At 50.3% G+C, this 222,809-nt stretch overlaps 5 protein-coding genes across 6 annotated transcripts; 3 read left to right on the top strand and 2 right to left on the bottom strand.

Annotated features, from left to right (window-relative positions):
- The first annotated feature begins 14,169 nt into the window (after positions 1-14,169).
- LOC127019924 (diacylglycerol kinase beta-like) lies at positions 14,170-40,775 on the top strand. Of its 2 annotated transcripts, XM_050902246.1 has the most exons (26): positions 14,170-14,297; positions 20,672-20,943; positions 23,040-23,116; positions 24,456-24,621; positions 24,893-24,955; positions 25,450-25,689; positions 26,444-26,614; positions 26,999-27,048; positions 27,660-27,734; positions 27,839-27,958; positions 29,017-29,134; positions 29,320-29,408; positions 29,862-29,978; positions 30,126-30,224; positions 30,348-30,461; positions 30,559-30,632; positions 30,762-30,836; positions 30,925-31,010; positions 31,214-31,303; positions 31,734-31,894; positions 33,444-33,508; positions 34,538-34,628; positions 37,424-37,625; positions 39,166-39,286; positions 39,401-39,461; positions 40,035-40,775. In XM_050902246.1, exons 2-26 carry the CDS (start codon positions 20,877-20,879, stop codon positions 40,131-40,133), a joined length of 2,691 nt encoding a protein of 896 aa, XP_050758203.1. In that variant the 5' UTR covers positions 14,170-14,297; positions 20,672-20,876; the 3' UTR covers positions 40,134-40,775. The 2 variants fall into 2 exon arrangements, with proteins under 2 accessions (XP_050758203.1, XP_050758204.1); XM_050902247.1 differs by lacking the exon at positions 24,893-24,955.
- A 5,563-nt stretch (positions 40,776-46,338) lies between these two features.
- ETV5 (ETS variant transcription factor 5) lies at positions 46,339-59,264 on the top strand. Its single transcript, XM_050902277.1, is given in 13 exon segments — positions 46,339-46,449; positions 46,592-46,679; positions 46,831-46,878; positions 46,983-47,033; positions 52,323-52,452; positions 52,594-52,691; positions 52,694-52,844; positions 54,563-54,822; positions 55,607-55,666; positions 56,180-56,248; positions 56,495-56,664; positions 57,465-57,566; positions 57,766-59,264. Coding segments are annotated over 13 exon segments (1,494 nt in total). The 5' UTR covers positions 46,339-46,404; the 3' UTR covers positions 57,988-59,264.
- Positions 59,265-82,118: 22,854 nt separating this feature from the next.
- BOK (BCL2 family apoptosis regulator BOK) lies at positions 82,119-102,792 on the bottom strand. The gene is made up of 5 exons (XM_050902850.1): positions 102,542-102,792; positions 101,274-101,652; positions 97,148-97,276; positions 89,306-89,469; positions 82,119-84,257 (listed from the first exon to the last, which is right to left on the bottom strand). The coding sequence occupies exons 2-5, from the start codon at positions 101,494-101,496 to the stop codon at positions 84,132-84,134; spliced, it is 642 nt and encodes a 213-aa protein (XP_050758807.1). The 5' UTR covers positions 101,497-101,652; positions 102,542-102,792; the 3' UTR covers positions 82,119-84,131.
- A 16,014-nt stretch (positions 102,793-118,806) lies between these two features.
- On the top strand, positions 118,807-138,608 carry STK25 (serine/threonine kinase 25). The gene is made up of 12 exons (XM_050902595.1): positions 118,807-118,900; positions 119,878-120,004; positions 126,433-126,663; positions 127,891-127,947; positions 129,046-129,154; positions 130,431-130,588; positions 130,859-131,044; positions 131,261-131,406; positions 132,308-132,422; positions 132,718-132,789; positions 135,955-136,091; positions 137,681-138,608. The coding sequence occupies exons 2-12, from the start codon at positions 119,954-119,956 to the stop codon at positions 137,718-137,720; spliced, it is 1,302 nt and encodes a 433-aa protein (XP_050758552.1). The 5' UTR covers positions 118,807-118,900; positions 119,878-119,953; the 3' UTR covers positions 137,721-138,608.
- A 4,270-nt stretch (positions 138,609-142,878) lies between these two features.
- FARP2 (FERM, ARH/RhoGEF and pleckstrin domain protein 2) lies at positions 142,879-222,240 on the bottom strand. The gene is given in 28 exon segments (XM_050902390.1): positions 142,879-144,602; positions 145,808-145,959; positions 146,784-146,891; positions 149,244-149,407; positions 150,091-150,209; positions 152,108-152,190; positions 152,475-152,495; positions 152,903-152,992; positions 153,388-153,456; positions 154,281-154,411; positions 156,093-156,330; positions 157,369-157,450; positions 158,451-158,584; positions 159,863-159,952; positions 165,761-165,939; positions 179,539-179,779; positions 180,493-180,550; positions 181,690-181,758; positions 181,905-182,068; positions 183,462-183,557; positions 184,944-185,091; positions 192,504-192,618; positions 194,843-194,940; positions 197,506-197,584; positions 202,564-202,606; positions 204,029-204,133; positions 222,038-222,171; positions 222,174-222,240. Coding segments are annotated over 28 exon segments (3,168 nt in total). The 3' UTR covers positions 142,879-144,511.
- Between the last annotated feature and the right edge of the window lie 569 nt (positions 222,241-222,809).

Here is a 222,809-nt window from a genome sequence, read left to right as displayed (position 1 = left end):
TTTGGGAAGCTCAGAGCTGTCCATGAAGGATAAAGGATACCCCGGGACGACCACGATAACGCCAGCATCCCAGCCCCTCTGACACGGCTTTGAAACCCTCCCAAGCATCGTCTGGCGTCACAGATCAGTAACTCGAGCAAGGCTGACTCCAGGGACGCCTGGATCGATAGACGAGCGGAAAGAACGCTGCAGAAATAGAGCGGCTTTGCCAAGTTTTACTGTGATTAGCAATTGGTAGCGTGGGTGTTAGCGATTAGTCAAGTCGTGTTGTACCTGACTGTTTGCAGGGTATAAGAACCCCGTGTAAAACCACATTCGGGTGCCCCGATTTGGCTAGGACACCTCATGCGCATGAATAAATATTTACCCTCGTAATTCTACGCTTTGCATCCCAGCCTCTCGCCTCGGTCGGCACGGGCCAGATGCGAATTTTCATGACACACGGGGTGCTGGGGTCTCCCTCCTGGGCAAAGCAAGAAGCCCGCTGGCCTCAAGCCCACGTTTTCAACATTCGAGCCGTGAGAAGCCGCATCGATATAAGTGGGGTTTTTCACATGCTGTAGGTCAAGAATACAGCTGAGCGCTTTTCTGTGCTGGAGCCAAAGAGCTCTGCACCGCTTGATTCATGCCCAGCGATGCAGACAGCCCAAAAGAAATGGGTTTCCGACTGTCACTGTGAGGAGGGTTGTGACGCTGCCTGCACGGGGCTGCTCTGCGACCTGGTTTTACCCCAGATCCCTTGGGAACGGGGTAAGAGTATCACTACATGCACGTGGACTTCTTGGCAGCAGCAGGGCAAAACTGCTGTTCCTATGAGTGTATCCATCCCGGCTTGCAATCCTGCGCCTGGGCCCCTGCCGGTACCGCAGGGTGCTGTATCCCTGCCGGTACCGCAGGGTGCTGTATGCCCGCCGGTACCGCAGGGTGCTGTAACCCCGCCGGTACCGCAGGGTGCTGTATCCCCGCCGGTACCGCAGGGTGCTGTATGCCCGCCGGTACCGCAGGGTGCTGTATGCCCGCCGGTACCGCAGGGTGCTGTATCCCCGCCGGCCACTGCTTCCCCGCTCTGCAGTGATGGCTGAAGCCACCGTCCCTCGAAGCTGGGTGGGCATCGGGCTCCAGCATAAAGGCACGCTCAGGCCAGGCTGATTCAGAACAAGACCAAGCTTTTTCAGGCAGACACGTGGCTGCAAATCCCCAGAGGGCATCACGCCCTGACACCATCAGCCCATCCCTATGGCGCCCCTGAAGTGCACCTTGCCCCCCTCGAGGTACAGGCAGGAGCAGGCAGCCCGGCACGGGCAGCGGGATGGGGAGACACGGCCAGGCGCACCCTTGGGATCCCGTGGAGGGACTAAGCATGGCACGGCTGTTTCTCTGCAGGGAAACTGGCCGAGTTGTTCGTGGCTGAGTGATTTCGGCCGTGGGGCAGGCGTGGGGCGGCATGAAGGAGCCCGTGGGTGGGAGGCAGGAGATGCACTGCAGAGCTGAGCGTGGGTGCCGAGGGCAGAGCTCTGGCTTGGCGAATAACTGACTCCTTGGTGTGGAGGCAGCTTGGGCAGAAGGAAGAAAATGCGTTTTGGATTGCCCTAAACTAAATTAAGACGACGACTAATATTTTTGAGCAAAAAGGAGAACGAAACCTGAAGGAGGCGATCCCGTAACTTGAGCAGGCAGCATCGCTGGCCACCGCCAGCTTCGTCGTGGAGCTCATCGTCTGTCCGCTCTGAAAGCTTCGCTCTCCCTGCCCTGTTCCTGGTGTCCTTGAGAGCCAGATGGGCTGGCCGCTGGTGACAGAGCTCCTGCAGCCTGGGAGAGTAAACGGCCGATAGCATTAGGTCGGCCGAACCGCGGGATGTGGGGGCTGAGCCGTGGGAGACGCGTGATGCAGAGGAGGGAACAGGCCTCTTTTGATTTTGCCACCGCAGGCGAGCGCTCTGACGCCAGCAGCCGCCTCTTGCAGGTGGTTCGGATTTTGGCAGCTCCTCGGGAGAAACACGGGGCTCTTTGCATGGAGCGAGGACTCGGGGGCTGCCGAAAAGACACGGGACCTGTGTGTTTGTTCCTCTGAAAGCGGCTGGCGCTCGAGGCTGGGCGGGCACTGGCATCGCTCTGGCATTAGCGGGCCCAGGGAAGTCTCCCCAAAGCCACCTCCTGGGCTGGAGACAGCTCTTTTCACGCTTGCTGAGCGATGCCCCGATAGCAGCGCCGCTGCCGGCCGGCTTGGGTGGCAGGAGGAAGCATCTACCGAACCATTTCTGTTTGCAAAGTGCCTCATTCCTTTGTCCTGGGTTCATTCGTGAAGCAACACTTGGGCTACGGAGCATCCCGGCAGCACGGGCAGGGACCCGGAGCGAGCACCCGCGGGTGGGCACCCGGGCAGCGAGAGCGGGCAAGGTGCCGACGGGTAAGCCGGGGGAGACCGAAACGCCGCTCTAATCCCACCGGCCTTTCCGCTCCCTCTCCTTATTTGTCTCTGAAGGGTATTTTCAAACCCTTCAAGATGGCCTCAAGTGGTTTCCAAGGCGACGGTGCTAAAGTCATCACTGCCATGGAAACCCTCTCTTTGGCATAATATAAATATTTCCCTTGAAGGAGGCTGGATGAGTGGGCGATGTGCTATTTTCTAGCACTCCCTGGCTGCAACAGGACAATCTTCAGGAGATGGGGGGGTTGCCGGGGAGGATAAAATTAGCTCGACACGCCGGCCAGCGATGGAAAGAGGCGATTGCCAGGACTTTGGCGCAAAACCTGGGCTTGTTTGTGTCAGCGGGGTCCGAATGAAAAAGATTTACTCTGTAGGGAGAAGAAGAAAAAAAAAAAAAGAGGAAAAAAAAAGAAGTAAGGCTGAAAACAGTCACTTTTTCTTGTGTTTCTTCAAAGTTTTCCCTTTAGTCCCAACCCCACGTCCCCTCTGGTCAGCGCAGGCGGAGGGGGGTCCTGGAGCACCCTCGGTGCTGGGCCAAAGACGGCTGAGCCTGAGCCAGCCCCCCCTGGGAGCGTGTGCATGGCCGAGGTGCTTCATTTTGCTTTTAATTGCCTCCTTTCTGTCTCATCAACTCGCCACCACCTTCGCTTGAGCCCGGGGAGAGGTGCCGGCCCGCAGCCCCGAGCGTCAGCAGTGGAGCAGGAACCCCCGAAACACCCGCTCTGCTGTGGCGTCCCCCAAACCGGGGCTGCCTGCGCGGGCGGTGGCTCTGCCGTGGGCCCCAGCCCCTCGACCTCTCCAGCCCCCCGCCCGCCCGGGCTCCTCCGGCCGCACCGGGGCACGTCTCCGGAGAGGGGCTGCCGGCGTGCCCGGTGCCCCACACGGCAGGGACGCCCCGGCAGACCCCTGTCCCCCGGCACGTGGCTGTCCCCGCTGCCACCCTGCCGTGCCAGCTCTTGTCAGCCACCGGCCGTGGGGGGAATTCTGAGCTGCCGTGGGAGATCCCGGTGCGGCAGAGCGAGTGTTTTCCTAAACAGAGACGGCTGCATTCATCACCGGGGCCGAGCGGGGCGGAGGTGCCGGCGGCGCGATGGGAGCTGAGGACGAGGCATCCGCAGAGCTCGTCTCTGCCTGGGCTGGCACGGACGTGTAAACATCGCTTGTCCCCGAGCAGATGGCTCCTCTCACATCCACGCTCCAGGCAGATACCAAAGGGCTTTCCTAACAAATAAAACCCCCGCCGAACGCAGGCACGTTCCCAGGCCTGGAGCAACGCTTCTGACTTTCCTGGAAGAAGGGGATGCTCTCGCCTCGCTGGACCGCCCAGGCTATTTTTAAATCGCCGTAGCAACCAAAGGATGGGGAGACACGACGTGCCTCCGGCTGGGGGGGAAGTTCCCCCTCCGTGCTCTTGCCTGCTGATCGCTGCCCTTTGGCAGGGGCTGGGGATGAACGTGGGGTCCCGGCGGGTGCAGCCCCCACCAGCCGGCCGGGCTGGGGGAGAGGGGCTCGCCCTGTGAACCCCCCCAGCACCACCCCAGAAAGTCTCCCGGGAGGCAGAGAGCCGCCCCGAGTGCCCGTTTGCTCTCCCCACCCTGGGAAGTGTTGCCGAGGGTGTCGGGAGGCCGGCGGGGTCGGACCCCGGCACCTGCTTTCCTTTTTCTCCCTTTGGAAAAAAAAACCCAAACCCGGAGCAAACAATTAAAATGTTCCAGCTGCTGGCTCAGAGCTGCGATCCCAGATAAAACCCCAAGGATCTGCCGGCTAAATATAGCCTGAGCCCCATAAATTAAACAAAAGCTTTTCGCTGGGCTCTCAGAAAGCCGGTTCCAGCAACGGTTTTATCTATGTAAGGTATAACTCCGGCGGTATTTGTTATTATTAGCCCTACCTCCCCCATGTCACCGACCTCCCCAACGCCGTTGTTTAGGAACATGAATTTTGCGGAGCCAGACTTCTCCCTGCCGTCTGCTCCTCTGCTGCGGCGGGATCACACCTCGCGCCGCTTTCCTGCCTTTTTATAAGAATTTACAAACCCAGTTGTTTTTTCTTTCGGACAACTTCTGATTATTCGATACTTGCCCATCTCAGACGTCCCGTGTTTTCTAGGGCCGCCCTCATTTAAGGTCCGTCTCGGGCATCTGCTTCATTTTTATCCCTATCAGCTGTCCTAGGAGCTGTGAACCCTTAAAATACTGCCTGCAATGCAAAGGTGTTGGAAAGCTCTTGCGGATACTGTGCAAGCCATGGAGGTGCTTGTCTCGCCTCCTTTTTCTCATCAAGGTTATTAACAGTATCTTGTGATATTATATATATTACATTATACATGTGTTGTATTATATAGCCAGACTTATGGCTTTCTGGGAGTTTTCTCCTCCAACCCTTTACAGAAGTTTCAGCATCCTGCTGCCTCGAGCGCACGTGGCCGGCTCATGAGCAGGAGCGATGCTGCTTGGGTTGCCGAGGACGAGCTCGCGCCGCTTTCTCTCCCAACGCTTCCTCCCAGCACGCTGTGCTCGGCGTGAGGAGCGCATCCGACGCCTGCTTTCCCACCCCAGATATTTAGGCTTTGTTGCTTTTTCCGCGGGCTTTTGCACAAGTGTTTCCCTTATTGCACTCAGAGCTGCTCCATCCCAAAGCCGAGGGCTGGCTCGGCTGGCGTGCAGCGCCACTGAAATCCCGGCCCCTTGCTCCATCCCGGTGCTGGGCTTTGATTTTGTTTCTGCATTTGCCGGTAGATCTACGGCTGAGTAATCCAGCCCACGTCTCAGAAAGGTGTGAGCAGGGCTGGCAGCCCAGAAAATCCAAATTGCCTTTTCCAAGTGAAAGCACCGTCTCCTCATCGAGTTTTTCTCAGCCTCCCATCGCTCCTGGCTCCCGGCAGCACGACCGGCTCTGCCGAAACCACCCGGCAAAGTTGCTTCTTGCCGAGCTACGTGCGAGCGAGCCCCCGCAGGTGCCAGCCTTTCTCCGAGGCCACCCGCTTCTCTCTTGTCCCCTGCGGTGTCGTGGGCCCCCCCTCAGCTTTTTTGGTTCCCTGCAATGGGTTTTTAGGCAGATAGCCCTTTCCTGGGCAGGACGCGAGGAAGAGGAGGCCAGAGCTGCCTCCCCTGGTTCCTCCTCAGGGGCTGGAGGCAGCGCGGGGGCTCTGCATTCGCATCCCCTCCATCCCTTGGGAGCATCCCTGGACGGGCGGGCAGAAGGATGAGGTTCTCCCTCCCGCCATCTCCTTGGGTTTGTACCTCTGTTTGTAAACACACCTCTACCTGTCCCCTCGGCAGGGCACAAAAAACCCCAAACCCGGGCTATTTTAAGTGAACTCAACCCCTGCCCCCCCCCCCCCAAAAAAAAAAAGAAGTCAACTCTGAGGCTGTCATGGCTATATTTAGTTGGAACTTTTCTGTCCAGGATTCAGACTCTATTTGGAAACCCTGCGCCTTGGCGTGCAGCCAAGCATCTCGGTTTTATACAGTAATCCCTCAGCATATGGCAAATGTTTCTCATCTCCCGGTGGCTGCGGCACTGGCCCCGGCAGCTCGGCAGCGGAGGGTTTTTAAGCTGAAACTGAGACAAGCTGGCTGGCTGCGGTTGTGGATTCACATCTCAGACCCAGAAGGTCTTTTAATAGAAACATCTTCTTGACGTAGCTTTAAAAAAATAAAACCCACAACACCCCGGCAGCATCAGAGCTGCCCCCTGCCCCAGCCCCCAGCGCCTGGCGGGCGTTTTTGGGGTGCAGACCTCGGGGCATCTCTACCAGCTGCTGGCCTGCGGTGATGCCTGGGAGCGAGGTGATGGGGAGGAAGATGTGGGGCACGCCGAACCGTGCCTCCAGGCCTCCCCGGCTGGTTCAGCTGTCAAGGTGGGACACAGCTTCTGGCTTATTTTGCCCCCCTCTCCACTGAAAAGGCCATGAAAATTCCCTTGTTTCACATGCCGGGAGTTCTGGGGTTGACACGACAATCGCCCAGAGCACGGCGTGGTTCCCAGTAATGCGATGGTGTTTCGGTGCCAACAATTTTGTCCTGAGAGTCCGCGGGTGTCGCTTGGGGTGATGCTCGGGCAAGCAGCATCCTCACGTGCCCTGGTCCTCTCTCCTCTCCTCTCCTCTCCTCTCCTCTCCTCTCCTCTCCTCTCCTCTCCTCTCCTCTCCTCTCCTCTCCTCTCCTCTCCTCTCCTCTCTTCTCTTCTCTTCTCTTCTCTTCTCTTCTCTTCTCTTCTCTTCTCTTCTCTTCTCTTCTCTTCTCTTCTCTTCTCCTTCTCCTTCTCCTTCTCCTTCTCCTTCTCCTCTCCTCTCCTCTCCTCTCCTCTCCTCTCCTCTCTTCTCTTCTCTTCTCTTCTCCTTCTCTTCCCCTCTCCTCTCCTCTCCTCTCCTCTCCTCTCCTCTCCTCTCCTCTCCTCTCCTCTCCTCTCTTTTGGATGAAACAAGGCTTGTGACAGCATCTCTCATGGAAACACGGAAAGTAACCGAAAGTAAAACCGCAGGTTCCCGAGGGCCACGCGTGTTTCCCTGCTCCGTGGCAGCTGTGAGATAGAGGGAAGCAGGAGCCAGCTGAGAAAAGGTGATCAAACAGCTATTTATACAACCCTTCCAAATATTTTAGACTCGTGACATGCATGATGATGTATAACAAAAATATCTGCTTCAAAACCTTCCAAGTTAAATCCCACATCCTTATTTTAATTCAGGAGTTCAAGGGATTTAAGGAAGTATATACTTAAAGTGATTCTTCTTATCACTCACAGCGAGGAGCGCTCCAGCCAGCCCTTGGGGACAACAGGGCAGGCTTTGGGGAGAGACCTACAACCGAGCACCACGACCCTGGGGAAGAGCAGCCACAGCGGGGACACGGCCCGGACCAGCTGCGGGAATAACGCAAAGGGCATCCACCGGGATGCGTGGGATCAGCGCCTTCGAGGCGGTTTGATTCGGGGACCCTCCTGTCCCCACCAGCGGCCCCGTGAAGCCTGCCATGGGGAGACTTGGTGTCCCCTGCAGCCTGGCACTCCAGACTGCTCAGCCTAACAGGGTTTCTAACGAGGCTAATTTAATCTCGCTCGCTTAAGAGAGGCCAAAGCACCCAAGGGACCGCTCGGAGCTCTGCAGGGCCCAGGAGCTGGGGGTGGCTGAGCCCCCAGGCCCCAGCCGGGTGTGGGCAGGAGCAGAGGGGTGCCTTGGGGGTGCCAGTGTCTCGCACCACCCCAGCCTCGCTGCTCCTCACCTTCCTCGTGCCGTAAGCACCGCCGCAGCGTGCCGAGGCTGGCGGGCACAGCGGGGAGCGGAAAAGATGGCAGCAAACAAAGATCCACCACCTCCTTCCGACCCCATGCAGCAGCAGCCTCCGCCGTGCTTCCCCAGCGGCTCCACAGCCCCTGGGGCACGGCTGTCCCGGCAAAGCTCGGCTCACGCCAGCACGCCGTGCTGGGACCGCGTGCTCCGGTGCTCCAGCCCGAGGCACCCGTCTGCTGGCCCCTTCCCCTGCCTCGGGGGCGGCACCGTGCGGGGTCCCCCACGGGCACCGCGGCGTTCGGTTCCCCTCTCTGCTCTGCGCCGTTTCCCCGGCTCTGGTGGGAGAAGCCTGGGAATGGGTGGCAGAGCCCATTCCTGCAGCGCCCAAACGGCTGCCGGAACTGAGCCAAGCTTTACAGAGCAGCTTAAACACCCGCTAGCGCTTTTCCTAAAGCTCTGTGATTCATCGATAGCCACTCGGTTCAGCTCTACCCTTTCATCATCCCCGACTGTGGCATTTCCCTAAATCGCACGGGCTTTTTTCTGCCGCTGTCACACACCGATGGGTCCAGACACTTTCTGTACCGTGCCACCCTGCTTTACAAGTGCCCGCTGCCTGCGTGACATGTGCTGCCTTTAGGTGAGACGCAGGTTTGGCACAGCGGGTTTGATCCCCGCAGTCTCCCCGCAATCCCTCTTCCCGGAGGCCGGGGGTTTCCACGCCGTGGTTATCGCCCCGTGCAGCCACCCGTGTCCCTTGCGGTGCAGCCGTGCAGGACAAGAAGGACGGAGATTGGGATAAAGGTGCGGTGGCTCTTCGTGGATGAAAACCTGGGCAGCCCAGCCAGCCCTTTGGTTAAGGGTGCGGGATCCGTGTGGGTGCTCCCAGCGAGATGGGGCATCCGTGGGAACCAGCTACCCCACCAGAAGCGACCCGCAGCCGGGGAGGGGTGTTTGCAGGCCGTGCGGGATCCGCACATCCCAGAAGCTGGAATGAGTTGCCCAGGAGCTTTGCTGTGCAGCGAGGATTTTTGCTGTAATTCTGGTTTTCCTCGGTCTCAGCCTGGGAAGTTTGAGCTCACGGTGCCAAACGCCGCCCCGGCGTGTTTATTAATGCTGATTGTAAAACCTTGGCAAAAGCATTCACCATCAGGTCTGCAGAAATCCTGCCGGATCCGCTGCCTTCCAACCAGATGGGCCTTATTAAGAGATGTCACACCGCTAACAACATCTGACAGCTCTTTGACTCCCTTCCCTGCTCTGCTCCACACGCTCCGAGCGAGGCAGCAGCCTGAGCTGAGAGCCGAGGGGAGGCAGGAGCCCGCTGGTCCCCCGCCTGCCCCGAGGGCACGGAGCCGGGGCTCTGCCTCGGCATGGGCTCCTGCACCCCAGATTTGCTTCGTGCTCCTCACCTGCCCTCTTCCTCCCACCTCCTTTTTCCTGCTGGAGGCACCCAGCTGCACCCACGTGTGTGCAATGAACCGTCACCCACAGCGCCGGTCGCTTGAGGTTGCAGGTGGTACATTGATACCTCTGTACGAGAGGGTTTTTCCATACATTTGGTTGAATGTGTGATTTTTCCGCTATGCTCTTTACTCGAGTTAAAATAACCGCTGGGAGCACAGATACGGCAGTCTGCAGCACACTTCTCTACATGTTTTAATAACACAATATCACACCAACATTAGCAGACGCGGGCAGAGCTCCTCCTGCACGGCTGGGCTGAAGCATCCCTCGTGTCTTTGCTCTGCATTTACACTGTCAGGATGTGATTTTGGGGAGCAACGGGGCTGGGACGTGGATGGGAAGGTGCGACGTTGCATCCTGCCTTTCGGGTGTGCGGCCATCCCTGATGCTCTCTGCTGACGGCTTCTGATGCCGTGATGCTATGATGCCGTCCCTTTCTGAGGTGTTGCATTGTTGCTGTGGTCATCATCTTCTCCAGACTCAAGGTCACTCAAGGGGAAACAGGGCAGGGCTGGTGTTTAGCAGAGCACCCATGGGTGCTCTGACTCGGCCCATAGCACTGATCTCGGTCTCCCAGCTCTCTCCCACCTGGGTTTCCCCAAACCCGTGCTGAGCACCCAGGCTCAGAGGGAGCCGGTGGCTCGCGGGCTCCGTGCCGCCGGTCACCGTCTTGGCGTGGGGTCCTCCTCCAGCCCCGGGGAGAACGCTGCTTCGCCCAAATCCCTGACTCACTCGCACCATCTTTCCCCGACAGCAGGCTGGCTCCGCGCAGGAGCCGGGCTTGGGCAAGAGCTGCACAGCCTTGGAGACCTGCTGCTGGCACTGCTGCGCGTATTCCCTCTGACTGCATCGCTGCAGCTCTCGCGTGCTGCCTGCCAGCCCTCCCCCATGTCATACGCCAGCCCTATAGATTCCAAAAATCAGAACTATTTCGCCCTCCAGAATGTCATCCTGCCTAAAAATCAGGCTCCGGGGGAGAGCCGGGCAGTTTGGTCTCCAGGCGCAGGAGGCAGGGATGGAGTCAGCTGGCAGCCAGCAGCGGAGACGCTGTCGTTTCCCCCCCAGCCCCGACACGCAGCACCCCCAGGCAAGAGGCTGGGAAAAGCCCGCTGGGGTGACACCAAATTCTTTGGGAAAACACACGGTAAGGAAAGCGACCGAGCGGCCGGCTGTCCTGCCCCGCCACGGGCTCGGCTCGCTGGGCGCAGGAGCCCCAGCACGACGCCCCGGGCCACCCCGCATCGCCATGACTGGCGACTGGGATGGGGCCAGTTTGGCCGCGCCGGCGTCTCCCGGCTCTGTGGCTGAGTCCCTCTCAGGGGACATCCCATCCCTGCCGCGTTTTCTAATTTCCAGCCTAATCTGCCGCTCTCCAGGCTCACCGCGACTTAATATAACGCTGGGGACCACCCGCGGGCGGGAGCGGGAGAGCTCGTCCTTCTCCCTGCCCGTCCCCGGGGCACCGCCGCCGAGCAGAACGAAAGCTGTAAAAAACAAAAAAGCCAACCTGGAGATTTCTCAAGTGTTTTTTGGGTTTGTTGGGGTTTTTTTTCCCCCTTTGAAATTTGCTGTCTTTCCTCTGGTCACTGAGAAATAATTGGCGGGGGTGAAGGGCGGGCGAACGGCTTTCCGAGCAGCCCGCTTGGCTTGGGAGCAAGAGCTGGGGCCGGGAGAGCCTGGGCTCGTTTTAATTGTATCTTGACTGCCGTGCTCATTACTCAGAGCTCTAACGGGCTCTGCGGTTCCCACTTGTAATCACACGTTCAGTAAAATAATCAAGTTATGATTGCTAGGGATTCCTTCTCCCCTACGTCATAGAGCCCAGGCAGGGGAGGTGGCACTACAACTGAGTTAGCAGCAAACCTCGGCGTTGCCTTGGGTCAACATTTCAAGAGCAAATTAACCAGAGTTAAAGCAAGAAGAGAGCTGATAAAAATCCCCCAACTCTGCCCAGATGATGAAAAGACGCTTTTAACCTCTCCATCGCTTGTCGCACTGAGAAAAGCATCCTCTTCCCTTTGGGCGGCCCCAAAATAAGGCTTGCCCTGCTTCTGTGCCTCTGCCCGCGCCTCCGGCAGCAGCGGGGGCTGCCCGTCAGTGCCCACCCTGGAGGGCGATGGCTTTGCAGAGCAACCATCTCCTTGGGAGCCCGGGCGCCCGAGTCCCGCGGGCGCTGGGCAGAGCGGGCAGGGAAGGGATTTCAGCCCCCAAAGCCGCAGGGACCTGCGCTTTCTGCCTACGGCTTTGCCCACCCTTTTGCCTGCTGATCCCCGCTGGGGTTTGGGCCCTGCCAGGGGGAACCAGTGAAGAAGAAGAAATGACTGAGCGTCAGAACAAGTGACTCAGGTTTAAGAAGGATGATTTTTGCCAGGCGAAATGTGATGGCTTTTTTGGACGGGGCTAGAAAATGGGGCTGCGGCTCTAATCAATCCAGCCTTCAGCGCATCACTTGCATTAATCTGGAGAGCGAGGCTCGGCCAGCCCCGGCCTCGAGGCGCAGGGCTTGGCAGGAGCGCTTTGCCGAGGAGGCACGGGCAGCCGCGGCTGCGGGCTCTCTGGCGAGTGATGGATCATCACCGATCCGCGGCAGGGAGCCATCGGCACGGCAAGGAGAGCATTGGTAAACTGACGGGGACCGGGGAGAAGTTACGAATCCCCAGGGGGAGAGATTATGAAACAGGGCAGCGTCCCCACGCCGGCACATTTTTCTTCCCACTTCTCTGGACCCGGGCTTTTCACCTCCAGCGTGTGTGGAGGCAGCGCACAGAGGCTTCGCAGCTGCTGCCAGCACCCCTGGACCACGGTCGCTGCTGCCCCAGCAAAGGGACCCTCCTTCTCCCGCGGGTGCAGAGCACTGCGGGCCACATGGTCAGGGCTTTCAGGCCTGGGGATTGGTGTTTAAGGCACCTGTAGGTAGCTTTCATGCGCCCAAACCCCGACCCCAGTGTCTTTCCCGCTAAGGGAATCAGTCTGGGGGGTGAATCCGCTGCCCGCAGCCCTTGGAGGGAGGTGGGAATGTGCTGGGACGCAGCATGCGGATCTGCAAGAGAGAGGCATCGTCACCAGGGCTTGTGCCTAATCATAAGAATTTTGTCTTTCTACCATTTTAATTTACTAATTAATCCCTGGAAGGAATACCTACTTGGATGCGGGGAAAGAATGAAACTCTTTCATCTGGGTGCGCCGGGAGTGTTTCACCGGTAGCCTGGGCAGAGCATTAGCAAACCCAACGCAGAGTGGGGGAGTACAGCATCTCGGCTGGGCCGTCGGCTTCTTGTGGTCGAGCTGGACTCCCTGCCTGAAAAAAATATTCATGTACCACTCGTGCAGAGCTATTTCCAACCCCTGGCAAAAGCTGCGGGTGCTCCCAGCCATCTGGAAAGCCCCAGGGGGGCTGTCGCCGGCCAGGGAGCATTGCTGGAGGTAACGGCACATCCCGAGTGCATCGCATCCGCAAGGGCCGGGGTCAGCCCTGAGCTGGGCAAGGTTTCATCTGATGCAAGGTTTCTTTCTGGGAAAAGGAGTCTGTGTCTGCCAGCTGAGCCTTTGCAGGAGGTATTTCACCAGCTCTGCTCGGGTCTCTGCCTGCCCAGCCCCGAGCCCGTGTGCCCTGGTACCCTGGGCGAAGGCAATAGCGGGTGTCCAGCCAGGAGCCTTCCCCATTCTCCTCCTCCTCTTCCTCTCAACCCACATGTTTGGCAAACCGCTGCCTCCCTGCGGAAAGACCTCCCCGGGATGGAGGAGAAGTGACCCGGAGCCATCGGACAGGACAAGGACAGGGCTGGGACACTCGTCTCAGGGGAGAGGAGAGGTCACCCGCTTTGGCTAGGTGCTGATGCAGGTTACGACTCCCGAGGGAGACGGTCGGTGTGGGCGGCAGCAGGGGACCTCAGGGTCCTCTTTCCACTGCTCTGCAAGGTGAGACTCCTCTGTGCTTCGCCACAGCCCGTCACCAGGGGCCGGTGGGTGCTTTGAAGGGATGCCCATCTTGCCCGGAGAACAGATGACATGAGTGCCACCATCTCCCCTAAAACTGGCATGACTCTGGGGACTCTGTCCTCCCAGCCAGGAGCCCCGACCCATCTCTCTGGGGTCCCAGCCAGGAGGGAGGGAGGGAAAGTGGGGCTGGGACTGGAGAGATCCCAGGCGTAGAGCAGGAACATCATACGGGACCGGCACGCGGAGTGCCGCTGTAGCTGTGTATTCTGCTCCTCTCTGCCTGTTTCTGTCGAGAAAGTTCAGTCTCAGCTGTCAGTCCCCTTCTTCTGCTTTTTTTGAAGTTGGAGAACTACGTACATGGATGGCGTCTCTAATTAATATAAATATAGCGAAACATAAATAATAGACATGCCTGAAATAGTGTCACCCCCGAGCAGGCAGGCGTACGCGTCATGGAAAGAAAATAAAAATGCTTTTTATCTGTTTTGGCATTTTTTGTTGTTTGTTTGTTTTCGGTGGTTTGTTCCGTTCCTTAGGAAAGAGCAACCTTTGCCAGGGGTGAAACGGCTCAAAAGCAGGAGAGACCGAGGTGCAGGGGGGTAAGAAGCCCCAGGGAAGAGAGTGGGACCGGGACGGGGATGGGGATGGGGCCGGGACCGGGGATGGGGCCGGGGAGCGGCGGGGCTGCGGGGCACGGTGCGGGGCCGGTGGGAGCTGGGAGCTGGGGAAAGTCCTGCCGCTGTCGGGGGGGGGGGGGTGTGTGTGGGGTGGGGGGGGACGTGGGGAATTCATCATAAATGAGTTTTATCATGGAAACGCGGCTCCCGGTCCTCCCCGCAGGTCGGCTGCTCTCCGCCACGGCGCTTCCCGGCGCTGCCCGGGCCCGGGAGGGGCGGGGGCGCGGTCGGGGCCGCCGGGCTCTTCCCTCCAACTCCTCCTCCTCCTCCTCCTTCCCCTCCTTCTTCCCCCCCCCCCTCCCCTCCGGCCGCCCGCCGGTGCCGGCGGAGGCGGGCGGAGCGGAGCGGAGCCGCGCGGCGCGGGCTGGGCCCGCTCGCATCCCCCCGCATCCCCCCCGCCGGGCTCCGCCTCACCGAGGGGAGCGGGGAGCTGCCGGGCTGCCCAGCCAGGCCGGCAACCGGCAGCCCCGGAGCCGCCGCCGCCTCCGGTACGACCTGGCCGGTCCCGCCGCCGCTCCGCTGGCCGCCGCCGATGGCACCGCGCTGCCGCCGCCAAGTAAGGGGACAGCGACGGGGGGGACGCGGGGCTGCGGCAAAGGGGGGGGGGGTACCGGGGATCCGCCGTGGGCTCGCCGCTTTCCAGCCGTGGGAAAACCCCCCTAACCCACGCGGGACCGCCGCTCGCCCAGCCGAGACCTCCTGCCCCGGCCGGGACCGACTTGGCGGCCCTCGCCGCCCACCCCCGCGCCCCGCACGGTGCCCTCGGAGCCCGCGACGCCCCCCGAGCCGGTCCCGACCCCGACCCGAGGCCTTTGGGCCGGGTTTGAAGCGGTTTGGGCAGCGGGGGACATGGGTTCAAGGAGCGGGGCAGCGCTGGGGTGTGGGAGCCGGGGGCTCCGGGTACCCGGGCGGGGGGCTCTGTCCCTGGGAAAAGGTGCCTTAAGGGTCAGGAAGGACAGGGAGGCATCCCCTTGCCCCCCCAGGGTGGAGAAGATGGCTGCCACCGAGCCTTTAACGCAGCCTGGGGAGTCTACGAGCTCTTCACTGGTGTCTCAGCGTGTGTTGGTTCTCAGCTTTGCCATAAAACCACACACCCTTTCGATGGGCAGAGAAACAGCCCGAGTCAGCCGTTCCCCTGCGTTGCCAGGCCGGAAAAGCTCGTTAGTGTCTTGCTCGTTAGTGTCTTTCTCGTTAGAGTAAAAATTGCTGGAGCCGTTTGCTTTGGAGGGCAGGAGGACCGAGGAGGTGTTCAGCATGCCTGGCTTGCGGAAAGAGGCTGTCTGCAACTTGTTCTTCACGTTGTTGCAGGGGATGAAAGGGGAGAAGAACATATTTCAAAGCTACCAGAAAGCAGCGTTATCCCACACAAGGTGCAGTTAACCCACAGGACTCGCTGCCGCAGGATTCCCACGGGGAGAGAGCCAGGGCTTCCCTGTGCCGGCAGTGGGAAGCCCTGGGTTTGTAAGTGCGAGGTGATGGAGCTGGGAGCCCGGGAAGGATCCCAGGGAGGATCCCAGCCCCCAGGCTGCGGGGCCAGCCACTGCCTCCCCGTCTGGCGTGGGAAGGGGCTTTGCCACGAGACAAGCTCTGCTCTGGCTGGGACCTGCCGGGGAGGTGGCGAGGGGACGGCTCTCGCTCACAAGGCATCCTAACTCGGATCCAGTCTGCTCCGAACTCAGCCAGCAAAATTATTCTCTAAAAAGGCAACAGTAGTAAGTCGGGAAGTTGTTGGTGTCCCTAGGGTGTGAGCCGAGCTGTCCTGGCCCTGGCGGGCTGACGGGGCAGGGGGGTGAGCTCCGGGGTGAGCTCCTGGGTCCCCGCTGTCCCCACGCGGCTGGGCTGAGCCGAGCTCTCCCAGCTCCCAGTTGGGAGTCGGTACGTCCGCAGCCTGACCCCGGGCCAGAGGAGCGGCCACGGCCACCCTCCTCTTCCCGTGTCGCCGCCCGGCTGTGCAGGAGAGAGCACAGCGAGAGCCGGTCACGGTGGCGGCAGATGTCTCTCCTCCCCGGCTTTGCCGGTCCTCTGAACGCAGCGGTCAGAGAGAGGGGAGCATCTCTTAGTGAAACGCTGCTCGCTTGCTTAAAAGCTGCCAGGGAAGGGTGCCCTGCAGCCGGGAGTGGGTGCAGAAGTCCAGCAAGGTGCTCCTGGCAGATGCGTGCATGCGGGGTTTGGGGGTGTGCACCAACAACCCCCTCTGTGTTTGCTGGACCGCTGCCGAAGGCAGGGGAGCGGGCAGCCGGCACAACGCCCCAAAAAGCAGCTACTCCAGGTGGGAAGGAGCATCCCTCCTCCTACGAGAGGTTCTCGGGGTCAGTAGGCGCAGGCTCATGGGCAGCTGCCTGCCCGGGTGCTCCTGGCACCCCTGCCAGCGCGTTTCATTGCTCCGGTGCTCGGCACCCAAAGCAAAGTTGGTGCAAGGTACCCGGACAGCATGCCTGGCTCTGCGTGGGTGGGCAAAGGGCTGGGGGAATGTGTAGAGAGCAACAGGCAGGGAGAATGGAAAAAGCAGATCCCGAGTGTCCTTTCAGGCTGGCAAAATGCAGAAAAGAGCGTTCTCCTGTCATTGCAGAAAATAGTTTGAGCGTGACTTGGTTGGGGTTTGTTTGCTGCAGTGGGACAGGAGGGATTTACACTCCACCCACCGCCTCAGGGGCCTCTCCCCAGTCCAACATAAAAATAGGCTGATCTTTCCAAAAGATGGGGCGGGCGGGCTGGAAAATGCCATTCCTGCAGGGACCCACTGTGCTTCTGCCCTGGAAGAAGATGTTGCGAGTGACTGTGGCTTTCAGCGGGCCCAGCCAGGGATGCAGGGAAGAGCCCGGCTTCGGGCCGTGCCGTACCCCGCTGTTGTCGGAGAGCTACAGCCTCCGCACGTGCAAGCGTGCATATGCACAGCAGGAGCTTTCCTTCCTCGCGCCGTCTCCTGAAGCTCGAGGAGCCGATGTTTTTCCTTCCCGAAGGGCATCGGAAGCAGAAATCTCCTGCGGGCAGGGCATGCGCTTGCAGCCCCATCCGCACGCCCCTGCGGAGCCGGTCGAAGGCTGGAGGCTCTGCGAGAGCGGCTGCTCTTCTGCCGGCACCCGGAGGCTGCCGTCCCACCACCTGCGGTTGCTCTGCCCCAGCTCGGGCAGAATTAGGTCTCCACTGCTAGCTCCAGTCATGGAGAGGGCAAGGCGCGTGCCAGTGAAACAAGCCCTCCCAAACCCACGGCAAGCCCCGTGGCACTGCGCTGCGTGCCGGGAGCTGGGTCCTCCGTCCTCGGCAGCGCCGGGCGGCCAGGGTCTGGTGGGAAGGCTCATGGGCAGGTTGGAAAAACAGCTCCTCTGCCCTCCCATCGCTGCTCCCGGGAGCCCCCCCCAGCTCCGGACACTGGGGGTGCCCGTGGGTAGCCCTTTCTTGTGGATATGGAGACGTGCCTGCTGCCCATGGCTTGGCCCTGCCACCGCCTGCCCGGGCCCCGCTCGCTGGCGGGGACTGGCCCATCGCCAGCTTCAGCCTGGCATCTCCCTTGTTGACGTGAGCGTTTCAGGCCCTACATGGCCGGGCCCTGGCTCCCACCGAGCTGCGCCTCTCCCCGCACCCAGCGATGCTCCCCACGGCGCCTCCTTCATCACCCCTCGCCTAGCCCTCAGCTCCCTCGCCCGGCCCCGGGGCTGGCAGGATGCTCCGTGCGGGGGCTTCCCGAGGGCTCCGGCACCAGCTAATCCCCCGGGGAGGGTTTGGGAGGTGCTCGGAGCCCTCCCGGCTCCCCACTCTCCATCCTCCCCCGGCCACTTCAGCCGCTCTGAGTCACGCCGCGCCGCCGGTGCCGGCAGAACGGCAAAGCCCACGCGCGCGGCTGGCGGGCACGGAGCGAGGAGGGGGAGAGGGGCCGCGTCCCGGTAAGCGCTTTCAGGCAGGGTAATCCGGTGTTATTTGTAACACTAGTAGGGGAGCTATTTTTAGAGGGAGGCAAATTTGATTTAATAGAACATAATTTGCCGCTGACAATTCAGAGGGCAGCCAAATGAGCAGCAGCTGGATTCCTAAGGAGGCTTTTTCCTGCCCTTCCTGAAATCCAAGGCTGACGTGCCAGAAGTGGCATTTGTTATTCCAACAATTGCTGGGGGAAAGCCCCTTGGGATGGCCCAATTAGCTCCGCTTTGCTTTCCTTCTGTCGCTTCGTGCCGCCTCGTAACCCGCCGTTAAAAGAAGCAAGGGATGTTTTTGCTGCCGTCCATCGCGGGAGGGCTTGGTGCACCTGAACTCCTTTGGGCAGCTGGAGCCAGCCAGGTCCCCCCCTTCGCCTTCGCCTTTTCTTCTGCGGGCTGAGTTAGCTCTGCTCTCTCAGCCTCTCCTTGTATAAATTTAGGATAAAAAATAGGTTCTGGTCAAACCAAACAGCTCATTTGCCAGAAAACAGAAAGCCTGTGTGCACTCCTGGAGGGTTTCTTACAGACTGAGTTCTTCTGGACCGGCCTCAGAGATACCTCGGGACAAGCCCTTCATCCTGGAAAGGTGCAAGCACCATATTCCTGCTTGTTCTTTCCCTGAGATGAAGATCCCCAGAAAACCGATGCCGGTGTGTGAAGACGTTGGGTCGTTTTTTTTCTAGCCCTAAAACCATTGTGTCCACCCTGTCCCCAGTTGGTGGCACGGGGACAAAGAGCTGCCGGGATGAGCTGGGACGGCCGCAGGCTGGAGGCGAGTTGCCACGGGGCCGGCAGGGCCCCGGCGAGGGTGGGGAGGTGACGTTTCCCTCAGGGTTGTGTGTTGTCCCCACGTGAGCACCCCAAGAGCAGAGCAGCGCTGGCATGTGGCGTTGTGTGTCGTCCCCCCCCCCCCAGCCCTGGGGCAACTGTCCCCCCACTGTCCCGGGCAGAAGCATCTCTGGGAGGGGTCCCCAAACCCCTGCCAGCTCAGCCCCCACCACGCTCCCGGCAGCCTCGGAGCCACGTTGCGCTGCAGCCGAGAAGCCCCAGACCATGGGACGGGATTGCCGAGGACAAGAGCCCCAGCAGCTGTGTCCCCCGGGGCTGTCTCCTGCTGGGAGAGGAAAGGGAGAGCTGCGAGGGAGAGGAGCAGGAGCTTTTCTGGGCAGCGGCATCAGCCCAGCTCTTGGAGAGCATCCTTGGGCAGCGGCATCCCCGGCAGGGCACGGCTTTATACCCAGGAAAATTTGCCACGAGGCAAATCCCTGGAGCAGCTCCCGGCAGTGAAGCAGGGTGTGCTCCGAGCTGCAGCTCCCGGCTGCTCTTGGGAGGAAAAGGGCTGAGCAGGACTAAGCACAGCCGTGTTGCTTAACTCAAATGTGTGCCCGGGCTTTGGTGGGCTTCTCTCCAGATGAGCAGTCGCTCCCCACGGCTGGAAAACCCCTCGGCAGCCATCCGGGCGGGTGCTTGGCCCTGTGCTGCTTGCTCAGGGGTCACCGTCCTCCCCCGTAGCCCCGAGGAGGGGTTTGCAGCACTCCCTCCTCCGCCAACACAGGCCTTGGCCCTTGGGCCGTGTCTCGCCCTGGAGTACTTGCAGCGGCTGGAGTTAAAGCCAAAATAACACTAGTGAAGTAAATTGGTTTTGCTGGGGACCGAGCAGCAATGCTCCCCTGATCGCGTCCCAAAAGCCTCGTGAAGGTGGTCACATCTCCTTGCCGACGCTGGGGCTGCCCTGTGTGGCTGCGGTGAAGGAGAAGGTCTATCCCAGGGACCGGCTGCAGGGGGAAATCCTGAGGATGAGGGGTTAAGTGCCCGCTCCCGGTGCACTCCGTGTGCAACCGTCCCTAGGGACACCGGCTGGGGTTGGTGTGGCAAGTGGGACCCGGCAGCTCCCCAAAATGACTCGCTCGCCTAAATCAAATGCCTTTTCCCATGACTGAAAAGGCGCCGTGGGCAGCCCAGCCAGCCGCGGGTGCTCCCCGAGCATCGCCCCAAGTAGCGTGGCCCTTCCCAGCTCGCCCGTGCTCCGCTTTCTCCAGTCCGTCAGCTCAGGCTGGCGGAAACCGGGAGCCAACGCTTAGCAGGGAGACAGCCCTAAAATCGAGATCAAATTGCTGTAATCCGCTCCTTGAAGAACAGCCGCCTCGAAGGCCGGCTGCCCTTTCCCCCACGACTGATTTGGTTAAGTGAAAATGCTAATAAATTTTGAATTTCTGCAAATGGATGGGCTGGAGGGAGGCCCTCTGACGCTTCCTCTGCGGTGCAGGTTTTTCCAGCCCAAGCAGGTTCCCTCTCACCCGGTTTTGAACATAGATTTTCATTTACAATGACTCTTGGCGGCGGAGCCAGCTAAAGATCACCACCAGCTTCGGAGATGGAGGCGTGAGCTGGGAGTTTCCACTCGTTCGGATCCCCTGCCTCCGAGCACCGCGTCTTCTCTAATTAATTGTGTCCTTCCTTCTGCTCCTATCACGCTGGGTTCCCCTGGAAAATGCTGGGGGTAACATAAGGCGACAGGTTCCTTTCCCTGCCCGCGGCGTTTGCCTTGCCTCTGTCAAGCCGCATCCTCCAGCCTCTGAGAGCTGCGGCCGTTGCGGGTGGCACCGCACCGGGTCCTGGCAGAGGGGCTCCCCTGGGGACGCCGAGCCCCGGGGACGCTCGCGCGACAAGGTGCTCTGCGTTCCTCCTTGCGCTCGCCCCGCTTTCTGCCAGCCCCCCACTGCGGCCGAAGCACTCCCCTCTCCGTTCCCGCGGGGCACCTGGAGCAGGGGTCCCCCACATCTGCGGCGGGGGGCCCTCCCCAGCTGGGAAAGCACCCCTGCACCCCGTTTCCAAGCTCACGCAACCCCTGCGCCAGCCCTGCTGACCACCACTGCCGCAGGCGACTCTCCCCGGGGCGGGGAGCCGTGGCAAGGCAGCCTGTGCAGGCAGGAGCCAGCCTGTGCGGGCAGGAGCCAGCCTCTGCCTGCCACGGGCAGGGCACCGCTGACCCCCTCCTCTCTTTCTATCCCCGCTCTAGGGAGGAAGGTGCTGACTGGGTGCTCTGAAGCTCTGGGGTTCGCTGCCCACGGGCTCAACGGGATGATGCCAGCCGGCTGAGAGACCCCCCCCCTGCCCCTGGCAGTGCCGATGTGACCGAGCGGCCGGCCGGGACCTGCGGCACTGAGCCCGACACGGCGAGCGCAGTGGCTCGTGGCCCCCCTTTTGGGGCCCGCCACCCGAAGATGAGCGATGGCGGGTGGATCTCGCTCAGCCCCACCGAGTTTGCCCAGCTCCAGCAGTACACAGACTGTGAGTACCCTCCGCCCCCCGCGCATCCCCCCCTGGGACAGGGAGAGGGGTTTTACAAGTCCCGTTGATCTGTGCCGGACTGGTGTCCTTGGTGTCCTCCTGGAGAACCAGATGACTTCTTAGATTTTGGATGGGGAGGCTGGGAAGGTCCCTGACCCCCAGCACCGGCTGGTGGGCCACGGCGGAGGAGTCCCCGTGCCTGCGCGCCCGGGAGGATTTAGCTGAGCACAAGCCCCCCTGCTTTGGGGGACGCGCACGTGAGCACGGCTCCGTCCCTCCGAAGGCGGCCAGCTCCCACGTTCGTTAGCGAAGCGAAATGCCAACGAGGAAAGCAGACTGGCTTTTCCTAAACACGCGGAGCTGCTCCACGGCTCGCCTCGGGTTGCCAACCCTCTGCGGTAATTTTACTTAGCGCTTTTGCAGAGCGACCTTCTCCTGCAGCTCCTGCCGAGGAGAGGAGGTTGGCGGCGGTGCCGTGGGGTCCTGGCACTGCGAGCAGCTGGGGAGGGAGCCCGGGCAAAACCCAGGGGTCCGAAACCAGGTCCTTGAGGTCCTGCCTGCCGCAGAGCCGGCGTGCAGGCGGGCTCGTTGCGGCAGGCGATGGAGAAGTGGCGCAGCCCGGGGAGGTGCTGAGAGCAGGGCAGGATGGGCAGGAAAGCCCAGCCAGGACCGTGGGACGAAGGGAGAAGGGGTATAAAATCTCCGTGGCATCGCTTTGCAGGGGCGGCACAGCCCCCAGGGTGAGCAAGCTCCTGCGGCTGTGCGGGAGAGGACTGGGAGGCAAAGGGGACCCCATGAGCCCCCCCGGGGCTGTCCTCGAGGCTGCTGCGCATCGTAGGGGCGAGGTGAACCGGGTCAGGGCTGACAGCATGGGGAGGCACAGTGTCCCAATCCAAACAGCCCAGTGCAAGCTGCCCCCAGCCCCCTGCCTGCCTGCCAGACATCCCAGGCAGGGACAGGCAGGGCTGCGGGCAGAGGTGTGTGCACAGCATCGCTGTCTGCATCTCGTCCTGCCTCTCCGGAGAAAGGGCTCTGCTTTCTTGAGTCACAGACCGTAAAACGCCATCTGTAACGCTGAGCTCAGAACACGTACGGCGTCTTCGTTTCGTTAATCAAAATGTGGCGAGCAAGGCTGCAGCGCGGGCAGCTGCCTCCATCCCCGGGAGGATGGCCTGGCACCGGACCGGGGAGCAGGGCTTGGGGTCCTCCCACAGGTCCTCCCCAGCCCTGGGGCCAGGAGCCCCCTCCTCGAGCACACACTGGCCCCTCGTCGTGCTCTGCGACCCCCAGACCTGCCCCAGGCATCCCGGACAGTCGTGGTCCAGCGCCGAGCTCCATCCGCAGCGGAGGGCTGGGGGGAGCAGGAGCCAGCACAGCCTCCCGCTTGGAGAGAGGATTTCACAGTAATGAACGGGGCTGGCGTGTCTGAGAGCCTTTTAAATGGACATGCCTGGAGATGTGTGTCTGAAGGTTAGGGCTTAAGGTTCCCTCTCCTTGATCTTTTTTTCTGTTTTACCCTTATTTCTCAATTTTGGAAGGACCGATGTCCCTCCAGCCCTGAGGACACCCAGCCAGGCGAACTCACGGGCCATTTACTGTTGGCGTGAAAGTTTGCACGGAGCAATACCGTTCTATTTCTCCCTCCTGGCACCTCCTGGAGATGCCGATGGGTAGCCCAGGGCAGGCTCCGGGAATGGCTCGGGCTGCCAGCAGGCACCAGCTCTCAGCGCTGGGGACAGCCACCCAAAGCCCGTGCGGAGGGGCCGGGGCAGGGATGGCCAGGCTTTGTGCTCGGCATCGCCCCCGGAGCAGCCCGGGCTTTCCTTGCCCAACACCGCGGCTTCGCTCTGGGTCTGCGTTTATTTTCATAGAAGTAGGAGGAAGAGGACCCATCCCTGCCGGCAAGCTTTACGTATATACCCTGCACTCCAAAGGGAGAGGGAAAAGCAGGGCACGGGTGGCCCCTTTCCAGGCACGGAAGGAACCAGAAATTGTATATCCAGCAGATAAACTCAGTCTCCACCATCCTGCTGGTGGTCTAATGGCGAAGGGGGCTCGCCGGTGCCGTGCTCAGTGCGACGCTTTTGTCTCCCCAGACTCCACCAAGAAGCTCAAGGATGTCCTGGAGGAGTTCCACGGGGACGGCGTCCTCTCGAGGTACAACCCCGAACAGGTATGGCTCTGTCCCCTCCAGCCTCCCCCCGTGCTGCTGGCAGCTCCCGACCCCTCGCCGGCTCCCCCAGCCCAGCTCCCGCAGCTAAAAGCAACTGGGAGAAAGCAGATCTCTCTGTCCGCCCCCGGCCTCTCCCCGCAGCCCGTGCTCCCGGGACTGGGGAAGATGCTCCCACAAGATGGGGAGCATCTTTCCCAGCCCCTGGCCATCCCGGGGACCAGGCTTGCTGCGCGGCCATCCCACCCCATCCCACCGATGCTGCCGGGACCCGGCGGCTGCGCTGCCGTCCTGTGCTGGCTGCAGGCTGCCTTGCTGAGAGAGTTTTGGGGCATTTCCTTGCCAGGCAGAAGCCGGGGAGGGATTTACTCTCTCTTCCTCCAAAAACAAATGACGTTGCTGTTGCCAGCGTGGGGACAGGGGAAGGCCCTGTGCCTTCTCCCTCTCACCTGGGGAAGGCTGGTGTTATTTTTTTCCAAGCGGTGCTTTCAGAGAGCCCTATTAGTGTGCCAGCAGGACAGAGCCTTTCACAGGGGCCATAATCACTAGAAACGAGGCAAAACGCAAAAAATCAGTGGGCTGAATGGAGCGAGGAGGGGCAGCGAAACTACCCAGCTATTCAAGGGCACTACAGGAGCCTCGCTCCAGCTGGGGCCAAAAAAAGCCATCGGGAAGGCGATGGGGATGCCCAGTGGGGAAGGAGGAGGCGAGGAGACCTCGGAAGGACGATAGCCCCCAGGGGCTGGGGGTGGGCTGGAGGGTCCCGCTGCTCCGTGCCCTGCCCGGGGGAGCGGGAGGCTTTCAGAGCACAGCTCGTTACACCCCTCTGCCTCCAACGCCCCCGGCCTCCTTTGGTTGTGCCAGAAGGTCTGTATTTAGTTCCTCAATTGTTTGCCAAAAGCTGAGCACCCGGCTCCGTCGGAGCCTCCTGCCCCTCCAGTGAAGCTGCCCACCATGCAGGGGTCTGCAGACCCCCGGGCAGGCGAGCCGGCTGCTGCCCCACCACCGGCAAGTGCCATCCCACCGCAGCTCTGCCCTTCCCCCAGCTCCGACCCTGGCTGCCGCAGCTCCCATCCCTGCTCCGAACGCCGCTGGCCTGGCTCAGCCGTGCTGGCCCCCGGCAGCCAGCCGGCACTGGGGATTTCTGGCCCTGGTACCTCTGGGTCCCTTTAGGTCCCGCTGCTGGGATCTGGGAAGCCGGTGGTTTTGGGGAGGGCTCTGCAGCTGATGTGCCTGGTGAGGGGGGCCCAGGGCACGGACCCCCCCCCCCCACCAGCAGCAGCTCTGCACCGTCATGGTTTTACCGGGGCACCTCCAGCAGCCTCCTCTGTCCCCTCCCCAGCCCATCGACTATGAGGGCTTTCGCCTCTTCATGAAGACCTACCTGGAGGCGGACGTGCCCGAGGAGCTTTGCCAACACCTCTTCACCTCCTTCAAGCGTAAGATATGCCAAGCCTCCCCCGACACCCAGCGCCAGAGCCCCGGCGTCTCGCAGCTCAACACCCTCGGTGAGCCAACCCTGCCTCTGCCACCCAGCCGGGCACACCGTGGCACGGCGGCACCTCGGGCTCACTCCCACGCCGCCCCACGAGGATGAAGGTTGTGGGGTGGCACCCGCAGTGGGTGGCATCGGGGCCAGCACAGAGCCCAGCTCTGTCCCATCCGACGGATGGGCTCCCAGGGGACCCTGCACTGCTCTGGGGAGGAGAGGGCTTTCCCCAGCCTGGGGACACACGGGACATCGTTGCACTGATTCCTCCCTTTCCTTGGCACATTCAGAGCCTAAGTCACTCAATGCCGGCATCTCTATCCAGACCGAGGTGGCCTGCGCCACTGTCACAGGTACCGGTGCGGGCGGCCACCGAGCGTGTGGCTGCACCGGGAGCAGGGGATGTGTGCCGGGCACCCAGCTTCTGCCTCCCCCGGCCCCTGCCGGGGTGGATTCGCAGCGTGCGGAGACATCTGCTGAAAGGACTATAAACTGCAAAAGAACAGGGAGAACCCTCCCCGGGTGCTTGGCTGCTGTGTCGGGGCTTGGGAGCAGCTCTGGCCGGTGACGGGGGACCACGTCCTCCCCGCCTGGTCCCAAGCACCGTGGTGGCCGGCACCCAGGGACGGGAGTGCTACTGGGAGCCGCTGGGCCAAGCAGGAGGGTGAGGGGCCGCCCGTGGTGCCCCTTGGAGAGCCCTGGGGCCGGGATGCCAGCCGGCTTTTGGGTTAGCAAAGAGGATCCAGGGCGAACGATCGGCACCCGTGTGGGGTTCCTGGAGGAAGGGGCTTGCTGGGTGCAGGCACCCTGGTGTCACGCTGCCCATGGGTATCTGTCTGCTTTGCAGGGATCAATGGGAAAACGCTCTTAAGTGCCCTGGGACGACACACTCCTGAGCCCAAGAGCTGCCACAGCAACACGGCTGAGCCGCAGCCGGCGTCCCTCACCCCGGCATCGATCGCCAATGCCTCCCCTAGCTGGTCCAGGTCGTCCTCCCAGAAGTCCACCACCGGCACCCCTTCCGCTCACAACTCCTCGGGCTCTTCGAAGATCTCCTCCGGGTCCCTGCTCAGCCCTCAGTCGCCAGGTGAGCTTGGCTGGGGCTCCACGGCGGACATGGGCAGTGGCAAGCCCTCCCCGGTTTCCCAAGCCGCGGAGCCGCACCTTGCCCCAGCGGCGCAGCTGGTTAGGTCCCCTGCGCAGTGACGGTGACCTTCCAAACTCAGCGGGTTCCTGGCGTTTTGACACCTTTACTTTGCAAACTTAAGCCGCCGATCCCATCCCGCGGAGCCCCCGCCGGTCAATGTCTTAATTACGTGGCAGCAGCTCCCAGCGAGGGGGGGGATCGGAGCGGTGAGTCACGGCTGCCTCCAGCCCAGCTCCTGCCAGCCACCGATGAGGGGAGCGCTGGGAAGGGCCCCTCTGCCAGGAGCAGCCATCTGCCGAAGGCTGCCGTCGGCGCGGGCAGCCGCGAGCGTGGGCTGTCCTGGTACCCCGGCAAGCCACGCCACCGCCAGCCAAGCTTCTTGCTCCTTCTGGCTGGGTGCTTGTCCCCGGCAGGGCACGTCCCCATGGCTCCTGCTGCTCATCCCACCCACGCCTGCAGTGCTGGAGGTGTGAGGGTCTGCGCCCCAGGGACTGACTGGCAGTGCCTGCGATGGCACCCAGCCCCGTGTCCCCTTCGTGTGCCCAGCCCTGCTCCTGCGATGGCACCCAGTCCCGCATCCTCCGCGCCTTGCCTGCCCCACGCCGAATTCCTGTGCTGCCAGCCCCGTATCCCGACTGGGGAGGGCTCCTTGCCCCCCTGTGCATGGCCTTCATCCCCGCCTCCCTGCCTGCAGGCATGAGGAGCACGGAGAAGAGGTTACCCTTCAGCCTGCGGAAGAGCCACAGCTCCCTGAAAGCCGCCCCCCCGCTGCCCCCCGGCCCCCTGGCCCAGGTAGTCCACCTGAAGGACATCGTCTGCTACCTGTCCCTGCTGGAGAGGGGACGGGCAGAGGACAAGCTGGAGTGTAAGTGGGACCCTGGGGCCATGGGCTGCCGGTCACGTCGCGTGGAGCGGGGGGGGACACACCGGTGGCTGGAGACATCGCCTGGGGGGTTCATCTGAGGAGGGGTGCGGGGCTGGGCGCTCCTGCTCACTTTGTAATGCTGAAATGTTAAAACCGCTTGGGAAACCCGCTCGGCATTCCCCCCTCTGCTCCTGCCTGCCGGCACCCACGTCTGGCAGAGGGGCAGCTGGGGGGGCCGCGGCTTCGCTCCGGTACCGTGCAGCCCGGTATGGGCTCGGGTCACACCTCACCCGGGCTGAGCCGGCGCGGTGCTGCTGCCATCCGGCAGCCCCGGCACCCCGGGCCTGGGCTCTAACCGGCAGCCAGCTTCTCTTCTCCCCCCAGTTATGTTTCGCCTCTACGATACTGATGGAAACGGCCTCCTGGACAGCTCGGTAAGCTTTCCCTCGGGAGAGAAAGCCGGGGCCGCTCAGGGGGTCGGAGACACGCAGGGCCTTATCGGGGTGCCCGCTCCCCCGGCGAGGCGCTCCGAGCTAAATGGGGATATGGGGAGGGAGGAGGAAGGCAGCAGCATTTGCTGGGAGGCCGGACTGCGGGGCTGGGGGATGCGCACCAGCTCTGCAGTATCCAGCAGCAGCTCCAGAAAATCCACCCACCAGTAATCGTAGCTCTACATCAGGTCACGGTGTTTCAGAAAAGGAAAAATCGTGCACCCCCCCCCCCCCCCGGGATGTTTTCTCTTTGTCCTTTGGGTATCTCCCTTGAAACCCGTTGCAAATAAAGATCTGTTTTATCAGAGCGGTTTTTCCGAGGGAAAACCCACTGCAGATTTTCTGGCAGATTTTCAGAGGAGAAAGCAGCACCCAGCACCCACCGAGAAGTGGGGTGTCGCTGGCCCCCTGTGCGGGCGGGGGGCTGGGGCAGCCTTGAGCGTATCGGGACGTAGACCTGATACGTCCCCAGTTTGGGGGCTTGAGGCTGGACACACCGGCTCGTGCCCAAAGCCGTCCCTAAGTGCTGGGTGCCGTCGTCTTTCTGTGCTCAGGAGCTGGATCGTATCATCAACCAGATGGTGCACGTGGCCGAGTACCTGGAGTGGGACTCCACCGAGCTGAAGCCGGTGAGTGCCGGGGCTGGGGCAGCTGGGGGGACCACAGGGGCTCTCGGCTGGAACCGGCAGCCGGGGGTCACGGATGGCATCACCGTGTCTCCTCCCTCCTCCAGATCTTGAAGGCGATGATGGAGGAGATCGACTACAACCATGACGGGACCGTGACGCTGGAGGAGTGGATCCGGGGCGGCATGACCACCATCCCCTTGCTGGTCCTCCTGGGGATGGAGACGGTGAGTGCCCGTGCGGGGACCTGCTTCGGCCTCATCCAGCCACCCTGCCCGCTCCGGGAGGAAAGCCCCGGGGCTGGCGGCAGCGGGAGAGAAGGGTGGCAATGGAGGGCATGCAGGGACCACGGGAGGGCACCCTACCCCCGGCAACCGGCCGCGCACCCACCCGTCCGGCACCGCACAGCTCCGCACCAGGCCCCAGCTCCCCAGCCCCTGCAGACCCCCCCGCCCTGCCTCTGCTGATCGCCCTTCGCCCCCCCAAATCTTCACAAGCTCAGTTTTGAGCTGCGGTGGTTGCCAGCTGCCGTGCCCCGGGAGGCTGGCCTCGCTCCTCGCTATTGTAGCGCACTCCGGTTCGATGAATATTTAATCAAAAAATAAGAAGAGCGCCTAAAATGCCAGCTCGTCTCCCGGGGTGAGCTTCAAAGAGCAGAGGTGGGGTGCTTTGGGACCCCCCCCTTATTTCCCTGTGCTGTTTTTTCATCCTTTTGGGCTTCATTTCATCAAGGTGCATCCCTGGCCATAGAGTAATAGTTTGCAGGGAAAATCCGGGTTTTTGCTCCCCGGTGCCCGTTCTGGTGTTTGCTTCCCACGGAGAGGCGGGGGGGGGGGGGGCCAGGCTTTCTGGGAGGAAGATTCAAGAAAACAGGGAATTTTAAGTGGCTCCTGCAAAGCGCTCGTGCTTGGACCCAGATGTGAGAGGCTTGCTTTTGTCACCCCGTGGTGGTGGTGGCCTGGCCCCAGATGTGGAGTCACCTTCCCCTCGGCCACCAGCAGAGCATCCCCGCAGCCGGGCTGTGCCGAGGGGCCGTGGGGAGCTGGAGCTCGGTGCCAGGAGTGCCAGGAGCCGGACATGCCCGGGGAGGAGGGGAGGCAGCAGCAGGGATGCTCAGGGGAACAGCAAGGAGAAGGGGAGCAGGGGGGAGCCCATGGTTCTGCTGGGAGCGAACGCCCACAGACGCGCTGGGGGCTTTTATGGGGTGAAAAGCTGATAAAAGTGGCGGGCTGGGAGCCCCGGCGGGGGAGTGACCCCCCTCGCCCTCCGCTCTCCTGCCCTGCAGAACGTGAAGGACGACGGGCAGCACGCCTGGAGGCTGAAGCACTTCAAGAAACCTGCCTACTGCAACTTCTGCCGCACCATGCTGCTGGGGGTCCGCAAGCAGGGCCTCTGCTGCTCCTGTGAGTCCCGGCCCCCCGCGGCCCCCCATGCACCCAGGCCAGCAGCTCCTGCCCCATCCCAGTACCCCAGGGAGGGGGGACTGGTCCCCATCAGTGCTGAGCCCTGTGGGTGCTGCAGGGTGAGCGGGGAGCGGGCAGCGCCCGTGCCGGGGGGTGATACTCACCACTTTCTTCTGTCCCGCCAGTCTGCAAGTACACCGTCCACGAGAGGTGCGTGTCCAAAGATATCGCCTCCTGCATCAGCACCTACGTGAAATCCAAGAGAAACACGAGCGTGAGTAGGCGGCCGGCGCGTTTCTAAGCCGGTGGGTCTCCCGTGGAGCCCTCCCGGAGGCAGCACCGCTGGCAGCAGCTGGCCCCTCCGTCTCCTGCCCTGGTCCCCCATAGCTTTTTCCCCTGGGATTTGCCCCTCGGGTCCTGGGCAGCAGCTCACAGGCTTTTCCAGCATCCAGAGCCCGGCAGGGTGGGCCCCGTCCCCAGCCCCCGGGGACCTGCAGGACCCCTGGCCCCGAGGTTCGCCACAGCTCCAGGTGGGGGACGGGTGTCCCCGATCTGTTGCACGAAGCAGCAGGGAGGGAAGGCGGCCACGCGAGGGGCTGGTTTGGATCAGTCAGCATCCCTGCGCGACAAGCCACCCTCCGAAATCACAACGGCAGCCCTTAGCGGAGAGGAGACGCCGGCGGGTCGGTGGGTGCTGCGCCCGCAGTGCCCGCCCCGTGCCTTGCAGGTGATGCAGCACACGTGGATCGAGGGCAATTCCCCCGTCAAGTGTGACAGATGCCACAAGAGCATCAAGTGCTACCAGGGCATCACCGGCCTGCACTGCGTCTGGTGCCAAGTCACCGTGAGTACACGGGTGGGGGGGGGGCCCAGGGTGCACACCCCGGGCTGCACCCTGCAGCGCACCCCGACCGGCCGGCCCCGAGGGAGGAGAGGCTCACAAATGGCCTCGTGTCCCCTGCCCGACATCCCTTCCTCCCACCCTCTCCAGCTCCACAACAAATGTGCCTCCCACGTGAAGCCGGAGTGCGACGGGGGCCCGCTGCGGGACCACATCTTGCTGCCTTCCTACATCTGCCCCGTCGTCCTGGTAAGCGCCCCGCTCCGTGCTGCCGGGACCCGGCAGGCCATCGCCGCGGCCGACCTGCCTCCCCCGGCTGCCGGCGCCGCCTTCTCGGGGCGGCGTGCGCATCTGCGCCTCTGTTCCCCAAAGGACAGGCAGTCCCACTGCCGGAGATCGGAGAGCGACTCTCCTGCCAGCACCAGCCCCGAGGACAACCAGGGCTTCAAGTTCAACTCCACCACGGTGGATGGGCAAGGACTGCAGGTAGGTTCCCACGCCGGGCTGCCAGCGAGCTCTGCCGCCGGTGCGCGCCAAGCCCCGCAGTGGCCGGGCGTTCGCAGCCGTGCTTTCTGCCCTCCAGATCAGCCCCCGGCCCGGGACGCACCCCCTCCTGGTGCTTGTGAACCCCAAGAGCGGAGGAAGGCAAGGGGAGCGGTAGGTGGGGTCCTGCCTGGGGAGAGCATCCCCCCAGGGTCGGCAGCTGCCGGTCCCTCAGGCTGCTCCGGCACCTCTCCCGGAGGGAGGCTCGCCTCCGCGGCATCCCTCACTCCTCTCTTTCCCTAGGGTCCTCCGGAAATTTCACTACCTGCTCAACCCACGCCAAGTGTACAACCTGGACCGCGGCGGGCCCGCGCCAGGGTACGGAGATGCTGCGGCCGATCCTCTGCCCCCTCCCGCCGGCCCCTGCTCCCCCACGTCACCCCTTGTCTCTCCTGGCTTTCTCCAGGCTGAGCTTTTTTCGGGACACGCCGGATTTCCGCGTCCTGGCCTGCGGAGGGGACGGCACAGTGGGCTGGATCCTGGACTGCATAGGTGAGCGAGGAGCAGCCGTGCTCCCACAGAGCATTGTCCGTCCTCGACGATCTGCCGCGGGTTCCCGATATTCCCCCGGTGAGAGCGGGATGGGGGTCCTGCCAACCGCATTGCCCCCGAGCTGCCGGCCGAGGAGGGACACGGCGAGGAGCAGGGAATGAAGCCCTTTCAGCCCCAAACCTCTCTTTCCCCTTGAATTGCAGACAAGGCGAACTTGGTGAAGCACCCGCCGGTAGCCGTCCTGCCCCTGGGAACGGGCAATGACCTGGCCCGGTGCCTGCGCTGGGGAGGAGGTGAGGCCGGGCGAGCATCGCCCGGGGGGTGGCCGGCCCGCGGGGACCCTCTGGTGCAGCTGGGTGGGTGCCGTCCTGGGGGAGGGAGGGCTCCTGGGCTCTTGGGACGAGGCTCGGGGCTGCATCTCAGCCCTGGTGCCTCCTGACGGGTGCCTCTAAACCCCTTCCGAAAAAAAGCAGCCGCTGCTTTCTAAACCCCCGTCAGCTGGGTCCTGCCCAACAACCTTTTTCATCTGGGAGAGCCATGCCGTTAGCTGAAATCTCTGCCACCGCTGCAAGGACGAGCCGGGTATCTTGCCGGTGCCGTAGCAGCAGCCCCAGGCTGCCCTGCGTGCTCGGCACCCAACTACCTCCGGCCCCACGTGACACGGCTGCACTCCCCTTCGTCCTCCTTCATCCTCCTCCGACGCCGACCTTCTTTCCCTTACAGGCTATGAAGGAGGCAACCTGATGAAGGTCCTGAAAGACATCGAGCACAGCACGGAGGTGATGCTGGATCGCTGGCAGATGGACGTCATTCCCAGTGACAGAGAGGCCAATGGTGACCCTGTCCCGTCCACCATCATCAACAACTACTTCTCCATCGGGGTGGTGAGTACCGCGGGGCAGGGATGGATCCTGAGGGCAGCCCAGAGCACAGCGCACACGCGTTTTAGCTGGAGAGAGCAGCACAGCGCAGGGCTAGTAATCGGTGCCCAGACCAGCGCCGTACCGTGCCCACCGGAGCTGCTCGGCCATGGCAAAGCGGAGGGAAGAGCTCCAGAGGCCGGTGGAGCAGGGGAGCTGTCACCTGGGTCCCCAGCGCAGCCGCAGCCTCAAACCCACCCGGATCAAAGCATTCCCAGGGGCATTTCCCACTCAGCCGGTGGGAAATGCCTCGGCTGCCATGAAGTCGCTGGAGCGATCCAGCTCGACAGGTTCACTGTCTCCTCCTAGACTCATCCTTAGCCCTCTTCCGAGCCATCCCCGAGTTAATTCCCAGGAGCAGGGGCTGGTTCCTGGTGACGTTCCTCAGAGACCATAAAAGCCTTTCTAAGTGTTTGGTGAAACTCTACATTTGAGCTTGAGTCTCCCAAGCCGGGGACTCCCCCTCCCTGTTCTTCCTTGCTCACATTCCCAACTTCCCTCCATCTCCCAGCGTTGTTGTTCTGGTTTTATTGTCATTGGTAATGGCAGCACTTAAATACGTAAACAGGCATGGAATCTCTCTCTTCCCAGCTGGGAATGTTGGAAGAGCAAGCGTGCGAGGAGCTTAAATGAGGTTCAGGGAAGTCTGGGGTCTCGGGGACAGGTTGAGATCTGCTGGACACCCCCCCTGAAGCTTTTGCCGAGACGGCACCCATCGGCAAAGCCCCACTTTGGTGCTCGGACCTGCGTTCCCCCATGTTTTTCTAACCCAGGCAGGGTTAGGGAGCCCGGGGAGGATGGCAGCCCCATGCCAGGGGGGCTTTCCCCAGCGCCGGGCGTCAATCCTGGGAGCAGCAGGGCTTTAGGGGAACGGCAAAGTGGAAAGCACTTCTCTTCCTGGGGGCTTGCAGCGTTTTTGTCCTGGGCCATGGGTGCCCGAGCGGTACCACCACGGCGTGGGTCACCCACCCGGCAGCGCTGCGGGATGCTTCGAGTTTCACATCAGCTCCCGCTAATGCCTGGGGGTGTCACTGCAGGTGGCATTTGGTGACAGCTTCCGAGTCGGGCTTAAACACCCCCCCACCCTGCATAGGAGAGGTTGCAAGGAGTTTCAGGAGAGCTGTCACCCTGCCAGGGGAGCTGTCACCCTGCCAGGGGAGCTGTCAGGGTGCAGGGTCCTGGGGTGACCCCTGAGTCCCACTGCCCCGCCGGTAGCCCTTCCTCCCTCCCTCAGCATCACCTCCATGCAGAGCCCCTGCGATGAGGGAAGGAGGCCAAGTGCACGATAATTATGTCTCGCTTAACAAGCCCGTTCCACGCTTTGCGAGCAGCCTGACCGAGGGTGCCTCCATCGCCTCGGCACGGCCCCCCGCGCTGTGCCCCTGTGCCGCGGGGGCCGGCGGCGAGGGCGAAGAGCTGGGCCCCGGATCCTGGCGCGTGCCCACGGGGCACAGAGCCGGGTTTCTATCTCCCTGCTGCGCCGCTGACGTCTCTGCGCTTCCTCTCGCCGCAGGACGCCTCCATCGCCCACCGCTTCCACGTCATGCGAGAAAAGCACCCCGAGAAATTCAACAGCAGGTAAGGGCTGCCCGTGGTCCCCCCGAAAGCTGGGTATGGGGGGACGCCCCGCCGCTGCTGTGCACCGTGCCGAGGGGACGTGCCGGAGCCTGCTCCCCTCCCGTGGGGCTCCTCTTGCCCCTCTCCCCATGGGACCGGCAGCAGCCCGGAGGAGGCGGCGCGGTGTTCGACCAAACTTAGGGAACGGGCAGGGGACGCGGCGGGCATGGCCGAGGGGCAGGGGCCGGGCACGGCGTGGGTCCAGGGTGCTCCTTCGGGCCCCACGCAGCGCGGTAGGCTGCTCGAACTTGGCCGCGCACCCAATTATGTTCATTCATGCTTTATAATTGGCACCGAATTCCAGGACCGGCAGGAGGAGGCCGGGCAGCGAGGGCAGGGCAGGCAGCAGGTCGCAGCTCGCTCCCGCTGTGCTCGGCGTGCATGGAAATGGCACGTCGGCAGCAGGAGCCGTGGCTTGCGACCCCTGTCCCCACGTTCAGAAATACCTGCTAGAAAAACCCCGAATGGACCAAAGCGTCTGGCTCTGCTCCGAAATTCGGCTCCCCTCGGCTTACAGCTCCCCCTCAAAGCCTGGTGCAGCGATTGATGCAGGGGATGAGCAATGGTCAGGGGCTGCCTAGCAGGGTGCTGGGAGGGTGCGAGGCAGGGTGCTGAGGTGGGGGACATCCCCTCCGTGGGGTACCTCGTCGCCGGCAGCCCCGTCGAGAGACGACAGCCCACACTCAGCTCTGCCGAGAGCCGGTGGAGGCACCTCGCCCCGTGCTGAAGGACCACCCAGCACCCACATCCTTCCCCTCCGCAGGGTGTCAGAGCCAGGTCCGCCTGAGCCACCCCCCTGTCCCACAGCACAACTCCCTGGGGCCATGACGCTGGCGGTCCCTCCCCGCGATGGCTCGTGTCCCCACCGATGGCTCATGTCTCCATCGCAACAGCTCCAGAAAGGTTCTGGCAGCCCATCCCGCTGCCGCCGGCTGGGTTGGGGCGAGGTGCTGCTCCCGAGCGGGATGCTGATGCCTCTCTGTACCCCAGGATGAAGAACAAGCTGTGGTACTTCGAATTCGGGACGTCGGAGACCTTTGCGGCCACCTGCAAGAAGCTCCACGACTATGTCGAGGTGGAGGTGGGTTTCCCGGGATGGTCCCCGGCTTCCGCCGCGGCACAAAGGCTTTTTGGGAAGGGTCGCCCATGGGTCCCTCAGGCAGGGCTTTTGGCTGTTCGGGGAGAGGGTGCCGCGACAGCTTTGACCCCTTACGGTGGCAGGAGGATGCGGTGGCTGGCAGGACCCGCTCTTCCACGGCGCGGCGCTTGCCGCAAAGCCGGCCAGCTGCAAGCAGAAGAATAGCCCTGTATTTCCCCCCCCCCCCCCTTCCAGCTGTATTTGAGAGCGTGCCTGGAATATTCCCTCTGTAAACTCCGCGTCTGCTCCCGGCCTTCGTTGGATGACATGGAAACAGCCTTTAATTAGAGCGGGGAGGAGGGCCCGCGGTTGCTAAGAGCGCTGTCATTTCTCCGCTCGCGCTGGGGGGGTTTGGGCCGGGCTTTGCTGTAAACTTCCGCCTCTCCTTATCTCTGGATAAACCACCCTTTTATAACTTAGGCTTAAGGGCGGAGGGGAAAAAAAAAAACCTCGCTTGCTACAAAGGGCTGGTGTGGGTCTGACCAGGCGGTGGGCGCAGGGTCGCTGGCGGCGGGCAGAGAGCAGGCAGAGAGCAGGCAGAGAGCAGGCAGAGCCCGGGGAGCTGCATGCGGCCGTGGGCAGAGGGACTTTGAAGCCTGTTTCTACGCGGGGAGTTTCAGCCCTTCCCAAAGCCCGAAGCGGGTAGCTGTGCCCTCGGCCGCTGGTGGGAAGGGGCAGGAGCAGGGGCACGGCCATCTCACCCCCTTCACCGGCCACGCGCCAGCATCCCGGGGCGGATAAAGCCCGTGGCTGTGGGGTTCGACGCTGCCGGAGATGGGTGCGAGGTGCCCCCCGGCTCCTCTCGAGGTGCCCCGCGCGCTGCCCGCCAAGCGTGCGTCGGCACCGGCTGCGCCGCGCCGGCAGGAAAGCGTTAATCCCGCAGTATTTGAAGTTGAAAGCGGCAGCCTGTCCTCCCTCCCGCTCCCAGGCAACTGTCAGCCTTGCAGAGAAATGGCGGTTTTGTTTTGGAAATTGGCACTCGTTCCCCTGCAGCTCCTGGAAATGAATTTGCTTTTTCCCCAGCTGCAAATTTCTACTTCCAGCATCGCTGCCAGCGCGCCGTCAGCTGCCCCTGCTCAAAGAGCCCATTGTAGCTCGCTGGCACGCTAACAGGGGAGGGCTACGCAGGGAGAAATCGCTCCCCGCACGCGTGGGCGTGGGCAGGCGTGGGCAGCCGTGGTCCTGCCCGTCCCGCACGCTCCCGGGGCAGGAACGGGCTCCCACGGCATCCCCTGAAATCCCGCAGCCCGGGCAGCCCCGGCCAGCCGACTCGCTCCCATCCCACCGCGGCCGGGTCGGTACCCGCCGCCTCGCAGGCAGGCAGGAAAGATGCCTGCGGTCGGGGGCGACGCTCGGCTCGGCCGGGCGTGGGATATGTTGTCCATCCCGTGAGGAATCGGAGCCCTCTCGCTCGGTATCCGCCGCTCGGAGCGTTAGGGTCTTTTCTGTTCCTACAAATCATGATATCATTAAGATGTATTGAGAACGAAAGGATTTACATCCTTTACAAGCCTTGGAGAGACAGAACGCGAGGCTAAAAATAAGATCGCGGAGCATCAGGGGAGGCAGAGCAGATCTGAACATACAGAGACGTTTGCTCGTGTGCACGCCCAGCTCCACATACATGCGGCCGGCGTGCTCAGCGCTTACCGACAGCGTATTAAAAATAAGCTCGAGACCTTCGCTCTTTGCTAGAGGAAAACAACCGGAGTCAAAGCAGCAGCGGGGGTTCATCAGCCCATTCACATTCCTCTCGGCAAAGCAAGAGAGGGCAGAAATGCCGTCGCAACCCCAAAAGGCAAGGAAAAAAATGTGCTGGTGTTTGCTGAAGTGTAGCGTGGCAGGTAGAGAGCAGATGCGTAAAGGAAAATACAAATGCTCTAGAGAAAATACAGTTGAATGGGAAAGCGGCCGCTTCCTCCAGAGGTATCTAGAAAGGGGATCCAGCGCCGTCTGGGTAGTGTGAGAGTGACAAGACCTGAAGTTCAGAAATGCATTTCCATGGCTGCTGCTTCCAGTCCTGTGGGAAAGCCGCAGGGAACAGACATTTTACCTTTGACAGGGAATTTTCAGCTGGGGCAGTCCGGCTGTACGACCCCGAAGCCGGGGATACCAGTTCTGTGTGCTGGCTTGCGGTTTTCTCTCCAAACCCTGCCGTTTTTTCCTCTGACACCTTTCCTATCATTGCCTTCCAGCCTCATTTCTAGTTTCCAAATTGCACTTGAAGGCAGTCTGGTTTGAGTTAGTTTTTGGGCAGCCAAACTTTCTGATTCTTTGGGGTCAATTTGAACAAGGGGAGGTGGGGAAGCGTCTGCTGGAGATGCTTGGATGGAGGTCGCTCCGGGGCCAAGGCGGTATTGTATCCTATCTTGGGTCGCAGCACCAAGCCCGGCCGAGGTTTTCTGTGGTCTCAGAGGAATTTGCTTCTCGAAACTCCCATCTCAGACAGGTAGTAAAATTCAGATCAAACTAGAGGGGAAAGCAGCACAAGGAAGGGGAGGTGGCGGTTGTCAGCCCTAGAAAAGCAAAGCCGGGGGGTATTCGTTTGCACCTCCAGCCCCAGCCGCCCCGGGGCTGCCCGTGCCCTCGGGGCAGGTTTGCTCTGGGGACCGTCCCCACGCTCGGGGAGCCCCGCTCCTTCGGCGGGCAGGCAGGGAGAGGAGGCTGGGCTCCGCAGGCGCCGGGCACCAGCTCCCCGCCTCGACCCCGCGGCCTGACGCTGCCCGTGTGCCCGGCAGTGCGACGGGACCCTGCTAGACCTGAGCAACGCGTCCCTGGAGGGCATCGCCGTCCTCAACATCCCCAGCATGTACGGCGGCTCCAACCTCTGGGGCGAGACCAAGAAGCAACGCGGTTACAACCGGCTGGGCAAGAAAGCGCCGGAGAAGCTGCACGCCACGGTGGTCACCGACGCCAAGGAGCTCAAGTTCTGCGTGCAGGGTGAGCGGCGGGGCCCGGCGGCGATCGGGGTTTGGGGGGTGCGCGGGGTTAGCACGGGGGAGGTGGGCAGCCGCCGGTTCCGGCTGCGGCTCAGCGCATGTGGCGCTGGAGCAACGGTGCTGGAGGGGTTGCTATCGGCTCGCTGTCTTTTGGGGTGCCGGGGTGACCCCAAGAACGATGTGTCCAAGCTGGCGAAGGAGGGTGGCTCTGCCCGCCTGGGTCTGGCCCAGCACTGCGTTTCGCAGGGCTGGTTATGCCATGCCATGGCGGCCAGAGAGGACGTGGCTCTCGTGCCCTGCCATCCACCTCTCCCCCCACCCTCCGGGGGTCACAGCTCAGGGGGCGGGGGGGGGGGGGGGTGCCCGGATGGGACCCATCCCCTGCGGGCGTGAGGCTGGGCAGCCCCCGGCACCCCGTGGGGCTGGCAGGCAGCCGCTGCAGGGCCGGGTGCCCGCTGCTGCTGCAGAGGAGGAGTCGGAAGCGGAGCTGCAGAGCTGGCACCGACGGCTTTTGTAAGCGTCTTCCCAGGCTCCGCCGCAGCGCTGCCAGCCTGGCTGGGGGATTTCGGGAAGAGCTCGGTACCCATGCGGTGCCCTGGCCGGCACCTCACACCCGTTGCCGTCGCCACCGGAGCCGTCCCTGCGGGCACGGGCAGGGTGCAGGCAGCCCAAAGGGCTGGCAGGGTTCCCCAGCAGAGAGCGGTGGGTTAGAAAGCAGCCAGCAAAATAGGCGAAGTGCCCATATTTTCCACCCGCCACCTCCCGCAGCCCAGGGCTGCAGTGGGAAACAGCCGCGGTGTCACCGGCTGTCCCCGGCTGTCCCTCGCCGGGCGAGCCCATGGGAACGGGCAGCAGGGAGCAGGACAGAGCAAAGGCCGGTTCCAAAGGGTGGCGGGAGGCAGCGGGGTCGGTCCCCTGGGCACATCCCCACTTGCGGGTGGGCAGGAGGATGTGGTGGGGCTCGGGGGGCTTCTCCTGGGGGGGTTTCCACCCGGGGTGAAAGAGAACCCTGAAGGGAGTGAGAGATGGAGTTGCTGCGGTGTGGGCTGCCTTTGCTGGCGGCCCGGAAGAGCAGGAGGAGCTGGGAAAAGGAGCGATGCCCTGGGATTTGAGCAAGATCCCTCCCGGTGAGGACTCTGCCATGCATCCCGGCTCCCGGGGGGCTGCAGTGCCCCCCAGGGCACCCAGGGGAGGGGGGGTGTCTGCTGCCATTTCATACAACACCGCAAATAAGCGGTCGAAGGGCTGGTGGGGATCCGGGCTGCCACCCTGCAGCCATGCAGGACCGGGTGCTGTTTCAGACCAGGAGTATTTTTGCTCCAGGGATTTTGGAGAGCAGCATTGCCCGATGCTGCAAATGCCCAGCTGGGTGGTTTTGGGGCACAGGGGACATCAGGACACATCCCCACAGTGCCACCAGCCCCGCTGCCCTCCGGGGCAGCCAGCAGCCCCGGTGTGCTGGCCCTGATGTTTCGGATGATGGCAGAAGGCAGGGGATCCCCAGGGACGGGGGGACCGACTCAGATCCCTCTCTCTTGCAGACCTCAGCGACCACCTCCTGGAGGTGGTGGGGCTGGAGGGCGCGATGGAGATGGGGCAGATCTACACGGGGCTGAAGAGCGCTGGGAAGAGACTGGCCCAGTGTTCATCCGTCACCATCAGGTATTTGTCCCCGTGCCGGCTGAGTGCCCGCCCGCCGGCGAAAGCTGGCGCCCGCGTCACCCTGTTCCTGTGACGCCTGTGTCACCCTGCGTTCCCTCTCTTTGTGCCTTGCAGGACGTCCAAGCTGCTGCCCATGCAGGTGGACGGGGAGCCCTGGATGCAGCCATCCTGCACCGTGAGTCCCCGGGGAAGGGGCGGCTCTGCCGCGGGCAGCCGGGGTAGGCAGGGGCTGGCAGCACGGCAGGCAGCCTCGGCTCCCCGTGCAGCGCAGCAAAGCCTCTGGAGTTGGCAGGAGGCTCCTGCGCTTGCTGGTGCGTGGCCACAGAGCCCGGCCACTTGTGACTGCTCTCTGCGCCCGTGCCGGCCCCGGACTCATGGCAAGCCATCGCGGGAGCCGTGGGGACAGGGGCACGCTCGTCCCTTGTTGGGCGGGTGGGCGCAGCAGCATCCCTTCCTGAGGGGGCTGCAGCGAGGTCCCCCACCACCCGGCAGGCAGCTTGCCTGGAGGAGAAATCCTCTGCCCGTCCCAGCGCTGCCTGGATGTGATTCCGGAGCTGTTGCTCCCGTGCAGCAAAGCATTTATCGAGCCGGCTGGGAGGCGGCAGCAGCTCCTCGCCCTGATGCTGGGTGCTGAGCTGCTCCCGTGCTTGCTCGGCTTGCTCCCTGGGGTCCCCGGGCTGGGGGGTGCCCAGGGAGGGCTCAGAGCCCAGGAGCCCCTTACTGAGCTGGATTTTTCCCTTCTTCTTAGGTCAAAATTACACATAAAAGCCAAGTGCCGATGCTGCTGGGCCCGCCGCAGAAGAGCAGCTTCTTTTTCCTGAAGAGGAGAAACCGAACTCGAGATTAAGCAGCGTGCAAGGAGCCGCAGCCCAGAGGCACCCGGCGTCCCAGACACCCACCCGCTGCGGGGGGATCCCCAAATCCCCGCTCCGTGGCGGGGAGAGAAAACACCCCCCCCCCAAGCCCGGCAGGGATGATTTGTCCTGGGAAGGTCTTGGAGGCTCCTTCCCAACCACCACAAGCGTCTTCTCCAGCTGGGATGGAAGCGGTGGGCGAAGGCAGGCCGACGCGCGGGGAGCGCGTTCGCCGGAGCGGTGCTAGGACTGAGGTTTTTTTTTTCCCTTTATTTAAATAACCCCCCCCCCCCGCCCCTGCTGCAAATGAACGTGCTCCCGAGAAAACGCCAAGCTTCACTTATTTATTTTTAATCCTCTTGAAGGACACTCGATGTTTTGCTGCACTGGCTTTCTGTCCCCCAACCCTTGCACGTGGGAGAAGTTATTTATTTTCTTAGGCTAGAGGAGATGGTCTCTGCCATGCCTTTGGCTAGCGATTCTGGGATGGGTTTTAAGCAGATGCAAAGACAGCCTTCGCTGCCGGCCCTGGGAGCCGCGAGGCGTGGGACGGGCTTGGGGACAGACGGTGCCTGTGCCACGGGGACAAGTGCGGGGTGGACGGGAGGAGACCGTGTTTTGATGTGGAAACGGCAAAAAAAGGGATTTTTGGGGGGAGCTGCTGATCCTAGGAGACCCCCCACGCCCTGGCTCTGGGCTTCATGTTTGTATTTATGTATTTATTTAGCAAACTTTGGGGGGACTTTGGGGGTCACCTTTTTATGAGCCCGGGTTGGACACGAACACCACCTCCCTTCTCTGCTGGCCGTCCCCCACGGCACCTCCTTCCACGTGGACTTTCCTCTCTCCTAAAGCTTGCCAGCCTGCGCTGGGGGCTGGGGACCCTGGGGACAGACATCTGGAAGCTCTTCTCGCTTGGAAGTGTCCCCCCCTGCCTTTTTACACATCTCCTCATGCATTGTGCCAGGCCCGTGCTCTCCCGGCAGAGTCCGGTGCTGCCTCCGATGCTCCCGGATGGCTGCAGGGAGCGGGGAAGAGCTGTTGCACCTTGGTTTCCACACGGCCAGGCTCCCACCCCGGAGCCGAGGAGCTTCGCAGATGCCGTTGCCAGCCCCCTGCCTGCACGGGCGCCCGCCGCTCGCCACCCGGCCGCTCCTTTTCTCCTCGCCCAGCCGGCTGCCGGAGCCCGGCCGGGATGCACGGGCAGGTTTCAGTGGTATCACCCACGTGTGCCCTACCCGGCGCGTGGGGACAGACCACAGGACGCAGCTTCTTCCCCAGGATACGACGGGGACCAGAAAAGGGATGAACGCATGGAGGAGGCGGTGGTCTGGATGGGTGCCCCGCATCACGGCGTTCCCGGGAGCCGGGAGTTGGCAGGACCGGCCCACGGAAAGGGCTGCTGGTTGCTTCTGCGGGCACCCGCTGCCTCCTGCGGTGGCCCTGTGTGGGGGGACGCCCGGCTCCCGAATCAGCCCCCACTGCCAGGCAGCTCCCTCGGGTCTGGCGGAGGCCCCTGTGCCGCTGTCAGCAAGCCGGGAGCGGTGTGTGCTCCATGGATGTCGCCGCAGGCAGGAAAACCGCTGCTTGTCCCCGCTATGCCCCTGCCACAGGGCAAGGGAGCCCCAGCTGGGACAAGCCACCCTCTCCTCCCCAGTGACCCAGCGCCGGGTCTCTCCTCATGCTGCAGGTCTCCATTCAATAGCTTCCCCCTGGCAGCGCAGAGGGTGCTGCTGTCATTATGTTTCAGAGTGAACAGTGAGCTCAAAGGGTGCTGTTTGTCACCCTCCCCAGGCGGGGACAGTGCTGTTGTGCGCCTGTTCAAGCTTTAGCTTGGGGCTATTTCTGGCAGTGGCTCCCAGGGGAGCCCCAGCCGGCCTCCAGCCCACGAATCCCCCTCTCAGCCGGGGCGCAGGAGGAGGCTCCGGTGGGCTGCCGCGGCTCCCTCTCCTCCTGCCCTCAGCACCAGCGCCGGGCAGGGTGAGGGCGAGCCGGGAGGGCAGGAGCTCGCCGCACCGTGACGCCCAGGGATGCGCTCGCAGGAGAGCGCCGGCGGCAGCCGAGAAGCCATGAGGAGGGAGCCCTGTGCCGCGGAGCGAGCACGAGCCCGGCCGGCGGGTGCAGAGGTCGCCGCAGCTCGCCGGAGTCGTGACCTGCGTACACGGGCACCCTCCACCCGCGGTGCATAAATCCGCCCTCCTCCTCCTCCTCGGCACCCGGGGCGGCCGTTAATGAGTAGCCAGGTGAAAGCGTACGGGAGCTAGGCCAAATAAACCCTGGGTCCCGTGAGCCAGCAGCCTCCGTTTCCCCAGCCCCTTCCCTGACGGCAGCTCTGCCTCGCAGCCCCCGTGCTCGGGCAGGGTGAAAGAAAAAAAAACCTCAACCATCTCCAGAGCTTTGCCGGCAGGCGGGGTGATGGGTTTGATCCGTAGGATGACAACGCACGAGGTCAGCAGCGTTTATAGCAGCAGGTTTGGCTCCATTTCCCTGTCTGCTGAGCCTCGACCCAGGGTTTTATCCCGAGGCTCCGATTAGAAAGCGCCTGTATGGAATCGGCAACGGTTTTCACCGCAGACCTGCTCCTTGCACCTGGTCATGGTTTGCCGGGCTCCGGGCAAAGAGCAACGCTCGGGTCTTTTTGCTGTGGTTTGCCGTCGGCGGTGGCGGAGCCGGTGGAAGCAAGCGGGCACCATGCCCGTGCCCACGCCCATGGGGCTGGCAGCGCGCCGGGGGCGAGGAGCGCTCGTTCAAGCCCAAAGCCAGGGGGGAGCACTCAGACACGTGTCCTGCAGGGCATGGGGAGCCCAGGGCCACCACCCTGGGCCAGCGGGACGATGACACACCAGCACCGGTCTGCCAAGAGTGACGGGCTCCGATGGAGACATCCCCTTCTGATCATCAGTGAGATGGGGGGGGGGACGCAGCTTCGATCCGCTCCTGCCGTGCCAAAGCCATGGTTCACCGGGCCTGGCAGCTAACGACCTCCTTAGTCCAATGGTGCAAAGGTCTCCAGCCCAGGAGGGGACCCGCAGGCGCTGGGATGCCGGCCCGGCTGTCCCCAGCTCCGGGGAGGAATACGCCATGCAGCCGAGGGGCACTCGAGGCTCTGAAACCCCGCATCCCCCCTTGATGTCTCCCGGCTCAGCCCCATTCATCCCCCCAAAGGCTGCGGGATGGAGCGGGAGCCCCCAAACACCCCAGCCCCAGGCACCGGTGCCATGCTGGGGGAGCCCTGAGAGCTGGGGAACCCCATTCCCGTGGGACCCCCAGCCCGGCGCCAGCCCCGTCCTCCCGCTCTGTGCGTAGCCGTGGTTGCCTGCATGGAAATGGCGTCCGTAGCGTAGCGCGTGTTGCCGTGTACACCTGGACTGCTGTGGGCTTGCCTCAAATAAAGATGGTGATGAAATACTTGGCTGGTCCTGGGGTGCACTGGGGTTCCCCAATTCCTGGCCAGGCGTGGGGTCCCCACCTTTGGGGGCTCACACGGGAGGTGCCCGATTCGGGGTGCCGGGGCTGAAGGGGCACTGTCAGCGGCAGCGCGATGGAGTGGCGCTCGGCGGGAGCTGCAACCGGCTAAATTTGGAGCCTGCAATTTTTTTTTTTTTTTTTTTTTTTTTTTTTCCCCCCTGAGTGGGCTCTAAATTTAGCAGGCGCCGGTCGCCATCCCCCCTCCCAGCCCTGGGCTCTCCAGGGGCTTCGACTCTTCCCAAGGCACCCCTGCGGCCTCCCACCCGCCTGCCCCACGGCTGCGCTCAGCGCCCATCGCCTCTCCCTGTACCGGGTGGCAGCAAGAGGCCCAGGGGTGCTGAGCAGCCCCCGGCCGGTTGCGGGGCCGCCGCCGCCGCCGCCTTGAGTCGCCGGTTGTACCCAGCTCTGCGATGACCCATCTCGTCCCCAGCAGCCCGCCTTGCTTCCCCGGCCCAGGTTTTGCCGCCCGCCCGCCCGTGTGTCATCTGCTAATTTTACCAGCGGTGATTTAATCCTGGTTGCTTGCGTGCAGAGGGGAAGTGAGAGCGCCAGCGCCCGCAGAGCCCCCCAGGAGCCGTTCTCCGGGCGGCAAGGACACCCCGTGCCCTCTGCGGGCTTCCCCTCCCAGCATGCAGGCACCCGGCGGGCGGCATATCCTGGCAGGGTCCGTCCTTGTCCCCCCCCGATTTCACCCAGGACACGATGGGAGACAAGGTACCTGCCGTTACCAGTGTCATCCCTGGGAGATGGTGGTGGCCCTGGAGGACTCTGGAAGCTCATCAGTACCCCAACATCGACAGAGAAATTCCCACCAGCAGCCCAGAGACACGCTGGGCAGCTCTGCCAAGACACTGGGAAGCCCATGACTTGAGGCTGAGGACAACCCCATCCCAACAGGCTTCCTAGCCCCTGGGCATCTTCCCAGAATCCGAGCAGAAGGTTCCTCTCCTTCCCAAGCTGAGAAGAGCAGCATGTAACTGAGCACCAGCCCTTGTTTTTCCCCTTCTCCAGCAATAATTTCCCAGTCTCACTCCGCAACAACGGGAGGCCTCCACGCAGTTCATTTATCCTGTGCAACCTGCTGCGTCCTCTACGAGCGGCCACTGGCAGGTCTCCCTGGCGGGTCTCCCCACCTTCAGTTACAGATGGGGAAACTGAGGCACTTGGCAGAGCAATGCCGGGGTGGGGGGCCTGGCGGGCCCCCAGCAGCACGGCTCTGTCCTAAACTCATTCCCAGTCCTCTGAGCTATTTGCAGTCCTGCAAGGGCTTGTGTCCACGAACCCGCTTGGGGGGATCCGTGGCTGGGGCAGCCCCAAAGGCCCTGCAGGTGGGAACTATTTTTCCTATGGCTTCCGCCGCAGAGCCCTTCTCAAAGGCAAACCTGGCTCCAGGGTACCTGCAGGGTACCGAAGCCGGCACTCGGGCGTGGGTTAGCCCCGGCTCACAGGGGGACCCGTGTGACGCCACTTTGCTGGTGCAAAACCGCCTCCCAAGAAAGCAGAGGGGACCCCACGGCCTGTCCGGAGGGGACCCCATGGCACGTGAGGCCTGAGGTCCATCTGCAGAGCTTGCTATGAGGCAGGTTCTTGGGTACAGCGTGCAGGAAGCAGGTCCCCCCTCCACCCCCCCACCCCCCCACCCCCCCCCCAGATCCGGCCCCCTGGGCTGTCCCACCAACCCCCCAAGGCCGCCCGTTAGCCCCCGAGCCCCCCTCCTGGCGAGGGCCGCGGCCCCTTTAAATCCTGCGCTGCCCCAGCCCCACCCGCCAGCCTCTTCCCCCTTCTATTTTTTTATGAATGAAAAACGTTCTCGGCGGAGCCATGCAAATCGCGCCGCGCCCATTGGCTGCCGCCGCCCCCGCCCACCCAGCCGGCTTCAATGGTGCTCGGCGGAGCGGCGCGCGGGCGGGCGCGCAGCTGGGGCCGCAGCCAATCAGGCGGCGCGGGCGGCCGAGCGGCGGCGCTCCATTGGCCGGCGCGGAGGGTAAACAAGCGGCGCGGCGCGGGGCGGGGCGCGGTGGAGGCCGCTGGCTCGGGGGCTGCGGGCCGGCGCAGAGCGGCAGCGCGGTGCCCGGCGCGGAGCGGCGCCTTCCCCGGGCCGTCTCCCCCCGGCCCCGGTCCCGGTCCCCCCCGGCCCCGGCTCGCCCCGCTGCGGCGGAGCCCGCGGCGCCCCGGCCGGGTACGCGGGGCCTGGCGGCGGAGCGCATCGCGGCCCGGGGCGGGGGCGGTGTTTATGAATGGCGCGGGCCGCGCGGTGTGAATGGCGGGGGGCGCGCGCGAGGGCGCGCGGGGGAGGGGAAGGGAGGGGAGGGCGGAGTTTATGAATGGGGCGCGCGGGGCGGCGTGGGAACGGGCTCGGCTGCGGCGCGGCCCTGCAGCGCCGAGCACCGGCAGGGGCGGAGGGAGGCGGCCGCCGCCGGGCGAGGGGAGGCGAAGCGAAGCGGAGCGGAGCGGCCCTGCCTGCCTGCTTGCCTGCCTGCCTGCCTGCCTCCTCCCGCTCCCACGGCGCGTGATGTCACGGCCGTTTCTATAGAAATTGAGTGACATCACGAGCCGGGGGGCTGCGACCCGCCACGGCAGGAGAGGGCCGGCTCCCCGGGGAGGCGCGGCGGCCCCGTACCGAGCCAGCCCCGGGGGCGGCAGGAGCGAAGGCCTGATCCTGACACACCCCCCCCCCCCTCCCTCCCGCCTCCATCTCCCAGCCGCGCACCTGCCGGAGCCCGGGCGGGACCCCCCCCTTCCCGGGCCGGCGTCGATGCTGAGCGGGCCGGGGGCACTGCCCGCCTCCCCCGCACCATGGACGGCTTCTACGACCAGCAGGTTCCCTTCATGGGCCCCGGGGTAAGTTTGCCCTGTGACCCCCTCCCCGCTCCCCGTTGGGCCCCCCCCCCCGTCCTTGGGGGCACCCCCCTCCTCTCCCCCCACCCCCCCCATCCTTGGGAAGTGCCACCCTCCCGAACCGCTCTCGCCGTGGTCGTTGCAGAAGTCCTGCGCAGAAGAGGGCCGAGGCCGGCCGGGGTCCGATAGGAAAAGGAAATTTTTGGAGACCGACCTGGCCCACGACTCGGAAGGTAGGCAGGGCTGGCCCCGGGCGGCCGTGGCCTCGCTGCGGCCCCGTGAGACCGCTCTCCTCGCATTTGTCAGTTTAGAAATAATCCTGCGAATAATGGCAGTTTTATTTACTCTTCTGTGGAGCGCATAAAGTCTTTCACTCTGTTCCAGAGCTCTTCCAGGATCTCAGCCAGCTCCAAGAGGCCTGGCTAGCTGAAGGCAAGTCTTCACCTCTGCCTTTTGCCATGTAAAATCTCTCCGCAAGCATTTTTTTGAGAACCGAAAATGCCATAAAACCACTTTTTTGTTGTTGTTTTTTTTAGCTCAGGTCCCCGACGATGAACAATTTGTCCCAGATTTCCAGTCTGACAACTGTAAGTGATTGTTCTGGGTTTTTGTTCTCTTGGGGGGGGGGAAATGTTTGGGTGCCTGTGCAAAACCTCGCGCTGGGTTTGGAGCCGCTTCCTGGGAAAGCGGTTGTTGCTGGGCCTGAAACCGTGAAATCACGAACTTTTGGGAGAAAGCACGTGTGGTTTGGGTTCATCGAGATGAAACTTGCAGTGGCCTGTCTTTTGTGAATGGGGAAAATTATAGCCAAACGCACGGAAATAGCTCGAACTGATCTCTGGGCTCCTCTGAGACTCGCTGCTTGTTCGTAGTAACGTCGATTTGCTTATAAACGCTCCTTTTCCTTTTCAAGTGGAAGCGAGAGCCCGTGCTGGGCTCCTCGGTTAGCCACAATCTCTGCAGTTTCTGGAGCTTTTTACAGTCCTGGCTCAGCGCTGTTGGCAAGAGCGGACCTGAGCGGTGAAACTTGAGCCGCTTTAAGCAGCATTAATCACTGGCAAGCAAGCGTGTTTAAAAGGAGGCCAGTGAAAATGCAGTCCCTCTTGAATTGCATAAGAGCGAGAGTTGGTTCTGAGCCGCGGTTCATTGCCGGAACGGGTTAGCGGCGAGGGCAGGGGCTGGTTAATGGCGTGCGGTGCTCGGGCGGCTCTCGGGGCGCTGGCTCTCGTGGCGTTGAAGGCTGGGTTGGAGGGAAACGGGGAGGGGGGGTGCGGATCAGGATGTTTTGAGTCGTTACCTGGCAAACAGAAGTAGTAGCTTGGTGTCGGTGGCTGGGTTTTGCTGCTGAGCCAGACAGCTACAGAACTTAAAGGAAATCAAATTTAGCCTGCAGTCGAACAGATTTTTTCATTCCAGCTTTGTCACAGCATGCAGCAAGGGTATCTTCTCCTACAGTAAACGCATGTTAATTATTGCTCTTTGATTACTTCTGAGTGGGAAGCTTGCCATTAAACTGTTCCAGACAGCCCGCGTTTCAGATGCGCTTTTTTTTTCCTTGTCTCCCCTGAGATAAAAGGCGAGCCCAGAGTCAGAAACGCAACTGGCTATTGACATCCTAGCGCAGCCCGGCAGCTCTTGCTTGGAGCGGTAGAAACTGCAGCGTGCGTGGGAGGGTGGCTCTTAGAGCTGAAGCTGTTTCCAGTGCCTTTTGGCAGTCTCTTGTTTCCTTGTAACCTGAAGAGCTCAGAGAGGAGAGACAAACTTTTCTGGGCGATGCAGGAGGGGAGGAAAAAAAAAAAAAACCCAAAGACCTAATATTTGGTTGAGACTCTGAAAATGTTCTCCTGACATGCTCGGCCCCTGCAGACCCGGTGTTGAAACGACTTTGTCACTTGAAAGGAGATCTCCCTGCTATAATAAGCTTCCTTAACTTTCCTGAGGAGAGAAAGCAAAGGTTTCCCTCGCTGCTGCGCAAGGGGCTGTGCCGGCTCGGGGGGGGACCCAGACTGGGGTGGAGGGGGACGAGGAGCCTGGCTCTTCCATACCAGCACTGGAGAGAGTTTAAAGAGGAGAGAGTCTCCAGCTTACAGCTTTCTGGCCCCATGTTCTTGTTTTGCTCCGGTTTTGAACAGTGTGCGGTGTAGGAAGAAAGAGAGGAACAAATCTGGGGCAGCCTCCTCCCCCTGCACCCGGCTTTCGCTAGCGGGGACGTGCTTCTTTCCCAGGCTGGGGGTCACGTTGGGGTTCAGTGCTTGTTAGCTCCTGGGGGAAGGTAAATCCTTCCCTACTCCGTATGGATGTTTGCGGTCATGTGTTGGATTCGGTTCCTGCGGTTGCGTAGCTCCGTGCCTTTTCCCTGAGCAAGCTGCTGTTCTCTTTTATCCACCGGCTCCATCTCCTGCCCCGTGGCCCTGGCATTCCCAGGGCCAAGCTTCCTCGGCACGGCAGCAAAAAGGGACGAATCAGGCTCAGTTTTGACCCCATTGCCCTGGGGAACGCCGCCACGTGTGCCGTGTCGAGTCTCGGAGATGCTCCGAACTGCAGCATCATTCTCGCCTTGCTAAAAACCCCTCATTGCACGGCAGCTGCCTGCGGCTCGGCTGCTGCCCGCTCGCTGTTCCTGACTCTGTAGCCGAGGTTCCTGGCAGACACGGGCTTAAAGTTGGGGTTTGGCAGCAAAGTGCCGTAACGTGCCGGAGGGCGGCAGGTCGCTGCGCCGGGGGGGGAAATCCCGCCGTGGGGATGGGGAAAGCAGGGCTCCTCCGAATAAGGGATGCGTTGTTCTGGGCGCCCTGGACCGAGCAGCAAGAGGCCGGATTCGGTGCTTATAAACCACCCGGAGAAGCGGCAGGTTCCCCCGGGAAGGCGAGGAGGCTGTGGGTGACTCCTGCAGAGCTCACCACGCCGGCCATCGCACCGCATCCCTGGCCGGGTGTAGGTGCGGGTTCGCCGGCAGCACAGTCCTGGGGAAAAGGCTACATCTGTACAATGTTACGTCTCGATCGGTTGTTTAAATAACTGGGAAGTGATGGGGTCGTGCTGGGGAGACCAAGCACCACGAGAGGCTCTGCCTTTTGCAGGGGTTTGCTCCCGGGGGACTTGTGGCCCCCTGCATGGGCGGCACACGGCTAAAGCCACAGGCAGGGCGCTGAAATGAAAGCAGGAGGTTTGTTTCTGAGGAAGGGTTTTTTAAACAAAGGAAAGCAGGAGCCCGGCTTCTATTTCTGGCTCCTCTCCTGGCGTGACCTTGGGTGCGTCCTGTCACGCTGGGGGATGGAGGGGCAGGCGCGGAGCTCGGCTCCCAGGTGACGGCTTGAGCGGGTGCCAAGGTCCCCAGCCGGGCTGGAAGTGGTGGTTTGGTTGCCTTCCCCGTGGCTTGGGCAGCGGGTGCCGCCGGCAAAGCCAGCGTCCTCCAGGCTCGGCCTCTTAGAGGTTCCCATCACGCTGATGGTTGGGAACAGCCTGCCCTGTCCCCCACCAAGGGGTTCAGCGGCGATTCAAGGCCCCAAACAGCTTTGGGGTGTCCCCTTTCCCATGGGAGACTTCTTGGCTGAAGGTTGACGTTTGGGGCATCTCCAGCTTGGCTGGCAGTACGGCACTGGGGGGGTACGCCTGAGCACCCCCATCTTCCCTTCCCGGTTGTGCCGCCTTGCCGGCCAGGCCCAGCAGCGGTACGCGTGGCCGGACCCCTTGCCTGGTCTTCTCGGTCCCCTTGCCCGGCCTCCCCGATATCCCCAGGGACTAAAGCAGCCCAAAGAAGGGCCGTCAGGCACCCACGGGTGCTCTCGCTGCTCCCGTGGCTCAGTCCCGGCACGGGTGTGCCGAGGCGTGTTCTCCGGCCCCATCTATAGTTAAGCTGCTCCCTCTGCTTATTTTTATATTTTTTTTTTTAGCTTTTAATTATAGTGCCAAGCGCAGGACCGGAAAGGTTAAAAGCGCTCGCACACCCAACGTGCCTTTGAGGCGTTGGGCGCTGGGGCAGGGCATCTCCTTCCCCGGCAACCATCCTCTCGCCTTCTCCGCTCCCTGCCCGGCCGCTCGCCGCCGGGGACCCAAAACCAGCTCCTTTCCCCCCAGGAGCTGCACCACCGGCCTCGGTGCCCCCCCTTGGCTCCCACCACCGGGCACCCCGGCCTCGCCGGCCATGAGCTTGGCGGCAAAAGCACGTCTTGCCGAGCAGCGCCAGCCGGCCCCGCGGTGTTTGTGTAAGGAATCCAAACGTTGCACAAAGTCCGGGCTTGGCCAGCTGGTCTCTGTTAGGATCTTAAGGCTCGTTTCCCTTTTCTTGAATGGCAGCGCTAAGCTCTGGGGAAATTTTTCTTTCCTTTTCTTTTTTATATATATTCCCCCCCCCCCCCCCCCCCCCAGCCACATGAATGGAGCGCTCCAAATTGTTTGTGAATGGAGGGTGGTGCCCGCTCGGAGACTTTTTTTTTCTTTTTTTTTTTTTTTTTTTTCCTTTTCCCTCAATGAATAACCAGACCCCATTGTACGGCTGGCGGAAAAACAACCCGCTCCAACAACACGGAGCCTGTTAAGGAGAAACATGCCCGCGATAGGCAGCTGGAGCCCTTCCAAAGCCAGTTCCCCTTGGCTTTCCCGGGCTCACGGGCGCCCGGGGCTTTGCCGCCGCCGTGCCGGCCCCCCGTTAAGGCTAGAAATGCTGAGAGCGGCAAAACCTCACTGGGGGGCTTGGGGGGGAGGGGGGGGAAGGAGGAGGGGGATAAATCCGGCTTGGGAGCGGGTGGAAGGCGTGCGGGAGGCTATGCTGGCTCAGGGCTGGGCTTTGTGTTTCAAATCCTCCTGGGGGGGTTTTATGCCCTTGGTACCAGCTGTGCCGGGCCTTTGCAGAGGGGGGGGGGTAGAGAGGGGAGTCAGCAGCTCTTTAAAGGTTTTGACAAATTAAGGGAGCAGCTAATTACCTGGCAAGCTGTGAACAGTTGTCCTGGAGCTATTCGCTCCTCTCCACTGTAGCTGGGCTGTGTTTAGACTTTGCATGAAGCTAATACTCCACTTCCGATTAGTCTTGGCTCTCCTCTGCAGGCACTATTTAGGTAAAGATCTCTGAGGCGCTTTCCCTTTCCTAGAGCGCCTGCTTTTAGAAATTAATTAGGTTAAGCGTCTATTACACAGTTTAAAATTATATATAGTGAGTGGGCTCGGGGGGGGCTGGGAAGGATTTGGGTTTATCGGGACGTTTGCCACTTGAACTCATACAATTGCGGGACCCTGGGACTGGATCCCCTTGGAGCACCTTAGCTGGGGGAAGGTGGATTCCATTTAGCCGCTTGCCGACTCTCTGGCCGGCTAGTTGGGAGCTGGGTATGCCCCTGCGAGGGCGAGCGGGTCACTGTGTCCTGCTCACAAGTTCTCGGAGCTCCAGGCTGTCAAGCCCCCTTGTTCTTCGCCCCACGGCTGAGGGAGGCAGCCGCTGCCTGCGGTGCCCGGGCTCGACTCCCCTCGCTGAGGGGCTTTTGGCCCGGCTCGGGCACGTGTCTCATCCGTGGCTGTTGTCGAGCTTCCTGTTCCCCTCTCACAGCCCTTGCTCTGCCCCCTCTCGCCCTGTGCCGTTCCCTCTTGGATCCCAGCAGGGAACGATTCCCCCTCCATGAGCGATGTCCTGGGCCGGTGGGACTGTCCCAGCCCTGGGAGCTCTGCCCTCCCCTGCAGAAGTCAGCCCTGCCACCCCAGCTCGGTCCACCGGCACGTGGGGTCTGCTGGGGCACCATCCTGCCACGGTTTGGTTGCCTGATGCTCCCGGGGGGGTAAATTCAGCACCTGATTCCCGAGCAAAGAGCACCCAAGGGGATGCTCCCCAGGGGTGACGTCCCCCATCAGGCGCGGGTGAGCCTGGATCCTCCTCTGTCTCGTTGCAGTGGTCCTGCACGCCCCACCTCCGGCAAAGATCAAGCGGGAGCTGCACAGCCCTTCCTCGGAGCTGTCGTCCTGCAGCCACGAGCAGGCTCTCTGTGCCGGCTACGGGGACAAGTGCCTCTACAACTGCTGGTAGGTAGCGCGGGGGCGGCCGCTCGCCCGCAGACCCCTCGGGTCACGGCGTGGGGACTCGTCTCGCTCGTCAGCCCTCCGCCGTGTGGAGGTGTCCTCCTTAGCGTCGCCGTCAGCCCCCGGCCCCTCTCCCCTCCGCAGTGCCTACGACAGGAAGCCCCCCGCCGGGTTCAAGCCATTAACGCCGCCCGCCACGCCGGTGTCTCCTGCGCACCAGGGATCGGCCCTGCCGCCGCCGGCCCCGCCGTGCAGGCAGCTGCCCATGGGGCGGCCCCGGCCCCGCACCCGCTGCAGGAGCAGAGGCAGCAGACCTTCGCTGTGCCGCGGCCGCCTCACCCGCCCATGCACATGCCAAAGATGATGTCCGAAAACCAATACCCCGCAGAGCAGAGGTAAGGTTTCCCCTGCCCAAGCGGGCGCTGGCCTCTTGCGGGTGGTTATGGGGACGTTGGCCCCCTCGGGATGGATCGGTGGCCTCAAAGTGTGGGGAGGGAAGGGGGATGCCCGTCCCCTGGCTGCGGTTACGGACCGTAGGCCAGATGTTGCTGCCTGGGGGCCTGCGGAAAGCAGTGCGGCAACACTTGCTGCTTCCCACTGGGATCTCACGGCTCTTTCTCCCCACGAGGCAGCTGCCTGCAAACAGGGACCAGTTCTTCCCAGCCCCGGGAACACCGGGCAGACCCTTTTGCCTCCCCCTTGGGAAAAGTGAGGGAGGCAGAGGCTGCTGCCTGCATCCATCCCTGCGGCGGCGGGCGATGGTGCTGAGTCAGGGCTCCCGCTCTCCTCTTTCCCACCCACTGCAGCTCTCTGCCATCCGAGCTGAGCTCTGCCGGGCTGGGGAGCTGCGAGCATCCCCGTCCTGCCCCCGCGCTGAGGGTCGGTCCTTAGCTCCCCTGTGCATCGCACAGCATCCCCATCATTTTGGGGGCTGTGGAGGGAGAGGCCTTGCTCCCTGCTTCCTCTCCAAGCTGTGGCTTCATCTCCCATCACCCCTGCGTTCCCGGAGGCTTTGCCGGTCCCCTCCCTCGCCCTGGGTTTGCTCGCGCTATTGGTAGGTGGCATGGCGCAGGTCACAGTTGACTTCCAGCTTTGCTTGCGGCCTCCTCAACGCCCTTTGCTGCGGTGACGGCTGCCATGTCACCGGCAGCGGGGTGTCCCCTTCAGGCATGGGGCTGGACGTGGCAGCCCGGCACAGGCCATGCAGTGGGGCCGTGGAAACCCTTGGGATGCGCCCACAGTGGGCAAGTATTCCTCCCCGGCGAAGCGGGGCTCGGCTCCGGGCGACCTTCGAGCTATGCGGGGGGCTGGCCGCGACCGCTCGGGAAGCGCCATGCCAGTGCGGGGCTTGGGTTTCACTCAGGAAGGGCAGAGGGACACAGCTCGGAAATGGAGTAATCCCAGCCCGGCAGCTGGGAGGGCTCCGGTTACAAAGCCAAATGGCGCACGGCCGGCCGAGAGGAGCCGGGCACGGAGATCAGAGATCGCCTTTCAAGGTGCCGGAGGACGAGGGGATGCGGCAGCACCCCCTCGACGTGGTCCCTTATCCACCGCCACTAGCAGAGACCGTGCTGGGGCTCGAGCCGGTGGTGGCAGCACCCCGGAGCCGAAAATAGTGCTCCCTGCCGCCGAGTTCAAGGTTTAATCCCAGCCGCGCAGGCGGATTAGCGACCGGCTGGAGCTGCGGAGTGGATTTGGTTTTGCGTAAGCACCCACCCGGGTGCGGCATCCCCCGGGCCCTGCGGCTCTGCCCTGCCACCCCGGGGGAGGCTTTACTGGTTGACAGAGATTTGACTGTTGTGGGGTGGTTTTTTGTTTCCTTTTTCCACTCCTATCCAGATCTCCCCGCTGCAGCACAGGGCTGCCGTCACCCGAGGCGCATCATGCTTTGCCGTGATGGCCCGTGGGGGGGGTCCCCAGCACTTGGTGGCCGTGCTCCTGAGGAACCATCCCAACCCGCTGCGGGTGGGACACAACAGCACCCAAACCACCCTGGGCTGAGGGCACGGAGCCGGCACGGCGTCGCGGTCTGGGGTGGGAGCCGGCAGCGTGCCGGCAGGGCTGACCCCGCCACCCCTCGGTAACGCCGTGTCCCTCTCCCCTCCGCCTCTAGGTTTCAGAGGCAGCTGTCTGAGCCCTGCCACCCCTTCCCGCCGCAGCCCGGGGTCCCGGGGGACAGCCGCCCCGTCTACCACCGGCAGCTGTCGGAGCCCCTTGGCCCCGCCGCCCCTCACCCCCCTCAGGGATTCAAGCAGGAGTACCACGACCCGCTCTACGAGCACAGCGGCCCCGGCCTGCCCGGCCCCCCCGGCCACGGCTTCCAGCCCTCCATGGGCATCAAGCAGGAGCCCCGGGACTACTGCATCGACTCAGGTGGGTGCAAGTCGGGGTGGGCAGCCGGGTGCTGGCGCTCAGGGTGAGGGGGGATCGCAGGTTACACCAGCGGCACCCGGGGAGCGGAGCCATCGCCGCCATCGGCAGATCACAGGCGGCAGCACAAGGTTGAGCCTCGGGTGGCGGGTGCCGTGTCACCCCGGGGCTCCCGCAGTGCCGGGCTGCTGTTTCGCCTGGTTGATGATCTCTTTTCTTTTTTTCCTCTTTCCCTCCCGCCCTATCTTTCCTTTCCAAAGCAGGGGGGATAGAGCAGGCATTCACCAGATGCCGCGCGGCATGGTCTGTGCCGTAGCCATGGGCTGGGGTGCCCCGCGGCACCTGGCGGTCCCCCCGCAGCCCTGGCCTGGGGCCAGCTGTGATTTCTGGCTGCTGGACCCCACCAGCATCACGGAAAAATCCTCTAATCGCCTTAGGACCTAAAAATACCCCGACCTCGGGATGGAGGGTGGCACGGCCGAGCAGATGGCAGGGGAGGCGCGGCGATGCCTCCCTTCCCGCGGGGCCCGAATAACGTGGTGAAAACCTGAGCTCCCTTAGACCTTGCTCCCAGTGCTCATTCCAGTGCCGCCCTGCCTCCAATCGTACTGGTTTTCCCCCCAAAGCTGGGAGTGGGGGCTGGGGGTGGATGCAGTGGCCCATGGTGCGCCGGGGGGGAGATGCCCGGGCTTGGCCGCAGGACGTGCTCAGGGGGAAGATGCTGCCAAGCTCTCAGTGGGACCCACGGGACGTAGATCCTTAAAGCCGCCTTCATCTTCCCTCGCAGAAGTGCCTAACTGCCAGTCCTCATACCTGCGGGGGGGCGTCTTCCCCAGCAGCCATGACGGTGAGTGTGCCCCCGGCCCCCTCCTGCTCACAGGCATCCCTGGTGTGTCCCATCCCTCCCTCGGGGCAGGCAGATCCCCCCCTCATGGCTGGCAGAGCTGCCAGGCACCCCCGAAAACGCCCATGAGAGCACCGCGGTGCCTGCGAGAGCTCACATGCGAGCAGCATCGGCACCACCGCTAAAAACAGGGCCTGTGCCGTGCAGCCGCCGGCCCCTGCGAGCATGCTGCGAGGGCACGGCAGCGCCGTGCCGCATAATCCGGGATAACGCACCCGATATAGCTGCTAAGAAGGGTTTTGGTTCCCCCAGCTCCCCGAGGTGAGGAGGGGACACAGCTGCATGGCGCTCAGCTGGCGAGCCGGTGCAATGCCACCAAAATAACTGGGGATGGGACTGCTCCCAGTGCTGGGGGACGGGGTCTTGGTGCTGGATTGGGCCAAGCCAGGGTTTTTTAGGGGTCCGGCCAGGGTGGTGGAGGGGGCCTTGTGCTCACCGAGGATCTTTTCTCCCTAGGATTTTCATATGAAAAGGACACACGATTGTATTTTGATGACACGTGCGTGGTACCGGAGAGGCTGGAGGGTAAGAATCCAGCCCCAGAGGAGGGCTGGGGGGTGACCAGGGCTGCTGGAGGGAGATTCGGGGCCAGGCTCTGCAGCGGCTGGCTTTTAAGGCCAAGCTGTGCTGGCACGGTGCTCTTGAGAGCTGCTGAGCATTGTCCCGCACGGCTGCTCGGTGTCACCGCTGTGCATGTCCCCTGCTGGGTGGCACAGCCCGGGAGAGGGGCAGAGCCGGGGTGTTTAACCAGCCGTGTCTCGGTGCGGGCAGGTAAAGTGAAGCAGGAGCCCACCCTGTACCGAGAGGGCCCTCCCTACCAGCGGCGCGGGTCCCTGCAGCTCTGGCAGTTCCTGGTCACCCTCCTGGACGACCCCGCCAATGCCCACTTCATCGCCTGGACCGGCCGGGGCATGGAGTTCAAGCTGATCGAGCCTGAGGAGGTACGGGGGGGTCCTGCCCCAGGGCCAGGGCTGCAGCCCGGGGGTGAGAGAGGGGGGACGGATCCTTCCCATGCAACACAGCAGTTCACACGCGTGCTTGAAGCAAGACATGGTGTCTTTACTCTCCAGGCAAGAGGGAAAAGCCAGCCGCCTGCCTGCCATAAGCAGCCGTAGAAATTTGCCTTTAATCTCTGCTGCCTCTCGGCACGGCACACGCTCTGCTCCTGGAGCTGCCGGCGGTCACCAGCCACAGTGGCGTTGCCTCTGTGCCGTGCCTTGCCGAGACCCGCCGCTCGGCCGTGGCTCCCTCCCTCCCAAACTGTTCCGATCCTTCACCCTGGGTCCCCGGCGACGGCTCCGTGCCGGCGCGGTGCCGTGCCGGAGCCGTGCAGCTCTGCAGGAGGGTGACACAGAGGAAGAAGCTGTTTGGGGAGTAATTGAAAGCAGCTGTAGCGCTGAGCGGCGCATTGTGGGTAATTACCCATAATATCTCTTACGCTGTGCATGGAAATTGTGGTTTTTTGAAGCGGCTTTTTTGGCAGGCTCCCCTAATCAAACGTCTTTTGATTCGGCCCCCGGTTTGGCGGTGGGTGGCAGCGTTGTGGCAGCCGGCGCTCGGAGCTGGAGCATTTCTCGCAGCAGGCGGGGAACCGCTCCGGGGCTGCGGTGATGCTTTCACCCCTGGCAGCTCCAGCCCCCAGAAATGAGCTCTTACGCCACGTTTCGGTCGTGATTTCCTTCGAGGATCCAGGTCCAAGCCCCGACTGGAACCTTCATGGCTGCTGCCTCTCTCCCCCCAGGTAGCGCGGCGCTGGGGCATCCAGAAGAACCGGCCGGCCATGAACTACGACAAGCTCAGCCGCTCCCTGCGCTACTACTACGAGAAGGGCATCATGCAGAAGGCGAGTGACCCCGCTGCCGCAGGGAGGGGGGGGGGGGGTGGAAGGTGTGACCGTCCCCCGCTGTCACTCCGCCATCCTGGGGTACAGCAGGAGGGGGGGCTAGGTCTAGTGTCGGTCGTGCCACGCTTGTTATTCCCTGGGGGGAAGATGCACGGCACCTCTTATGCCCTCCTCCTCCTCCTCCTCCTCCTCCTCGCAGGTGGCCGGCGAGCGGTACGTCTATAAGTTCGTCTGTGACCCCGACGCCCTCTTTTCCATGGCCTACCCCGACAACCAGCGCCCCTTCCTGAAGACGGAGCCCGACTGCCCGGTGCCCGAGGAGGAGACGGTGCCGCTGACGCACTTCGAGGACAGCCCGGCGTACCTCCTGGAGATGGATCCCTGCGGCAGCCTTCCCTACGCGGAGGGCTTCGCTTACTGACTCGGCCAGCCGGCAGAGCCGCGAGCACTAGCGCATCCACTTTGGGCAAATACGGTTTTGTAAGGAATATTTTTTGCTGTTCATAAGGAGGAAAAAAAAAAACAAAAAACAAAAAACACCAAACCCAAAACAAACCGTGTGCGCACACACAAATTGGAGGAATCTAAAATGCCCGGTGTGTGTCACTGCCGAATTCCCACCCTTACTGTCCAAGGGCTAGTGCGTAGGACTGCCCGTGGCTGGCACCTCCCGCCAAGCATCGGCGCGATGTTTTTGGGGCGACGGGAGCTAAAGACGCAGTCTCTGACCCAGGCCCCGTTCCTCGCCAGCACAGCGAGGGCTGCCGGCTCCGGCAGCGCCCCGGGACTGGGCTGAGCCGGTGTGGCCGCCTAGCCAATTGTCACGACAATCTGCTTTTTTGCATCGAGCACGATCCGCGTAGCTGCCTTGTGTGGTGGAAAGGGCTTTTATTTGCACAGAGGAGGGGGCCGCCTGGGCCAGCACCCCGGGGCTGATGTGCGCAGCATCCTACCCCAATCCCGAGGAGCCTTCTGCCTTCTTCCCAAACCGCCCCTCCCTGCCCCACCCTTGTGATATAACCTGATATATAACGGTTTCTCAGCCCTTCCCGGGTCCTCGCCGTGCCCCTCTCTCTCCTCCTCCCCAGCTCCGGCTGCGGGCCATGGGTTGCATTTTTGGGGGAGGAGACCCTGACACTATCTCCCTCCCTCCCTCCCTCCCTCTTTTTTGTTGTTGTTGGTTTTTTTTTTTGATGTTTTGGGGGAGGGGGGGGAAGTTTCTAAACTGATTTTTGTAGATTTTTTGTATTTTAAGGCAAAGCTATTTTTTGCAGCCTGGCTGCTGTTCCCGGAGCCCCTGGGGTTGCCCCCCTGGCTTTCCCCGTGGCCCACTTGCGGGGGGGAGCCCTCGGTGCCCGCAGCTCCCCGGGATGGCTGCCGAAGTATCCGGTCCACTCCATTTCACTGCTCGAGTCCTCTTTCCCGGGGGAGCCGGGGCTGAACCCCGGTGCCGGCTCAGCTGCGCTCCCCCCCCTGCTCGGCATGGCCTCGGAGCTGGGCTGTAAGGCTGCGGTGGGCAGGGACGGCGGGGTCCCCCACCCCGCTTCCCCGGTACCCTGCTTCCCTCCAGCTCCCTCCTCCCCGCTGCGCCTCCTAACACTCCTCCACCACTCATATATCCATACCTGCCTATCCCCCCACTCCCACCGGCTACATGTTTTTGTTGTAAATGCTGTATAGGAAATTTTTTCTCTTCCTTAGTTAGCTTTGGTTGGATTTTTTTTTTTTTTTTTTTGACTGATTCATTCTTTTTTGGGGAAGTATGAAGATTAACTCTGGGTAGACTCGGTTGCTCTCCCCACAGGGGCTGCAGTGGCCTGTACCCGTGGGGAGCGTTCGGTTGCGGGAACCCCGCCTTGGGGACAAGGTTTTAACCATTTGCTCGGTGTGGCGGGTCTACAGTGCAGAAGGGGTTAATCTGAGGACTGATTTGAAATAATCTTTACTCGAGCAGGGCTATGTATCTCCTGCAAAGCTGCATTACATTCTGTACTGTGTACAATAAAGGATCTTGCTTTCTGTTCCTCCCCGGCTGCCTGGGCCCCTGCTTTGCCTGTGCCGTGGGATGCTGCCGGGGCTGGGAGGGAGCCTCTGGATGTGCTTGTGGGGGCAGAAGCAGTCCAGGGTACAGCCCATGGCTCGGGGCCACGTGTCCTTTGTAGGAGCTGGGACAAGGGCTGCCCTCTCCCCAGTTCCCCCTCTCATCAGCCCTGTGGTGGTCTGGATGCTGCCGCAGCTTTCACAAAGCCACGTCCAGTGAGAGGATCCATTAGAAATGGCGGCGGCTTCTCCCCAGCAAGGTGCAATTTAATATTTCTCAGCTAGTGGGTCCAGCTGCCTCTGTCCCCTTCCCTTTCCCCTGGACACCCATGTCCCCTGCCATCAAGCAGGGCTAAAGCTGGTGGGGACCTCTCAGTGTTGGCACCCAGAGAGGAAAACTCCTTCAGGAGCTCCTGTGCTCCTGCTTACTGGTCCCGTTTCTAGGCTGGGAAAATCCCCACGGAGCAGCAGGGTCTGCAAAAGGCTGCAGGAGGTGGGTGGAGGGCAAGGGCTGCTCCATGAGGACTTGACTCAGTTGAAGGGTCTGTGTTTCCCCTGACAGGCTGGAGAAAAAGCTCAGACACCCTAGAACTGCCTGGTCATGTTGGCCTCTGTTTTAGTTGGTCAAAGCAGGCTGAGCTGGGGTGTCCACCAGCTCCCAGCCCCATCCCCATGCAGGGCAGTGGGGTGGTGCTGCTGGAGATGCCAACGGCTCTTCTCTTGCAGGCTGTTTTCACAGCCCAGCCAAACTCCATCCCTAGATGTGGCAGTGGAGAGACGGAAGGTCCTTATGTGCCACCATGCTCTTTATATACCGCACCTTGCCTCAATCCGTGCCTGGCCGCCAGCCATGTTGCTAATAGGCCCTTGAGCTGCTCTTCTTTCATTGTGCCTGAAGTATTAGGCTGAGCAGAGAAGCGTGGCTGTCTCCTAGCCCAGGCAGGGCAAAGCAGCATCCCAAACACCTAGCAAAACCAATTCACCCGGCATGAAGCCTTCCAGGAGTTAAATTAGCTGCTCAGCCCGTAGAGACATCTCCTCGCACTCCCTAGGAAGCTCCATGGCACCAAGCCTTGGTGTTCTGGCAAGCACGCCTCTAACTGATGCTCAGGTAGGCTCTCCTGCGTGGGCAACCTGTGGCCAGCTAGCAGCAGGGAGATGTTCAGGTGGGAAGGAGCCGCAGGGCGAGTCCTCCTCACCGTGCTGGGGTCGGGGGCTGCGGCAGGGCTGCTGGGTGCCCGCAGGCAGCAGCGCTGCCCGCACCCTGCACCCACACGGGGCTCTCGGTACGGTGAAACCCCCCCAGCCTAAGCACACACCCATAGCTCATGCCAGCGTCCCAACCCTATCCCATTTTTCTTTTCTACAAAGCTTTGTCCTCTGCCTGAGACCGCAAAAATCGAGTTAAACAAGAGGGGATGCGAAAAACCTTGCTGGCAATCTGAGCTCCAGACGACAGCGCCCAGTAATCCCACCTCGAGAGGGATTTCAGCAGACTGAGTCCTGGCGCTCAGGATGGAGCAAGGGGAAAACGGGGTCACCGGCAGCGCTGCCGGCAGGCAGATGGCCCGGGGCGGCGGGACCTCAACCCAGCAGCACGGCGAGTGTGTGGGACCAGTTATGGACGGCGAGGATGAGCAGATAAGGCAAAGCCTTTCAAAGCCTTCATGGAGCAGCTTGTCACGCCACAAACCCAACCGACCCTGCAAATCCTGCTGCGGGCAGGGCTGGGGGGCCCCATGCACTGCTCTTGCCGAAGGGTTAGGATAGGAAAAGAGGTGGGTTTTTTTTTCTATTCCAGCCTGTCAGTGCGGGACAAAACGGTCCAGACCCCAGAGGGTTTGATACCACACTGGCTTTTAAGTACTCAGGGCATCAAGAATTTTGCTCCTGGTTTGCTCCTGCTGCATGCACATCACGCCTCCCTCTGCTGCACACAAGAGGCTTTTGCTCTGTGCAGAGGGGATGGAGCTGCCTTGGGTGCACAGCGCCAGTCATTCCCTGCGCTGCGAGGGCGAGGGACAAGCCACAGCCGCTCAATGTCCTGCCTGCAGTCCCCCAGGGACGGGGACAAGCGCTCCCAGGCAGCCCGGAGGCTGGGCTAGCATTTGCCAGGAGTTGGGGAGACGGAGGGGAAGCAGGTGGAAAAGCTTCCCTGCTCTCTGCACACCTCCTGCCCCATCAACCGCCGTGCCAGGGCATGGGGACAAGCCCTCCTCAGCCACACGCCGGCATGCAGTGGGATGGGGAGCCAGGCCGGGGAGCACCGCTGCGGCCACCGCCGCTTCCCTCCAGCACCGGGAACGGCCAGGGCCACCACCACTCCATCCCCAGGACTGGCCGCCTTGGTCCCCTCCTCACACTCCCCAGCACTGTCTGCCTCCTGCCTTCCTCCCGCTCCCCCGCGGGGGCTGAGGAGGATGAAGAGGAGCGAGCAGGGAGGATGGGAAGGATGAAGCAGCATTTTCAGGAGGATTCAGCCATCCAGGCTGAGCAAAACCCTGGTGCTGGTGTCAGCCTCTCCAACCCTCCAGATCACAGCTTCCACCTCCTACTCAGGTCGTGTGGTAACAAGACCATCGGTGATTCAGGGTGAACAACAATATCTGTGATACTGTCTGAGCAGATAATAAAATGGCAGCTGGTATTGAATGGGGTTAAAGGTGTTTTTCCTATTTTCTTCTCTTTACAGTCTTATAATGTGGACGAAGCTATTCCCTCCCTGGAATAAGAGCTCAGCTTTTTACCAAATAGTCCAAAAGCTGTTCAAATGAGAGGCATATGTTAAAAATCATTCGGAAAAGAGGAGCCCATAAAGGGGAGAACATCATTACAGTCCTCTACACATCCATAATTCACTGAGTGTGTTTCTGCTCTCCCCGTCTCAGAAGGATATAGCTGGACTGGAAAACGTTCAAAAAGCAACAGAGATAGCCAAAGGTCTGCAGCGGCTCTTATACAGGAGTGTATAAATAGTCTAGCACTTCCGTCTGGGGCAGGATTTGTGGCTCAGAGACTTCATATTTAATAGCCCATGATGGAGTTTTCCATCCCTGACTGGAAGAGCATTTGTGGGAAGAATTACTGCCCACACAGCTTGTTCTTACGGCAGGACCAGCAAGCCCGGCACGGCCGCCGAGAGCAGAGGTGCCGCGTGGTCAGCGGCGGCTCCGCACGAGCAGCGAGACGCAGCTCCCCCCTGGCCAACGTCCCTTTGCCCCTCACGGTGGCCTCATGCCTGGGCTTTGCGGCTTGTGCACGCGGCTGCTGGCTGCCCTGGCCAGGGCGGGAGGTCACATCGCAGCAACTCCTCTCTTCCCTAGCTCTTCAAACACTTGATTTTTTTTTCAGTAAGTGGGTTAATTTGGGCTTTTAAATACCCGGAGCGACATGAGTGGCTGCGTGTGGGAAGCCAACTTCAATGTGGGTGAGCTCCAGCAAAAAAAAAAGAAAAAAAAGACTAAAATTTGGGCTGGCGAGTAATTGAAAGGTGAGGACCATCCACCTGCCAGGCGCTGGGCTATCACCCAGGGGTGCGCAGGGCAGGCAGCTCCCTTCGCACCGGGCTGGCACCACCTCGTGGGTATCCATCTTCCGCTCCCGGCCGCCGTGGTGTTTTGTGGCCCTGTAGCACAACGTGGTAGCACAGCTAGAAAGATCTTTGGTATCCAAAATGTGATTGTGTTTATACCCGCAGGCTGGAGCGCTCGCACGGCAGGGAGGACTTCAGCTCCCTGGGGGTTTATTCTGCTTTCGGCTGCGGGCGGGCTGACTTTCATGGGAGATGCGGGTCCGGATCACTGACTCCAAGTCTCCCACTCCTGGGCAGGCTATAAGTAGAGGGAGACCACTGAAACCACCTTCTCCTGTGCTCCCATTGAAAAGAAAGCAGGGGCTCCACAAATACCTCGGAGTGACTGAGCCCTCCAGCGCTGAGTTTCCAGCCACTCACAAGGCAATAACACCGCAATAAGCCACTAAGTGGCTTGTGAAACCATTAGCCAGTTGCTGCATTAAATGCTCTCGGTGCCACGAGGGAGGCTCCGTCATTCCTTGGCCCCTTTTCGGAAAGGCAATCAACAAGAAGCTTCCCAGAGGTTCGGTGGTGGGGGTCCCCCACCTCGCTGCAGCAGGAGCAAGCTGGGGTGAGGTCCCTCCTGCGTTGGAGGGCTGGCTGGGTGCTCACCCGGCTGGGTGCACAGCCCTCCGGCCAGGATGGGGTCCTGGGTAGGGGGGAGACCCACAACATTGGCAAACCAGAGCAAAAGGTGCAAGCAGGAGGTTTTGTTTCAGCTGGCAATGAAGTCAGGGCGAGGGATCGGAGGAGGAAGGCGGGCACTTGTCTGGCGTACAAGTAATCAGCTGTATCATCTTATTTTGAAGGCTTTTTAGTTTAATATAAATCCTGGAGAGAACAGGTAGCAACTGAGGCCAGAAACCATGAGCTCCCACAACGTTGGGCTAGCATAGCTGTTATCCTCACAAGGGCTAGCCAAGCTGATCATCCACCTTCCTGCCGTCAACCTTTTGCTAGGAGTCATGAGGGGCTCCAGCGAAAGGAGGTCTTCAAACGGCGCAGCCAGGCCAACCCTGGTACCGGCCTGGGCAGGATCCCCGGGCCTGGCACCCTCCGAGGGCCCTTCCCCGCCTGCCGCCCCAACGCTTTCCCCTGCAAGGCTGCAAGAGGAGGCGCCGAGGGTGACCTGCGCCCAGGCTTGCAGGAATCGCTTTTAAAAAATCATCTCTTGGCTTCTTGGCTGTCTCGGACCCAGGAGAGGGCAGCAGCAGCCCAGGCTGCAGCCTCAGCTACTCTTTCCGAAGCTCGTTGTCATCTCCTAAGCTGCTCGGAGAAAGCTGAGAAAGAAAAGCAATGCATGGAGGGAGCAAGCAAAAAGCAAAAACCGCAGTGGGCAGGCTAGCGGTACTCTCTTGGGCCTCAAAATTGTTTGCTTTCAAGGTGGAAGTGGAAAGAAAATGATCTGTCTTTGAAAACAAACTGGAGTGCCAGGGCTTTCCGTGGCAGTCTTTCATTCTTTTGATATTGGTGATCACTGTACGGATGCTTTTTACAGCACCAGCAAATAAGGTGGCGATGCTGGGGATTTTCCCAATAGAGGTGGAAGGTAAGCACAGGCAACGACATGCGGTGCGTGCACTTCACGCTGTTCCAGAGATGCTAAAAGCCCATGAGATCCTGCTCTGGAGCTCTTGTGGCTTCACTCGGAGCACTTCAGGATAATGAAACGTGATTACCAGTGCTCGGCGGGAAGGCCAGCTGCCTTTCCCTTGCTGAGGTTGCTGCCCCTCAAAGGGAAGGCTGGAAACAGGGGAAGTTTCTACTTCTCCACCTTGGTACCCCAAACACAGGCTCCTCCCAGCCCGGTCTGAGGTTCACAACTGAACGCCGTGACACTCATACTGCACGTTTTCACTCGCAGCATCAACTTTTTAGGTCAGCATCTCCCCGTGCAGCCGTGGCCCGGCCGTTCAGCCCAGCCAGCCTGGTAGCACCCTCCTGGTTTTGCTGAATGAGATCACCAGGATGAGTCACGTAGGAGGTGAGTGGGAGGAGGACATCCTTACAGCCACGCTGAAATCCTACCCACCGCTTTGACAACCCTGTTACGGAGCCAACCCGGCTTTTGCTGCAGGCACTTCCATTTCTGCGTGTGTTGGCCTTCCCCGTGGCACACGGGCGGCAGCGTGTCCCTCTCCTGCCTTGCAGCATAAGGCTGAGCCCACAGCCACGTGGCCTCCGTTCTCAGTCGGGCTCAACTCATTCTTTTGGGGTTTGGTTTTTTGTTTTTTTTTTTTAGTTCACACCCTCTGAAATCACAGCAAAGTGCAAAATTGTTGCTTACCAAAGCTGTTCTTCTGAAATGAGTCATTAAAGAAGGAGCCTTGTCACTCTGCCAGACGCAGCCTCCTTGCTTCTCTAAATGTAATGACACAAAAGAACAGCTTGCTGCTCCGTTTGGGCTTCAACCTGCCTGTACCCCGGGTGGTACCCAGCCTCCGTCCAGAGCCTGGACAGAGTAACTCCTGCGTTATTCCCACCTCTTCGGATGACCAGCCCTTTTCACCCCAGCTTTGGGTGAAGGCCCTGCATGTCAGTGACCTGGCTCTGATTCCGTTCCTTTAATTGTGTGCGCAACCAGGAGCTCTTGCGTGTCTTTATGGCTTGAAGCCTGCCCGGAAGGTGTTCATCATGGGGGGGCTGCTAAGGAGATCCACATGTCCCATTGTGTGTGCTGGGAAAGCCGCTGTGAGCTACTGAACTTGAAGCTGTTGGGCTGATGAATGCAATGGTCCTCAACGCTTGTAGGTGCGGTAACATTTTGATGATGCCTGCTTTGTACCAGGCTAGCAGCTTGTTTGGGGAGCTACCATTGTGTCCAGCGCTCCTGCAAAACAGATCTTTTACTCTTTTATTCAGAAAACCATTCAGCCAAACTCAGTCTTGCCTCTTCCATCTATCACTCCCTCCCTGGTGGCACCAGGGCAGAGGAAAAGCTGGGGAAGGAAGGAGCAGCAGTAACATCTTCACATCTGACGCTAGGTCCACACCAGCTATCGGGAGACGTTACAAAAATCCCAGCCAAGCTTCTGAACCTATGAGGGCCACCAAGCACTACAGCCCGACTTTTTCCCCTCAGATGATGTCTCTCGTCCTAAGTTTGCAAAGTCAATGGGAACGGTGTGTTCCTGCTGCTTGAGAAAAACCAAGCCACAATATCAGATACCTTACTGCAATTTGGAGTTGAGTTCCTCACCTTGAGATTTTGGACTTCCCCTCCCCAGCATGCATGAGGTTTTCTTCTTAAATCAGTACCAGAGACAGGAATCAGATATGAGGCTTTTGGAAGCTTGTCTCATGTGTCTAGTGTGAGACCAAGAGCACACGTGAAGCTAGACCTACTTTCCATGACTGCTCTTAGTTCCTTATCTCCCTTTGTAGTCTGGAGCTGACATAGCCCCAAAAAAGCATTTCTGAGGTGTTTTGTCTTCACCTCTCCCCAGCTGTAAGCAGCTCACAGCAAGCTGCAGAGCACAGATCCCTGAGTTTTCCGTCTTCGTTCTTTCCTCTCCTCCGCAGAGACTCCCCAGCCGAACCCTGTGATGGAGCCCCTGGCCTGGATGCTGGGCACCTGGCTCTCAGACCTTCCCTACAACGAAGCCCTTCCAGGACCTGGAAGAAGTGCACGTGGAGCAGCCCACGCTCAACTTCTCCTAAGTCCAGAGGTGTGTTGGCAGCAGCTTTTGGATCAGAGCAGGTATGGCTCCAGCGAGATTTGTTGGCTTCACTTTTCTTTTCTTTTTTTTTTTTTAATAAGCGATAAAATAAACAGATTTCATCCACCAGGTGAGAGGATTTGACAAGATCTGGCCCGATAAGTTCATTTTTCTTTTAAAACTGCCGATTGTTTGCAGCACCGCTGAAACATGTCTGAGGCTGCACGCCTGCAGGCAGCTAGCCTAAACGCATGCCCACATATCTGAGCATTTAAAAATGAATACATACCTTTGTCGCGGAAGAGACATAAATGGAGAAGATCAGCAAGGTGATCATAATTTGAAGCCTGGGGCGTTATATGGTGAAAAGTAGTACGGGACAAGCAACAGAGGTGTTGGAAGGGAGCTGAGAAGCGGAGCTCTGTGGGCACCACACGTATCTTACGGCAGCCCCGAAGCTGCCAGAATGGCATCGCCGCCAAGAATGGCATCGCCACCAAGAATGGCATCGCCACCAAGAATGGCATCACCTGGACTTTCTTAGTGCAAAAATCAGGAGCCAAGTATCAGAGCACGGCCTTGGCTCTTGCTTGAGCAAATCCAGTCAGCAACAGTCTTTGAAAGATCGGCGATTCTTCAGCTGAAATCTGGCGTGCACTGCTGCAGGGATTAGCCAAAAGGCAGGCTGCGGGGGAGATGCCCTGCATTCCCGCTGCGCGCTGCTTGTTGTGACAGAGCTGTCAGCCAGGAATGGGATATTTTTAGCCTGATTGCCAAAGGAAACAAAGCTCCAGCAACCATGCTCCGTCTGTCAATTCCCCCCTGCAACTTTCGAACGGTGGCTACTTTTAAAGATCTTTTTTTTTTTTTTTTTTTTTTTTTGCTGGGGAGATACCGCTCCAAAACACCAAACACCCGTAAGCGTCGGGAAAACAGGCGACTGGGTAGAGGTAGAAACCCCTCTCCCCACAAAGTCACGGAGATGCTGCCGTCTGACCTCCTGGCACCACCGCCCTCAAATACCCCGTGCGCTGAAGAAGCCTTGTGGACGTTCATCCCGTGTTGGACTCGGGACAGTCCCACCACAACGCAGGACGCCTGGCTTCACCATCCGGAGAGCTGGCGGGCAGGGATGGATGCTCCCCAGCACGGCTGCCGTCCTGCACTGCCGGCACGGCTCCTTCCCCTCCCTTGGTACAACCGGGTGGCCGTGGTTAGGAGGAGACATCCTTCGTGTACGGGCAAAGCCAAACAGGAGGAGTAACTTGGGTATTTGCCCCCAGGGGAGCCTGCAGAGCCTGCAGCAGCTGCAGGCACCCCAATTCCTCCTTAACAGCATGTCTTTGCTGTGCTCCCCGCTCCCTTCCAGCTTCCCAAGCGCACAGATCGCTTGCAGAGGCGCTCTGTGCCAGACCTGAGCTGTCAGCCTTTAGGAGACATTGACTTTACAGAATTATTATACCTTAGTTCACGTAAGAAACATATTCTTTCCACTTTTCAGCTCTGAACATTTGTTATGGATAATTTCACTCAGTTTGCCATGTGGCAGCGCCTGGACAAGCCCCTTGGTCAAGCTCTTCTTGGGTCTGTTGCGCATTTATCCCATTGCCGTTGGGGTGGTGGCTGACGATACAGCGTATCCCCGGTCCCGGGGCAAGGTCACCGTGGCCAAGGGGACTGGTGTCGGCCCTTTCCAGCAGGCACATCCCAGTTGCGTGGAAGAGGCACGTATAGAAACTGTTGTTGCGTGAGGGAGTCGTGGGCACAGATTTAGCAGCAGCGGCTCCAAGGTTGCCTCTGTCTCCTGTCCCGCAGAAGGAAGCAGAGATGGAAATACTAAGAGGAATGAGATGAAAAGGGAAGATATTCTTGAATAAGCAAATATGCAGTAGTAGAGTAAGCCCAGGCCAGTGGGGTATGGAAGCATCCAGCCCCCATCAGTGCATCTAAGCCTCGTCCTCACTAGTGGAGACCTGGGCAGACTCGGCTGTAGCACTATAATGTCAGTTTGACTCCTATGCAACATTTATCAGCCGTGGTATGGGTGACCAAACGCCCAGCTGTAAGGGCTGGTGGGGGATGGTCCCGTATTTGCGCCAAAAGCCTTTGTTTTTGGAGGGAAAGAAAGAAATCTGTTCTGCTATTGCCTCCAGCAAGCAACAGATGAAAAAGGCCAGCCTTGCCGCTAAAAAAAAAAACCCAAGGCATTGAGAAAAGGGAGTATTTGGGACAGAGTGTAGCCCCAGTGAAAGGTTGGGCTGCCCAAGGGAGCTCCTCAGCCAGCTGCTCAAGAGACTCAGAAGCTGTGGAGTATCTTGAGCCTGAACATAAATAACTAAGCCTGGCTACAAGCACCAGCTGTGCAAAAAAGGGGACTTCTTTTTTGCACTTTTATGTCTTCCAACCTTGAAATATTATTCTCCTGTTGCCTAAAGCACTGGTGTATCCAGACATGGAGATTTTTCTTTTAATCCTGCATTCATTATCTAAGTACTATGAATGATCCTGTGCTTAAATAAAATAGCATTTCCTCTGAGACAAGACCAGGCTAAGCACGGTGGGGTTTTTGCAGCACTACAGCATTTTTTGTAACCTGATTCCATGCATCCAGCCAGAGACCAGCAAAGCAATGCACCAAAAGCGTAGATTCATCCACCTCAAACCTGACACGAGTAAGGCGGCCACCGTCGGCACCCAGTGCCCCGGGAGCAGCCCGGCGTCCTCCTGACCCATCGGTGCAGCAGTAAAAGCAGTGCGGCGGGAGCAGCGGTGTGATCGTTGCTCCCTAGTGCTGTTTTCAACGTGATATGGAAAATTACTGGGCTGCTTTAAAGGGTTCATCCCTATATCTCATCAGTGGGTTCAGCATCCCCTTTCTGGCACGAACAATCTCATGTCCAAAGCTCCCCATTTCCAGGACTGGCTGCATGCCTTTGCCCAGACCATTTGGCTCAGTAGCTCTCTGCTCACAGTAAATCAGAATACCACTCGTGGGAGACACGAGGGGGGTCTCCTTGCCTGAAATGATAGGTTGATATTTCCAGAAATAGTTTGCAAACCAAATAAAATACTCAGTGTGTAGCAGGAATTGCAATCAAAGAGAGGCTGGAGTCTTCGAGACGGCAGATGGCAGATGGTTGGTGACATTCACATCACCTTCGTCGTACCCTGCTCTGCCTTCCTGGGAGGGACACGCACAGATACAGCGCTGCATCTTCCCACTGCTCCCGTGAGTTGGCTGCCGTTGACCCTGTGGTAGCAATGGAGAGGTGCATGCCTTGGTTCATGAGCTCCTCTGTCTGGAGTCCTCCTTCTATTGCTAGTGTCATATTTGGCCAGCAGCTCCTTCTAAGCAGGGTCGGATTCAACATCCCACTTGAACTGTTGTTACCGATGTCACCACTCGCCCTATTTGATTCTGCGGTGCAGGGTAGAGCTTGTGGCCCTGGCGAGGTGGGGCTGTGGTGGTTTTAAACCCCCTTGGCAGCCTCTCCATCCAGGAGTGTTTGGTGTGACCCGTATAGCAGGTTCCCTACTAGAGACCCTGCCCGGGCCATGGCACTACCGAGAGCCTCCACGCTGCTGTGATGGGTGGTTTCTTCTGCTGCAGCCTTGGTATGGTTGAAGAGTAACCTAACCTCAGCGCGGTCCTCTTTTTGGTCTCCTAGACTAGGAGGATCTCCCACTGTCTGGAAGTGGTGCCTTGAATGAGGGTAAGGATTTAATCTGCGTTACTGCAAGTGAAAGAACTTTGAGACCCAGCTGACGTCCAAGTTTGGATCTAATTACACGTTGCCTTCAGGAGCTCTTGGAAATATTGCAGAGCCTCCTTCCTATCTTCTCTGTAACAGTCTTCAGAAGCTATTTCGTGGATTACAAGATGAGAAGGGATCATTAAAGCAAGAGCTGCCATGCTGAGCCAGGCCAAAGAACCGTCCAGCCCAGACCCCACCTCCAGCAGCAGTCGGCGGCAAGTCCTTAGGGAAGAGAATAGGAAAGTCTTGCCTCAATACCCTCGTACGGCAGGCGAGTGCATTTGTCAGTGCTGGTCTCCTGGAAGGACTGAAAGCTGAGGGCACGCACAGGGAGGGTGGGGGTGTCCAGCAGCAGCTCTCCCTGGGACACGCTCACGCTCGCCTGCCCGTGTGCCGGGAGGTTTAGCTGCTTTGTGGGCAGGAGACCCGGACTTCCCTGTGTCAGGTGTTGCTCTCTTCCATTGGAGCTCCGGCTGTCTCCAGGCCCTTCCATTTCTGCTCTGCAAACAAGTCCTGCCCCTTAATCAACAACTTTTGGAGGTTATTGTTGTATTTTTTGAATAAATTGTGCCTCTGGAAAAATGAAAACAGCAAAATTCCCTGCAGATTGCTTTCCTGTAGGACACATGGGAGCTGCACAAGTCCGAGAACAAGCTCTGTCTGATCTCATAGCTATAGGAATGTAGTCACAGTTTTATGGGCCTGTATTTTATTTTTGATGGGTTGGTATGGATTTTTCAATTTTGTTTAGCTTTTTACTGGACTTCGGATCTGGCCTTCAAAGGCAATCATCACAGCCGTTACTGAAAAACTCTGGCAGACCTTAAAAAAAAAAACTTCCAGAATTTCAGAGATTCTCCAACTTTTCGTGCCGTTTCCCATAGTTGATCAGCGGGATTATCTTGTGCTTCCCTCCTGCTCGCTCCCCTCACAGAGAGGTCCCCGAGCCTTTGAAAGCTTTGGCAGCTGGTTGACTTCCCAGGGCATTCACATGTTGCTCCTGGCCCTAGGCCCACCGGTGGCGGCTGGTCCGGCCTGGCAGCTCTGATCTCGCTGCCAGCTCTGATCCGTGCTGACCGCCCCCGTTACTTCTTCTTATGCAATAGCAGCTCGGGGTGACACAGCAAAGCCAGTCTGGGGGCGTTTGCCACTTCTTTGCCTCGAATCCGTGTGTGTCCGAAGAAAGGTCTGGTGAAGAAGGGTGGCAGAGCCAGCCTGATAAGATCAGCAGCTCCCTGAGGCTCAAAGCTCTGCTAACTTCGAGTTGAGGGTCCTAAATTCCCTTTGCATCATCTGGATTGAGAAATGTTCTAACCCGGTCAGGGCCAAAGACAATAAAATAAGTTATGTCTTTTAATTACGGGGTTTTGGTTCTTTACAAATGAAGCGCGCTAAACAAACCATGCTGGTTGTGCCTTGTTTATGAACAAAACTGCTGCGGAGAAGGTTTCTCTGGGGTTGCGCTGTTGGTTTTAGATGAATCGCACTACGGAGCTTCACCTTCCAGGCAGCTGGCCTCTGCTCCCGCTGCCGGGTGCCCGTCTCCTCGGGGAAGGCTACCCCAGGTCTTGCCGCTGGTGGCTTCTCTCCTCTCGAAACGCGGCCACTGAGGGGTCTGTTGGACAGGCAGGAGGAGCAGCCCTCCTACGGCGTGCATAACCCCGCACAGCAGGAGCAAATCTGCCCTCAGGATTCCTCTCCCTTGCTCGTCTAATCACCGGAATGAGTCATATCAAGCTTCTTTGGAGCAAGAGCAGCATGTTTTCGTAGCCTGTAGCCTGCCCCGGTGTCCGACAGCAAGGGTGGAGGGTCCCAAGAGCTCCGCTCTTCTCTCCTGCAGACTGGCCGTGCTGCCCCACCATGGGGATTTTCCTGGCAAATTTAAGGGAGACTAAGGAAGAGTAAGTAAGCAGCAGCAAGCAGACAAGCAGTTCTGGGCACATTTCTTCAGGACAGCGTGGAGTGACACCTACTGAAGGCATACTGTATCTGGATACTGACTGTCACAGCTTTTATTCCCTTTTCCTAACTATAATGGTGCCTATGCACGGAGGCTTGCAACAGCCCGGCTGCTCGTGGCAAGCAGAGGGCTGCCACCGGGCCGGAGCCGGGAGAGCCGGCTGCCACCGCAATGCCACTGCCAGCATCCGCATGGCGGGCAGAGGGCAGAGCTGGAGCACCAACAGCCGGGCTTGAGGTTGTGCTGGCCGAGCGGCGACGGAGAAAAGCAGGAAGAAAAGCTAGAGGGGCATTATGAAAAGCAGACACGAGTCTGTTCTTGCATCTGTTTTGCTTTCCCGAGCACGCGTTGGCTGGGAAAGCGGGGTGGCTGCCGTCCGAAGGGCACAAACCCCAGATTTAATTGAGGGTTCGAGTTTGTGCGGATAACGTCAGGGTGGTAACTCCGCTCCACGGCTTCAATTGCGTTCACAAATGCATGCCCATAAATGTTCGTATCTGCAGAAGCAGCGTCCTGAGCCTGGAAAGGCAGCCCAAACTCTGCTTCCTTCTGGCGCACGGTTTTTTTGCCGGTTTGTTTTGTTTTTTCAAGAGCGGCGACGGTGCCTCCTTTATTTAATGGCTTTATTTTTAATGCCTTATAGGACACACATCACCAGGGAACCAGAGCTCTTAATTACAAACATCTTTTAAAAGAAAATGGACCATCTCACTGTGGGTGGGTCTACTCAGCATCACTGCTGCTGCCTGGCAGGCAAAGACAGACAACTGCCTGCCTTCCTGCCTGCCTTCCTGCCTGCAGGCTTTAGCACTGGCTCGGAGAGACCGGAGCTGCACGGATGAGGGTGATGTTTAGGTTCCCAGACTGCTTTTTAAGTCAAATAACATATTTTCAGCCAGTTAGGAAAGGAGGAGAGGAAGATGTCGGGTTTTTTTCCAAACACACTGTTTATGTTCTCCCAGGAGTGCCTGGAGAACAGGCACGTTTGCAAATGGTTTTACTCCTTCGAGCTGTTTTTCTCAGTCTTCCGTGCACTCTCGATGCTCCCGCTCCTGGAAAGTAAGGCCAGGAAGCCGGCGGCTGTAAATCCCATTTGTCTGTGCTGTGTACCTACACCTCCGTCAGGGACCGAGCGCTCCCCCGACACGCGCTGATGCTGCTGCCTTCCCCAGTGCAACGGTGGCAAGACAGCAGCGTGCGCGAGAGGTCTGCGGGGACACGGCACCGGGCTCTTCCCTGGCTCCTCCGGCTCCGGCTGTGGGAAGCGGCATCGGAGGCTGCCCACGGCCTCCCCAGGAGAGGCTGCTGCTCTGTATCACACCCGGCTTTTAGGGCAGGGGCAGGCAGGTAACGTTGCCCTCGTTAAACCTGCCCATTTTAAGGGGGCAGGTTAAACCCTGCTCTGCTCTCAGTCTCTCGTGCTCTGGCAAAGTCCGCGCTCAGGAGCCGTCAGCCAGGCAAAATGTGATTAACAAACCCTTCCATCGCAGGAGAGGCTGCTTGGTCTCACCCCAATCAAAACCCAAGACCAATTTGGTTGGTTTAATAGCACAAGCGATTATACCCGACGTACCCATCCCTCGTCAGAGAGCCCTTTGCTCGTCTTCGAGTTCGAGGCGCTCAGCAAACCCGGCGTGCGGTGCTGGCCAGGAGGAAGACAGAAGAGCTGGTTTTTCAGCATCACCCAGAGGCTTAACGCCATGGTGTCCCCGCAGCATGTCCCACCTTCTTGTGAGCCCCATGCCTCCTCCACACGGCAATAGGTGGTGGAGCAAGCAGCTCCCTCAAAGCACCCAGGGGAGACAGTTTTCTGTAGAGGGCAGGATGGTAAATCAGCGTGGAAGAGCTGACACACATTTATACCCAGGATTAATTTGAGAGGCTGTTTCGTGCTATCGTTGTTGTACGGGATTCCTGCACCGGTGTCTTGTGTGATGCCCCCCTGCATTTTAAGGCTCGTGTGCTGCGGCGTTGCTGAACCCTGACTCCTCCACGCAGCTCTGTGCCTGCCACCAGCTCACCGCAGCCGCAGCTTCATCCAGTCTTCATCACACAGCATAACTGTAGGGTCAGGACAGTTTCTCTGCTAGAAATTGTTCCCTGGTTGCTGTGAAATCCCTGGGATTTTTTTTTTTTGCGAGCTTTCACCCAGTTGTCTTTCGGTTGCCTCCCAGTGCCACCAGCAAGTGACAGCATCTTCTCATTCTCCTCTGAGCAGCTTCGCCACGTGCCGGGTCGAGCCCCCAGGGTGGTGCTCCTGCCCACCCAAGGGACAGGCAAAGCCAGACAGACCCATGCAGCCTGGCACTGAGAGCCTGGGGTGGATATTCGCTATTTTTTCCCCAAGCGTTTAAAGCCAGAGTTGTGTTCCGTAAGTTAAACTGTAAGTCAGATAAGGTGGGGGAGACAGAAAGCAACTGGCTCGTGCTTAGAGGCTGTTGTCTCCCGTTGGCATCCGCGTGGCAGCCAGCCACCGCAGCGGCTCGGGCGTGCTGCCTGCACCTAGCACTGGCTCTGCCCGGGAGCCCCTGCCCGGCCCGAAGCCGGCACCCTGAGCCCTGAGCCCACGGGGAAGCGCCTCCCTCTACGAACGGAGTCAGCCTGGGAGCGACGCACCCTGCAAAGGCAGAGGCCAGCTATGCCGTCCTGTTTGGTCCCTTCAAGGGGTCGGGTCTTTTCCAGCTCGGTTGTAGGACATGAACTCATCCTGTTTGCTCCTTGCGTGCTCCTTTCTTCCTTCACTGTTTGGTTTTTGTTCATGGGATGGGAGCAGTTCAGCCCTACCAGTGGTACCGGGTCAGGAGGACCATGCAGAAACCACAGCACCGTGAAATAATTTCAGCATGAGAGTTTAACCTAAGTAAGTGCAGTTTGTGTTCTTTTTAACGTGCCTTTTCCTGCACAGCTAGTTCATCACTGAAAAAGCCAGGAAACACTGCAGAAAACGGCATCTGCATGCCGTCCCGCTCCTCCTGGCTGCTGCCCCCACAGCCCTCCGCACACCCACGCAGCCTCGGCTGCTCCGGCGCAGGCTGGCGCGCTGGCAGGCCTACAGCTACCGGCAACACGCTCAGCGCTGCCTCGCAGCCCTGCTGAGACAGGAGCCAGAGGCCAGCCGCGGCCGGGGGAGACCGGGGAAAAGATTGCAAGCACGGGAAGGCGCCTCCCGTTCTCCAGTTGACCACAGCTACCTCTCAAAATGTTTTCTCGAGACAAGCCGCCCGGTATTTCGCTCCTTCAAAGCCTGAGGACATCACTGTCCTTGGAGAAGTTGCTGAAGTAAATTGGAGGCACTTTGCTACATCTTTTAAGTGAAAGATAGCGGGATTAAATTCCACTTCTGATATAATCCTCAACCCCGTCTTCAAGGGAAGTGCAGCGCTGCCTCCAGCCCCGGCTGGTGCCTCCGTGCTGAATCACTCTGATCCCAAAGTAAATAAAGCTCTTTGAAAAAGGGCAAATGTTTTCTCAGCTGCTCTTCTTCCCTTCAAAAGAGGGGCTGATGATTGAAATTTTTATGCCTGGAGACATAAATATATGCAGTCAACAAATGCTTCTTAGGAAGAAGCTATCTTCACAAGATAACCGGTTTTTGGAAAGTACGCTCTGAATCCATGGGACGCTCCTGGACCACACTGCTCTCCTTACAGCTTTTCCTTCTCCTTTCCTTCAGTGCTGTATGTTTTATGAACTCCTAAATGGGCTGATTTAAGTCCCTGCAAACTAATCTTAGCACGTTGTCAGTTCAGGCTCCTGGTGTCCCCAAGACCTTGTTTCTGCTCAGCCCTGGAGCTGTGTTTGCCCCGAGAGGCAGCGAATACAAACAGCCCTTTGGCACGAGACGCGGCAACCGTTGGAAGGGCCGAAGCCCTGAGGTGGGTGCCAAGCTGCCTTCTCCCAGCAGCGGCCGCTCGGGGAGCTGCTGTGCCCATCCCCATCCCCCGGATGGTTGTATGCTCCTTCTCCTCCAGCTCCAGTTCTGAAACTAGAGCTGAAGCCTAAAACCGACGGGGCAACCTTTCCGCCAGCTCTGACGGCAGGCTAACGGCAGGCTTAGTACGCGGGCTTAAGCTCAGGACTGAGTACGTGGGCTAAGCTCAGGACTGAACTCTGTGAACCCCAGCCCAGCTCTCCTCCACTTTGGAAACTGTTAGAAACTAGACGCGAGCGTTCACTCGCACAAGCCCTTGTGCAGCACAGACAGACTCGCAGCCCGCCCACACGGAGGGACGGGGACGATGTCGCCCCTCGAGCCCTCTCGATGGACGGCAGCGCTCATCCCTCCCGCCCCAGGGCTGAGCCTCGCCTGGCTGCAGGCACGACCTCAGGCTCAAGCCCACTCTTGCCAGACGCTCTTACCACAACGCCTTACCCCGGCGCAGCTCGGCAGCTTGCAGAGCGCCTGGCTGGTTTTGAAGGCTGCCTTGAAAATGTCACCTAGTACAGAGCATCTCCCTGAGCCCCCAGCCAGCCCCGAGCCGGTCCCCTTGGAGGCCAGGCTGTCCCGTCCAGCCTGGACGCTGGCCCACCGACTGCAGCAGCAATATTACCGTGCCTTTTACCTCCCCTTACCCAGCCTTCACAGCACCAGACACGTAACTATCTCACAGCAGCTCACTGTAGCAGAAATTAATGTGCTTAACATAGAGACAGCCCGCTCGGTTACCCCACGCAGCTTCCTCCCTCCATCCAGTCCTCATCCCTACAGAAAACCTCACGGCTGTGAATGCAATGTCAAAAATAACACAGGGCATTCTACTAACTTTTTTTTTTTTATTGAACTGCTTAAATTGAAGCAAAGCTCCTGTGCAATTTTTCCAGTCTTCCCGCTGATGTGCTGCAGGGTTTCAGAAGGGTGTCTCGTAACTGAGATCTAGCTAGTTACAGACTCCAGGAGGTTTATTGCTTGTAATAATATACAGCCTTGGCTCAACGGTGTGAATCCATTGCTCTCCCTCAGAGACAAAATGTTGTATTGAACGTGTTAAGTATTTTTAGTAGCGCTGTTCTCCTTCTCCAGTTAAGCCATAAAAACCAAGGGCACAGATATTCAAAGCATCTTTTCCCGGCTTCAAGTAATCTGCCGTTAGCCACAAATGACAGGCTCACCGCATGCATCAGCCCGGTGAGGACCAACGGCGTGTACCCAAACGCCGACGGCAGCAACCTTTCAGCGGGCAGGAGAGGCTTTGAACACAACACAACACTTTGGGGGTTGTTTGCTCCCTTTCAAATGCCGGTCGTGCTTTCTCCTTTTCCACCCTGTACAAAAACACGCTGTCAGCCCTAATAAAAGGGAAAATACGGCAGGCAAGGGGGCCATCGCTGCGGGTACGATGCTGTTCAGGGTAGCACCCCCAACTCTGCTGTAGCACCAGACGTTTTGGAAAGGGTTGCCTTCTCTGGGAGGGACAACAAGCTGCTGGGTCGGGTGGCCATGGGGGTCAGACACCTCTCCCCAGGAGCTCTGGCAGCAAACCTACACTTCAAGCGTGGAGAGGGAAAGCCTGCCAGCACAGGCAAGGGGTTTTGCTGGCGGAAGCTTCCCAGGCGGAGAAAGAGCAGCCTGGCCATCTCCTGGCTGAGGAACTGAGAGCAAAGTATGTTCTAGCAGCTTACCAGTGATTTAATTTTTCTTTTGAAGTGCCAAGGAGATCAAAATAAAAGGCTACGATGTTTGGGTTGTTTTTTTTTTTTTAATCCCCTTCTTAGATTACCAGAAAATCCAGGCTCAGTTCTGGTGGGAAATGGGAACGAACTGTCCCCGTGGCAGCCACTGCGCAGCCCCCCACTCACGCCTCCGCGTTAGGAGCAAAAAGGCGACACCGTGATGCTGAGAGGGCTTCAAGTTCAACTTTCGGGTGACTTTACGTTACCTGGACAGTGGCACAGAGCATCGGGAGAATGGATCTGCGTTGCAGGGACCGGCTGCGGGAACGCCAGCTCCTGCCTAACGGAAGTCAGGCGAGATACTGCGAGGGAGTACCTTGTGCTGCGGGACAGAGCGAGCTATTGCAGGGCCTGGTCCTGCCAAGCGGCCAGTCTTCTCGGCTCCTATCAGATTAGTGACGATGAAGGTCCTCGGTACTGCCCACAGTCCTCCAAAGTCCAAACCAGTTGCCCTCCAGTTGACTGAAAGGGACTCAAGATCAAGCCCAGCGCGAGTCACGTTCCGGCAGGGGACGGGGGTGTTCTGGAGGTAGAACACACACCTTATCTTGCTTAAACGCGGAGCTTAACAAAAGTATGAGTGAAGGTCATGGGATAAGGCCAGAAGTGGAAATTTTAAACAACAGGGGATTGATCTCTTCAGTGCTTTTTTTCTGAGCTTATCTTCACAATTCAGTATTTGACATAAGTAGAGACGTTATCAAGCCTTCCTGCAGCGATGGAGAAGACAAGCTCGAGTGCTGTCTGCTGGTCTATGGGCAAAGAGATGAAGTTTCTTCCGAGCTAAAGCTCTGAAATACGCTTGTAAGGAAGCTGGAAATTCCCTTCCCAACACTTCCCCCACCACCACCATCCCTTCTGTGAGAGGGGAAGCTTTTTTTTCATCTGACCTTGCCTGGACATGGACTGCGTGTCGTGTGATTGACCCAGGAGCTCTCTATTTCCCACAGACTCTGCTTGAACGTGCAATGCACTTCCAGGTCCTGGGTGACGGTGTAAAGTTCAACCAAGGATCACTCTGTTTAGCTGTGCTAGGGGCTCGGAATCCCAGTGGGTCAAAATGTTTAGAGTTAAAGAGGTTACAGGCTTTTCTGAGGGAGTAGTTAAACTCCATCTGTCAAACCACTTGCATAGAAGAAATTTATAGACTCTGCCAGCAGTACATTAAATCACTGTTTTCTTGTCTTTAATTTAGTAGCATGCATTGTTTTCATGTTGCCCTAAGAGAATAATTAATCTGTGGCAAATTTATGCCTATCAAATTTATAAATTCTAGATTTAAAAAAACCAACAACAGTAAAGAAATTGAAGGAGACACACGTTGATGAGAGCCACATCAAGAAGGCTCTTGGCAAAGCCGTCGGCATGCCTAAGGGGCCTGATCTTTTCAGAAAGCCGTCTCAGGGACTCGAAACCTGCTTCATATTTAGTTTAATTGGGCACAAAAAAAAACCACTTGCAGACTTTGCACATTAAAAGGAGTATAAAAAAAAATAATAACAGGCAGAGCTTTTTCTCCGGGCCTAAACAAATTTGAAAATGAGGAAGTTTGATATTGCAATTTTCCAGGAAACCTCAGCGTCGCTCCCTGACGCTATTGTTCCGTACTTCAGTATATAATACAGATGCAAGTCTGATAAATTAAGGGCTTCACAGATTGTTTTCTTTCCATTTAGAGGAGAAAAAGCAGTGCAGGAACACAAGTGACATCTGCTGCGAGGCTGAGACCCCTTCAGTTTCTCTAGCTGCTTTGAAGAAGGTGAACCTACTGCCAGTGTTTGACAAGGGAGAGGTATAAGGCAGGCTGTGGTTGAAGCAATGTCAGGTCTAGGACACGATAAGCGTTGCTCAAATGCTCGTTATTGAAATACCCGAGCTGAGACGGCTTTTCTGCTCCCTACCTTTTTGATAAAGCAAATATTTCCGTTGACTGAATGTAGGTCTGCTACAAAGAAACCGAGAACGAAGACGGCGCCGGGGCGGGGGGGGATAATCCTTACCGGAGCAAGTTCTTCTGTGAACGAAGGAGTGCTGAAGCTCAGGTTCCTGCAGGCTCAGCTCTCTGACCTCGACATTCCCCGCTGTAATAATGCACAGGCCACTCTCATCTGCAAAATACTCCACAGCCACTGAAATACTTAAGACGCCGTTTCCCATCTCCAACCCTTTCTCCTGCCTCCCGCCGCTCCCCAGGCATCTCCCAGACCTCCAGCCAGCCCCCACTGCAACAGCCTGTTCTGGTGTGACAGCAAGGCAGGAGGCAGCACAAGCTTGGCTGGATTTCACGTGTGCCGAGTGACTGCTGCCCAACGGGGTGAAAAAGGAGGTCGGTCTGTCTGTCCCCTGCCCCTGCCGGGACTGCTGCCCTTTAGCAACGGGGGATGAAACTGGGCAGTGGACTGAAAGGTGACTGGGGAGAGGGAGCAAGCCCCCAAGACAGTTTGTGCGTAGGTAAGTCTCACTTAGAGTGTTCGATGCGAGCAAAACAGCTTAAAATGAAAAATAAATGAAGGCAACTTTCACCACAAGCAATTTTCTCAAGCAGATAACTGGAAACACTAGGGAAAAAAAATGTGAGATGGCTAGTTTGGGGGTCTTCGGTTTTTGATGCTGGAAGAGGAACAACGGACAGGCTTTCAATATGAAGAAGCATAATAGTACTAACCTTGGTACTTACATTCTTGGGTTTTTTTAACAGCTAAATAAATTAGACGCACTCCTAGGACCTTCACCAATCATATAAAAGGAAAATGTTTATTGGGGTGATAAACAACCAACCCTGATGTCTCCCATCAGGTAGGACTGGCCAAAAGAGAGGAGGGAAAAGAAAAATCACAGAGCCCCAGAACTTTTGAGATTGCAAAGGACCTCTGAAAGCACTCTGAAATGCCGAAATATTACAGCTAAAAGTGAACGCAACCTAAATACTTGGCTGAATCAGGCCAAAGGCTGTCGCTTCCCAAATGCGCAGCAGTGGGCGCAGTTCTGTTGGCTGTTTATTTTGGTAGCGAGACGGGTGCCGCTGTGGTTTATCGCAGGAGGAGTGAGAAGGGTGAAAGTATGATCCTGGTTTAAGACGAAGCGCAAGACGAGCGGCGCACTGTTCAGCTCCGGTACGTACGTTGCAGGGACTAGCAAACGCAACAAGAAAGAGGAAAGCCAGGGAAGTCTGAAACCTGTTTGTGGGGAGCTCCACCACCTCTTCGTTATCAGCAGTTTCCAGACTGAGTCTTTGTCTGCCTGCCTCTGTCACCCCCTTCCCACCCACACACATTCCTTTCCAGCAATGCTGCTTTATTTGGCTTATCATTATCTTTTTGTTAAACCCACTTAATTGGCGCATTTAACTCTTTATGTTCCTTAACAGTCCCTCTGATATCACTTGTTCACTGAAAAAGCAATCATAGCCTTAAGTATTACATTTCAAAACAGCATCTAAATTGAGAAAGGTCTTGACAGTCCCAGTGTGTGACTGCGCTAACTCCATTAACTCACATCCACTTCATAAAACACTGGGCACGATAAGGCAAGCCGGACTTTACGAGCTGCGAAACTGTCCAAGTCAAAGTCTGGACACAAGCAGGGTATTTCCAGAAATGCAAAGTCTACTTTTTCATAAGCTCCTTTAAGACAACGAAGCTGCATCCCCCTGCAATGAACTACACCGCTTTCGCTGCATCTATTGCCGATCAGAGGGGATCCTCTCTGTGCTGCTCGAAGCGTGATTAGTTCAGAGTTCACCACGTACGCTATACCTGGTCTGAGTTTCCACAGCCAGATTGATCAAGAATCTAAGGAAGAAAATCCCAAGCGGGAGTGGTGTCAGCAAAACCCCTAATGCCAATATAATTATGTCAGGAAGGAAAAAAAAAAGAAAATATATATTCCTTTGACAATTTGGTTTTATTTGGGGAACTGCTGCAAGCTTTATACATACACAAAAATGCCCCAACCTCCGGTACCATCAGCTGCATCCACACTGGGAGCTTTGTCAGTACAAACCCCCCCAACTTTTAATAGCGTAGCCAAAGCCTGCCTAGGCACTGTCTAAGGCAGCACGCAGCTTCCATACGGAACGGGAGGCTTTCTCCATCTCGGCGAGTGTTTTTGTTGGGGGATTGGGGACGGGGGGAGGTTGTCTTTTAAGGGTTTTGCTCCACAAGAATTACTTTACTACGGAAAAAGTACCAGTAGACTGAGCTGGTCAAGCACTCTTCACTGCGGGTGTAGTACTACGGGGTAAAGCTGGGCCCGGTACCCATACGTCGAGGCATCAGCAGAAGTGCAAAAGGCTAAACCAGTCAAAAGCAGGACCGTGCAAGGGTACAACCACCTCTGCCAGTGGTTCTGTTGGTCAGAGCACAGCACTACTAACTGCTAGTAGAAACCTGTCACAGAGATATAACTGAAAAGTAAAGGCTTTGCTTTATTCTCAAACCCATTTGTAACTTCTGGATGGAAACAGTAAAGCCCCTCTAAACACAGGGCCGGGAGAGAAATCAGGAAGAAAAACCCAGCAAAACCTCCTGTAATGCCACATGGTCTTAATCCAGAACAGTGTTTTTCTGCGACGCCAGGCTCTTGGGAGCAAGGCACCGAGCAGGGCGTCTCCTGCGAGGCTTTGGCAGAGAAGAGGCTCCACGGCCTTTCCCTGCCGACGGCAGCGAGGCCCCACTTCGGTCGGTGAAAACAGCACGTTTCTGACATGGTAACAACATGGGTTAAATTCCTAGCCTGAACCGGGCCAGTTGTAGTTTTAACACGTTAACATATTCTACCAGGGGAAAAGCTGAAGTATTTTTAGCATGGCCTGAGTGTTTGTCTCTGCACTGCTCTGGCCTTTTTTGGAATTTTTAACTCTGGAAACAAATACAATACCCTTTGCAATAGTGAAACACCACCTATTTTCTTTTATTGTTTGCCACAAAGACGACTGCGAGTTGCACTTCGGAAGACATTAAAGGAGAAACATAAATCAGCTACTTTTAACATAGCTTTCCCCCTTCACAACACCAGACAGTTCACTTACTGTTTCCCTAATTCCTGCCCATGCCCCCCAGCCTTTCCTACTTCCACGCTTAGCTCTGACACAATCTCAGTGGAGAAAACATTTTTCTTCTTCATGAAATTCAATCCCGAGTTGTTGCTTGAAGGCGTCGCCCCTCGCTCTCCTGTTCGAAACGGCGTGTGAGCGCGGTAAGAGGGGTCAACGAAATACACTTGCAAACCGCATCACATGCAACTGCCCTCTAGTCCGCCCTCACGCAGCCACTCAGTCTGATTTCCAAGATATGCCAGGGAGAAGCACCTGACGACCGTATGTTTGTTTTTATCACGTTAAAAACCCACAGCTGCATTATCCCCTCCACTGGGCTGTGCCGGGGGCAGAGCCCAGCAAGCCAGAGTTAGGTATAAAGGAGGAGATGGAGTTTAAGCACAAAGGTAACGACAAGAATCGACGCAAGGCGAGTCTGAGGACTGAAAGGGGAATCACGTGGACCGAAGGAGGGACTCTCCCCCTCTCCTATTTTCTATCCCATTTCAAATAATATCCCCTTCCTCCTCCCCTCTGCCTCGCACTAGCATAAGCATGCAACACAGCCGCAAGGAACAGACGTCCGACAGTCCACGCTGCAATCAGCGTGCCCAGGGACTGGCAATGTCCAGGCCACACACACAAGTCACCGAGGGAAACAAGACTCTTGAAAGGATTAATGGTGAGAGAGGCTCCTGTGGCTGCAAAAAGGAGGCTGTGGTTGATCATCTGCTCCCAGCTGAAGGGAGAGGAGAACAAGCCTTTTGTTTGTCCCGGTTCTTCTCTTCCTCCTCTTCAGAGACTGCCATAAACCACTGCTTCTGGAGCGGGGGAGGAGATGGGGTAGTGGGGCTGCACTTGGCAACTCGGATTCATCTCTCGGGCAGCAGGACGAAGAAGATAGCCTTGAGGAAGTGGCCAAAGCTGCAAACAGCGGCCACGAGCCAGTGGGAGCGAAGGCTGGGGTCAGTATTCACCACGCATTTTGTGATGTCTGCCTAATGAGGAGGGAACAGAGATCATCAGAGAGAGATGCCCGGGACCACCTCAGCCACCGCTGCAGGCTCTCCCAGCCCCACAACCCACGGCACTGCCCCACCACCGCTGCAGCACCACTTTGCCACACCGTCAGCAGCCACAAACGCTTGCTCTGACGCTTCCACACGCCTCAAGTTATTAAATCAGGCTCAAGAGCTCTGCGAAATACGCTTTCTTCCTTCTGCATCAACAAGGTGAAGCATCCCCCTTTTCAGCCACCCCTGGGGAAAGAAACGCTACAGGAAGGTTGTCAAGCATTTCCCATTTTGAATAGCTAAATAAAAGAAACTTTCTTCTCCTTTTCAAAGGAGCTAGGAAGCCTTGGCAATATCAGCATTCTCATCCTTTTCTGTAAAGCAAGATGCTTCCCAGAGGTTGTCCTGTTTAATATCAGCTCAAGTTGCTTGCACTTTTTCTCTTGCCTTAATGTTTTATTTGGAACTCATTCAAGCAAGCCAACCCCCAATTTAAATCTAAAGCAATGCAAGCTTTGTTTGTGGAAATATGTATGCTGCCAGAGATGCCTCCCAGACGCGTGGGCCAGATTTAAAGATCGCTTGGGCAGCTGGTTTCAAGTATTAACAAGAATAGAAGCTGGCCTGCAATGAATAAAAAATAACAACAATCCAGCAAATTCATGAAGACAGGATCTCAGCTGGCATTGGGAAGAGAAGGTGGAAAATATCTGGAGGGTGAAGCGAACAGGACAGAGGGAGATAGAAAATTGCATCTTCTGGTGAGGGAAACAAATTAAAGTTCTGCCAGCAATATAATTGAGTTTGTGGTTAAACTTCAGCCTAGCACGAGGAGATCTGGACTGCAGTTCTGTAACGGAGGGAGCACCGTTAGCACATCAACTTGATGCGGTTTTCAGAAACGGCTTTTGGGTGGCAAATGTGAACACAAATCAGATCAGACGGAGAGCAAATATTCATCAGCACCAAAAGCTTTTTCTTTACAAGCTTAGCTCAGCAGTCTTCCAAGTTTGCCTTCTGACACAAGTCTCATTGACCAAGCAGAGGGAAGTCAGACTCTCAACCCCGAGATGTTCCTCCCGTAAAATGGGACACGAGAGCTGCTGAATACTCCGATAATCTTTTCCAGTATTTCCGCCTGTGTTCAAGACACGGGTGAGCCTCGCCTGGCCAACCTTGGTAATAATCAGAAGAAAACAAAACGGGGACTGAAGGGACAAATCCCCGCGTCCGGTTAGTGAGTGCAGCTGCACTAACCGACTCCACCGTCATCTACAGACCAAAGGTCTGTTGACAGCAGCCTCAACAGCCTCCCACGCAGTTCCAGCAGTTCCTCCCTCACAAGGAAGTCTGAAAGGCTGGTACGCTGAATCACCCCGCACCGCTGTTCTCCGGGAGCATTAGGAGACGCTGAGCCCATGAATAACTGACAAATAGAGATTGCAGGAGGAATGGATACAGGCACGCAAGGATGGGAAGAAACAGGATGACAGGAGGAAGCTGAATCAGCACATGGGGTGCTCCTGAGGCTGAGCACCAAGGTGTGGAAATGCTGCTGCCTATAGCTACAAAAGCACAAGCAAACGTAGCAAGCAGCCAAGACAGATAGTGCATAACAGAAGATGCTACAATGTAGTACCAGTGGTTATAGGTACTTTATGTGTATTGTGGAGGAAAGTAAAATGGGTCTGCCTAAATGCTTTCAGTGATGGCTTAGCAAACTCACTCTATTTGCATTTGAAAAAAGCCTGAACTGATTCAGCCTGTCCGATTTTAGGGACCGGCACGGCGTCATATTTAAAACACGGTTGCGTCAAGCTGTCTCTTTAGTCAAGAGAAGTCATGATGTGCAGGTACCTGTCTGAACATGTATTCAGATGCTAGGGTAGCTGATCAATAAGAAACCTAAGCTCTGAAGGGCTTTAGTGCCTCATGTGAACCAGTACGAGGCCCAAATACGCACACCGGGTTGCTTATAGCAGAGGGTTAACCTCCAGATGGCAAAATGTGAACTCCTTAAAGCTGTGCTATGCCCTACCAACGGCAATGACCTCACTGCAGCTAATCAAGAGGAGCTGTAGTCAGAAGCACTTACAAATTTGTATGGTGCTTGCTTAGATAAACAAAATTGCTCAGCTATTGCCTTAGCTATTATTATCCAAATAAAGCATACCTGATAAGGCACTGGAATTGAAAATTTCAAAGCTACTTAATAAAACAGGTCTTTGAGTCTTGTGAGGCACTGATAAACCGTTGCGATGGCAGTTTGATCTTTGCCTGTTAATTATTCAAACAAGTTCAAGTCGCATGCTCTTCTTTGTAGCAAATGTATGTAACAGCTGCTAAAAAAAAAACCAAACCCAATCTTTCTATTCTACTGTAAAGCCACTACTGAGGCTGCAAACTCTCCTCGGGAGAGATGATGCCTCAAAGGGTTAAACTTTTCTTGTTGCTCCTAAGAGGTTTGGGTTGGGCTTTGGGGGGTAGGGTCTTTCTCCACCCTATGGAAGCAGTATGGGAACCTACTGCTGAGCGGAGACTTTCCAATGCCTTTCCATGGTCTCCACGGTGGCTTTTCTGAAACAGCTCGGAGCACGGTGGTTCCTCTTGGCAGCTCCAACCTGAGCCAATGCGTAAGAGACCGGGGCCATGTGCACAGGGGAAACAAGGACTCCATGCCAAGACAAACTAACAGCCAGCTAGGTCAGGCAGCAGATGAAAGGGTCCCCACTACAGAGCTGTTCCGTCTGGCCCATTTGGGAACAAGGCTGGGAAATTTCACGCTGCAGTGCCTAGATCAAGAGGAAGAACATTCAGGGAAGCACAGCACAAGATGGCAAGAGGATTAGCAGCCTTGCCTCAGACTGAAGGAACCACTCATTTCTAGAGGGAAAATATCTCCTTGTTGCAGCCCAAAATTGCTGATAAGAGTACCGGAGAGAGGCTGTAATCAGCACAACCCAGCAGCTTTTACAGTCGTTTTATTTGAGCGGGGGCAGTGAGATTGGCTTCCCTTTGTTAGGGCCAGATCCCAAGAGCAAGCAGCGTAGGTTCAGCAACTCCAATAGAAATGCGCTGGCCATCCAAAGAGGGATGATCGGCAGAAGGAGCTAGCAGTGGACAGGACTTATCTCCTCAGCTGCAAAGAACCACTTCTGGTCTGGGGATGCGTTTTGCGGCTTGTTTGCTATGCAACAAACTTTCCCAAAATATCCACATGGAACTATGAAAACACCCTGTTTTGAAGTCTAATAATATAATACAAAAATTAAAACAAGATGCTAACTTATCAGAACATTCATGTTTTACCAAAACAGAGAAAAAAATTAGCTGGAAACTAGGAGGAGACACGTCCCTACGCAACATTTCAATTTTAATGAAACTGGATCTTTTTCCAAAGGAAAATTTGTTTCAGAGAATACATTTCAACCAGCTCTACAGGTACCCAGTTCAAGTAAGCGTCAAATGATACTGACGCAGGGTTTTCACAGGCAGGAACAGTGCTACTTTATCAGTTGCTTTCCCAGGATATCCTCTTCACCTACCATGGCACAATTATTTGTGCGGATGCAAAATGAAACAGATCAGAGCATTCAAATCAAAGGTTAGTTTTCAGCCCAACCAAACAGTTCCCTGACTCAGCTGGCCTCAAGGTCACACAGTTTTAGAGAGGGCAGGGATGATTTAAGGTGGCAATGACACTTAGGGATCCAAAATCAGAACAACGCTACTTTTCCAGTTGCCGTTCATCAAAAAGGTGCCTTCAGTCCTGGAGAAACTAGGTGACTGAATCAGCTACAGGCACACTTGGGAAGTCTCAGCACAGAGGAGCAACGCTCAGTTTGGAAAAAAGACATCCCCCTCTCTCCGGGTCTGTGTGGGGTGGGGTGCCTGACCATTTCCTGACGGTTCGGGAATAAATATCACCTCGTGGAAAGGAGGGAATTTGCTGCTGTGGCTCAGACTGGAAAGAGCGCATGTCTCGGGAACAAGATGTCCCATGAGCTCAGTGGCGTCGTATGGCAATATTTAGCTCCAGGCAGCATCTGCCAGGCAGTACACCAAAGAGCTTTTGGCTGTATCGCTCCAAGGAGCGTCTATATCCCTGCCAGAAAGGCACAGAGACCCTGGTACATCACCCAGCTGCCAACCGCTAACATAGCCGACCGGTCATCTCGGTCTCCTGGAGAGGTCACTAAGAAGGGTGTCTGGCTATTCCACAGCACCAAAGTAAAGCTCTTACTCTGAACCATCCTCCACAGGAGCACTGTATTTCCCGTTGGGTACAGAGAGAACCAAAGAAATCAGATGCTTAAAGCCATATGATATGGAGCCACACTCCAACGCAGAGCAGCACCGTGCCTTACCCACAGCCTCAGAGCAGGCCAGTGACAGAGCCACGAGCCCTCCCACCATCGATGGGTGTTATGAGTGCCCTTCAAACCACAAGTGCGCTACAGTTTGAGCTACATCAGAAGTTATTCATGGAGCGTCATCAGGGTCAGGTCAGGGAATGGCACAAACTACCGGGTTTTAACATCCCTCTAAAATTCCTTATGGTGGCAAGTCACATTAATATACTAAGCTTTGACTTGGGGAACTGTGGGGCAGGTGAAAGGGGAATTCAGTTGGCAAGCCACATTTTTTTCAATTTCTAGAGAACAGCTGCCCAAGAGAATGACCCCTATTTACAGTCTCCCGCTATGACTGGCTGGCAGCTCCAGAGATGTTCAGGTCAGGAACAGAAGAGGCCCTGGTGGGTCAGGATTAAATTAGTCTGGCACAGCTACACAGGAAGCTGAGGACCAGAATAGCTGATGTAGTTGAGGATGGGACCACGAGGCAGTAACAGAGCTATACGGAGTCCAGCACAGGTGTAAGTAGGACAGTGGTGGCCACAGGGCTGTGGAAGAGAATCTCATTCAATGTTTTTCTGCATAAAGCTGCAGTGGGGGGCACTCTCACTTTCATTAACCGGGATATTTTCTGGTCTGCATGTGTGGAAGCAAGCTTGATCACATAGCATCTCTTACCCAGCCTCCTCTCCTTTTCAGCCATGTCACCAAGGTCTTGCGGACAAACTCTCCCAGGCAGTCTACGATGGTGTGAACCATGGCTGGCTGTGCATGCCGCACACAGTCCACCGCCAGCCCAGCTGCCACAGCATAGAGAGACACCACCTTGCCCCATGTTATGCCTATGGAAAGAAGAAAGGTCATTCAGATTTACACACGCACACATAGCTCAGTCTTGAATAATCAAAGGAAACAGCTCTCCTTCATTACACGTGCCCACGCTGCATGTGTGCAGCTCTGAGTTCAGGTGCAGCCACAGTTCTGCATGCTCTCCACCATAGGGGAAAAGAAATGCTAGGGGACCAGGATTGGGGAAAACTCTCCAACGGGAGAGGCAGAATTAAATGACCTGACCTGGGCGTGCTTTGACCCCCTCTCAGCACTGGGTGCACAGCTTTGGAGAAGGCAGCCCAAAGGCATCATCAAAATAGGGAAGATGCGCACCACCTTGGTTTACATTGCCATTAAATCTCAGCCATGCACATGCTGCACAGGAGGCGACTGAATTCAAAGAGTTTGAGCAACCTGGGGTTTTTGTCACCAGCACAACTCTTCAACACCCTTAAGACAAAGCATTCCTATTTTTTTCTAGATCAGAGGAGACTGTTCCAATGTGACACACGAAGCACACGAGATAAGCATCTTCAGTCACTTCTACCATGACAAAAGAGCAAAAAAGGGAAGCAAAGCTACAGGGCCAAGAGGGTTGGCGTCCTCCTTGATGTAAGGAGTACGCCTCAGTCTCCACCTGAAAACCAGGTAGCTTCAAGAGTTTTGCCACTCTGCCTTCAATACTTAACATTGCATATCCTATCCCACTGAAGGCAGTGCAGGACAGGGTGTCAGTCAGTTATCTAATCTCCCAGAAAACAGCTTTCCTGCTAGGCTGACCTGCCAGCAGCGAATGCTCCATTGAAGTTGTCCCAGCAGCAGTCATCTTCCTGTTAGTGCTAGCGATAAGCGCTCGAGCTCAGTTCTGGGTACCAGCCAACCTCCCTGGGTCTTGCTCACGCTTTACCAACACCACTGGGCATAAATCCTCCAGGCTTAAACATTGCAGCCAGCAGTTCCTCATCAGGCTTTTATCAGGACCAGTGACCTGGAAATGCAACCCTTCTGCACCCATGCAGAACCACCACCACAGCTCAATGGCACGTGGATTTTCTTTGGATCCGCTACGAAGTTGAATTTTCCCCCTTACTTTATTATCTGGAATAGCAGTATTTGACAAGCATACTGTGAAGTATTTTACAGTGTTAGGTCTCTCTGGAATCTGTTCAAGGTCTCTCCCAAATGTAGCCAGAAGCCAGGTGAAGTTTCAGTATTTAAAAACCACACAAAATCGTTCTTGCTGGGTTGCAACAAGAAAGAAAACAGGTGAGAAGAAGGAAAGATTAGTTCAGTTACTAGTGCTAAGGACCAGAAGGGGTTAAACACACGATCAGAAAACTGGATGTGCTCAGCAATCTGCCAGCTAAGAAAGCAAACCCTTAAATACAACTTAAATGAAGTGAAGACTCCCCCTCTTTCCTTCATCGCACTCCCAGTTCCCCAGGCACCCCGACCCATCTCTTTGGGATGGAGCTCCAGACTCCTCACGCCTGTTCACAGCGCAGCAGAGCTCCCCGCATTCCCACACATTCCCCACACGTGCATCCTTCTGCACAATACGTGCAGGTTTCAGAGCATTTCCACAATCCTTCCACTTAGTGCCTCAAAAGGGACACTCACACTAACACTTTCAGGAATTGCTTTTTTTTTTTTTTTTTTTTTTTTTTAAATAAAGTACTAAACTTTAGAGAAACTGTTCAAATGTCAGCCACAGGAATGGCTTGTCAGACTGAAGAAAATCCATTTGGTGTTCCAAAAAAGCCCTTTTGCACTCATGACTGATGTAAGATCAAAATCTATAGATGATCCTTTTGTGAGGCTCTGTAGCAACAGTAACAGCAGTAGCTCAGAGTCTCCTGTGATACTTTGTCCTTCACCAGCGCTATCTCCAAGATCAGAGGAAGTTATTAATATAGCTAAATTGGCTGTTATTCTGATTTTATTTTCTGAGTAGGCCCTGCGGTGTCCCTTCCCCAGAGCTGTCACTCAGGAAGTTCACTGCCTGTGTGGTATTCACACTATTTATCTGTCTGTCTCACATTGCATGTCACCATGACAGCCAGCAGAACGAGCCAGGAAGAGGCTATGAAACCACATAAGAAACTACTAGACAGAGGGCTTCTCCCGGCAAGCAAGAGGCTGTCCTGGTGCAGGGCAATACCTCTCCACCCAACGAAAGAGGCTTTAAGGGGTTACCTCTTGCTCACCACAATCTCCTGGACCACAGCCTCAGCTGGCTTATACTCAGCTTCAGTGTAAGTCAGTTTTTACAGTTCTCCATCCCTGCAGAAATGTGGCTCCTTGCATCTGGAGTTACATGAACCAAAGTCACCCTAAATTCCAGGGGAGAGTTCACTGGCTTATTCCCAAGCTTTTACTGACAGCGCTCTTTCTTAAGTATCTGAAGCAAGTCCATTAGCTTTGAGATATTTACATGGCAGTAACTAAGACTGACAGGGGGCTGAGGCCACCCTGGTAGAGAGAGAGCTGCAGTCTTGATTAACTTCGTTCTAAACCCAAGCTTCTCTTTCCAACAGAAGAAGAGTGTATCCACAACCTATGAAAGACAAAGGCTCAATAGACCCATGATTTCACTAACACAGGAAAGCAGTTTGCTCTACAGACATGTCAGTCCAGGTGTCTCCTCCCAGGGAGGATGAAGAGAAAGCCCTTCAGCTCTGGCTTCCCTGCCAAGGTTGCCACGTAGTGGTGCTTGCTGCAGGACTTGCACGAGGTGAACGCTTCCCCAGCACACGGACAGAGCCCCTCTCCCTTTCACACAGCCAGCAGAAAGAGGACAAGTTGTTGGCCGATGCTTGTCGCGGTGATGGATGTGAAGGGCTCAGCGGTCACTTCCCATTATCCTCCTCTTTACAGAGCATGCCTATAAGGGTCAAACCAATCTTTCAGTCTGCTTTTCCTGTTACCGGCAGAGCTGGGCCACGGGGGTGGGAGAGGAGGAAATCCCCTCCCGATTTCTCTGCGTGGAAACTCCTATTGCCACTGCTGGAGGCAGAGGATGGAGACAGCAGGCTGGGCTCCTCACCCGAGACAGCAGGGCACAGCTTATGCTCTTGTTCGCACAAGATGTTGTAGGGGAGCTCTGAAGCAAGGGAAGAGCAGACACCTCTAAGAGCTGCTCTAGACCGAAGGTGGGCCATGCCTGTGGCCAGCCCCTCTGCCCCAGGACAGCTCCAGCAGCCGCTCAGCCCCAGGCAGGGCAGGACAGGGGAACAGGCCACAGCAGCGCCCATCTGCACTTTTCCAGGACACTGGCTCCATTAACTTTTCTCTCTCAAGGGCTCCCTTGGCAGGGGTAGAGGAGCACGATCTACTGAGAAGGCAGTGCCTCTGCCCCCTACGATGTCCAGGCCAGGGTGACACTAGCTTGTTGCATCCCTCGGCATAAGCTGGAATTGCATCTGGCCAGTGCACGTGAGCAGAGAAGACACATTGTCTTGCTCCAAATTCCTCAAGAAGTCTGCCTGCCATCTACATGGGGTGAAACGGGCACTCATCACCAAGTGAGACAAACTATTCACAGCTTCCCACTGTGTGGACTAGCACGCACAGGAGCTAACAACAAGAGGGAATGGAAAACTGGTCCAGAAAGGAGTGATCAAAACAGAGAAAGCTCTGAAACTTCTGCTCACAGAGATGGAACAAAAGGACACGGAAAAAGTGAAAAGCTGCTTAGAAGGCATTTTAAAAAATAAGAAATACAAGTTGCAGACTCAAGGCCAGTCATGGAGCTGAAGGTATGTAAACACTGGCGAGCCCAGGGGAAAATGAATTAGCAGGAGAGGACTGCTCTTGAAAGTGTTCCCACTGCATATCGGCTTGCCTGCCCCAGGGGAGAGCTCAAGAAGCCATGAGACACGACTGTGCAGAGTCTCAGAGGACCACACTATGCAAGGTTACTCAAATAAACTTCCCTCTGCTCCACTCAGCATCAAAGCCTAACTTGCAGGTCAGACCTAAGAGAAACATGATCAAGTGCCACATTTCAACAGCTGGGAGAACACAGCCAGACACAATATACTTGCCTCTGGGGGAGAGAGAGAAGCCAAGAAGGATGTGCACAAGGCAGGAAGCTCAACTCATAAGGCCTAAGAGAAGAGGAAGCAGTGGGATGCATTTCTAACAGCATCTGCTCCTGCAGGGGAAAGTATTTTCTCCTGAGAACCCATGAACCATGCTTCCCTGTTGTACAGGGTTCACTTCGGCCCAAGCCCTCCTGATTAAAAACTGACGAGCACCCAAACCAACACAAAACCAGGATGAAAGCTTTTAGAGAGCCCTCATGCCTAGCAGTTCTTACCAACTGGAGGAAACTGTTTCCTTTAGGAAAGGAAAATGCATCTCCCTTTTCTACTTCTGTTTTTCCACCAAGTGACCTCTTCTTTCTGGGATTTATTTAAACAGCTAATGTAAATGCCAGCTCAGCCAGGCCCCAATCCAAAGCCTGCTAAAGTCAGTGGAAAGTCTCCTGCTGGCTGCAGAGCTGCTTTGGACCACACACCACAACCAGTGGTATCGTCACAGAGGCGATGCTGCTGCAGATCCTTCAACATCCAAAGCAGGCCAGGGCTCTGCAGTGCCAGTCTCCACGCAGATGGGCTCTCCTCGCCCTGAATAACTAACAGGTTGTATGGAAACAGGAAAGCAACATATAGCTTGAGCCTTACCGTGCTCTGTGACCTGCTCACCCTTCTGCCTATATTCTCAGCTGTTAATCTTGCTGTAATTGGGATTCAAGCTGTCCTTGCTACACCAGAGAAAAGCCAAACCTGAGATAACTGGAATAGACAATGCTCTAAAGTCGAATATGGCACAATGTACCCATGCAGCGGGACCAACAAGGATGCCAGATGTCCTCAGTCTTGCCTTCTTGAGAGGTCCGTCTAGGGCTTGTGCTTAGTCAAGACTTGTAGACAGCGTGGAGAGGAAGTGAGCACAGCCAGAGCTACAGTGTGAAGACTCAAAACCAGACCAGAGTGTGGAAGAAGGCCATGTGAAAGATTAAGGAGAAAACCTCTCCAGCAAGATAGGGTCAAAATGCCCCACTCCCTTGCTGGAAAGGCATTGCGAGTGACTAATGGGGCTCCCCAGACTGTCTAGGCACTGCAGTGTCAGACTGTAGCTGTTTTCTTAATAAACTGGACAGTGAAAAACAGGCTGAGATGCTTTAACCATTGGTAATTGGCATGAAAACTCAGACTGCACTTGAGTCTCTGGTTTCCTTTGCTCAATAACAGCCTCTTTCCTCTGAATTATGAAAAAAATTAGGAATGAATGTCTGGCTGCCACAGCCAACTGATTTGCTGGATTTAGCATTAAATGCTGAGTCTTGAGACTGCAGCTGGGATCCAGGAATGTTAAAAATCAGCATACTCCTCCCCCTCTGCTACTCAGCAGCCTTCTAGCAAGAGAAATTACAAAAACAAATTGATAAAAGCAATTGAATACACAACCCCAGCTTCACGCTCACAGGTTATCCTGTTAGTTGCTCTGAGGCAGAGATGAGAAAGAAGAAAAAACGGAGCATACAGAGCACCGGGAAGGTTTGAATCCACCCCCTGTGCAGCCAGCCAACTGCCAGCCATTTATGCAGCACGGTGTCCTCAGACGAGGGGCAGCACTAGCACGAGAGTTTGAGCCTGGGCTTCTACCATGTTCCCAAAGTCTCTAGCATTGCCAGCCTCAAAGGGCTGTGTCCAGATCCCGTTCTCACTACGCTGAAAACCCCAAGTTTAGAACCAAGAGTTACAATTTCTAGCTTTACTTTCAACAAAAACATTTTAAGCCATCCACACTTTTCACTTGACTCCTGAGCTGGGAAGTTGAAGAACACCAAAAAAATACAGCGCTCAATGAATCTGTCAATATACCTCGGTGAGAGCAGGACTCCCAGAAGCCAGCAGGGCTTTCTCCCCAGCACCACATTTATGCAGCACAGCAGCACGCACAGTCTGCTCCACCTGCAGCCATCCACCTTTCTGGCTTAATTCCCGATGTCACTTCAGCTTTGGAGGTCGGCCAGTTCTGATGTAGTCAGCTATGGTCATCTAAGAAGATAACCTACTTACCTGCAATACAAATACCTGAGCCTGCGAACTTGACTTTCGTTTTTCTGTAAGCCTTGATGCAAGTAAAGCTCAGCACGAAGTGACAAGATAGGGCACCTGCACTTTCAACACAGCCACACTCAGACATTCCTGCCATACTTGCCCAGCTCTTGCTTTCTGAGCCCCTACGGCCTCCCAAGCCAGCCCAGTGCAAAGGCAACCTGCATTCCAGGCATGCTCTGAAAGGATGCCGAGGGCTGCAGTACTAACTACAGAATCCAGTTCCATCCATTTCCCATGACACAGCATCAATTTTCCTGATCCGGGGAGTAAACCTGCCCTGCTCGACCTGCCAGGAGCCCTGCTTGAGCAGTCCCTCTCAGAGATCTATTTTGTCATCTGTTGTGATTCTGGAGAGGATCTGTGCTCTCCACCGCAACACATTTCAGATCTGAAGTCCAGGATGTCAGCACAGGGCTTCTCCAGGGTGTCAGTGGCTCCCATGCAGTTCCATACGCATAAAGAAGCATAGCTGATTGTGAAGATGAAAAGGTTTTGAGTGAGGAAGCCTATTTGAAAGTACCACAGAAACCTGGACTTCTATCCTGTACCAACTACTCTCAAAGTAACAAGAATCACTGCCTCCTGTGACACTTCCTACGTCAATGTCACTGGATCCAGTGTTTTCACACTACTATGCTGTTAGCAAGTAGCTATCTTTGGGTTTTTTCCCTTTTTTTTTTTTGTTTTTGTTTTGTTTCCAGTCTCTAACATCTACTGTCCCTTCCACGGACAACACAACAAGACATTGCAGAAAACCTACAACCGTGTCAGGACTTGCCTGACATAAATCTCTATGTAAAACGTTTCTCTTCCCTTGATTCCCACTGACTGCATTCCCAATCGCAGGCAGGGACTGTTTTCAGGGAGGCTGAGGTTCCCTTGCAGGAACACGGCACAGAGTGTATCTTTGCTTTTGACACTCATCTCTGGGACCAGTCAAACAGAAACAGAAGAACATTCACGTTGAAGCAGTGAGAAAGCTCAAATCACCTGCTTGTCTGAAATAGCTAGCCTCGAGGGCCGAAGCTCCTGTCTCTCTGAGTATGAGAAAGGAGAAGCAGCAACTGGAAGCAGCAGGCTCCATTGCAGTTCTGGCTATTGCTGGGGAAAAGGAAGCCAGGAAGAGAGGAACTCCCTTGTGATGAGTTGGTTCTGACTCCTAGCATCAGCAGTGTGAGCTGGAACAAGGGAGACTCCCATGTAATGAATCTTGTCCAGTTGCCAATGGTGAGCAAAGGAGCTTGGAATGAGTGACCTCCCTGTGCAATGAGGTAACACCACCTCCTAACGAGGAAGGGCAGGAGGTGTCTTCTAGAATGAGCGAGAACCTGCCAGGAGGATATAATAAAACAGGGCATTTCCCTGCCAGAACAGCAGAGCATAGAGGAGCTCTCATTAAATCATTAAAGCAGGGCACGCTGCCAAACTGCCCACAGCCCTTTCAGAAACCAGGCCCCACCTTGCAGGCCATCCCAGAAACATGCCTTCCCCGAGAGAGGTGGCTCCATCCTGTTCCTTTCCACCCAGCCCTGTCTGCATATCTGTCAGGGCACAGTACCTGCAGTGAAAATCTGCGCAGCTACTGCCAGGAAGGCGTCCGTCACCACCGTCTCCGAGTGCAGCGAGATGTTCAATTGGCGGGCGATATTCCGGTAGACGTTGGGGCGAATGTATTCCAGCTCATCCCCTGAAAACAAACAGTCAGGAGTCAGCACGCAAAACACCAAGTCCCGCTCTCACCATGTAGGAATTACTGCTGGGATCACCCCATGTATCCCTTCAGCCAAAAAGACTTAACCCCAGCTCCACCTTAGTTTGAACAGGCAGCAGAGTGCTTAGGGTCATTTAGATGCACCCCTCGCGCCCTGCTTTCCTAATATCCCCTGTGCCTGGGACTTCTAAAGGGAGTGGGGACAGGCAGTGGCCCTGTACCAGTGGTGTGGCTGCAGTAATCCTCGATATAAATGATGTTCCCAGGCTGGCTGCCCGCCTTTCCTCCAACACAGGAGACAGGCCTCAGATAAGCAAAGCCATCTCATTTTTCTTCAGTAGTGAAAAGGAGGCATGTACATCTACGTAAGCTTTTGAGAGATACACCCTTTCTCAACACCCCATCAGACTTGTACAAAAAAGCCTCAAGATGAGAGCAATTCAAGAATGCTGGAGGCTGACGAAAGCCAAGGATCCACCCAGAGCTCCACAACATTAATTGAGCAAAGATAGTATCAGCTCAGCTATTTTACGCTCACATAGGCACTGAGTGACGATCTGGAGTTCTTTCTCTCCTCCAAATGATTAGAGAGATGTTCATTTGCCTGACTGACTCCTCAGCAACAAGGTTCCCGACACACACACAGACACGTGCTTTCACCTCCAGGTTGTTTTCTCCCCAGCTGGGAAATGGTTGGAGGTGTTAGGCTAGCTGGAAGACCAAGATGGAAATACCAAGGACAAGCAGAGAACCTCCTCCCACACGTTTGTGCTATGGAGCTTGGGCAACAGCAGTACAGCTTTTCCTCTGTAGCAAAACAAACCATTTTTGAGCAGTAGAATTAATAAAGCCCAGTTTCTAATGGATTTATCTCTCTATAGGGGTTCACAGATACCTAATGAGGGTTGCACAGCTGCTGTAGGAGCATTACACAATGCAAACATTGCATGGGACCAAGGCCCTTTGTGCACGGAGAGTCCTGTTTGGTTTAGATTTAGAAGGACACTCTGAGTCCTTCTCCTACACGAGGGTGCTCTGGAAGCACGCAGGGGAAGAGGAGAGCTGTTGCAACAGCTTTACATCCCACTGCAAGACCCAGATGACTTGCCCTAGTCAGAGAGCAACTGATCCTCCTGAAAATTTCATTTAGATGGGGACTGAAAAGGAAGATGACACCCCAGTCAGGAGTTTGTTACAGAGTCATTAGCTACTAGACCTTAATTCATCTCACTGGTCACAGGCACTCAGCACAGCACGGGCAAAGCCCAGCTCTACAGAATTCCACAGACGAGCTCTCCGGGCCCTTTGTGTGTGTGGGATTGTCCCACACAATCTGACGGCAAGAGGAAACCCTGCCAACACATGGTCAGCCCTGATAAAAGGAAACATTGCTTGCACTACTCAACAGCTGTTTTCTCCTCGCAGGGAGCGCACAGGCTTCCCTGTAAATGCGAGGAAACAGGGATAGCCCTGCCCGTGGTTAGCCGAGAGGGAGGCATGGGAGGCTGGGATCAGCACTTGGTAGCCTGCCACTGTTACAGCTTTTAACAAGCAGTGCCTGGAGGCCCCAGATGAGATCAGGTTTTGGTTGGAGGCACACATACTGCTAAAGTGGGCCCTGCCCTGCAGCAATGCACGGGGCAGACAAAAGCGGGCAGGGGAAGAAAAGCACAGGAAAGCAGTCCCAGGCTCACGGAGGCTCCCTGCCCCAGCAGCCCCAGGACCTCTCCAGCAGCACGTTACGTTGGTGGCAGTCTTCAGTGTCCATGGTCAGATGCCCGACTGCGCGCTTTGCAACATTTAGAGCAATTTCTGCGCTTCTCCTCCTTCCTCCAGTAATGACAGAGGAACAAGGAGGGCGGCAGTGACAGTTCCCCACGTGCAGAAGCTCAGTGCAGAGGTGAAAGGGCGCTTGCCTGGGTCTTGGCCACAGAAGAGACAAGTTCAGATGAACCAGACCTCTGACATACGGCAGGTTGGTCTGCGGTGTCTCATTTGGCCATACCATTAGGTTTTGCCACTTCTGTCTCATTAATTGCACTAATTAGCTGCTAAATCTCACTGAGCTGATGGGCCCTCGCTCCCCAAGATTGCAACTGCACCACCTGTGCCCAGCACCTCTGCTGGCCCGCTAGCCAGTTCATTGGACTCTCTACCTGAAAGAGGGCTAGGAAATACTCCAATTTCTCATCTCCACAGGCTTCTCAGCACTATCACGGAGAAAAAACTGGTCTGGCTTGTTGCACTGCTTAGTAAGCAGCTAAGGACTACCATTCCTGGTAGGCGGCTGGATACCACTCGGCCTTGTACTGGTTACAGCAGCAAAGGGGGAAAGAAAGGGACAAGCCATGTGACAGGCGGAGTTTCTGAACAAACAGGACGGAAACAACTCTTCATCCTAATAAGGAGGACTGCTCACCCTTCTTGTTGCATGGGTACCACATGGCACTCTCCAAACAGATTTGCTCAGAGAAGGCACCAAGTTCCTGGGACTATCAGCCAAATCTTTCCATCTGGACTCAAATAAGTAACAGGAGAGTCATCCAGGAGACGCCTTCAGATCCAGTCTGCCACCTGCTTGCCCTTTAACATGCTCCTGGCCACCCACAGAAGATCTGGTTGAAAGCAAAGAAATCTCAACCCCCAACCCAGGCAGAGAAGACATGGAGGACAAAGAGGCAGTGAGATTGACAGAAGAATGAAAAAAAAACCCGAAGACCAAACAACGACTGGAAACAAAAATAGAAGTAAAGTCAGCATAGGAGAGAAAAAGTGAAAAAGAATGAATGAAAAAAAAAGTCAGTTAGAAGAAACACAGCTATGCCTTAAAAAGAAATTTGGGATCATATCAAACAGAGGTAGAAAGAAAGGGGAGAAAGTGGGGAGACCAGCCTGGTCCTGAGTTTGTTAGGCCCAGCTAAAGGTTACTTCACCAGACTTATTTGAACTTCGGTGTAATTAAATCAGATGCAAATGCTAGTGGTAGTTTCCAAGCCAGATGTGAACTAATATAGCAGCCTGCAGGCAAAGAGGGATGTTGGAAGCAACTTCTAAGAATGAGGTTGTCAGGATCCCAAAAGACAAATGGCTAGACTTGAGCACGCAAGAGGCTAAAACCTAAAGCAAAAGGCAGGCAACTGTCAGCATTTAAAGGGTGCTCCTGGTACAAACACAACGCCAGAGCATGTCTTCATGTAGCAGCCTACAGGCATAACCTTCAAATCGCTCTCCCTGCAGCCCCGCCATGAGGGGGGCTGGCTAGTTTGGGCACTGAATGGCAGCGTATGCCAGGCGACATCAGCCAACTCCTCCTTGCTCCAGCAAAAAGCAAGAAAACTCATGTCTTGCTGGATGATTAAGGTAGGCAAAGGAAAATTAAACACACTGTCAACACAGTCATTGAAAAGCGGCTTTTATAAAATCTCCAACGCACATAGTCTAAGCAACTACCCCCAAATTAAATGTCCTCGCAGCTGGGCGAGGAACTGGTGAAGCCCAGGTCTAGAGGTAGCAGTACTCTACTAGATGCCAGCTTGGGTTGCATCACAGCAGCCAAGTCACCTGCGTCTGGAGAAAACACTGCAAGACCTGTTAAAAATGCCAAGCTGAGAAAGGCTACTGAAACTACTACGAAAATTGTTACACAGCTGCAGTCTTATGCAGATAAAAATTTAAGTTTGTTGTTGGGCTTTCTTGGACTGCATCATGCTTTTAAGTTGTTGCAAGTCCTCAGAAAAAAGCAGCTCTGCAGAAACACTGTGCTGAGCAGTGCTCCAAGGGACTGAGGAAGTGCAGGTAAAGGAGCTGTTTAGGGAAGATCACCAAAACCAAATCTGAATGCCCAAAGCAGAGAAGAAAAACCTCTGTATCATCACATGAAAAGCCTCTTGGCACTCATCAGTTCCAGAAACCTTAGTCTGGTCTGAATTGCTCCATATAGTTTCAGTTGCCACCCATACCCGCAGGGACTTACCTAGTCGCAGCAGTATGGTGGACACCTCGGCCAGCTTACCGCCAGGCACTGGTGCACTGTACTCAGGTTTGCCCCAGCTGACACCCGCTCGAATTAGCCTCGAATTTATGTAGTCTCTGCAGAGAGCCTTGGCTTGGGACACAAGCTCCTTGTCAGTGGGAGACCTGTCAAAAACCTCCATCACCTCTGCAGCAAAGACTGAGGAACGGCGTAGCACTTCCATCCCTGGCTGCTGAACCCACGCCTCAGCATACACTTGCTGGAAGGCTGAGCCGATGCCTTAGATGAGAATCTGCAGGAGCTGTGTAGTAATCCTCTGGTCTCTTGGTTTGTCACAGCTCCCAGCAGCTATTCTCAAAAGGCCAGTTCTTCATTTTACCTGGTGAATAAAAGCATCTGTAAGTCCTCTAGCATTGCAAAGATGTAAATCAGAAGCCCAAGTATTATACCTCACAGTTACACTAAAGTCAGTAGTATCATGTTTGCAAAACATCTGTCTCAGTGCATCTTACAGACAAGGGGCAAAGCCTTCTGTCTTTCAGCCACTCTGACTTTCACTGGCAGCATGACCCACAGAAGGGCTGCAGTTTTGAACTATCAAGGTGTTTCCTCTTTTCCAGTTCAGATTCAGCAGTCCTAGAATTACCCTTCAGAGAGACTAGACGGTCAGAGCGTGGAAACAATTCATAGAATGTGTAGACAATCTCAGCTTGTTTCAATTAAACTGGAAAAAAAAAAAAACGAATCCCAAATACCAGCTACAGTAACCTCAACCAGATGTCAACAGACATGCCGGCTCAGTAGGTCACAGATCTTTCTGAAGAAATGGCACTACTGCAAGAACAGGGGTACGACAGCATTTGAAATGTCTTGATGGAGACAGTTTACCACATTCTCAGCTTAGGTTTTGGTTCTGCCACTCTTTCTCTCTTTTTCTTTTTTTTTTTTTCCCCCAAAGCAACATGCATACTACTTCTCAAAAACCTTTAGCAATAGCAGAGAGAGCAAAACAGAAAAGCAGATTTTTAAAGTTTTCAGGTGTGAATGCCTAAAAAGAAAATTCAAAATTTCTTCAGGAGCACCTGAATTCATCTGTTCATCTGACTTTTTAACCCAGTGCTGCTTTTGAAGTCAATCGGACCAGTCTTCATTCAGATGTTAGTAAACGTATTTTTCAGTCCCCAGTTTTAGACATCTACTTACAATAATGATTTTCAAACAAAATAAAGCCAGTTATTTTTGTTCGTCCCAATGAAAAATATATTTACCTCTCATGTTGCACTTCTTCCCCATCAGTGACTTCTTTTGGGATTGGCTTTCATGTTTCTTTGGAAGATCTGCATCACTGAACACCTGGTTTAGGATTCATAGGATACTGTCACACTTCTCTTCTGGAGAGCGCCAGCCTTCCCTGTCGCGCTCTCCGCAGGGCTCACGCCAGTGCCTCCTTCCCCATCTCTGTCAGCCTCGCATCCCAGCTGCACTCCACCGGGATCCTCGGGGCTTGCTCTGCTGCTTTTAAGGGACCCAGGCGGCAGAGGAAAGCTTCTAGCTTTAGCCTTGTAAGGAAGATGAAATAACCGGGAGGTGGGGTTGCTATAGCCAGAGAGCAACGCTTTCTCCTCCCCTTTCTTCTCTCTTAAGGAGGTTCTCTCTTGTTCTACTGCGAGCGCCCAGGGGCTTCGTTCAAGGGCTCGTCTTCGGGGTGAAGGTAGGAGCATAATTTCTGGACCAGGTTACCCCGTGTAACAGACAGCGGTGAATGCACTGCTGAAACAGGAATAGCTCCTGGTGAAGTCCCGCGGCGGCTTTTGCCGAGTTGATGTTGGCCAGTCATTTTCATACGGTAACCGAGTCGGGGAAGTGCAGGTTGTCATTCTTCAGCGGTGGGCTAGTCACGCCAGTTCCATCCGAAACGATGATTAACAAAGAGAGCTACAGCTTGGGGCTAAAGCGAGCGGTGCTTGCATTCCCCCAAACTACGAGTAGTCTGGTTAAAAAAAAAAAATGAAGTGGGTTTGCTGATAGGAAATAGTTTGTCCAGAATGAAGGGTTTTGCAGGAACATGTCCACTTCATCTCAGTGTGTTAAGAAAACGAACATATAAAGTTTAAGGAAAACATTTCAATTAGTTCCAACATATTTAGAAATTTCAACATCAACCTGTTGTTGCAACATTATTGTATTGATGCCACAATGCTCAACTTTTTTTCCCCGTGTGTGTGATACCATTTTGATTCAACAGCCCGCACACAAACGTTGGCTTTTTGTGTTATGATTTGAAACAAAAGAAGTTTTAGAAATAGATTTTTCCTGCAGACAAGAAATTCTACCAGCCCAAACACAAACTCTCCCCAACAAATAACAATTTGTAGATTAACGACTGTGTACGTGGCATGTTCAAAATACAGCCTTTCCAAAAGGAGGTCAGAAGCAAGAAGTAACTGTTGTCATCTCTTGCTTGTCACCTTTGAGAAAAGACAGCGGCAACTCTAAGGTGTTGATCACAAAAAACCCCCAAGCACAACCTGTACCCCTGCCGGTCTCAAAACTGAGGGATAAAAAGGAACAAATTAATTGCATGAAAAAGCCTTATTATATGATGTATCAAATACTCTGGCCAGCATCCAACACACAACTCACGCACAGGCTTAACGTATGTTTTGGTCGGCCATTAACTGGATTGCTGGAGACTGCTTTGCTGCATTGGGAAGGGGGCTGCAGCAAAGCTGCTTCTCCGTCCGGTGACAGATCCTCTTTCTGACCTGGCTTCTTCTGGGAAAGGAGCAGGGTTAAGGAGGGGTATGTGTATGCAGCGGTAGTCAGCTGGGGACCCCGGCTTAGCTTGATATGATCACGTTAAGATGGCAATAGTGACTGTGCATCTCCAGCACCAGAACTATTTGCTCAAAGATTCTCTCAGAAATTTGTTTTTATCCACTAGCCTTCCTCAAATGTAAATATAGTCACTACAGACAGAGGCCCGTCCCACAGAAGCTGAAATCAAGACTCCAGAGACCCTGTGCTGCTGCCCATCCCTAACTCATCCCTTCTCTCCAGAGTGCGCCTGATGGTCTCTTGGAAAATCATATTTTTGCCTTTGCAACTCTGATGGCTGAAAAACCATTAAAAATTATGTCTTAGCTTCCTGCAGCAGCTGACAGCTTGAAACGGTAGTCCTATTTAAACTGTCCCTATTCAGCAGGGCTCTGAAACAAAGATCAATGCTTAAATATCAGTATTGCTTAACTAATGATAATGTTTCCCAGAATTCTGGCAAATATACAAGTGCCACAGTGCCTCCCAGCTCTCTGTGGGTGCCAAACCATCCCACGTGTTCCCTGCCCGACTGTCACAGCGTGCAGCACCCCCTCAACTTCCACCCTGCAGTAAAGACACAAAAACTAGAAACATGAAGGCTGTGTATAATAAACCAAACTTTGCATAAAAAAAACCAACAGTGCATGGTATTCTACCTATATTATTTACACACTAAAAATACAGCTTCATGCTGAAAGAAAGATACCTCTATAAGTAAAAATAGATGAAACCACAGCATACAGTGCTCAGGTGACCGCAGAAGAACAGGGTGTTACAATCCAGGGAGCTGTCAGTGTAATCTGAGCCCCTTTTTCCATAGTATGTTTAGGCTACAACACTTACAGGCTAGATCTATACTCGAAAAACCCTTGTGGCAAAGTAGTATCAGGAAACAGCGCAGAAACAGCTTCTATCACCCAAAACCACTGTTCCCAGTGTAGCTATTACTGGCATGACAGTGTTCGGGCTGGAACAACAGGATCTACACCACAGCTCCTGCCTATCTCAGATGGGGTGACCAAAACAGCTTGGAGTATTCATTTAGTAAAACCAGGGGACCAGAGAAATATGACTGCATTTTATAAAGTATGTAAGCGGAAACAAACCCTGAAGAAACCACATCAGTGAGAACACAGCAATAGTCTAAATGTGGACAGCTTATGCTCAATATTAAATAGTTTAACCATCAGAGAAGTAAGTCTCTGGAAGGGCCTTTTAACAGTTGCAGTGGAAGCAAAATAGCTAGCTAATTGTGAGCACACTAAGCTTATGAAAGGGTCTGCGTGATACAGTTTCCTGCAATAGCACGAGAATAACCCTGAGTGCCCTAGGAGGCCATTTCCAGCCTTGTGTTCACACAGCCCGGTTTCTATCAGAGGTATTGTTTTGTTTCACCTCACAGTGCCAGTCCCAGCCACCTCACACAGCCCACAACAATTCCAGCAGAAACTACACGCTGTAACACACAGATCCGATGTTCTAAACCACCTGCAGAGTAAGGGCTCAGAGAAGCAGAGGGATGCCAGAGACACACAGTTCATAGCCAGAGAGCTGGGAAACAATCCCACTAGCCCCCGCCTGCTACAAGAGGTTTCCCTTCAGAGAGAAGATGGCTCTGGCAAAACACTGGCACCAAAACCAGCCCAAAGCCTTCTACCAAACCAGCCCCGAACCTTCTTCTGCATTACCTCACCCCGTTTTAATCTTCTCCCCACTGCCTCTTCCTGTCTGATTTTTGCAGCAATGCTTCAATTCTGTTTTGTGAAGTTACCACTTACCACTGCAAAAACACCTACGATGTCAGGCTTTAGGTTGCAAAGCCATACAGGAGGAACAGGGAGGCTGGAAGAAACACTTCTTTTTATACAGAAATATTTTGCCAGCTGCAACAGGAAAACAATACATGGAAGTAGCAGCTTAATGGGACCCAAGCAAAACACTGAGGCTTTTTGAACCTTTCTCTTGTTTCTGAAGGGCTTGATTCAAAGCCTCCTGAAAGCCAAGCAGTTCTTTGTATTACTTGCGTGATGGGATCACCCTGGAGCACCTTCCCTGGAGCAGGATTTTGCAGTGCCAAGTGTCACGTGCCAGACCAAAGAGGCTGTGTCACAGTGAACTTATCTTCCACAGCCTTTAGACTGTCCTCCTTCATGAGGATACGGGTCTAGTGACTTAAACACATCAAGTTTAGCAACCAATCCATTACTTACCTAAGTAAGTAATGACATAGATTAGCACTGATACCCAGTGTTTTCTTCTCTTAACCCGCTACCATGCTCACTACCACTGGTTGTAGACACAACTTCCTTGCTATATGTATGTTTTGACAAAGGCAGAACAAAGATATGGTGTCCTCCAGAACTGATGCACAAACACACTGAAGGGAAACTGTAGCGTGAATTTAATGTTAGCAAGCAGTGCTATGAGTTGAAGCATAGAACATCTCTACCTGCATTCCTGAATCTTAATCTGGAAATGTTGCCTGAGAAGAGTTTAACCAACCATTACTACTCAGGTATCAAGCCAGCAGCTGCCCACTGTAAAACAGCAGCTTCTAGCTAAATCTAGGACTTTGATGAGGCTGCGTCATCAGCTTAAGAACCTAATTAGATATAACAGTAGATATAATTCTTTTGGTTGTTTCCTATCCCCTAATTTGCTTCAAAATGACACATTTTACTGAACGGATCATCTCATAAACCAAGAAGGTGGCAGACAAACAGAAGAAATAAGAAGTTTTAAGTTGTTCAACAGCTATAGCTTTGTTTTGAAACACAAATAAAATATTTACATACTGTACCACCAAAATAGAAAAGGCAGAAAACACCTAATGAGGCCACTATCCCCAAGAGAGCAAAGAGGACTCTTCCCTTTCAAGCTCTAACCCACAAAGGCAGAGGACGAGCCTTTATCTCATTCTAGCGATTGATCACCCACAAGGTTTGGGAATCACTTCCACGCAGGATATGTGCACGTGGACAGGCAAGTGCCTCTGCCTGCAATGATCCTGAAATCTCAAGAGCCTAAAGTTGGTGCAGGTACTTCTGCACTGGCTCAGCAGCATTTATGAGCTCTGATGCATTTATCTGCTGCTTCGAGACACGTGCTAGGGCACAGACATGTCCTACACAGGCAAAAGGATTGCTGCATCTGATAACCACAAGGCAGCAGTCTTTACCCTGCACACTTCTTCATGCCCTAAACAGGCTCCAAGGGATTTAGACTCAAATTCTGCATATCTAGAATGTAGCCCTACTTTTAATTAAACCCTTACTGACTTTCGGAAAGGCTATTCAGGCTCTTCAGTCTTAGCCTCTAGTGCTGGGCAGGGCAGCAACTATGCTTTTAAAAAAACCTGTCTTTTCAAGTTGTCAGACAAGGAGGGTAGGCTGAGGTCTCTAGTCTGCACAGATCAAATTCGGAGCGCATGATTCCTTCATATGCAGCCGATTATGCCATGCAGCATTTTGGCCATCAGGATGCAGTTCCACCCTGACTGCCAGCAAAGTGTTTCTACACCCTCGATACACCCCAAGAGTTTGTGGAACTCCACGTTGACAAAAATTTTCTTCAAGACTGTTTTGGTTAACAAGATTGACCCCTCTTACTTGGTGGGTCAGTACAGGGCTGGTTTTTTCAGCAGCAGGGTCAGCTAAAGCAACCTCCACCTGCTCATACCCATTCCCAAATCGTCCTTCCTAATTGCACTGCTATAATTTTGTGTTTGCTGGCGCTGTGGACTGGTTCAGGGAGCTGGCTGGTTATTTTTCATCCGAATGCAATAAAATTTCCATCCAAAGCACATCTGCAGACAGAGTTGTATTAGTACAACCAAGGTAGCTACCAGCAGAAGGAAACAATTTCAGTTTTGCCACCAAGACAAAAGTCCACGAAACCATAGCACTAGTATTGTTTCTGCATATAAAAATGCAGTTGTGGTGATGTGGAGCTTCCTAGTCCACTGTAGAAGACAGAGAGATGCTGACAGAAGATAATCAACGGATCCTTCTGCAAGAGCAATGATTGCTCAGCATGTCTGCGTTTCCCAGCACTTTTAAGACAACAGCTTTCATGATTTCTGATGGAAGAGACTAACTAAAAGAGAAAAAAAAAAAGGGGGGAAAAAAAGAAAAGAGATGGCAACTTTTTGTTACCTGACACTGAGATATCTAAAGCAGGCACATATAATATCCAGGACAAAAGCAATTCCTTCCTTCTGGGTGAAACATGAGCTTGATCAAGTAGGTGTCCAAAGCAGGGTTAACTTACATTTGTTGACTTTGAATTGCATCGTCTCCCTTACTTTGACTGGAAACCTTTGGGCCAAAGTGTTTACATGACTCTGAAAGGCAGTTGAGAGTGCAGTAGCTGCTCTGAATGTTTGGGATGAGGCGATACATATGCCCACCCCTGCTCAGGGAAAAAGGAAAACCCCACCGTCATTGTTAGTGGTCCCTTCCTAGGCTCCACAGCGCATCCTGGCTATTTTTCCGGGCTCTCAGGAAAGATCTGCTACAGGTCTTGGACCATCAAGTTCAGCAAGGGCCAGGAAGCTCTTCGTGTTCTGCTTCTTGCCCAGCCTGCACATCTCCTCCAGTGTATGAGACTCTAGTGCTGTGCATTGGCATGACAACAGCAAACATCTGGCCAGATGTTAAAAGCTATTGCCAAAGATGCTCAGGGTGGACCCAATTCAGTCAAAGTGATTCAAGTCAATTTTAATGGTATGTAAGAATCAGCAAGCAGGAAATCTTGTTTGAGGTCACTGATTTTAATTGGGGTTTATATTTGTTTCTAAGAGACGGTGAGTCTCAGACTTGCAGGAATTAAGACCTGTTTATTTGCATCTGAACACAGCCCAATGCTATGTTTTTTTTCTCAGCTATAAAGGAGGAAAGTGATGTGTATTTAAGCAATTCTACAGCTGATACAAATCAGAAATCTGAACCTGTCCAGGGTGTTTTAGTAGGCTGGTTTTACTTCTTGTTGCTAGTGTATGCCCCCTTGAACATTCATACAAATGCAATTAAAAAAAATAGAAATAAAATGATGTCTTTATGTGCTAAATTAAACTAGCAAACATGAAGTTGAAAAGGTTTTTAGAATGCAGGAAAGCACCCGAGGCAAAAAAAAAAAAAGCCACAACAACACAGAACACTTCTTCTTCAGCTACTGAACTGAGTCAACTGTTGAAATGAATAAGCAGCTTGAGACCAATAGTCTTTTCTGGGGATGAAGTCAAAACTTCAGAGAAGTTGCAATCTCAGAGAAGTCTTTCTTATTCAGCTAGTTCAGTTTGTAATTTGATTATGAGGAGCCAAAGAGGTAAGGGGGGGGGAAATCTACTACATATTGGGCAAGACGAATTACGTTTCACAAAAAGCCTGAAGAACAACCTCAACATAAGCAATGCTCGTTGCTTATATTTTGCAAGACACTCACATCTCACTCTGCTGTGCTTTACATCACTTCAGAATTTCAACAGATGCTCACAGCTCTAATATTTTTGTTTTATAGCAAAGAAAGAGCTTAAATTGGACTTGATGATCTTAAGGGTCTTTTCCAACCTAAATGATTCTAAATGAAATATTTACTTATCTACATGAGTAAACTCTAAGTGAAAACTTGCACTAAAAGTTCCCTTTAACATTCCAGAAATTTCACCTGAGGAAGGTGCACATGAACTGGCAATAAGAGTGCAGCATCCCACAGGTCATACAGGGGAGAAACACCAGCAATACTCTAGCCAGCTTAAATCTGAAGTCACTCAGCAGCAAGGAGGGAGGTTAGTCAGTGAAACTAAAATTAGGGGAACTGTTTTCAAAGAACGAAGTAGAAATACATAAAATTACGGTTCTGGGGAAGACAGGTATCTCATTCAAGTGACTAGTTTCAGCTGAAGTGCGTAGTTACTTCAATAACAGCAAGTGAAGGGGTAGTGGTTATAAGGGAGGGAGTCAGTGTTGTTTAGCATCATTCTACGTGGCAAAGACAGGGAGAAATAACACATCCACAATCAGATCACACATTTAAGAACAGCTGCATTGGAGAGGAGCAAGCAATGCGAGAAACCCTCCCAGGCAGTGAGCTTTCCACTACCGCCAAGATACCGGGAGCAGTTAAGCACATCTCCTCTCACAGCCCTCCGTGAGGAAGACAGGCAGCCACTGTGCCGTCTTGTATGCTTCCTGCCAAATGTTTGTTGTTTAAAGGACAGAGGTGCCCCTCCAGTAGCAGTTGCAAAGTAGGACAGATGTACAGCATGAGTCATTTAACAGACATAGCTTCTTGATTTAAAAGAAGTAGATGATGCTCATCGTGAGTTATCAGAGCAAAATCAGCTTCACACAGACCTGCACAGGGTCTATGCCCTATTTCTCTTGCATACTCCCAAAGCATATTTTCACTTAAGGTCTGATTTCTCATTTGCTGGTAACCACAGACCGGTTTCTCTGGATAGAAGCCAAAGCAGCACAAAATTTCTTGCTGGCACTAACATACACACAGCACTTTGTTAGAAGAAATATAATCTTTGTGATTTAAGGAGAACTTCAGTTCTAGAAGCAGCCATGAGATGAGGCCACTGCAGTGTGAGACTGATGAAGTGATCTACATAAATTATCGCTGAACCTTGCAGGAACTCACGTGATAGAGCTGTTAATGGTAGCTTTGGTCCAGACAGCAGAGGCCAAGGAAGTGTTCATTAATAAACAGAAGCTTGATGCTAGCACTAAGCCCCTCATCAGAAAGAGGCATAAAAGAGCAGGTAGCTTTGCACCTTCTTCTTTTATAAGAGGACAGAAAAAGCTTTTCAGAATCCTAATTCAAGCAACTATGCACTCAATCAGGTAACTCTGCATCTTCCTGTTTAAAAATGTTTCTGGACAAATATGAGCAAAGAGGAGTCTTTCCTTAACAAAACATGGATTGCTAGTTTTCCCTTTCACAAGGCGCCTCGGATGCGCAGCATGGGAGTTTTCTCTGAAGTACATGCATCCGAGTAATTGGGTTTAGTATTATATTTTAGTTTAATGGCATGAAAAACACGTACTGATAAGAAAAAAATTCCGTCAGCAAGGGGAATAACAGCTGTCAAGTCACCTGGGGAGAGAAAGAAGGGGTTCTTCCCCGTAAGACCTTGCATACTGAACTCAGACCCAAGGATCAGCACTACAATGGGTTTACTCCACTGTGGTTCTCAACACACAAATGAAACCGTGAGTTTCCTTTCCAAGGAGTTTCCAAATGGCTCCCACACATTGGAGCTGTCCTCACAAAGCAGGTCAGCTCCAGCAGTAGAAGCTTCAGAAAGACACAGTGGAAGTTTCACAGAGGAAAGCTTGAACGCAGAAGGGGTCAGAAGCATCTCAGAAGAATGAGTTAGGCTATCCTTTTGAATTGCAGAGATCTTTGTAAACACAAGTATGACCACACTGTGGTTTTATCGGAATTATAGCTGAGGAACTCCTCTTCCTAGTTTAGACATGGGTGAGAAAGCAGGTGTTTGGCCAATCTGCACAGGCAATAGGCAAGCAGTTAAAACAAGCTTCTTTTCTCCAGCGGTCCTGGATAGTGTCATCTTTTTCTCCTCATTTTCCTGAGTGGATAACTCTGACTGGATTCAACCACATTTAGTGGCTCCAGTTTAAAAGCAGGTAGGTAACTGAAGCACAATGTCATGCTATCAGTTCCAGCAGAGCATTTTGTTCTCTGTTTCAAGGAGCATTTACACTAATTTCCATAGGTACTCCGTGGTTCCAGACAGGAGTCGCTCTTGAAATGCTCAGTGAGTGCCAGGTCCATCCCCCAGACAAACTGTACGCCAGCACCTATCCTTTATCGCTTAATTAAACAGGGGTCCACCCACTCACCTGCATACAACTTCCAGGGTAGTCAGAAGAGACTAGGAGGAAAGTGCGAATCTCTCCAGGAATGACATTAGCCACATCCATTCCTGCCTCACCACAGAGGTCTGCAAGAGCCCAGGATTCAGCTTCATCATCTTCAACTGTCTTCTACCACTAGACAGCAACATGGCTTGGAAGAACAAGCACTCCATGCTCTCGGCTTGGAAGAACCCTAGTTTAATTTAGGGATTAGTCACTGTGGGAAGCAAAGGGATGCTGAGCCAACAGGAGAGTCAGCTGCACTCTGAGCTTTACAGCTGCAAGCATCACTCTTGCTTATTCCACTTTGCCAGCAGAATTGGGAGATAAAGGCTCTTTTCTTTGCTGAACACTCAAGACAGCCTTAAGAGCCACAATATCAGCAGAAAGCAAGCCCCATGCAGTCAATATTGCAAGGTTTGTACTGATACCGTCTGAAAGCAGGAATGAGACTACTTTAGCTTTAACAGTCTGCTGCAGTCTCCACACAAGCAGGGATCTCACGAAGAGCTATCATCAGAGCAAATGGATTTCTACAGTACCAGCTCGGTCTGATCTGTCTTGTAAGGGTATGGATTCCTCTTTGAATTCCCCCTTGCATTCCTACAAGGAGCAAGGTTTAAGGCTCGGAGCAGTACATTACTGCCAAAACAAAGCAATCACTGCCTGCTTATCAGTAGCTGTGATGCACCCAGGTAGAGCAGAACTAACCAGCCCTATGCCTCACACCAAAGGGAGAAGCAATTTAGAGTCAGAGCACTCTCTGCTACTACTTTGCTTTGCTAAATTCAGATAAGATACTTACTGTTGCAATTCAAAACCTTCACCAAAAAGAAAGGTGAGTGGGGAGAACATCCCCATTTAAAATTGTCAACGTGGCTTGCAAGTTCAAGCAGAGACTGTTTTGGCATGAGCTTGAGTAGCATCTGGTATACAGAAGCTCAGTGGCCAAGTCCAGATGCAAACTATAAACCACGGCAAAGAGGAAAAGTGCTGGTGAAGTCCAACTCTTGCTTCTCTCTGTACAAGTGCATTCTTTCCTAGGGCCTGAAAGCTCCTTTTTGCACTGGGCAAAAGCATATACCTCGGGAAGGTGATGAATTCAAAAGGATCTTCTTGTCAGGAAGATAACTTTCCTTCTATTCTCGTAGTGTTACTGCTTAACTGCATAATGCAGCAATAGTGCTCTTCCACATCACTGAGCTCCAGAAGTACAATACAGAAAACCACTCCAGGCTCTTGGCATACTAATGGAGCTAGAAATAGCTCCTCTCCAAACAAGCGCTGCAGCATTGAGAGAGTTATTCTGTTGCACTTTTTACAGTAAAGTTTCAACCCATCTATCCTGCTAAGTAACTCTACCTTCAGGGAGAGCACTTAACACCTAGCGCGCCCTCTAAGGCTAACTGCTGTGCTCCACACCGCTGTTTACGCTAGGAAAGTACTACCACTTTCCAAGGCTCTCCAGGCTCAAGGCGCCTAAACCGCTGCTGCAAATAGCGTCTCATAATGACTCCAAGGAGCAGTACAGAAAAAGCTGAGGCGCCAGACCTGATGTCATCCAGCCACCTTGTAACCCAGTCACTTAACAGCTGTTTCCATCTCTATGCACAGTCATTGTCACCCTCCGTGACACACACTTTACTCTTTGCTGTTTTACACTCGCTGTGCCTGAATTGCTATTATTGTACCCAGGGTAGACAGGAGAAACTGAACCAGACTTGACCTGGGCCATGCAGCAGGAAACCTCAGAGTCCCAGGGTAGAGATCTAGCCACCAGCCACCACCTCCCCTGCTTCCCCAGCCAGCCGCTCCCTTCTCCTTTGCAAGCGAGAGATCCCATGCCTTAAAGCTGAGCGAACAGTATTGAGTTACTGCCTTTGAACACCACTTCACGCTCCGGCACAAAGGGCTGCGGGAGGCAGACGGCGTGACCCACGCAGGAAAGGAAAGAGCAGCAAGAGAGTAAGGGGGATTTGGCAGGAGTGGGTGCTGCCATGTGCTGCCTTCCTGCAAGAAGCCTGGGGCTGCAATGCGCTGTTGCCACCTGGTGGCACCAACAAAGAGCAAACCAGGTTTGCTTCTAAAACCGCTTACCAGCCCCAAGAACCATAAAAGCTCCCCAACAGCACGGTCTGTCTGGCGAGGGCACTGGAAGGGCTCTCCAGACCCACCGCACGCGTGGGAGGCGGAGAACAGGGTGGAAAGCCCTGAGCTGCTGCAGGCTGAGCTGCTGGTGTCCTCATCTCAAACATAGACTAGCTGCCACACGCCCCAGGGACCGGAGGACATGTCACAGCAGGTCATACCATACCGCTCTGCTCAGCTCTCCGAGGGACGCCTGCACAGCCTCTCTGACAGCAGTGTCTCAAGACGTTTCTCAAGAGGTACAGAACAACGTAAATCTGGGTGGTTGGAGTAATTTGTAGAGAAAAATCCATCAGTGCTTGAACCAACCATAAACAGACACTTTCTTGGAAAAGTTTTGTAAGCCAGAGCAGGTAAGATGTAGAGCAATAGCTCTTGAGGTCCTTTTTTCATGGTTTCTTTTGGCCATAAATAGTTACAGCCCGAGGCAAGCCTGCAGAGGCACTAGGCGCTGTCTACTCACCGGCATTCTTTGCTTTTAGCAGTAGACTGGGCTCCAGGCTGACCCTCCTTAAGATGTCTTATCACACTTTTTAATCCCCCCTCTCCTTTCTGTCTGACCCAAGTAAGTATGCAACAGGTGGGGATACGGTAATACAGCTGCAGCACTCTTACCTTCAAGTGGGGAAGCAACTTTGGGATGTCTCACTGAAGAGTTTCTTGTTCTCAGAAGCATCTGGTGAAGGGCAGCGAACAGCAGGAGAGCAGGCTACAGGCCTCCTCGTGATTCACTCAATGCTTCCTAGCAAAAAGTAAAAGCTGTGTTACTTTAGCGGAACACTTAAGAACACGTCAGTCAAAGTTTCTTGTAACAACTATTCACGCTTTTCTCTGGACTTCACAAACATAGCCAGGCGTATCAGCTTATTGGGCAAAAGTTGTAAATGCCTGCGTCAAGATTTCTCTTTTACGAGAGAATTTCATTGGTTATGTCAAGCAGTGTTTATGCCACACTGTCAGCAGAATACAACAGTTTTCTGAAATAATTACATTTTTATAGAGAGAATGTTAAGCAATTTTGACCCACTCATCTCCGACAAAGGCTCCAGTTCCGTGGACAGGAACGGAGCAGGCTTCAGGCAGGCAAAACCTGACTTGGGAATGGGGACTGCAGCACAGCTTATTTTTAAGCGGCTTTCAGAACTGAGGTGGGGTTTGGGGGCCGGGGGGGTTGTTGAGCAGAAGACTTGTTTAAATACTATATTTTTTGTCACCAGCTTTTAACCTAATTTTTCTTTATTCTGGATGTTTATCCCTCTGCTTTAACAGAAAGAACTAGAAAAGGGAGAAGAAAAAAATTAACTAAACCAGCTTATCCCCTTGCAAATAATACTTTTAAAAAGTTATTTCTTCTCTGTTGTGAGAAGAAACCCCAACAACATACACAGCTGTCTTTGGTATTTAGCCCTATTTCCCCACAGCATCCAGGCTTGGGCAGCCATACAGCACACACGGATAGCAAATACGCGTGCTTACGTGCGTATGTATTTGACTCTTTCCTGCTCATAGCTTTTGACCGATTTTAATCAGCTTGGGAAAAGGAGTAGGAACCCCCAAAGCACGAAGTTCCTACAATTTTGTGAAGCAAAAGGTAAGAACAGGTAAGAACTTAGTAATACTGCTACGAAGGAAAAGGCTAACCAAGCAGTGTCAGAACTGGCAGAGAAGAAAGGGACGGCAGCAAGGCTGGCTCCGCTCCTAGAGCTGCCTGCTCCATCAGCCATACCTGCTTTCATGCCTACCTGCTTCAGGAATAAGGTAATCCTCCGTACTACCCCGACAGACCCCGGAGGAGCTGCCTGCTTGCACTGACGGCCAGAGTCAGGAGACAACATAGTCCTGCCCAAGGCTCCCTTTCCCACAGCCCTGCTTCCCAGGGCCGGGTGAAAGCTTTATCCCTAAATAGCAAGTGACAGACCTTTCGTAGGCCTGGGCACTCCAGCACGTAATTAACTCTCTGCTGTTTTCCTCTAGCTGAAATATTTCCTCTTTTGCACTTGCTTAGCCGGCTTTTTTTAAAACATAGATCTCTTGGAGGCAGGGACTGGGTTTCTGTCTGTGGAGGTACAGCTCTTAGCGGAATGCGCAGGTAGCTTCTGGGTGCTGAAGCAACAATTATATATATATACACAACTTGTAGTATGATCGTTCTGTAATCACAATTGCTAATGTTAAAAAAAAAAAAAAGGCAGCTAGACTGCTAGGAATACAGCACTGACTGAAAAACAGGGGAGCAAGGAGCATAAGAAGACACTTCTATTTTCCTTTTGCTCCAGTTGATATATTCTGAGAATCAAACGGAGGTGACGATGGTCATAAACATGCCATCGACAGCCACGGAGAAGTCAGGGAAGCCTGCTTCTCCAGGGTTAGCAACTTGGTTTTGCACTCTTGAGTACATTAGTAATCCTCTCCTCACACAAGAAAATCACAGAAATAACTGCCTTGCAACAGAGCAATCATCTCCAGCCCTGTACGACTTGTCCAAATCAAAGTGACCAGCTACTGACCCATATATGGTTTCTCCTAGGTGGTGACCAGAGGACGATTCCCACGCAATCTCTCCCACCCATCCGTGGACCCTGTTGCTATGAGGCAAACGGCCCACGGGTCCCAAACGAGGGGGAACACCAGCCTACGCTTGAATCCCCTCCCAGTCTCCTGTGCTTCTGGGCTAGCTCTAAAACAGCTGGCCAGCTTTTGCAATTTTTTTTAAGATGGGCATGCCATGCTAATCCCACATGCTGATCATCCTTATTAAAGACTTGCCCTCAATTAAGCTGACAAAACAAGTTAATTGCTGCTCCTCCCTGCAGTCATTAGCAGCTCCCTGTCACTATTATCCCGACATTGTACCACCCTAAGGTCCACGGGTGAGGTTAGCGAGACAGCTTTTTGGGGTACGTTCAGACTTGGCACAGTAATCAACATACACATTTTTTGGTGAGACTTTTGCCCTCTTGCCTGATGCCAAGAATGGAACTAGACGGCTAAACTGATGAGTCTCCGTGACACAAGGCGGAGAGCTGAGCTGTCGGGGGGAAACGATTCCTAAGTAACGTACGCAGGGACTCACAACTTACCCCCCTACGAGGCGATTTGTGTGCATGCAAACAGGGAACAGTTCACCCCTCGGTCCTTGCTGCGGCAGAACTGGAGCAGAACTCCCTTCTCCTTCCTTTCCCACTTCACAAGGAAGCTTTGATTCCTCCGTGTGTTCCTAGATCTCCTAAGCCAAGGTGTTGTGCTGGAATAGGGATGTTTACGAGACAAGATGATTGTATTTTGTGGGGCTAGAAGATGGGCCCTGCAGGTACAAACTCAAAACTCAAGCAATCCAGGGATCCAACAGGTAAGACCTTTGTTGAAAACCTTCCAGCCGAGATACAGTTCATTTAAATACAAAGATATTATCTCATTACAGGGGTATTTGATACCAGTTTTCTATCTAATTGATATTTTCACTCAAGTACCTCAAAATGCCGGATGGCGTGATCAAGGGGCAGGGAAACAGGGATGCGAGAGGGCTGCTCGCTGCGGCCGAGACCCATCTGTCCATGCAGCGACACATGTCACAAGGTTGTTCCTCTTGCTGCAGCTCTTCACAAAAGCAGCACAAATTCATCATCAGAAGAAACAGCTTACGACAAACGCTTTGTGCGCCGTGCCAGCGCTTGGTAAAAAGTTGTGTCTGTGTTGTTAACTGTGGGGAAGAAAATTCAAGTCCGGTTTTAAAGCTGACCGGCAACAGAGGTTGTGAAAATGATTTTTTTCCTTTGAAAACGTGGACCAGTCACTGACATTAAAGCCCGTGGAGAAAAAACCAACCCCACAAAGCAAGCCCTGGGAAAAGGGCGATGAAAAAGCTCTCACCCCCCCACCCCGCGCCTCACCTCTCCTGCTCCCAGCGGGACGGCGCACCGCCCCGTTTGCTCTGCCGGGCTCCCCTGCCCGCCCGGCCAGGGCCCGGCTCCCCACAGCGGGGTCGGGGGCACCGGCAGCCCCTTGGGGGGGGCCCGGCCCCTCGCCCTCACAAGGAGGGGGCGGGCAGGAGAGGAGCTGCCACCGCGGCGGCCCAGTGGCACCCGGCGGGCTCCCGGGCACAGCTGGCGGCCAGCCTGAGGGGAGGCGCCATGAGGCGGGAAGCGGGGCCGGGAGGACAAAGGGGGGGGCTCCTCCCGCTCCCGCCCCCACCGGAGGGCAAAGGGGGTCCGCCCTCGCCCCGCCCCGCCCGGCGGCCCAGCGCGGCCCCCGCCGCCGCCCCGCCGGCAAGGCGCGGGCCGGTGCGGCCCCGCCCGCGCCGCGGGGGCCCATGGGATGGGTAGTCCCCCCCTCCCCGCGCCGCCCGCGCCGCCCGCGCCGGAGGACTCGCCGTCCCAGCAGCCCCCGCGCTGGCGCCCCGCCCTCCCCTCCCGCCGCGCCCCCGCCCGCGGACTGCCGGGCCTTGTAGTCCACGGAGGCGCTCTCGCGGCCGGCCGGCTCCGCGCGGGAACTACGCCTCCCGGCAGGCAGCGCGGCGCGGCCTCCCCCCCCCGCCCCGCGTCCCCCGCCGCGCCGTGTTGTTGCGCCCGGCCCGGCCCGGCCCTCCCCACCCCTCTCCCGGCGCCCCCGCCCCCTCCCCCCGCCGCCGCCGCCGCCGCCGCCGAGCTCGGTGTCCCAAGGCAGCCCGGAGCGGCAGCGGGGTGGCGGCGGCTCCGTGTGCCAGGGCCCGGCATGGCACCGCGCCGCCTTTCGCGCGGGGACCGTTGGCTGTAGGTGCGGAGGGCTGCCCGGGTAGGTACGGCGGCACCCGGGGCCGGGAGGGTCCCCACGGGCCGTGCGGGGCGGGGATCCGCAACAGAGGGGCCCTGAGGCGGCCGTGCGGGGCGGGGGGGGAGCGCTCTGAGGAGGCCATGATGGGGCGGGGGGCCCTGCGGGGGTGGGGGGGCCCTGAGGGGACTGGGAGGAGGGGGGGGGGGGCGTGAGGTGGGGTGAGGGGTCCCTGAGCGGGGCTGGGGGGTGCGGGGCCACCATGGTAGGGGAACACGGATGGGGGCTGTGGGGAGCTGAGGGTGCCGTGCTGGGGAGCACTGGGGGCACAGGAGAGGGCAGGGCCGGGCCGGGGGTGCCCTGAGGGGACTGGGCTGGGCTGCCGGGTCGTGCTGGGTTGGGGCTCTTCTGTTGCTGGGGTGGAGGGGAGCCTTGTGGAGAGGCTGAGGAGCATAGGGTCTTGGGGCAGAACTGGGGAGCACTGGTGGGGGAGTGCCCAGAGATGGTGTAGGGTTGGGGTTCCCTGAGGAGGAAGAGGTGGACTGGGGAGCTGAGCTTTGCAAGTGGGTGTAGTGGGGAGAATGGGAGCAGAGGGCTACCCTCAGTGAGAGGATTACTGGGGAGCAGTAGGAGGAAAGGGGTGTCTGAGGAAAACGCTGTGGGCTGTGCTGGGGAAGATGCTGGGAGTGGTGATGAGGGAATAGTGCTGGAGGAGCAACTATAATACTGGGGAACATGCAGAGGTGATGGTGGGGAAAATGGTGCCTGAGGCTTTGTCAGTGTGTATCATTAAAGTGAGGTTCCTTGATACATCTGGAAGGCATGTCTGGAAAGAATTGAGAAATGGGGTTTGCAAGGAGGGGCTGGCATACTTAGAATGGGCTGGTAGGTTCAAGGAGAACTGCAAATCGAGGCAAAAAAAGATGCAGGTAGCTCTTTTGGGGAATGAGCCAGGCTCTGAGAACCTTGAGTTAGAGCTATTGTGTTCTTGCTTGTCGCAGTTGACCAGTGGATGAGAAAGCATCGCTTTCCTGCTGTGCTACGACGTCCCAACCCTCCCTGATTTTTTAAAAGCGGATGTCTGACCATCCTGTAGGCATGGCTCACCTGAGAGAATTTGCCAGCCAGGTAAGCGGCAATTAAAAATTTGTTTTAAACTCTTGAAATGAGTTTAAAACGAATCACCAGAAAATCACTTTTTGCCACTCTTTCTCTCTCTTTTACACATCTCAGCTTACTCCTGTTAGCCGATTGATTTGTGTCTTATTCCGTGGTGGTGTTGGACTGACAGCGTTAGGTTGCCGGCCATATAGAAAAGGAATTCTTTGCCCAGTATGGTGCCTTTCTCTGAGGTTAACTTTGCTCTTCTTAGGGAGACAGGAATCATTGGCTCTCTGAGTATTTTTTGGGGGGAAGTCTAGAAATGGGAACAGAAAAGCCGCGTGTGCAGGCTGTGCCAGACATACCTTACTGGATTGTTCATAACCATAGCCTGAGAAAAACGGTGCTTGTAGCCTTAATGCATAAGAGGTAGCGATATTTGATACTGAACATTTAACTCTTCTGAGAGAGATATCAGCCTCAGTGGATGCGGTTAAGTCCTGCTGTTGTGATGACATTTTCATAAGAGGAATGTGGAAGGATGATGTCATGACTTGGGACTAGAAGCTAAACCACATTAATAGTATTGGCTTGAATCTTCTTTCTTCTCAATTTGGTTGTGGGGTGTGTTTGATTATTGGCAGATGTCAATACTGAATGTAGGTCTTGTTAAACCATGTTTTGTGAGAATTTTTGGCATTTTTCTGTTCTGCTCCTAGGTGTAGAATTATAATACTAAAAGCTTTAGTGGTTTGAGATGATGCTTTCTCCAAGCCTTTTCTGATTTAAAATTGATTTGCAATGCATCTTAGTTTGCATGCTGTCTTTCACATAAACTGTTTCCCCAAAGTGTGTATGGAATTAAATGCAAATATAGTGCCTGAGTGAGTCATAGTACAGGGAGAGAAATGAAAGGAGTAGGAAAGGATACTGCCTGGTTAGGGCTGAGAACTGAGTTCTGTAGCTACAGAGGAGGTTGCTCTGAAGCTTTTTTGTACACAACGCTCACTAATGAAGCTTATCAGAGTTCCAGTGGTCTCATCTCTGAATTTATTATTATGTAAGGCATAATATTTATTATGTATGTAAGGCATTCTCAGATTCTGTCATCCCATGACTCTCTGTCTGGTCCTGGAATAGGAAGGCAGTCTGTGTTGTTCATTCCTCGGGTCTCTTCAGGAATCCTTGATGGGACCTCGTAACCTGTGTGACTGAGGCTTGCTGGAAGGGCAGTAGGAATTGTCCTGAAGTTCTGTTCACCAGAGTTTAGGCAGTGGTGGGAGGTACTGTGAAAATCAAGAGACTAAGACTTGGATTGGGATGTCAGAGGCTTGACTTGTCTTTGATTCCCAGTTCTGTTGCTGATGTGCAGGGTTACCTTAGGCAAATCCCCAGGTTGCTTTACCTCTGTGCCTCCATTTCCCTGCCTCAGCTAGTTGGCTCGCTCTCTTTTTTTGGCTGCCCTCCTCTTTGTTGGGAGCTCTATCTGCTAGATGATGTATTTGCATTACTGCGTTTAAAGCTCTGATCTGAGCTCTGTTTCTAGTTTTGTTGTTCGTTATGTGACCTTGAAGAAGCTGTTCAAGTTCTCTGGCTAAGTAACGCTTCGCTCCCTTGAAGCAAAAGAATACTATCTGTGAAGCAAGTTGGGAGTCTCAGACAAATTTGTTTGTTTCAAAGCATTGAACACAAAATTCCCTCTTGTCTATACTCCAGAAGTTCAAAACTGTCTCAGGTTTAGCAATTGACGAGAGCTGTGCACAGATTTCATATAGACAGGGAAGCTTTCAAATGTTTCCAGGTACAAAGCTGATTTCCCCAAAGAGAACATAGTGCCTGCTGCAGGTATCTCTGGTGGTGGCCCAGAGGTTAGTGTGTGGCATGCAGTGTGGGCAAATGCTGGACTGGGAGTTGGGGAGGAGAGGAGGCAATGAAGGAAAGAAGGTCAGTAGCTGAGGTTTATTAAAACCAGCTTCCTCCTTCCACTGTATTTGGCAGAGGAAAATGATGTTTGTTTGTTTGGCTGGTTGGAAAGTGCTCTAGTCAGAAGTAACACTAAATGCCCCTGTAGTTCCATATAAACCTTTGGAGGCTGCCAAACTCCCGGTCAGCTTCAGCTCTTAAAGTATTGTGGCCTTGACAATCTTTTTCTGTTACAGACTTCTCCCATATAGAACAGTGGTTCTGATCCTGACCTGCCACAGACCAAGGAACTCTCACTTCCAAAAGGGTTTAAACACTTCTCAGTGTTTTATGCGGCAGATGCAGGTGTGACTCTTGCTCACGATGCTGAATATGACTCTTTTGACAGTGAGATCCAGCCGGACACAGCCCAGAGATGAGACCTTGAGCTGTTTCAAAGGGTATTTGCTTCTGTTCCCAATATGCAGCTTATCTTTCCAGGTAGTAGCTTTGGAATGAGGGTAGATGTTTACCCTTCTTCTATAGTCTCCTCTCAAAGGCTGTGGATATCATGTCTCTGCAGCTGGAGGTGGCAGAGCTGCCAAACCCATTCTTTCCCCATGAAGCAGCTGGTGTTACTGCCAGGCTTGTCTCATAACACACTGCAATTCTTAATTCCTGATGTCTGCAGTGAGTCGCTCTGTTTTAAAACATGGCATCATCAGTCGTGATGGCAAACACCCCCACACCTGTCATGACAGAGCATCCTTCTTTCCTGTGCTGCGAGATTAGATCCTGGAGGGCAGAAGTGGAGCACATTACTAGTAGATTGTCCTCAACCCTCTCATACTTATTCCCTCCCCTTCCTGCACGTACAACCAAGATAGTGCTTTGTGTGCTCTCCCCCCAAAGCCCGTTCATGCCTGACTGAGCCATCTCTAGTGTCTGACTGCTCTCAATGGAGAGAAACAGCATGAGGCTTTTTGCTCCGGAACTGCTGTGTAATTGACGTTCAGTCAAGCAAAAAGGTACGATGAGGTGACCATCCCTTAAAGGCTTTACGCATTGTAGTAGAACAAGGAGCAGCAGCTGGTCAGCTAGCTCTTCAGACTCTGGCCTGGAGCTCTATTTTGCAGCCCTGGTGGGTTCTGTGAATGTGGAAGAAAATGGAAAGATCCCAAGCTGGCGAGCAGTTGCGAAGTTGACAGGTGCTAATAAGCTTCTTTGGGTTATCTATGCTCATTTATGCACATGTAAAGCATTTCTTCTGGATTCTGTTACTTTCTACTAATGAAGTTTTTCAGGTGTGTTTGTAGCTGTGCAGTTCCAGAACATGGATTTGCAGCCAGGGTGATTCTCTGACAAGACGACTGGCACTGAGATCAATTCGTATTTAGAAAAGGGACAGATCGTGCTTGTTACGCCCCTCGTTGCAGTGCTCTGCAGGTGCAAATTTATTGGGGTAGGGGAGAGTTAGGCTACACAGAATGCGTTCTTCTCCTCCCCTGCCTCCCCTGCTTGAGCCTCCCGAGTGTGGCAGTGTGCTTCTCTTCTGACAGAGCGGTGCACTCTCCATTTCTGGCATAACTACATTTGTTCTGTTGTCTGGTGAGTGCCGAGGCTTGTGTGCCCATCGATGTGAACATTTGCTCATCAGCAGCGAGTTACCCTGTGGCAGCTCGAACAGGAACTTTTTTAATGGACAAGAGCTTTTGAGCAGATGTCCTGCAGACTAGCATGATTTTATCTATCTTAGTTTGTCATGGGAATTCAGGACTGCTTCCACGAAAATGCCACCTGGCAACGTCTTCTGTGGTGTCCACAATGGTAGTTCACAAGGTGTTCCAGTGGGCCGACATTGACCTGCTTGAATCGGGGATGGGCCTGTTTCCTCCCCCCTGTTTACAGAAAGTAAAGAAATTTGTTAGCAGACTCTGGTCCTGCAGCAGGCATCGAGGAGACTGTAACGGTGGCTGGAATGACTCTCTACCACTTTGCCCCATACCTGCTCCCTAGGTTCTGGCTGTTGCTGGGTATGACTTGTGTGATTTTGGCAGTTCTGTCAAGGGATGCACGTCCTCAGGCCCTCCATAGAGTCATACTCTTGCCCTGTCACCTGAGAGCTCTGAAGCATTTCCAGATCAGTTTTGAAGTGACAGGTACTGGGAAGGTAAATCCAGTACCTACAAACAAAGTTTCCTGTTCCAGCCTAATGTGGTGGGCCTGTCTCTTCTGCCCATCAGAGTTGTATCGTGTTCCTGAGTCCCTTGGGCGAAGTTCCCATGTGCTTGTCAGGGAGATTTGTCTCCTTCACCGCCCCTGCCTGAACTGCTTTGTTCCACAGAAAGCGGGATAAACCGATATTGAAGCATGGAAGCTTGTTTACGAAGCTGTCCGTGATTACAGAGCCCGATACGTAAAATGGTGGTTGTCCCAAAAGCTGCCTGCAGTAGCTGGTGCTCTTATGTTTGATGTCCTGTTCTTGAGGAATCAGTCCTGATTCTTTGATGTGCCATGCCAGGCTGAGGAGGGGAGCAGTAACTTACACCTTGCCATTTCTTTTCTCCTGAAAAAATCACTTACATGGCAGGGGAGGAAGGTTTTCTTGCAGGGCTGCTTCCCTGCAGGATTCATGTGGATAATCTTTCCTTTACCAGCTGAGCCAGGTGCTTCGAGGAGACGATCCTCTTTCTCTCCCTTCTCCCTGACGTGTGTGAGTGGCTGATGTGGTGAGTGGCGTTTTTATGGTGCAGGAGGTGACTGCGCAAGGTAACGTCTGGGCCACCTTGCTGCCCCTTCCTGTAAGTTGGTCAAGAGGTGGAAACTGCTCCTGGCCTCTTGTGAGCCTGGACTAGCCAGACCGTTCTCCCTGTGCCGCAATCGTCATTCTCATGTTGTCTCCTGGCATTTCTCAAGCTCAAATCCTCTTCCTTTCCCCTGCCTCCCTCTCTCCAGTCCCTGTTATGTATCTCCAGTTCCTTTCATGTCTGCATATCCCCTCCGGTCTGTTTCCCGTGCATTTGTTCAAAGTACAGCCTGTTTGGGTGTTGCCATGGATGCACAAGGATATTTGGTTATCCTTCTGCATCTTGGACTGGAATGCACGTGGAAATCCCGTTGAGTGAGCTGACTGTAAAGCTCACTCTGGGCCTGGCTTACTCCATATAGCGATGCACCGGGCACAGAAGGCAAACAACCTGTAATGACTGGCTGGCTTAATCATTAAGCAGCACCTAGGGCTGCTCAGTGATGGCCTGCTGCTAGAACCTGGTGTTGGATGGAAAAATGCAGCTGCCCTGTTCTCAGATAAAATCTCTGCCAGCTCAAGGCTCTTGCAAGGGAGCGGTCCCTCTGGGTGATGTGTTGGAGGTGAGACTGAGAAGTTCTGGGTGTGGAAAACTCACTGTAATGGCTTGGCCGCTTCCTGTAGGTCAGGCCATATTTTCCAGATTTATTTTTTTTTTTTAAACTAGATCTATTTTTTAAAAAAGGCAGAAAAACTAATCACAAAGAGCCTTTTAGTAGCATGAAGCAGAGCAGGACCTCCTGGTCTGCAGCGGGACAGAATGAAATAGCATCAGAAAATTATTATGATTTCTTCCGTTTCTCATCCATACTCTTCTTAATAAAGAGTTAACTTTGAAGCTGCTGTTAAAGAGTCAGTATTTCTCCGATCATCATGTCAGTAGCTTCCCAGTTGATGTGCTTATCTAATGAGGGAAATGCTGTTTGCTTTTGCATGTGGGCGTGCCAGCCAGAGGAGAGGCTGTTCCAGAAAAGCAGGTCTGCAGACGGAGTGTCCATTCAGCTCTCCCGTCTCCTCTGGGACAGGCAGGTGTCTGGCCTCCTTGCTGCTGACCTTCCAAAAGACGTGAGGCTCCCTCTGCAAACATCTGAAGAGAGCTGGGCTGGGTGCTGCCTGGAAATCAGGCTGCAGCAGAGAAAACAGCTAATGTGAACTGGTATTTATAGTACGGGAGTATTTCACCCTCCAAACAAGTAGGGAAGGGTGCAAATCTTTCAAATCATTCCAGTCTTGGAGTGCAGGAAGGCAGACTAGGGAAAAATCCTTGTGAACTTCCTACGGCCTCTTGCTTGTGCCCACTTTCTCATCCGGATCTTCAAAAGAAGGCTGGTTCTGGTACACCTTGCCTGTCTTTTTATTCAAGCGTGAACAAGTGCTTGGTCATGGAGCTGCTTTGGCACCAGTTTAGTGCCTGCAGTTGAGCAGTCCTGTCCCAAAGGAGCTGACACTTTCCGTAGAGATACTTGCTGATGTTCTCCTTCTGGGCTTCTCTCCCCTTCCTCCCCCGCTACAGTCTGCAGGGGTGGAAAGCCCATGTAAAAGGTTTCTTCAGTTCTTCTAATCTCGGATATATTCTGTGTTAAGTTTCTCAGCACGTGGAGACCTTGTAGAATATGTGAGTTTCGGGTGAATTAAACAACACATAGTAGATGCACAGATAGGGAGATGAGCTGTGTGGGTATGCACGGCGCTCTGCAGGCTGCCGTGGGACTTCGCGGACTTTTCCCATCTCTGCTCTCTGGTTTAGCACTCCAGGGTGGATCCTGAGGAGCTGTTCACCAAGCTGGAGCGGATCGGCAAAGGATCGTTTGGTGAAGTGTATAAAGGGATCGACAACCGCACCAAGGAGGTGGTTGCTATCAAGATCATCGATCTGGAGGAGGCTGAGGATGAAATTGAGGACATTCAGCAGGAGATTACGGTGCTCAGCCAGTGTGATAGTCCCTACATCACCCGGTACTATGGCTCCTACTTGAAGGTAGGACAAAGCCATGGCAATTCCCTTGCCAGCAGTTTGGGAACGGGGTGGGCTTCTCTATGGGTGCTGCAGCTGAGGGTGGCGTACAGCACTGAAGGGTGCCCAATCTGTGAGTGTCAGTGTGGCAGCAGGAACAGCAGTGGCTCTGCTCACTGCATTTATGTGGTCTTAATACGAGGCTGGGCTTTAAGACACTTGCAAAGCACATGGAAATGAGGTGCCCAGTACAGTGTGGTCCCAAGAGCGGGGCACTTCACTGGAAAGAAAAGTATTTGTTGAAGAGGCTGACCTCTCCCCGGTTTGACCGTTCCTGAAAGGAAGTTTGTGGAATACTTTTCCAAAATGCCACAGTTTTAGGGTTGTACCACTGGGGCCTTTATGCCTCTGGAAAGAAGAGGAGTTTGAAACTGTACTTTGTGATCTTGTGATCATCATTTAATCAGAAACAATGAAAAGAACAGGAACTGAGTCTTTGGAGGAGTGCTGATACTGCTTCTGTTGAGAACAGGTTTAGGAATCCCCAATGGAAGCTACTAGTAGTGATGATCAGAAGTGGCCTCTGCATGCTGGCTGCTGGAGTTGTATGTAACACTGGGTCCGTAGCAAACAGTTCCTGAGCTCTTTGGACCCTGATTATTCCTTACGTATTTTTCAAAGGCCGTAACACATTTTCTCAGCCTTCTACTGAAAACACCAAGCAAGCTGTAGTTTCATGGATCTGCTGCTTAGCTCCTACCAGGACCCTGTGAACCTCAGTCTGGAAATCTCTTCTCTGAGGAGTAAGAGAGTGTCTTGCTGATCGCACCCTTCGAGCTGGCAGTCCCTGTTACTGAGATCAAAGGCTGCAAAGCTCCCCTGTCATTGTCAAGCAGATGTGCTACATCCGTTGGAGTGATGTTAAATGGCTCCAACCTGAGAATATGCTTATCTCTGCGGGCTGTGTGTGTAGTCTGGTGCCTGTAGGGGCACTAAGCTTGCTCAGATAAAACTGCAGACTGAGAGAAAGAGATGTACTGGGGCAGGTCTACTGCTATAATGCTGTGTCAGCAGGAAGGAGGGAGCTGGGAGCTCCTTAAGGAGGCTCCTTAAGCCTCTGAGAGCTGCGGCGTGCAGCATCTCTTAGATTGTGTATGGGACTACTCATGTGTCTTGCTGCCTCTGGGGTGTTTCACTTTCCTGCCTGCTTTTATTACTGTCTTTGCTCTTGATTTGTGCTCTTGCTTGCAGGGCACTAAGCTGTGGATAATCATGGAGTACCTAGGAGGAGGTTCAGCCCTGGATTTGGTAAGTATGTGGTAAGCTCTGGACCATGAAAAACATTGGCTGGAGCCTTGGTTTGTGAAATGCCCGTAAGCCAGACACTCACTTGCCACATACCGTCTTTTTGACGGCCCTGTGCCTGAAGGGTAGGCAGCGCAGGCCAGACATGCTGGTTACGCATATCCCAGGACAGAGGAAATGTTTGCACGGAGCTCAGCTGTCAAAGCACTGTTCCCCAGCGTGCTCTGCTGCTTTACAATGGGAAGAGCCAGTGAACTGAAATGTGACAGCAGCCAGTTGTTTTTGAGCAGTGCAAATCCATACTTCACCTAATAAGAGTTCGTGGTATTGTTCAGTGCTTGCATGGCATCAAGCTCAGCAGGGGCCTGGTCTACGATCAGGATTCCCAGGTGTCCGATAATACAAATGACGTCTAACAAGTTATCCCAGATTTTAAGGGAATACATATGCAGAATAAACACATGGGCAAAGTTCTGCTGTGCTGTGTTCTGTCACAGGATTTTGCTTTTCTCCTTAGGACAATAAAGCCTGTTTTTCCAGAGCAGTAACTAAGGTCATGTAGTGTAAACTGCTGAGCCTGCACTGACTTGGAGGAAGGGTGTAGTGGGGGGCCTGTCATCAGCAGAAGTCATCTTAGTGTCAGAACCTCAATTATTGCACTAAGGCAGGACTTGTTTAGAGGAGAACTGATGGAAAGGAGAAGAACTTTGATATAATACTCCACAGCCAGAGGGTAGAAGTTGTCTCCGGGCTGTTGCAGTGGCTGAAATTCAGTTCTTGCATGCTAGCAGAGAGACTTGAACAAGAGAAACTGTTAAGATGTTCTGTTCCCCAATGTATTTCCAGGCCAAAGCGAGAGATGAGCATCCTGCTGTTTGTCGGGGAAGCCTTTAATAGACTAAATCCCCCGAAGATTTTCCATTTAACATTGCCAGGTGCAGAGTCCAGCATTCTGCTTGCAGAATGTGCACCAGGCATGCAGTAGGTGCTTCCTGCTGAATATGACCTGCTTGCCCAAGGTTTCCAAGTAACAAACTGAGAGGCTGGAAAATCCAAGGCATCAGTCACCCTCCTTTAAGTCATCTTTCTGCCCTTTATCAGCTGAAGCCGGGACCCCTGGAGGAGACTTACATAGCTACTATCCTGAGAGAAATCCTAAAGGGTTTGGATTATCTACACTCTGAGAGGAAGATCCACAGGGACATCAAAGGTAAGAGTGGAGAGCTCAGCTCTCTTTCTTGTAAGAGATGTTACTAACATAAGATTCAGAATTATTATACAGCAATAATCTGAGATGTTTCAAAGACTGTTTCTCAGTGCTGCTTTTCCTGTTGGGCTGCTTGTTTCTGAATCTGATGCTTGTCATTTTATTGCAACTCATGTTTTTCATGTCTTTAGGGTTTCGAGTAACAGTAAGGATCTGTAGCTCTTCTCTGGCATTTGTAGTTTGGACAGGCAGGGGGCTAAAGCAAAGGAGTCAATGAAAGGCATGCTCAAATATTAGCTGACTCTCAGTTATGTCTGGACATTTGCTTTACTGCTGGACCCCAAGGCGTGTGTACGCTGGTTGTCATGGTTGTAACTTATTGTGAAGGTGAGCTGTCCTCACGCAGGGCTCACAGCCCTAGAAAAGCAGGGCAGCTTGTGTCAGCTGCTCCTGTAACTGATTTTTATAGTCATGGGCCATGTGCAGTGTAGAGAGACCTGGCATCTGCCTCCCAAAGAGCAGTCTCACACCGAGCACAGAGCATCAAAGGACAGCAGGAGGGCGGGAGGACAGTGCTGTGGAGACGTGGCCAGTGTTGGATGCTAACTGCTCTGACCCTCTGCAGGAGGGGATGTGAACAAGCAGAGCAGAGAAACCTCATGCAGGGAGATATGTAGCAAAGATTCCGTTGCGTATGTGAGACTACACGTTTCTAGCGCTGCAAGCCGTGCAGGACTGTTGGCCGCCAGCAGAGTGGGGAAATGCTGAAAGTTTGTAGGTAGAGTCTCTCTCAGAATGAAAAGTCCTACAAACCCCCGCCCCGTTCCAAAACCTGAGCAATGTCACTGTCTTAAGCTGAGTGAGTGGGAAGCAGTACAAGACCAGGACTTGTGAGCTCTTCAGAAGGATCTGCTATTTAACCTGTGCTGAATGCTACTCTGAAAAAAAAGTGAGACCATTTGAGGTATCTTGGGCAATGTTGCCCTCTCTTCTTTGTGTGGCCAGGAATCACATGTAGTTGATTGTGTGGCCCTTCACATCTACTCCTTGCTACTACCCTAGCAACATTCCCCTTCTGATCCAGCCAAGCGTATGAACTTGTTCATGTTACCCAGCAGAGGTCAGAGCATGAAAATGAGTCTGAGGCTGGAAATCCGAGCTCAGGGTTTTCACTGCAGCGAAGGAGGATGTCACAGGAGGTCTGTTCTCAGTATTCAGTTCTGTGTGGGCTGGAGATGATTCACAAACCGGTGGACTTCATGCTTATTTGTGTGAACAGCTGCCAACGTGCTGCTTTCGGAACAAGGAGATGTGAAACTGGCTGACTTTGGGGTGGCTGGACAGTTGACAGACACACAAATCAAGAGAAACACCTTTGTCGGGACTCCGTTCTGGATGGCACCAGAGGTCATCAAACAGTCTGCTTATGACTTCAAGGTGAGCTGGGAGCCGGAGGATTGCTGCTTGGTGCTACTATATATGAGATGGTGCTAGCGTTAGTACAGGGATTGGAAGTGCTGCTTATTGCAAGGATGATACTTTCCCGTTACGGTTCAGGGTCTGTTGGAGAAGTTTGTCTGTTAGACATGAAACACCCTATCTGATTTTATGCGATCAGCCCTTCGGCTGTGCTAAAGTTGCATGCTTCCATGCTGCAGAATTGCTCCTTGCAGTTCTGTGCTGTCACTGTTCTTGCTCTTCTTTCAGGCAGACATCTGGTCCCTTGGAATTACAGCCATTGAACTAGCAAAGGGAGAGCCTCCAAATTCTGACTTGCATCCTATGAGGGTTCTCTTCCTGATCCCCAAAAATAACCCTCCAACACTTGAGGGTCACCACAGCAAGCCCTTCAAGGAGTTCGTGGAAGCCTGCCTCAATAAGGATCCTAGATTTGTGAGTATTGCTGTCCACCTGTGAATTTGGGTAAAGTGTTGCAGAGGCCAAAGATTTACTTAGCAGGAAGACCTTTTGGTGCAAGGCTCCTGGAGAGAAAGAAGTACTGAGCTTGCAGAACGGACAGGCGAGCCTGGCAAGAATTGAAGTCAGTGCACTTGCATGTTTAGTGTACAGAGATGGTTAGAAGTAGCATGCTTTCCTTATTTGCTCCAGAGGCCAACAGCTAAAGAATTGCTGAAGCACAAGTTCATCACGCGCTACACCAAGAAAACCTCATTCCTAATGGAGCTGATAGATCGATTCAAGCGCTGGAAGTCGGAGGGCCATGGAGAAGATTCCAGTTCTGGCGATTCTGATATGTACGTACACGTTCTGCACGGAGGGGTGCCCCTGCTATACCCTGCGTGCCCCGGGGTAGCCTACTACAAACAGCTCGGGTCCTTTTCCCCACCTGGGCTGGAGATCTTACGGTAGCTCAGGGAGACCTCTGAGCATCCGTTTGTGGGAGCCGGTGACTGCTGCCTGAAGAAACAGGCTGTTACCTCCTGTTCAGTGGGACGCGGTACTCTATTCTAGTCTTAACCTGTGGAGCCTCTTTTCTGAGCGTAACAAATCAGAAGTACTAAGAAGAAACATCTAGGCTGTGCGTTAACTAGTAAAAAAAGGCTCTTGTTGCTTGTATTTTCTGCACGTTCAGTTAAATACAAGAGCTACAGGCTTTAGTAACTGTGGCAACAGCTGTGTATGTGTGTTTGTGTATCCATGGGTAGAGAGCTTTGCTACTGATGTGAAGGATAACGAGGCTATGAGCCTTGGGTGAGGAAAGGGCGCTTTGTTGCCAGGCTGGTGTCGCAGAGCTTCTCTTCACCTGTGGTGGCAGCGACTCAAGTGACCAATGACTCTGGGAGATTGGCTTGCAACATCTAAGCCTGGCCCCTCAAACTGTGAGCTTGGATTGTCTTGAAATTCTCCTAAATTTAACTAGCACTTGAAACTGTCTTCAAGCTGGTTAGAGCAGAAAGGTGGTTGCGGTGATTTGGAAACATGATGTAGTACTTTGATCTCTGTGGTGCTGTATATGGGCTGTAGAGACTGAAGTGGTTTCTCTTCAGGATTTTTTCTGGGATAGGGAAATGCCTGGAGCCTTGTGGTGATATGACGATCAGGTCAGGGAGAGCTTGTGACTATGGGAATGCATGGGTAAAACACCCGGTGTGGGGAGCTGAGGCTTCGTCTTGACCTTCTCCTTTTCATTTGCAGTGATGGAGACACAGAGGATGGAGACCAGGGTCCAATCTGGACATTCCCACCAACTATTCGCCCCAACTCCTTGAGCAAGCTGCACAAAGGAATGGCTCTTCATGGTTCCCAGAAGGTCTGTTTGCTATCTGTTCTTCCAGAAGTGGACTGAACTAACACAAGCTTTTGAGGGTCTTGGGGAAGGTACCAGTCACTCGTGGTCTGTCTAAAATTCACTTTCGTCTGGTATCAAGGGCTAATGCCCCAGAGTTGCCTCTTCCACATCGTCAGGGTACTGCAGCCTGTGGCTTTCCTGAGACCTGGCGAGGGGACTGCCATCAAGGTGCTGTGAATTTACCGAAGGCTTAGTAGTTTGTGTGCCCTGGGAGCCTTTGCCTGTGCTTGTAACTTCTTTTCATGTTGCTTCCTAGCCTACTGAGCCCATCAAGAGGCAACCACGGTCACAGTGTCTCTCCACGCTTGTTCACCCCGTTTTTGGGGAGGTGAGTAGAACCTTCTTGGTGTCTGTGGTGATTGGAGATGAAGAGATACCTGACATGGATAAGTAAATGGGAAGGATTTGGAGAAGGGAGGTGCGGTGAGGTACCTAGTAGGGTTAAGGGACTATGAAGCATTTGTGCCTCTGTTCAGAGGTCTATGCCGTATGTTAGGAAAGTGAGTGTGTCCCTGGAGTGTCCTCTCCAATGCACTTGTGTTCCTAGAAGCATAGCATTACTCTGTTGTCTTCTGGTGAGGATAAGGGAGAGGAGTACCTGTTTCTTATCTGCGTCTTAGGCTTGCTAATGCCTGGGCAACTCGGGACCCTGAAGTCCCTGGCCTCCGTGGCTGAAGTGCAGCTCCTGTCGGGGCAGGCAGGTACTTGAGCTTGCCTGTCGCTGTGCATGTTCCCTGCCCTCGTGCTATATGCTGCTGTCCACGGCAGAGTCACTGAGCGGAATGTGGGTGGATTAGAGCAGGAGTTGGCTTTGCCAGTTACTAGGCCATCTTCTTGATTTATACATTTATACTATTGCCAGCGTGCCGAGGCCAAGGAGTTACCTACCGTATGGCCTGTGGAAGGTTGACAGAGAAAATGCTTTTGGAAAGTCCACCCTGTTTCCCTGCCTTGTGTTCTGGGTGGGGACGTGGAGTTGACGTAAAAGCTACCGTTAATGACGGGATAGTGTCTGTATCAGCAGAGAGCTGAACGGTCTTTCCAGCTGGGTGATGTTTTAAGGGAGGAGAAGAGGACGATAATCATAAGGGGGCTACGGGCTTCAGTTGCTGTTTCCAGCAGGAGTGTAGGAAAGGCGGTTCTGCTTCAGAAGAAATCGCTTACACAGACACTGCGTGTCAGGGTTCTTTTCTTGGGGTGCTGGGTCACAGAGACCTTTCTCTGGTCCTGATGACTTGCTCTTTTCTGGAGCCTGATGCTCTTCCTGAGTGGATCCTTGTGCTTCTCCTTACCAACCTTGCTGCACCAGTTCCAGGCGGGAAGTGGCTTCCTGGACCTTTCATTTCTGCTGGTTTGACTGCCTGGCCCCAGATTTGCTGATCCTCCTTTCCTTTGATAAGACTTCCCTGCCGGCTCTGCTGATCCCACTCAGCGAAATCAGGTGCAGGGAAGGTTCTGGGCAGCCTCGGAAATAACCTGGCTTCTGCATGCGGTAGCAGGGGGTTGGAAGAAAACTTTTCTCCAAATCTCCAAGTAGGAAATCTGCTTCACTGCTGGTTGCACGTGTTGCTTTTTTCAGTTCTAGTTTCCTACCAACAGCAGACTTTTTCCTTCTCACCGTTGTATTATTGCCTCTTAGACCTGCTAGTTGTGATCACCTCTTTCCATAGAAGGGCTGAAGCTGGGCTTTGCGAATTGAAATCTTACTGAGATGCTGTTCCTAATCTTTTGTATGCCTTCCCTGCATGTGTATTATTGGATGTTAATATGGAAAATGACCCGTGGTGGGTCATTAACACAGATGGGGGCAACTGCAAACCTGGAAACGTGGCTGCCCGTTCTGGGGCAGGGAGGAAAGGTAAGGCTTTTGGGCCTGGAGGGCCAAGCAGCAAATAAAAGCCAACCTGTAAGGCTTTGCGCAGGACAGCTCTCTAACCCCCCGCTAACCTCCAGAGAGCTCTTCTGCGGCGGCAAGTGACAGGATAACGCAGCCTGCTCACATCACAGGCTGCTGGGCAAACGAAAGGTCAGTGGCTTGGCATCAAAGGCTGACGATAAACTGGCACCTTACCTGCAGGCCAGACCCTGTGTCTCGTTTTGCTCTGAGGCGGGCAGTCTTTGATCAGGTAGACGTCAAATCAAATCCTTTGGCTTTAGCGTCACAACTATTTTTGGCCTAAGAAATCTGTATCCTTGATGTGTAACTGAGTTGCTCTCCGTGCCCCCTGCCACTCCTGAATGAGCAGAGGCGTGTGCGAGTTGCTCCCACAGCTGAGGCTTTGCGTTAGCGAGCAGTTAGCCCACTGAAGAGGCAGCAGCTCTTTTTGGCTAGGAACCGTTTGTTTCCAGCGGGGGAACTTGGAGCACAGGGATGGCTGCAGCTGGGGATTAGCATTCACATTGTCCGGCTTTCTGGACCATGGAGAAAAGGTGAGCTGTAACAACAGGAAAGGCTGATCCGAGAATTGCAGGCAAAGAACTGTGAGGCTTACGTAAAGCCCTTTAATCAGCGTAGCCTAACGGGAGCTTAATTGAACTGGGCAGCGGTTGGCTGGCAGACATCGCTTGTTCAACAAAAGGTTTTGATTTTTGTTCAGCTCGTTGCGTAATGGTGCGCGCTAGGGAAGGGGCTGCTGCGTGAGCTGCTGTGCGAAGGAGGTGGGGAAGTGCTGCAGAGGATGTGACTGTGGGTTTTCCAACGACAGACTCCTTCAGGCTCAGCATCAGTGACCCGTCAGAGAGGTTTAGCTATTTCAAATTAACAACTAGAACCATGTGCAAGTAGACTTGTGGCTGGTGAGGCCTCGTCGGAGCGCGCTAACCATGATGGATGCAAACTGAGGCTTTTCATCTAGGTCAGGTGCTGCACGTGGAGGTCTTGGTGCGTGGGCTTCGTTCCCCTGGCCCCCTGGGGAAAGCTCTCCCCTGGGGAGGAGCGTTGGAGGCCAAGTGGCTCAGGATCCGTAGCGTGGCAGCACTCTGCCTCGGCCTCGCAGGCACTAGAAGCAACTCAAACTTTTTTGTGGTTATTAGAAGTGGTGGTGACTAACTCCTGGTGTTACGGTATTTTCTGCCCTACCTGTCTGCAAGCCTTTGTGTGCGTCCGGGTGCTAAGCTGTTGTTAGCAGCAAAGGTGACTGTACTGGTTCAGATACAGCTGGAGTTCTTTGTTCTGTTACTGCTGACGGGTTTTCAGGGCTGTTGATCCATTTCCAATATCATTTAGTTTGTTTAAGAGTACATCAGGGCCGGTTTGTTAAGGACTTCAATTGCTATTAGAACCTGGAGGAAAGTCTGAACTCCAGACATTGGACTTCCATCTTCCTGACCTACAAAGAGCCCTTTTTAATTTTTTTAAGAAGAATGTGGGTGCCCTCCAGCACCCTTGTGGAGTCATACTAAAAGGGAAAGGCACTTCATGTCTGTGCTGCACTGCTTGACCGGTGCTTTCTGCAATGAGATAAGGAACTGACGCACTGTTTCTGGGTTGCAGCTTAAAGATAAGCACAAGCAGACTGGAGGCAACGTGGGAGCTATGGAGGAGCTGGAGAATGCCTTTAGCTTGGCTGAGGAGTCCTGCCCAGGCATCTCTGACAAACTGATAGCACACATGGTGGAGCGGGTACAAAGGTGAGTGTCCGCTGGTGTGCGAGCTGGAGCGGAGCTGGCGGTGAACCGAACCATTGTCATACTCCATAGCTATGGTAAAGGGTGGTGCTGAGCAGTCAAGACACCCAAAAAGTGAATATTGATGACAGCTGACCTAATAGTCCCCAAGTCACTTCTTTTAACTGCTTTTCATTTAATGGAAGCAGTTCTTCCTGCCTCAGAAGTCCTTCCTCACACTGAACAGGTTTCTGTAGTGTAGATGAATGTTGCAGAGCACAGAAAGGTGCTGCTATTCACCTTCATCTTGCATACATATACATATGTGATGTCCTGCTGGTCCCATTACCCAGGTAGCGAGGACTATGCAAAATGTCATCGGGATCGCTTCTGGAATAGTGAGTATCTGTTTCACCGCAAGGAGTGTGCTTTACAGCGCTCCGTGCAGCCACTCACTCTGCTTGCCCAGCTTCAGGTAGCAGGGAAGTGTATTTTTCCTGAAGTGAATTACTTATTAAACCAGCGAAGGAGGATAGTCTGGTAGAATTAAGTTCTTCGCTGCTCAGCAGGTGCTGCGTCAAACTTACGGGCACCAAGTTCAGTCACGTCCATGTGTTGCAGGCAACAACATCAGATCCTGATCACAGGTTTATCAGGCTTTATTTAACGTTAAGTTGGCTTTTCTCCCTTTCACAGCAGGCTATGCTAAATCTCGCCCTTTCCTCACCAGCCAAGAAACTTAACATTTGGCCCCTCACTGGTTAGAAGGCTGGAAGTATTTTGCTATACATGTGACCAAAGGAGCCATTCTGTGCTCTGGTGACTAACGTAAATACAACCCAAGCTTTACAGTCTTTACACCCTTGAACTTGGGCTTTCTAAGCATTTATTTCTGATGGGTTTAAGCTGGCATAGTTTGTGCCTTGTAGCTCAAGTATCTGTTGGATGCTGTCAAGCAAAGAAGAGCCTAAAGGCTCTATATACTAAGGACTGAAAATACTGGCCATCCTTGAGGGCTTCTGTTAGTAAGTCATTCAGGCTTTCAAGCAAACATGCTACGCGTCTGTTTAGATCCCTCATCTAATAATCACTTGAAGCCGGAAAGGGAACACTCTTGTCTCTTCTGGCTGACCCACAGAGGTCACGGAAAGTGGCCTGGTGATGCCTGCAAAAACTTCAGCTGAGCAGGAGGTACTCGCAGATGGGCGTTGGGTGACTCTGCAGGGCTCTTCCAGTATCATTCACTTCTGTCAGCCTAGAAATGCCACTACTGGACGGGGAATAAGCGCACGACACTGGTTTTTTTGGAGGTTTGCAAAACCTGGGAGACCCTGGTTGGTTTCTTACTGTAAAACACTAGTGCTCAAAATTTATTAGCCTAAAATTGAATCTGAAAAGCCTGAAAAAAGCGCCACCTTGGCTTTTTGTTAAATTGCTGGTTTTTTCTTTCAAGACTTCTTTATCTAGAAAACTGGCAGTGGCAACGGGAGCGGGGACAAACGCATCGAGGCTTACCTCTTCATCTGCAGCCACGCTGGCTGGCGCAGCACCCTCCAGGTGAGGGCTTGAAATGGACGGTAGTGACCAGTGCCACCCATTACTCTTTCTTGCAGGTTTTCACACAGTCGGAACCACCTGACCTCTGCCCGCTGACGTCTACGTTCCCTGCTGCTGTTTTGAGGGGGGAAGGATTTTTTCCAGCTTCATAAGAACTACATCTCTAATCCAGACCACCATCTGCTGTTGGATGTAACATTGTGTTACGGACTCCAGGACATTTCAGAGCCTTCATATTACACGTGTTTCCATGAAAACCCAGGGTGGGGTTTGCAATGCAAGTACAATTTAGACCTTTTGCAGAACCCAAGATGGGTGGTCTAATTGTTTTTACAATGTAATCAATGCAGTTTTTAATTGTTTCCCTATGGATGTATCCATTTTGGCTTGGTTTGATTCACAGCTTGTTACTGGTAAATGCCTGGCTGCTGGAAAAGAGGGAGATTCTCTTCCGTTGAGGTGTGTTTCAGAGGCGAGTCTGATGGGTTTAGCCTCCTGCCCTTCCTAAAGAAGTGTTTGTGAGCAGTAATGCGTGAGTGCAGGTATGTTTGGAAGCTCTCCATGCATTACGGCCTCTGGGAAAGTTAGAGCAGCTCTCCAGTTGTCCTGGAGGATCGCTTCAACTCCTTCACGCGCTAGTAACGAAAAGCTTTCAAGCACAGCAGCAGCTGAGCTCATATGCCGCTGCTCTTTCCCAGCTTGTCGTTTCAGAGGAGGATGGGTTTGCTGACTGTACTTTTTCTGGCTCTGGGACATCATTTTGTATTAGGCCTTGGTTCATCTAATTCAGGCAACAGCAGAACTTGCCTTGGGTCTCCAAGGACTGGGAGGCAAAGTGGTTACGTTTGGTTTGGGAGCTGGTGGAGTTCCTTTCCTCCGTGCTTTCTGCAACTGAAGCAACTAGATACGCAGGTTTGGCAGTCCTAGTCTCTGAGCTGAGCAGACACCTACTGCGCGGGCCCAAATGTTGCAGAAGGCTAAAACAAGGGGGCGGGGGGGGGAACACAACAGCCAAAGGCGCTGACAGGGCTTCAGTTCAAAAGGCAGAGCGACACTGCGTTAGCAGTTCTTGAGGCAAGAAACCTGTCCTCTACAGAAAGGGATAAATCAGATGGCCAGCAGCGATGGTATCCGCGGGGTGTGGCTGAGGGTTCGCAAAAGCCGCTCCAGGCCTCCATCCCCTTCTTCTCAGCTTTCCCTTTCTGGCTCTCCTTTCAGTCTGGGATCTAAACTCGCTGAAGCCAGGGCTCTGCTCCAATTGACAAGCTGTGGTGGTGGTTGCTAGCAGAGAAATGAAAGCATCTCCTGCCGTATTGGCTGCTTAAGGTATTCCAGCGGAGCCATCCCCAACTAGCTTTGCTTTCTGTATAATACTGGTTTATAAAGCAAATCTTTAATTCAGGTAAATGCACAGATCTTCAATCTATACTTTAAAGGTCTAGAAAAACAGACGTAGGAAAATAACTTCTGATAGCTGGTTGCTTAGAGATCTGCTCTCTAATTGTAAAGATATTCCCATTAAGTCAGCAAGACCTTAGATATCCAGATCTGTCTGTCTGGGTGTTTGTGTGTGAATGATGTGGCTCACCCCAAAGCCACGGAGAACAAAAGCTGTAGCTGTTCAGCGTTTTTTTTGTAAAAGATAGGCCACTTCGTTAGTAACAAGGCTTGATTTTTGGTACTTTGAGTCAGACCTGCAGATTGTAAGTAAGCACTGGGCTTAAAAGTAGCTCAAAAGGCCCTTACGTTCCCTCATCCCGGTGTGCGGTGTTCACTTTAGCTTATGACTATCCTTTACTCTTCCTCTCTGACGGCTAAATACAGGCTCAGCAAACACTATGAACTTGTCCAGTAAAGAGGTGCTGCTGTTTGATCTTGCTGGAGATCTGCTGCCGAGTGGTGTTCCTCCTCTGTGGCGAGAGCCGTCTCGGAGCCTGCGTTTGTGAAGAACAGAACGAACCCATTTTTTTCCCTCAGGAGAAGGAGTTAACGCATAGACAGGAGAGTTACTGAGGTGGAAGGCGGAGGCTGCAGTCCAGCAGAAAGGCGGCTGAAGGGCTCCTGCTGCTTTTAAAGTTGCTGTTCATGACGGTAGCAAATCGTGTCAATAAGGTACCTTGTATTATTACTCACATGCACTGCAGTGTAATGAGTAAACTTTTTAAAGGAAACAATCCCCACAAACTTCGTCCAGTATTCAAAGCAACAACGGTTTTAGTTTTTAAAAACGTTGAAAGGGATCTGCCACTTTCAATAAAGTAACAAAACAACTGAGGCTGGTGTAACTTTGTGTTATTAGGGAAAAAGGATTCGTTCAAGCTGCTTTTCTTTGCATTCTTCTTGGTCTTCCCCTGCATCCTCCTGCCTCGCGTACATCTAACGGGGACCCGTGAGACAGAGCCCTTTAAGTACTTTTTGTGCAAGGAGGGAACACAGTGAAAGGCACGTTACATGAGTCCTTTCTCCTGATAGACACTGGTGGTCAGGGAAGCACACGCTGTTTGCAAAAGCGTAGCTGTGCTCTGGAGAACGCTTCGGTGCAGTTTTTGCTGGAGTCTGTTTATTGATCTGCAGTATTTAGACTCTGGTTCGACTGTAAAAGCTGACAACGGGATCTCTGTGCCTTCATCCTTCTCCCTTTGCGGTTGTGAGGGTGAGCGAGCAGTGGCGCAGGCTGCCCAGAGAGGCTGTGGAGTCTCCATCCTTGGAGATGATCAGAAGCCGTCCAGACACAGTCCTGGGCAATCAACCAGCCCTGCTTGAGCAGGGGGCTTGGACCAGATGACCTCCTGAGGTCCCTGCCAACCACAGCCGCTCCGTGAGCGCGTGATCTCAGTCACAGGATAAACACTGCGGAGACGCCACTTCAAGCACGCGTTTAAAACCTTGTGTATGGCTGTCCTTCCCTGAGCAGCCACACAAAGGTGAAGGTTACAGTTGGTTCCCTCATCAAGCTCTGCAGTACTGTCGTCTCAGCTATTTTCTCCTTGGAGCCAAAAAGAGAGACTGCCAAGTGTACTTCTGACCGTGCTTTTGGGGGAGTTTTACATTAAATGCCACGTGCTTGCACTCGCCTCTGCTCAACAGACCGGTGACAGGACAGTGGTGACTGGGCAGCCTTTCTCGTCTGCGGCTGAAGCGGGGAAGGGCACTTTTAGCGCAGCACTTCGGGGACAAGCCGGAAGGTGAGCACGCGGAGCCGTGCGGATGAGCGCAGCTTGTCTTCTGCGTGGGTGACTGAAAGCCTGCCTTATAAAATGAAAGCTCTGACAATTAACCTTCCCCCAACTGTCAGGCTCTCTAAACCTTCACAACAAAGTACCGAACTTCACTGCACGCGAGCCGTGCTCCGCTTGCACCCGAGCGGTATGCGTGCAGCCGGACACTGAACGCCTCGTGTACAGGCACGTCGCTGGCACTTGAGCAGAGATAAAGCTGTGGTGACGCGGCCGGTATGAAAGAGGGAGGCGAATTATCTGGTGTTAACGGGAGTCACTCTTGTAACTGGGGGAGATAAAGGGAGCAGGCACCAGAACGGCTCCAGTAAGTTGCATTAAACACGTGGTAGGAACTACTGCAACAACTTACTTGTTCTGGTTTCTGAAGCACTGGAGCAGGACTCTGTTACACTGAGTGAAGGACAGCCAGCCACTCCTGCGGGAAGCAGGGAAAACTGGTAGCGTTTACCAGAAGTGATGGCTTTTTGAAATGAAACGAGACCACGGATATTAAGCCACGAGGTCCCAAGAGCATGGGTTCATCTCTCCCTTAACATGCATCCTGCTAGCAAGAAACTCGAGATTAAAGAGCAATGGTATTCTGTTCTTTCCTAGTGCTCGTTAAGGAAACTGCTCATGATTGTAGCAAAGACAAAAAATACTCCTGCAGGGTTCTGGGAAAGTTAAAATACTACACAGTATTTCACAGAAGAACTGATATGCTACTGAAATCCTCATCAGTCTGAAAGCTTGCCAAGGTGAGAGGTAAGCAGTTTTGCCAGGAACAGTGAAGTTTCGGGCTTTCATAGCCTGTGCTCCTGCATTTTAAATGCACAGCCGTTTGAGCTTGGTGTTCTCCACCCGAGAAGGGGCTTTTGCTGCCTGCTGTTCTCGGCTTCTGGCCAGCTAGCACCAGAGGCTCCTCCTTCAGGGACCACCCCTCAGCCCCCGGAGATAGCACGCGCATCTTCAAGACAGGAAGTACTGAGCTGCAGGTTAAGCACGTAAGGTTCATCCACTCCTCAACTGCCCAAAAATCTTAAGGAAGGACTCTTGCTCACTGCATCTCTCCTGTAACAGGAGTTGTAACAGTACTATTCTGCTACACAGAGGTGATAAATAGAGCGCAGGCGTTCAAACAGTCTGGATTAGCCATGTACCTACCAGTCCCGTACTAACACCTCTAGGGTGTGTCCTTCCACGGTGTTCTTTGATCATTTTTCTCATGTCAGAAGTTGTTTCCTTGTGTTCCAGGCTAAAGCCTGTAAGTTCCCTATGATACGAGACGGAAAAACAAGCGGGTGGGGGAAGAGACTCCGCTGGAGCCTGCAAGGGAGCGTACAAAAGCCCAGGCTCCACGCTGCTTGCTGAGGGCCAGGCTGGCTTGTACAGTTCCTTCCGTCTCCCGTAACACCCCGTACGTGTCAGTCTGATCTTCAGCGCATGGTGCTAGGATTTCTGGAGGTAGTTTCGACAAAGTCTGGCTGATGTTAAGAGAGTAAGCTCTATCTGTCAGCTAGTAAAAAAAAAAAAATTAAAAACCTGGGAGAAGCAGCTTGATGCTGAGTGAGCCGAGAACCAAATTCCACAGTCTTGGAAAACCACTGAGTAACTTGGACACTCTAAAAAAGTATTTGGAATCCTGGCGCTAGAAAGCCCTGCTACAGTAGGTGAGTGCAACTACAGGTTGGGGTTCAGTGCCGAGACCCCCAGCTGCCGACAGAGACCCTGCTCCCCCTCTCTGCAACTTGCTCCTGCCGAGCTTCCCCGCGGGAGGAACCGCACGGGAGAGTTCTTGTGAAAGAGGGAAACGCTCCTGCTAAGCGACTCCAGTATGGGACCACAACGGAGCAGTCGGTATCATCCAGGAAAACCCCTGAACGCAAAGACCCATTAATCAACAGTGTGAAACCTCTTCTCTCGGGTCCGAGGAAAAGCAATGCTGCTGTGCAGATGCCGTCCATCTTCCCACGAGCGCGGCCACGGATGGGGATGGTGGGCTCAGGAATAAGAGGCTGAGAGAGTTTTATACCAAGATGCTATTTACTTTCAACAGTCATATTCAGCTGCGTTATAACATATCTAGTCAATCCACATGTATACACCTACAACAGTTAATTAAAAAAAAAAAGACACTAATAAATTAAGTACATTTAACTTACATGGGACAATGGTCATTGTGACAGTGGTAGTGAAGGCTGGATCTGCAGTCACTCGTCTTCTCTAGGATGCAAATGCCAAGCGAGCGGTCTGGAAAATCCCTCTGGAACCCCCTCCCTGCAGTCCTCATCCCGCACATGTTTTAGACCATAACCTGAAACAGCCTCGGAGAATGCACATGCTGGCCTCTGCGCCTCCCGTTTTCACAGGGATCTCCACATTCCTCCATCCTCACAACATGCAACACTTCCCTTTTTCTTTCACTACACCACTTCATTGTTCCTTCTTCTAGTACAGAAATACTTTGCTATCTAATATAAAAGCAGAGTCCCTAGAGCCCATCAAAGCCACATCCAACAGCATTTTGTGGCACTTAGCTTATCTCAGTCCTTCCGTGGAGGCAACCAAAGGTGACAGCTTTACAAAAACAGAACAAACGCCGACATTTCCGATTCAATACAGAGATTTAATAGAGTCCACAGACACTAATGCTCCATCTGGAATCCAGTGACTTTTACACCTTCATGAGAAACGGAAGATGGATCCCACCCCAAATTTAAAGGTAAGGAGAGGGATGTTCAGGAGTCTTTACGTGACACAGAAGCACAAGCAACAGTGACCTTCAGAGAAGCTTGTTCTCCTGTATTGCTTAAATGCCTTGAAAACATCACCCACATACGGGTGGAGAGTGTGTTTGCCCTCCCATGTCTTAAGTAATGCCTACTACAGGATAAAGAAACTCTGGAGCTGTGATACGAGAACAGCGATTGACCCTCTCAGCGTGCGCCACAGCAGAGTTCAGAGGAAAAACCACGCACCCTACCTGTACCGACCCACAATATACCGAAACCTCAACAGCTTAGCAGAGGTTCAGTCCTCCCGCTTCCCCTGGAAAATCGCTGCCATGGCAGTTTCCAAAGAGCAGAGCTGTTCTACGAGAGCTGCAGTTTCTGTTCAAAATGAACTGTGTTTAAGCTGATACATCCGTGGATCCCCTGTTAGTGTGACCGTGCCAGCAGGCTGACGTTAACAGCGGCAAGACAGCGGTTATACAGCCAGCCATGCCGAGCAGCAGGGGAAGGGAACTTCTGGGAGCCAGCAAGCCCTGGCACCAGCAGCCGTGAGCCAATCGCACCGCTGACAGCTGCTGTTTTTCTTCCATGTATGCTGAGCATCCAGTCAAAATGTAAAAACAAGGTGGCGTTTGCCTTCAGGGCAGGCAAGGGTGTTACTGTACAGGTACAACCGGAACAATAAACCTTCCACGATGTGTGCACACCGGAGCTCTGCGGTTGTTAGGTTCTCTCTAAGTAGGTTCAACTGGAACAGACTTGACCCTCTTCCACACCATTGGGAATGGATGTGATCCCCGTCTGCAACTCCCTCGCTCCCACTTTCCGTACCAGGTGGAAATGAGCTTCCTGGTTCTTTGCTTCATCAACTCCAGAGACTCCTGTTTCCACCTGCCTCTTTTGTTGATGTTCACAGCAGATCCAGCTCTGCCCCGCTTCAGTCTGTGTGAGTGTCCTTCTCGTCCTTTGGAAGCAGCAGGCTCGACCTGGCTGGAGAGCTGGTGGCTCTCTTGATCACCTCCATCCACCTGGCAAGAAAGGACATGAGAAATGCTCAACCCCTCCCTCACAGATGCATCATCTTGTCCTGCGGTGAGGAGCTGTACCCCTTTCACCAAACCTGACAAAACATCCGTTTTTCACCTTTCTTTTACAGTTCTTTTAGGAAACTAACTCTTCAAATGAAAAGCTTGAGATGTGGTAAATACACTGCCGAACATGGTTGCCTGTCCAAGTAACAGCTCTACAGTGCTTTGAGCTCCAGAGAGCTCTTATGAGAGCACACCGTATTCTCATGTCAATGTATGGAAAGTGGTTACCAAGGAGGACAGGCTGACAAAAATTTTCCTTAGTCAATGGATTGCTTTTCTTACAATAAATTATGTAACAGACTTGCTCATATGGAAGAAAGCAAAGCAACAGTGAAAAAAGCAAGACAAACATCCATTGTGAATTAGACTTTTTTTCCTTGAAATCACTACATGAGACCAGTGGATTAAAGAGCACAACTCCGCTGTCTTGGGTAGCTGACACGTACGTTGCTCACAAGCATGTGATACTCTCCCAAGGAAGGGAGAAGTATGTGACACCTTCTCAATAAAAATCACACTCCAAAACAACCAGTACTACCCTGCACAGCAGAACGCAATGCAAGGGTTTTCAACAGCTAATGTAATAGCAAAGGTTTGTACGTGATGCATTTTAAACACGATTCATTTTGGACCATGTGTGGAAGCCCCTAACAGCACTGCTAAACGTAATTACAGAGAAAGCAGTAAAGTGAGAAGCAGCACTGCACTCGCTGCTCTCAGCCTTGTGTTATAACTCCTGTTTCCAGAGATCGAGAGGAAAAAAACCACCCACCAGTATTCTTACCAGAATTCTCATTAACCTAGAAATCTGACTCCCAAGACCTCGTGGGGCCGAGCATCTCGCAGCCCTTCCACCCGCGCTGCTCCCCAGCTCCAAGGAAGCCCCAGACTCCCGAGACAAAGCAGAGCCTACAGCTCTAGGTGCAACCACCAGCTCTCCCCTGCAAGGAGGACGGTTCTGGCAGAGGAGGGATCTCCAGACATCATCGGTAGGAAGAGGAAGGGAACTTTATTACTGAGAATGTGCCATAAGGTCACTCGGACTAGGAGGTAGTCAGGAGGAAAGAGAGGGCTCCGGATCACCAACCAGTGAGTTAACAGCATGTTATATACCAAGACAGACAGAGAAAACAGAAAATTACCTCTCAAAGGTGTATTTGCTCTCAGCCCTGAAGAAATACACATGGGACTTGAACTGCAGCTTGAAGACATAATCCTTCTGAATGCCGTCTGCCTCTACAGGGGAGCTGACTGCGTAGCCAAGCAGCGGGAGACTGGCCAAAGGATAATCGTCCTGGAACAGCCCAATAGCCCAGCCCTTAGCGCAAGGCATCCCCTGCCACACAGCTCATCCCGACGCACACTCACTCTATTGTACTGTACAGGTAAGGTCTTTGTAATTTTGTTTAGGAGAGAATGGGAGGAGGAGCAGCCGCCTTTATCTTTTGGGAGGCTTCCGATAGCTGATAATGAAACCTTCCCCCAACTCCTTTCACTGTTTTTATGGAGTTACTTGCTTCTATTTCCCTGCCTGTCGCTGCCTCCTGGGCTCCCCCCTTCCCCCTCCGCACCCTCTCTCGGGAGCTCCAAGCACAAATCCCACACGAAAATTAAAATATCCCTCCCAAAAGAAAGGTGCCCTCAAGGCAAGAAGCCCGAGTAGAATAAATACAGTTCATTGGGTTAAGAAGATGAAAAGGCACAGGTTGCACTGCAGCGCAGTCCGTTACCAAGCAGGCGCTGAACGCACCACGGGCAGAAAAATCCCCGCTGCCTGTTTCACTGTGCTGAAGCCCAGCGGGGAGAGCAGGGAGAGAAACGGACAGAGACTGACCAAAGGCTGCCGATTCCCTCGCCTCCATTAGTCACTGCACGAGGAGACATTTTCCCCCTCACCCGCAGGAGGTCAGTACCATCAACAGAACTGGAAATCCTGATTAAATTCTGCAAGAAGGGCCCATGGCCTTACAGAGACCGGCTTCGTTATGAACTACCTCCTCTTCCACTTGCTACTCTCCTTCAAATAGCAGTGAGCTGCACCCGGAGCAGAAAGCCAAGGCCCTCCAGGTTCCCCCCCCCGACACCCCAAACGCGGTCCCCTCGGCTACATTTACTCACCTGGTGCGTTTTGTAGAAGAACAAGCAGAAGTTGGTGAAGACGACCCACAGTTTCTGCCAGCCGTTGCTGTTCTTGAACTTTCTCAGCAAGTATCCGGAGAGCTGGTTCTAGCACAGAACGAGGAGAAAACTACCGTGAAACCACAGGTCACTCTCTTTCAGAAAAAGACGGCAGCTGCCGCAGATAAAAAGCTTGAGGCTGCCTGCCATAACCGCTCCTGCACTTGCTCCCCTGTTGTAAAAGGCCTCCCAGATATTTCACATGCTGACCGAGAAACTTTGTGTCTTCAGTTCACTTAATTCACAACTATCTTCTTACGAACAAATTAGGGATTTCTCGCCACTAACAGCAAGTTCCCCTTTATGTTTAAGCGCTCGCCGTAGCTCAGCGCGGTGTCAGGCAGCGCGCAGGAGGGTGCTGCACCAACCCGTCCCTCCAGCGACCGCTCTCCTTTGCAGCCCACGGTCGGGGAACGGTGACAGCCACGAGGGCGTCCATCCCTTTAGCCACCCCTTTTTACGCGCAGAAAAACCACGTAGAACACACTGCGTGAGAAGGAAAATAAAGCAGAAGAGGAGACAGAGGGTGCCAGAGTTGTGGACAAGCGACATGCGGCAGCTATGCGAAGCCAAGCCCGGCGTGGCAAGCAGGCTGCGGGGAAGTTGAACATCGCTGCCTTGGAGTCAGAGTCACCCAGCGCTTGTGCAGCGGGATAAAGAAACCTACGGCATGGAATGACAGCAAATGGATTTTGTAATTAGAGAAAAAAAAGACAGGATACGGAGCAGATTTACAGAGAGAACCATTTTGGGAAGCATAAACAGGAGGAAATCCTGGATGAACAAGGCAACGTTACAACTCTGCCGCTGGCTGGCTGGGGCATCCTCACGCCAGCATGTGCGGGCTCACTGAGCAATTACGAAGCGAGCAGCGGCACATTTTCCTTCGCATCCCATGGCTCCTCCCCACCAGCGCAACACTTGAGAGGCATTTTTACCTGGATCATGCACAGGTAATCAGACAGGGATAGGCTCTGGTTCCGGTACCAACAAACATGGGTGATTGTGTTGGGCCGTTGGGCCTGGCCCAGCAAATAGCGAGGAGGAAGCTCTGGAGAAACAGCAAGAGAGCAGAAAACTGAGCAGAGAAAAGGGGGAGAGAGAGAGAAAAACAGAACATTAGGATAAGAGAAGTGATGCAAGAAAGGCGTCTGTTAAAGGAAAATGGATTGTGAAAAATAATGATGGTATTAGAACACGGAACAGATCAAAGCGAGAGGGAGCAGCGAGAACTCACACGTTTAATCCCAGAGCCTGTAGCAGGGTGGTCTCATTATCCGGGTACAGAACAGCAAGATGGTGCCTTTCACAAGGGTATCAAGCAGGGGAAGGAAGGCTTGTCCCCTCCAACAGAAACCAAGTCCTTTGCCAGCTAAAGTGCCCAACTTCTGGACCCTGAGCCAAGGTAACATCTATAGGACTTCCTTTACTGAGCTGATTGACATGCTCTCTACATCACAAAAACCCAGGAGCTTCAGTGCCCAACTTTTAACTCCTTCCATTAAACAAAAAGTGCCTTAACAGCAGGGCAGGGAAGGTAGGAAGGTACAAATACAGCGATGCAGCACCCTGCCCCGATGCTGTTTCTCTAGTTAGTGACCTCCTTTTTCTCTTCATGGTATTTAGGGTCTTTCCCACTTCTGGAAGTCTTCCAAGCATGCCAGCCTCCAGGAAGATGTCCTACCCAACTGACCTTGCCAAACTGCTGCCTAAAGTGAAACCGTAGTGCCGGTGCAAGCAGCGCTCTGCGTAAGGAGCGCTGAACAGACATCTGTCTCGAAATCTGCAGGATTCGGTACCAAAACGTGCCACTAGTGCTGCATCGAGCCATGCCGAGTGGTAAGACCCAAGGTAACAGCAGCTCAGCGGGCACATAATAAATCTCTGTTCAGCATAACACGACACTGCCATAAAATGGCACCTTCTAATGCTTGCTGCTCACCCCTGCCAGCGAGGGAAGGGCAGAGAAGTCATATTTCCACTGAACTTACAGCACTCTTCTCAATTCTAGGTGCAGTACAGTAGCTAACCAGACCTCAGTACAGCAGAGTCAATCTCTAAAGGAAAATATCATGGATAGGTAACTTATCCTCCAGCAAGGCTGATCAAACCCAAAGGAACAATTCAGTCCTAGGATATCCTGGGTTTCCTTTAAAATTTCCCTCCTTCAGTACCTTTGCCGAAGCAAAGCCCGGCTGCAAGGAGAGCGGAACGCGTGTATGCGGACACATAGACATGCACAGAGAGGGGCAAGCACGCAGCGGCCTTTTAATGGCCCATGCTCTCCCACAGACGCAGAGACGCTGCCAAGGCGAAACGGGAGATGAAGTGGAGGCCGAGCGGCGGCCGAGCGAGCCAGGACGGACAGAGTGAGACGTGAGAGCTGCGCCCTGCGGGTACCTCGACAGCCACACTGTGGTCAGTCATGGAGACGCTCGTGTTGCGGTACCAGCACACGTGCATGGTTGTGTTGGCACGGTGGTGGCTCTGCCTGTCCAAGGAGCTACGAGAAGAGTGTATGTCATCTTCGGACTCCTGTTCTAGAGAGACCTCATCAGAGGATCCTGGGGGAGGAGAATTCGGCAGTGGTTTAAGAAAAGCGTGCAATACGAAGAGCAAGAGAAGCAGGGATGACCAAGAAAAACTGTTTTCTCTTGCAACGGTCGAGTTTTAAAATACGTTAACTTGAATTGGTTACACAGCTCCTAAAGGCCACCTGGAGCAGATCGTTTTGGCTTTCATTACTCAGCTCTGCTTGGGGCAGCTGTCTCAATACTGTGTAAAACAAACAACCAAACATCCCCACACTTCATCTTCAGTCAATTCTTCGTGAGGAATAGGAAGAAGTGCTCCAAGAAGGGATACTACATGTTTCAAGCACATCCATAACACCACCAGAGACAGAATGCTGGGCTATAAAAGCTGATCTCTAAAGACACCACGTTTCTGGACAAGAAAATATACCACAGGGTTAAATTGAGAAAAATCTATGTAAGAGATGAATAAGGACCTTATAAAATTAACAATTCTGCAACTGGAGCATCTCCGCAGCATTTAAAGCTACCAGGAACATCAGCCTAGGAAGACAAGGATATTTCTTTGATTAAAACAAACCAAAAGCACAATTAACTCTCCATTACCATGTGAATTATAAAAATACTCCATTTATGTCATCAAATTCACAATAGGAAAAATGAAAAGGACACAACAACTGATGCTTTTCAAGAAGGCAGGAAACACCACTTACTGTTGGAGCGACTGCATACTGAGTTTTCCAGAAGCATGTCAGATTTCTCAGTAGATTTCTTGGCCATTTCAATTGCCATGTTTAGGTCTTCCATCCACTTCCCCATCTCCAGGCGGGTACTGCAAGACAAACGGTGAGAACAGAGACCACCCCAGCCTGGAGCCGTGACAGAGTGCTAGGTAGCTGAAGGAAGGCACAAGTCACTGCCCAATACAAGGCATTAATTCCCTTTCCATTAAATAAATAAAAATAACATAAAAATTCCTCCAAAGCATGAGCTTTCCAGACAGGAAGCTGACCTCATACAGCCTTCAACTCTACTTTCAAGCCTTGAAACAAGACTAAAATAACCATTAAAAACTTGGACTTCACAGCAAAGAGAAGGAATAGACAGCCACAGGGCCACATAATATCCCCCTCTGGAGCTATCGGACTCCGAAGAGGAATTATGTGGTCTAGGCCATCGCTGTTCTTCATACAGAGAGCTTCGTAGCTGGTGGGTTATTTCAAACATGAAATCATGTTTTCACTCCAAAAAGCATTTGGGAGATGGGTGGTATGACCATACTGGGAACGATTTTTTCAAAGGATAAAAGGCAACCTGAAAGACAGCACATCTTTTAAAAGGGATATAGGATTTACCTTACTTCTCAAGCAAGTAAAACACAGAGCGCAGGAAGATGAGGACTACTTTCACCCCACAGAGTTTCCATTACGGGTTACATGGCTCACGCCCTGATTACAGGGTAAGAGCTTTACAGCTCATATATGCGTATCTATATCCATCGGTATGCAACAGCGTAAGCTTTTCCTTTAGGCATGGCCACAGCATTACTTTTTTACCTCTGGCTACATTCCCTGTGCGCACAATTGTTGTCTGAAGTGCTATATACAGTTACACGCTCTTGTGTTTGCTTGGGAGGGTCTGTGGGACTTTTTTTGGCAACCATCTCTTTTTTCTGAAAGTTTTTAATTTAGACTGAGAATTCCACACATGGTCTAAGCCCAGCAGCAATTTTTTTTTGACAGTTAGGGAGAGGGAACGTAAGAAAAACAACAACCTTTGAGCTATTTCTAAGTTAGGACAAGGTAAAAATTATATTTATTTTTCCAAATTTAAGAACCTTTCAAGCATTTTTTGATTCGCAGCTGCTGAGAAATGGTTGATCTTAAAAATAATTGACATTTTGAGGTGTTAGGCTGGAATTAAAAAAACAAGTTTTGCTTGCTGAATACGTCTGCATACCAAAAGTATTGGCTCCTGTGCCACTACCTACCTGATTTATAAATGTTCGGTCATGGTTATTTTTTAAGAACAGGTTATCAAGCAGTAAAAACCGCTATAAATTTAAGGTTGAGATTTAGCGCTCCCATCCTGCATCCTTAGCATACCCAACTCCAGCTGCCTTTTAGGGGACCTGCGGAGGGACAAAACCTCCTAAAGCTGATCCTGAGAGAATAGGTGTAGTAGGCATCCTACGTGTATTTCAGATATAAAGGGAAAAAAGATGCCAAACTTGCTGCACGGCGACAAGTTACACTGAAAAGAGATCAGTTTTCTCTCCAAGCCAGCCTTTAATTTTTCCTCTCCCTTCCCAGCTTCCTCCATGAGATCCATGCAGGAACTCTCCCCTCCTTACATCCATTCGCATGTTCTGGATTTTAATTCTTTTTGGGTCTCTCACATATTTTGATGTTTAGATTTTGTTTTGTCTCCTGCTTTATAGCAGTTGTTTAAAGGACAACACTGGCAACTCAGCTAACAAGAAAACAATACACCGGCGATGTTATTGCTGCTGCTGTGTGTTTAATAACACGCCATTTGGTGAGATAAACTACTCCTTCCCAAAACACAACACTGATAAAGGAGTTGTGAAGTGTCCTGTGTTTGTTTTGAAGTCACGCTTTCCAGAGGACGCATGAAACACCCCCTGGCTCTGCACCAAAGAGTCGAACAGTAACTCTTTGGAGCAGGTATCTATCAAACCTACAGGCAATTGAGGAAAATAAACGTTACCTTGCTGCCACCACTATGGTTTTTTGCGCTGAATAGATGGTGAAGCAGTGGGGGACGGCCCATTCATTCTCACTCTCCTCCACCTGCAGAAAAAGAAAAGGTTTTTCTCATCACTGCTCGGTGACTGATAAACATTAAAACTGTCCTCCTTGGCTGGCTAGGAATTTGAGTCAAATATGATTACAACCCGGTTGCAGTAAGTGCAAAACAGCTACTCTTTTACGAATACCACCTACTTCAAGTCTATTTTGGCTCTATATGAAAATCTATATCGTGCGTTTCTACTGCCGCATCTCTAGCAGCACAGCACCACATCCAACAGGGCAAGAAAAGGAGGGTTCTGAGCAGGCTTCAGCTTATTACTTACCGGTGGGTCGAGCACTATCAGCTGCAAATCAAACACAGAAAGAACAGTCCCGTTAGAATAGGGGGGTGGGGAGGCAGGAGGACTGATTACACACCGAGGTGTGCGCCCAGGGGAAAAACGCCAGGACAAATCCCTATTTCCAGATCAGCCTCTCAGAGCAGAGTGAAAACGAACGGTCAAAAGGGTGTGCTCCAACTGTTTTGCTAACGCGATGGAAGGAACAAGCTTATCGCCTGCAGACAAGTCTTTGTTTGACACACAGGATGGGGCAGGCGAAGGTCCAGTCCACGGCCAGCAGCGCCGCAGGCTGCCGTCACTGGCCTGGGAGCAGCTTGCGGCTTTGGTCCTCGTGCCCTGAAGGAATGCTTCAACCTGCCTTAAGGCAAAGTCATTTCTTTAACGCTGTGATACAACTTGAAATCACTTACCAGCATGCCATGCAGAGGAAGATGTCCGTGAATTTTGAACTGATTTGTCCCTGTAACCCCTTTGCTCGTGTACAGTAACATATCTGAGAACTGAAAAAGGCAGGAAGAATACAATCAATATTCTGAAGACAGCAGGTAGGGCCAAGTATTTTTTGACATCTTTTTAAAAATCTGTTGTTTAAAGGCCACTGTAGATGCATGAAAAAATGCCATTTCTCAGTCAGTTTGGCCTACTTTCCTTAAAACCACTCTTTCATTTACTTACAAGAGAGGCAATTAATGTTTTAAATTCTGTTAAAACTATGTGCCATTAAGGAAACAAGCTGAACAGACAGTGTTGTCACAGTCACGCTCTCTCTAAAAATCCCTCAGAGTGAGTTTTCAGTTACGATTCCTGATTTTCATCACAAGCACATGAAAACACGCTTTCACAACAACTTTATCTTGAAGACTTTGGGTTTATGAAAACCAGAAGCAACACCCACCAGAAAGAACATCCGCTGCTGTAAACCCTTCTTAGTGAGCTTGTACAAGCAACCTTCCCGGATAAACTCCTGCGGTGGAAAATGGAAAGTTAGGCAAAGCTTGACCTTTCCCAAACACAGACAATTTTAACGGTTCTTTTTTTTCATCCCAGAGCATACAGATGTTGATTGGTGCCCAGCAATGATCGCTAACAGATTTGTCAAACACCAGATGACACCTTTCCTTCTGTTTTGCAACATGAATCAGCTCCTTGCTGCAGCCAGCATTTAAATCAATGAAGCAAGAGAAGGAAGAGGAGCAGAGTTCCTGTTGGACACCAGCAGTTCACCTATTACACTTACATCCCACCGCAGTGATTGCCATAGCATCCCAAAAGCATATGCGATGCTCCTGTACTTATGCTCAGTATATCTATCAAAAACAAAGAAACAAAAAACCAAGCAGGAACTAAACAAACTCCTAGAAAAACAGAGTCACCGATACCAGTTTTGCCCAGTGACGTGGCTCTCACCATCGCTACGTTCTCCGTGCAGTCTCAGTCCACAGACAGAGATTGCATCAGACAGACGTAAGCAGACCTGGTAGGGGATCTCCTATCGAGTACGTGACATACGGCTTCCCACTCAAACACAGAGCACCGTACCCCACCGTACCCAGTAGCTGCTGTACTGGAAACACAAAACTGTAGCCAGAGTCTAAGCAGAAGCATTTTTGATCTATTCCCTAGGACATCACCAAGACCTCCATGGGACCTACTGTGAAGACAATGATACAAAGCCTTTACAGTCGTTCCATAAAACAGAGAGGCAGTGATGGTAAATACATGGTTGAAAGGCACCTCCTAGGCAATAAAAACAATAAAGGCTCTAAAAAACGAAGCAAAGGTACTTACCCTACCAGGTGCCGTGAGATTATCTATACCAATCAAGTCGTGCTGCAGCTCTGTCAGCTTCTGGAAATTCTCCAGGCGGATGAGACTGTGCTGCAGCTGAGACGTCATTTCTGTGACCTCCTTCAGCGCATCTGTAAGGAAAACGGCCCCAAGCGGATCAGAACAGAGCAGGCAAACCCAGGCCACCAAATTTAGCCTTGGAAAATTGATTCTGAAAAATGTATAGTCAGATTTAGAATAGGACAGAATAGTTCAGTTGGAAGGGACCTACAACGATCATCTAGTCCAACTGCCAGCTTCTTAAAGCATATTTTATAGCTACCTAGGGGCAAAAGGGAGACCAGCAAGCAACTTCGTAGCGCTTCCTATGCTTCTGGAGATTATTGGGTATCTCAGATTTTGCGCGTATAAAAAGTATTTACCACGTAGCCAAAAGTAAATTAAAAAATTAAAGCCAACTGTTTCTGCCAAAGATTACTTTATAGGTGAATGGAATTTACTATGCAAGCTTTAGATGCTACAAAGCAATTATTTTTTGTCACATTTTTAGTAATAAATGATGAAGAGTTCCTAAAAAACCTACTTTTTTCCCCACTAAAAAAGAGGACAAGAAAAGGACTAATTGTCCAGCTTTTGATGAAACATTAAGATCCATCAAGACTACCATGAGAAAAACACTTTCTGGAATGCCAGAAAAAGTATTCATTCTATGCAAAGAGAACAGTCTACATCTAAGTTATCTTTTGCATTTCCCAAACTAGCAGTTAAGGCAATTTTCTATCTATTGCAGAAAGCTTCGGAGCCCCGTACCAGAGCACGGCAGGAGAGTAGTGAAACCTGGTACCGAAAACCTTAAAGAAAAACAAAGTTAATTTTAAATTTTTTTTTTTTTTTTAATTAAGCTGCCTCCTGCGAGTTTTCTGCTGTTCTACTTGGTATATTCTGGTTTTTTTCCCAGGATATTTGAATTACAGTATTCACTAAGCAGCTGTGTTTTCAGCAATCTAAATCAAAGTTCCTGTGCATTTCACAGAGCTGCATGCGAGAGTCAGAGATGTCCTCAATGGAGAAAAAGCGTTTTCATGGAATTTGTAGATGTAACGCTTGTTGTCTCCCACCGGGTATGGGCAGAATTTTGTATTGTCCTGGTTTCGGCTGGGACAGAGTTAACTTTCTTTCTAGTAGCTGGTACAGTGCTGTGTTTTGGATTTAGTGTGAGAATAATGTTGATAACACTTTGATATTTTAGTTGTTGCTAAGTAGCGCTTATCTTAAGCCAAGGATTTTTCAGTTTCCCATGCTCTGCCAGCAAGCAGGAGTACAAGAAGCTGGGAGGGAGCATGGCCGGGGCAGCTGACCCGAACTAGCCAAAGGGCTATTCCATACCATGGAACGTCATGCCCAGTATATAAACTGCGGGGAGTTGGCCGGGAGGCACGGATCGCGGCTCGGGAACTAACTGGGCTTCGGTCAGCGGGTGGTGAGCAATTGCATTGTGCACCACTGTTTTTTTTTCCTCCCCCCCTTCCCTTTTTTTTTTTTTTTTTGTTGCATTCCTTTTCATTCCTATTATTATTATTTTTCATTATTACTATTGTTAGTATTATATTTTACTTTAGTTCTTAAACTGTTCTTATCTCAACCCACGAGTTTTACTTTTTTTTCCTTTGCTTTCCTCCTCCTCACCCCACTGGGAGGGGGAGGGGGAAACGGCTGCGTGGTGCTGAGTTGCTGACTGGGGTTAAACCACGACATGTATGTACACGGGAATGGGTTCCTGCCTCACATGCATACAGCTGAGCGCTCACTCACTCCGGCAATCTGCAAAGTCCCGGTGCTCTGCCGTGTAGTGCTTGCAAAGCCTCCCCAGGATCAACTTGTAGTGCATCAGTCTCTGGATTGGTTTGAGCAGAAACGTGTTGAGGGGCAGGTAGCAAACCTTCTGCAGCTCAAACTCATTATAAACCATTTCCAGCTTCTTTAGGCGTTTAGTTGCTTTCTCCAGTTCTGTCAGGACCTCATCATGCTTCTGCAGATAACTGGTAAACTCCTGTTGAATCGCACAAAAAATTACTTGGATCAAAGGGAAACAGTCTTTAATAGATTTCACAGGGAATAAGAAAAAACAGCCACTTCCCGCTCTACTTTTGTCTCTGACCATGGTTATATAAGCCAAGACTGCATATATTGTCATAAATATTGACAAAAACAGCATTAACAACATTATATCTTTCAATGGCTTCATTTAAAAAAAAAAACCAAGCAGTATTAAAAATAAAAATATTTGCTTAGTTGTCCTCTGTTCACTATTTACTGCAGCCGTGGCTCCGGGTGCCTCTGACGAGCACAGCCGGTAGCACCGCCCGTTAACACTTCGCCATTCTAAGACAATTCTGGTTGATTACTGACTTTTTTAGGACAGGCAGAAGTGAGCTCAGAGGGCTGTCTCATCTAGGTTTATCTGTTAAAGAAGCTGGCAGGCAGCTCCCAGTCAGGGTCGAAAGAGGTGTCTGTGCGGCACTATGCCTATGCCTGCTGGGAATATCAAATGCAGAGAGCGCTGATAGTCGGAATAGCAGTCATACACTTCTGCGCTCCCATTCAAGCCACTGGTTTTAATGGAATAATTACTCCACTACTACAGCACAAGTGTAACTGTCCCATGAAGGCACTCTACTCCAAATAAAAGTGACTGCATTTCAGATGAAACTACTCTGCAGTTAAAAAATATTTATATTTTGGAATTGAAGAACCTTATGAAACAGTGTCTCCACGGGGGAGAGTTCGAGCTGTGCAAATACAGGAGAGACGGTGAAGCTAATTAAATAATTTTTCTTTGTCTTCTGCTGAATAACCAATAAACAAACAACCTTTTCTCAAGGCAAACGTAGGTGGTTAAATAAGCAACAGCGGTATAAAGCCTTGCTGTAAATATTTTACGTTTTCTTTTTAATTTGTTTATCAACAATAATTGTTTGCAAGTCACTTCAAGTTTAGTGGAAATACTAAACCTTGAACTCTCATCCTTGACAAAAGGAAAAAATGACTCAACAATCCTGAGATTCCATTATTTTAATCCTTTATCTACCTTTAGAGTACGCATATTCCTGAGCATGACATCTCCAATGCGTTGATAATCTCCTTTCATGTGAGCATTGGTTTTTCCTTCCCTGAAACACACATAAGGGATGAAACAAGAAGGCGCAGTACATGGGAGATCAAGAAATTTCCATTTCCTCCCTCCACCTTCCCTTGTACTTCAAGACATAATCTTTAAGAAACACTTCCCTGGTATCTGTGTATTTTAAGGACTGCTTTAGTAAAATTAAGGGAAGCAGTACTAACACTAATGCCTCCTCTATCCATTTTTAACCACTTGACATTCCCATTTCACTCTTCGGGTTGAAAACTTGGTACAGTTAATATGGAAGCTGCATAAAATAACAAACATAAAGCCATGCTTAGGAAACTGAGAAAGAAATAGAAATGAATTTGTGTGAAAGTCTGTTTGCGAGTTTAACCTCTCAGACTTCTGAATAAATGTCATAACGTGATCCTACCTGAATTTATTTTTGTTCGTACTTCATTTACGTTAACCACCTCCTGTTGAATGGTAATTATATCCTAATATATTACATCTCAGGTCAGGAGAAAGTAATACAAAGGTTAAAAGACTAAAAACATGCTCTTTGAAATAAATTGTGCTGCAAGAACTGAACTCTAATCTCAATTACAAAAAAGCGTTCCCTAGATTTTCACCTGGAGATTCATTAACTGGAAGGTGTTGAAAAACACACACATTATCTTTTTGACCTTGTGTTCCTTCTCTTTTCTGAGGCTAGAGAGACAACACCAGGTTATATTAACGGTTGGACTCGATGATCTTAAGGGTCTTTTCCAACCTAAATGGTTCTGTGATTACAAAAACCTTGGTCTGGTGTACAATTCATACGACTACAGGATATTATGTACAAGGCAGTGCTTGAAAAATGGGCTTTTCAAAATGTATTTAGTATTTTTTTTAAAACTGTAATTTATTAAAAGACTTTTTCCTTGATTCTATTTATGCAGAAATACCAGTTCAAATATAGATTAAGTACGGTTTTGAAGTGAGGATGTAGGAGAAGGTCCCCCCACTCGTTGCCCATGCGCTGCATTATTAACGCTTACCAGAGCAACAGCCTTTGCTCAATCTCTTTCAGAAAGCCTCGATGAAACTCATAAATTGGGTCTATGTTAGAGAAGAGTAACGTCATCAGGCCCTCTGGCATAGCGTTCTCCTTGATGACTGCGCTGCGAAACCACTGCCAGAAAAATCATAAATGATGATAAATTTCCCTATTTAAGAAATTAATCACTAGCATAAAAATTTCTGCTTCTGCAGCAATGGGGGAGGAGAAAGTGTGTGCACAGGGCAATAGCAGGAAGGAAGGAGAAATATTTAGGGAAGACGTAATCTGGGAAAGATGAAAAGATGTGATTTTTTTCCTTGCCAAACATGACAAATATGAGGCTTATTATTGGTTCTGGGCACAAGCATGTTTCTTAATGCAATGATGAGATGGTTGGTAACGGCTCTAAATCACAGTCAATTACCGAGTGGCTGCCACAGCTGATGTTACACCACTGCTTTCACTTCCACACAGATACAACTGCTCTTTCATAAAACTTGGAGCCCTGCGCAAGTTATTCAGTAGCTGGAGACATCTTGTTGCATGTCACATACTGCCCTTTTTTTATCGCTTTCGGTTCCCCGCTTTCTGGCAGGGATGTGAATATTACAAAAATCCTCTGAGGTGCCAGGTGTTCCCCCATCTTTTAGGAGAAGTGCTGGGAAGCCTGTAGGAGGAATTTGAGTGAGATGGTGCTCACTGAGCTCGCAGAGAGTACCTCAACTGAAGACGTACAGCGTTAAGGGACTCAAACTTCTCTTTGATGAAATTAAAACAACAGCTTATAGAAACGCAACAGTCACAGTGTTCAAACCTGGAGTAAATGAACAAAAAGCTCGTAAAGAAAAAGAGTAGGAAACTCAAGCTGTTCTCCAAACAAGGAGTTACTTGTCTACTCTGGGTGAAAGGAAGGGAAAAGGAGGGGAAAGAAAAAGCAGCAACAAAAAAGACAAAACTCCTCAAACCCCTATGGATCCTTAATACCCTTTGCAATTGTCATCTGCTCTCACGATCTGAAGGCACAAAGATAAAAGCTTCCCGAGGAATACCGCAGAGATGATGGCTAGATTATAAGCAGAGCTGACAGCAATGCCTATCATTGAAGCTGAAAGCAAAACATTTTTAGGCTGTCCCTGTTCACAATTTTCAGAGCGAAAGTTTGCCTAAGACATCAAAAGGACGTGTGATATAGCTGTTGGAGCTAACAACAGAAGTCCAGAGAAGATATCTGCTCTCCCCCATGAGGACCTATGTAACCAGGAAGGTAAGAGCTACATGGCTCATGGATTATGCTCTATCATAGGGCTTCCTTCTTCTGTTACCTGGAAGAAATTCCAAGTTTTTCCAAATTAACAATTACAAATCTGTTAAGAAAAGGAAAAGCACTAAAAGAAAGTTAAAAACCCTTACCACTGTAATAACTTCCAAGTCCTTTAGATACGTCCGTTCTGTAGCAAGAATCTCCTTTGCTATGAAGTATGCCTTGTCAGTTGGATAGCGCTGAAAGAATACACAGTAATCAATAAGTATTAAAATATAAATGTTCTATTTATTACTAAGCACAAGCTCAAGCCTTACATACATTTCCCCTTGCTGTGTGCAAATGGAGCAGTTGATTACTAACAGGGCATCTCTGTATCCAGCACCATATTCTCAAATACTGACTTTACTATAAAATACTATTTATATTTCAAGATTATTAAAAAATAATGTCAATTATATGTCTTTGTTCATATAACTATGAACTTCCGTTTCAAAATCAAGGGAGCACTTCACAAAAATATGGAAACAGTTATTCCAAGTTTCCTAGATTTTAAACACTTCTCTAAACAAAGAAAGTACAGCGGATTTGCAATACAGTCCTTTTCCAAAACTATTCTATTTCCACTTACAGCTTTCACTTATATCCTTTGAAGATCATATTTATTAGTTAAGAAAACACAAAAATCAAACTACATCAGTTGTTGGCTGCATGGTTGCTCCAGGGCTGCTATTTAAAGAAAAGAGAAGACAGAATGGAGATGGAAGCACAAAGGAATGAAATGGTGAAAAGAGATGTTCTGCAGCTGCAACGAACCAAAATCAGTTAGCCTGAAAACATACATTATTAAAAAATCACATAAGTAGTATTAAGGAACTGATCACATTTCAAGCTAAGATGCTGCTTTGTCTCCTTAGCTCGCTATGCCGTGCTGCAGTTTTGTGCCAAATCCTCGCCTGGTGAAAATAAATGACAGCAAACCCACTTGCGTTACGTCAAAATCTGGCCTCAATCTCTGCCCCTCCTGAGGGTAACATAGCTTTGAAAATTATTTCTCCTTTTTCCTTGCACGTACCAAGTTAATAAAAAATTCTCTTTTGAGAGACGCTTTGAGATGCCCTCCAGCGCCATCAGCACAGCTACTCAGTGCTTCTAAATCCCCCATCTCAATATTGCTCATGGAGGAGATGTTTTCCTGGTTGCTCAGTAATATATCTATTGAGTCTACCTTAGCCACATAGAATCCCTGGAGGTGCGTATCCCCAAATAATTAATTTTGAGATACTGTCTAGCCTCTTTTCAGGTTATTTTATACTAACTACTGTAGTCCCACACATCAGTCCCCTCCCTAGAGGAACCAGAGGACAAACTTCGACGTGCTTACTTCTATTCCCTCCATAGCCATCCTCTGAACTTTAATGTACGTGTCTCAGGTACATGGTCTCAGGGAAAGTCCTACCTCATCTTGGCTTCAGGTATTTTTTACTTTTTCTTGGGCTATTTACCTGACTGTAGCCTCACGAAGCCTCAAAATGCTGTTGAACCTCAGCAGGCATCCTTCTCAAACAGCTTCTTCCCAAAGGGTACATCATTTTTTTGACCTTCCTGGAGACCGAGCTGACACAGCTCTTTTATCTCACTGACCAGCTTCCTCCCGCAGCACCTACCTGTCCTGAAACACCCTGCTCATAAACCGATGGAACAACACACGCTATAGCTTGACTGTAACTTCAGCAGTCTCTTACACAATATGAGAGTTACTGCTAACAGATATGGTTTTTGGGTAACACAGCTGTGTGTACGCCTCCTCCTGGGCTCTGCACAGGATACTATAGCGCGCAATGCCCTTAAGGGACTAACTTCTACGGAAAAAATAGTTTCCCAAGGCAAAGCAAGGCTGGGTTATGGAATCAACCACAGGCTGCGACAACAAGAGATCACAGGGAGCCTCATCTCTGTAGCCACGGCAGAGATGACCCTGCTGCGAGCTCTGCACAGCACCACCGCACACGTGCGCAACCGCTGGCTTCATCCCTCTCCTCAGCATCGCCTCTCCGCTCTGGGGACTCCCCGGCAGCCTCCCAGCTCACCTGGACCCGCCACCATCTCATACCCATTTAAGCAGTTACTTAAGGAGTTACCCTCAAGCGATGTATGTCATCTCATATATTCTTGAGAACTCTGGAAAGGTCCCTGCCTGTCCCCAGTTGACACCTTGTGCTTTGATCCTCACTCGAGTGCTTTTTCCCCACTCTCAAAAATATTTTTCTGGATTGTTTCTTCCTTACAAACCTAACAGAGCGTGAAGGCATATGAAAACACACCGTGCCACAACCTTGCACTTTTCATAGCCTGCATGGATCACCTTTTTCATCACCTTTGAGGACTTCTGCAGGTTCCCACTTTATTCTCCAGCTGACTGCATGCTAGCTCGAGGCACAGAAGATGCTTTTCGTTTCCCAAGCATCTTATCATAGAATCATAGAATGGTTTGGGTTGGAAGGGAGCTTAAAGATCATCTAGTTCCAACCCTCCTGCCAAGGGCAGGGACATCTTCCACTAGAAGGCTGACCAAGCTCAAGACCAATTACAATAAATTACAATAAAGAAGTTCCCTTCCAGGATTCTCAATTTTATAAATTAGTTTCAGCCTGAATGGGAACTCAAGCTGCTGAAATATCAGACTTTGCAGAATGAGGCAGAAAGGATTGGGCTTCAGCGTTTAGGACAGGTAACATAGTCACTGCTTGTTATTTCCAGGCTATACTATGCCTGCTATAAGGATAAATGAGAGGAAGTATTTAAAAAAAACTATTGAAAACTAACAGTAGAGTGATCTGTCAAAGCTATGAACTCTACCTCAGAAAGTCTAAATGAGATAGGGAGGCTGAAAGTCGGGGGTCAGTGGGTGGAAACCACCCAACTCTGTGTTGTTTCAACCCATCTCAACTCCCAGTTATTGGTTAAACCTTCCTCTCTCCTGCAAGCATTTATTCATACCACGTCCACACTATGGGTGGTTCTTAACAGCATCGCACGATCTGACTCAGTCATTTGGGGTCTCCAGGAGAAGAGTTCCTGGAGGATTGTCCTGCCAAGAGCTGCTTGTGTCTCTTGCATTGCAGCACTTGGCTCCACGGAGCTGCACGGCAGATCTCAGAAAGATCCCTTAGCTTTCAGGAGCAATCACGGGCAAAGTGAGCTTTGGAAGCACTAAATTCAGAGTGGCATCTTTGCTCGTGGTGAGATTTCTGTATGCTCCCTGAGCAGCTGAGGGTCAGGACACACGGTGCAGAGATCTCCAGATCCTCAACTGAGATGAAACAAGAGCGAGCAAGCTTGCACCTCCTGGCACCAAGAAGTACCCAAAGACATGGTGAAAACAGCAAACGGCATGGACCTGTGACCTCCTTGCCTGAGGATCCTGACAGAGGTAAGACAACCAGAACACTGGATGGGGCAAGCAGAAGACCGGGAGTAAAGAGCCCACAAGGTGGTTTCTTCTTTGAGGCTGCACAGAAAACTATAGATTACAGTGTGGCCACTGACTCCATAAGAAACTGAGTTTGGACGATAGAGCCCTCCTTGCACTGTAATGGAAGGTTCTGGATCCTTCTCAAGTACTGAAGAGTCAACAAACCTGGCTGCTCGCTCGCTCTCTGCAAGCAAGCAAGGCAAGGGGAGCAAAGCAGCTTGCAGAAAAATGGTCACAGAAGTCTGCTCTTAGGTGGACTTCTCTATCTTATCGGGAGAAATGCAGTGTGCTGTGGAGTGCAGTTGGTCAGATACTATATACCATGCCCCTACAAAGGCAAAGTCTGGTAACTTGTTATCCACATCTGAAAAGCAGTCAAAGAATGCATGCATCAATGCATGTATACACACACACATTTATTTCTCCAGCGTGCATCTAAATGCTTGGAGTCATTGCTTAAGAAAGAGGAGCTGGCTGGACTGGAAGATTCAACAGGTCCCTTCCAACCTCAACGATTCTGTGGCTGCAGATTCTTGTTATTGCTAGCAACCACTGTCAAAGCCTGATAACATGGTGCAGTGTGTATAAAAGAGAAAATCTGAATCACACGCTGACATCTGGCTACCTCGGTCATTTTGAAAAACTGTGGAGGCACACGAAGCCACTGCTTACCACAGCACACGATCAGACATCAGTATGAAGCAGTACGCCAGCTTTGCCGCATAGACAAGAGGAGGCTTGCTGCACAGAGTACGTAAGACTCTGGAGAAGCTCCTGGGAGACCCTGGTCAGAATTTGTGGACTACCACCACTTCCTTCACCTTTCAGAAAGGCTCTGCAGTGTTCCAGTGCGCAAGAGGATACAGATACAGATGACGCACTGGGGTAGAAAGTCCTTGCTCCGTGGTGCTGAAGCACAGAGTGAGGAGCTGAAGTTCATGTCTCAAGGACTAAAGGTGGAATCGCCTCCAGAACAAAAACGTTTTATAATTAGGATTACCTGAGAAAGCAAGGGTGAATCCTGAGCTCTACATGGGGGTGAGGAAAAACTCCCATCATGTTGGGGAGTTCCCAGTTAAGGCAACCAGTGCTTACCAGTGGAAAGAAAGGAAAGCAGCCTAGGCTAAGGATCAGTACCTAGACATAAACACATCTTGAAGACCCAAAGTTGTTCCTGCTTTGAGACGTGTTGCAGCCACAAAAGTCAAAGGCATTTTTGCCCCCCTCTTTTCAGAAAGCAAGCCTCAAGCTTCCGCAAGGTCAGAGCACTGTCCACCTCTCACCAGACAGAAGAGTCAGCCATGGAGAGGGCAGCTCCAATGATACAACCAGCTCTGCTGAACAAGCCCGTGACTGACTGGATGTAAGAGGATCCACTGTGATGCCTGCTGCTGAGAAAGCTGAAGCTGAGCTCAGGTTCTCTACAGCCCGAGAGGAGACACCTCAGGACCACTCTAAAGGTCCTGTTATGATTAGAAAGAATGGCTTGGAGGACCAACGTATGGTGAGACTGCATGGGAAGTAAGGAACCTAGGAAGAACATACCTTATATATTAACAAATGGTAGCTCTGTGCTATTCTCTACGCTGGTAAATGAAATTATTTTAGAACACAGTTTTATTAATGACACGCAGCCCTTTGCACAGACAGCACAGTCCAGTGAGGTGACATGGGTTACACATGACAGCATTCAGCAAAGACAACGCCAGGTTCACCGTCACCATGTGACACAAGTTTTCGTTACTGAACGAGCCAAAGGCAACCGATTTCCAGAACGGACAGCCACCTCCTCCACCAGCCTTGCAGAGCACCACCCTGGCGAGAATCACCTTGAACAATTCACCTGCTTCAGAGCGTCCTTTCAATAGTCTCAGCACAAAGACAAGGGGGTTTTTAGATTCTAATATCATAATTGCAGCCCAAAAGATACCAAGTGCACTGCTACTGTTTTATATCAAATACGTAACAACCGTTTCCCCCAAACGGCTCATCTCAGGAAGCCACGTCTCTTAGAATATCTCAAGTTGGAAGGGGCCCATAAGGATCATCGAGTCCAAGTCCCTGCTCCTCACAGGACTGCCCAACACTGAACCATATGACTAAGAGCATTGTCCAGATGCTCCTTGAACTCTGACAGGCTTGGTGCCCTGACCACTTCCCTGGGGAGCCTGTTCCAGGGACCGACTGCCCTCTTGGTAAAGAACCTTTTCCTAATGTCCAGCCTGAACTCTTGTTTCCATTCTGGGGTATAAAAGGCAGATTTCGAGCACAGCTCCCTGCTGCACCGGGGCCCTTGGCAGCGGTTCCTGCTAAAACAGCAGGAGGTGGTCCCAGCAGCAGACACCAAGAAGACCCCTACGCCAAGAGGGCAGCGGGGACTCTGGCCACAACAGCAAGATAAACAGACCCGACCAAACCTTCAGCACCGGAGTTTTTAACACTAACCACCAAACACATCTGTTCTACCACAAAATATAACACAATCAACATTCAGTGACCAGCAAGCACAGCTCCTCACCTGAAACCATCACTGTTCTCGTGACGTAAATTCCCAGTCGCATCATTATCTTACCTTACGTTTCATTTCGTCATCCTCTTCTATCCTGGCACTGCCAGCATCACTGAGGACAGGACTCAGAAGAGGAGATGAACCCTGGCTGGCTGCGTTCAAGTTCACCTGAAACGCCGGGTTCAAGCCCAGGGGACTCTTCAGCACGAGGGAAGAGAGCTGAGGATGGTCCACTGGCAGGCCTGGGTGGGAAGAGAACGAGAAGATGGAGTGGAAAAGGAAAGAAAACGGTTTTGAAGATAGCGCATCTAAGATGACTACCCACTGTTACTGTAAACCATAATTGCAATCTCATATTATTAAAAAAAGGCAAAAGAAAAAAAGAAAAGAGGCATATACATCCAAAGACTTAAGTGTGTCTCTCAAAGCAAACAGAGTGCTCCCTGTTCCGCTGTTACGTGGCAGCACAGCAAGGACAGACACCTTTACAACTGCATTTAAGGGAAAGGATAAATTGTTGAGCATCTAGGAAAGTGCTCAGATCCTGCTGGATTTTGTTGAGCAGCAGCAGGGTTTGCAACATAGGACTATATTGCAGTAACAAGAATACAGATTTTAGTTTTTCCTTTTTAAAGTAAGAATTACTTTTCACCCCATGGAAAAGCTAGGACAAATCATTCCGCTACTCTCCACTACAGAAGATGAAGCTCATTAAAAATACATTCAGAAATCGAGGAATCTCCAAAATTGTACCAACGGGAGAGGAAAACACATTGCTATACAAAAAGGGAGCATGCAAGAGATTTCATTCCTGGCTCTTCTACGTATATGAATAGAATAATCTACTGATCTCAAAGGAAAACAATTTTGCAGCACTGAGTATTAATTGGATGTACACAATCCTCTTGCACAGCAAAACCTGTCTGAAGCAGGAGTAATGTGTACTGCTTTGCTTTAGATTATTAATTGTCAATCTTTTTTTATATTATTTCATTTGTGGACCCTTTAGAGATTTCTGACACGGAAGGCACCATCACAGTGAATTTAAGCCTACGAACAGTAGCTGCTCTCCTCTCTTCTGCAGACTCCTTAGAAAGAGCACGCAGACACCCCTCGGGTGTTCACAGAGAAAACGACTGTTCCAGAAGATCTGCTTTTTGGGACCAAACGAAGGCAACAGACATGCCAATTACTCACTATGCCCACAAAATTCCTACCTAGCCTCACCTATTTTTTTTTTTTCTGATCTTCCCTATGATAAACAGACAAGCTTCGTCAGATCAGGCGACTGAACGGGTACCAAGCACTTCAGTATCTACGGCTTTCACCGCGCCGCTCAAGCACTCAGCCACGCTCGCGACCCTCCCCAGCATGATTTGTTGTGCACTGCAAGCAGAGAGCAAGGGCTAAATCACCTGACCGAAGGCAAACAGAAAAATCAACAGCGAAGCCAAAAATGCCAACTCATCAGTTCCCAGACTACTTAAAAATCATCCCAAAAGGCTTAAAAAAAAAAAAAAAAAAAAAATCAGCCCTCCAGTATCTCTTGACACAGACACAGGGCACGCGTGCTGGAGGAGAAGGAGTTGGGAGCTTTTCGATTCACTACTGGCAGGAGCGGCTGCTGCTCTCTGGCTCAGGAAGCAAAACCACTGCAAGGCGCCCGGCAGCGTGACAATGGCGAGGGAGCCCAAGCGCGTATTTTCACATTGACAAATGCAGGAAGCTAAACAGTGCTGCACTCGGTCACCTGGAAGAGATTCAGATCATCGAGGCTGCGGAGTTAACTATTAATACACTAGTCGAGCACAGTCATTCTGGAGCACATTTTCGTTTCTGCCTGAGCATTTGCTTCATTCCCACCGCTTTTAATATTAGCACAGGAAAGCAACAACGTCTGGCATTTGTTTCACCTATACGGGGACAGGAGTTTATTGGAAGCTTGCTTTTACATGTCAGGGATGCTGAAACAACAGCTTAAAAATAAAGAAGCTACAAGCTTGCAGGGGTGAGGAGCTTCTTTAAATTCTTGGAATTTAACACAATGTAGCGACACGTTCCAGAATTTGTAACTTGAATTGCTTCTGGGCAGACGGAATGTTCAGATACAAGGGGAGCAAAAGGGATATAACTTGCCACAAACTCCACTGCCTGCCTATTTCAATTGAATCGTTCTAGTTTTTATCACTTCCAACAGGAGAAGCTGGCCATTAAATTCATTTCAAACACTTGCTCATTTGTATCTGACAGCAAGAACCCCGTTGCCCGAAGCCAGAGAGATTTATGACAACGAGAGGCACGTTCAGCTCCTCGAGAAGCCTGAAACAATAAGCAGAACCCACGATGCAGAAGCACAGGGCTTCCCCTCTCCCCGAGCCTGGGAGGGGGGTAACCTACAGATGCAATGCCTACCGCTTCTTCAGGGACAGGAGTGCCCTTCCCCTGCATGCCGATAGCTATAGGAGGACACCCTGTAGCCTGCTGTTTATTTCCCTACGAAGAAAGCAATAAAGAATTCGGGAAGGAGCTGTTACAGCTGCAACTTGTCACAGGCTGTCAACTTAAATGGCAAATTCTGCAACGGGACTTTCCGAGGTTGATGTGACTTCCGAAATTTGTCTTTTCTAGAAAGGACTATAAAATGTCACGGAGCAGCTCGGGTTAGCTTTTTTGCTAACATTTGTTAAAATGTTTGACATAAACTCAGTATGACAGCGTATCTTGGCAGATGACGTTACAAGCGTGTACCGAAATTTTCTTTCTCGTAATCCAACGGTATTTCTCCACTAGAGCAGCAAGGGTGGAGCTCCCAGGCAAGCGGGTAAGATGTACAGCAATTCTCTGTTCTCCTGGGGAAGGATGGTAAAGGAAGAATCCGTGCAACAGTTGGAGCAGCCATTGCCACTTTCGACAGCTGTTCAGTGTAGAAAACTCCTAATTAGGTAGAAATATTGGTGCGAAGATCAAAACGCGCGAGTGATTTCCTCCGACATCAAACCCTGGTGCACCGAGGTCTTCCCTGCCCCGCAGGCAGCAGCATCCTCCAGGTATATTAAAAGGGACTGTTCTTTGAGAGGGATGCTTCCACGTTTCAACATTCTGCATGAAGTGGAAATTTGTTCTCTACACGTAAGTCGTAACACAAACATCCCCAATTGGGAAGCCTTGCTGTAAGCAGGAGTCAGGGTTTCCACGCAATGACATGGGTACGCAACGATGTAAACCAGACCCTCACAGACACGACTGCATCCTGTACACGACAAATTTCTGCTTTCACATCACACACAAATGCACTTAACGCAACATCAACAAAAGTGTCAGTTTGGTGTAATATTCCACATACTCAAAGATCTTTAAGAATACTCATACTTCTTAGTTAATTACACTATGTAGTTAGAACCATCTATCCTTAAGCAAACAAAACTACAGTTTCATAAAAAGACCAGCATGCATATAATTGGGGGGGGGGGGGGGGGGGGGGGGGGGGATCAAGTCTAACAGTAAAACATTGCAAAAGCACTGTACTTTGCATGAACACAGCTATGGACTTCAGTGAGGATGCTAGCCTTATCTTTCACAGCTACTGTATAATATTGTCAAACTGTTTTATTCTTGTTCATGCTGCCTCTTCTTTTGTCCAGGTACAAAAATGTGAAAGCTTCTGTCTAATATATAAAACTATGACTTAATACAAACGTTTGTCCACTCTACTTTTTACCGAGAGGATCTTCAGTGTATACAGATGTGAAGGTTCATACTCAAATTTGAAAAATAAATATGTTTAGAATATTATACAAAACCACTCATGAGAAGTTCATTATGGGATTTCAAAATAACCTTAAGCCAGCTGCTGTAACCATGACCTTACCTTGTATTTTCTTCAAGAGCACTCGAATCCCATCCCTCCCTCTCACTGACATTATTACAGTTAACATACAATTGTTTGTTTGCTTTTTCTTCTCATCTGTTTAGTGTCCAATATCCAAAATCCATTACTTATTTGCCGTGTTAATAGAAGTACAGCAGAGATCTTCTCTAACCTGCCAGGCATTTCGCAGGGAAGACACTTTGTTACCCCTTGCAAACTTCAGAAATGCGGGTAGTGAAGGAAAATTTTGGAAAACTATCGCCTGACGTCAATCAGCAATGCCAGAGAAAGCAAGGAAGAAAGCACACAGCAGCCAGGTTTTAAGTCTGACTTGTAGTTTACTACAATAGCATAAACCAGTTTTGATCCCACATTAGGGACAGCAGCAGGCAACATGCTAGCGAAATGAAATCACCCTCCCGATCAAACTTCGAGATTAAAAACAAACTGATACATGAAAAATTACAACTATTTTCCGCAAAAAGAAAAAATTGAGTAAGAGGAGAACAACCTGCTAGATTACTTTCTTAACCATAACACTAAATTTTATCATTTGAACCATCAGGAGCCTCTAAATTTCTGTTGTCTGAAATCAGTCGTGTGATGCCTTTACTCTAACAAACTACTAGAAGCTGTCCATATATACACTAAGACTTTGTTTTTTGCAGTTACAAACCAAGCTAAATTGAAGCATACTTATACAATAGTTAAGGGAGAGGATATTTCATGGCTTTGAACCCCCACAAAAGGAAATGGGGGGTGGGGGGGGGGGGGAAGAAAAGACTTAAAATTGTGTATCTGAGTTTTAATTGCAGCTTTAATTTTAAAAGTGGCTCTGGAAAATTGATGTGCTAAACCCCAACATCTCATTTTTCTGTGTGCCTTCAGAAGCATGTCAGCTGACAGTCAGAAAAAGCTTTTGCCTTTCCCCCGCCATCCCCTTGTCAGTACTGTATACCGTTAGAAGTGCAAAGCAAAATTCTGTTTCTTTTGGAAAAAAATTCTGGTCTATGGGAAACACTCAGCTCCAGCAGGAACAGGGAGGTGGTCCAGGTCTGAGGCAGAACCTGAACTAAAAACCACTGCGGCCATGGTGACACTAACTGAAAAGATGAGAGTTTGATTTTCAGATCTGAAATACCAACTCTAGGATCTGTCCTACCTTACATGACCAAGATCGCTGGCTATCTGATGTTTCAGAAAAAGAGAAGCACACACCTCACAGCTCTGTGGGCTTTCCTCCCAGATTAATACAATTTTAAATGGTAAAAGCTCCCACTAGGGAACTAGGCCAGTGTATTACAATACAGGTTTTGCTAATGATATTAATATGGACTAGCTTTTACTAAAAGTTTAAGCAGAAGCAGACTTCATTTGGTTTACACTGAGATAGTAAGCTTGATAAGTTAATAAGCTTTTGGCATCACTTCTCAGTTATTTTTCAGAGGATATTTCCATTCTTCAGTCTGAATCCAACCTCTACACATAAAGCCAGATTTGAGTTCAAAGCTTGACAAAAATAAAATGCAAGTATTGGTTCTGTAAGCTTTATGCTTGAATGCTTAAAACAATTCAAAGACAGACAACAAAAATAGCACTCCAATAACAAAGAGCATTATTGGATGTACTAAAAGTTATATGAAGTTCAAATGTTAGCAGTGTGACTCCTTATCAGAAAGCAGTGCCCTCTGCATTTCACTGGTTGGTTCCCTTTAAAGATGTAACTTTATTACTATTACTACTACTACTACTACAAACAGAAGAGATTCTTCTTACGCTAAAGCCCTGCAGTGGCTGACCAGCAGATGATGGGAGCCCACTCAGAGCCCCCTCCTGCCCAGTGCCCAGCTGAACCCATTCCTTGCACAGACCAAATTATTATTTCTAGAGTGAAAGTGTTCTGCAAGCTAACGTATTACAACTGAAATCCTGGAATATCCCAAATCTTCCTTATTTCAAAATATCACAACTAATACATTTTTCCCCTGCAAATCTTCCCTTTAAAATAATGAGGGATAGTTGGGAGACAGAAAATCTTGGGGGAAAAAAAATTATCTAAGAGCCCAAAAAAATTATCTAAGAGACTTTAAATTCAAAGATTTCTTTCTTTCTTATCCTCCAATGGGTACAGATCACATTAAACGTTAAGAGCATGTTTATAGCACTTGGCACGTGCCCCAGTGAAACCGTATGTACCTGTGAAGTTACACCTACATGTGACACTGTAGGAGAGTCCTAACGTTGGTCCCGGTTTTATGGTTATGTCCAGGATCTGAAACGACCGCCCTTCTTTTGCCACCTTCCTCGCCTTGTAAAGGCTACGCTATTTGCAGGCAAGAAAGAATATGCATCTGTTGTTAGAGACTGCAGACTAAACTTTTATACTGTCACAGCGTTAAACAGAAATCTCTTTATGCTGTACTGACAGCTTTGATCTGTCCATGCTCACACTACGACTTTGCACAAACCTCTGTTCGCAGCATCGCTGAAATGAACGGTCAGGGTTTCAACCTAAATTGCTTATTTATGTCAGGTACATATTTTCCTTAAGTCTATGTAAAATTGGTTTAACTTTGCAACAAGAACAATCAAAGCAAAGTTAATCAAATTCAACCCCTGTAATACAGTGATATAACATGCTATGTTCTAAGATCTCCTGATGTTTGAAAGGAAGTCAGAGTCAATTCCACCCAATAATTCCTCCTTGCTGAAAAGCAGGTTTTTGGAGTAGGTGTTTTCATTGTTTTATAACTCAGCAAACATAATATGGAGAATAATTTAAAAAAAAATTGTCAACTCAAACTTGCCCAGAAACCTGCTCAGTTTACTTATGCAAGTACTACTGACTTTTTTTAAGCAAATGTTTACGTGATTCAGGAAAAGAGCATTTACCCATACATTGGTCACAGACTCCTGAAGGAGAACTTTCAACCTAGAAAACATGCAATTGCCTCCATACCCTATGTTTACAATAAAGGGCAGGCTTCCAATAAAAACAGATATACAGGAGAGAGTTCAAGGGACATACGCAGTTTAAAAGAAAATGTCTCCACAATAGACGTAATTCCTATAATGAAATCTGAACTTTTAGTCCCATTTGTATCCCAAGCAAAAGGTCTGCACGAAACAGTAATTTGAAAACCACGCACACCAGTATTTGCCCCAGCTGTGCTCTACTTTCAACAAAGGGGTACAGGAGGAAAACTGCCTGGAGAAACCTGGTAATAAAACTCTAAGATGCCTTGGCTAGGAGAACAAATATTTATTCTATTTCAAACACAAGGGTAACGAAAAATAAAGCTAAAAAGCCCATGTTGTCATTTATATCAAAGTTTTCCTCATTTTATTGCATAAACAAATTAAAATTATGAATTAGTACAAATCTGTAGGTTCATAACCGGCAATCTGAACAGACACAAAGATATTAAAAATCCCAACATGTAATTCCATAAAACATTTACCGTATAAAAGATAAAGTTCAAGAGATCAATTAAGAAATTCCAGCCCTCTTTGTTTTCTTAAAGTAATCCTTTCCTGAAAAGAGTAGCACCTATTTAATCGGGGAGTCACTCTAACCAAGGCACGCGTATCCCTGTACGTATTGATAAACGGGCATTTCGTGTTTCTTACCGATCTGCAGGGCTGTCACAAGCCGCGCTCTCGGCTGCCATCCGAGCAACAGCAGAATATCGTGACTTTGGAAAATTTATAGCAACGCCTTCCCCACAAACCAAGTTCAATTAACCATGTTCCAAATTTGAAACCTGCAAAGCTCCAGTTCATCCGGTGGACTAATCCTACCATAGCCCACGAGCAGATAATAAATTAAGTGGGTTTTATGATACATGTTTGGAACTGTAAAGTCTCCCCATATTCATACAGAGAGTGTATATGTATACCCATACATATACACACAGCATTTGTGACAAGTGCGATGTAAGAGCTACTAAAAACTACAGGTAGTGACAGCTAAAGGACTACAATGAAAATTGTATTGTATACTCATTCATTCAATCAATACCGGATAATTATGGCTTAGAACTTTTTGCAAAATGACAATAATGGGAATGACTTACCGACAGGTTTGCACCAAAAACCATAAAATTATAATGACTTTTATTAGTGTCTCCACAAAAATCTTACCCTTATCAAGATTTGCAACTAAACAAAAACTACCGCCACCAAAAAAAAACCACCAAAAAAACCCAACACCAAACCAAAACCAAGCCATCAACCAAAAAAAAAAAAAAATCCCTTAAACAAAATCACCTACGACCGCAATACAAATATACACAGGCAAAAGGAGATCAATACTTGGTACTATCCAGCAACTCTGAAATTCACTGGAAATTAAAGTGAAAGTTGAGAGCAGATCAATATATCGCCCTATTCCATCCTAAGATAAAATATGATAAGTCTTGGGAAATATACAGCATGTATTACTTGAATAATGAACAAGTACTTTAAAATTACAAAGTCTAAACACAATAGATAACACAGGAAAGTTTACCAAAGTTTAACTGTGTGGTGGATAGGTCAGAGAATATTCTATGACCTGTGTTTTGTGCAAATTAAGAGTTCTAGTAACTGCATACACAAAGATCAAAAATGTTCTGATGCAGTGCTTTACATTTAATAAATGTGTTTAAGCATAGAACGGTTGTAAGTATACACGTACAGGACTACAGGTGCAGATTAAATTACCCATTCAAGACACACATTTCTTAGTGTCTTTTAGTCGCACTGCAACGCGCAAGCTGAGTACTGCGAGAGAGCTAAACCCATCAGCCTAACTTATTTTGAAAAGCCCCTAACATTGACATGCTTTCTACGGCTGCATGTATTTGCTAAAATAGGAAAACAGAGAAGTGGAAGGATGGAAAACCGCCCTATTTCACTGAGGAGCAGGAGCGACAGCTCCGGCATGCTCCCTTCGCTGAGCTACCGCTGCAACAGCTGGTGGATGCACAGTCTGGAGCAGGAGAACAAGCCTGGAAACCCCAGTGGTTCTCCGTACTGGAAAAACACGGCACTAAAACCTGTATGTCAACTAGAAATGTAAGTACCTATATATGACCCCTCCAGCCTCCCACAGATGGGGGCAGAAAGCAAACGTGAAAGAACGTACCTGCAGAAGTGAGTGTCGGGGGGAGGAGCGGACGACCGCTCACTTGCCACGGACAAGTGAAGGTTTGCACCTAGGCTTTCATCTGCTCCTACCACAGCTCCTCAAATGCTTTCTTTTCAAGGTGAGCATGCATGGGATACTCGACAAAGATCTTCTGATTTTTCCTGTGTAATCTCCCCCCTTTTTCATGCCATGCAATTCCCAGAGCAGCTTTCGCTGCTCGGGGTCTGCAAGGGTCCCAGCTCTCTCGGTTAGGTGGCTGGCACCAACTCCACACCTGCCAGCATACTACTCACCTTCTTGAAAAGAAAACTTGTGTGCTCAGGAAAAAAAAACAGAAATCAGTACCGGGAACTAAGTTTTAGTAGCATCAACACTGTAAAAAGAAAACAAACAAACCACAAGGAGTAACACTGAAAGCTTAGCAGCATCGCTAGTACTCAGGACATAGCACACTGCACCGAATTTCACCAGTTCCCTTACGCTACCCGAAGACAAGCGATACGGACAGAGAACCGAAAGCCCTTCCTTCTCTCACCTTCTGCTGCCACCTCAGGAGACAGCCGAGGGAGAAGAGGATGCCTGGCATGGCTCTCCCGCACTAAAATAGCTCACAACTGGTGCTCGAGTTCACTGCGAAGCACTGAGCCGTCCCGTTCCCTTGAAGGCAGGCTGTTTTTCTCTCCCTCTCTATTGGAAAGTGAATCTGAACTTATCCCTCTGAAGGAAATGATGAACCTTTTCTCTCAGCTTTCTTGCTGTAAGAAAAACTCTACTTACGAACTAAATTTTCTCCTCTTTTGTGCCTATCTGGGAAACTACGAATAAAACAACAGAGCTAAGCATGCAACTATATCCTCAGAAGCTGTATAGCTTTGAAAATCAGAAAAGTCCAGAAAGAAACCACAACAGCTATATGCTATCAATTAGCAACAGCAAAGATACAACTAGCAGGCAGCAGGGGCACAGGCAGCAGCGCTGAACTCTCACACAACCTGCAAGTACACCACGGCGTGCAATCCCGGCAAGGGATATCGGCTTGTAGGTGCTGACCAGCAGTGTCTTTGCGCAAGTATCCCAAATCCAGGTATACGGGGGAGTCAGATGACGTGAAGGATCAGTGTTCTTGGTGACACCCATAACTAAAACCTTCATCTGAACAGCTCCATACCTGGGTGAAAGCTCCCCCCACCCCGTCCTCACCTGTGGATCCACACATCTTGCTCTAAGCTAAAGGACTGAGATCCTAGTCACTCCCGTTCCTTTAGAAAACAAAAGGGGCATTTACATCAAGATTCCTATTACTTTTTTTTTTTTTTTAAAATCCCTGAGATTTAAAATTGCCAATAAAAGATCTGCATAGTTGCAAAATACAAGAAGAAAAACCTTGAAGATGCCTTTTCAAACTAACTGCGGTGCAAGAAAACGTACTGGCAAGCCTTCTCTCAGGATTGCCAGGCGTATTTATTGAAAATACAGGCACCTTCTTCCTAAGATCTTTTGAAAACCTAGAGAATTTAGTTGGATTTATTCCCATATTAAGCAATTCTAACACATTTAGAGAGAATGCTTGTGACTGAGGCAGAGAACAAGAAACGGAGGCAGACACGGTTATATGTAAATAGCTGAATCCTGATTCTTTTTTTAAAAGATCAAAGAAATTAACAGCCTTTCTCTCGATCTTTATCTACATATTTGTCCCTGACTCTACCACCTGTGAGTCTGCAGGCAGAATTCTGTCTTTCTTCTGTTTTTCTTTTTTAAGTTACATCATGTAGTTAGTTGTGGGAAGGAAATCAGACAAACCGCCTAAAAACATACTTAAAGGTACCAGCTTTGGACACAACTGAAGACCTCCTCCAAGTGCCTATTTAGAAATGTCACATTACACATCCACGACATCATCTCCACAGGTATGATAAAATCACACGAAGAGCCAGAACACACACTCAACAGAAGAAAAAAATAAAAATAAAAATAATGTATAGCACTTATAAACAAAAAAAGAGCAATCAAACTGCTGTACATTCCTGTACGTCCAAACTAATACTTTGTTCTAAATGTGCTTTGATTTTCTATGCCACTGGCAAAGGCGACAGGTTTCTCATGAACAACAGTGATTCCACTCGAACACAGTAACCACAATATAAAAGCAAGTGCTGTGAAGAATAATCATACCTCGGTAAAAACTAAACTAGAAGAAATGGATGACTAAAGGAGGTTTTACCTCCTCGTGTTCTACCATACATTGAGAAGAATTCCCTTGAAGTTTTAGTTATCAGAATTTTGAGAAATAATAGTATTTTTTAAATGTTTGAGTAAAGAATGAAGGTCTTTTAACGATATATCAGACCTCATTTAAGAAAACGTATATGAATAATATCGAGCATAAAGTTATGCTTGTAACTGCAACCTGCTTATTTTGGAGGCGTTGATTGTACCAGTACTGCACTCTCTCTGCAAAGGACTGAAAACTGGGCAAGATGGAACCCCAAAACCAAATGGCTGAAGGAGATGATGCTTTCCATCACAAGGTTTCGGTTAGGTGTTATGTATTTCACATTCTTGCTCATACAAAAGCAAAATACTCTAAAAAATGCTATTATGAGCTGCAGCTCAGAATTTCACCCCCCCAATCCATCATGTTGGCAGACAGGAAGGATGTTTCGCAACTTTTACTGTTTCACCTCAATAAATGTTGCTAAATTAGATGTGACCAGTTCAGTAACTATCTTTTCAATTACGCTTTCAAACTTACAGATCAAGTCTCACGTCAAAGTCACCTGACTAAAAAAATTTATAAAAGCAGGGAAGCTCTAACTGTCCTCTACAGTATTCACTCCTCCTAACATCTCAATTTCTCAGAAAGGCTACGGTATTTTTCTGAATACAGCTCGTATTTTAAAGAAAAAGTTAAAGCTATCACCGGCTTTACCACCACCTGTCTTCCACAGATGAAGGACACTTTTATGAATTAATCTGTAAGCATTTTTATGCAGAGTGATTAAATAAAGAAAAAGAAGGTGAGACAAAATGCAATGGGGATTAAGTTCTTTTTTAGTCTATGCATATATCTCCAAACTACTGCAAAGCAGAAGGGTACTTCTTTGTTGCTGGACTGCTGAAGGCACTTCGAAGTCAGAAAATACAATGATTGTCTTCACAAGAAGTTTTGGCGACTGCTATTTTCATTTGATTGTGTACACATCCCCTCTTCTAAACTACCACATAGTTTCTTCGAAGAACTACCACATATACATTCTTTGAAGTGTACCGCAGACACGTTGCATAGGTTGATATTTTAAAAACTTTCCTTCATAGTTGATTTGAAGATTGTCCATTTTTTTGATTGTGGAAACAGAAAAAAACCACCAAAATGAGGACTCTCACCGCAGCACCGGAAAACAGCTAATTTACTGGATGCATAACTTTACTTGTTAACAAGCATGTGCAAAAGTGACTGTTGCATTCGGGTGTTGGAGGAACAGCGTATTATATCAGACTCTTACAGATACGTTTATAGCCACAGAAATCCTTCAACACACTGTAATTTGTGATGCTGACTTCTCTGAAACCAGTGGTTTTTCCTAAATGCAGTATTTTGCGAACATCATAGCCTATTATAACACATTCTGGATGCAGTGTGATGCATATAATGCAGCACCAAAGCTAGGATGCTTTGAGGGAAATTGAAGAAGTACATGAAAAAAAAAATAATTTAAAAATCGACTACGTTGTGTGATTTAAAATCCAACCACTGGATTAGAGTTTTCTTGCTTGAAGTGACTGACATCACACCCTTTTGACTTCTAAGCCTGACCAGCATAGAGGGATCCATCACAAAAAAAATCAAGAATCAATCAACATGTGCCTTCTCTGTCCAGTCTTCTTGGGTGAGATTTTTTAAATTATTCTGCAAGTCAAAAGCAAAGTTATCACTGGTGGCTTGAGCAAAAGGGTTACTAAAGAAAAGGTTTACGTCCAGTGGCGCAGCAGTTTCGGAGTCCCAGGAGTCCGTGTCTGTGCTGCTAGAGTCTTCCGTGGTGGTAGGCGGATAGCTCAGCTGTTCCAGCTGGTCTATAATGTCCGTGAACTGAAAGGCTGAGCTGGACTCGGAGCGGACTGAGTAGGCGGGGAAGTTCACCATGGAACTGGCCTCCGAATGGTTCGCGGAGCTGTATGTATGCAGGGAGGACGTACCGTTCAGCGGCAAATTATTGAGGGAGCTGCTCTCGGAGCGGTTGTTGATGAGCGAACTCGTTTCGGACGGGCTCAGGAGGCTTTGCATTCTGCTTGCTTGGGCCTTCACCTCAAACAGCTCGGAGGTATCTGATGGTCTCTCATTGCCGTTGAAATCGCTCCCTTCTTCAAATTCAAACTCATCTTCCATATTCATATCTACTGCTTCGGTTGAGTACCTGTCAGGGCTTGACTGAGAAGAGATCGTATTTTGCTGAAGGGCATCTGTAGTTAAGCCAGGCGACTCTGATACACACTTAGAAAAATCAGAGCCCTGTAACTCTAAACCGCTGTACACGTATGAAAACGCCTCGGAGCCCCCAGCAAAAAAGGAAATTTCTGCTGGGTCATCATCAATAAATTCCTCTGACACCTGTAACTGTGAATTTGTCAATGTGAAAAGAGGGGCACCCCGACTGCCGTGCTGACGCTCTTGTTCAGCAACGAAAACACCTGTGGTAAAGTCATCCTCATCATTGTCATTTTTACAAACAGCGACCCTGCTCTCCTTACTACTCCTCTCTACGGCTAGATCTAAACCGCAACCACTCTCAACAACAGGACAAGCAGGGTTACAGTTTCCTGCAACACTACCAAACCCAACACCTTGAAGCATGGCAGATCCAGGCTGCTGCATCAGTTTCCTCCCCGCTTCTTCTGCTGGTGCTGCACCGTTTTTTTCTGGAAGCCTTGTGTATGGTGCTCGGGGATCCAAAGAGGAAGGGCTGGTTTCTGCAAAGATGGGCAGGACAGGAGTAGGAGTGGCCGATGAGTGAACTGAGTGGAAGGGGGCAGCTGCTGAGGCAGGAGACCCGGGGGTTCTCAAGCCCTCAATGAATGGGACACTCTAAGAGGAAAAAAAGTAGAAACACAACAGATAAAAAGGTTTTTACAATACATAAAAACAAACGCAACATCCAGTTCCTGATGCAGAAGGAATACGTGCTTCAAAAGAGCTCACTTTACAGCAAACACAACACTGCATACAGAAACAGATCCAGCAGCCCCAGTAAGAGACAAGATCTTTTTTCCTGAATTCTGATAACTGGATGGAAAATTAATCCATGTATTTTATAGCCTCTGCTGAAAAAGCATCCACAAGGGAAAGTAACACAAAACAATGACAGCGAAATCCTGTGATGCTTCCTTAACCTCTCGCATGTAACGCAAGTGCATTCAGTGAAACACTTGTTTCTTGCCACTGATTGTAGAAGGCATCTATACAACGAACTCAAGACTTCCACAGAAAGCAGTCAGACAGTACCTGAAGACAAACTAATCCTCTGAAATAATAACATACTAGAAAGTATGACATTTTCTTTTCAGTTAAGTTGAACTCCGAAAAGGAAGATATTACTCACTTCAGACTCCATTGGCTACAACTATCAAAACTGATACCACCCGCAAACAGAAGAAAAACTGTGCATCAGGGACAAAGCTCACACAGTGAAAGCGATTCCAGACAAACAGATGACTCGGATCACCTTCCCTTCACTGTCATCTCGGAAAGCTGGTTGTCAGCTTCCCCGACTGCAGTATCGAGAGTGCTGCAGAACTGACCTGTTTTGGCACATCGGTGTTCGAAGCGCGAGTGGACGCTCTGGCTTTGCTGTGCCTCCTGCAGAACAGAGAGCATCCTGTGAGTTTCCAAGACATGAATCAGCCTCCTCCCTTCCCCATTCAGCTATTTCCATTCTAGCAGCCAACAGAAACATCTCAAGCTATATTTTATCATGTTTTGTTAATAACTAGTTCAAGATTTAAAGTCACATGAGTTGTAAATTAAACAACGCAGGAGTGAGAAACGTACAGAAAATGGAATAAAGCAAGATCCAGATCATTCATACCACTGAAGGAGAACTCAAGAGCAACTTGGGGCAGAAGACTAGACTAAATAGCACACTTAGTTTAACTTCTTCCTTTGTCATCAGTACAAACATCTACAAATGAATGGCTTCAAAAACAGAACGAGTTAATCTGTAACAATTTTACAAACAACTTACAATTTAGTCAAACCTATAATTTATGGCATATAAAATTCTATATGTTACACCCCAAAAAGTGGTATCCTGCATCACACTTGTGGTTAGATTCATCCTATGTCAATCATTTACTAGAAAATCAATCTTTCATACAGAAAAGGAGCTCAACTGGAGTCCAAGACATTAAAAATATTTATTAATAGTAGATTAATGCAAACTTCTTAAAATTCCTATTAAGTTCCTATAATCTTTCAGATGAAAGACCATGAAGAGTTTCCCACATGTAGACAGGATGGTTTCATATCAAAGTAAGTAAATGACAATTTTATAATGAAAGTGCACATTCTTAATTTATTTATTTATATGTTTAGAAATGAATGAGTATTTAAGGTCACAGTTTCAGGCTTGCAGATCCCAAGTTCAATTACGTGCTTTGCCACTGGCTACTTGCATAGTTACAGCGACATACAGACAAGTCCTCACTAATTTCAGTGAATCTTCGAAACATACTGAACTTTTAGGTGGCTAAGTCGCACATTGTCCACGGACATTAAAATGCAATACTGAAACTTTCCTAAGCTTCTTTACATCATCACAAAATTATATTTTTTTTAAATTTAGTTCAGCTACCTTAAATTGGAGGTAGACCTAAGTGACTGAGAAGTCAGCAAATGACCATGCCTTCAAGCATCATTTACACACGCTGAAATTTAGGAAATAAGGGCACTGTGAAAGTCTCAACTACATTTCACCCTACAAAATTGTTTGTACTTACCTTTCATATGGGGTTTTCTTCATCCCACTGTCCTTAATATAATCCACTAGTTGCTTCTGTGTTCGTCCACTGTGAACCCACAAAAGCACAAACATTATGAAATGCAGTGGATGCGAATCATAGATGGAATGACTTTAGAATACTTTTTCCTTTTGATCTCATTTGCTAAGATACAAGGAATTCAGCTTCAATAAATCTGTTATGTTTCTCCCTACCTGTATCTGAATGATGACCCTCTGGTGAAGAACACTGCTTTAGCCTTTGGCTTTGGCTGATCAAAGAGCCTAAAGAACGTGTGATATTCAACACAGATTTTCCAGAAGTTTTTACACTCATCTCTACTTCCCAAAAGAAACTCCAACGTATCTTGATACGGGCCCTGAGAACAAAACACAAAAGCTAAGTAGCACATAAAACGGCAATGGAGGAGAAAAGGAAAGTACAAATAGGTGCCAACAAAAACGCTGAATTCCAGTGAGATGCAGTATTTTGCTAAGTCACTTCTCATATGCCTTAAAGCAATGGAAGTGATTCTGAATGCAGTTTAAATCATTTAATAGCTTTCAAAAATATTTGTTTACTTTGAAACTGTAAAAATGTTTGAAATGCACTTGACTTTAGAAACATGCTCAATATAATCCACCTTAAGAAATATGGATCATAAAGTTAGTAATTTGAAAGAAATTAAAATATTCAAGTGAAATAGTAGCAACTTTAAAATACTTTTTCCTTAAAAGTTCTGATGCTTGTCTTACTTCCCGAGATTTAGACGAGACTGGAAAATACTGCATATGTCAGAGTGCAGTTATCACATGAAATTTCTGAGGGTATCTTTGTGAGACACATTACTACACATGCAGACAGTGTGTCCTGCTTCAGGTTTCCTTGATACACATAACTATATTATGTCCAAACATTTTTCCCCTCCCCTTTTAATACAACCCTATGTTGAATGTAATCTAGTCATCCAGTGTGGAAGCAACAACAACTTTGATGACATCTGCAATCAAAAACATCTACTGTAAATCAGCCAAGCATGAAAAATAACACTTCTGCTATACAGACAAACAGAAAAGATAAGGCTGTAGCAAGAGCAATCACATGGTCCTCAAAATTCAGCTCCAACAATATAATCTCAGCCACCTATTCTTTCCTGAGGTGTATCAGGTTATTCTCATTTGAATGAAGGGACTCTCTACCCGATTTTTCATTCGAGCAGCACATATTCAACAAGTTCCTGGAGGAAATAGTCATATAAAGCAATCACCGTTTGTATCAGCAGTGTACTATAGTGTTCTTCTAAGGAGCTACAGCCAAAAGCACTTCCTAACGCACTTTTACCTGAACAACAGAGATTTACTATTTCAATGCTTAGGTTACCTTAGCTCATTTTGACTGTAATGGATCAGAGAGTTCATGAGAGTGTTAACCTCCATTTATATCCAAGGGAAATATTAAATTCAACTTTCTCAGAGTAAAAGTACTGAGACAGGATGCACCAAATACTTGGGTTTATATTTTCTTTTTCTATCTTACATTTACACATGTTTATGCTTATGTCAAGGGTAAGCTGAGGCTGATACATGAAAACTAAAAAACTAAGATGACAGACGTGGGGTGAGAAAGGAAAGATATTTACTTGAAGGATGAAGCCAAGCCTACCCCACTGAAGTTGTTTTATAAAATTACAAACTCTGGAATTTTTCATAATAAAATTAAGTATATGTATTTTTTTCCAACACTGACCAGCCTACTGTTACAGTAAAACTTACACAGACCTCTGGGTGGAGTTTAATAAGGAATCTTTTCCTCTTGAAGCTTAGTTTACGGACCTTTGACCAGTTGAAGGTATTGATTTTCGTATTACCCTGAATTAAAATGATAACAGTTAAAAGTTGGCAAAACTTTCAGAAGTAAGAGCAGCAAACAAAACTCTGTTGCAGGCATATAGACATGTTCATGTGCACACACACCACCCCCTTAACCCATTCTGTTGGATTTTTATTTCTGGTGACAATATTCCCTTAAACAGTTTTATCTTTCAGTACAGGGATAGTTACAAGTGTGCGGTGTCTGTCTGTCTCTGCGCAGACACTAGAAAACCGAATGAAAACCTAGAAAACCAGATGGGAAAGGAACGTTTCAACCTCATCAATATTCAGGATGCTTTATGGTATGAGCAAGATGGGGGTTTCATTTTGTTTAACACGCTTTCCTTTTCCTCTGGACAGAACTCTAGACACACTCCTCCAAGCCAATTTTTCTAATTCGGCAGTACAATATACTGAGGAGTACTTACCACACGTGTAAGGAATCCTGCCAAGCTCTCTTGCTCACAAGCCTGCTTGTTTGGCTAAAACCAGGCTAAAACCAGGCTTTGCTTTCACCCTGCTGCCCTACATCAGACCTCCCCTCCCTGTACCACTGACTCCCAAAGCCTCGGGGAAGGACCCCGTCAGCACTCACTACCGCAGCAATTCTCCTGTTGCCCTCCACAAGCAAAGGGAGATGAAAAATGGTACTTCAAGAGAAAGACCCAAATGAGCTGAAATGATGGAAACCTCAGGGGCTGAGAGGCCACTGAGGAGGACCAAGAGGAATTGCAGGACTGCGGTGGCGAATGCATCTCCGAAAACAAGCTGCCCCGCAGTAACAAAAGAACAGGTAGGACACAAAATGAACGGAAAATGAGTGCCCAAATGGAACTATTTCAGTCACTCGGCTGCCTGTCTGTTTTGGGGGGAGAAAAATAGTATGATCGCTTTCATAAACAGAAATCTGATCATCGAGTCGCTTATTTAATATGACAAAAGTAGTAATTCTAATTGGTCCAATCACTTCAATGAAACAGCACTTCACACTAAGAGCAACGTTATCCCAGCAAAAATACACTGTGACATTAAAACAAGGGAAACTGAACCAAAATTCCAGGAGTACAGACCTGCTCCAGGGCTGCACCAAATGAACGGATGGTTTTCTCTGAACACATACATAACTTTCAAACAGACAAAAAAAACCCTTCTACTTTGCTGTCACTGTTGGTTTTGTGGGTTTTGATGCTCTTCTATCTGCACCAACAAGGGCAAACTGCACCAAACAGTATTTTTGAGGCTTAAATGACACTCCCTTGATCATAAAAATGTGCTAAGTTTCAAAATCATCAGAGACACCTGAAGTTAAAATGAGAGACTTACTCCCAAGATGTGCTAGTTGAAAGACAGACACACGTACCCAGTCCGCCCTCCCCACCTTACCTGGAATACCAGCACACCCATGTGTGAAACAGCTAGATTAATTTTGGTGCCCTCACGGTCACATGCAAGGTGAAATCTGATGCCATACATCTCCAGTTTCCGAGCAATTTCAAGCACTTGAAAGTCTGATTCAGCAGGAGTTTGACCCCTATAATGAGGAAGAGAAATAAATACAGTTTTAAGAACAATCTGATTCTACAACATTGCCAACATGGCTAATGCACTTAAGTCTTAACTCTGGCACTAAACGAGAATTTTCTATCTCATCAAGTTGGGCAGTTTCACTCTAAGTTATGTATTACACTGAAATTTTTGTAATAGGAGCAATATGCAACGGCAGATGACCAACCTAAAATGCATCCCATAGTCAGAGGCATTGAAACAAATGTTAACTAGTTCAGAGCTTTTTCAGTTTAAAAACAATAAAGTCGAACAAATCCGAATTCAATCCACAATGCTCCTTCTTCTGCTTGCTTGTACACACATTAATATTAACCAGATAAGAAGTGAGAGATGAAAGAGCTGCACAGCCAGCACAATAGAAACAAAGCAAATATTGCAAGAGAATGACCCATTTCGGGTCAGGTTTCGGGACTACGTCAGAATTACTATGCTAGTACTATCGGGTGCAACGCATTCCCCTAGTCTTTGGCTGTATGATTTCCTCCTTGCCAAGAAATCCAGAGAAGGATTTTAAAAATGAAGTATCATCTGCTGTTGAAATAACTTTGAAAACAGGAGGAAGATGTACACACATGGAGCACCTCCTTTTTGAGTGTGCACAAAGTCCAAGCAAGAAATACAGAGACTATTAGAGACTCTGGTACGCACCAGTCACAGATTCGGCCTTCATTTACTTCTCTGCAAGTTTGCTGAAGTCAAACAACTGACATTTTGTTTTCCTGCATGACAAAACAGTCCTGGACCTTCCTTCCCCCTCATTTTTCTCCACGAGGGGGAGTTTACTGGATTATAGTGCATTTTTTGGCTGGCTCTCAGGAACAGGAGGGGTGGCCACGGACTGGGCATCCGGGCTCGTCAGCAGAGCCAGTGCAGAGAAGAGAGAGCGCCCACGGAGCAGGAGAGTGCAGCGCCTGAAACGCCTCTTGCCCAGCACACAGAAGGCGGTGCAGAGTTCTCATGCCACCAAGACATGCGAGGGCCAAGACCCCAAAATATGGACCACCCCAAAATATATACTTTCACAAGCCTCGGAATGATCTAGTGAAGCACTGGTACTTGTATTGATGAGACCTTTTCCCTACAAGTCAAAACGGTCTGCATCCGTTCGGGGGTCCGGACAGGGGGTTTAGGATACTCCAAGAACAAGCAAATGCTGCTGTGGGAATGAAGGAGTTCTTGCTACTGAACGTGCCCCAATTACGCTGCAAAGTAAAAGAGTCCTTATTGCAAACACAGGTCTGTCGCCTAAGGTAGTCTCTGAACTAAAAACATACTTCAAGACAACACTACCGCCCAATTTTAGGCATAAATACGGTCCAGGAGAACTAGCTAAGGCAGGAGACCCTTCTCCTGTGCTAACTCCATGGAAACACAAGCAGCACAGGACCTGCTGGGGCACTAGGACCGGTGAGGCTGCTTCAGCCACAGCTGTATAAAGTGATCCCTGCATCCCTACTGAAAATGATTAGAAATAATAAATATTATATTACTTCCAAGCAAGTGCTGCAAGAGCCACCTATGCTAGTGCATGGATTGAGCAACATTCAAGTGTGCTAGGATAAACATAATGGTACAAGGAAGATACAGGGAGATAAAAATTGATTACTATTCTATTTACACCAACTAGTGCTGAAACTACATTAGATTCCTGCACACACAGTCAAAGACAAATTTTAAAAATCCTGTTTTCCAAGAAATGGCCTTCCTTCCCATAAATCTGTATTTCATTTCATTAAAACAGATGATAAACTGTTTGTAGCATGGTCTATTTTCGTGTACTATGTAGTGCCAACCACAACATTGGCACTAAATAAATTCTCCTGCTACCCTGACTTGCCTTTTCTTTCTCCTTAAAAATACCTCCTTCTACCTACCCATAGTCCTGTTTTAGATTAAACAACTTTTTTGCTCAATATAGATTTCTTTTAACTATAAAGAGAGTATTAAAGTGAATGATTATTACATTTGGATTTATCAGAAACAAGGACGATGACAATACATATTAACTGCACGTAGGAACTGTCTCTAAAGTTCAGAGTGCAATTATGAAACTTATTTAGTATGCTAACATTTTAAAAATGGAAGTTGTTAGAAGAAACAATGCTTCTTTGATTCACACACATACATAAAAATGCACTGAGAAAGTAAGCCTGAATGCCCATACATTTGACGATAGGATTTCAACAGTTTTCTATTGCCTTATTCATTCGGGGGGCGGGGGGGGGATCTAAAACACTACAACAGGAAATCCAAATTTTTTTTTTTGGCCAACTGGAGACAGCAGGGATTCAGTGAAGTTCCTAACTTCACAAGTTCGGTCCATGCTCCAACCTTATCCAAATGTCAGTATTATATGACCGTGTATGTATAAAGGGATTGTAAAGGACACACACAGAGGAACAAAATGTGATTTCAAATGGAAAAAGAAATGCCAAACTACATAAAGAGTCTTGTAGTTGCATTTCTACCAGTGCTACCTCACATGTACTAGTTATGTCTAAGAGCTTAAATTGGAAAAGCAGATTTCTCTTCCCCTTGCTGAAATGAATAATGCTGGAATAAGTGGTTTTATACTGGCTTTAAGTGTTCCTAGCATTTCTTCCATAGATTCCTTAACCATGTCAAAATAGCTGAAGTACCATGGTTCCTGTTTATTAAACACATACAAGACAAAAAAGGTAGATCACAAAGGTAGATCAGCTTCCCGAGTTACACTGAGAGCACTGTGTGTAACTCCCACCCACACTAATTCCTGCTATAATTCGTCTGAATAGAGTGACATTAAGAATGAAAGTGGTGCTTTGTCTTTTAAAGAGGATGCTGAGGATGCTAAGGTTGCCGGAGGTTGGGAAGCGGGGTTGGAAGGGAAGGGAAACAAAAATTAGGATAAAATGCCAACTACAAAATCGAAGCTATATAGTACTAAAAATTCTTCATAAACAGTCCAGTATAACTGATGCAGAACCACTGACACTTATTTTACGTTCCATTAGATATGATCCAAAGCACAGCGCATCTCAGAAAGAATAAAAAAAAAAAAAATAATAATTTTAAGAGTGTTCTCATGCACACAACCTGCCTGTACCTACCAAAGAAGGAAGAGCCTTGAGTGGGGAAAGCCTGGAGCGATGCCGGGCAGCTCACGCTGCACCACAAACGGTTACAAATGAGAAGTAGTTTCAGAGTAATTACCCTCAGATGTTTGCTGCAGACTAAGCTGCACAGACCAGCCTGAAAACAATCTGGTCTAATTTTGTTCATCCATTAAGCAGATAAATCTACTTAATCTTCCCCAGGTCAATGGACAACAGGCTATCTATCACAAGTATTTTCCAGCAAGAACTGCTGTCAATGCAACAGGTTTTAGTGTAAAGGCTCCTTACATACATCCATGTAGGCAAACATTGGTAGTGTGTTACAATATTCACGTGGCAATCGGGGTGATCGACTCAAAACAAATGCTGTTAAACGTCAGGTGATTTACAGAGCATTTAAAACCAGTGATTAATATAGAATTTTAAAGATGAAGTGTCAAAAAGCTGCATGTGTAGAAATTGTTTAGACTACATAGCAACCTAAAGTTAATAGTGTTTCTAATTTACAAACAATTTAAAGAATTTAAATCATGGAGAACTAGGCTAACGAGTTGTGAAAGGACATGACAGATAACAGTAAATGTAAATATAAATCTATCAAATCTTCTATTTCTTTCCTGATTTATGTATGTACACACAAACAACAAAACCACAGCCATCTGAACGCAAGCAAATTATGTTACGTTTAATTCTGTACTACAGTCACCCCGCAGCAAGTATTCTACTCACGCTACTTGCAGGAAGGCAGTAAACATTGCGTTTTGAGTGTCTGGGGTGCCAGGATTTAACTGCACCACCACCAACACACCATCTTCAAAATATAAACTTTTTTTTTTTTAATAAACTATAGAAATAAAATAAGTAAAGTTAATTCAGGCTCTTGCTGAAGCAACTAAGTAATGTCCTATACCAAAAATATAACGCATCCAGTTTACTGTTACTACATTTGCAAAGTTAAATGTAAAAACCATATTTCTATGCTTGTGAAAGTAAAAGTATTTGTAAAAGTGAAAGAAAAAAATTAAAGGATATCTAATAGAAAATAAGCTTTCAATTCCCATCTTTCTCAATACAACATTCTCAATATATTTTCTCTTCTTTTGATACAGGATGCATTGGATACACAGATTCTGTTTTATTCAGCTTTATATTCTTCTACCACTTCTAAGAGCTACGGTGAAGCAATTAAAAAAAAAAAAATTTTTCAAACCACAACTTTCTAATGTGAAGAGACACTCCACAGCGTCATCCAAAGAGACTGAGCACCCGCTGCAAAGGCATACGCATCCTCCTGCTCCCCCAACTCACGCACGGCACCGGAAGCCGTCCTGCTGCAACTCCAGCCCAAGAAAGCCAAATCGATGCTCCCGGCTTGATACGACACAGAAACCCGCCGTAAACTGGTGTACGAGTAAGTGTGTTCAAGGCAAAGCAAGGGTTGCAAAGAAGGAAAACTGAGGCAGCAAGAAGATGATGTAGTAGCGATCTGGAGATGAGCCATCCTGCCAGAAGTGGGCTTCTTTTCCTGGAGGCTCTGCTTATATGAGAAGTCTCTGTCAAAAGCAGTCATCAGTGGAAGAAAATAGCAGTCTGCTAAAGGTAAGTGGGGGAATAAGGTCAACTGAAGGAAATAAAAAATGAAAATAAAACGCAAAAATAAAAATATGACGCACAAGGATGACGAAAGAGAGAAGCATTTTGTCCATTTAACCACACTGCGCATCGCCGGGAAGGAGACGAACGCCCAAGGTCCATGCTCCCGCTTGCTCCTTGGAACAGAAATGAGGAAAAATGTGTCTAAACTCTGAGAAAATATGGGACCTTCACAACTCCTACTAAAAATGGAAAAGAGTGGCCAATACTCCCTGGGTAAGGGAATAGAGAAGAGACATGTAAGGAAGTCACAGCTATTTTTAGAATTGCAGTGCTTCCACAATTTTAACAAAAATTTTTCCAAAGGCGCAGGGGGATTTAAAACATGCGTTCAAGGTACTCAGGTATCGCTAACCTTCCATTGTAACCTTTTCTAACTACACGCCTCAGCTTTTAATCTTACCGTGGTTTGAATGTACACCTCTAAAACATTGCTTTAAAATAAGATTTGCAATCATTTTAACAATACAGCTGTATTAGATGCAATTCTCATTAAACTAATGAAAGGTACACTTATGAAGCAAGGAACCTTTTCCTGTTAACCTTCCTCTGACTTCTTCCTGACCGGCAAAAATACAAACTTTCCTTACTGTAAAGGACGATTAGAAGTAACTTGTTTGAAAAAAGCTCAAACCTAATTAATAAAATTACCAGTCCCTGACTCACTCAGAAGACAGTCACGACCTTTCCATCAAGAAAAGTAAACCAAGAAAATTCCCCGCAAGCAGAAGCAACTCAAGCGGATCCAGACACGTGATTAACAAAGGGCTGTTCTGGGCATGGTCTGGATGCACTTATCCCAGAACTACAACATCACACATTTCATCTCAAATTTGAAAGCCATCAGCCTATACTGCATGACGTCATCAAGCCCTTTCATGAAGCTATTTGTAGCTTTAGACTCCACAGCGTCTTGCAGCAGTAAGTTTCACAATGTCGTTACAAGCTGTATGAAAAGGACGTTCGTCTTTTTCTTTTAATTTGCTTTGAAGTTACCGCCTAATTGTTTCAGCACTTTTCTTTTGACATGAGAAAAATAATGAAATATTTCTGTGCAAGTAATGGTTTCCCTCCCTCAGCTACCTTCTCCCAAGGTGAAGAATCCTAGCATACATCTTAATTTACTTCAAAATTACTTCAAATTACTGCAAAACAACATTTAGTTTGTTCCTTCATCATTTCCACATGCACCTCAAAGGTTCAAAAGCAAAAAAAAGGTAACAAACATCCGATTTCATCAAGAATCGACAAAGCTGAAATTCCATCAGTACTGATAATTTCAGTACAACTGAAAATGAGTGATCATAAAAAGCAAATAGTTTATTATTGAAATTCTCAGGAACTGATTTTCTAATAATACAGGATGTGTCTTAGCCTTAAACACAGATGCTGCCCTGAAAAACCTCCTTGTTCTGTCTTAAAAGAAAGTTAGTCGGCAATAATCCCCAAGTTTACCCGCGCAAAGCAAAAAGAAAATTTAAATTTCTAATACAGTATTTGGATTAAAATGCATAACCATGCACAATGAACTGTGGCGTGGATATTCACAACTAATAAAAGCACTTCAAATTGCTAAATCCTAATACGCAAGGTCTCAAAAATTACAGAAAAAGACCTATCGGGTGAAATCAAACCTCTATCACCCTTTTATCAAACACCTCCTCTTGATTTAACCTGTTGACTCCAAGAACTGCACAAGCCAGGTCAGGACCATTATGGCAGGTAATAGTCTGAAAATTCTCAGCGATACTAACATTGTGCGCTTAAAAGCCTAAAACAATGAAGCTGTGGCAAATATGGATTGTGCAATGCAAACCCTGATCTTCCAAGTAGTATTTTGGTCGCAACAGAGCCTCCCTGTAGGTTGACTTCTCTTTCACCATGTTGACTGTCTGCTCCAAATCTTCTTACTTATCAAAATATTTTACACTGTACACACCGAGTAGATCTTCACATTTTAAGACCAGTCAGATTAGACTGTAAAACACACGACCTTACTGTACATTGAACGCGCGCGGTGGGAGAAGTGGGCATTTCAAATAATAAAGCATTCGTTTTCTGCGGTTCCTGACTGCGTGTTGGAATTAATTTTATATTTGTGGCAAATAGTTTCTTTTTCCCTAATAAACTTCACTTATTTAAAAAATACTGCAGCTGTAAGATAAGGTATTGCATAAATTCTGATGCAAGTTTTTTCTCCCCCACTCCCTCCATCCTTCTCCACCTCCTTTATACTTAATGAGTACAGAATGAGTAGAATGCAATTGATTTCTAATTATTTAGACAAAAGCAAGACCTATGCTTTTGATGGCAAGCTGAACTTAAACTTTGTAGACTGGAAATTCTGAAGAATGATTTTTCCTAAAACCATTATTACAAGCTCACGATAGCTTTCTTTGGTATGTTATTAAAGGCACACTGAAAAAATCACTTGAGAAAAACTACTGCCCAACAACTGTGGCCTAACTATGTAACTATTGCTACATCCAACTTTTCTTCTAGATGTAAACAGTGTTTAACTTATACAATCTTAACATCACCCTATTGCGCAGCGTGCTCCACCTCCACCAAGAGAGTCGATCTGCTCCCCAAGAGTATACATTAGGGGTATACATTAATCCTCACTTACGCATGCTTCCTGTGGAACTCCAGAATCTTTCCTTCGATTCTTTCCTGGTTTGGCAAATACTGGTTTGTTTTAAGGTGTTCTCGATCCTCTGATTCATCGAAATCCCCTATTTCAGCTATTACAGAAAACAAAACAATGTTAGAATAAGAAGAAACAATGGAAAAGGAACAAGGACAGAAAATACTTGGTGAGGAATTACGGAGACCTCAAGAGCCAGAATGTATTTTCCTTTAAGTGCTTCAAATTTGTGCATTACACTTTGTATCCAGCTTCATTTTACAAAAAACTCACATTTATCCCAAGCAGACGTCCTGAGGATTATAGCAGTATTTGAACATCCTTTGGAAAATTTAGACTTCTTTACGGTCAAAGATGTGAGTCTTGTAGAAGACCCCTGAGGTGGTCTAAACATTTCTTCCTTACAGATACCTCACGCCAAACCAGGATACTTCAATTTAATTTTTCTAAGCATATGTAAAATAGTTATGGACAAGCCTCCTTGGGAAGAGGGCAAATTAGATTTTAGGAATTGTCCAAAAATAAATACATAGCAAAAAGAGAAAGCAATGTTATGTGACTATAAATCCCCACAGCGCCTACATCTTGAGTTTCGGTCTCCCCTTCACATATCCACGCCTTTCAGAAACGATGCTGTGGATTTAGGAAGAGATTTACAGAAGAAAAAAGCATGAATCAAAAGTGCAGAACAGCTTCCATCTGACATGAAATGACCAGAAGTCTTTGGCTTGGAAAAGAAAAGCATGAAGCAGGCAGAATGTATGGCATATGTATGTAAAAACTACAAATTGAATAAATAATTTTTAAAAAAATGTTATTTACTTTTTCTGATAACAAAATGTGAAGTTACAATATTAAATTAAAATGCAAAAGTTTTAAAAAGACAAAAGGATACACGTTATCCTACAAACCTCCCAAAAACCAAACTGTGAAGCTCATTTTCACGGAAGGACGCCAGAAATATAAGCAAATTCAGAAATAAGACAAATACATGGAAGCAAAGTTCATCAAGCGCAATTAAACAAAGAGATGCAGAGTCAATCTTTGACTTGGAAAGGCCACATGCAAAGATTACTGGATGGATGCGGCAAAGGAAGTACCACCATATGCTTGCTCCGTTTCTGAGGGCTTCCCCACAGCATCTGCTATCAACTACTGTCAGAGAGAGTGGACTAAATGAACTAATAACCTCATCCAAGGCAGCTGTTCTTAAAAAGAACACAGCAACATCCTGTTTAAAATCAAGCCAGCACACGAAACAATGAGGGAAAAAAAAAACCCCCGAAAGGCACTTTTGTAAAATAATTTATGTTAAAAATAATCATATTCTTTCTCACTTCTGATTTTCTAGTAGGGTAGAATCAAGCTCAGCAAGGCCAGATGCTGAGATTTGCTCACCAGCTCTACACTGCACTGCGGAGTGCAGAACTTAACGCTGGAAAATCATGAGCAAATTTTAATCGTGTCACTCACTGACGGCATACACACAAGATAGATTTGCTCTTCCCATAAATTCACCGTAACTAACATTATTATAATTGTATTATTATATTACAATGCAGAATTATATAACTGATAACTATTTAGCAGTGCACGTGTGAAGAGGTATCAATTAATAGCTTTTGTTTCAAGCCAGCAAGGAGGCACAAAAACCCATTCCTACAGCTCAGGTTACAGGTTTGTAAACACTCTATCATTTGGCTGCTGCTCGAGCTGATTTGGTGTCTGAACCCATTCAAGTTTTTCAACCTGCTTGTCTTAAAGGCCACGTTTTTAGGTCTTTAGGCACGTACAGACTGAGCGAGCAGCAACATGGAGAGCTTCCAAATCAATTGCTTCCCATTTCCATTTGCACTGCCAGCAAGGAGGAAAGCCGCTGACAACCCTACTGTTGAACCTGTTCTGGCACGTTTCCAGTTTTATTTCAGCCCAGTCTCTATACACTTATCTCCCCCCAGCCACAGGGAAATTGAGAAACGAAGCCAAGGAAGCACAGAGGCAGACAGGAGCAGCTGTCTGGAAGATGAGGAGTGCTAGTGACCTGGTTTGCAGAGCCAGGGAAAACAGACAACGCGCAAGGGGTTTGGTTTCGTACAGTCTCCACGAAGCCAAAGTTATCTCGTACATAAGCACCAGCTGTTCCTCACCACAGCGAGCCCTGATGATAATCCCAGTATTTAAAATCAACGGGTTTACTGCATGTTGAGAAGGAAATACCGTGAGACAGAAAATGCTTGTAGTTACCAAAAGCTTCTGTAGGCTATTTAAGTCGGGTTAGCAATAGCAACATCATCTGATGTCACCACAGTTGAGATACTCACATTGCAGAAGGTGAGAGACCAGAAGAGCAGCCGTATTGTCGCTGCAGGTCAGTCGTTCCTCTGCCAAGTCTCTCTTGATTTGCAATGCAAACAGGTACCTGAGAGAGAGTTGCAAGTACCAGAGTTACAAGTACCACCTTGACACGTGAAAGAACGATAAAACGACTGAGCAGTACTTTATAAAACCAGCATCTCCTAATTCTTCCTCTCCCCATGTCCTGGTTTCGGCCGGGACAGAGTTAATTTTCTTCCTAGTAGCTGGTATAGTGTTATGTTTTGGATTGAGTAGGAGAACAATGTTGATAGCAACAACTAAAACCATCAGTGTGGTAAGTAGTGTTTATACCAAGCCAAGGATTTTTCAGCTTCTCATGGCCAGCCAGCAAGAAGGCTGGAGGGGCACAAGAAGTTGGGAGGGGACACAGCCAGGACAGCTGACCCAAACTGGCCAAAGGGATATTCCATACCATATGACATCATGCCCAGTATATAAACTGGGGGGAGTTGGCTGGGAGGGGCGGATCGCTGCTCGGGAGCTAACTGGGCATTGGTCGGCGAGTGGTGAGGAATTGCATTGTGCATCACTTGTTTTCTGTAGACTAATTCTTTTAGTATTATTATTGTCATTTTATTATTATTATTATCGTTATTATTATTTTCTTCTTTTCTGTCCTATTAAACTGTCTTTACCTCAACCCACGAGTTTTACTTTTTTTCAATTCTCTCCCCCATCTCACTGGGTGCGGGGAGTGAGCGAGCGGCTGCGTGGTGCTTAGTTGCCGGCTGGGGTTAAACCACGACACTCCAAAACCAAGATAACACAGAAGCCTTGCTACCAAGGACAGTCAAATCAAGCCAAACAACCCGTGACTAATCCAGTGCAATTTATCAGCATAAAGGAACATGCAGGAACAAGGAAGCAGAAGAAAAACCACGCTTTTAACAAGTTTGATTTGTGAAGTAACAGCAGGTGTAATTTTTAGCTGGGAAAAAAACTTAATGAATACTTCAAGTGACTTTATCTACTAGAACAAAGATGGGAGAACATCACTGATTCTAATATCTTGTTAGGAAAAATAATGAGTGTTTCTGCTAGCACTCAATTAATTTACTCAGTGGTTGTATTTTCCAGGACTATAATGTTAGCAGCCTACAAAGACAGTAAGAAATTAAATTTCCTTTTATTATACTGCTATACTCATTTAACTGAAGTATTTCCCAAATCAGTTGTTAAAGAGGAATAGATTTCTGTTTAACAGTTTTGTATAAGTAATAAGCTGCCTGCAAAACATACAAGGATAGAAGAAAAACGTGGCAGCCTTGAAAGCGTGCTGATAAAGACCGACTTCGTAACCTATTTTAATGTCTTTTTAATTTAAAACCAATTTTAATATATTTTTATGAATGTAATGCTGGCAAGCCTTTTGTGCTTTCCCTTTTACTTGAAAGAAGGTGCAATAAGGACTCCAGTAAATAGACTACAACTCATTACTATAAACCTTTGAACTGACAGACTGATCAATATTCTTTACCAAATTACACCCTGAAAGAGGACAGTAATTTTTTTTAAAAGAAGAATTAATTCTAAAACATTACATATCACATTCTTGAGGCAAAAAGATAATAAAAGGTATACATTTTGAATGTGGGGGTTTTTTTTAATTTTAAAGTACTGTAAGTACGTATTAAAGACTTCTATAAAGTATGCTGTTTTCTGCGTATCTGACTGAGCTGTCTTGGTTTCTTCAACAGACTCACAATAAAGAGTACATATCATTAAATAGCATTATGAAATACCTATGTGCTTTAAGCACAGACCAGAATTCCACAATAAATACTCCATAAAGAGACAAAAATACAGTTCCTGCTCCAAAAAGCTGTATTCCTAATGAAATTCCTACAAGAAACAGCAATTAACATAAGAAAATGGGGAGCAAAGGAAATATTTAGATAGTATTTATCATTAGAAGAGACAAGCGCATCGCATCACATCAGTTATCATGCTGGTTTGCTCTAAAATAAGTCTGAAGGATAAAAAGGAACTTCTGTGGATCTCTAAAAGGAATTCCAATTAAAAGTAGTAAAACTGGGAAAAGCACTAAATGAGCTCTTTAAACACTAAAATCCTGGGTAATGTCCTTGTTACAGGCACAGACTTCAAACCATGTTCCCAGGCGCTAGCAAGTGGATAGCTCTGCTTAATTTACCAAAAATCAGTCAGCAATCAGCAAAAGCGACCCATGATGAGCACTGGTGAAAAACATGAACAGTAAAGCATGTTTGCTAGTTGAAGAATACTTAAAGTGCGGACTTTGGAAGTTTAAATGATAAATCATTTACTAAAATATGTACTGATTATTTTATATAGGTCCTGTTTATAAATTTTAGTATTTCCTCTACACCCTGTCTCTTTTGACACCGTGATGTTTGGCAAGCCCTAACCTGCACTGTTTTCTGTTTTGAAAATGTTTTTTTCCGGTAACATTCATCTGCCAACATGTGTCTGCTAAACGTGAGATGGAGTCTGTGACACTAACAAAAAGTGCTCTTTCGCTCATCTTCAATGTAAGTTTTGTTTGGAAACAGATGCAATGCCCTCCTACTCCCACATTCCTTTTATTTCAGTAGGTAATGCAAATCAGATTCTTCAAAAAATACTTTACCTAGTATATTCCTCTTGCAACTGACCCGGGTCTGGAGGGAAAAACTTTACAGCTAGACGAAGCATTGTAGTCTTTGGTCCTATAAGAAAAGTTAGTCATTTCACAAAAAACTCTCGTTCTTCATAAGCACATGCATATTATGTTTTCCAACATGCAGAGAAATACAACGCACACGAAGTTTAGCTAGCTTTCAGCTTGCCAGCTAACTATAGTGGGCCTATGGGGTATAGATTGCCCGTGTCAACGGAGATACAGCAGATAGTTTTCAGAGGAACTACCTATGCCTTCCAAGAAGGCAGAACTGCCTTCCAAGGCAAGTCTGCAGTCTGAATGCTGTAAAAATAGTTTCATGCAACATGAAAGCTGTAATACCCCAAAGCAACTACTTGACTGCATACAACAGCATCGCAGATGACCCAGTGAGAGGTTCCCAGAAGGGGAGGAGGGTGGAGACGCATCCCACAGGCTCTCCCAACACCAACCGCCACCATCAGAGTTGTCGATGAACTGAACCACAAGTCCGGCTGGACCCAGCTGGCTCCCCGTGGAGATAAAAGTGCGTTTGCAGCCTGCTCCCGGCCTGCCCGTTATTACTCATGTCTTCCCATTTTTAACACTGTTCTCGTCAATCTCGACAACAGGGAGAAAACTAATTTAACGTTTAAATCTAAACGGAATCCTAAGTAACTATTTGGAATAGTCCATAATGCTCTTGTGTAATATTTTGCAACAAAAAAATCCAACTGCAACTCGACCGTGTTAACAGTTTCAGCGTCAGGACTCAGCCTGCTGAACCAGCTGACTCGACACCCACAATACCCTGTGTTTCACCAGTATTTTCGGAGGAACGTTACAGGGTACCACAATCGCTTACCGTGCCACGACTGGGCACCACTGTTCTGCTGCTGTTTTTCCTGTCTTAAAGCAGAAAAGGCTGAGTGTTTTGCAGGCAGTCAGAGCACTAGCCAACCTTTGCTTACAGAAGCCTACTGAGCATCCATCTCACATTTGCAGGCATCCCCTGGACAAGAGAGGCACTGCTCATCCACTGCAGCCCCACACTCCGCCGACAGCATCTCCACTCAACCGCGACAGACCGAGACCTGTCCCCAGCGTGCACCTTCCAACGAGGAGCAAGGATAGTCCGCCTTGAGGATTCAGAGCCAGAGAAAGGCAGGACAAACCAAGGAAAGAAGGACCCCCTCTAAAAGGCAGAGGAACACCTGGGAAGGGAAAAACTGCGACCCCTCTTCTTGCTAGACTCTTCTCCTCCGGGCGCTATGGGCAGCATATCCACATATTTCATGACCTGACTGAACCTCAAAGCCAGCCCTGCTTACGCGTGACCTCCAGAGGTGCCTTCCAGCCCCATCCACCCCAGGACTCTGCGTGCCGCTGTTGTTTCAAAGGAAGCTTAGCCAAATAAAAAAAATAAAATCAAATTTGTTTGAGCATGTTGGTAATCACAAGCCAGCCTGCTCTAATTTATTTTAAGCACCAAGATCTCTTAAAGCTTGGCGAAGTCCAATTTAACCCCATCAACCCCAAAGTACACTTGTGATTTCTTCTGTCCGGAATACCCAATTCCCATATGCCAAACATTCCTCCGCTCACTCTCTCGTTTGCTAATGGGAATAACAAACTTTGCTTTCTGCCAAGTAGCCAGGAGAACTAACTCTCAGACTATCACAGCTGTCAGAAGAGCAGCTCCCAGCCTCTGATCCCAGAATTACCAAAGCTTTGGTGAACAAAAAAACCTAAAATCCGCATCCTAATTACAGTGTAATATCTTGAAATGAAAGGAGGCTGGAAATAACACCCTATAACGATACAGAAAGCTCTCATTTGGCAGAGACTAAAACCACACTAAGGATTTGATAGTTCTTGAGACGTACCAAGTGAGGAAAATAAATAGTTTTAATGATTCCAGTAAAAAGACCAAAAATTTACATCAAATTTCTGAGAATACTCCGAGCCTTTGGAAGGCCTTCACAAGGTTAAGAACAGACCTGCACATTACTCACACCAATCAACTGGAAAGTATTGCTGCAGGAGCAATTTTGGCAGCGTTTCGAGCATCACTTCCATCAAATGACAATGAATATTAAAAACATAATGCTGCATACTTGCTTCTGTAGCACAACTCCTCCAGTTTTTGGTTTTTTAATCTCGCCTTTCCTCTATGAGTAAGTCCCATTCTAATTAGGAAAAGAAACACTGGGCCAGTCTTAACCAAGATGCAGAATTTATTGTAAGAAGCCAAATTTGAGCAAAACCAAGAATAACAACAACAAAAAAGAAGTCAGGAAAAATTACCCATGTGGGTATGGTGAACACAACACTACATAAAACCAGCAACACCTCAGAGAAGGTACCCAAATGCCAACCTGATATTGTGTGCCTGTTAGGAAGTCGAAAACTGGGATCGAAACTCCTTGCCTTCTGGCAAGTCAGTAAAACTGACTGCATTCATTTGAAATTAATCAAAAATAAAATCCTTATCATACAACACAAAGTTCTATATATCTCAGAATAGGTCATTAGCCAAGACTAATTTGAAGTAAATGTTAGTAATCTAGGTCTTTTGTTTTTCGAGACCATGTCAAAGACTCAGAACTGCACACCTACAACTACACAGCAATCACTATCAACATAAACTAACAGGTTTGAGCTGTGTTACCTTAAAGCCCATGATAACATCTAACATTCCCCGACTGCTGGACTAAAAGTTAGAAGGTTAACTCCAAAATGATTAAATTCTAAAAAACCAAACCAAACAAACAAAAAACCCAACCCCAAAAAACCAACAAAGAAGAACATCAACAAAACTTCTTAAAGGGAAAATATAGGAAAAGATCATCCATCCACGCCAAGTTCAGGCATTTCTTAACAGCATGAGCAAACTCACCAAATCTCCTCTTACAGAATTTCCCTTTCCCTTGGGAAACACCCAGCAGCCACAGGCAGAGCAGGGGCACGCAGAAGGGAGCAGACTGCCTTTGCGTGCAGGGCTGCCAGGCTAGCCCACCTGCATCCAGCTGCTACCCGCCGCCCCCAGGGAGCCCAGGCACCGGGGCACCAGGGAAGGGCAGCCCCGGCATGGCCGGGGAGCGCAGAGGCTGAAGCCACGGCAGATGTGGCTAGCCTTGCATAGCTGTATCGTCAGATGTAAACGTCTTTACGTTATTGCAGCTTACTTAGTCCCTTACTTCTGAAACGTCCACATTATGAAGCAGTTAAATTAATTCTCCTCTTAAGGCTTTGTATTCAGCGGTACTGTCAAAGGAGTTCTTAGGAAGATGCTCCTGTGCAATCATACGTCAGCTACCGGATTCAATGACAGAACAGCTTAAATTACTATACATGCAATTAACGTTTTAATTGTAAACATTTTCAAGGCTTTCTAGAGTCATATCTCATTTCAATTTTAAAAATAGCAGAATGCCAGGAAGGGATTCAACTAGCATAAAAATAAAAAAAAAGAGTTCTCACCTGAGCTATCAAAACTTCACAAATCTAAAATTTATTTCAGAACTTGAACATGTGCCACACAACTGACTGGTGTCCCCTACAGATTAAGATTAAAAAACTTTTAAAAGAAATCTTTCAGTGTCACTGGCAACATAACATGGGTGGCAGACCACCAAGCAGCAGAGCCGCCATAAATTTTAGCACATCCCCATGGTTTTAGACAATTTTAGAACAATATATATATCATCAGGGAACACACAGCCATCAGCCTATGGTCTAAGGCTAAGTTTCCCCAATTTATATGGTATAGAAGAGGATACAGAAAGAGTACCCAAGCGGCATCGCAGACCTGTGGTCCAACAGATCTTTTCACTAAGATGTAATTCCTTCCAGCCAGGAGCATTGCAAAAGAAAACAAGCCTAAGTGCATGGAGTATATAAACAGATGGCACTCCAATAACTATTTTGGGGGGTGGGGGGATAGGGAGTGAAAGTATTATATACCCTCCTAAGGAGGCCTTCTTTTATAGCTGGTTTGGCTCTCCTGCTTAAAAAGACAATGTCGGTAAAAGTTAAAACCATGACCTTAAAGTTAAAAAAATCTAGCTGGAATTGGTGATTCCTTATTTTCTGGCAATCAGTTTTTAGGCAGAAGTGTAACTAAAAACTACCTCCCAGTACTAATTTTCAACATTTTTCAATTAAGATTTTGAAAGGAGTAGGAATCCACCACACCCTCCTGATCTTGTTCTTCCACAAAGCCTTTACAATCAGAAACAGAAAACAAGCAAACAGTTTAACCCCCTTCTAAAGGAAAAAAAAAAGTTTGATCTAATCTTTCAACATCAGAAGAACTAGCATACTGTATTCTTCAATTATTTTTAGCCCTTAGAGTGCATCTCACATTACTTTTTAAAGTAGCATAAAGCAAAGATAGCATCGCTACTGCAATATCCTCCTGGCCAAAGAGCAGAAACAAATTTCACAACGGAAGCAAAGAGGACTCTGAAGCTGCAGCCACCCACCAGGTGGGAGATCCCTACCTCTGCGGTCTTAGCAAAGCTGCTCCTGAGCACATTGGAGAGAGTTTCTGAGAATGAGACGGGAACACCCACCCCGCTGAAATTCCCTGCGTGTCAGCAAGCTCTGACTGCAGCTTTTTGCAGCCCTTCTGAAAGGTCTATCAGCTCTCAGACAGGATCTCACAACTGCAGATGCTACCTCCTCCCATGCAACGGGTGCAATAAGCCAGAATATTCCTTTTTCTTTGCACCGTCAAACAACACAACTTACAAAAGCTCAGAAACAGCAAATGTCATGATTCACTTAAACGTAATACCAGCTGACCCAATCTATCTAGATATTTATCACAGAGAAAGAATCATACCTTCAGTAAGTTTCCATTCCACCCGCCCCATACTACATATTAAAAACATCAGGTTTGCATGCCCGAACAGGAACCACTATCACCCCTACCAAGTACAATTTTCAGGGAAGCATAACCAGTAAATCAAGTAGTAATTGTGAAAGCAACCCACATAAAGCAGATGCAAATTAAGGAAAACTTCCTTTTTTAAAACTACTTACTCCGTACTTGTTTAATAACAGGTTTCATAGGTTCCAGCCAAATCTGAAATTAAAGAAAAAAATTACAAACTGACATTCGTATTTGAATACAATATGAAAACATCAAAAGTAAATTCAAATAAAGCAGTAATTTATGAGTATGCATTTCTTCCTCACTGCAGTAATAGAGCAATTCCTTTGCTTTAAAAAAAAGTGTACTTATCTATTTGAATTGACATTTATCATGCATCAATAGAAAAACCACTGATCCGTGCTTAAAGCTCATCTTGACAGAAGAAGAGCCAAGTCAGCAAAAGCACATCACCACTGCCAAGAAGACAGAAATCATGCCAAAACACACGACCGTAGACAGGAGTCAGGCTACAGAATTACAGAAGCTCTGGAGAACATGACAAGGTCCAACTTTTTTTCCCTTCCATGCTTTGTCCTTCTCTCTTATCTACCTACTTAAGGATTTTTACTCAATATTAATTTCCCACAAATTCTTCTCTTTTGACAAGCACATTTTTAAAGACAGACTATTGTTGTTCTAGTAAAAGGAGTATCTGTAAAACTAATGCAAAGTGTTCTGGATGCTCAACTTTTTTTTTTTTTTTTTCTTTCCCCTCACCCTTCCAAACAAAAAATAGTAACAAGACAATTACGTTTGGTCCTTACTAGTTACTTCTCTGTCTGAGAGAGAGCTGAGCATTTTAAGACCCTTATTAGATGCAGAAACACTTTGGACACTTTACAGAAGAAATAGAAACTAAACAAGCTTTACTGTATTTCCTTGGCTCAAGAGCAGCATGTATTAGCGCTATTAGCATTCTCTACGTTCTCAGTCGTATTTTCTCTGTGTGTGAGTCCTAAAACTAGGAAAAGTAATAGAAAAAAAGTAACGAAGACACCGTTTTGGGAACATTTTCTAGTTTAGAAGCCACATGTCCTCTTTGCAAGGTACAGGATAAGCAACTAGGAGGCTTACAGAGTGTCAGTATTTATCTAGATCAATGATTCAAAAAGCTTACAGGTCTATATGTCTGCTGAGGTTTATATTTATTAGAAAGAGGCTCATAATGACTCTTCAGGGAAATTAACTGAAGACTGAATTAACTGAAGATAAATATGAACACTACCAAAATTACACATTGTAATATGATTTTATAAGTGCTCCACAGACTACACTTTGAGTTGATGTTTCCCCTTTCAGAGGGAAGGATGATTTTATTTATGTCCCTGAAGGTGGGAACATCAGCAACTATTTAACTGCTTTATACATTTTTTGAGATTTCACAAGAAGTAGAATCTGATTCCTCCCCTCTGCTTTATTAGCTGTCGTCGTTCTGGTGAGTGAGGCAGATTTACAAGAATCAAAGAGATAATCCTACAGGAGACTCCAGCAGACTTTGAAACTTTTGACACTCAAGCAACGCATTCACCCAACCTTTTTATTATACCGACTTCGTCAGGGAACTGTACATACCCAATATGACTGGATGTTCTGGAACTCAATCCCAAAGTAGTCCGACTCAATCAAATTCAGATGCTTGTAAACTTCTGTCAATAATGTCTGGCCGTAATATTTTGACTAAAGAAGTAAAAAAAGAAAAAAATACAGTGAGATTAATATGAATAAGTTTACAGCAAATTAAAAAAAAAAAAAAAAGGCATCTTTAGAAACCGTAGAAAAATCTCTCAGATTTTTCACATTACTCCTGCCACTGTAACACGCTAACATCCAATATACAGGCATGGCTCCATACAAACAACTTTCACAGAACCAGAGGAACTCAAGCTGGAAGGGGCCGCTGGAGGTCATCTATGTCCAACCTCCTGCTCAAAGCAGGGTCAGCTACGAGACCGGACTAGATCAGCTGCAAACTATTTGCAGCTCCTTCAAAAAACCAGCACCATTTGTTTGTGTAGCTGGACAGCGCGGCTCTCCCCCAGCTGCAGCGGACCGAAGCAGGGGCTGCCAAAACCCTGCTCACGTGCACACCCCCCTTGCTCGTACCAACACCAGGGACCACACGGCCATGCCGCAACTTGCACACCAGCAAGACTTGAAAACTTATGCAGACGCTCTAAGCGAGCCCAAGACAGCGGAGGAAGGCTGGCGCAGGGCGCTTTGCACCCAACCAGAACTTACCCTGACCTAGGAAGCGTTGGCCGGCCCCACAAGAAAGCAAGAGCTGGGCAAGCAGGACTTCACGGGGCCAGGCTGACTGCTGCCAGGGATCACACCGACTGAGCGGAAGCTGCTCATCGCAGCACATCCAAGACCTTTGCTGACAGAACTAGAACTTGTCTTCTACAAAGGAACATCTTTGAAAAACCCTAACCCTAACTTTTTTCTCACAACAGCGTTCAAGAAAACCCAAGGTGATAGAATTTATTCTGTTAATCAAGAAATAAACAGGAAGGCTACAGTTCCCTGCCAAAGAAACCAGTGGGAACCCAAACACTCTCCCCTCGCACCATGCCTTCTGTGTAAAGTCATCTGTGATGAATCCCTCCCTCAAGAAACCCACTCACTAGCCCTTTTCACAGTCAAATTAGGTGCAAAGCCACAAAACAAACATTGGTAGAAAGTGGCTATGGTAATACGGGAGAAAACGGGAAACTTTCACAACACACCCAAAACAACTATGCTTGGGTCTGCCTATTAAAACATACAAGCTTGCTCTCAGCATCTATTATTGCATGACTGTAGCAGCCACCACAAGAAAAACAGCATTTATGACCCCTCACATCAGTCCATCCAGATCACACAGAAAAGAATCCAGAGGGCTTTTGCATCCCTCGGTACCCGTTCCAGCAATGCACAAAAGCTAGCAGGGTGCAGAGGGAGGTAGCGTGGCCACTGACATCCACGTTCTACCTTGGACCATGGAAATGATCCTGCAACTGCAGCGACAGGGTCTGGCATCACGCTGGTCGGCCGGGAGAGCCAGCGGAACACACCTCGGGCATTCATGCCACCGAGGACTTGTTTATTTGGAAAAGCCAGAGTGCCGGAAGACTCTACAACTTTCCCATCAAAGCAGGCACACAGTTCTGTAATTGACTCTTCAAACTCAGAACAGCGTATCTTTTAAAAGTATTAGGTGTATTATAATAAATTAGTAACAGAATTAGAATAATTTAATAACTTGTGCAAATGAAAATATCTAACAGAAAGAATGGGCCACTTCAGGTTAAAATAAAGAGAGTTTAAAAAAGTAAAAAAGACAGTGAAAGTTGGGGAAATTGTTTCACATTACTGAGACGCATAAAAATTCAAGAGTAATTGCTTCTTACAGGAAAGAGAGATTAACTGTCGGTGTTTTTAGAACTGTGCAATTTAGCTCAGTACCTCTGTACCACTTCAAAAAAACCCAAAAACTTCAGTGAGAGAAAGTATGACAGCTCCGCAGTACTGCAAATCCGAAATAGCTTTGGTAATCACACTGCTGTGAACGGAGCTGACTGAATCCAACACTACAACCAAGGAGGAAAGTACAGAAACAGAAGGACAGAGAACGATACAAGATCGGCTCGTCCTTCTCATTCATGCTTTCACAAGTCACGGTTATCTACAAGGGCAACCACGGGTGTGAAGCATAGGTCAGGCAAATTCACCTGGCACAAACACCATTCATTCAGAAAGTTTCTTGGTATCATGCTGGATCAGACCACTGACGCCGAAACCCCCAAATAAAACTGCAAGCCAGGAGAAATGATTCAGTTCTTCATCTCTTCAGCGGTACAGAGGTGCCTCGTTGGGAGATGACACACTATGGTGAGAAGGAGCGCTCTCTCCTCTTTTTCTGGACAAGTTTTGTGATGTCTAAAATGGCATTTTCTTTGTAAGAACACAGTCAAATTTTTTTAGCCAAACTCTGTGGGTATGGGTTTTGGTTTTTAAATGATGCCAGTGAAATAAGGAATGATACAGGTAATGGTAAGCCACATCTTCAGTAAATAGCACTCTTGCTCTTCTGTCTACAGGCACATTTCTCAGGCATGTTACAGACTGCTTGCCACAGGACACACGTGCTCCTGGAGAAATGCATTTCGAAAATTAAAATTTTAACTTTCAAATGAAATACACGTCTTGATTTGCACTTGTGAATAAATCTTAAAACATGCATTTCTTATTAGTGTATGCCTACTGTTCACAGGTACCACAGACTTGAGAAAGGAGTACTTCTTAGCCAGCAATATTTGTGGGCATGCAGGGATACCCGGACCGACCTCATATACTTCCACCTGCAGAAGATGGGACACGCCAGCCTGCCTTTTCATGGATAGATCTATTAACCTCTAGAAGCCATTGACCAGGAGATGTCTTGTGACCCCAAGTCTCCGATTTCTCATTTGTGAAATAAGCAGTAATTCTGGTTCCAACCACCTTCTGTTAGAATTGATAAACTTGGATTAACTTGTGAAAGATATCTGCTAACAGTTAGACAAGTTTTACAGTCAAACTTGTGTGCTGTGTTGACTACGGAAACTGTGTCCTGTCCACGGCTAGTCATATACAGCCGTTAAAATTATCCCGATCAGATGGTGGTCCCGATCATGGACCAGATCCACGCCAGTCCAGCTGCCTTCATTTCTCCCAAAAAGGGAGTCTGTATGGCATACATACCCCTGGCACCTCTCTCCTTCCACTGCCGAGCCTGCGCTCCCTTCAAGAGAAACTGGAGATGAAGAAATTAAGATGGTCGGAGCTGGGAGCACTTTGTAACTGATTAAATTATAAAGGTGCCATCCAAATGTTAAACGCGTAAAATTATTTTGACTGGGCTATCAACTATAATTTTGGGTGTCATTTACAATAACAGGTTAAGAAAAACCTCATTCTAAGCTAAATATCATTTCATAGTACTTCCTTCAAAGTATAAAGCAGCAATAACAATGCCACATTTTAAAAGAACAGTATTAATTTAATTTGATTTTATTTTTAAATAAAAATTGGTTACAAAAGCTTGAGACATAATACAATCTTTTATTATTATGTCTCAAATGCTGTGGGAAAACTCTTCTTAGAGCTATTTAGTTCCTCAAATTGTTTGTTACATTTACAACCATCCTTTCTGAAAAGCTTCTTCAACATTTTTGAAGCTGACAAAAATAAAAGTTATATAGTGGGTAACTCCATGTCATTGTTTAATCTGCATAAAAGCAGCACAAAGCAAAATCTTTTAAGTAATTACTTAATTACTGTAATTTTGATGTCAGGGCAAGAAGCTGCGTGAATACATTTCAGAAAGGTCCCTTTTTCAATACAAATTCACAACACGGCATACTTTCCATTCCAAACTTCTCAATTACTCTTTATATGCTGCCAAGACGACGACTACTGATATTACTGAATTATTCCACATAAAGAAAAAAAAAAAAACACACAGGGTAAAAAAAATTAAATAGGCAGCTAACAAAAGCTTTCCCTAGTGACCCAGCTCTAACTGTACCACAGACTATTTTAACAAGTCATCATTAGAAGACTGTTCAGTACAACAGATTTTTTCAAATCGATTTGTATCTTCAGATCAAGCTTGAAGAGCTGCCTCAGAGCTGTGCAAGCAGGGTATCCTGACAGGCGGTGATGCGATGGAGGGCCCCGCGCTGGCAGAACACCTGCCTGGCAATCCCCTGCCCGCACGCAGGAGGAGTAACGCCTTCAGACCAGGCTCAGCACTAAGCCAGCGTCAGACAGGAATATAAATGATTAGGAACAAACTTTTTAAGCCGAAGTTTCTTGACTGATGGAGGTATCTGTATTTTTTTACTCAGTCAGAAAAGTAAGCTTATTCAATGTTAGCAATTTTTAGGACAGAGGAGTAAAATGTAAATAATAAAAAAAGTCGGAACGACAGTTATTTTTATCATCCCAACTGCTATTTCCTACTTTCTCAAATATCACTACCTACATGGCAGATCCTCCCTCTGCCGTAACGTTTTAGCTTCGGAAGACAGAAAAACAAAGTAGGAACGCACAGCCTATGATTTTCAGTAGACCATAGTTCAGTATTATCAAAACCAATTCTTCCTCAGTAACTCCCAAACATGTCTTCCAGAACATCTTAACTTTCTGCTTCCACATATTTTAACTTAAAAACCAAAAAACCCCCAGTATTTTCATAATGAGTAGTATACTCATATTCCAAAATGGACAAACTGCCCTTGCTCAAACTTTCCAAAAATGAAATCCACTTTTGGCAGCAGTTAGGCTGGAGGGGGGGGCAGGGAAATCAGTCCAAAAGCCAGGAGTTGGCAAAAACGGAGAGTTATAAAGCAGAGGTATAGAATGGAAACTCTTGTGCAGCCAGAGCCGGAGGAGTCACTGGCCCCCAACTTCAGCAAACACCCGCTGACCTTGGATTTTGTGTTACAGGAATCTGCAACTGTTGGGAGACCAAATCCTCCAGTAAACAGTGTATCTGCTTGAGGGGAAGAAGTTTATATTTGACATCATCACTGACAAGTGGCCAGCATGGAGCGCCCCACGAGCAGCCAAAGAGAAGTGCAGGCATGAAAAGTAAACCGAACTGATTTCAATACAGACCCCTTCACCATTCACAGATTTTTTTTTCCTCCCCTCGTCCTCTTTCGGTGCACTTCAGTGGTCTTCCTAATGAAAAAGTGATTTCTCATCTTTTGGCAAATTAAAAAAAATGACAATCGGCAACTAAACATAGTAGTTACGCTAGACTTGTTATTTCCTTTCTTAACCAGAAATATATAAACATTTCAGTGAGTTTATAGCTCTGTTTATCTATGGCCCTTTTGCAATCCGTTAGATCTCTGTCCAAATGCAGCGTGATACATAAAAAATGCCTTCAAAACTCCCTATTAATAACTATCATTAACGCCACGTATAAACAAAAACTGCATTTATGAATACAGGGTGTACATTTAAACCACACTTATTAGAAAGAAGGAAATAATATACGATGGCAAGGAATACCATTCATTAACTTTTTGTTTTCATGGCTAAAACAAGATGACCTTATGGCTCCACATCTAGTTTTTAATGCACAGACTGGAAAAGTAAGAAATAACTGTCTTCTTTCTCAGTACTTTATTAGTTTCTTCAATTTTGATTGGAACAAGTAACTCAAACGACAACAGTCCCTACCTCCCCACAAAAATGGGTACCTGGTAACAACAGACGTATCAAACTCTGGTCTCACATGCTTAGCCAAATATTGCTTAAATACGATTTCATTTTGATCATCTGAACATTTAACAATAACTTTCAGCTTCAATTATTTCAATTTTTCTTTTAATACTTTGTGAAGAAAACTGTATTTTCAACACATGTATTTGTTTTATTCACTCTTATATACTGACAGCTCCCAACTACAGCTTATTTTACTAAGACAACGCCAAAAAGAGTTTGCAGTGCATTTAACAACTTACAGAGCATCAGATGCACAGCCTGTGATGTCAGGGGATTTGACTCTCTCGTACAAGGTCCTCCCCGCTGCTTCACAGCCCTGCAGTCCCTACCTGCCACTTACTGAAGACGACAATCCTGACTTCTTCCAGAATTGGGTCAAGAGCTACAGGAGTCAACCCAGCACGCACGTAAGGTTTGTGAAACTTCTTCCAATCTTCTACCCTAGGCAGTGGTATGAAGTTGTTTTTTTTTTTTAAACTTTTTTTTCCACCCAGGGGAGCGTGGTCCAGCTGCTAGCACGCCGGAGGTCTCCCATATGCAGCAGCAGCCTTTCTACACAGTGCTGGGAGAACCCCGGCTCACCCTGAGGAAGCCAAACTCATCGCTAAGACCTCGTTTCCCACGCCCGCAGCCTGCACCATCACTGCACCGGCAAGGCAGCCCCCGGACGCTGGAAAGCTCCGCCGTCAGAGCAACGCGAACATCCACATCCGCCCCGAGCCGCAGCCGCGCAGCATTTCTTATTTCACGGTCACAGACTCAACTCTGGGAATACACCGCCACCCTGAAAACGATTTTGTAACTTCTTCACAAATTCAGATAGCGTATCTGAATTCTTTTTTTAAATATTGTGTGTCACGGTATTTCTACTTGGCATTGAAATCCGATTTACTCAAATACGGAAGCTGCAAAACCAAATACAAATTTCTGTGCTATTTTAAGTTACATTATTACACTGCATATTGGGCATAATTTTTTGTTTTAAAAAAAAATTCTAAGACTCCCCCCCAAGATTTTTTGTCCTAAGATTTCAGTGGTTGGTTTTGTTGTGGTTTTTTTTTTTTTTAAACAGAATCCACAGCCAGACAAATTATTCTAGAAATGTAAGCCTCTGGCTCATTTAATTAAGGTTAGCTTTAAAACCTATGATCATTTAAAGGTTCAAGCAGTGTTAAAGCACTTCACTGCCAAATGAACCAGGTCTACCCAACAAACATGCTTTTCCAGAGTAGCTAGACTTGCTGGATGCCTGAAAGTAGGAAAACAATAATTTGTTGACATGGGAAAAGATCCCCAAGAGGGAGGGAATTATGGGAATGAGATTGGGAAATGTATACTTAGGCAGATAGCATGTAGAGACATAAAATGGTCCCAAGTTCCAAAAGCGCTCTTGTGCTGAAATACCTGGAGCACTTGAAATAAAACACACTGCACTCAGAGAAAAACAAAACGGCACCACGGGTAAGCGTTCAACCAACACGTGGTCCCCAAGCGCTACATACAAACAGCACATGGAAGAGCCACATGAAAATTATTGGGCATTGAGCAGAAATTCTCCGTCACTTTCATTACGTGGAGAGAAAAATACAAACATGCACCCCCCAATACCTCTGCTTCATACACTGCTCTAGGCTACCTGGGGAAGAGGTAAGTCACCCAAATTAAAACCCTGGACTGTATCATTGGAAAGAGTTTTGCAGGACGCTACTGCTTGACGATTTGGCACCGGAGTTGATGCTTGCTAATAATTAAACATTCAGACGACAGCGGCAACAGTATCACGGAAAGCAGCTGCTTTGGGGTGGCTGATCCCACGCAGCGCCGAAGATCGCAGAAGTGGAAATGCCAGAAAATTGCGCTAACGGTGATGCTGGGGTGTTTTTTTGTTTTGTTTTTTTTTTTACAACAGGTACTATTTCAAATAATCTGCAAAGGGCCAGAGCAACGCTGCACCAACAGCCTTCCTCAAACATCGAGCGCACACTTGAAAGGGCTCAGCCTCATCAGCGTGCTGCATTAAATATCTGCACTATTTCAAGCCTTTAAACAACTTGGTGGCTGAAATAACCAAGGACAGATACAAATGCCTAGTTATAAAAATGGCCTGCTGTCAAAATGGGCAGTATGCCATTAATAGCCATTCTCAAAAAAAGCCTCTTTCCACTTCAAGAAATTAAGGTTCATAACAGAACGTCTAAGCACCTACTTTGTTCATATAAGCTGTAAAACAGTATAATAAAGCTAAGAAACTAGAAGTTAGGAGACTGATGACCTCAATTTCCCCCCCGCCCCCAAACTTTGCTACAAGACTCTACACACGTGGAAGCCACTGCACCTCCCTACACCCACTCCCTCTACCGTGCCTGGCCACTTCATGCATTTATACTGTAGGTACTCTAGGAACTTGCACAGCATCATTTCATATGTGTGTATATGTATATAAATAAAACTATGTCTTTACGTCATTTTAAACACAGACATTACTTTGTTTCCCTTTGTTCATAAAAAAAGATTACTAAAATTGCTAGTCTTTCTCCATTAATTATGCTTTTGCCTCAACACCAACATCCATGCCCACATCAACCAGATTTGATCTGGGCATTCCCTGCGAGGTGTTACAGTGCTCCAGGTCGGCACACCGCTTTGAGGAAGCCTGCCCAAAGGAAATAGTTTAAAACATCAAGGAAATAAGACGATCATGAAAGATTCTTTACACAAATTAGGTGTTTTTACAGGAAAGGCCAAAACTCTCTTTTGTTTTGTGCAAAACTGAAATTGTACCAGCTGTCCTAACATCACTCCCCACTGTACTTTGAGCAGAGCTTCGATGCCATGGTGATGGGTTAATAAATACCTACAGGCCAGATTAGATAAGGCCGAAGCTTTATTAACTTCCCCCTTGCCAGCAGGAGTCTTTCCTACATCTCTGGCTTCGGGCTAGCTGCCTGAAAAGCAGGCTGAGGGGCACAGCGATGCTCGTCCTTCATGATTTCAGTTGAAGACATGTCGGACAGCTCTAACACACAGTCTCTACAAAGCCCTCTTTCCTTTTTTTTAAAATAATATGGGTGTTTTACCACTCCTGTTTTGTGCTCAGGCTCTACCAAGTGCTGTGCCCAAGCCTTCTGCCAGGGGCGGCCAGAGAAGAGCAGCAGCTCGGGTAGCAGAGATGTCAAACACGTCAGCCCGGATCTCACTGCTGGGAAAGCAGGCCTGCAACTGAGCTCCCATCATTTCTCTTGCCTGAGCAGTGAGGAGGCATTAATAGTTAAAATACTTCATCTCCCATTCCTCTGCCATGAGGCTGGGAAGAAATGACTTCTTAAGTGATGTTTTCAAACCCGCTTTCACCATCACGAGAGCGCTCCAAAATACATGCTAGTGTGCAAAACCCAAGCACGGTGCTACAAATGTGTCAAAAAGGCATCACAAGTTCTACTACAAGTGAAAAGAGATTACTAAAGAGCAATATACTCCAATTTGAGAGCCCGATTTTTATTTCCCCTCTGCGTTTCATATCTGTGGGTTTCGACCACACAGCTCAGGTCAGGGCAGCAGCACATGCAGAAGCTATTCAAAAACTTCTAGGAGTGTCTCTGAACTCACAATATAGACTACTTGGCAGCTCAATACTCTTTTTTTTCCTTTTCAACTTCTTATTTTTATTCATGAATGACTGCTCTGTCAGACAGACAGGTCTTCCCCCCTCCATATCCAGCACCACAGTCTTAAAAAGTAAATCTTTTACACTAGGTATCGTCGCCACAGCACAGGTTTTTAAATGCTCAATTTATATGGTCTCCCTCTTACACAAGTAGGCAACGTTGCCCTTGCCAGAAACGCGTTTTGTTGCAAGGATAAACAGATGGCATACAGGTATGCTTTTGCAACCCTGTTTATTTAATGCACGTTCACAAGGCTGTGCTCCTCTGAATACCGCTGGGTACCAAGAGACGCCATCCTTGCTCAACATCAAGTCCCTTTTTTCAGTAGGCACTAACCTAAAATTTCTCTGAACTGCCTCTTAGCACACTGCATTTCTGTAGCTGTCTTTAGCTGACTGTGGGTTGTTTCTTGGGTTGGGTTTTTTTTTTTCCCTTTCAGTCTCTATATATTCTACAGAATTATCCATCTCTGGACCCACCTTTGAATGTCAGCCACACCCAGATGAGGCTTTCAGAGAACTACCTTTTTTTTTTGGAATACAGCATTTCTTACAGTTATTTTGACAGAATGGCAGAAGACTAATTTCAGCTGATTTTCACTATCCTTTGTCACTAGCTTATGCAAACGAAAATGAACACCTGCATTCTGCAGAAGTGTTTAAGAAACTAACAGTATTTCCTTTCTTTATTAGTGATGACGACACATTATTGGAATTGGTAAGGAAGCTAACAGGTAACAGCTTTTTCTTTACGAGGCTGCATATCAGTTACTTCGGAAGGCATCCAAAAGGAATTAAGTACAAGAATTGTACCACTGCATGTATGCCAAGACCATTATGTTATGCACTGGTTTACTTTATCAGATCTCATCCAGACAGAACAATTACAGGCAGAAAGTTCTCAGTATGCTTATGATAAATTAAAGAGAGCTTAAAAAGAGTTCAGCTTTACACCAACTCAGTGTTAAGCTAAGTAAATGTGGCTCTCGTTCATTCTTCTGAACCCATACGAGGAAAGTTTTTCATCTATGTACTTCACGTGGTGAAGCATTCTCACTATAGTATATCACAGCCATACAAACAGTTATGAACTCAATCCATTACATTCATACTTCAAGGACTGTGATAACACTTGATCACCATTTTACTAAATGGTTTCTGTGTTTTAAGCTACAATATGTGCATATAATAGACTTTTCATACAGGAATATTCAGATTGTTTCTCCTTTGCTGCAGTATAACTCAATTTTCTTTTCACATAATGGGACACCTAATGTCGAGAACTGTAAAGTACTAAATTGTTTTTATAATACAATTTAAGTTCACATCTTTACTTAAAAAAAAAAAAAACAACAAAAACCACACACACCAAATGTCTGTCAATAAAATGGCTGCGTTTTTACCTTTCCCCACCCAATACCACATTCCTACATAGCATCAAAAACGTCAAGCCCCCAAACACAAAATAACAGGTCTAAAAAAATATATAGTAGAATCAAACAGTACACAAATTGCAAAGCTTCAATTACTTTCTTTTTAAACCCTCTAACAACTTCAAATTTTAAATAGTGAATTACTAACTTTCTCTTCTGAGGTCAGACAAAAATAAGTCCTAAGGCAGCTTATTTGCCATATTTAGGAGAGTCAAACCGGAGCAATGACAAACATCTGGCTATGATTCTTTCTGGAATTTTGACTATTTCTACCCAGCCAGGGAAGAAAAACACTGAGCTGACTAACACAGCATCTCGATTCCTTCAGCATAGTGCTTAATAGGATTCAGAAGCAGCCTGTCCTCCCACTTCCCACATATTTAAGCTGTTAATACTTTTACAGCACAGAGGGAAAAAAGCCTTTATGAAAGGAAGGTCTAAGCAGTCAAAGGGAGAGCAAGGGAGAGGCAGGAGGGCAGCTGGCGCCAGAGCCCGGCTCTGCCGGAGAGCCGGCAGCAGGCTGCCCTGTCCTGCCGGAGAAGCCGTGGTGCCATAACACTGGCGATGTGCTCAGGGTTCGCCACGGCCCGCAGTAAGGACTTCTGAAAAATCATTTCAGAGTAAACGTCTTTCAGTGCCCACAACATGCTCTCCATTTTTAACAGACACATATTTCTTACTTAAAAGTGCTCAACAACAGCATTTTAAGCTGCGTAATTTCTGCTTCAGCCCCAGCAAAGTTCTTAGGGGTACTAACGCTACCGTAGGAAGTTACTGATAAGCAGCATTTTTCAGTGTGCACGAGCTGAAAAAAACTCTCTCCAAACCGCAGGAAGTCACAAGGCATGTACAAGCTGTCAGATTGCTTCCTCCGCTGCCCCAAAAACCTCCTGCGGTCCCAGCCCAGCTCCTGATTTCAGGGCCCCCAACTGCAGCAAGTCACGGTTGCGGGCTCCAACAGCCAGTGGGAAACAACAGGCATCTGAAGAGGTGCCGTTTTCATGACACCTTTTCAATTATGGATCCCTGCAAACTGCACAGAAAACAGAATAACTAAACATAGTTATTCGATTCTATTCTAAACATACAGATAGAAAGTAATTTTGCACTTTTAATAATGCAATTTGTAAATTTCAATAAACCAAGGAAGAGTCACATAGGTGGCCAGCAAATACAGCATCACTATCGGACAGAGTAATCATCAAGTAGCTGTTTTCAACTTAGTATAGAATAAGCCACTTAAATTTTGTAGTAACATAATAGTAAGTTTCACAGGGTACATCAGTAAACTCCAAAATAGACATGAGCAGTGAGAAAACAAAACCTAATCAGAAAATACAGGGGGGAAAGACTGTAATCTGGTTTGACCAGTCTGTTCTCATGAAAGGCACTGGAGTCGAGCATTCCCCTCCCAGGCCGCCCACCGGTGTCAGAAGGAGAGGGACACATCGCACAGTGCCACAGCGATGCGGAACTCATTCCGTCTTTCACGTACTTGGTAAGAAAATGAGGAAAGATACAATCACCTTCAAGATACTGAGTCATGCACAAGGAAACAACAGGCCTGGTAGAAATACAAAAATAGGAAAAATCCCAACAAAATGAAAAAGCATTTTCCTAAGACCCAGCTTCATGCTCCGAGGCACGAGAGCGCTTGCACTAGCCTGACCCACAGAAAACAACTTCAGAGCATGGTGAGACTACAGGACAAAACCGAAATCCCAGCACAAGTTAGTTAAAATCTAAGGCAAATTCAAACCAACATAGAGCTAACTCATACTACTAACATGTTTTATTGAGAAGCAAGCTACTTCATTATATTTAAAAAAGAAAGAACAGACTTGTGTGCTCAAAGCAACCCAACGAAGAACAGCATGAAAGAAAAAATTCTAGTTTAAGTTTTCCCATTGAGTAAGACAGGCAGGCAGACCCACCTAGTTTTGCTGAGCGCTAAGAACTGTGCTATGATTTTATGATCGCTGCTACAGTTCTACAGAATTCATTCTCCAGTAGGTCAAAACAGAGAAGAATTCAACTATAATATAACGCATAAGTATTTCTCACGCCCAGATTTTATTTTATGTTCAAGCAGAAGGAGAAGAGGAAACACACGCAATTGAAGAGGTGCCAAGTTCTCCCCAAACAGAGTTTGGTAAACTCAAAGCATAATAATCTAAACTTCTTTTTCCAGGGCACTTCCTCATAGCATAGAGCATAATTCACATAAGAAAGCAAGCACACATATTTCCTACATAAGGAACAACATACAGACCAAATATTAAACATCACATTATGGCAGCAATGCCATTAAATGGCTTATAAGCTAGTGCAAAGAGAAAACTGGGTCAGAGAGGCAGATCTTACAGTCTGCCTATCTACAGACCCCCAAAAAAGTATTGCATCCGAGAAAGCAGCTGGAAGATGTGGCAAGTCTGACCCCTTTCTCGTTGACTAAACCTGCTATTTCACTTACCGGGATTTTAAGACAGCACCACACTCTCACCCACCATCAGTACCACTCTTCTTCCAACTATGCCATGCAAAAAGACCCCTTGTTTCCTCTAACCCAGGTGCACACGCTGTACTCCATGTCTTCGACAGCCCGTATGTCTGTTGCTATAACACACTCCTCTTCCAATTCTACCACAAATCAATGCAACAGCTTTCAGCAAGTATAAATCACAACTTCCTACACCCTAAATTCCTATAGCCTAAGTTGTCCTTTGCTGCAGCACATCTTATTGTCTTCCATAACCAGCACCCGACAAGTGTAATTTCACCAAGTGGTCATTTGGGCGAATTAAATCCAGCCCAGGCCCTTCTACTTAGGAATCTGCTGTATTTTCATGCTGATCAAAGGCCGCCAAGTTTAATCTCTTAAGGAAATCGGGAAAGCTGGCAGAACTTCTATTGTAAAACCCTGATTACTTTGAAGTGTGTCCACAGTCCAAATTAAATTGAATTTTCTGATCATTCATCTAGTAGTCTGGAAAACCACCCATTTGGACAGACTTAGCTGGGAGGGAAGAGGACAGGTACCCCATGATATGGCACATGCAAGATTTGAACTCACTAAACAAGCTGGCCGCAAAAAGGGAAAAAAACACAACTCATGAAAATAATTAATATTCCAGCCTAGCTTTGGATGGATATGTTTCATTCTCTTTTCTGCTTTGCGAGGGAAAGGAGAAACCATAAATACCCAATTTTCAGGTTTTTAAACTCTAGAAAACATTTGAGCATTTCTCCATCCTCTAACGTTCAAAACAGATTCCCCAGAGAAGAGCTCTGCCCTAGTGTACTTTAAATAGCAGCTCCCTCCTACCGCTTAACAAAATTCATAGTTAGAAAGAAAACCTTACAGTACAGATGGTGAGAACGGACAGAGACAGTGGATTTTAGACAAAGGCAGTGGAATGCGGCTATATTGAACTTTTAACACACTGTTCTAGATACAACAATAACATGAAGGAAAGACTGTCCTTTCCTATTTTGTTCTCGTCCCATCCGTTACGCCACTTTGTCGGTCTCTTTTCTTGCTCTTTGGTGAGCTAAAAAACCCAAGCGATGGGGAAACGCTACCAAACAAGAGTATCCACCAACACCTGCCAGGAGATAAGCAAGTGTTTTAAACACATCTTGGAGAAAGGAGAGGCTAACAAGGAAAAGCCGCATGGATTAAATTGTTATTGAGGCTACTCTGTTTATCCCGTACGGTTAAAATTACCGATGTGGCTCATTTTAGGTAGTTTCACAAGCGAGGCAGTAAACAGGGCTCCTGCATCAGCTTCCCTACGGCGTTGCACAGAGAAGGCCCCTCTCCAGAAGCTGACCACTGTGCCTAGTCAAGTCTCTTCCACCAACACACCACTTTTCTCAGTAAAAAGTTATTTGCCGTAAGCTAATCTCCATTAGAAGTCAGTGCCAACAGCACCTACGAGAAAGGCCTCAGTGTCCCACTACACCGCAAAATTATTGCTGACCTGAATCAATAAACACAAACCCCATGAAGCAGGTCATGAAGACAACACCACCTCTCGTTTCCAGACCCAGTGAAAAAAATTGCAAAAGCAAAGAGGAGTTGGCAAGCAGCACTGCAATCAGAGCTTCAATCCCTCTAGGACAGCTGCTTAATCATGAATTTCTCTCATTGCTTTTTAAAAAAAAAAAAAAAAAAAAATCTGTGCTAGCCTACACCACCTATTCAGCAAACGTGGCTGACTCTTCCTGATTCTTGCCCTTAATCTCCAAGTGAAAAATTTCAATTTTCCATCACCAACAGCAGTCAGCAGTTACTGCTATCCCACCAGTCCACGGAACAAATTAGGAGGCAGAGGGTTACAATTTAATACCTCCTCCCTGTTTGCTATCATTTGCTACCTCATTTAGACAAAAATGAAAGGCGATGTAGGCAGGACATTAGTAGGACTCTAATGCTACAGTTGCTGACTATGGACCTTTTTGTGCTCGATGCTCTACAGATGAACAAAGGATGACCCCTTCTCCTCACCGCTTACAACATCAGGCAAAAGTTTAAGTTGTTCAGTTCCAACTGACCTCGTAAAGAAGAATAGTACGATATTAACTATGGCCTCAGCACGCTAGTTGCCCCAATTTGGGTGTTTCTGTGGATGTCATAACCAGAGAGAGCTTTCCAGGTAAAAAGAGAAAACTAAGATAGTTCCTAATTATGGGAAACCTCTCGTCATGACAAGAAAAAACAACAACAAAGGTACTGCATTGTGGCCCAGTTAGGGGACGGAGCCAAGTACCTTCTTGCAGGAGACTACAGGTATGGCCCTGAAGGACCTTGAAAGCAGAGATAAGCAACCTACGTTTGAAGCTACAAAGACAGGGAGCCAGTGGAGTGCTGCAAAAAATGGTCACGCAGTAGCAGCTGCTGTGAACGACGACTGAGCAGGTTGAATCTTACTGCAACATGTGAAACGGGTACATATGCAGCAAGACTGGAGAGGCTAAAGCCAACGAGAAGGTGATCACAACAACGACGGTGTGAAATGAGGTGGTCTTGGATGGGATGAGTTTCAGCTGTTTAGTTAAACAGTACCATCCTAGAGGACTGTACAGCATGCCTGCAGGAGATGGCCCGCTAAAGGAAAGGAAGGAAGCGGAGGAGAATGGGAACTACATTATCGGTCAGACAGGTGAGACTAGAGTATGACTCTCAGCGGTCAAAAAAAATAGCGTGAGGAATTTATGGTTTTTATATGTGAAGCTTGATGTTGACACATAAATATCAAAACCAAGCTTCATCAGGCAAAGGCTGATTTTATTCAGAGCCAAGAGACAGTCGAGAGTTGACACATCATAAAGAACTGAGCCACAGCTGAATTTGCATTTGGTGGAAAGACTAACAATGAAGTGCTGCAGGATAACACAAGGGGTGAACTGGACCTGCAATGGAAGCCAGAGAGCAATGAAGATAACTGGAAGGATATACAGTCAAGACTGTCCCAGCAGACGAAGGAGAACCAGGTCAAGACAGTTTCAAAAAACAAGGTATTGTGAAAGTAGTGAACCGTACCAAGCACAGATGAGAACTGAGGGGAACCAAGGGAGGGTGCTCAGAGGTTAGAGAACAGCAGAGAAGCTAGCGCAGAGCTCCAGGACGGGACCGCAGGGCCACCCGAGCATCAGCGAGTCTGAAGGTGAAAAAGGATTCTAAGGTTGTCCGAGAGGCGAGCGTAGTCAAAGGATTTCCCTTCAGCAGTAGATCAAAGACAATAAAGCAGGCTTTGACTCTGTCAGAAAGAGCCAAATAAGAGTTATAAAGATGAAGAAGGTAAGGTTACTGAGGAAAGTGGAAGATTTGCATGAGAAGAGCAGAGAGAGTTGGTACAAATATGACAAGGAAGAGAAGGAAAGCATCTATGCTAATATACAGGAGATTTCCAGTCATTGACTTCATGTAATAAAGCAGGAAGTAGGAGTTATACATTCTTTATTTTAACAGCTTACAGTAGACTTGCACAGATTTTCAAAATTACAGGGTTCAGGGGGTTGCTTGTTTGGTTTCTTTTTTTTTTTCCCCCTTCTTTTTTAAATCAAAACACAAAAGTACCAACATCTACACCAACTTGACAAAAAAAAAAAAAAATCACACTTTAAAAGAACCAAAGTCAGCAGACTTTTTTTAAAAAATATTCTAACATAATTAAAAAAAAAAAAGAAAAAAAAAAGGCTTTTGTGTTCTGGGCAGTAAATGAGGGATGGGTGGGTTTGCTGTACACTCTGTGTCCTCAGATGGGAGGATACAGGCACAGCCTCACACTTAACGGGGGGGGTGGGGGGAATAAAAAATCAGATTTCATGTTTGAGAGTTGAACAGCTGGACAGCAATCTGTAGAAGACATCCCCAAAAGCAACTATTTCTTCAGAGCTCCACAGGCATCTTTTTCACTCTATTTGGAAAAACCTGTTTAAGTCTATACAACAAAATAAGGCTACGAGTGCTAATATAAAGTCAATTTGATACTAAGGTAGAATATCTGATCGCTGAGTATCTTCACTAGATCAGAGCTGTTTTCTAACAACAGATCTTTAGGCAAGCTAAAATTAAAGTCTGAGGTTAATGCTGAGAATGAAACAAGAATCTGAAGAACAAAAATTTTTGATTGTTTAAAAACAGAACCATCCCAATTTGAGCACAGTTTGTATTCCTTAAGGCAGATTTCCTCAACTGCTAAGCAAGTATACTTTTAAATACAAATTTTCAGAAATATTGCCACCCCTCTGGTGCCTCCCTCCCAAAGTGTGGCAACAAGCAAAAACTTTCAAATAGGAGCAAATTTACTTGAAGAGAACACAAACCATTAAAATAATTAATAAAAAGTAGTAACTAAAAAAGCTCTTCTGCTCTCCCAGCTGCCAAATCAAGAAAGCTGCATGTGGCTCAGGAAGCAAGAACAGTTTGGCAGAAGATAGCTGGTGTTCCCCCAAAGCAAATAACAGTTAAAGCTTCTTGTCACAGTATGTGCTTGTATTTAAAGTCTGTTAAAAACACAAAACATCTGCTATACTTAAAAGATTTTAAAAAACAAGATGTGCTACTCATTTAACTACTTGTAAGTAGGTAAAATCCCTACAGGAATCTTTATTCAGATATTGCCTCAAAACGTCCCAGCTCTGTACAGTAGCATATCTTGCGAGCTTTACATTATCGGAGACTAAGTGTACTTGAAATCAGGTTTAAACCTCTCTTACCTCAATGTCAAGTACTTCCACCGTGTTGTCCAACATCTTTATTTTGATCGGTAGATCCCGCTCGTGCGTTTTGGCAGGCGATGATGCCATTGCAGAAGAGAGGTTCTGTCCCGGCTCCAAGGTACTCACTCCGTGGTCTTCTGGACACCCAAACGAGAGCCGGGAGTCTGCAGGACTCTGTATGTTCCTTCTATCTCTCCCATCTTTCAACAGTGAGCAGAGTCTAAAGAAACCCGGAAGAAAACAGAGGATTACAGCCTCAAAGATAGTTTTCCGATGATATCCTGTATGAAAATACTACCCACTAAAGCACAATCACACGCAAAGTCCTTATTTAATGCTCTTCATCCCGCTATCAAAACCAATAATGAAGCTGATGAAACTCTGGTCAAAAATCCAGCTGCTGGGAAGAAGAATAAGTGGCAAAAAAAATAACTATTCCAAAACATGGTTAGGAAATAGGATAGTCAAATCTGTGCCCTCCACCTTCCTTACACACTGACATTTTAATTCCCAGTTAATTTTTCTGCCAATTTAGCTCCCTAAACCAGGTCACCACAGCATGAGCGCTGCTGACGGCACAAGAAAAGCCACCTGGAGCAGGCAGCGGAGGGTAAGGCAGGACTCTGCCTTTCACTGGTACCTATCTGTCCCATTGACTTTGCTACAGTGTCGGACCACACCCCGAGATAACAGGAACAATTAACTTTCTTCATCCCCCAAAACGATGACTCATGCAAAACAGTAACTACTCCAACCAATGCTGGCAGCT

This window comes from Gymnogyps californianus, chromosome 10, assembly GCF_018139145.2.
Source record: "Gymnogyps californianus isolate 813 chromosome 10, ASM1813914v2, whole genome shotgun sequence".
Classification (NCBI taxonomy): Eukaryota; Metazoa; Chordata; class Aves; order Accipitriformes; family Cathartidae; genus Gymnogyps; species Gymnogyps californianus.
The sequence above is the reverse complement of the archived record's forward strand: the minus strand, read 5'-3'. Positions and strand labels throughout refer to the sequence as shown.

What these genes read in the sequence shown, in the direction of transcription:
- LOC127019924 (XM_050902246.1), top strand. Translation starts at nt 20,877, where the DNA reads ATGAGCGATGGCGGGTGGATCTCGCTCAGCCCCACCGAGTTTGCCCAG. An exon ending in GCTCCAGCAGTACACAGACT is followed by an intron (nt 20,944 to 23,039) that starts GTGAGTACCCTC and finishes TTGTCTCCCCAG; the next exon opens with ACTCCACCAAGAAGCTCAAG. An exon ending in ACGACTATGTCGAGGTGGAG is followed by an intron (nt 34,629 to 37,423) that starts GTGGGTTTCCCG and finishes TGTGCCCGGCAG; the next exon opens with TGCGACGGGACCCTGCTAGA.
- BOK (XM_050902850.1), bottom strand. Translation starts at nt 101,496, where the DNA reads ATGGAAGTGCTACGCCGTTCCTCAGTCTTTGCTGCAGAGGTGATGGAG. An exon ending in CACCATACTGCTGCGACTAG is followed by an intron (nt 97,277 to 101,273) that starts GTAAGTCCCTGC and finishes GTTTGTTTTCAG; the next exon opens with GGGATGAGCTGGAATACATT. An exon ending in TGCGCAGATTTTCACTGCAG is followed by an intron (nt 89,470 to 97,147) that starts GTACTGTGCCCT and finishes TTCTTTCCATAG; the next exon opens with GCATAACATGGGGCAAGGTG.
- STK25 (XM_050902595.1), top strand. Translation starts at nt 119,954, where the DNA reads ATGTCTGACCATCCTGTAGGCATGGCTCACCTGAGAGAATTTGCCAGC. An exon ending in TGAGAGAATTTGCCAGCCAG is followed by an intron (nt 120,005 to 126,432) that starts GTAAGCGGCAAT and finishes TCTCTGGTTTAG; the next exon opens with CACTCCAGGGTGGATCCTGA. An exon ending in GAGGTTCAGCCCTGGATTTG is followed by an intron (nt 127,948 to 129,045) that starts GTAAGTATGTGG and finishes GCCCTTTATCAG; the next exon opens with CTGAAGCCGGGACCCCTGGA.